At 49.9% G+C, this 245,510-nt stretch overlaps 6 protein-coding genes, 1 long non-coding RNA gene and 2 other non-coding genes across 15 annotated transcripts; 5 read left to right on the top strand and 4 right to left on the bottom strand.

Moving 5' to 3' along the window:
• The first annotated feature begins 11,979 nt into the window (after positions 1–11,979).
• On the top strand, positions 11,980–45,937 carry UBALD1 (UBA like domain containing 1). The gene is made up of 4 exons (XM_029058026.1): positions 11,980–12,012; positions 23,376–23,678; positions 40,986–41,051; positions 44,216–45,937. Exons 1-4 carry the CDS (start codon positions 11,980–11,982, stop codon positions 44,558–44,560), a joined length of 747 nt encoding a protein of 248 aa, XP_028913859.1. The 3' UTR covers positions 44,561–45,937.
• Positions 45,938–57,778: 11,841 nt separating this feature from the next.
• Positions 57,779–93,926, bottom strand: C2H16orf96 (chromosome 2 C16orf96 homolog). The gene is made up of 17 exons (XM_029058310.2): positions 93,327–93,926; positions 81,388–81,492; positions 79,096–79,176; positions 78,796–78,891; positions 78,049–78,202; positions 77,676–77,761; positions 76,945–77,055; positions 75,730–75,804; positions 73,831–73,995; positions 69,199–69,317; positions 68,200–68,262; positions 67,708–67,803; positions 65,920–66,121; positions 63,100–63,199; positions 60,957–61,028; positions 59,167–59,318; positions 57,779–57,931 (listed from the first exon to the last, which is right to left on the bottom strand). Exons 1-16 carry the CDS (start codon positions 93,756–93,758, stop codon positions 59,179–59,181), a joined length of 2,097 nt encoding a protein of 698 aa, XP_028914143.1. The 5' UTR covers positions 93,759–93,926; the 3' UTR covers positions 57,779–57,931; positions 59,167–59,178.
• On the bottom strand, positions 84,897–85,034 carry LOC114809560. The gene has a single exon (XR_003757336.1). It is a non-coding gene; the product is annotated as a small nucleolar RNA SNORA7 (small nucleolar RNA).
• A 13-nt stretch (positions 93,927–93,939) lies between the features above and the next one.
• On the top strand, positions 93,940–100,041 carry LOC114809158. Its single transcript, XR_003756919.2, has 2 exons — positions 93,940–94,035; positions 99,549–100,041. It is a non-coding gene; the product is annotated as an uncharacterized LOC114809158 (long non-coding RNA).
• Positions 100,042–100,758: 717 nt separating this feature from the next.
• LOC114809711 lies at positions 100,759–100,896 on the top strand. Its single transcript, XR_003757488.1, has one exon. It is a non-coding gene; the product is annotated as a small nucleolar RNA SNORA7 (small nucleolar RNA).
• A 20,274-nt stretch (positions 100,897–121,170) lies between these two features.
• Positions 121,171–155,840, top strand: CDIP1 (cell death inducing p53 target 1). 4 transcript variants are annotated; one of them, XM_029058278.2, is made up of 6 exons: positions 121,171–121,257; positions 148,580–148,673; positions 151,361–151,464; positions 152,411–152,551; positions 153,699–153,954; positions 154,321–155,840. In XM_029058278.2, exons 3-6 carry the CDS (start codon positions 151,380–151,382, stop codon positions 154,430–154,432), a joined length of 594 nt encoding a protein of 197 aa, XP_028914111.1. In that variant the 5' UTR covers positions 121,171–121,257; positions 148,580–148,673; positions 151,361–151,379; the 3' UTR covers positions 154,433–155,840. The 4 variants fall into 4 exon arrangements, with proteins under 4 accessions (XP_028914111.1, XP_007666148.1, XP_016082975.1 ...); XM_007667958.3 differs by lacking the exon at positions 121,171–121,257 and adding an exon at positions 145,807–146,013; XM_016227489.3 differs by lacking the exon at positions 121,171–121,257 and adding an exon at positions 145,807–146,031.
• Positions 155,841–158,490: 2,650 nt separating this feature from the next.
• Positions 158,491–184,893, bottom strand: HMOX2 (heme oxygenase 2). 2 transcript variants are annotated; one of them, XM_029057232.2, is made up of 6 exons: positions 184,780–184,893; positions 164,649–164,779; positions 164,280–164,397; positions 161,019–161,510; positions 158,899–159,019; positions 158,491–158,809 (listed from the first exon to the last, which is right to left on the bottom strand). In XM_029057232.2, exons 2-6 carry the CDS (start codon positions 164,732–164,734, stop codon positions 158,682–158,684), a joined length of 945 nt encoding a protein of 314 aa, XP_028913065.1. In that variant the 5' UTR covers positions 164,735–164,779; positions 184,780–184,893; the 3' UTR covers positions 158,491–158,681. The 2 variants fall into 2 exon arrangements, with proteins under 2 accessions (XP_028913065.1, XP_028913073.1); XM_029057240.2 differs by lacking the exon at positions 184,780–184,893 and adding an exon at positions 174,425–174,515.
• Positions 184,894–191,390: 6,497 nt separating this feature from the next.
• On the top strand, positions 191,391–206,517 carry NMRAL1 (NmrA like redox sensor 1). Its single transcript, XM_029048825.1, has 6 exons — positions 191,391–191,454; positions 196,642–196,724; positions 200,449–200,687; positions 202,151–202,400; positions 203,512–203,702; positions 206,086–206,517. The coding sequence occupies exons 2-6, from the start codon at positions 196,685–196,687 to the stop codon at positions 206,263–206,265; spliced, it is 900 nt and encodes a 299-aa protein (XP_028904658.1). The 5' UTR covers positions 191,391–191,454; positions 196,642–196,684; the 3' UTR covers positions 206,266–206,517.
• A 4,796-nt stretch (positions 206,518–211,313) lies between these two features.
• DNAJA3 (DnaJ heat shock protein family (Hsp40) member A3) lies at positions 211,314–245,118 on the bottom strand. 3 transcript variants are annotated; one of them, XM_029057794.2, is made up of 12 exons: positions 244,886–245,118; positions 235,766–235,902; positions 233,125–233,208; positions 231,061–231,261; positions 230,379–230,531; positions 228,758–228,905; positions 227,859–227,923; positions 227,082–227,210; positions 223,859–223,974; positions 222,028–222,125; positions 213,407–213,529; positions 211,314–212,668 (listed from the first exon to the last, which is right to left on the bottom strand). In XM_029057794.2, the coding sequence occupies exons 1-11, from the start codon at positions 245,085–245,087 to the stop codon at positions 213,420–213,422; spliced, it is 1,443 nt and encodes a 480-aa protein (XP_028913627.1). In that variant the 5' UTR covers positions 245,088–245,118; the 3' UTR covers positions 211,314–212,668; positions 213,407–213,419. The 3 variants fall into 3 exon arrangements, with proteins under 3 accessions (XP_028913627.1, XP_039766606.1, XP_028913629.1); XM_039910672.1 differs by lacking the exon at positions 213,407–213,529 and adding an exon at positions 217,998–218,069 and having other exon boundaries at positions 244,886–245,117; XM_029057796.1 differs by lacking the exon at positions 213,407–213,529 and having other exon boundaries at positions 211,319–212,668; positions 244,886–245,116.
• Between the last annotated feature and the right edge of the window lie 392 nt (positions 245,119–245,510).

Below are 245,510 nucleotides of genomic sequence, written 5' to 3'. Positions count from 1 at the left end.
AATAGTTCTTGTTATTAATAATGTCATTGATCGACTATCCAATAATAATAGCAAATATCAATAATATCAATGATTAACAATGTATCTGTTAATCAAATACCCCTCTGTAAAATGCACATTAACTGTGAGCCTCATGTGGGACAACCCGATGACCCTGTATAATAATGTTGGTATTTGTTAAGCGCTTACTAGGTGCAGAGCACTGTTCTAAGCGCTGGGGGAGATACAGGGTCATCGGGTTGTCCCACGTGAGGCTCCCAGTCCTCATCCCCATTTGACAGATGAGGGAACCGAGGCCCAGAGAAGTGAAGTGACTTGCCCACAGTCGCACAGCTGACCAGTGGCAGAGCCGGGAGTCGAACCCATGACCTCTGACTCCCAAGCCCAGGCTGTTTCCACTGAGCCCCGCTGCTTCTCTGTTATTGTTGTTTAATAATAGTTATTATTAGTAGTAATAATGATGATTTTGGTATTTGTTAAGCGCTTACTGTGTGCCAAGCACTGTTCTAAGCGCTGGGGTAGATACGAGGTCATCAGTTGGTCCCGCGTGAGGCCTCACAGGCTTCATCCCCATTTTACAGATGAGGTCAATGAGGCCCAGAGAAGTTAAATGACTTGTCCAAGGTCACACAGCTGACACGCACCAGAGTCGGGATTAGAACTCACAACCTATTTATTTATTGCTCTTGTTCGTCTGCCCGTCTCCCCCGTTTAGACTGTAAGCCCGTCAAAGGGCAGGGACTGTCTCTATCTGTTACCGATTTGTACATTCCAAGCGCTTAGTTCAGTGCTCTGCACATAGTAAGCGCTCAATAAATACTATTGAATGAACCTCTGACTCCCAAGCCCGTGCTCTTTCCACTAAGCCACGCTGCTTCTCTAATAATAATGTTGGTATTTGTTAAGCGCTTACTATGTGCAGAGCACTGCTCTAAGCGCTGGGGGGAGATACAGGGTCATCAGGTTGTCCCACGTGGGGCTTACGGTCTTAATCCCCATTTTACAGATGAGGTTACTGAGGGCCAGGGAAGGGAAGTGACTTGTCCAAAGTCACACAGCTGACAGGAGGCTGAGCCGGAATTTGAACCCATGCCCTCTGACTCCCAAGCCCGGGCTCTTTCCACTGAGCCACGCTGCTTTATGTCCAGCACTCTTGATTCATTCAGTCGTATTTATTCAAAAGTATTTATTGAGCGCTTACTAGGTGCAGAGCACTGTACTAAGCGCTTGGAATGGACAAATCAAAGATAGAGACAGTCCTTGCCCTCTGACGGGCTTACACGCTAATCGGGGGAGACGGACAGACAAGAACAATGGCAATAAATAGAGTCTCATTAAAACGATAGCAAATAAATAGAATCAGGGTGATGTACATCTCATTAACAAAATTAATAGGGTGATGAAGATATATACAGTCGAGCGGACGAGTACGGTGCTGAGGGGAGGGGACGGGAGAGAGGGAGGAGGAGAGGGAAAGGGGGGAAAAGAGGGCTTAGTTGAGGGGAGGTGAAGGGGGGTGTAGAGGGAGCGAGGGAAAGGGGGGGAGCTCAGTCTGGGAAGGCCTCTCGGAGGAGGTGAGCTTTAAGTAGGGATTTGAAGAGGGGAAGAGAATGAGTTCGGCGGGACGGCGGGAGGACGTGGCCCAGGGGTCAACGGCGGGATAGGCGAGGACGGGGGACGGCGAGGAGGTGGGCGGCGGAGGAGCGGAGCGTACGGGGTGGCCGGTGGAAAGAGAGAAGGGAGGAGAGGTAGGAAGGGGCAAGGGGATGGAGAGCCTCGAAGCCTAGAGTGAGGAGTTTTTGTTTGGAGCGGAGGTCGATAGGCAACCACTGGAGTTGTTTAAGAAGGGGAGTGACATGCCCAGAGCGTTTCTGCAGGAAGATGAGCCGGGCAGCGGAGTGAAGAATAGACCGGAGCGGGGAGAGACGGGAGGAAGGGAGATCAGAGAGAAGGCTGACACAGAGACCTTACTATGTGCAGAGCATTGGACTAAGCGCTTGGAATGGGCAATTCGGCCACAGATAGAGGCCATCCTGTTCTAAGCACTGGGGTGGATACCAATAATCAGGTTGGACACAGTCCCTATCCCACGTGGGGCCTTAGACTCTCAATCCCCATTTCCCAGATGAGGGAACTGAGGCCCAGAGAAGTGAAGTGTCTTGCCCCGGGTCACCCAGCAGACAAGTGGCGGAGCCGGGATTAGAAGAATAATAATAATATTAGTCTCTAGACTGGGAGCTTGTTGTGGGCAGGGGTTGTCTCTTTTTATTGCTGCTCTGTAATAATAATAATGATGGTATTCATTCATTCAATCGTATTTACTGGGCACTTACTACGTGCAGAGCACTGGGCTAAGCGCTTGGAATGGACAAATCGGCAACAGATAGAGACAGTCCCTGCCCAACGACGGGCTCACAGTCTAAACAGGCGGAGACACAGAACAAAACAAAGTAGTCTGGCGTCAATGTCATCAAGATAAATAGAAGCATAGATAATACACATCATTAAATAGAGTAATAAATAATATATACAAATATTCACAGTGCTATGGGAAGGGGGAAGAGTAGAGGGTGGGAGAAGGGGGAATGGGGAGGGGAGGAGGAGCAGAGAGAAAGGGAGGGCTGAGTCTGGGAAGGCCTCCTGGAGGAGGTGAGCTCTCAGTAGGGCTTGGAAGAGGGGAAGAGAGTTCGTTTGGGGATGGGAGGAGGGAGGACGTTCCAGGACAGTGGGAGGACGTGGGCCAGGGGTGTAGCTATAATTCTATTTATTTATATTGATGCCCGTTGACTTGTTTTGATGCCTCTCTCCCCCCGCTCTAGGCTGTGAGCCCCTTGTGGGCAAGGATTGTCTCTCTTGATTGCTGTATTGTACTTTCCAAGGGCTTAGTACAGCGCTCAGCACACAGTAAATACGATTGAGTGGATGAATGAATGAATGAATGAATGAATGAATGAATGAATGAATGAATGAATGAAGACACTGCGGCTGACCTGATTATCTCGTTCCTAACCCCGGTGCTCAGTAGGGCGGTTGGCACACGGTACGCGATCAACAAATATCACAGTTATTATGACCCACTGTGATCTCTTGGGGTAAGAGAAGGGCTTGAGAACCTTGCTGTCTGAATTGAAATCCCAGCTCCAAGACGACAGATTACTTAGAAAAATCAAAAAACTCCCAAACCCGCTACAGATTATTGGCGGTCCTAATGTAAATGAAAGTGGGTGTTCCACTACATTTACGACAGAAGTTGGACTTCACGGTCTGTTCTATGTTTGGTTCTATGGTAAACAGTATATCCCTTCTAGGGTGGGAGGGATTAGTCCAAAAGGCATTAAGGAATCTGTCAACCAAGGTTGCCGAATCGTATACTCTTCCGAGTGTTTAGGACAGTGCTCTGCACACAGTATACCTCAAGAAATACCATTGATTTATTGGCCGGTAGAACGATTTCCCTAATAAATCTCTCCTCTGAAGCAATATTCACCCAGGAAATGTGGAAAATCCACTTTCAAAGGCTCCCATTTCCCCATAGTCTTTTCTGTCCCCTTTAGACTGAAAGTCCTCTGTGGGCAGGGAATGGGACTACCGACTCTGTTTTACGGTAATCAATCATTCAATCAATCGATCATATTTACTGAGCGCTGACGATGTACAGAGCGCTGACCTAAGCGCTTGGGAGAGCACAATACAGCAGAATTAGCAGATATGTTCCCTGCCCACGAGGAGTTTCCAGGCTAGAGGGCCAGTTTATAGTCTAGAGGGGACTGTACTCTCCCAAGCGCTTAGTACAGTGCTCTGCACACAGTAAATGCTCAATAAATATGACTGATAGAACCGATTGGATCTGGTGACAGATTGGCGTGATTTGGTGACATTGGCGTGAATTGAATAATAATAATAATGATGGTATTTGTTAATAGCCTACTCTGTGCCAGGCACTGTACTAAACGCTGGGGTAGATACGAGCAAATGGGGTTGGACACAGTCCCTATCCACGAGGGGCTCACGGTCTCCATCCCCATTTCCCAGATGAGGGAACTGAGGCCCAGAGAAGTGAAGTGACTTGCCCAAGGTCACACAGCAGACGGGTGGCGGGGCGGGGATTAGAACCCTCGACCTCCTGAATGGGAAAGACGAGTCGAGGATAATGCAAAGGTTCCGGGATTGGGAGACAGGAAGGAGGGTGGGCTGTGAAGTACGGTGTGGGTTCAGATGAGAGGAAGCTGGCACTTCCTGGCTCTAGTCCTGCCTCCTCGTTTGTATATAGTATTTTTTAAGCACTTACTATGTGTCAAACACTGCTTAGTACAGTGCTCTGCACAGAGCAAGCACCTAAGAAATACCACTGAAGGATTGAACGAATGTTCCAAGTGCCGGGGTAGGTCCGCGTCATTCAGGTCGGGCACGGTCCCTTTCTCACACGGTCCTCACAGTCTGAGGTAGGGGGAGAACAGGAATTAAATCCCCACTTTACAGCCGAGGAAACCGAGTCGCAGAGAACAATAATAATAATGTTGGTATTTGTTAAGTGCTTACTATGCGCAGAGCACTGTTCTAAGCGCTGGGGTAGATACAGGGTAACGAGAAGCAGCGTGGCTCAGTGGAGAGAGCACGGGCTTGAGAGTCAGAGGTCATGAGTTCGAATCCCACCTCCGCCACTTGTCAGCTGCGTGACTGTGGGCAAGTCACTTCACTTCTCTGGGCCTCAGTTCCCTCATCTGTAAAACGGGGATTAACTGTGAGCCTCACGTGGGACAACCTGATTACCCTGTATCTACCCCAGCGCTTAGAACAGTGCTCTGCGCATAGTAAGCGCTTAACAAATACCAACATTATCGTTATTATTATCAGGTTGTCCCACGTGAGGCTCACGGTCTTCATCCCCATTTTACAGATGAGGTCACTGAGGCACCGAGACGTGAAGTGACTTGCCCACAGTCACACAGCTGACGAGTGGCAGAGAAGCTCAGTGACTTGTCCAAGGTCACACAGCAAGCAATGGGCAGAGCAATGGGCAGGGCCGGGATTAAGACCCAGGTCCTCTGACTCCCAGGCCCGGGCTCTTTCCGCCAGGCCGCCCTGCTTCTCATTCATTCATTCAATAGTATTTATTGAGCACTGACTATGGGCAGAGCACTGGACTAAACGCTTGGAATGGACAAACCGGTAACAGATAGAGACGGTCCCTGCCCTTTGACGGGCCTACGGTCTAATCGGGGGAGACAGACAAGAACAATAGCAATAAATAGGATCGAGGGGATGAACATCTCACTGAAACAATAGCAGATAAATAGAATGAAGGTGATGTACATTCCATTAACAAAATAAATAGGGTAATGAAAATATATACAGTTGAGCGGACGAGTAAGGTGCTGAGGGGAGGGGGAGGGAGAGGGGGAGGAGCAGAGGGAAAGGGGGGAAAAGAGGGCTTAGCTGAGGAGAGGGGGGTAGAGGGGGAACAGAGTCTCCCAGAGGCCAAGGGTGGGGCGAATAGGTTACCAGATAATCTTTATCAAATTTATCAATTCATTCAATCGGATTTATCAAGCGCTTACTGTATGCAGAGCGCTGTACTAAGCGTTTTGGGAGAGTATGCTAGAACAATAAACCGGCAGGTTCTCGGCCCTCAGCAAACTTACATCACTGGATTCTCTTTTTACTAACCTCCCTGGAGGAAGTTTCATCTTGCAAATGCAGACAGTCTGGCCAAACCCTATGTGTTTAAATGTTTAAACTGGTTGTTGTGTCTACGTCCGTCTGCCTCGACCCCCCCCCCCCGCCCCCCCCTGCTACCGTGGAGTATAAGCTTCTTGTGGGCAAAGACTGTCCTGAATTTAGTTTTTCTTTGCATATTTCCCAGCACCTCCGTCAGAAATATAATAATAATTGTGGTATTGGTTAAGTGCTTACTACGGGCCAGGCACTGTGCTAAGCGCTGGGGTTCGGGACAAGCAGATCGGGTTGGTTACAGTCCCTGTCCCACATGGGCTCACAGACTTAATCCCTATTTTACAGAGGAGGTAACAGACCCAGAGAGATGAAATGACTTGCCCAAGGTCACGCAGTCAGTCGTATTTACTGCAGCGTGGCTCAGTGGAAAGAGTCAGAGGTCATGGGTTCGAATCCCGGCTCGGCCACTTGTCAGCTGGGTGACTGTGGGCAAGTCACTTCACTTCTCTGGGCCTCAGTTACCTCATCTGTAAAATGGGGATTAAGACTGTGAGCCCCACGTGGGACAACCTGATTCCGCTGTGTCTACCCCAGCGCTTAGAACAGTGCTCGGCACATAGTCAGCGCTTAACAAATACCAACATTATTATTACTGAGTGCTGACTGTGTGCAAAACACTCTACCAAGTGTTTGGGAGAGTGCAATAAGGCAATAAACGGACACATTCCCTGCCCACAAATGGCAGAGCCGGCACTAGAACCCGGGTCCTTCTGGCTCCCAGGCCCGCTACCCACTAGGCCACGCTGCTTCTCTAATGTCCTCTGTAGACCCTTAATGAATATCTTTTATGATGAAGATGATGGTAATTGTTAAGCGCTTAGTTCGTTAATTAACAATTATGGTATCTGTTAAGCCCTTACTGCCAGGCACCCTTACTAAGCGCTGGGGTGGATACAAGCGAATCAAATTGAACACAGTCCCTGTCCCATAGTGGGCTCACAGTCTCAATCCCCATTTTCCAGATGAGGGAACTGAAGCACAGAGAAATGAATAATAATAATAATGCTGGTATTTGTTAAGCGCTTACTCTGTGCAAAGCACTGTTCTAATAATAATAATAATAATGTTGGTATTTGTTAAGCGCTTACTATGTGCCGAGCACTGTTCTAAGCGCTGGGGTAGACATAGGGGAATCAGCTTGTCCCACGTGGGGCTCACAGTCTTCATCCCCATTTTACAGATGAGGGAACTGAGGCACAGAGAAGTTAAGTGACTCGCCCCCAGTCACACAGCCGACAAGTGGCAGAGCTGGGATTCGAACTCACGAGCCCTGACTCCAAAGCCCGTGCTCTTTCCACTGAGCCACGCTGCGCTGGGGGGGGATACAAGGTGTTCAGGTTGTCCCTCATGGGGCTCACAGTCTTCATCCCCATTTTACAGATGAGGGAACTGAGGCCCAGGGAAGTGAAGTGACTTGCTCAAGGTCACACAGCGGACAAGTGGCGGAGCCGGGATTGACGATGAAGATGATAATGAAGGGGGTGAAGAGAAGCAATTACTGCCCAGAAACAGACCCCTTCCTCCCCCACCCCAATTACCCAGGCCCTGCTCCCTTCCTCCTCCGCTCAGGCAACCAAGGAATCCGAAGTTCGGCGGCTGGGACCGATGATGATGGGCTAAAAACGGTTATCGCCCGCCTATAAGGCTGCCGCCTTCCCTGCCGAGGTCCCTCCACCTGAGCCTCACGTCTGCACTTGGAGGCCGGACCCCGGCCGGCCGGCTGACCTTCCTTCCGTCCGTCCGTCCGCCCGCCGGGGACAGCGCCTTGGCGGAGGAGCAGGGCGGGCAGGGAATGCAATAGCCGACTTCAGCGCCAAGCTGGGGCCCTGATGAACTTTGTCTCAGTAAACACCGGCCGACCCAGAAGGCTGACTCACCACCTAGAATGTTTTCTCATTTTCTCTCCTTCGCTGCCCCTGAAGAAAGAAAACCACAGCAGCATGGCCTAGTGGAAAGAGCGCGGGCCTGGGAGTCGGAAGGCCCTGGGTTCTAATCCCCGCTCCGCCACTCGTTGGCGGAGTGATCTCGGGCGAGTCACTTCACATCTCAAGGCCTCAGTTTCCTCATCTGCAAAATAATAATAATATTGGTATTTGTTAAGCGCTTACTATGCACAGAGCACTGTTCTAAGTGCTGGGGTAGATACAGGGTCATCAGGTTGTCCCACGTGAGGCTCACAGTTAATCCCCATTTTAAAGATGAGGTAACTGAGGCCCAGAGAAGTGAAGTAACCTCCCACAGTCACACAGCTGACAAGTGGCAAAGCCGGGATTCGAACCCATGACCGCTGACTCCCAAGCCCGGGCTCTTTCCACTTAGCCACGCTGCTTCTCTAATAGGGATTAAGCCACGCAGTTTCTTAAATAGAAGCCACGCTGCTTCTTAAATAGGGATTAAGACTGTGAGCCCCATGTGGGACAGGGCTCTATCCAACCCGATTATCTCGTATCTATCCCAATGCTTAGAACAGTGCCTGGCACATAATGAGCGCTTAACAATACCACAGTTATTATTATTATTATTATTAAAGGATTAGTGAGGCAAGCAGGCCAATTCCCTGTTGCCCTCTGGTTTGCCCACTTCTCCAGAAGGGCATTCCCATGTGGGGGTCTGCGACGGGACAAGTTTAGACTCCTTTTTCCAGGTACCGGATCCCAACCTATCCAGGGGTCTGAATCTGGCAAAGGACCCCGGGGCAGGGGGGACAACCTCAATCCCTCCTTGTTCTCTCCCATCACACGCCTGGATTTTCCATTTGAAAATGTCCCGGGTGGAATTCTACCCCCTGGTAAATTGGAGGCCAACTCCTGCTCCATCGGTAGTGCTAGATTCATTTATATTAATGTCTGTCTCCCCCTCTAGACTGTGAGCTCGCTGTGGCCAGGGAATGTGTTTGATGTTATATTGTATTTTTCCACGTGCTTAGTACGGTACTTTGCACACAGTAAGCGCTCGATAAATACGATTATAATAACGATATACAATCTATTATAATAGTAATAATCTCTCTGGCTGCTCATTCTCAGTCTCTTTCACGTGCTCTTCCTCTGCCTCCCACCCCGTAACTGTCAGGGTCCCTCGAGGTTCAGTTCTGGGTCCCTTTCTATTCTCCATCTACATTATAAACTCGCTGCGGGCAGGGAATGTGTCTGCTTATTGTTATAAGCGCTCAATAAATACAACCACTTGTCGGTTACGTTCGTCACTTGTCGGCTCGGCCGCTTGTCAGCTGTGTGACTGTGGGCAAGTCACTTCGCTTCTCTGTGCCTCAGTTACCTCATCTGTAAAATGGGGGTTAAGACTGTGAGCCCCACGTGGGACAACCTGATTCCCCCGTGTCTATCCCAGCGCTTAGAACGGTGCTCGGCACAGAGTAAGCGCTTAACAAATACCAACATTGTTACAACCGGATGCATAAATGTACAGTGTGCATATCCGTAATTTCGTGATGTCTATCTCCCCATCTCTAGACTGTAAACTCGTTGTGGGCTGTTTATTGTTATATTGTACTCTCCCAAGCGCTTAGTTCAGTGTTCTGCACACAGTAATAGCCCAATAAATATAATCAGATGTATGAATGTACAGTGTACGTATCTGTAATTTATTTGCATTGATGTCTATCTCCCCCTCTCTAGACTGTAAGCTCGCTGTGGGCAGGGAAGGTGTCTGCTTATTGCTGTATCGTCCTCTCCCGAGAGTTTAGTACAGTGCTCTGCACCCAGTAAGTACTCAATAAATACGACTGAGTGACTGATTGATTGAATGAATGAATGAATAAAAGAACCAAGTTCCAAGTTCTCCTGCCACTGCAATCCCCGTTGTTCGGGGGCCAGCACTGAATGTCACAGCGAGGCCTAGTGGATAGAGCCAGAAGGTCCTGGGTTCTGATCCCGGCTCTGCCACTTGTCAGCTGTGTGAACTTGGGCAGCGTGGCTCAGTGGAAAGAGCCTGGGCTTCGGAGTCAGAGATCATGGGTTCGACTCCCGGCTCTGCCGCTGGTCAGCTGTGTGACTGTGGGCGAGTCACTTAACTTCTCTGTGGCTCAGTTACCTCATCTGTAAAATGGGGATTAACTGTGAGCCTCACGTGGGACAACCTGATTACCTGATCACCCGGTATCTACCCCAGCGCTTAGAACAGTGCTCTGCACATAGTAAGCGCTTAACAAATACCAACATTACTATTAGTCACTTTACTTCCATGGGCCTCAGTTTCCTACTCTGTCAAAATGGGGATTAAGACTGTAAGCCCCAGGTGGGACCCGCACTGCGGCCAACCTGATTACCTCGTATCTACCTCAGCACGCCGTCCAGTACCTGGCAAATCCTATCAAAAAACAAAAGTCACAGGCTTTGGCACGTCACCTTCCTTTTGGGTCCCGAGGCCCTTCCTCACCGCCACGTTGGCCATGCACAGGCGAAGCCCTCGTACCTGCTCAACACCTCCCGCTGCTTAGCAACCCCAATGTGCATCACCGGCCCCAGCGGAATCAAGGACCCGGCAGCCCCAGCCTAGTGGTGTCTGGGGCCCGGGAACGCTTTCCCTGCCTCAGAGATGCTGGGATTGGGCCAGACGACTTTCCAGCTTGCCGTGAGCAGCCTCTGCCGCCTCTTCCTGGGCCCCGGGGTCCGCCACTGGTCAGCTGTGTGACTTTGGGCAAGTCACTTCACTTCTCTGGGCCTCAGTTACCTCACCTGCAAAATGGGGATGACGGCTGTGAGCCCCACGCGGGACAACCCGATTCCCCTGTATCTATCCCAGCGCTTAGAACCGTGCTTGGCACCCAGTAAGTGCTTCCCAAATACCATCATCGTTATTATTGTTATTATTCTCTAGCCAGAAGACGCCGGGGTTGGGAACTTCTCCCTTTCAGCCAATGAAGTAATAATAATAATGTTGGTATTTGTTAAGCGCTTACTATGTGCTGAACGCCGTCCTAAGCGCTGGGGTAGACACAGGGCAATCAGGTTGTCCCACGTGGGGCTCGCAGTCTTCGTCCCCATTTTACAGATGAGGGAACCGAGGCACCGAGAAGTTAAGTGACTCGCCCACAGTCACACAGCTGACAAGTGGCAGAGCCGGGATTCGAACCCATGACCTCCGACTCCAAAGCCCGTGCTCCTTCCACTGAGCCACGCTGCTCCAGGGTGGGCTTACTACTGCTAGAAGCAGCGTGGCTTGGTGGAGAGAGAAAGCAGGGGCCTGGGAGTCAGCGGGACCCGAGTTCTAGTCCCGGTTCCACCCCCATGTCTGCCGTGTGACCTAGGGCAAGTCATTTAACTTCCCCGGGCCTCAGATTCCTCATCTCTAGACTGTGAGCTCGTTGTGGGCAGAAATGTGTCTGTTTGTTGTTACGTTGTACTCTCCCAAGTGCTTAGTACGGTGCTTTGCGCACAGTAAGCGCTCAACAAATACGATTGAATGAATGAATGAATCTGTAAAATGGATATAAGAATGTGAGTCCCATGAGGGACAGGGACTATTTCCCATCTCATTCTTGTATCTACCCCAGAGCTTAGAACAGTGCTTGGTACATGGCACTGGGCCTCGGTTGCCTCATCTGTAAAGCGGGGATTAGTAATAATAATAATGTTGGTATTTGTTAAGCGCTTACTATGTGCCGAGCACCGTTCTAAGCGCCGGGGTAGACACAGGGGAATCAGGTCGTCCCACGTGGGGCTCACAGTCTTCATCCCCATTTTACAGATGAGGTCACTGAGGCACAGAGAAGTGAAGTAATAATAATAATAATGTTGGTATTTGTTAAGCGCTTACTATGTGCAGAGCACTGTTCTAAGCGCTGGGGGAGATACAGGGTAATCGGGTTGTCCCACGTGAGGCTCCCAGTCTTCATCCCCATTTTACAGATGAGGTCACTGAGGCCCAGAGAAGTGAAGTGACTTGCCCACAGTCACACAGCTGACAAGCGGCGGAGCCGGGAGTCAAACCCATGACCTCTGAGACTCCCAAGCCCGGGCTCTTTCCACCGAGCCACGCCGCTCTAGACTCTGAGCTCACTGTGGGCAAGGGTTGTCACTGCTGACTGTTGTATCGTACTTTCCCGATCGCTTAGTACAGTGTTCTGCACACAGAGCAGGGCAGAATGAATGATTGAATGAATGAATCTACCAAATAGGATTTCAAATCAGGAGCGAAAACCGGCGAACGCTTCACAGATACCGTGAAAGAAACGAGCCGCAAGTAGAGGTGTCATCTAGGGAATCTGTACGGAAAGCTCCGACTAGGATGACGTTGATTGTCCTGTGGAGACCGATCCAGGTGGGGATTTGGGATAGCTTGTCCTCTTATGAGCCAGATTTTTTTTTACTGGGTCTCTGCGAAGCATTTACTAAGCGTCAACCATTGTTCTCAGCCCCCGGGTAGACACCATTTTTTAAATAATAATAATAATGTTGGTATTTGTTAAGCGCTTACTATGTGCCGAGCACTATTCTAAGCGCCGGGGTAGATACAGGGTCATCAGGTTGTCCCACGTGGGGCTCACAGTCTTCATCCCCATTTGACAGATGAGGGAACTGAGGCCCGGAGAAGTTAAGAAGTTGAATGGTATCTGTCAAGTGCTTACCGTGTCCCTGGCACTGTATGTACTAAGCGTGGGGTAGGTACAAGCTGAGAAGCACGCTGAGAAGCAGCATGGCTCAGTGGAAAGAGCACGGGCTTTGGAGTCAGAGGTCGTGGGTTCGAATCCCGGCTCGGCCACTTGTCAGCTGCGTGACTTTGAGCGAGTCACTTAACTTCTCTGTGCCTCAATTACCTCATCTGTAAAATGGGGATTAAGACTGTGAGCCCCACCTGGGACAATCTGATTCCCCTGTGTCTACCCCAGCGCTTAGAACAGTGCTCGGCACATAATAAGCGCTTAACAAATACCAACATTATTATTATTATTATCACAAGTAAATCAGGTTGGAAACAGTCTCTGTCCCACATGGAGCTCCCAGTCTTCACCCCCATTTTACAGAGGAGGTAACTGAGGCACAGAGAAGGGAAGCGACTTGTCCAAGGTCACACAACAGACAGGTGGAGGAGCCGGGCTTAGAACCCATGACCTTCCGACTCCTGGGTCCGCGTACAATTCAATCACGGTTGGACACTGTCCTGTCCCACATGGGACTCAGAGTCTAAGTAGGATGGAGATCAGGTATCGAATCCCCATTTTAATAACATTGGTATTTATTAAGCGCTTACTATGTGCAGAGCACTGTTCTAAGCGCTGGGGTAGGTACAGGGTAATCATTGTCCCCTGTGAGGCTCACAGTTAATCTCCATTTTACAGATGAGATAACTGAGGCCCAGAGAAGTTAAGTGTCCTGCCCCCAGTCACCCAGCTGACAAGTGGCAGAGCCGATTACGGAAACTGAGGCACAGAGAAACAGGCATGGGAAGCAGAGAGGGCCTAATAATAACAATAATGATGTTGGTATTTGTTAAGCGCTTTCTATGTGCAGAGCACTGTTCTAAGCGCTGGGGGAGATACAGGGTCATCAGGTTGTCCCACGTGAGGCTCACAGTTAATCCCCATTTTACAGATGAGGTAACTGAGGCACAGAGAAGTGAAGTGACTTGCCCACAGTCACACGGCTGACAAGCGGCAGAGCCGGGAGTCGAACCCATGACCTCTGACTCCCAAGCCCGGGCTCTTTCCACTGGGCCACGCTGCTTCCCCACGCCTAGTGAATAGAGCGTGGGACTAGGAGTCGGTAGGACCTGGGTTCTAATCCCTGCTCCGCCACTTGTCTGCTGTGACCTCGGGCAGGTCACTTCACATCTCTGGGCCTCGGTTACCTCTTCTATAAAATGGGGATTAATCCTGTTATTAATGTGGGACAGGGACCGTGTCCAATCTGACTAGCTTGTATCTACCCTTGCGTTTAGTACAGTGTCCAGGCTGAACAAAAACCATGAGAAAAAAGTTGATTTGTTCAAGGCCACTCAGCAGGCAAGCGGTGGAGCTGAACTCAGATCCTCTAGACTGTATCCCCGTGACGGACAGGGAACGTGTCTGCTATATTGTTCTAGTGTACTCTCCCAAGCGCTCAGTACAGTGCTCTGCGCACGGTAAGCGCTCGAGAAGCAGCATGGCTCAGTGGAAAGAACACAGGCTTGGGAGTCAGAGGTCAGGAGTTCGAATCCCGGCTCTGCCACTTGTCAACTGGGTGACTGTGGGCAAGTCACTTCACTTCTCTGTGCCTCGGTTCCCTCATCGGTAAAATGGGGATGAAGACTGTGAGCCTCACGTGGGACAACCCGATGACCCTGTATCTACCCCAGCGCTTAGAACAGTGCTCTGCACATAGAAAGCGCTTAACAAATTCTATTCTTGATTCTATTTATTGCCATTGCTCTTGTCTGTCCGTCTCCCCCGATTAGACGGTGAGCCCGTCAAAGGGCAGGGACCGTCTCTATCTGTTACCGATTTGTCCATTCCAAGCGCTTAGTCCAGTGCTCTGCACATAGTAAGCGCTCACTAAATACCAGTGAATGAACAAATACCGACATTATTATTGTTCATAAATACACCTGACTCTGACTCCCAGGCCTGTGTTTTTTTCTCCCGTCGGCCATGCTGTCCCCCTCATACTGTTCATTCATTCAGCTAGACAATCGTATTTATTGAGCGCTTACTGTGTGCAGAGGACTGGACGAAGCGCTTGCAAAGTACAATGCAGCAATAAAGAGTGACATTCCCCACTCAGGACGGGTTCACAGTCTAAAGGGCGGGGGTGGAGGCAGATATCAGTACAAATAAATACAATTACAGATATATATGTACACACAGATATGTGTGCGCGTGTGTATATATATGTAAAGTGCTTTGGGGCTGGGATAGGGGTGGGGAAGAGCAAAGAGAAGACGTCAGGGTGACGCAGAATAATAACGTTGGTGTTTGTTAAGCGCTTACTATGTGCAGGGCACTGTTCTAAGCGCTGGGGTAGACACGGGGGAATCAGGTTGTCCCACTTGGGGCTCACAGTCTTAATCCCCATTTGACAGATGAGGTCACTGAGGCACAGAGAAGTGAAGTGACTTGCCCACAGTCACCCAGCTGACAAGTGGCAGAGCTGGGATTTGAACTCATGACCCCTGACTCCAAAGCCCGTGCTCTTTCCACTGAGCCACTCTGCTTCTCTTCACTCTGCAGAAGGGACTGGGAGATGAGGAAAAGCGGGACTTAGTCTGGGAAGGCCTCTCGGAGGAGACGGGGCTTCGATAAGGCTTTGAATGGCGGGGGGAGAGTCACCGTCTGTCGGATTTGAGGAGGGAGGGGGATCGGAGAAGCAGCGTGGCTCAGTGGAAAGAGCACGGGCTTTGGAGTCAGGGCTCATGAGTTCGAATCCCAGCTCTGCCACTTGTCGGCTGTGTGACTGTGGGCGAGTCCCTTAACTTCTCTATGCCTCAGTTCCCTCATCTGTAAAATGGGGATGAAGACTGTGAGCCCCACGTGGGACAAGCTGATTCCCCTATGTCTACCCCAGCGCTTAGAACAGCGCTCCGCACATAGTAAGCGCTTAACAAATACCAACATCCAGGCCGGAGGCGGGACGTGGGCCCTCGGACCCCGTCTCGAGGTTTCTCTCCAGCCCTCACCCAGAGCGACACAGCTCTTGAAGGCGAACCGTCGACGGTTTCCGGAGAGATCTTGGCTTGGGGAGGAGCCGGCCGCGTTCCCTCCGGACATACGTGCATCATCCTTGTCCTCCCAGAACCCCAGCGCTCCAGTTTCTAGCCCCGGAACAAAGCAGGGTTTGTGGCTGGCTGCTGACGGCAGCTTGGCGGAGTGGCTCCGGCACGGGCCTGAGCGTTAGAAGGTCCAGGGTTCGTCCGTTCGTACTTATTGAGCGCTTACTGTGTGCAGAGCACGGGGCTGAGCGCTTGGGAAGTACAATTCAGCAACAAATAGAGACAATCCCCGCCCACAACGGGCTCACGGTCCAGTAGGGTTCGAATCCCGGCTCTGCCGCTGGTCTGCTGCGTGACTTGGGCAAGCCGCTTCAAAGCAGCGTGGCTCAGTGGAAAGAGCCCGGGCTGGGGACTCAGAGGTCCTGGGTTCAAATCCCGGCTCCGCCGCTCGTCAGCTGCGTGACTTGAGGCAAGTCGCTTCACTTCTCTGGGCCTCAGTTCCCTCAACTGGAAAATGGGGATGAAGCCTGTGAGCCCCACGTGGGACAACCGGATGACCTTGTAATCCTCCCCAGCGCTTAGAACAGTGCTTTGCACCTAATAATAATGTTGGTATTTGTTAAGCGCTTACTCTGTGCAGGGCACCGTTCTAAGCGCTGGGGTAGATACAGGGTCATCAGCTTGTCCCACGTGAGGCTCACAGTCTTCATCCCCATTTTCCAGATGAGGGAACTGAGGCAAAGAGAAGTGAAGTGACTCGCCCACAGTCACACAGCTGCCAAGTGGCAGAGCCGGGATTCGAACCCATGTCCTCTGACTCCCAAGCCCGGGCTTTTATAGTAAGCGCTTAACGAATGCCATTATTATCATTACTTCTCCGGGCCTCGGTTCCCTCCTCTGTAAAATGAGGATTGAGACGGTGAGCCCCACGTGGGGCAGGGACCGCGTCCAACCCGATTCATTCATTCAGTAGTATTTATTGAGCGCTTACTATGTGCAGAGCACTGGCCTAAGCGCTTGGAGTGTACAATTCGGCAACGGAGACAATAATTATGGTATTTGTTAAGCGCTTACTATGCGCAAAGTCCTGTTCAAAGCGCTGGGGTTGATACAAGGTCATCAGGTTGTCCCACGTGGGGCTCCCGGTCTTCATCCCCATTTTACAGATGAGATCACTGAGGCACAGAGAAGTGAAAACGACCTGCCCACAGTCACCCCGCTGACCCCCTGCCCAACCACGGGTTCACAGCCTAGAAGGGGGAGACAAACAGCACAACCAAAGTAGACCGGCATCGGTTCTTGGCACACAGTGCGCGCTTAACCAATATCATCATTCAAGCGCTTAGTACATCGCTCCGCACGCAGTAGCCGCTCAAGGAGAAGCAGCTCACCAGCCAGAGGCAGCTCGAATGAGAGCTCGCCTCCTCCGAGAGGCCTTCCCAGACTGAGCTCCCCCCTTTTCCCTCTGCTCCCCCTCCACCCTTCCCCTCCCCTCAGCACTGTGCTCATTTATACCTATTATTTCTTCCCCTATTTATTTTGTTAACGAGGCGTCCATCCCCTTGATTCTATTTATCGTGATAACGTCGTCTTGTTTTCGTTTCGTTGCGCTTTGCTCCGCCGTCCGTCTCCCCCGATTAGACCGTGAGCCCGTCACTGGGCGGGGATGGGCTCTACCTGTGGCCCAGCTGTCCGTTCCAAGCGCTTAGTACATCCCTCTGCGCACGGTAAGCGCTCAAGGAGAAGCGGCGTGGCTCAGTGGCACCACCCCGGCTTGGGAGTCAGAGGTCATGGGTTCTAATCCCGGCTCCGCCGCCTGTCAGCTGCGTGACCTTGGGCCAGTCCCTTCACTTCTCTGTGCCTCAGTTCCCTCATCGGTAAAATGGGGATGAAGACCGTGAGCCCTACCCGATGACCTCGTATCTGACCCAGCGCTGAAACAGTGCCGGGCACATAGTAAGCGCTTAATAATAATAAGGGGGGTACTTGTTAAGCGCTCACTATGTGCAAAGCGCTGTTCTAATGCGCTGGGGGGAGACAAGGTGATGAGCTTGTCCCGCGTGGGGCTCACAGTCTTCACCCCCATTTTCCAGATGAGGTGACTGAGGCCCAGAGAAGTGAAGCGACTCGCCCCAAGTCACCCAGCTGGCAAGCGGCGGAGCCGGGATCAGAACCCACGACCTCTGACTCCCCAACCCGCGTGACTTGACCAAAGTCGCCCAGCCGACAAGTGGCAGAACGGGGATTGGAACCCACGACCTCCGACTCCGGAGCCCGTGCCCTCTCCCCTGAGCCATGCTGCTTAACAAATACCAACATCATTATTATGATTATTATGCTGTGTGACTGTGGGCAAGTCACTTCACTTCTCTGTGCCTCGGTTCCCTCATCTGTAAAATGGGGATGAAGACTGTGAGCCTCACGTGGGACCACCTGATCACCTTGCATCCCCCAGTGCTTAGAACAGTGTTCTGCACATAGTAAACACTTAACAAATACCAACCTTATTATTATTATTATTATTATTATTATTAAAACCGAATGAATGATGGTCAGCGTTGATGAGCCTAATTATTAGATGGTGATTAGGGGCAGAGGAGGGGAGAGGGTGGGCTCCAGGCAGCGTGGCTCAGTGGAAAGACCCCGGGCTGGGGAGTCAGAGGTCATGGGTTTGAATCCCGACTCTGCCACTTGGCAGCTGTGTGACTGTGGGCAAGTCACTTCTCTGGGCCTCAGTTCCCTCATCTGTAAAATGGGGATTAAGATTGCGAACCTCATGGAGGACAACCTGATGACCCTGTATCTCCCCCAGCGCTTAGAACAGTGCTCTGCACATAGTAAGCGCTTAACAAATACCAACATTATTATTATTCTCTGGGCCTCAGTTCCCTCATCTGTAAAATGGGGATGAAGACCGTGAGCCTCACGTGGGACCACCTGATGACCCCGTATCTCCCCCAGCGCTTAGAACAGTGCTCTGCACATAGTAAGCGCTTAACAACCAACATTATCATTATTATCCTCTGTGCCTCAGTGACCTCATCTGTCAAATGGGGATGAAGCCTGGGAGCCTCACGGGGGACCACCTGATGACCCCGTGTCTCCCCCAGCGCTTAGAACAGGGCTCTGCACCTAGTAAGAGTTTAACAAATACCAACATTATCATTATTATTCTCTGGGCCTCAGTTCCCTCCTCTGGCAAATGGGGATGAAGACTGGGAGCCTCCCGGGGGACCACCTCATGACCCTGCATCTCCCCCCAGTGCTTAGAACAGTGCTCTGCGCAGAGGAAGCGCTTCACAAATACCAACATGATCAGTATTATAGTAGGCGCTTAACAAATACCAACACTATCATTATTATTGCCCGTCCCCGCCTGCCCTCTCCAAACAGGAAAGAGCATGTGCGCGCTGTAAACACGAGGCGCGGCGCCCTGGGGGCTCAGGCCTTGCTGGCAGGAGGCCCGGGGGACACGTGACGGGGCACGTGACGGGACACGTGCCGCGCCACGTGACGGGACACGTGACTCCGCCCCCCCCCCCCCCGCGAGAGCCGCCCGACTTGTTGCCCTTATTTGGTAAGATACTCACTCACCGCCGACGCCCATTGGTGGAGGGCCCGCCTCGCTCAACTACGTCACGGACACCGGAAGCCCGCAAACACACCAAGGCCTTCTGGGAAATGTAGTCCTTCTCCCCCCCCCCCCCCCCCCCGAGCAGCAGCCTGGCTAATAGTAATAATAATGTTGGTATTTGTTAAGCGCTTACTATGTGCAGGGCACCGTTCTAAGCGCTGGGGGAGACACAGGGGAATCAGGTTGTCCCACGTGGGGCTCACAGTCTTAATCCCCATTTGACAGATGAGGGAACTGAGGCACAGAGAATAATAATAATAATAATGTTGGTATTTGTTAAGCGCTTACTCTGTGCCAAGCACCGTTCTAAGCGCTGGGGTAGACACAGGGGAATCGGGTTGTCCCACGTGAGGCTCACAGTTAATCCCCATTTGACAGATGAGGGAACTGAGGCCCAGAGAAGTGAAGTGACTTGCCCACAGTCACACAGCCGACAAGTGGCAGAGCTGGGATTCGAACTCATGAGCCCTGACTCTTTCCATGAGCTCTTTCCACTGAGCCAAGCTGCTTCTCCAATAATGTTGGTATTTGTTAAGCGCTTACTCTGTGCAGGGCACTGTTCTAAGCGCTGGGGGAGACACAGGGGAATCAGGTTGTCCCTCGTGGGGCTCACAGTCTTAATCCCCATTTTACAGATGAGGGAACTGAGGCACTGAGAAGTGACTTGCCCACAGTCACACAGCTGACAAGTGGCAGAGCTGAGAGTCGAACTCATGATCTCTGACTCCGAAGCCCAGGCTCTTTCCTCTGAGCCACGCTGCTGGCTCTGTGCAAAGAGGCCCGCACCCAGAGGTCGTTCATTCACTAGTATTTATTGAGCGCCTACTAGGTGCAGAGCACTGCACTGAGCGCTTGGAATGCACACATCGGCCTTCCCCTCAGCCCCGTACTCGCCCGCTCAACTGTCTATATCTTCATCACCCTATTTGTTTAATGAGATGTACATCACCCTGATTCTATTTATTTGCCATCGTTTTAGGAGATGTTCTTCCCCTTCGCTCTATTTATTGCCACTGTTCTTGTCTGCCCGTCTCCCCCGATTAGACTGTAAGCCCGTCAGAGGGCAGGGACTGTCTCTATCTGTTGCCGACTTGTTCATTCCAAGCGCTTAGCCCAGTGCTCTGCACCTAGTAAGCGCTCAATGAATACTAACGAATGAATGAACAGATAGACAGTCCCTGCCCTCGGACGGGCGGTCGTGGGTTTATTCATTCATTCAATAGTATTTATTGAGCGCTTACTAGGTGCAGAGCACTGGGCTAAGCGCTTGGAATGCACAGATCGGTAACAGATAGAGACAGTCCCTGCCCTTGGACGGGCGGTCGTGGGTTTATTCATTCATTCAGTAGTATTTATTGAGCGCTTACTAGGTGCAGAGCACTAGACTAAGCGCTTAGAATGGACAAATCAATAACAGATAGACAGTCCCTGCCCTTGGACGGGCTTACGGTCTAATCGGGGGAGACGGACGGACAAGAACAATAGCAATAAATAGAATCAAGGGATGGACATCTCATTAAAACCAATGCCGCCTCCGCCACCTGTCACTTCATTCATTCACTAGTATTTATTGAGCGCTCACTAGGTGCAGAGCACTGGACTAAGCGCTTGGAACGGACAAATGGGTAACAGATAGAGACATTCCCTGCCCTTGGACGGGCGGTCGTGGGTTCCAATGCCACCTCCGCCACCTGTCACTTCATTCAATAGTATTTACTGAGCGCTTACTGTGCACTGCACTAAGCGCTTGGAATGACCTCACTTCTCGGTGCCTCATCTGTAAAATGGGGATGAAGACTGGGAGCCCCACGAGGGACAACCTGATGGCCTTGTATCTCCCCCAGCTCTGCACATAGTAAGCGCTCAACAAATACCAACATTATCATCATTATTATCTGTCAAATGGGGGTGAAAACTGCGAGCCCCACGCGGGACAACCTTGTATAATAATAATAATAATAATAACGTTGGTATTTGTTAAGCACTTACTATGTGCAGAGCACTGTTCTAAGCGCTGGGGTAGATACGGGGTAATCAGTTGTCCCACGTGAGGCTCACAGTTAATCCCCATTTTACAGATGAGGTAACTGAGGCACAGAGAAGTAAAGTGACTTGCCCACGGTCACACAGCTGACAAGTGGCAGAACCAGGATTTGAACTCATGAGCTCTGACTCCCAAGCCCGGGCTCTTTCACCGAGCCACACTGCTTCTCTAATAATGATGGCATTTGTTAAGCGCTTTGTATCCCCACCCAGTGCTTACAACAGTGCTTGGCACATAGTAGGTGCTTAACAAATACCAACATTATTATTATTATGATTATTATTATGCTGCCGTCCTCGGACGGTTGTTTGATCGAGCGGCTTTCGAGTGCCGAGCGCTGTACTGAGGGCTTGGGAGGGCACAGCGTGGCACGCTTGGTGGACACCTCTTCCCCGCCCGCAAGGAGCTCGCAGTCGTTCATTCAAGCATATTTATTGAGCGCTCGCGGGGTGCAGAGGGAGAAGCCGCCTGGGATCTCGGAGACGGCTTCGTGGGAAAAGGAGGCCGAGGAAGATTCGGGAGCAGCGACTTAGCCAGAGCAAGGAATTGTGCCAGGAAAAACGGGGGAATCCGTGCCGCTGCAACGCCCCTCAACCCTCCCGATTCAATTAATAATAATAATAATAATAGCGATGGCATCTGTTAAGCGCTTACTGTGTGCAAAGCACCGCTCTAATTAGCGAAGTAGCCCGGCCCAGCGGATAGAGCCCGGGCCTGGGAGTCAGAAGGACCTGTTCCCACCACCGCCCGCCACCACCTGTCTGCCGCGTGACCTCGGCCGAGTCACTTCGCTTCTCTGGGCCGCAGTCACCTCATCTGCAAAACGGGGGCGAAGCAGTGCGGCTCAGTGGCAAGAGCCCGGGCTTGGGAGTCAGAGGTCGTGGGTTCTAATCCCGGCTCCGCCGCTTATCAGCCGTGTGACTTTGGGCCAGTCACTTCACTTCTCTGGGCCTGCGCCGCTTCATCTGTAAAAGGGGGATTAAAAGACCGTGAGCCCCACGTGAGACCACCTGATGACCTCGGACGCACCCCGGCGCTCGGCTCATAGTAAGCGCTTAACACATACCATCGTCATCATCATCATCAAGTCACTTCTCTTTGCCTGCCTTAGCTCACCTGTTAAAAAAAGGGGGCATTAAGACGGCGAGCCCCCCGGGGGACCACCCGATGGCCCCGTGTCTACCCCGGCGCTCGGAACGGTGCTCGGCGCTTACTAGGCGCTTGACCGATACCATCATTATTATTATCATCATCATTAAGTTACTTTGCTTCTCTTGGCCTGCGTTACCTCACCTGTAAAAAAGGGGGGCGTTAAAACGGCGAGCCCCCCGTGGGACCGCCCGACGACCCCGTATCTGCCCCGGCGCTCGGTCCAGGGCTCGGCGTCTAGTAAGCGCTTAACCGATACCGTCATCGTTATTGAGTCACTTCGCTCCCCTCGGCCTGCCTCGGCTCACCTGTAAAAGGGGCGACCGAGGGTGCGAGCCCCCCATGGGGCCACCCGATGACCCCGTGTCTACCCCGGCGCCGGGCACGGGGCTCGGCGCGTAGTAAGGGCTTAGCCAATACCATCGTCATCATTATACCATCATCCTCATCCAGTGACTTTGGTTCTCTCTGCCTCAGCTCACCTGTAGAAGGGGGACCGAAGGTGCGAGCCCCCCGTGGGACCACCCCGATGACCTCGTGTCTCCCCCGGCGCACAGTAAGGGCTTAGCCAATACCATCGTCATCATTATACCATCATCCTCATCCAGTGACTTTGGTTCTCTCTGCCTCAGCTCACCTGTAGAAGGGGGACCGAGGGTGCGAGCCCCGCGTGGGCCCACCCCGATGACCTCGTGTCTCCCCCAGCGCTCGGCACAGGGCTCGGCGCAAAGCAAGGGCTTGGCCAATACCGTCCCCATCATCATCATCAAGTCACTTTGCTTCTTTCGGCCCGCTTGGGCTCACCCGTCAAAGGGGGACCGAGGGTGCGAGCCCCCCGTGGGACCACCCCGATGACCCCGCGGGGCTCGGCGCACAATGAGCCGACAGCATCATCGTCGTCGTTATAAAGTGACTTTGCTTCTCTCCCCCTCGGCTCACCTGCCGAAGGGGGTTTAAGCGTGTGGGGACCCCCCCCCCCGCCCCGGCGGGGACGCCTCCCCCGTGCCGCGGTGATTGTCGTGAGCGTTGTGCAGAGGGGGAGGGAGAGAGGGAGGGCCGGACTACAGCTCCCGGCAGCCCTGCCCGGGTCCCACCCAGTTTCAGCCCTCGGAGGAGGCAGGGCCGGGCAGGGCCGGGCCAGCCAGTTCCCCCTCCGGTAAATATTTGGATTAGCAGGAGCCGGCCGGGCCATGGTGCATCTGTAGGACGGACGGACGGACGGACGGACGTTGGAGGTGCAGCCGGGCCCCCGCCACCTCTCACCCCCACGGTCGAGGCCGGGCCGGTCCCGTCCCCCCGCAGCCGGGAGAAGCAGGAGCGGAGCCGTCCGGCGGCGGAGACGGCGGCCCCCGCACCGGGTCGGTGAACATGGACGAGCTGAAGCACCAGGTGATGATCAATCAGTTCGTGCTCACCGCCGGCTGCGCCGCCGACCAGGCCAAGCAGCTCCTCCAGGCCGCGCACTGGCAGTTCGAGGTCAGTGCTGAGCTCCGCTCCGGCCCCTCTGCTCGGCTCTGTCCGGTCGGGGAGGGGGTGGGGGGGAGGGGGGGAGACCGGCCTGGCCTCTGGCGGGCCGTTTGGGGTCGGGGGGCCCCGGGGGCGGGATGGGCTGGGTGAGGGGACGCGTGATCGTGTGCCACGGGGTGTCCGGCGTGGGGGATGGGGATGGGGGCGAGGGGCTGGGTGTGAGGCCCCTGGCCTGGGTGAGGGTCTGCGTGGCTGAGACAGCCATCCTGTGCGGGTGATGGTGGGTGGCCGGCGTGGGGGGGGGGGGGGTCGTACGTGTGTGTGATGGTGGGTCTGGCATGTGTCCGGCGTGGGTACGATTGGGGGGGAGGGGGGAGAGAGGTGGGGTGTGTGGCGAGCGTGAAACGGTGGGTGTCTGGCGTGGGTGTCTGTCCGGCGTGGGGGGGATTGGGGGTGAGATGGCGTGTGTCTGGCGTGGGTGGGATTGGGTGGGTGGGTGGGTGTCTGGCGTGGGTGGGATGGTGTGTGTGTGTCGGGTGAGTCTGGCGTGGGTGGGATTGGGTGCGTGCGGGGGAGAGGGTGTGAGTCTGGCGTGAGTGGGATTGTGTGTGCGTGAGATGGTGTGTGTGTTTGATTCTGGCGTGGGTGGGATTGGGGGGCGGGGGGAGATGGTGTGTGTCTGGCGTGTGTGAGTCTGGCGGGAGTGGGATTGTGTGTGCGTGAGATGGTGTGTGTGTGTGTGTGTGTCTGGCCTGGGTGGGATTGTGTGTGTGTGTGATTATATGTGTGTGTGATGGCGTGTGTCTGACGTGAGTGATGGGGGTGTGTGTGAGTCTGCCGTGGGGTATGATTGTGTGTGTGTGTGTGTGTGGTGTGGGTCTGGCGTGGGGTGGTGTGTGTGTTCGTCATTCGTTCGACGGTCTTTACTGAGCGCTTACCACGTGCAGAGCACTGTACTAAGCGCTGTGTGTGTGTCGTGTGTGACGGTGTGTGTTCGTCATTCGTTCGGTAGCCTTTATGGAGCGCTTACCACGTGCAGAGCGCTGTGCTAAGCGCTGTGTGTACGTGTGATGGTGTGTGTGTTCGTCATTCGTTCGGTAGCCTTTATGGAGCGCTTACCACGTGCCGAGCACTGTACTAAGCGCTGTGTGTGTGTGTGTGTGTGTGTGTGGCGGTGCGTCGGTGCCATGTTGCGCTCCTGAAGGCCGGGACCCGCTTTTCCCCGCCCCTCCCTCCCTCCTTCCCTCCCTCCGCAGGCCCGGGGTCAGAGGTCAGGGGTCAGAGGTCGGGGGGTCGGGCCGGAGGCTGTGGTGTGGCAGGGGTCGGGCCCGGCGCTCAGCACAGAGGGAGCGCTCCCTAAATAGCCCCCGGCCGGGCTCCGGGGGGATCACGTGTCCCCGGGGCCTTTTCCACTTTTCCTTCTTTTCTTCCCCAAAGTCAAGGGTCCGAGAGAGGGGGTCGCAGCGGCTGCCCGGCCGTCTCCCCCCTCGATTAGACTGAGAGCCCGTCATGGGGCCCGGATAGTCCCTCTCTGTTGCCCAATTGTCCATTCCAAGCGCTTAGTCCAGTGCTCTGCACCGAGTAAGCGCTCAATAAATACCACGGAATGAATGAGGTGGTTTGCAGCCTGTGTGTTTGTGTCCCCGGGGCAGGGGGCTGCCCTGGGGCTGCACCATCGTCCTGGCCTTCGCCGGGGGCGGGGGACCGAGGGAGGGAGGGCGGCGCGGAGGAGGCGGCCCCGGGGGGGGGGAGGAGGAGGTGCACGCCCCGCCTTCCCCAGCCCCCCCTCTATCCCGCCTCGATTTCCCCCCCTGCGGGCCGCACCGCCCCCTTGTGGCCGTGGCCGCCTGTCCGGCCCGGCCCCCGGGAGGGGAGGGGGCGTCCAACAAGTGTCCGGCCTCACCGCCTTCCAACCCCTGCGCGCTGCCGTCCGTCTCCCCCGTTTAGACGGCGAGCCCGTCTTCGGGCAGGGATGGGCTCCCTCAGTCGGCCAGTTGGCCATTCCAGGCGCTTAGTCCGGTGCTCAGCACCTAGTAAGCGCTCAATCGATACGACCGAATGAATGACCCCCTTCAAATGCCTCTGATCGTATTTATTTCTACTGATGCCCGTCGATTTCTATCGACGCCCGGACCCCCCCCACCCCCACCCCAGGACCGTGAGCTCTCCGGACCGACAGGAATCGCCTCCTTCCCTCGCCCCATTCTACACTCCCAACCGCTCGGCCCAGTGCTCTGCACACCGCAAGCGCTCAGTAAATACCCTTGTCAGCTGCGTGACTGTGGGCGAGTCGCTTAACTTCTCTGCGCCTCAGTTTACCTCCTCTGTAAAATGGGGTTGAAGACTGGGAGCCTCACCTGGGACAACCTCATTACCCTGTATCTACCCCAGCGCTCAGAACAGTGCTCTGCACATAGTGAGCGCTTAACAGATACCAACATTATTATTGAATGAGTGAACAAACTGCCAGTGCAGTCTCCCCGAGATCCCCCTCCAGCTCTGAGCCGTTAATGGTGCCGTTTGTTAAAAAATGGTATTTGATGAGCGCCTGCCGTGTGCCCGGCGCTCTCTTAAGCGCTGAAATATTCACGCATCGAAGCGTATCGTGTGAACGCTTACTGGGTGCGGAGCACCGTACTAGGCGCTTGGGAAGTTCGATTCAGCAACAGAGATAGTCCCTGCCCACACGGGACTTAGAGTCTAGCAGAGGGGATCCAAGCTTGGGAGGTTGGACACAGTCCCCGGTCCCACACGGGCTCGGTCGTGAATCCCCATTTTATAGATGAGGGAACTGAGGCCCAGAGAAACGAAATGACTTGCCCAGGGCCACTCTGCAGACAAGTGGTGGAGCCAAGACTGGACGCCCCCCCATCCCTCCCGGGTCCCCACGGCCCCCGCTCTATCCAGAAAACCACGCTGCTCCTCGTGGTGTCTCGGGAAGAGGGGGAAACGGGGCCCTTCCCTAAATCAGACTCCCTGAACTGATTGCGATTTGTGTTTATAAACCGAGGCCAGCACCGGGTTATTGTTGAACGCCCGGCCGACGTTATTACTGTCATTCTGGCTCTGATCCTTGCCGGCGCTCCGGGGAAGCGGGCACCCGCAGTCGGCCGGAGGGACTGACGCGGGGGTTTGATGCCTCCGACTCTTTCTCCTCCGTTTTCGGTGCCGGGTATCGATCGATGGGGCCGATCCGCCCTGGGTGGATTAGGAAAGTGATCTGTCAGGGGACGGCGGGGGTGGCGTGAAAAACTCCGACAGAGTGCGCGGTTTAAAAATACGGTAGCTCGGGCTCCTCGGTCTCTCGGTCCAACTGCTTCCGGGGCCAGGACGCGCAAGGCCCGGAGCCAGAGCCCGAGCCTTTTGAGGCATCTCCGTCCTCTGATCTGAAGCTAAACAGTGACCGGCCTTCTTTCCTTGGTCCGGAGCGGACGGCGGGAATACCGCAAACGGGAGCCAGGGCTAGCGGGAGGGAGACGCGAGCCCACCCACCCTTAGGGAACAGAGACCCACTTTTTCACCGAAGGGAAGAGGAAACACTAGAAAACTATCCCCTTCCCTCCGTTGCATTCCGGCCGAGAGGTCCGGCGGCCGCGACCGATAGGTGGACGAGAAGCGCTGTGGCCTAGTGGGAAGAGCGGGGGTCTAGGGGTCAGAAGGACCTGGGTTCTAATCCCCGCCCTGCCGCTTGTCTGACCCTGGGCAAGTCGCTTCACTTTCTGTGCCTCGGTTACCTCGTCTGGATAATGAGGATTGAGACTCCCGGCCCCACGTGGGACAGGGACCGTGTCCGACGCTCCCCCCTCACCTTGTTATCTACTCCAGTGGTTAGAACAGTGCTTAGCACATGGTAAGTGGGTTCTAATCCCGGCTCCGCCACTTGTCTGCTGTGTGAGCTTGGGTAAATCACTTCACTTTTCTGGGCCTCAGTTACCTCATCTGTAAAAATGGGGATTAAAAAAATGTGAGCCCCACGTGGGACAATCTGATTATCCTGTATCTATCCCAGCGCTTACCACAGTGCTCTGCACATAGTAAGCGCTTAACAAATACCATAATTATTATTATATTAAGTGCTTAACCAATACCATCATCATTATTATTTTTATCCTCAGTTACCTCATCTGTAAAGTGGGGATTAAGAGCGAGGCCTATGTGGGACAGGGACTCTATCCAACCTGACCGACTAACTTGTACCTATCCCAGCGCTCAGAACAGGGCTTGGCACATAGTACGCGCTTAACAAATACTATAATTTTATTATTATTATTGCTTGCTAGCGTGGAAAGAGCACAAGCCTGGGGAGCCGGAGGGGGGAACCTAGCGTGGCTCGGTGGAAAGAGCATGGGCTTGGGAGTCAGAGGTCATGGGTTCGAATTCCGGATCTGCCACTTGTCAGCTGTGTGACTGTGGGCAAGTCACTGCACTTCTCTGTTCATTCATTCATTCAATAGTATTTACTGAGCGCTTACTATGTGCAGAGCACTGTACTAAGCACTTGGAATGTACAAATCGGCAACAGATAGAGACAGTCCCTTTGACTAAAATGGGGGTGAAGACTGTGAGCCTCACGTGGGACCACCTGATGACCCTGTATCTGCCCCAGCACTTAGAACAGTGCTCTGCACATAGTAAGCACTTAACAAATACTAACATTATTATTATTATTCTCAGCATCAGCACTTGCCCTCTGGGTGACCTTGAGGAAGCCACTTAACTTCTCCAGGTTTCAGTGTCCTCATCTGCAAAGTGGGGAGTCAATCCCCGATCTACCTTCTCCTTAGCCTGTGAGCCCCGTCGCGGGGGACAAGGGACTGTGTCCAACCTGATTGCCTGGTATCCACCCCAGTGCTTGTCCCATGGTAAGCGCCCCACACGTACCACGGTTTTTAGTACTATTACATTCAGTCACCTACTGCCATCCTCAATATATTGAAAGCCCGTCAAAGGGCAGGGACCGTCTCTATCTGTTACCGATTTGTACATTCCAAGCGCTTAGTCCAGTGCTCTGCACATAGTAAGCGCTCAGTAAATACTATTGAATGAATGAATATATATAACATGAATAATTGAGGCAGTGGTGGGTCTAGGGTGTAGGAAAAGAAGTCCCCGTCTTCTTCTTCTTCTTTAGTTTTTTTTCTTTATGCTATTTATGTTTGAGGCACTGAACTAAGCGCTGGGGTAGATAAAAGATAATCAGGTTGGACACAGTGGGGTTCACAGTCTTTATCCCCGGTTCACAGTCTTTATCCCCACTTCACAGATGAGGCGGCCGGCACAGGGAATAATAATTATGGTATTTGTTAAGCGCTTACTACGTGCAGAGCGCTGTTCTAAGCGCTGGGGTAGATACAGGGTATTCAGGTCGTCCCATGTGAGGCTCACAGTTAATCCCCATTTTACAGATGAGGGAACTGAGGCCCAGAGAAGTGAAGTGACTTGCCCAGGGTCACACAGCAGTCAAGTGGTTGAGCTGGGAGTAGAACCCATGACCTTCTGGCTCCCAGGGCCCCTGCTCTATCCACTGAGCCACTCGGCTTTTCATAAAGAGGGCCGTGTTTAGCACGCTCTCTGCCTCTCACACACAGACCCATTTCCTCCGGATACTTACCATTGTATTGTACTCCCCAGCCACTTAGTCCACGGAGTAAGTGCTCAGTATCGTGATCATCATTATTGTATTATTCGTTAAGCGCTTACCGTGGGCCGAGCACTGTGCGAAGGACTGGGCGAGATACGAGTTAATCAGGTTGGACTCCGGCCCGGTCCCACAGCGGGCTGAGAGTCTAAGTAGGAGGGAGAACGCATATTAAATCCCCATTTGACAGCTGAGGAAACGGAAGAGTTAAGTGACTTGCCCCAGGTCACCCAGCGAGCAGTTGGCAGAGCCGGGATTAGAACTCGGGTCCTCCGACTCCCAGGCCCGGGCCCTCTCCACTAGACCATCCCGATTCTCTGATGCCGATGATGACGACGGCTACTTCCTCTCCGTGGGGAAAGCCGACACGCGTTCCTACTTTGATTCGATCGTATTTATTGAGCGCTTACTGTGTGCAGGGCACTGTAATAATAATGTTGGTATTTGTTAAGCGCTTACTATGTGCAGAGCACTGTTCTAAGCGCTGGGGTAGATACAGGGTGATCAGGTTGTCCCACATGAGGCTCACAGTCTTAATCCCCATTTTACAGATGAGGTCACTGAGGCACAGAGAAGTTGTGACTTACCCACAGCCACACAGCTGACAAGTGGCAGAGCCGGGATTCGAACCCATGACCTCTGACTCCCAAGCCCGGGCTCTTGCCACTGAGCCACACTGCTAGCGCTTGGAATGTGCACTTCCCAATCACTGAGGGGAAGCAGCATTGTCTAGTGGAGAGAGCGCGGGCCTACTTCTCTGTTGGATCCCTGGCTCAGTGGAAAGAGCACCGGCTTGGGAGTCAGAGGTCATGGGTTCTAATCCCAGCTCCGCCGCTTGTCAGCTGTGTGACTTTGGGCAAGTCACTGCACTTCTCTGTGCCTCACTGACCTCATCTATAAAATGGGGGTGAAGACTGTGAGCCCCACGTGGGACAACCTGATCACCTTGTATCTCCCCCCAGCGCTTAAAACAGTGCTTGGCTCATAGTAAGTCCTTAATAAATGCCATTATTAATATTATAATTATCATCTGTCCCTCGATGATGTGGAATACTTACCCGTGCCCATTCCAGATATTCAATTATCCTTCTGATCAATCCGTGATATTTATAATGTTGGTATTTGTTAAGCGCTTACTATGGGCAGAGCCCTGTTCTAAGCGCTGGAGTAGATACGGGGGTAATCAGGTTGTCCCTTGTGAGGCTCACAGTCTTCATCCCCATTTTACAGATGAGGGAACTGAGGCACAGAAAGTGAAGTGACTTGCCCACAGTCACACAGCTGACAAGTGGCAGAGCTGGGATTTGAACCCGTGACCCCGTTTATGGAGAGCTCACTATATGCAGAGCACTGCACTTTAGTCCTCGGGAGAGGATAATACTACCAAGTTGGCAGACCTTTTCCCTTCCCTCAGTGAGCTCACAGTCTAAAGGGAGAGATACGCGATGCGCAAGATGCCAAATACGTTGTCAGCGGTGGTGCCTTTTGCTTCATCAAATCAGATTTACTGATTCTGTAAATCAGTAGACGCAGGATGGATCCCGATAAGGTATACGCTTTATATGTGTGTGTGTGTGTATAGATAATTTTATACGTGACTTTATACATAGATCTGTGTGAATGAGATGTATTTATAGAAACACAGGGGATATGTAAATAACGTGGTTATTGTACACAGTTCCCTTTCCAGGCTCCACTTGTTTTCCCCTCCAGATTTTCTTAGCTAGCACTAAATCCGTTTGATTGAGTGTAAAAAAACAACAGCTGGAAAGTCGTAGATTCAAGACGTTTTTCTTATTCTCTTCCAACGTTGCATCTCTGCACTTTAATCGAGAAGTCGAAGCTCAAGTGGCCGCCACAGGTTGTGGATTCCAAACCTCCCTGAAAAAGTTCCCTCTGTACAGGGGTCACTAAGTAATTGTCTTCCTGACGGCATCGTCATCGATAGTATTTCTCGAGCGCTTACTAGGTGAGGAGCACTGTACCGAGCTCTTGGGAGGAATCGGTGCCACAGAGTTGGCGGACACGTTCCCCGCCCACAACCAGCTGATGTCTGAATTCCAGGAGCCACCCCGCCATTACTCAATTATTCCCAGATCTTGATACGAATACGTTTGTGTGTTGGGTTCTGGCATCATTCTTCTTCTTCTTCATTCATTCAGTCGTATTTTTTGAGCGCTTAATGTGTGCCAAGTACTGTACTAAGCGCTTGGGAGAGTTCCCTGCAACAACAAACGGACACATTCCTGCCCACCAGGAGCTCACGGTCTAGAGGGGGAGACAGGCGTTAATATAAATAAATTACAGATATATACATTTGGGCTACTAGGGGAAGCAGCGTGGCTTAGTGGCACGAGCCCGGACTGGAGAGTCAGAGGTCGTGCGTTCTAATCCTGGCTCTGCCACTTGTCTGCTGGGTGACCTTGGGGGAGTCACTTCACTTCTCTGGGCCTCAATAACCTCATCTGTAAAATGGGGATTGAGACTGTGAGCCCCATGTGGGACAACCTATTTACCTTGTACTTACCCCTGTGCTTAGAACACTGCTTGGGACATAGTAAGCGCTTAACAAATACCAACATTGTTATTATTATTATTATTAGTGTGATTCCAAAGCAGAATGGTTACTTACACTCCCATTTGCTACCCCTCTATTATATTCTGACATTTCATTATGGGTAGGGAACATGTCTGCTAATTCTACTGTATTGTCACTAGTCCAACTCTGGTTGTCCATGGCGTAGTGGATAGAGCCACGGGCCTGAGAGTCAGAAGGACCTGGGTTCTAATCCCGGATCTGCCACATGCCTGCCGTTTGACCTCGGGCAACTCACTCAACTTCTCCGGGCTTCAGTTACCTAATCTGGAAATGGGGGATTTAGAATGTGAGCCTCGTGTGGGACAGGGACTGTGACCAACCTCATTAACTTGAATCTACCCCCGTGTTTAGAACAGTGCTTGGCACATAGAAAACGCTGAACAAGCAGTGTCAATATTAATTATTATTAACATTACTTTGCCAGGCGTTTAGTACAGGCTCTGCACAGAGTGAGGGTTCGATAAATACCACCGATCGATGGATTGATTGAAGAGAGCTACGGCTCAGGGACTCCTGTTGTTCGTTTTCTCTTGTCTTTTGGGGTTTGTTTTATGCCGAGCAGCTGGGTTGGGAGTTCAGTTCAGAGCCAGACCCTTCACATCGTTTCTCCTTCCACGTTGCAACATTTGCGCAAGAGATGTGATTTCATTTCTTTTATTACAACTAGCCCAGAGTCTAGACCTGCGATGACCTCCTCAGCCCTGGCACGCGTATCGCCCCGGTGGCTGGCGCATCCCGGGGGGAGGTTTTTAGTGGTTTGCCCCAAGCCCCTGCGACTTGCCCATAATTCTGCCCCAGGAGGTCAGGCTCTGATGGGGGCGAGGGGGAAAGAGGGATACTCTTCCTTCCTTTGGCACAGGCTCGAGCCTCGTGGGACCCCAGATTTTGGCTCCGGTCATACCTAAAATAATAATAACGGTGGTATTTGTTAAGCGCCTTCTATGTGTCAAGCAGCGTCGTCGGCACCGGGGAAGATTCAGGCAGTCATATTTGTTGAGCGCTGTGGGCAGAGCATCGCAGCGTGGCTCAGTGGAAAGAGCACGGGCTTGGGAGTCAGAGGTCGTGGGTTCTAATCCTGGCTCCGCCACTTGTCAGCTGTGTGACTTTGGGCAAGTCACTTCACTTCTCTGGGCCTCAGTTCCCTCATCTGTTAAATGGGGATTAAGACCGAGAGCCTCACGCGGGACAACCTGATTATCTTGTATCTACCCCAGCGCTTAGAACAGTGCTTTGCACATAATAAGCGCTTAACAAATGCCATCATCGTCACCAGCGCTTGGGAGAGTACACTACAACAGCATAACAGACACATTTCCTTCCCACAACGAGCTTACAGTCCAGAGGGGGAGACAGACAGTATAAATAAATAAGTGACAGAGATGGACGTAAGTGCTGTGGGGCTGGGAGGGGTGTAAATAAAGGGAGCAAGTCGGGGCGACGCAGAAGGGAGAGGAGTAATAATAATAATAATGTTGGTATTTGTTAAGCGCTTATTATGTGCAGAGCACCATTCTAAGCACTGGGGGAGATACAAGGTAATCAGGTTGTCCCACGTGGGGCTCTCAGTCTTCATCCCCATTTTACAGATGAGGTAACTGAAGCACAGAGAGGTTAAGTGACTTGCCCAAAGTCACGCAGCTGACAAGTGGCGGAGTCGGGATTCAAACCCATGACCTCTGACTCCCAAGCCCGGGCTCTTTCCACTGAGCCACGCTGCTTCCCAAAGGGAAGGGTATAGTCAGGGAAGGTCTCTCAACACTCACAAGGTCATCAGGCCAGACACAGTCCCTGGTCCCCACAGTCAAGTAGAAAGGAGAACAGGTTTGGAATTCCCGGTTTACAGAAGAGGAAACTGAGGCAAGTGATTTACCCAAGGTCGCACACGGTGAAGCCGGGATTAGAACCCAAGTCCTCGGACTCCTGGCTCTCTCCACGAGGCCACGCTGCTCCTCCAAGTTGCACTCAGACCACCGAGAAGCCGGCTTGCCTTACCAGTGGGCAAGGTGGGAGAAACCCTTTTCTGCCCTCCCACCCCATCTGAGGGGTGTTGGAGATGTAGTGTGGCCTAAGGGATAGAGAACAAGCCTGGGAGTCAGAAGGACCTGGGTTCTAATCCCCACTCTGCCACGTATCTGCGGTGTGACCTTGGGCAAGTCACTTCACTTCTCTGAGCCTCAGTTCCCTCGTCTGTGAAATGGGGATTGAGTCTGTGAGCCCCATGTGGGACAGAGACTGTGTCCAACCCGATTTGTTTGTATCCACCCCAGACTTAGAACAGTGGCTGGCACATAGAAAGTGCTGAACATACAGCATTATTATTATTATTTTGGCAAAGGAGCTCACCCTGTCTTCCAAGCCTGAAGCTCAGGGCTTGGACAAGGGCCCCCTTCCCCTGCCTCAGCAGCAGGGGAAATCTGGAAATCCAGAAATCTGCCTACTCTTCATTCATTCATTCAATCGTATTTATTGAGCTCTTGCTGTGTGTGCAGAGCACTGTAATGAGCATTTGGAAAGTATAATTTGGCAATAAAGAGAGACAATCCCTGCCCACACTGGGCTTACAGTCTAGAAACGGGGAGGGGGGGAGACAGCCATCAAAACAAAGAAACCCCCACCCCACCCTCCGCTTCCTGGGGAGAGGGTGAATCTCTCCATCCATCTAGACTCCAAGCTCCTTGTGGGCAGGGAACGTGTCTTTCGACTCTGGTATGCTGTACTCACCCAAGCTCTACAGTGCTCTGCACACAGCAAGCCCTCAGGAAATACCGTCGAGCGATCGATTGGTCTCATCTTTCCCATGCCTTCACCGCCTTGGAGGTTTTAATAGATCCGGAGGCGATGGCAGCCAGAAGCAACCCCGAAGCTCCCTTGCGGAGGGGGTTCCCCGGGGGTTGAGGGGCATCTCGGCGTGGTTCAGTGGAAAGAGCCCGGGCTTGGGAGTCAGAAGTCATGGGTTCTAATCCCGGCTTCACCACCTGTCAGCTGTGTGACTGTGGGCAAGTCACTTCACTTCTCGGTGCCTCAGTTACCTCATCTGTAAAATGGGGATGAAGACTGTGAGCCTCACGTGGGACAACCTGATGACCCTGTATCAACCCCAGCGCTTAGAACAGTGCTCTGTACATAGTAAGCGCTTAAATACCAACATTATCTCTCCCTGCCCACCCCCCTCCAGGGACAGTGGCAGCTGTCCCTGCGAATGCCGTTGTGGAAGCACAGTGGTCAAGGTCCTGCAGGTGCTCCCCCTCCTGCCCCCTCCAGCCCGAGGCAAGCACTTCCCAACACATCTTCCCTCTTTTCCCTGGTCTTCTAAAAGGAGTCGCTGAAAACAAGATGAAGCTGCTCCCTTGATCTAATCAGGACACTTGGCCCTGCCGTGGAGGAGGATTTAAATCACCTCATTCATTCAGTAGTATTTATTGAGCGCTTACTAGGTGCAGAGCGCTATACTAAGCGCTTGGAATGTACAAATCGGTAACAGAGTCCCTGCCCTTTGACGGGTTTACAGTCTAATCGGGGGAGACGGACAGGCAAGAACAATGGCAATAAATAGAGTCGAGGGGATGAACATCTCATTAAAACAATAGCAGATAAATAGAATCAGGGTGATGTACATTTCATTAACAAAATAAATAGGGTAAAGAAAATATATACAGTGGAGCGGACGAGTACAGTGCTGAGGGGAGGGGAAAGGAGAGGGGGAGGAACAGAGGGAAATGGGGGGAGAAGAGGGTTTAGCTGCAGAGAGGTGAAGGGGGGCGTAGAGGGAGTAGAGGGAGAAGGGGAGCTCAGTGTGGGAAGGCCTCTTGGAGGAGGTGAGCCGTAAGTAGGGTTTTGAAGAGGGGAAGAGAATTAGTTTGGCAGAGGTGAGGAAGTTTGGCGGAGGTGAGGAAAACAAGGCAGGGGCCAAACCGGAAAACCCCCTCCCGTGGAGTTGTTGCTGAATATTTCTATTCATGTCAGTCTCCCCCTCTAGATTCTAAGCTCGTTGTGGGGAGGGAATATGTCTGTTTATTGTTATATTGGACTCTCCCAAGCACTGAGTACAGTGCTCTGCACACAGTAAGCGCTCACTAAATCCATTCAGTCGCATTCATTGAGCGCTTACTGTGTGCAGAGCACTGTACTAAGCACTCAGAAAGTACAGTTCGGCAACAGATAAATACAGTTGGCTGACTGACATCAGCAGACAGAGCACAGCAGCTGGGGGCAGCGGCCGGGTGTTGGGGAGTGTTATGTCGCCGGGAAATTTTAAACGGAGCTGGGCCTGTTCTTCAAATTTTCATTTCGAGGGTGGGGCTGACAGCAGTAGTATTGGCAGTTGTTAAACGTTTTCCATGTGCCACCCACTGTCATAATAATGTTGGTATTTGTTAAGCGCTTACTCTGTGCAGAGCACCGTTCTAAGCGCTGGAGTAGATACAGGGTCATCAGGTTGTCCCACGTGAGGCTCACAGTTTTAATCCCCATTTTACAGATGAGGTAACCGAGGCACCGAGAAGTGAAGTGACTTGCCCACAGTCACACAGCTGACAAGTGGCAGGGTCGGGATTTGAACCCATGACCCCAACCCTGGTGTAGATCCAGTACAATCGGACCAGACACAGTCCCGGGCCCACTTGGGGATTCTCGTTCCCAGGGGGAGGGAGAGCAGATTTTCGATCCCCGTTTCATAGATGAGGAGAGCGAGGCCCAGAGAAGTTAAAAGACTTGCCTGAGGTCACGCAGCAGACCGGGTTTAGAACCCAGGTCTCCTGATTCCCAGACCTGCACTCCGGAGCAAGTAGTCTGGGTTTGAGAGCGGCAGAAGGGATGATTTCAGAAGCATTAACTGGGCAGAACGATCTTTGGGGTTGGCCTGGGCCTTAGCGGACCTTGGTGTGAGCAAGTCTGAAACTCCAGCCTAAAAAGCTGTGGGAGTGAAAACAACAGCTTCATCGGCCGATCTCTGGGAAACCCCAGGGGCAGTGGTCCCTTACCCCCATGGCGAGGGCACCTGGATTAGAAAGACCCTAAGAGCAGCCCCTGGGCCTGGTACTTTGTGGGCAAAAGGCACTTCAAGAACTTGGCTGATTAGAGACCAGTCTCAGCTGGGAATTCTAATGCCCTGAATGGGTGTTATGTTGTGGAGAACCTTTTTTAATTTTTTACAGTATTGCATTTGTTAAGCCCTTGCTATGTGCTAGGCACTGTACTAAGCGCTGGAATAGATACAAGTTAGGTTGGACACAATCCATGTGCCCCAGGAGGCTCACGGTCTTAATATCTGTTTTACAGATGAGGTTAGTGAGGCACAGAGAAGTGAAGCGACTTCTACCACGGTCACACGGCAGACAAGCGGTGGAGCCGGGATTAGAACCCAGGTCCGGGCTCACTCCGCTTCGCTATCAGTCTGTCTGAGGCCGACAACCAGATGTTCAGATTAGAAGCAGTGCGGTCTAGTGGATAGAGCATGGACCTGGGTGTCAGAAGGATCTGGATTCTAATCCTGGCTCTGCCACTTGTCTGTTGGGTGACCTTGGGCAAGTTACTTCCCTTCTCTGAGTCTCAGTTACCTCATCTGCCAAAAAGAGGATCGAGACTGTGAGCCGCGTGTGGGACACGGACCGTGGCCAACCTGATTAGCTCGTATTTACCCCAGCGCTTAGTACAGTGCCTGGCATGGAGTAAGCGTTGAACAGATAGCAAAAAAAAAAGTTCATGCAGCCGAAATTCTGAAGCTGCCACCAACGCCTCCATAACTGATAGAGGCAGGAGGAAGCAAGGCATCCAGGCTGCTAAAACCGTGGCTGTAATTGTCCTACCAGGCTGGGAAGCCAAAATCTGCCACCCGAATTCACCCCACCACCCTCCCTCCCCCCCCCGCCCGCAGTTTGTCCCTGTCTGTAAATCATCCTTCAAAGATTGGGTAGAGTCATTTAACGGGGGACTGAATGAGAGTCAGGGGGAACTGAGTCCCAGAAACCAGTCAAGAAAGAATGAATCATGGGGAACTAGTTAAGGGCTGCATCATCTGCCTTTCAGAGGCGAACCTGGGGATCCCAGCCCATCTGGGGTCTTCAAATCCAAAAGCACCCCAGGGCGTAAGGGAGAGATACAAGTCAGACTCGAGTGAGATTCATATTAATAGTCTGTGCGTGCCTTGTGTTTTGTTTTTGGGGTGTATTCATCTCTGATTCGGGAATTTGTACTTGGCTCTCATGAATTTATTCCTCATCTCCATGGCGCAATTTTTTTTTATGGTATTTGTTAAACACTTAGTACGTCCCAGGGGCTGGGATAGATATAAATCGATCAGATTGGACACAGTCCCTGTCCCACATGGGGCTCACAGTCTTAATCCCCATTGACAGATGAGGAAACTGAGGCACGGTGAAGTGACTTGCCCAAGGTTACACAGCAGATGGGTGGCAGAGCTGGGGTAAGAACCCAGGTCCTTCTGATTCCCAGGCGGGTGCTCTATCCACTAGGCCACACTGCTTCTCCTAGGCCGGGCTGCTTCTCCTAAAATATGTGTTGAGCCGCCAGGGGAACTTCACAGGACAATAACTAGAAAGCCGGACTGCCCCCTTGGCTGTCTGATGACCCCACCATGACTTCATCCCAAACAGTACGGGAAATGTAAAATGGGAATTAAGACTGTGAGCCCCATATGGGATGTGGACGTCCAGCCTGCTTAGCTCATATTTACTCCAGCGCTTAGAACAGTGCCCCGCACGGACTATGTGCTTCAGTACCACGTTTAAAAAAAAACTGGTGATTTGCCCCTGGTTATTTAGGAGCAGAGCCAGGATCCAAGCCAGGAGTCCCAGCTCCCAGCCAAGTGCTGCCTCGGGCTAGATCCCCCAGGGAGGAGAAGCTCCCGTAATTAAGGATTTGACCAAGAGGCCTTTGGAGGGGTCCGGGGAGGGTTGGGTCCCTTCCCCTCCGGCCCCGACGTTGGCATGGAGCTGTTGGCTGGTCACGTCATCGTGCCTCACCCCAGAGGCAGCGGATTTTCTCCTGGAGGGTGAGGCAGAAGCGGGCCCCGTGGCTCCAGACCCCGGGGCCCTGCCTTGGGCCAAGACGAGCGGACCGTGCCAGGCCCTCGGCCCCCCGGGTGTCCTTGTGGCTTCAGGCGGGGTGAGGCCTCACTCAGTCCTGCCAGAGCATGTGTTTACAGTCAGCGTGTTGCGGATATGATGCTGTCCAGGAACTAGAGGATGTTGTTGTGGCCAAGACAGAAGCAGCTGCACACTAGGCGACAGCGACATCGATCAAGAGGCCCGGACTCCAACGGGAGTTTTCTGTGGTGCCGGGTTCTTCAAGAACGGAGCCCTCGCATTATGGGAGAACTGAGGGGTTTTTTTGTTTTTGGCCTTCTAAATAATAATAATAATGTTGGTATTTGTTAAGCGCTTACTATGTGCCGAGCACTGTTCTAAGCGCTGGGCTGGACACAGGGGAATCAGGTTGTCCCACGTGGGGCTCACAGTCTTAATCCCCATTTTACAGATGAGGGAGCTGAAGCACGGAGAAGTTAAGTGACTTGCCCACAGTCACACAGCTGACAAGTGGCAGAGCAAATGGCATTTGTTCAGCACCTACTATGCGCCAGGCACTCTATTAAGCAATTGGGTGGATACAAGTTAATTAGGTTGGATACCTATTAGGGCTCACAGTCTTCGTCTCCATTTTACTGATGAGGTAACTGAGGCACCGAGAAGCAAACTGATTTGCCCGAGGTCACATACTGCAGACGAGGGCTGAGCTGTGATTAGAGCCCAGGTCGTCTGACTCCCAAACCTCTGCTCTATCAACTAGGCCATGCTGCTCTCTGAGTGTGTGTATTCTGAGTGTGATCTAGAATGTAGATCAGGGGAAATCAGGCTGTTGGACTGAAGAGAATGTGGGCTGGGGAAGGGAGAAGCTGTTCTCAATCTCTATCCTCTCCTCCTTTCCCTCCTCCTCTTCTCCTCCCCTCCCCTTTCTTCTCCTCTCCTCCTCCTCTTCCTTCTCCCCTGTTCTTCTCTCTTCTTCTCCTCCTCCCTCTCCTCCTTCTCCTTTCTCCTCCTTCTCTCCCCTCCCCTCAACTTATCCAGGCCCAAGTGTTTCAAAAGTCCTTGGGAGACGAGTCCCTCTGAGCTGCTCACCAGGACCCGCTGGCTCACGGGGCACTGGCCGACCCATTTGTTCAGCCATAGATCCTTGGTCCAGCCTGATTTCAATTAATCAGTCAATCCATCATAGGTATTGATGGAGCACTTACTATGTGCAGAGTCCTGCACTAAGCGCTTGGGTGAGCACAATCCAACAGGATTAGCAGTCACGTTCCCTGCCCCAAACGAGTTTACGTTCTAGAGGGGGAGGACAGACAAGGCCAGGGAGTGACCTTCAGTGGGCCTTCTGGGGTCTCAGGGCGTATGATGATAGTATTTGTTTAGCGCTGTGTTGCAGGAACTGTACTAAGCACTGGGGTGGATACAAGCAAATCGATTTGGCCACAGTCCCTGCCCCAAGTGGGGTTCACAATCTCAAACCCCATTTTACAGATGAGGTAACTGAAGCCCAGAGAAATGAAGTGGTCACTTTACACAGTTCACACAGCAGACAGGTGGTGGAGCCAAGATTAGAACCCATGACCTTCTGACTCCCAGGGCCGTGCTCTATCCATTACGTCGTGCTGCTCTTGGTCTCTGTGGGCCACCCGGGTGTGGGAGGAGGCAAGGGGGACCGGATCTGTTCGGAAGAGGTGATAAGAGGGTGGGTTCTTTCCGGAGTCCAGGTGGGGATGGGACCAAAGCATCACTCAAAGTAAGCTTGATGAGGGCAGGGAATGTTGCAATAATATCGTACTCTCTCAAGTGTTTAGTACAGTGCTCTGCCCACAGTAAACGCTCAATGAATACGATTGACTGACGGGTCTGTACCGCCCCACCCTATGCCCTCCATCGCCAGGATCCCAGGGTCCACAAAAACCCCAGCTGGGAGCGCCCCCACCCCCATCCCCACCCCCCCATCTCCTGGGATTGCCCACCCCGGGGATACGGTTGCAGCGTTCCAGAGCCAGAGGGTAAAATGTCTCTCTTTCTCTTTGCAGACGGCCCTCAGCGCTTTTTTCCAAGAAACAAATATCCCTTACAACAGCCACCACCACCATCAGATGGTAAGTCTCTCCTGCAGCCGTTTGGTTTTCCGAATCATGGCTGTGCCGGGCTAGCCTTCTCCCGGAGCCAGAGTCTGGGCCCGGGAGCCACCGCTAATGAATAGCTGATTATGGCCAGGGCCGCCAACCCCGCTGCTCCGGGAGGGAGGACAGAAATAAACTCCAAAGCCATATGGGTGGAGTTGGTGGGGAGAGGAGGAGAGGGAGGGGAGCCGGAGGGCTTCCTGCCAGTCTGGGGCTCGTCAGAGAAGTCAATGGGGATTGTGTTTGGGACACATCCTGCCGTGACACCCCACGCCAGCTTCCTGAGCGCCCTGGAGGCGGCTCGGGGGGCCGGAATGGGCATCTCCCACCCGGGGAAGGAGGTGGACGTTCTCTCGCCCCAGCCCTTCTCTCTGGGGGATCTCGGGGGCTACTTCCAGGGAAAGGGGAGGAAGGGGAAATGGAACTGATGTGTGCGATCGGAGGAGCCAGCCGGGCTGCGAGGAGGGGCTTTCTCCGGGCAGAGGGGACCCTCGGCTCCGTTGCTCTGGGATGGGAATGAGAGAGGAGTAAACGGGCGTGGCCAAAAGGAGGTGGGGAGAGACGATTCTCTGGGCGATGGGCTGTGATGCCCCCTTCCTTGGAAAAATGTACCCCACCCTCCTCAGCCACAGGGAAGACCAGGAACCAGGGAAAAGGTCAGGGGCGGGGGAGGACCTGGCCTGCTCTGCCCTATGTAGAGTTCCACCCAGTCTTTTTTTGTGTGGGGGGTATTTGGTAAGCACTTACTATGTGCTAGGCACTGCACTAAGCACTGGGGTAGATACAAACTAATCAGGTTGGACACAGTCCATGTCCCACAAGAGGCTCACGGTCTTAATTCCCATTTTATGGGTGAGGTAACTGAGACATAGAGAAATGAAGTAACTTGCCTGAGGTCACACAGCAGACAGGTGGTGGAGCCGGAATTAGAACCCAGGTCCTCCTGACTCCCAGGCCCGTGCCTTATCCACTAGGCCATGCTGTTTCTCATTTTATTTTAGCCTGTCTTCTTTGAAGTAGGAGAAGCAGCAAGGCCTACTGGAAAGAGCACTGTGGGGATTCAGTATCTGTTCTCCCTCCTACTTGAGGCTGTGAGCCCATGTGGACAAGGACTCTAAACCTGATCAACTTGTACATACCCCAGCACTTGGAACAGTGTTTGACATGTAGTAAGAGCTTAACAAATACCATTTTTAAAAAAAAGTGGATGAAGCAATCAATTCACCCCACCCCATGTCCCTGAGGGAGGGGAGTGTGGGACGCTCCTGCTTGGGATGGCTTCCTTGTGTGAGCAGATCTCTCCGAAGGGTACATTCTGCAGCAGGGCAGGGGGCGTGGGGCAAAAACCTGGCTGCAGCCCAGCCTCTCGTAGCCCCCGATCCGCACACATAGACTCGGGGAAAACAGGGAGCTCACAGTCTCCTTCCTGCCCTTCTCGGTTCAGACACCCTGAGGGTGGGACCGGGAAGAAGAGGCCCCCAGCCTCAGCTCGGCAAACACGAGGCGGCCGTAACGGTCCGGGATTGCCGGGGCCCGCATCCACCCCGGGCCCTCGTGAGGCAGGTGGGCTGCGGAGGTGAGAGGCAGCCGGGCCCGGATGCAGAGAGCCCGGGTGGACTCGCTTTCTGCTGGGCCTGCGGGGTTCGGCCCGGGATGGAGATCGGTTGGAAGCTGGCCCTGGGAGTAAAATTTCCAACTTTCTCCTCGAGAAGCCATTTGGTGGATTTGGGGGTGGCGTCGGGGTTGGAACGCGCTGCGGCCCCGGCCCCCACAGACGGCAGTGGCCTCAGCAGAGAACCTTGGGGATGCTTTCGGAGTGCCGCCCTCTCCGCTTCCTGCCTTCCACTCTGAACGGACGCCTGCATTTCACTTAAGGCATTTGTCGTTGGAGGTGGCAGTGGGGAAGGGGACGTGGGCTTGGTTGGAGACTCCCATTCTCTGCTGGGAAACCGTGCCCCACCATAAAGGGAGCCACTTCGCATAAACCTGGGGACGGGGAGGGGGTCCCGTCAGGATCCCGAGACTGGCCAGGATTCCAGGGTTAAGGAGGAGAACGAACCCTTCAGGGCCTTCAGGAAGCGCTCATTCCACGTTCTCTGTCCCCGGGACTGTCTGGTGGGACTTCCTTGTAACTGTCGCTCTTCAGACTTCTCCTCATAATAATAATTATTATTATGGTATTTGTTAAGTGCTTACTGTGTGCCAAGCACTGTTCTAAGTACTGGCGTAGGTACAGGGTAATCAGGTTGTCCCACGTGGAGCTCACACTTTTAATCCCCATTTTAAAGATGAGGTAACTGAGGCACAGAGAAGTTACGTGACTTGCCCAAGGTCACAGGATCCTACCCCACCCCTCTCCACCCCACACTCAATCACTTTGGCTGGCTGGGGAGGGGGCTAAGGAGCAGAGGCATTTGAGAGAAAGGGTAATGTGGTCTTCCCTGGAGCTGGCTGCTCTTGGAGGTCCAGAAAGCAGTGCAGCTTTTAAATCATCTGAACCCCAGGAACTGTCCTAGTTGTAGACAGCCTCCCCCCTCCGCCCCCAGCTAGGAGGCAATGGCGGGCACAGAGGAGAGCGCAATTTATTCCCAAATGGCCGTGGTGGGGTTCGAGGGGAAATGCAGTGGGTCCAGGATGGTAGAAAGGAGGTGTCCCGCCTGAAAATCAGGTCGAGGGTTGGAGCCGAGCTGTTCAGTGTCCCTCCCCTCCCTTCCTTCCATCCCCATCCTGGGACAGCAGCCCCGATCAGACCGGAGCTCTGGATGGTTCCTCGTAGGAGAAGCTCAGCCCCGTGACCCACCCCTTCGCTCAGCGGGCTTGACCGAGCTCAGCTCAGTGCGTACTGGTTCTGAGAGTGGCAGCCGGTGATCGCTATTCAGGATGAGCTGGGTTGGAGGGCCACGAGAGGAAGGCCCCGACCACATCACAGCTCCTTCCATTCCGGACTCCATCCACCACCCTTGAGGCACGGAGACCCCGGGACAACCCCGGGGCGCTCCACGCCTCCCCACAGACCCTCCGGGAAGCCAGGCCGGAGCCGGGAACCTTCGCGTTGTGGAGCGTGAGCAGGGAGGCCGGCTCCCTGAGAGGCCCGGAAGTCTACACGGCCCGTGACCGTTGTCTTTTCTGTTTCTCCACAGATGTGCACTCCTGCCAACACCCCAGCCACCCCTCCCAATTTCCCCGACGCCCTCACCATGTTCTCCCGGCTCAAAGCCTCGGAGAGCTTCCACAGCAGCAGCCCCGTGGCTTCCATGGCGACGTCCCCTCCCCCGCCTCCCCCGCCCCCCCCCCACCTCGGGGGCTTCCCCCCGGGCTGGCCAGCCACCTCGCCCCCAGGCCAGCAGCCGCAGCAGCCCCAGCAGCAGCAGCAACGCATGTGGACTCCTGCCCCTCCCTCCCAGCCCTCGGGCTGGCCCGCCTCAGTCTCCCAGCAAGCCACCCCCGAACAGAAGGCCAACGTGACCATGGAGGCGGAGAGATGAGGCCCCCGGACGCTCGGACCCCGAGAGGTCAGAGGTGGGGGAAGAGGACATCTCCCACATGCCTCCACCCGCCTGCCCTCCACACCCCGTGATCGTTTCTTTCGCCCTTCCTCTCCGTCCCCACCCCCGCTCCCCTCGAGTCCCTCCTCCCGCCCCCCAGAGAGCACCAGGCAGAAGAGACGAGGCTCAGCAGCCAGCCAGAGACTTTGTCTCACACATCTCCCCTCGCAAACACCCATTCTGACACGGGCACTAGCGTACCTGCATCAAGACAGGTCCAGGTTGGATTTGGTTTGAAATCATTTTGATTTGTTTTTCAGAGACTAAGTGCCCACCCTAATGCCCTGCCCCAGAGAAGTTCCTTGGGGAATTGACACAATTTCATTTCCTAATTTTGATTGTGCAAATTCTCACCTGTACAACACACAGCACACACACATACACGTACACACGTGCGCGTGAGAAACTGAAGCTCCTCCAAGGTTGCACTGAAAGTCCGAGAAGTCAAGTCGACCACTTTCCCCGATCTGGCCCGTTACCTGATCTGAGGCTAATGGGAATTGCCAGAAACAAGCCCAAATAACTCAGGCAACAAGAAAGACGGGCTGCCTGTACCTGCCCAAGGAAGCCAGTGGTTTTCAGTTATCTGGGCTCTCAATCAGTTCAGAGAATCAGCTTTCGACTGTATATATTTGTCAGAGTGTCTCTTCAAAAAGCAAAATTCGGCTTTTTCTAGGGGGGCGCCTGGATGTTGCATGTGAGTGACTGACTCTGGGGGTCCTTTACCCCTCCACCTACCCTTGTTCTTCTGCCAGGTCACAACCTCACCATGCCTCAGAGGGAATCATGAGAATGACTGTAACTTCCCCTGCCCCTCTTCAGCCACTCCCTGGGGACTTCTATGGCTTCCCCAGAACAACCCCTGTGGCCCCGGGTTCATCTTAACTGAGAGAAGGAAAGAAAAAAAAAAAACCCATAAACTATACTTTTGCATTGCCTTCTAATCCTTCCATTTGACTTCTATGTGGAGCAGGTGAGGGGACGGGGCCAGCTAGTTGGACAGGCGGGGAGAATGTAAAGGCCCTCAGAGTTCTGTTGTCTCGCGATTCTCTCGTGTCTGGCGGTTTTTGCTTTTTAAAAAAATTTTACTACCGTTTTCACTTTTCTCCACACTTTAGGGAATGAAAAGCTGTTTCCCCAACCGTTTTCCAGAAATATTGTATTGGTTTTCAGAAGAGAGGGGTTGGAAGACCTCCCTGTCTCCTTCCTGGCCTTTGACAGGCAAGGAGGGCTAAGGGACCAGGGGTTGGCCTGCCTGCTCTTCCCCTTCACACCTCTGCCTGGAGGGATTGATAATAATAATCATGATGATAATAATAATTGTGGTATTTTTTAAGCACTTACTGTGTGCCAGGCACTGTACTAAGCGCTGGGGAGGATACAAGCAAATTGGGTTGGACACAGTCCCTGTCCCACGTGGGACTCACAATCCCCATCTCAATCCCCATTTTACAGATGAGGTAACTGAGGCACAGCAAAGCGACTTGCCCAAGGCCACCCGGTAGATAAGTGGCAGATTAGAACCGATGAGCTTCTGATTCCCAGACCCAGATCCACTATGCCATGCTGCTTCCCCGAATGGTGTGTTCAGTCCATGACTGAAGAAAAAAACAACAACAAAAAACCAGAAACAAACTACCAAACCCCAAGATAGGCACTGAGGCCTAGGTCGATCACCAGTCACCACCACTATATGAGTATTTATTAAGTCCATGCTGTGTGCAGAGCACTGTTCTAGGATTGGGAGAATTGGAGAAGATATGTGTCAGTTCCTTTCCTGTAAGGAGCCTACACCAATATGAAGGACCCATCAGCCTGTTTTTACTATTTCTAACCTATCTCTCTTTGTATTTAGGTTTTAAAGTTCTATTTCCTTTAAGCACAACATCCCAATTCACTGAGTTCGGAAACCAGGCAACATTTGCTGTGACCGGAGTTTATATTACACCACACACACACACACACACACACACACACACACACACCCGAGTGTGTGTGTGAATATATATCAGTCTGTGCATGTGCTGATTTTTTCTAAAGCAGTCATCAGATATCTCGAGTACCTCTCTGGTGTACCGCAATCTCAGAGCAGAGGTTCTTGGCAAAAAACCAAAGGCGGTCTCCCAATTTCCTTCAACTTCTTAGGAAACTACAAGTTCAGCTCCTCCAAACGGCCAAACTGAATCTCTCCCTAGATCCTTTCTGAGGCTTAAGGTGTAGAAGATTGCTTGGCATGGTAGGAGTTCCAGAGAAGACTACACTTCACTTTTTAAAATTATCATCATATTAAGCGATTACTATGTGCCATACAGTGTTCCAAGCACTGGGGTAGATACAGGCTTTTCAGGCTGGATACAGTCCATGTCCCACGTGGGGCTCTCAGTCTTAATCCCATTTTACAGATGAGGTAACTGAGGTGCAGAGAAGTCAAGTAAAAATAACTGGTATTTGTTAAGCACTTACTATGTGCCAAGCACTGTTTAAGCACTGGGGAAAATAGAAGGAAGTTCAGACACAGCCCCTGCCCCACACAGGGCTCACAATCTGAGTAGGAAGGGGAAGAGGTAATAAATCCCCATTTTAAAGATGAGGGAACTGAGGCCCAGAGAAGTGAAGCGACTTGCCTAAGGTCACTCAGACAAGTGGCAGAACTGGGATTAGAACCCAGGTCCTCTGCCTCCCAGGCCCCAGGTCTGTCCACTAGGCCACGCCGCTTCTCAATATTCAGCTAGCTCGTGGGGTGCTAGGCACTACATCAGTCAATCTCAATGTCTCGTTCCTTCTGTCCCTTTCAGAGATCAGTTAAGACACCAGTCCTCCCCTTACGGCCACCGCTGCTCAGCACTCAGGAGAAGTTGGGACGTAGCTCGGGGCCATCGTGACTCATTGGGGGCTGTTTGAAAGAGAAATGAAATGCCCTGAGAATTATTTGGCATATGCTGGCACCAGATGGGCTGAGGTCCTAAAGTCAAGTTCCAGGTAAAGGAAAGGAGCCTGGACATGGCTCAGGAAAGAGGCCAACCCCATTCTATCTGCAGCTAGAACACCCCGTGGAACTGAGCCCCGAGTCTGGCTCTGTCAGGGCTGGCACTGCCACCTGCTTGGGAAGACTCAGTCGTAGCCCTGCAGGATGGTGGCCGGGCCATGCTGGACTAGGACAGGGAGCTACGCTCTTGTCCAAAGGCAGTGGGATGGACTAGATGACCTCAAGCTGGTCCCTTCCAGCCCTCTCATGGTCAGAGCGTTGGGAGAGTGGGCATCTTAGGCTGGACTGAGGTGACATGGCTTCAAGCAAACTTAGTACAGTGCTTTGCGCACAGTAAGTGCTCAGTAAATACAAGAGAAGCAGAGCAGTACCCATCTCGGAGTAGGCTGACTTGGACTGACTCCCGGCAGGACCGCCAGTCTGATTTGCCGGAAGGGGCCCGGTCTTGAATGGACCTGGTCAGGATGGGAACCGACTCGGACTGTGCTCTCCCGTTTTTGTGGTTTAGGGTGCCGGGGGATGTGGGAAGGGTTTAAGGAATGCCTTCGGAATTTGTGGAAGCACCCCCCCCCTTGCACACCCCAAGAAGTGGCCCGGAGGTTTTAGAACGCATCTAGCTACAAAGTTGATCGAGTGTCGAATAATGATCAAGAATGGAGAGAGACGGCTTGTTTAGAGACATAGGTAGAATAGTCATTCAAATGTATTGAGTGCTAACTGTATGCAGAGCACTGTACTAAACGCTTGGGAGAGAAGAGTATAACAATAAAACAGACACATTCCCTGCCCACAGTGTAGTCTCCAAGCAAATGAGGGGATATCCCAAAATGGAGACCAGCCGGGCTCACCTTCCACAGAGGAAAGAACAAGATAAAAATGGATTCAGACTGCAGGTTGGGGCATATGGACTGGATACAGCAAAAGAGAATTTTCTGAGTGTGGGCAGTGAGCACTAGAAGGAAGAAGGAGGCTGTGGTGTCCTTGTAGGTCTTCACTGAGAGAAGTGTCAATCTCTGCAGATATGCTCTTGTCCAGAGGCGGTAGGGTGGAGTAAGTGATCTCAGGGTCCCAAATGCTTGGAGCGTTAGGACAGTGGACCGCATAGGCTGGGCCGAGGTGACCCGGCTTCAAGAGAAACAGAGAAATGTCCATCTTGGAGCAGGAAGCACTCTGGGAGAGTTGGAGAGGCATAAGGCTGAAGGGTGTGGGCAGGAAGACTGTAGTCAGGGAACTCCAAAGCAAGCTGAGCAAAAAGAATTTCCTGCCACCACAAGGCCAAAGTACAAGCAGGAAAGGGGGAGAGGATCCATCTGGGAAGGGCCAGATGATCACAGAGATGGCTCCCTCAGGGAACCTAGATGAAGCCATTGACAGGAAGGCTGTTCAAGAAGAGGCAACCAGTGGTGTGCCCCATGAATAATAATAATAATAATAATTGTGGTATTTGTTATGCACTGTGTCCCAGAAACTTTCTAAATGTACGCAAATTGGGTTGGACACAGTCCCTGTTGGGGTCACAGTCTCAATCCCCATTTTTAAAATGAGGGAACTGAGGCCCAGAGAAGCGAAGTGACTTGTGCAAGGTCACACATGAAGGTGGGAGGGGCAAACAGCCCCAAGAACCTGCATAACTGAGGAGCAGGCCTGACCTGTTTGCTCGAGGAGGCTGAGGGGCAGGGTGGGTTGCAGCCAACCGTGTCCCTAAAGAGGAAGAGTGGTGCAGTCAACAGCCAGGAAGGGGCTGGAGTGGGGTCTGCGCTTGAGACAGGGCCTGTTGCCAGTCCCTGTCAGGCAGCTGGGAGCTGAGGGGGCAGCTGGAGGGAGGGGGGTACAGCCCTTCCGCCACATGGCTGCCCATTCCCTTTAGGCTCTGAGTAGGAAGGTCTTACTTGGAGCAGCTCTGTGGGGTCCAGGAGCTAGGGTCTTGGTCATTCCCAAGGATTGATCCCTTCTCTAGATTGGACCACCCAGTTTCCCCATGTGGCTGAATCTGAGGAATTGAGTGATCTGGAAACTGAGCAAAACTCCCAGAAACCCCTCCCCCTCTTTCTCACACCCTACTGAATTCATCCATCCTTTCTTCCTCGTTCTCCCTTTCGCCCCTACTTCCCACCAGCCTCCCGTTTCCGCTGTATCACCCACTCTCATCCCCACTCTCCCTGAGCAAATCCATTCTGGTCCTCACCCACTCCTCTTGGACTTCCTGTACCTGTCCAACTTCCAACAGACAGCCCCTCTCCTGGAAGAACCGGCTCTCACCATACTTGCCCAGGGCTGTGCTGGGTTTTTTTGTAAATGGTATTAAGTGCTTACTATGTGCCAGGCACTGTACTAAGTGCTGGAATAGATACAAAATAATCAGGTTGGACACAGTCCAGACTCACTTGGGACTCACAGTCTTAATGCTCATTTTGCAGATGAGGTAATTGAGGCTCAGAGAGGTGACTTGCCCAAGGTCTCAGAGCAGACAAATGGCAGAACCGGGATTAGGACCCAGGTCCTTCTGTCGAGTCCGTACTCTATCCACTAGGCCACACGGCTTCCTCCTCCCCTTTTCTCCCTGAGTATCCCTGGAGTAGTATCGAATGGCTCAATTCAGCCTTCTTCTGGGACCCCTAAAACAAGTGCATTTTTGCACTGTTACCTATCAATCAGTGGTATTTACTGAGCGTTGACTCTGCGCAGAGCTCTGTGGTAAAGTACAATAGGACAGAGTCGGTAGGGACGATCACTTGCCCACAAGGAGCTTGCAGTCTATAGATATTGCCAGCTGGACTGAGTTGTGCTCCTTCCCCTTCTAGTGCGCAGACTTGGGCTGGAAGCTGAAACCCTCTCTGATCAATCAATCAATTACATTTATTGAGCACTTAGTGGGTACAGGGAAAAGTACCAAGCACTTGGAAGAGTACAACACAACAAAACAACAGATACAGTTCCTGCTCACAACAGCTTGCAGACTAGTAGAGGAGACATATTAATATAAATAAATTACGGATATGTAAAGAAGTGCTGTGGGGCTGGGAGGGGGGTGATGAATAAAGGGAGCAAGTCCGGGCGACTGCAGGAGGGAGTGGGAGAAGAGGAAATGAGGGCTTAGTCAAGGAAGGTGTCTTGGAGGGGATGTGCCTTCAATAAGACTTGGGAGGTGGGGGAAGGGGAGCAATTTATTGTCTGTTGGATATTAAGAGGGAGGGCATCCTAGGCCAGAGGCAGGATGTGGGCCACAGGTCAACAGCAAGATAGACGAGATAGAGGTACCGTGAGAAGGTTAGAATTAGAGGAAGGAAGTGTGCAGGCTGGGTTGGAGTAGGAGAGTGGTGAGGTAGGAGAGAGGGGCGGCAGCAATTCTGGTTCTGAGGGGACCCAGAGGCTTTTGACGGCTGTCAAGATGCAGCTGGCTCTAAGTGGGATGGCTAATGTCCTACCTGAGGGAGGGGAGGTGAAGTCCTATGCGGTCATGGGTCGGGGTCCCTACTGCCACAGACCAACCCCTTTTCCTTTCGCAACTTAACATGAGAAGCAGTGTGGCCTAGTGGATGGGGCACGGGCCTAGGAGTCCGAAGACCAAGGTGTTAATCCGGGTTCCCCCATGCCGTGTGTCCTTGGGCAAACAGTTCTCCATGTCTCAGTTACTTCATCCGTAAAATGGGGATTAAAGCTGTGAGCTCCATGTGGGATATGGACTGTGTCCAACCTAACTTGAATCTGCCCCAGTGCCCAGGAAGTGCTTAACAAATATCACTTTGAAAAAACAAAACTTTTCCACAGGTGGGGCTGCCTGTGTTAGCCTGGAAAGGCCCCTGCTTGGGGCCCTGCTTGGTTGACCTTCAGGGCAGAGTGCACTATCCAGCTGTCTCAAGCAGCTAATTTACCAAGGTCATTCGAGATTCCGATCCTATCAGCTTAATCCCTTCACAGCAGGCAAAGCAACGCTTCCATCATCAGAGGTTTGACGAACTTGTTAAACCCAGACTGACTGATTGACTTAAAATGGCAGCGGCCCTTGGGTTAACCTGCAGGCATCAGTTTCCTGCCTTTCAGTCGAACCCTAATCCTCTATATTGGGACGTAGGTGATCCGAAAATCTCGGGGACAGATCTGGCTTGGGTTTCTCTCCCCTCAGATTGTTGGGGAGAGGGGTGTCGTAGCAGCAGTGTGGCCTAGTGGAAAGAGCAAGGGCCCTGGAGTCAGAGGACCTGGGTTTTAATCCTGACTCCACCACCTGCCTGTTGTTTGCCCTTAGGCAAGTCACTTCACTTTGCTGAGGCTCAGTTACCTCATCTATAAAATGGGGAATAAGACTGTGGGCTCCATGTGGGACATGGCCTGTGTCCAACCTGATTAGCTTGTGTCTACTCCAGTGTTTATTAATAATAATAATAATAATAATGGTATTTAAGCACTTTCTATGCATCAAGTACTGTTCCAAGCACAGTGCCTAGCCTATTATTCATTCAGTCGATCACATTTATTGAGTGCTTACTATTCATTCAATAGTATTTATTGAGCGCTTACTATGTGCAGAGCACTGTACTAAGCGCTTAGAATGTACAAATCAGTAACATACAGTCCCTGCCCTTTGACGGGCTTACTATGTGCAGAACACTTTACTAAGCACTTGGGAGAGTACAATACAACAATAAACAAACACATTACCCATCTGGACCATGGTAAGCACTTAACAACTACCGTTAAAAATAATAATAATAATGGTGGCATCATGAATCTGCTAGGGTTACCTACCTGAATTTGGTTGAGAATCTCAGTGTCAAAGGAGACTGACTTGGAGGTTGTTGGCTTGAGCTGAAGGACCGTAGCCTCCCCTGTATGTCCTGTAATCGACCGCCCTTGTTTTCTCAACCCAGAAAAAAAGCCGATGCCTTCTCTGAGAGCGTGGTAATAATAATAATAATAATTGTGGTATTTGTTAAGTGCTTGCTATGTGCCAGGCACTGTACTAAGCACTGGGGTGGACACGAATAAATCGGATTGGACACAGACCCTGTCCCACATGGGGCTCACAGTCTCAATCCCTATTTTACAGATGAGGGAACTGAGGCCCAAACAAGTGAAGTGACTTGTCCAAGGTCACACAGCAGACAAGCGGCAGAGCCTGGTTTAGAACCCATTGCCTTCTGACTCCCAGGCCCGTGGCCTATTCACTACACCATGCTGCATGGTCTTTACTGCCCTTTCCCAGCTCAGTGGAAGAAGCTCAGGCCTGGGATCACAGGACTTGTGTTCTAATCTCTGCCATATGCCTATTATGTGACCTTGAACAAGTCACTTAACTTTCCTGTGCCTCAGTTTCCTCATCTGTAAAATGGGGATTTTGGTGGTGATAGTTTGTTCAACGTTATGTTGTCAAGCACTGTTCTAAACGTTAGGATACATATATGATACTCAGGTCAGGCACAGTTCCTTTCCCATATGGGGCTCGCAGTCTAAGTAAGAGGGAGAATAGGTACTGAATTCTTATTTTACAGATGAGGAAGTTGAGACACAGAGAAGTTAAGTGACTTGCACAAGGTCACAGAGCAGGCAAATGCCAGAACTAGGATTAGAACTCAGGAGCTCTGACTTCCAGGCTTGTACTCATTCCTCATTCAAAGTCATGGGTTCTAATCCTGGATCCTTCTCAGCTGTGTGACTTTGGGCAAGTCACTTCACTTCTCTGTGCCTCAGTTACCTCATCTGGAAAATGGGGATTAAGACCGTGAGCCCCACGTGGGACAACCTCATTACCTTGTATCTATCTCAGTGCTTAGAACAGTGCTTGGCACCTAGTAAGCGATTAACAAATACCATTATTATTATTCAATCGTATTTATTCAATCATTTTTTGAGCATTTACTGTGTATAGAGCACTGTACTAAACGCTTGGGAGAGTACAACAATAAACAGAAACATTCCCCACACTCTTCCTAAACTGGGGAATACCTATTCTCTCTCCCTCTTAAAGTGGGATCTCCTTGTGGAACAGGAATTGTGTCCCACCTGATTATCTTGCATCTACCCCAGTGCTTAGTACAGCGCTTGGCCCAAAGTAAGCGCTTAAATACCGCAATTAGTATAGTAGGTGCATGTATTACCCGCTGCGCTTGGTCTTAGCTTAAAATGGCTCAAAGACTGGAATGGTGAGTGGCACTTTTTCCATACCCCTTGCATCATATCTCCAGCCCTCCCGCTTTTTATGGTGCAAGCATGAATTTTAAGCCATCCCCCATACAACAAAAGCCAAGGGGGACCATTAAAGTCCCACTTTGGGCCAGACACAGAGGGTGGCTCAGGTTGAGAGGAGTGACTGATCAGTAGGGAAGGAAGGAAGGGAGGGGAGGAAAACGGAAGGGGAGAGAAGGGAGCAGAGGGAAGGGGAGAGAAGGGAGCAGAGGGAAGGGAGGGAGGAAGGGAGGGAGGGAGGGAGGGAGGGAGAGTCAGCCTAGTCCCAACTGACCTTGCCCTGGCCCTGTCACTATCACCTCCTGCTCTCCAGCATTTCTGGTGTAACAAATCCCGTGCTGGGTGTCCCTACTGTACCACCAACTTGGGAAACTGCCCCCAGCAGCTTAGCAGGGTGACTGAATGGGATCTGATGGCTGATTCGGGAACTTCTTGGCTGCTTTTTTAGTCTTTGTGGTTTTTGTCAAGCACTTACTAGTGCCAGGCAATGTCCCAAGTGCTGGATTAAAAAACAGCTAATCAGATTAGACCCAGTCCCTGTCCCACAAGGGGCTCGCAATCTTAATCCCATTTTACAGATGAGGTAACTGAGGCCTAGAGAAGTAAAGTAACTCGACCAGAGTCACACAGCAGACAGATGGTGGAGCTGGTGTTAGAAGCCAGGTCCTCTGACCCCCAGGCTCGGGCTCTTATCCACTAGACCACAGCTGGCTCCAAAGATCTGGGTGATTGAGTCCATTTGTGAGTCTGAGCTTCTCTAGCCCCTACTCCCCTTCACTCATTCCTTCATTCTCTCTCTGTCCTTGTCTGCATGTCTTCATTCTTCCATCTCCCCTCTTACTTCTTCCTTCCCTGTCATTTGGCCCTGGCCTGGAGGCCCCAGCAGCCCCAGCTCACTTTTCACTCCAAAAAATCTGGTCACCTTATACTTGACAGCTGTGCTGTGGCTGAAGGGGAGAGGCAGAGGCCACCTAGCAGGGGCAGGAGACGTTGGCTTTCCAGGCCTGTGCCCTTCCAGGCCTATCCTGTGCCTGCTTGGGGCAGAGGGGTGGAGGGGCCAGCCTGCCTGCAGGGGGGAGCAGCCCCCTGTTGCCGGGGCCCAGCGAGGTTTCCCTATGGGTGACACAGTTGCCACAAACCAGGGCTTGAAGTTCAGTTTGGCCAAAGTTCAGGTCATGTTTCCCCACTCCTCAAGAACCTCCAGTGGTTGCCAATCCACCATCTCATCAAACAGAAATTCCTTACCATCGGTCTTAAAACAGTCAATCTCCTTGCCCTCTACCTCACCTGGCTACCCTAATGCAACCCGGACAGCACACTTCATTCTTCTAATGCCAACCTACTCACCGTACCTCGATCTCATCTATCTCATCACCGACCTCTCGTCCACGTTCTGCCTCTGTTCCGGAACAACTTCCCTCCTCATATCCAACAGACAGTTACTCTCCCCACCCCCTTCAAAGCATTATCGAAGGCCACATCTTCTCCGACAAGCCTTCCTGACTAACAATAATGATGGTATTAATTGCTTACTCTGCGACAGGAACTGTTCTAAGCACTGGGGTGGACACGGGCAAATTGAGTTGGACACAGGACTCTATCCCATGGGGGCTCACAATCTCAATCCCCATTTTACAGATGAGGTAACTGAGGCACAGAGAAGTGAAGTGACTGGACCAAGGCCACACGGCAGACATGTGGCGGAGGCGGGATTAGAACCCTAACCTTCTGACTCCCAGGCCCGTGCTCTATCCACTACACCATGCTGCTTCTCTAAGCCCTCCTTTCTTCTCCCACTCCCTTCTGTCACCCTGACTTGCTCCCTTTATTCATCTCCTCTCCCCACAGCACTTATAAACATAGCTGTAATTTTATTTATTTATATTAATGCCTGTCTCTTTCTCTAGACCGTAAGCTCGTTGTGGGCTGGGAATCCATCTGTTATATTGCACTGTCCCAAGCTCTTACTACAGCGCTCCGCACACAGTAAGTGCTCTTTAATACGACTGACGGACCGGCTGGCCAAAGGGGCTCAGCAGCTAACTTCCCTGCCTACCTACAATCGTTGATGGTATTTACTGAGGGCTTACCTTGCGCAGAACACTGGACTAAGCACCCTCTACTTGAGATGGCTCCGGGCATCAGCCTGGACGGGTGGGGAGCGGGGCATTGGCCGGCCTGGGCAGTGGGCCCCAGCCCCTGCTCTTGGTTTTGCAGTAACCGCTTGGCTTCCCCACTCCCCGAGGGAGAGACACAGGCTTTGGGAATTTTTGGTGAATGATTTCAGGTGGCAGAGAAGGAAGGGATGGGTTCTCTCTCCCCCTGCTGGCTGAAGGAAAGGCTTGTGTAGCCTCTCCTGAGATTTGCTCAGCTGGAGGAGAGAGAAAGGGGAAAATTAGGAGTGGAGGAGCTGGAGGAAGGCAGTGAGTTGTGCGGAGACAGGGCCAGGGAGCCACAGCGGGGCTGGAAGCCGGGTACTCGGCGGGGAACCTTCCTTCCAGCAAGTCTTGTATCCTTGTCTTCCCGCAACAATTTCCCTGCCTCGAGGCAGGTAGCAACGCGGGCTAGTGGATAGAGCATTGGCTTGGGGGTCAAAAGGACCAGGGTTCTAATCCGGCTTCTGCCACTTGTCTGCTGTGTGACAAGTCACTTCACTTCTCCATGCCGTAATTACCTCCTATGGAAAATGGGGATTAAGACTGAGAGCTCCATGTAGGACGGAGACTGTGTCCAACCTGTTTAGCTTGCATCTACCCCAGCACTTGGTACAGTGCCCGGCACATAGTAAGTGCTTAAGAACTACCACCGAGGTGGCCTTTTGCCCCTTCCCAGCCGGTCAAAAACACGGTGGGGGAAGGAGATGTAGGAGGATGAGGGAGTTCCAGTTTCTGCCCCAAGTCGGGTCGACCAGGGCTGAACCCAGAATTCTTTCTCCTGATCTGAGCACCCTTGGGAGGGTGGTTTGGATTCTCACCCCTTCCAAGCCAGCCCCCCTGGGCCCAGAGAGCAGGCAGGAGCCCGGACCTTCGGCCCACCCACCACCAACGCCCAGGGTGGGGTTGGCCTCTCCAACCGTTACTTCGGGGAGGTCTCCTTCTTGTGTCAGTGGAGAGAGCAGCAGCAATTTACCCTCCTGACTCTCACTGCTCCTGGAGTTCAGCCCATGGGGACCAGGCCTCCAGGTTTACTGGACCCTAAATTTGATTGTCCAGGGCAGCTAAATGCTTTGCGTTGGGCTGGGCTTTATGCATTGCTGGAAGCTGGCAACTAGGTTAGAAATCTCTCTCTCTCCCTCCCCCAAAGACTCCATCTCATGCACTTGACTGGGGCAGGAAGAACATGGATTCATGCAGCCTTTTCTACTTGCCTCAGTCTCCTCTAGTCACAGGCTATACTTGGTTAGCTAACAGTGCAGCCTTCTAAACATATACCAAAAGCTCTCCAGCCCACATGCATTTTTTTTATGGTATTTGTTAGGGCTTACTATGTGCCAGGCACTGTTCTAAGGATTGAGTAGATGCGGGCCAATCAGGTTAGATGTAGTTCCTGTCCCCATGGCATTTGCAGTCTTAATCGCTATTTTACAGATGAGGGAACTGAGGCACAGAGAAGTAAAGTGACTTGCCCAAGACCATACAGCGGACAAGGAGGAACCGGGATTAGAATCCAGGTCCTTCTGACTCCCAGGCCCGTGCTCTATCCACTAGGCCACATTGCTTTTCATTCTGATGAGCCCCCTTGCTCCCCAGCAGTGTGTGTGTGGGGGGGGTGTAATAAAAAAAACCCCTGCCCCCGCCAAGATGCTTTTCCACTTTCCACCCAGCAATCATCACCAGAGTTAGCTAGAGACCCAGGACCAGCACAGAAACCAACTTCCATTTCAATTTCCCAGACCCGACGATCCCTCCCTAGCTCTCCTGGGCTTCACCGAGAATAGCTGCAATCGGAACAACTGTGTGGCCCGGCCCAGGGTAGTGACTCTTACCCTCTAGTTGGAAAAATGAAGAGTTTTATTAAGAATGCGGTGGGATCTGCATGGGAGATTAAATGGAAGTCTCCAAAACACAGATCTGCAGGATCCCAATGCCACAGAGCCAGGAAATGAGGCTTGTTGAGCCGGAACGGTGCAAGGCCTCGGCAAGTTTCTAGGAGAGAGAAAAAGCTACTTAGGCCAGGAGAGTACAAATAATAACAATAATTATTTTGGTATTTGTTAAGCGTTTAAAGATAATCCGTTTGGACACACAGTCCCTGTTCTTCATGGGGCTCACAGTTTAAGCACGTTAGACTCCCTGCACCATAAGCTCACTGTGGGCAGGGTACTAATTCTAAGTGTTGGGCTCTCCCAAGTGCTTAGTACAATGCTCTGCACATAGTAAATGCTTAATAAATACAACTGATTGATTGATTGACAAGCAGAAGGTAGTACCTGTATTTCATCCCCATTTTACAAATGAGGAAACTGAGGCCAAGGGAGGTTAAGGGACTTGCCCAAGGTCACACAGCAGGCAAGTAGCGGGGCCAGGATTAGAACCCTGACTCAGGCCCTCTGACTCCCAGGCCTGGGCTTTTCTCCCTAGCCCATGCTGCCTCTGGATCCAGCTATGAGCCGGGGGACTGGAGTAAGCCTGAGCGTCAAAAGAGCTGGGTTCTTAGGCCGGGTCTGCCAGTTGCCTACTATGTGAATTTGGGCAAGTCACTTAACTGCTCTATGCCTCAGTTTCCTCATTTGTAAAATGGAGATTCCATACCTGTTCTCCCTCCTTCTTAAACTGTGAATGCCTTGTGGGACAAGGACTGTCTCCTACCTGTCGATCTTGCTTCTACTCCAGAACTTAAGACAGTGTTTGGCACATAGTGAGCACTTAACAAATATCCCAATTATTATTGTTATCATTATTATTACTATTAATGGATCACAGGAGGCAGACCCCTCCATCCCGGGGTTCATGGTGGTTCAAATGAATGCTGCCCCTTCCACTCCCACAGACCAAGGACATCCCGCCCTTCAGAATTAGGGAAATAAGCAGGTCGGGGGGACCAGCCGAGGAAGCGATTAAGAGCTGGGCAATGAGTGTCACGGACAACCCTTTCTTAACTGCCCCAGAGGTTCTTTCCTTGCCCTCTTCTTCATCTTCCCTTGTGGAACCAGATATTCTGAGCCAAAGAGATGGTCTTTGTCCCTTCTGAGTGGACTGAGAAGTTCCCAGCAGGCAGCAAGATATAATGTGAGGGTGCAGGGAAGCAGTGAGAGGAGGTGGGGGGAGGAGAGGATACGGATGGCAGAATCCGGGGTTGATCAGTTCGAAGGGGACGGAGAGGAGGGTGAGGCTTTGTCTGGGCAGGAGAAGTGGGCTGGGATTTGGGAAGGCGGGACAACCTTGCTGTCGGCTCATGTGCCGGTTGCTTCTTCGGATGGCTGAGGGCTGGGAATGACGTGGAAGCTGGCATTCATCGGTTCCGGGGTGGCCGACGGCTGCTGAGACGGGGGCAACTGCTGCTGAATTCCAGAGCTGGTCCTGGAGCGCACAGCTGCAACAAACAGAAGACCCCCACCGCACTGCCTGGTTATCCTGAGGATGGAAGACTCACCATTTGGACTCAAAGGGATGGAAGATGGAAAAGGGAGGTCCTATCATATGACAAGTGCCTGCCTGGAACTCCCTCTCGATCAATCCATCAATAAAATCGATGGACTGACTTCAAATAAGCAAAGCGACTCCCTTCAAATCCTCCAGACCGCAGCTCTCCCCATCTTCAAAATCCTCCTGAAGTTTCATCTCCAGAAAATTTATTCCAGTTAATTTTTCTTCTGCCTATCTAAATTTATTCTGTTTTCCCCATTAGTTCATAAATCTGCTTGAGGACAGAGACCGTGTCTCTTATAATCTCTTGTAGTACACGGTGCTCTCCACACAGTAGCGGCTCAAAGATATTTTTGATGGATTGACTGTGGATCTGCCAGTCCAGCCTGACCCAGAAAAGCCAGAGAATGATTTGGGGGGCATTTTGGCATTAAGTAAGTCAGTTACATTAACCGGTCAGGTGCTTTTTGTAACCAAACTGCAGTATTTCCTGTAGCTATCTGGAAGGGAGCTCTCCTTATAGATTCTGCCCTAGCCCAGACCTTCTCTGGACCTTGGTAGCTAGACTAGGGCAGCTCTGAATGATAACTGTGGTAATTGTTAAGCGCTGTGTGCCCCACTCTGGGTTGGATAAATGGGGATGGGGAACGAGACTGTGAACCCCACCTGGGACATGGACTGTGTCCCACCCAATTTTCTTGTATCCACCCCAACGCTTAGTAAGGTGCCTTGCACATAGTAAGCACTTAAATACTATAGTTATTATTATTACAAGCAACCAAATTGGGATGGACACAGTCCCTGTCCCAAATGGGGCTCACAGTCTCAATCCCCATTTACAAATGAGGTAATTGAGGCCCAGAAAAGTGAACTGACTGGCCCAAGGTCACACAGCAGACCATTGGCAGAGCCGGGATTAGAACTCATGGCCTTCTGACTCCCAGATCTGTGCTCTATCCACTACCCTGCTGCTTCTTAAAGCGTTCCTGAGCTCGGCTCAGCGCTCGGGGACACTCGCCCCATCCATTGATCTACAGCGGTCCGTGACTGTGCCAGGGAGAAAGTTCAAAGCGGCCTCGTCAGTAAGTCGTATTTATTGAGAGCTTACTGTGTGCACAGCACTATACTAAATTCTTGGGAGAGTACAGTACGTCCATAAAACAGACCCATTCCCTGCCCATAACAGGCTTACAGTCTAGTGGGGGAGACATTAATCTAAATAAATACATTAAAGATAGGTATATAAGTGCCTGGAAGGGGGATGAATAAAGGGAGCAAGTCAGGGAGTGGGAGGAGAGGAGGGTTTAGTCAGGGAAGGTCTCTTGGAGGAGATGCGCCCTCAGTAAGGTTTTGAAGGGGTGTGGGGGAGTAAACTGCCTGTCAGATATGAGGAGGGAGAATGTTCCAGGCCAGAGGCAGGACGTGGGTGAGCTTCTGGACCAGGGCCCTGAGGGAGGAGGCGGGGGAGCAGCCCGAGGATGCAGTTGGGGTTAAAACCAGAGCTACTTGGTGCTGCGGACACTGGCTGCGGGACGGGGGGAGGCAGGGAGGGGTGAGGAGGGAAGGTGGCTTCGCCGAGACTCACCAGCATTGAAGGAGGTGGCAGAACGCACCCGCTCGCTTCCATTTCGAGGCAGGCGGTGGAGAATCTTCATGCCTCAAAGGGAAAGGGTCAGGGTGAGAGGGCAGGCCCGGACCCGCAGCCTTACTGTTCTCCAGCCTTGCCCATCCCTTTGGCTGCTGGGCTGGGCCGGGTGAACCTGCTGCCTGGGGCAGAAGCAGGGCCCTCTAAGGGTGTGATTCATTCATTCAGTTCCTTCGATTGTATTTATTGAGCGCTTCCTGTGTGCAGAGCACTGTACTAAGCGCTCGGAAAGTACAATTCAGATTTAAAGAGAGATAATCCCTGCCCATGCTGGGTTTACAGTCTAGGAGGAGGAGACGGTCTAGAAGGGGGAAGACAGTCGAGAAAGGGGAGCACGGCCCACCCCATAGATGTCCGGGTATCAGTTAAGCCCTTACTATGGTATTTTCTAGGTGGGCACTGTACTAAGCGCTGTGGTAGGTACAAGCTAATCAGGTTGGACACAGTCCGCGTCCCACAGTCTTAATCCCCATTTTGCATATGAGGAAAGTGAGGACCAGTGACGTGACTCACCCAGGGTCACACCGCAGGCATGTGACAGAAACAGGATTAGAACCCATGACCTCCTGAATCCCAGGCCCGAGCTCTATCTCCTTACTTATTCATATTAATGTCTGTCTCCCCATCTAGACTGTAAACTCAGTCATATTTATTGAGCACTTACTATGTGCAGAGCACTGTAATAATGTTGGTATTTGTTAAGCGCTTACTATGTGCAGAGCACTGTTCTAAGCGCTAGGGTAGATATAGGGTAATCAGGTTGTCCCACATGAGGCTCACAGTTAATCCCCATTTTACAGATGAGGTAACTGAGGCACAGAGAAGTGAAGTGAATTGCCCACAGTCACAGAGCTGACAAGTGGCAGAGCCGGGATTCGAACCCATGACCTCTGACTCCCAAGCCCGGGCTCTTTCCACTGAGCCACGCTGCTTCTCCTACTGTACTAACCCCTTGGGCAATATAACGATGTAACAGACACATTCCCTGCCCACAATGAGCTTACAGTCTAGAGGGGGAGACAGGCCAAATAAATTACAGATAAGTACATTATTGGCTGGAAACATGTCAGCTTCTTCTCGTGCACTGTACTCTCCCAAGCACTTAGAACAGTGCTCTGTGCACAGTAAGCACTCAAAAAATATCACTGATTGATTGATTATCCACTTGTTCTATCATGGACCCTGATCACATCTTGTAGCCCCATTATCAGAGCCTAGAGACAGCTAAGGTGAGCTTTGGGTCTCCAGCACAACGCGGTTAATCCCTCCCTCCCTCTTCCTGGTGGAAGGCATTTTTTTTAGGGTATTTGTTAAATGCTCACCAAGTGCCAGGCACTGTACTAATCCCTGGGGTAGATTCAAACTAATTAAATTGGACACAGTTCTTGTCCCACATGGGGCTCACAGTCTTAATCCCCATTTTACAGTTGAGGTAACTGAGGTGCAGAGAAGTAACTTGCCCAAGGTCACACAGCCGACAAGTGACGGAGCCAACATTAGAACCCAGATCCTTCTGACTCCCAGGCCCGGGTTCTTTCCACTAGGCCAGGCTGCTTCTCAATTCCTTTCCCAGGGATCCAGACCAGCCCTTCTGGAATCCCAGCTCTGCCACTGCGTGACCTTGGGTGGGTTACTTCACTTCTCTGTGCCTCAGTTCCCTCATCAGTAAAATGAGGATTGAGACTGTGTTGAATAAATAATAATAATGTTGGTATTTGTTACGCGCTTACTAGGTACACAGCATTGTTCTAAGCACTGGGGTAGATACAGGGTCATCTGGTAATTCCAGGTGAGGCTCACAGTCTTAATCCCCATTTTACAGATGAGGTCACTGAGGCACAGAGAAGTTAAGTGACTTGCCCACAGTCACACAGCTGCCAAGTGGCAGAGCCAGGATTCGAACCCATAACTAACTCCCAAGCCCAGGCTCTTTCCACTGAGCTACGCTGCTTCTCTGTGTTCAACCTGATTTGCTCGTATCCACCCTTGTGGATGTTACAGTGCCTGGCACATAGTAAGCGCCTAACAAATACCATAATTATTATTATTATTCAGGAACGGGGAGCGATGGTGGTCCTCATACCTGGCAGATCCTTCTCCAGAGAAGCGGACCGCACACTGTTGCGAGCGCTCATCCGACCCTTGTACAAGATGCCATCCACTCCCAGGATGTCCACTTCCGCCTGGGGAGACAAGCCCATGCACTGGGAGAGGCCCGCCCCGGGAGCACCCCCAGCTGCAGGGCTCTTCCTGTCTTCTTGCCCCCGCCACTGCCCACCTTGCTCCCCGTCCCTCCCTGGTCCGGCTGGGACTCAGCTTCGCCGGTCGGCCTGCTCCCTGCCTCTGATCCATCGGTCAGTCAGTCAGTCAAGCGATCATATTTATTGAGCGCTTACTGTGTGCACAGCACTGTACTAAGCGCTTGGGACAGTACAACACAGCAATAAAAAGACATGTTCCCTGCCGACAACGAGCTTACGGTCTAGAGCGGGAGACGGACATGAATAGAAATAAATTACAGATGCGGTGCTCAGTGGGGGCCATGGGATGTGGGGGCGTGGCATAAGTTCGCCAAACTAGCTCTCTTCCCCCTTTCATAGCCCTACTGAGAGCTCACCTCCTCCAGGAGGCCTTCCCAGACTGAGCCCCCTTTTCCTCTGCTCCTCCTCCCCTCCCCATCGCCCCTACTCCCTCCCTCTGCTCCTCCCCCTTCCCCAACCCACAGCACTTGTGTAGATTTGTACATATTTATTATTCTATTTATTTTATTAATGACTTGTATATATCTATAATTCTATTTACGTATTTTGATGGTTCGGATGCCTGTCTACTTGTCTTGTCGTCTGTCTCCCCCTTCTAGACTGTGAGCCCGTTGTTGGGTAGGGATTGTCTCTATCTGTTGCCGAACTGTACTTTCCAAGCGCTTAGTACAGTTCTCTGCACAGAGTAAGCGCTCAATAAATACGAACGAATGAGTGAATGAAATGAGTGTCTGATGCCTACCGTTCCCATGACTCTCACAGGTCTCCTCTGACCAGCTGGGCCTCAGGAAACAGCCCACGAGAGGCACCACTGGCTGGAGAGGGTTTTTTCCCGCCTCATTAGAACCCACCACATCTGAGTCTTGTGCTGTGCCAACTCCTCTTTCTTCCTCTGTCCTTTCGTCTCTGAATCCCTGGCTGCCCTCACTGTGGGGGAGGACTCTTCATCTTCCCCACCATATCCACGCCTCCACCTAGCTTCCCCATTCCAGTTCTCACCGCCATCGTCCTCCCCGTCTCTCAAGCCCACAACCTCGGCAGCGACCTTGAATCCTCTCCCTTATTCAACCCCCACGGTCAGGCCGGTGCCAAATCCTGTCGGTTTTTCCTCCACATTTCCACGACCCGCCCCTTCCTCACCATCCAAAGGGCCATAACGCTTCCATCAGGAGCTTGTTGGACCCCAGCCTGACTACTGCATCACCCTCCTGGCTCACCTCCCTGCCTCGCCTCTCCACTCTCCAGTCCAGACTTCACTCTGCTGCCCAGATCCTTTTTCTAAAATGTCATTCTGCCCTCATCTCCCACTCCTCAAAATCTTCAGTTATTCATTCCTCTCTGCATCAAGCAGAAACTCCTGACCATTGTCTTCAAGGCACTCGATCAGTTCCTGTCCTACTTCCACCTCTCTTCTCCCATTTCACAGCGTGACTTAGTGGCAAGAGTACGGGCTTGGGAGCCAGAGGTTGCGGGTTCTAATCCCAGCTTTGCCACTTATCAGCTGTGTGACTTTGGGCAAGTCACTTAACTTCTCTGTGCCTCCGTGACCTCATCTGTAAAATGGGGATTAAGACTGTGAGCCCCACGTGGGACAACCTGATTACCTTGTATCTACCCCAGTGTTTAGAACATTGCTTGGCACATAGTAAGTGCTTAACAAAATACATATTATTATTATTTCACCCCAGCTCACACTCTCTTCTTTCCATGCTAAACTACCTACTGTGCCTCTTTTTTGCCTCTTCCGTCACCAGTCTCTTGCTTATTACTGAAAACTTCCTCCCCCTTCAAGTCCGACATACCATGAGCTCCCCTTTCTCCATGTGATATCGCATCTCCTCCCGGAAGCCCTCCCCAATTAATTTCTAATCTCCCTACACTCCCCCGCTTCAAAGCCTTAATCAAGGCACATCTCTTCCAAGAGGCCTTCCCTGACTAAGCCCTCCTCTCCTCTTCTCCAACTCCCTTCTGCATCACCCTGACTGGCTACCTTCGTTCATCCCCCCTCCCAGCCCCACAGCACTTATGTTCATGTCTGTAATCTATTTATTTATATTAATGTCTATCTCCCCCTCTAGACTGCAAGCTCGTTGTAGGCAAGGAATGTGTCTCTTATTATGTTGTACTCACTCAAGCACTTAGTATAGTGCTCTGCGCACAATAAGCACTCAATAAATACAGTCGACTGAATGACCGATGGATTGATTGAGTCATGTCTCAAAGGGGTTGTCTTTGGGCTCTGAAATTTGGGCTCCCCACCTCTCCATTCGCTATCCTTTCCACCCTAACCCCGTGAAGCCCCTTTCGGTGACCTCTTCCCCTCCAGGCCGGGTCTGGCCGTGGTCAGGGCATCTGTTACATCTGGGCAGATGACCTCATCCTTCTTCCCTGATGAGGGACTTTCTGGTTCCAGCTCAATTTGCATCGCGGGTTCCTGAGAAGCTCAGTGGGCTCCCGCAGCCCTCCCCTCCCCAGCCCTCCCCTGCCCACGACAACCCAGCCCTGGAGACTTGATCCCTTCCTTCCTTCCTCAGGCTCCTCCGCTTCCCACAAACGCGGGGGCCAGGCCGGGCTGGGCTGGGCCGGACTGGGCCCGAAGAGCAGCCAAGTCCCCAGGGCCTTCCATGGCAGGAGGGGCTTACGTGGTCATAGTCCAGCACCGAGGGGTCCCCGTAGGGGTAGAGGGTGGAAAGGCACTGTCCCTTCGACGTCGCCCGCTTGAGGCTGCTGCCGTGGGAGCAGCTCCAGGTCTGTTGAGTGTTTGGGGGGTCCTGCGTGGGCCGCTCGCTGCCCTCGGGGACGCTCCCCATTTCCATCCCCGGTGTCGGGGGCGGCGGAGGTTCCCTGGGGAAGGACAGAGGCCGGTGAACCCCTCGCCCCGTCCCCGGGGCACCTCCAGCTCTGGCAAGCTCTCCGGTTCGAGTTGGGGCGTGGCTGTTCAAACGGCCAGAGCTGGAAAAGGTTGAGGGAGCCAAGAGAGCTGGAGGTGCAGGAAGCAGAGGGGGAGAACAGGGAGGGATGAATGTCGGGGCAGGCTTCCACTCCCTCCCGGGCTCCTCTCCCTGGCTCCCCGCCCGCCCCAGGGTAGCGGGCCGGATCAGGGACTGGCTCTGAAGGGGCCTGACTGCTTTCTGCCTGCTCTGCTCTGGCCAGGGGGCCCAATTTTTCATCTGGACAGGGTGGGACAGGGAGTCAACTCAATGGGAGGGAAGAGAACAAGATGGGGACAAGGGGGAAGAAAAGGGAGGGAGAGGAAGCAGTCGGGCTTAGTGGAAAGAGCCCGAGCTTGGGAGTCAGAGGTCAAGGGTTCTAATCCTGGCTCTGCCACTTATCAGCTGTGTGACTCTGGGCAAGTCATTTCACTTCTCTATGCCTCAGTTACCTCCTCTGTAAAATGGGGATTAAGACTGTGAGCTCCATGTGGGACAATCTGATTACCCCAGCACATAGGACAGTGATTGGCACATGGTAAGCACTTAACAAATACCATCATCATAATTATTATTATTATTATTCTAATTCCAGTTCTGCCACATGTCTGCTGTGTGACTTTGGGCAAATCACTTAGCTTCTTTGGACCTCAGTTACCTCATCTGTAAAATGGAGAGGAAGACTGTGAGCCCCATGTGGAACAGGGACTGCGTCCAACCTCATGAACTTCTTTCTACCCCAGCACTTAGAACAGTGCTTGGCCCATCCTAAGTGCTTAACAATATCATTGTTATTAATATTATTATTATTATTAGGAAGGCAGGGTACTTACCCTCACCACTGAGGTCTTTCTCATCCCCTTGGGGCCTTGAGACTGGGGCTTCCAGGACAACCTCTTGAAGCCCCCGTTCCCAAGGCCCCATGAGAAGGAGAAATACAATGTCGCTGTTTCTATTCTCTGGAAGGAGCCAAGATGTTGGCTCCATGTTTGGAACCTTTCCAGCAACAAGGGGCAGGGTGGGCCAGCTACAGCTGCCCCTTGGGCTCTGGAGGAGGTTATGGCTTTGCCCTCTCGGTGCCAGTCCCACAGGAACCTTGGCTTCCTTTACCCCTGGAAAATTGGCACCGAATCCCAGGTCCCGTGGCTGGTGAGTAAATGGGAAGTTTTCTGCTAGAATCCAGGGGCGGGGCGGGAGAAAAGGTGGCAGATCTAGTGGGGCATGCGAGACGGGGAGTCAGCAGATCTGGGTTCCAGGCCCACCTCCGCCACTGGTCTGCTGGGCAAGTCACTTTACTCCTCTGAGCCTCAGTTGATTCATCTGCAAAATGAGGGCAGTGGTACCTTCCTCTCCCTCCCAGGGATGATGGGGGGGGGGGGGGAATGACAAAATTAGATCCCAGAAAAGCACTTTGAAAAAATAAAGTACAAGGTATTAAAAATCAATAGACACTGGGCAGGAAGGAGAGGGAACAGCCTCCCAACGCTCAAGGGTCCTCACCTCGTTTGCTGCCTCTGGAACAGATACTCATAGCCGTTGGCACTGGCGGGCCGAGGCCGCGGGGTAAGGCTGGCTTTCCGCACGGTGATCATATGACTGTGGGCGCAAGAGGAAGAGACTCAGTTCGGGTGGGAGACCTGGGGGCCAGGGAAGACGGGATGGGACTCCAAACTCTCCGCCTGGTCTGGGCGGCAGAAGAGCCAATGGAACAGCAATGGCCCAGCGGGTGGGATGAGTGGTCCAGGCGGGCAGCGGGAGGGAAAGAGGAGATGAGTTCAACCCGGAGCCCAGCTCCCCGGGGAAGTCTTCCCACATCAATGGGAGGGAGGGGACGGCCCCCTCCCGGCCCTGTATATTTCTCCCGGACGTGCTGTGCATTTCCCCTGAATCCAACTGAGTCAAATGGCTGAGGGAACTCCCGGGGAAAAGGCGGGGAGAACAAAGTGAAATGGTGCCATCCTCCTCGGGCAAGAGACGGCGGTCGGTACTCACGGGCCGGTCATCATTTCCACGGGCCGGTTACAGGAGATGCACTTCACCCGCTCAAAGAGCTGCCTGAAACAATAAGACCCTGTCTCCCTTACACTGAGCCCACTCAACGGCAAGCTACCTGAGGGCATGGGAGACCCACTCTTATTTCTACAGTAAAAGTCCAGGTGCCGGGTACTGGCCTGCACCCAGTAGGGGTTGCTTTGCAAGCGGGGAGAAGGAGAAGGATAAGGAGGGCCCCTTCAGGGGTGGTCAGTCCAGGATCCTCAGCCCAGAGAACCAAACAAGCCTCTCCTCTACACTGCGAGCTTATTAGGGGCAGGGGACGTGTCTGCTAATTCTGTATTGTACTCCCCCAAGCGCTTAGTACAGGGCTCGGCACATAGTAAGCGCTCAATAAATACCACTGATTGATGGATTGGTTCTTGAAAGCGAGGCCAGGAAGCCCCTCCTGAAAGAGTGGGCGACGGCGGAGGACGACTGGGTCTACAGACAGGACGCATCAGCCCCAGAAGGGAGAATTGGTGGCCACCTTTCAGGCCTAGGATAATCTCAGGGGTCTGGAGCATTCGTCAGGACACCCGGGAAGCATTCAATAAATACCACTAATTGATTGATTGATTGAAATTCTCTCTGTCCTTGCCTCTGCCACCCCAACTGCTTGATGGCCCCCGCCTCCGTCCTCTCCATATTTTCCCCTCCATCTAGCCTGCAGGGAACAGTCTTTCCCCCTGCTTCATTTCCCCCTTTCTAGACTGCAAGCTCCTTGTGGGCAGGGAACGTGTCTTCCAACTCCATTGTATTCGACTCTCCCAAGCGCTTAGCACAGTGTCCTGGGTGCATAATAAATGCCATAAATACAGGAGCAACTGTCGCAGCTGGGGGGATGGGGAGGTCCAGGACGTGCTCTCTGCTCCCAGCCGGGACCCAGAATGGCCCTGTGGACATATAACGCACTGCACATGGTAAGTGCTCACTAAATACAATTGATCGATCGATTACTTCTTGAAGCCAGCGGCGCTGTCTGCATCGAAGCGCGGGCCTTCACTCAGGTGCTTTTTAATGAATTTCCAGACGAGCTCCAGCTCTTTCTTCAGCGGGTCCAGCTCCATGCGGTCCAGCTGTGGAGAGGTGCCCGATAAACGTCCAGCTGAGTTCTTTTCACTGAACCACACTGCTTCTCCTATCTAGTGGAGGCTGAACCTAGTGATCTTGAGAAGCAGCCTGGCGTAATGTATCGACAGTGTATTGAGAAGCAGCGTGGCTCAGTGGAAAGAGCCCGGGCTTGGGAGTCAAAGGTCATGGGTTCTAATCCCAGCTCTGCCACTTATCAGCTGTGTGACTTTGGGCAAGTCACTTAACTTCTCTGTGCCTCAGTTACCTCATCTGTAAAATGGGGATTAAGACTGAGCCCCACATGGGACAACCTAATTACCTTGTATCTACCCAGCACTTGGAACAGTGCTTTGCACATAGTAAGTGTTTAAATACCAAATTGATTATCGAGTGCAGGCCTGGGAGTCAGAAGATCATGAGTTCTAATCCTGCCTCCCCTGCTTGTCTGCTGTGTGGCCTTGGGCCTATTTAGTTGCCATTGTTTTTACGAGATGTTCTTCCCCTTGACTCTATTTATTGCCATTGTTCTTGTCTGTCCGTCTCCTCCGATTAGACTGTAAGCCCGTCAAACGGCAGGGACTGTATCTGTTGCTGACTTGTTCATTCCAAGCGCTTAGTACAGTGCTCTGCACATAGTAAGTGCTCAATAAATACTATTGAATGAATGAATTGAATGAAAGGTCACTTCGCTTCTCTGGGCCTCAGTTCCCTCATTTGTAAAATGGGGAGTGAGACTGTGAGCCCAGGTGGGACAGGAACTGTGTCCAACCTGATTTGCTTGTATTCACCCCAGCGCTTAATACAGTGCCTGGCACATAGTAAGCACATAACAAATACCACAATTATTATTAATTATTATTATCATCTGTCTCCAGCCTAAGGAGCCCTCTTTTCTCCTTCTCTCCCACCCCTGACAGCTGGGGTGACTTTTCCAAACCCAAGGAAGGGGGCTTTCCATCATCTCTACCTGTAATAGTAATAATAATAAAAGTAATAATAATAATAGTGTTAAAGTGCTTACTATGTTCCAAACACTGTACTAAACACTGGGTAGATACAAACAAATCAGCTAAGAAACAGTAGTTGTTCCACATGGGGCTCACAGCCTTAATCCTCATTTACAGTTGAGGGAACTGAAGCACAGATAAGTGAAATAACTTGCCCAAGGTCACACAGCAAATAAGTGGCAGAGCTGGGATTCAAACACAGATCCTTCTGACTCACAGGCTTAGAGTGTAAGGTACCTATCTATAAGTACTCGAAATTCACCCCATCCTCAGCCCCCACAGCACTTATGTTCATAAGAAGCAATGTGGCCTGAGTGGAAGGAGCAAAGGCCTGGGAGTCAGAGGACCTGGGTTCTAATCCTGACTCCACCACTTGTATGCTGCGTGACCTTGAACAAGTCATAAGAATAATAATAATTTGTTTACAGCTTATTCTGTGCCAAGCACTGTACTAAACACTGGGTTGGATACAAGATAATCAGGTCACTGAACTTCTCTGTGCCTCAATTAGCTCATCTGGAAAATGAGGATTAATTGCAAATGCCATGTGGGACATGGACTGTGTCCAACCTGATTGCCTTGTATCTACCCAGCGTGGCTTAGCAGAGAAACAGCAAGGCTTAGTGGAAAGAGCATGGGCCTGGGAGTCAGAGGACATGGGTTCTAATCCCATCTCTGCCATTTGTCAACTGTGTGACCTTGGGCAAGTCACTTAACTTCTCTGTGCCTCACTTACCTCATCTGTAAAATTAAGAATGAGCCCCACGAGGGACAATCTGATTATCTTGTATCTACCCCAGTGCTTAGAACAATGCTTGGGACATAGTAAGTGCTTAACAAATACCATAATTATTACCATATTATATAACTACCACCCCAGCGCTTAGTACAGTGCCTGACACATAGTAATTGTTTAATAAATACGATTTTTAAAATCCATACTTTATTTGTTTATACTAATGCCAGTCTCTCCATCTAGACGGTAAAGTCCTTGAGGGTGGGGAACATTTCTACCAACTCTGTTTATCTGTACTCCCCCAAGCGCTTAGTACAGCACTCTGCACACAGTAAGCGTTGATCAATTCATTATTTATATTAACGTCTTTCTCCTCCTCTAGATTGAAGCTCGCCGTGGGCAGGGAATGTATCTGTTCATTGTTATGTCACTGTTTATTATGTTGTACTTTTCCCAAGCACTTAGAATAGTGCTCTGCACACAGTAAGCACTCAATAAATATGACTGAAAGAATGAAAGTAAGCGCTTAATAAATACAACTGACTGATTGAATGATCTCTAATGGATTTAAAGGAAATTTCCACCTGATTCCCCCGAGTTGGGCCTCAGAGCAGAGGATCTCAAGCCTGCAGTTCCTTCTCCATCTCTATCCACCATGGTTCACCCCTCCTGAGGTCTCCCCCTCTCTTTCTCTCTCCGCCCTGCCCCGCTGCGATGACCTGGGCCTGATTCCAAGGCTCCGGCTGGTGACTGCCTTCAGGCTGTTTCCTGCTGCAGTCCAGTGGCATTCAGATCTCACCTCCCCGCTATGGCTGGGCCCCCCCAAGTCCCTTCCAAGGAATCTTCTTGGGCCCCTCCTGAGCTCATGTGGAAATATATCCAAGAGGGGCAGGCCCACTTGCTAATGAGAGAGACAGATGGCACTCCAGGAGAGTAACCTGGCAAGCACACCCCGTCACGGAGGCGAGGCAGAGAAAGAAAAGCAGCGAGCACACTGTTGGAATCCTCAACGCCGAGCAGAGAAAGGGCTCTTGGCCTGCCAACGTGTGAGGAATTGTTGCCCTTCTGGTAGGAGGTGGAGGACGGCTAGAAAACCAGCCAGTGCCGGTGGGTGGGGGAGAAGGATCTTATGAGGGACAGGGTGGAGAATGAGATGGGGAGATGGGATGGAGGATGGAACAGGGTGGGGGGCTGGGATGAAGAGATGGAATGAGGAACAGGAGATGGGATGGAGAATTAGGCGGGAGACCGGATGGGGAACAGGATGGGTGGGAGATGGGGTGGCGGGGGGCTGGTAGGGGGAATGGATGGGATGGGGAATGCAAAGGGACAAGGGTGTGTCAGGGAGGCTCATCCTCCCATCATCCTCTTCAAGTAGGGGCAATCCAAGTGGGGATGCAAATATTCCACTCTTTTCTGCATCACCCTGATTTGCTCCCTTGTTTATTCCTTCCTCCCAGTCCCTCATCACTTACATGCATATCTGTGATTATTTGTATTGATGTCTGTCCCCCATACTCTAGACTGTATGCTCGTTGTGGGTAGGGAATGTGTGGTTATTGTTGTACTGTACTCCCCCAAGTGCTTAGTATAGTGCTCTACACATAGTAAGCCCTCAATAAATAATAATAATAATAGTGTTGGTGTTTGTTAAGCACTTACTATGTGCAGAGCACTGTTCTAAGTGCTGGGGTAGACATAGGGGAATCAGGTTGTCCCACATGGGGCTCAGTCTTAATCCCCATTTTACAGATGAGGTAACTGAGGCCCAGAGAAGTTAAGTGACTTGGCCACAGTCACACAGCTGACCATTGGAAGAGCTGGGATTTGAACTCATGACCTCTGACTCCAAAGCCCGTGCTCTTTCCACTGAGCCACGCTGCTGAATGAATGTTGGCTTGATGGGGCGAGCCCAACACCCCAAGGGACAGCTCCAAGAAAGGCAACATTCCATCTCCTCCACTTCAGGAACCTGAAATTTGTCCCAAGGGAGAGGGAGGAAGAGGAGGAGGGAGTTTCCTTCCCAGGAAGCCAGATGGGGCGGGCCTGCCAGGCACGAGGGGAGGGAGTAGAGAGCATCCAGTCCCCGCCAACCCAAGGCCTGCCTCCATGACAACAAGGTTAGAAAGGGCATCCGGCTTTGAGCTTAGCCTTCTTCTTCCAGCCTAGGAGCAGAAGGAGCAGAAGGGCTGTCAAACTGAACCAGGCTGAAGGTCTCCCCTTGGCAGAGCCAGGTACTGCCCACAAGCAGGGATAAAGCGGTGAACGCTTTCTTGTGGGAACCCTAGCTCTTCCCACAACCAGGGTGGGAAGGGGGGACCTACGCTCTAACCCTATGGGTTCTCTCTACCCTTTCGGCCACGGTTCACAGCCTCCTTGTACCGGCATAAGTACAAGGATAGTATTTCTCAAGCACTTTCTCTGTGCCAAGCAGTGTTCTAGCACTGGGGTAGATACAAGGCTATCAGTTTGGATGCAGTCCCTGTCCTGCATGGGGCTCACTATCAAGGTAGGAGGGAGTGGGATTTAATCCTCATTTTACAGATGAGGAAACTGAAGCCCAGAGAAGTGAAGTGACCTTCCAAGTTCACATGGCGCTGGAACCGGGATTAGAACCCAGGTTCTCAGACTCCCAGGCCCACACTCTACCATCTACGTCCGCTGCTTGGCCCACCGCTGCACGTGATAGATTGAGTGCCCCATGGCCCTGCCCACCATCCGGAAAGGAAGCCACCCCCAGGGGCCCGTCCAGGGCTTGTTGGGACAGGCTCTTGCCTTGGAATCCATGTCACTGAACAGTTTATCCAACACCTTCTGCCAGTCCTCCTCCTGGAAGGTCATCTTCTGCAGCAGCTCCTGCATCATCTCGCTCAGCTGGCCTGAGGCGCTCTCCAGGTCTGCCCGGTTGGCCTTGCAAGCCAGCGCGCTCTTGTCTGCTTTCTGGGGAGAGAGGAATCGCTGCCAGGCGGGGGAAGCAATGCGGGCAGAGGGGAGGGAGTGAAGAATGTGCCCAGGGCTGGAGGTGTGTGGATGCTGCACTCCCGTGCGCAAGTTTACATGCCTGTGGAGAGGAGGAAGGGGTCAGAGGGAAAAGGGGGGAAAAAGAGGGGTATTCTCTGTTCTCCCCTGGCTGGAAAGGGTAATGGCCCCCTGGAAAGGGAAGGGAAGGGCAAACTCCACTGCCTTCAGATAGACAATGGGCAGGCTAGAGAATACAGTGGCCTGAAAGCCGACTGTGTTGGGTGGGATGGGGGAGAAATGAGTGGTGCTAAGCATTTGCTGACACAAAAGGGAAACTCAGTCAACAGACTGACTTGGAATAAAGGGGACGGAGAAGATATAAGAAGGAGAGGGGGGAAGGTTCCCAGCTGCCATCCTTCCCCTTCCAGGCGGAGTCAGCACCTTGACTGCCTCGCCCCAGGCTCCCTGCTGCCCCAGCTTCGGCCTCCCACCATGTGACCCTTCTATACCAGCTGAGGGGTTTGGGCATCTTTTTCCTTTCTGTTTTATGAGGGCTGAACGGGCCTTGAAGAGTCTAAGACAGGCGGTGGGGCAGACCCTGAAATTTCTCAGTGAATCATTCAGTCCCTCGTTCTTAGGGGAGTTTAGAAAATCATCTGGAGAGGCTAGGAACTGTGGGTGAATCTTCCTAACTGGGAAGCTACCTCCTCCCGGTTACTTTGAGGTTGACTCTCCCTCGTGAGTTCTGGGTGCCCAAAGGGCATCCCCGGGGGCTGAAGAGAGGAAGTCTAGGGGTCCTTGAGGGAGGAAAGTCTCTCAGAGTCTTTAGACTGTAAGCTCGTTGTGGGCAGGGAATGTGTCCCTCTCCCAAGGGCTTAGTATAGTGCTTTGCACATAGTAAGTGCTCAATAAATACCATTGACTGAATGAGGGAAAGCAAGAGGGCTATCATTGTGGGCAGGGAACGCATCCATATTGTACTATCCCAATGGCATTTAGCACAGTGTTCTGCACGCTGTGCTAAATAAATGTGATCGATCGATTGATTGGGGCTAGGGAGAGACTCTCAGGGCTCGAGCCTCTTCTCAGCCCCCTGCTTGGGACTAAGGAGTGGCCGATGTTCCTGATGTAGGAGCAGGGGTTTCTAAGAGCCTTCCAACATTTTTTATGATATTTGTTAAGCGCTTATTAAGTGCTGAGAAAGATACACGATAAGCAGGGTGGCACAGTCCATATCCCACATGGGGCTCACAGTCTTTATCCCCATTTTACAGGTGAGGTAACAGACACAGAGAAGCAAAGTGACTTGCCCAAGGTCACACAGAAGAGCTGGGAATAGAAGTCTGGCCCGGGTTCTGTCCACTAGACCACAGTTTTTCTGTACATTCTCAAATTATTAAGCATGCTCCTTTTCATGAATAAATGTCAGCTTTTACAGAGGATTGCCCAGCCCTACTCTCGAGGAGCCCCCAAGATCAATAGAAAGCACCAAACATCATTCTCGATCCTCCATTTACCAATGTTTGGCAACATCTCTCGATGCCTACAGGCTCCGGGAGTCAGACCTGAGCGGGGCCCACCCCAGAGGCCCCCATCCCGAGGGGCTAGTCCCGACCAACCGCAGAGAAAGCGTGGGGAATTGTGAGGCTGGGGGCCGGGGGCAGGAGTCGGCGGGGGTGGAAGGGAGGAGTGGGAAGGAGGGGTCTGACTGACCTCTTTCATCTCCTGCAACATCAGGGCTTTGTCCACCTTGTTCAATTCCAGCTGTTCCACCAGTGAGCGGAGGCTCTAGTTTCAGAAGCGGGAGAAGGTCAGGATACCCAGAATACCTCCCTCTGCTCCCACCCTCCCTTTGGGTCCCTGGAGAGGAGGGACACGGCTCCTGGGGTCGGTGGGATGGGGAGGGGGAAGCCAAAGGAGGATTCACTGGCCAGGGAGGCAAGTGTTTGATCAGAAGGGTCACGGATCAAAATAAGACGCCTGGGGCAAGGCCAGGCCTGCCCAGAAGCACAAGGCAGAGGCCTCCTACGTGGGAATAAGGGAGAGCTCCCAGCTGAACCTGGAGAAGTCTGGAAGTCATTTCCCGGGGCACCTCTCCGCCCAGCCGGGGCCGCGGGGGAGGATGCCAGTCACAGCTGCCTGGCTCCGTGCCCACCCCCACCTGCCAAGAGGGGCACTAACTCCCTCTGGCCCCCTCTCCCCGGGTAGAGCGGCCAGGCCAGGCTGGGACCCTAGGATCAGCCTGGGAGCAATCCGCACGCCATCTGCTGTCCTCCCGGCTCAGAGAGCCTCACGTCTATTTGCCAAAGGCAGGCAGTGTTAAACGCTGATTTCAATTTCTGTATCTCGCTACTGGGAGGGTGGCCTGGGAAATATACTCCATGGGCAGGTACATTTTGGAAACTGGGCTGGCTCCCCACTCCCTGGAGTGGCCCCTGTTCCCCCTAGGATCGGGGAGAAGAGCACACGGGTCAGATCAGGGCAACTGTGATGGCCGCTGCAGAGGTTGGAAGGCGGCCCCCTCCCCGTGGACTGGCCGTGGTCTGCGGAGGAGCTGGCGGTGCCTGGCCCGGGCTCGGCTCAGGGTTCCGATGACGATGGGGTGAAACGGCCAGCGGCACGCTGACCCGAGTCAGCCCATTTAATACCAGCGGTTCAATTTGGAGGCCGGGATAAACGGTGTCTACTCCCAAGTGGCGGTGATGACTGGGTTTCATCTCCGTGCTTCAAGTTCCAGTTCAGGCCCCCCAGAAGTCCCCACTGTGCCCCAGGAAACCTGAGGGTCTCCCGGCTGCCTCCAGCAGGAACAGGGGCAGTGAGAGGAGAAGGGACTTGGTTGGGGAGGGAGGCGGGGGCAGGGGCGCACCTCTGAGGGGGTGTTGGTGGAGGGCTGCCCTCCACTCCGTGGCCTGCTAGGGCCCAGCTCACCTGGATCTCCTCCATGCTCTCCTGCAGCCTCTCGGAGGCCTTCCCCAGCAGGACACACTGTTCCTTTAGCTTCTGTACTTTGTTTCCCAGCTTTTTCCCAAATTCCTCGTCCTGAGGGAAAGGAGCCATTCGAAGCCCAACCTTAAGCCCACAGAGACAATGTGGCCCAGGGCCAAGTCCCATCTCCACCAGACACTGAGAATGTAGTGCCAGGGCAATGGGCCAGGTCAACTCTTGGGCCCAGTCCACTCCAAGATGCAGGCCCAAAGACGGTGGTTGACCCCTAGTTACTCCTGCTGAGCTTCCGGGTGACTGGTCGAGGGGGTTCAGGGTGGGGCCGGATAGAGGGCTAAGCTTGGGGTGGACCCATAACACCATCTCATGTCCCCCACGAGTGGACCCTAGTGCATCGCCCAATGAAACCAAGCTTCACGGGTGTCCCCTAGGCCAAAGAGGAATTGAGGGTGGGCTGACCAACCAGGACTGCCCCCCGTTTCAGGTCTTTGGGGCCAGGCATTCCACTCTTGTGTTTTGGTTAAGCTTAGACTCCCCTGGGACAGGGATGGAGCCCGGTTCTGGGTCCAGTTAGCCCCCGAGGTGCACGGGGCCCTTCCCCAACCTTGTTCTCCAAGTACTTCCATCACACACAACCCTTCCCAGGCTCCAACCCCCTCTCTCAGCCCTTCCCAGGGCCCGAGGCCCCTAGAGGCTATTTACCCCAGGACACTGACCTTTAGCTCGGCCTTTTCAAGGTCAGAGAGCCGGTTACGCAGCTTACTCAGCTCTTCCTCTACCTGGTCTGAGATCCCGAGCTGGGCTAAAATAGGGCAGAGAGAGGCAGTGGCATGCTGGGCCTGGGAGAGGGACTGGGGCCAAGCCAGGCAAGGAGTTCAGGGATGAGGTCGAGAGCTGGTTCCAAGAAGAAGGACTAGGATGCAGGCAAGAGAAAAGTAGGAGAAGGGAACCTGAAGGATGCCTTTGCTGCAGCCGCTGGGCCTGGGGAACCAGCTGTCTGGACCACTTCCCACTTTGCCAGGGAGACAGTCCCCACTGGGCCTGTTCAAGAAGGCCAAGCCTGCTCCTCTGGGGCCGGGCCACGCTCACCTAGTTTGATGGCCTGGTCCTTCAGCTGGCCCTCAAGGTAGACCAGCTGTTCCCTCAGGAGGTCGTGCTGACTGGGCAGGTGAGCCAGGCTGCTCAGAGACTGCTTAGCACTCAGCTGCTTCTCCTCCACGCTCACCAGTTTTTGTGGAACAGTCTGGAATGGAGCAGGGTGGCGGCGGCAGGGCCACGGGGCAGAGAAGGGGAGGAGGGAGGAGGATGCCCCCTCCTCCCACACCCAGGATGCTCCCCTCTCTTTTCCTACACAGTCCCCGCAGCCCTGGAGACCCCCACTCTCTCTCATCTCTCCTCCCCATGATGGATCCCCTCACGGTTATGAGGCAGTCAAGCGTTAGACCCCTGACTCTCTCCCAGGCTCTCAGGTGGACGCTCTTTCCTTCCCAACCCTGGGACCTGCATCACACGGCTCTGGTTCCTCCCCTGCCCCAGGCTTTGCCCCAGAGAAACCCTGACGCTGCCTCACATGGTTCCAGTTCCTTCCCTGCCTCAGAGGGGCTCTGACCCTCATCCATGTGGTTCTAGTTCCTCCCCTGCCCCGGGCCCTATTCCAGAGAGGCTCTGACGCTGCCTCACACTGTTCTAGTTCTTCCCCGGCTCCAGGCCCTGACCCAAGGTGGCCCTGGGCCTGGCGACAAGGCCTCAGGTCCTCCTCTGCCTCAGAGTGACCCTGCCTGTCATGGTTCCTCCCCACCTCTTCCCCTGTGACTCCCGTTCCGGGTCTACCCCCACCTCAGGCACCAGCTCCTCCATAGCATCATGAAGAGAAGTCCACTGCACCACATCGCTGTGCTCAGGAAAGGTATCCAGCTTCATCTGGACCTTGTCCTGTGAGGAGAGCGGGAGGGAGGAGGGATAGTGGGTCGACTCAGGGCTGGGTTTGCCACCTGACTTGACTCTGAGCCACCAGTCCAAGACTGGTGACTCGTTGGGGGCTTTTTCTTCCTTGCAACCCACCCCCTGCCCAAAGGCTCCTCCCTGGGGCCCAGGCCTTTCCAGGAAGGGCAGGGACCTTGTGGGTAGAATTCTCACCATGTCCTCCCGCAGCTCCTGAATCTGCTCTCTCTGCAGCTCCAGCTCTTTGACGCGATTGCTCATGAGTTCCAGGTTGAGCTGTTAAAAAGGTGACTGAGCGGGGCTGGGCAGCTTGGCCTGGCCATCCCCCATGCTCTCTCCTTGCCCACATTCAGCAGGTCCGCTCTTCCCTCGGCCTTCCCCGGGGACCCCCACTTGGACCCAGAGCCTCCTGGGAGAATGGAATAATAATTGTGGTATTTGTTCAGTGCTGACGATATGCCAGGCACTCTACTAAGCGCTGTGGGGAGAAACAAGCAAATCAGGTAGGACAGATTCCCTGTCCCACATGGGGCTCACAGTCTTAATCCCCTTTTTACAGATAAGGGAACTGAAGCACAGAGAAGTGAAGTGACTTGCCCAAGGTCACACAGCAGACGAGTAGCTGAGCCAGGATTAGAACCCACGTTCTAACAGAACCTGGACCTGCATTTTTGGTTTGACAAGGCGAACCCTGGGAGTCTGAGAAGCTGTCTAAAACCCTGTCATCTGGGCTAGGGAGTTGGAGAATGTGATACTGAAGTCACAGAGCTGCAGCCAACAGATGGATTGGTTAAACACAAGGGTGTCAGACCTCGTGTTCCCCAAGGACAGTGTGGACACCTGTTTGGCTCTTGGTAGGAATCTCCCAGATTCCCTTCACCTTCTCTCCCTCCCTCCCCCTGGAAAAGAACAGAAAGACTGAGAAGCAGCATAACCTAATGGATTGAGCACCAACTTGTGAGTCAGAAGGGCCTGGGGTCTAATCCTAACTGCCAGTTGCTTGCTGTGTGACCTCGGGCAAATCACTTAACTTCTCTGAGCCTCAGTTTCCTCAACTGTAAAATGGGGATAACTAGTCTCCCTCCTATTTAGTCTGGGAGCCCCATGTGGGACGGGGACTGTGCCTGACCAAATTAACTTGTACCTATCCCAGCATTTAAAATGATGTTCGACACATACCAACCACTTAACAAATACCATAAAAAGGGCAGAAAGGCAGAGCAGCGGGCAAATTTCCATCTAAGCCTAGAGGCTACATGGCAACCACGGCAGGGGTGGACGACCTGGAACCCTTGAGCATCCTGCTCTCCAGCCCACCCACCATATTCTCTCCTTCTTTCAGGTTGTACTTCTGGGGCTCAGGACACGGGTGAGGAGAATGAAACCACTGCTTTTCCCATCTTCAAAAGCCTTCTGAAAGCCCATCTCCTCCAGGATGCCTTCTCTGATTAATCCCTCATCTCCCGACCGATGCACGAGCACCTGTGGGTCACCGAACCGCTTGGGTCCTCGACACTGCTTCCTCCTCCTTCTGTGGAAATCTTTATACTCAATTGCTTTCTACTATCTATCATTTTAGTGTCGTGCATCCACTGATAGGCTGCAAGCTCCTTGAGGGCAGATATTGTGTCTATTAACTCCAATGTACTCTCCCAAGCAGCTTAGTAGGTGCTCTGCACACAGTAGAGGCTCAATAAAATCCATTGATTGGTTGGTTCCTGTTCAAGAGATAGTGCCTGGGTTCCAACTCCTTGGGTTTTTTTGGGGTTTTGGTATTTATTAAGCACCTATTTTATGCCAGGCACTGTACTAAGTGCTGGGGTAGATACAAGATAATCAGGTTGGACACAGCCCATGTCCCACAAGGGGCTCCCAATCCAAATCCCTATTTTACAGATGAGGGAACTGAAGCAGAGGAAGTGAATTGACTTGTCCAAGGTCACACAGCAAGTAAGTGGTAGAGCTGGAATTAGAACGTAGGTCCTTATGACTCCCAGGCTTGTGCTCTATCCACTAGACCACACTGCTTCCTTCCCAACTACAAGGGAGCAGGGAGGGGACCAATCAGGGTAGTAATAACAATAACTGTGGTATTTGTTGAGTGTTCACTATGTGCTAGGCACTATTCTAAGCACCGGGATGGATACAAGCAAATCGGGTTGGAAAGAGTCCCTGTCCCACCTGGGGCTCATGGTCTTAATCCCCTTTTTTTACAGATGAGGTAACTGAGGCCCAGAGAAGGGAAGTGACTGGCCCAAGGCCACGGGCAGACAAGCGGCTACTCTGCCCAGCCCAGGAAAAGAACGGGATGGCAGGGAAGGGATGAATAGGGAGAGCTAACTGAGCCCCAGAGGCCTCTTTGGGGAAATCGGTGGGCCAGCTTCCTTTCCGTAAGGCCCAGTCTCCCCTGGATGGTGGCTCCTTCCCTGTATTCCTCCCACCACAGCTCAGCTGTGGGGAGCGGGGTCAACGCTAGGTAGACTCTACCTTGCCAAACTTTTCTTTCAGGTTCTGTAGCTCTTTCAGGAAGGTGTCTACAGATGTTTGGAGGAAGCAGATGTTGGTGAGCAGGTCTTGGAGAGTATTCATGGCCTGGGAAAGAAGATGAAGGAAAAAGGGTCAGAAAGAGATTTCGCTCTAGAGTGGATGAAGGGGCTCAGAGCAGTAGATCAGTCAGACAGTCAATCATATTTATTGAGCTCTTGTTATGTGCGCAGCGCTGTACTAAGCGCTTGGGAGAGTACAATTTAACAATATAACAGATGCATTCCCTGCCCACAAGGAGTCTAGAGGGAGCTTGGCCAAGTCACTTCACTTTTTTGGGCCTCAGTTGCCTCATCTCTAAGATGGGGATTAAGTCCGTGAGCCCCACGTGGAACAGGGACTGTGTCCAACCCAATCTGCGTGTATCCACCCCAGCACTTAGTAGTGTGCCTGTCACACAATAAGCCCTTAACAAATACCACAATTATTATTATTTTGATTTATCAAAACTTCTGATTGAGCACTTACTCTGTACAGAGCACTGTACTAACCACTTTGTAGAGTGCATTAGAGATAGCACCCATGAACCCTGCCCTGGAGAAGCTTACAGGCCCTCTGGGGAGACACTCTAGGTAAACTACCTCATGGAAAAGAGCAATACCATCAAAGAGACCCTCCCTTAGATATCTTCTCCCCTGCTCTATTAAAACACCTTGTATTTGTAGTTTTCAAACTACTTTCACGTTATCTTGTTTATTCCTCCCAACATACCTGTAAGGTAGAGGGAGGCGGCTAAGAAGCAGTGTGCCCTAGTGGGTGGAGCTCAGGCCTGGGAGTCAGAATGACCCAGGTTCTAATCCCAACTCTGCCATCTGTCTGCTGTGTGACCACGGGCAAGTCATTTCACTTTTCTGTGCCTCGGTTACCTCATCTGTAACATGAGGATTAAGACTGTGAGCCCCATGTGGGACAGGGACTGTGTCCAACCTGATTAGGCTTTATTTACCCCAGCTCTTAGTACAGTGCCAGGCACGTGGTAAGCACTTAACAAATGTCATTTTAAAAAAAGGAGCTTACAGTCTACAGTGGGAGGCAGACATTAAAATAGATTACGGAGAGGGGAAATAGTAGAGTACAAGAACAGATTCATAAGTACTGTGGAGCTAAGGTGAATATCAAAGTCGTCAGCTTCAAATCCATTCTGTCTCTTCCATTCAGGGATCAATTGTATGAACATGCGGTCTCTACTGACTGCCTCGGTTTCCTTCACCCCCCTCCCAGACCCTCAGCACTTAGGTACATATTTGCAATTCATTTATTTATATTAATGCCTGTCTGCCCCTCTAAACTGTCAGCTCAGGGAAGGTGTCTTTTATTGTTCTATTGTACTCTCCCAAGTGCTTAGCACAGTGCTCTGCACACAGTAAGTGCTCAATAAATACGACTGACTGGCTGACTGAGTCTCCACCAACTGACTTCTGGATCCCTGAAATCCAGAGCCCCGTGGCTGGCTGGGGGATGCTGACTTTCAGTCCGAAGATGCTGTCTTAGTGGTGTGGTACCCACCAAGTGGTACCCAAGGATGTTTGAGGGAATGCTGGAACAACAGCCCTGAAGAGGGATGTCAAGCCCGGGCCTCGGAGTCAGATGGTCACGGGTTCTAATCCCGGCTCTGCCACATCTACTCTGTGCCCCTGAGCAAGTCACTTCACTTCTCTGGGCCTGTTACCTCATCTGTAAAATGGGGATTAAGACCGTGGGCCTTAGCGGGACAGGCATTGTGTCCGACTCAATTTGCTTGTGTCCATCCCAGTGCCTGGCACATAGTAAGCGCTTAACAAATACCATTATTATGGTTATTAATAATAATAATAATGTTGGTATTATTGTTTTCAAGTTTCCCAATTGCCTTACCAGGGGGGAAAATTTGGCATTCTCTTGTCCATGATTTGATCCAAATCCTCCTCAGACCTACAGGTCATTTCCGTCTGCACAAGTCACCAGATTATTACAGAGGCCCTGTAAGAGCAAGTCTTTTACTTCATGGACCATATTGGACCGAGGGGGTAGTGAAAAGCTGGATACTGTTTGGGTTGAGGTGTGGGCAACGGGGGCCTGAACCCGGAAGGTATAGACAATCCGGGCTGGGCACAGAAAGAAGTGGCAGGGATCTTATCTACCAACTCAGTTGCACTGTACTCTCCCAAACGCTTAGTACAGTGCTCTGCATATAGTAAGCACTCAATAAATGACTGATTGATCGACTGACTGATTTCACACCCTTGAGCCCAGCGTTTGCTTCCTTCAGAGTGGAACAAATTGGCTCAGGGAGTTGGTGTTTATGTTTATATACCAAATATGGAGCATCTCAGTGAACGCACTAATTTTCAACACACACTCAACTCACAAGTTGAATTGACGATAACCAAAGGTCTTTACTGAGCATCTCAGTGCGTGCATTAATTTTCAACACACCCTCAACTCACACATTAAATTGAACTTACCAAGTACTAAGCACTTGGAAGAAAACCACCCAACAGAATTAGAACTAGCAGACATGTTCCCTGCCCATAATGAGTTTATAGTCTAGATAGGACATCCTGAACATATTGGCCTTTCAGCCGCAGTCCAAACGGCACAATATGGAGAATTTGCCTGTGGCCCGCACATCGAAAACCTGAATCCTCTTGTGCCTCGCAATGGGCCACTGGGGGAATCCTTACTGGTTGTGTTTTCTGCCCTCCCTCTGGTTGCTAAGAGAACCAATGGCTGGTCAAACCTTACCCCAGTGCATTCCAAAGTCAACCTTCCCTTCGACCGTTTGGTTTAAATAAAGGCCCCTTCTTCCCGGTGGTGAAAGATCTACTTGAGTCACTCCTTGAGAAGACATTCTTGCAATGCCTTCAGCCCCGAGGACTGTTCGAGTGAGTGCAGAGAGATCCAGCTGGGTCAGAGTCAATGTTGTGCTGTTTTGGAGTCTCTTTATTTCTTCACCCTTCTTTTGGTATTTGTTAAGCACTTATTGTATTCCAGGCACTCTTCTAAGCGCCAGGGTGTATACGAGCTATCGGGTTGGACACGGTCCCTGTCGTACATGGAGCTCACGGTCTTAAACCCCCATTTTACGGATGAGGGAACTGAGGCACTGAGTGAACCGACTTGCCCAAGGTCGCACGGCAGACGAGTGGCAAAGCAGGATTAGAACCCAGGGCCTCGGACTCCCTGACCTGTGCTCTTTCATTAGCCACCCTTCCTTCCCTTGACTTTATTCCCCTCTTCTTGTCTTATCTTGTCTTATTCTGTCCAGTCGTTTCCGACCCACAGCGACGCCATGGACGCATCTCTCCAGGAACGCCCTACTTCCATCAGCAATCGTTCTTGTAATGTATGCATAGAGTTTCATTAGTAAAAATATGTAAGTGGTTTACCATGGTCTCCTTCCGTGCAGTAAACTCGAGTCTCTACCTTTGACTCTCTCCCATGCCGCTACTGCCCAGCACAGGTGAGTTTTGACTTGTAGCAGATTGCCTTCCACTGGCTAGCCACTGCCCAAGCTAGGAATGGAATGGACAGGCCTCTGCTTGGCTCTCCCTCCCATAGTCGAGACTGGCAGAGGACTGGAAACTCTCCAGGTGCGACCCTGAGAGGGGTCCCCTCTTCTACATTGATCGAAAAATCCTCCACGGCTTCCCTCGACCCCAGCCCAGCTGGGACATGCAGCATGAAACCAACGCTGCCGGCCAGAAGCTTCAGGGAACGTGGCCCATCCGGGGGGCGATTGCTTTGTCTGTCGGCACACTGTGTGTTTGGAGTGGGAGCATCTGCGGGTGTGTTGGTTTGGTGAAGCAGCGTGGCTCAGTGGAAAGAGCCCGGGCTTGGGAGTCAGAGGTCATGGGTTCAAATTCCGGCTCTGCCACTCGTCAGCTGTGTGTCTGTGGGCAAGTCACTTAACTTCTCGGTGCCTCAGTTACGTCATCTGTAAAATGGGGATTAACTGTGAGCCTCACGTGGGACAACCTATTATCCTGTATCTACCCCAGCACTTATAACAGTGCTCTGCACATAGTAAGCGCTTAACAAATACCAAAATTATTATTACTATTATTAGTGACCAGCTTTGTGAATTGTGAGCGTGCGCTCCGGGTCACGGGGCTGCCTTCCACTTGTCAACTCCGGCCGATGAGAAAATGCTGTCATTGTGAAGACGTGGACTTTGGGTGACGATGTAGCAGATGAGTTTGGAGTAAAGCTCCCAGGGGGAAATGGTGAGCTCCATCCCAACTCCCAGCTTGCCCTACCAGCTGTGGGGGAGCCAAAGAGGCCTCAGAAATACAGACCCGCCCCAAGACCGCGAGGCCTAGGCCTGAAAGGACTTCCTCCCCATCCTTGTCCGGGTTGCCCTTCTGCCTAGCCCCTTCCATGCCAAACAGAGTGAATCAAACTCAGTACTGGTCAACTAGAGATTCACCAGCACTTCTCTCCCTGTCCCTAACTCTCCTGAAGCTAGCAACAAGAGAGAAGCAGTGTGGCCTAGTGGATAGAGTATGGGCCTGGGACCCAGGGGTTCTAATCCCTGCTCTGCCTCTTGCCCACTGTGACACCCTGGGCAAGTCACTTTACTTCTCTGGGCCTCAGTTACCTCACCTGTAAACTGGGGATTAAGACATTTTAGCCCCAAGAAGGACATGGGCTGTGTCCGACCTCGTCGTGGGCAGGGAATGTCACTGTTTATTGTTGTGTTGTACTTTCCCAAGTGCTTAGTACAATGCTCTGCACAGAGTAAGTGTTCAATAAAAGCGATCGAATGAGTGAATGAAAGGATGAACTTGTATTTACCCCAGTGCTTAGTACAGTGCCTGGTACCTAGTAAGTGTTTAATGAATACCATAAACGAAAAAAGGGAGCTTACAGATTAGAAAGAAGGTTGAGTGATGTTGACATATGAATTGTTGATATGAAAACAGGAGGTTTCAAGTGCATTAACCTCAAGGACCAAAAATTTCTCCTCAGTCTCAAAAATACATTGGTTTGAGTTGGCCAGTCTCTGAGGGATTATCACTCCCCAACCCTACTTTGAGCTCAAGGAGGTCTAAGCGTGTCAAGGGGAGGCGGTGACTCAGTTTCCACGTCTGAAGCAGCCCCAAGTGGGACAAGGTCTGTGTCCATCCCAATCTGCTTGTATTCCCCCCCGGCAGTGCTTACTACAGTGTATTAGATAGTAAGCACTTAACAAATACCCTAATTATTTCTAAGCAGCATAGCCTAGTAGAAACAACATGGGCCTGAGAGTCAGAGGACCTGGGTTCTAATCCCAGCTCCCCCACTTGTCTGCTGTGCCTTGGGCAAGTCACTTCACTTTTCTGTGTCTCAGTTACCTCATCTATAAAATGAAGATTAAGATTGTGAGCCTCATGTCGGACAAGGACTGTGTCCAACTTGATTAAGCGTGTATCTATTCCGGCAGTAACTACAGTGCCTCGAACAAAGTAGGCATTTAACAAATTCCATAAAAAAAAAAAACAAAAGCCACCACCATTCTCCCTGTCCTTGAAGTCCACAACGGTGGTGCCATCACTGATTCCTCACTGACTTCTAGAGGTCACATTCGATCGACTGCTAAATCCTGCTGATTTTTTTCTTCCCAGCACATCCGGAATCCACTCTGTCCTCTCCATACAATCAGCTACTACCTTGGGCCAAGCCCTTGTGACATCACAATTGAGACTTCTATTCCACACCAGTTCCTTACTGGTTCTCTTTGCCTCCAGCCTCTTCCCATCCCACTTCGAAGCCTTATTGAAGGCATATCTCGTCCAAGAGGCCTACTTTTCCTCAACTCCCACTCCCTTCTGCGTTGCCTTGACTTACTCCTTTTACTCTTCCACCTCCCAGCCCCAAAACATTTACATACATATCTGTAATTTTATTTATTTGTATTGATGTCTGTCGCCCCGCCGACTACAAGCTCATCGTAGGTAGAGAACATTACTTTTTCTTGTATTGTACTTTCCCAAGCACTTAGTACAGTGCTCTGCACACGATAAGATCTCAATAAATACGATTGAGTTAATTAATTAATTTCAGTTTATTCTACCCCACTGGTTCTTCTTGAAGTGTTGTTAAGCCATAAACACCCAACGGCTACCCATATCTCTCTCCACCTGAAGCAGAAACTCCTCACCACTAGCTTCATGACCCTGCGTGAGTTTTCTCCATGTTTTACCTATCCGCTCTCTTCACCCACTACTCCCCAGCTCCCTTCATTTCTCCCAAGCTCCTTTGCTAACCAGAGAAGCAGTGTGGTCTAGTGGATAGAGCACAGGCCTGGGAATCAGAAGGTCCTTGGTTCAAATCCCGTCTCCGCCACTTATCTGCTCTGTGATCGCTCAGTTACCTCTTCTGTAAAATGGGGATGAAGATTGTGAGCCCCATAGGGGACAGGGACTGTGTCCAACCTGATTAGCTTGGGTCGACCCCAGTGCACCTCGCACATTGTGAGCACTTAACAAACACCATTTAAAAAACAAAACAAAACTGTACCTTGCCCTCAACTCTTCTACCTCTGATCTCTCCCACACACTCTTCCCCAGCCCGGAAATCTCTCCCTCCCACAAATCCTCCAGACCACAGCTGCCCCATCTTCAAATCTCTCCCAACATCTTATCTCCCCCAGGAAGCCTTCCCCAATTAATTCTCATCCCCTCAGACCCACTAACCCAACATCACCTTTAGCACTTAACACTGTGTCCTTATCCTCGGCTTTTTTGAATATTAATATCTGTCACCCCCTATTTAGACTGTAAGCTCGTTGTGGGCAGAGAATATATCCATTTGTTCTTGTATTGCACTCTCCAAAGCACTTAGTACAGTGCTCTGCACACAGTAAGTGCTCAATAAATACAACTGAATAAATGAATTTAAGTACCTAAGTCTAGCTTTGTTTATTTGTATATTTGATTATTTATTCAGCTATTTCATCCTGAAATATCTTCACGATTTCCTGTTGATTCCTTGTTCTTCTTCCTACTCCCACTATTTTTAGAAAATCTGCGTCTATCTCTGTCCCCTCCTTACGACTGTACTTTTCCAAGCCCTTAATACAGTGCCTGGCATTCAGCAGGTGCTGAATAAATGCCGCCGATGTGGATGATGATGGTCTCAGCTCCTTTCTGAGTTCTATGCCCTCTCTCAGCATCACTCCTGGGCCTGAACCTCTTCCTAGCTGTTCTCCAGTAGAAGATCAAGGCGATGGTATAGCATTAACTGCCAGGGACTCAGCGTTGCGTGGCCTAGTGAAAAGAGCCTGGGTCTGAAAGTCAGATGATCTGGGTTCTAATCCCAGGTTGACCACTTGTCTGTTGTGTGACCTTTGACAAGTCCCTTTAATTTCTCTGTGCTTCAGTTACTTCATCTGTAAATTGGGGATTAAGACTGTGATGTCCACATGGGTTATGGACTGTGTGTACAACCTGATTAGCTTGTATTCTACCCCAGTGATTAGTACAGTGCCTGACTCATAGTAAGTGCTCAACAAATACCAGAAAAAAGGAAGGGGAAGTGGTTGCGGGAGGAGATTGGCACAGTTATTAAGTGACTCAATTGTACTTATTGAGCGCTTACTGTGTGCAGACCACTGTAGTATGTGTTTGGGAGAGTACAAAAACACTGTACTATGTGTTTGGGAGAGTACGCTGCTTACAGAAGCAGTGTGGCTCAGTGGAAAGAGCATGGGCTTTGGAGTCAGTGGTCATGGGCTCGAATCCCGCTTGGCCACTTGTCAGCTGTGTGACTTTGGGCAAGTCACTTAACTTCTTGGTGCCTCAGTTACCTCATCTGTAAAATGGGGATTAAGACTGTGAGCCCCACGTGGGACAACCTGATTCCCTTGTGTGTACTCCAGCGCTTAGAACAGTGCTCGGCACATAGTAAGCACTTAACAAATACCAACATTATTATTACAATATAACAATAAACAGACACATTCCCTGCCCAAAATGAGCTTACAGTCTAGAGGGGGAGGCAGATATTAATAGAAATAAGCAAATGACAGATGTGAACATAAGTGCTGTGGGGCTGGGCCGGCCGGGGGGAAGAATAAAGAGAACAAGTCAGGGTGGTGCAGAAAGGAGTGGGAGAAGAGGAAAGGAGGCTTAGTCAGGGAAGGGCCTCTTGGAGGAGATGTGCCTTCATTAAGGCACAGGGGGAAAATAAAGCCTTTCTTGTCCCCATCCCAGTGGGCCCTGTGAAATCTTTTTCAGGAATAGACACAACCATATGCTACCAAGGCTGCCCGGGGAGCCAAGCACCTGACAGGTTATGCCAGGGAGAGCTTTGTTCATTCATTCATTCAATCGTATTTATTGAGCTTTCACTCTGTGCAGATCACTGTTCTAAGCACTTGGGAGAGAACAATATAACAAGAGAATTGGTTCACAGGTTCCCTGCCCACAAACACACAACTAAAGGGGGAGACACACATTAATGTAAATAAATAAATTACAGATATGAATATAAGTGCTGCAGGGCTGGGAAAGGGATAAATAAAGGGAGCAAGTCAGGGCAACACTCTATTCTAAGCGCTGGGGTACCTACAGGGTAATCAGGTTGGACACCGTCCATGTCCCATATGGGGCTCACAGTCTTAATCTCCATTTTCTACATATGAGGGAACGGAGGCACAGAGAAGTGAAGTGACTTGCCCAAGGTCACACAGCAGACAAGCAGCAGACGTATATATCTACAATTCTACTTATATTGATCCTGCTTACTTGTATTGATGTCCGCCTCCACACTTCTGGACTGTAAGCCCGTTGTGGACAGGGATTGCCTCTCTCTGTTACTGAATTGTACTTTCCAAGCGCTTAGTCAATAAATATGACTGAAAGAATGAATGAGCTGGGACTAGAACCCAGGCCCTTCTGACTCTCAGGACTTGCTGAGCTCTTCCTGGGTCCTTGGTCCAGCCCCCTCCCATGTTCCCTCCTCCCACGGCTGCCATGTCCCGACCATTTTGCAACCCCTGCCGTTGGCAGAGGGGAAAGGGCAGAGTCCTGGGAATCAGGACACCTGGATCCCAGCCTCAGATCTCCCTGATGGGGCTACGCCTCCCTGATGAGGAGGAGGAGGAGGAGGAGGAGGAGGAGGAGAGAGCCGAGAGGTTCTGATTGAAGAACCACCACTTGCTCTCTAATTTGTATGCTTCTTGTGGGCTGGGACGGTGTCTACCTATCCTACTGTACAGTGCTTTGCACACAGTAAGTGCTCAATAAATACGATGGAATGAATGAATGAATGAATACTGTATTGTACTGGGCCATGTACCGGGCCAAGCACTCAGTACAGTGCTCTGCACTGGGCTCAGGAAGAAGAACAAGAGATCAACAGGAAATAGTGTAAATATTTCAGGATGAAAATAGCTGAATGAAGTGTGTTCCATGCGGTGGCCGGGCCCAGGGGAAAACCTGATGAATAACTGGCCCACGTGGCCAAAGACCACAGTGGCTACCAAAGCAACTTCCTGCTGGGCTGTGCTACTGTGGCTGAGAGTCGGCACTAGGCTGTGGGCACTTGGGCCTTAAATGGGTCCTGTGTGAAAAGAATCCTTGTCCGCACTCTGCTTTGTGTCCACCTACCCGGGCCCTCCAAATAATGATAACAATAATAACAATAATAATAATAATAATAATAACTGTGGTATGTGTTAAGTGCTTACTCTGTGTCAGGCACTGTGCTAAGCACTGGGGGAGGGATACAAGCAAATTGGGTTGGACACGTTCCCTCTCCCACATGGTGCTCAGAGCCTTAATCCCCATTTGCCAGCTGAGGTACCTGGAGCACAGGGCAGTAAAGTGACTTGTCCAAGGTCACCCAGCAGACAAGTGGCAGAGCTGAGGTAGAGCCCTTCTGAGTCTGAGGCCTGTGCTCTACCCACTAGGCCTTGCTGCTTCTCCTACCCATTCATTCATTCAATCGTATTTATTGAGGTCTTTTTGTGTGCAGAACCTTGTACTAGCACTTGGGAGAGTACTATTTAACAATAAATGGACACATTTGCACTGGGGCGGGGGGGTCAGTCATGCCTGACAGGGAAAATCGAGAGCAAGCGGCCCTCGCAAGCGGTAATCAATTCCGTCCCACAGACCGTCCGACTTGACGTCTCTGCACCGGCCCGGCTAATAGAGTGGCCCCGGTGGAGGTGCAGAGGGTACTGGGGGGTACTGTGGGAGCGGCGACCCAAACCTGCACCCCTGGGCCCGCCGAGGCCTCAGGGAGTTGGGGGAGGGGAAAGGAGAGGAAGGTGGTAGCCCCTTCCCAGGCCGACTACGGGGTGCAAACAGCATCGGAAGCTGGAGCACTCCCTGGAGGTTCTGGGTAGTAAACAGTGCTAAGCGCTTAGTACAGAGCTCTGCACACAGTAAGCACTTAATACCATTTCTTAGACTGCTAGCCCCCTGAGGGACAGGGACCATGTCTAATTCCCACCTGTGATTTAATAATAATAATAATAATGGTATTTGTTAAGCATTTACTATGTGCCCAGCACTGCTCTAAGTGCTGGGGTAGACACAAGATTGTCCCACATGGGGCTCACAGTCTTAATCCCCATTTTCCAGATAAGGCAACTGAGGCATATAGGAGTTCAGTAGCTTGCCCAAGGTCACACATTAGACAAGTGGCAGAGCTGGGATTAGAACCCATGTCGTCTGACTCCCAAGCCCGGGCTTTTTCCACTAAGCCACGGTGCTTCTCAGATTTTTCTCCCAGTGCTGAGAACAGTGCTTTGCACAAAGTAAGAGCTTAAGAAATACTATTACTGCTACCATCAATTGATTGGATGGACAGCAGCAGCAGTCAACAACGCCAGCGGCCCTGCTTTTTATTCTGGTTCAAAACCTGAAAACACGGGCCAGTTCTTTCCCAGGGCTTAGTACAGGGCTCTGTACACAGTAAGCACTTAATAAATACTATTACTACCGATCAATCAATGGTTACCTATTGAATGCTTACTGTGTGCAGAGCGCTGTTTTAAGCAGCTGGGAAAGTACCATACAACAGAGTTGAGAGACATGTTCCCTGCCCAGAGGAACTTAGAGTTTACATTGATTGTAAGCAGCCCACTACCATCCAAGATCACGCCTGTGAGAACCTGAGCGAGGAAGAAACCGACCTTGGACGCTTAGAAGAGTGGTCTGCACAGAGTTAGTGTTCAAGAAATAATGTCAGTTGACTGACTGAGCTGGGGGTTTGTAGGTGGGGCAGCCACCAGAGACTTGGGGAGCAAAATCTTCATCCTGGTGAGACCCAGGTTTCTGAAGGTAAGTCAGTGGTCTCAGTTTCCTCATCTGGGGGGTGGGAGCCCCGAGGAAGCCTGTTAGCTCCCGGGGGAGTGGAAGGTTTGAAAGAGGGAAGGATCAGTGCCTCTCCAGGGGAAATAAACGCTCATTTCAAATGAGTGGGGTAAGGGGGTTGGAGAATTGATTATTCAATCAATCATATTCACTGAGTGCTTACTGTGTGCAGGGCACTGTACTAAGCGCTGGAAAGTACAATATAACAGAGTTGGCAGACACGTTCCCTGCCCACAGCTAGTTTCCTGGCTAGAGGAAAATTTTGGTATGTATTAAGCGCTTATTCATCCAATGCTATACTGAGCACTAGGATAGATATAAGCAGATTGGACACGGTCCCCATCCAAACCTGAGGATCACAGTCTAAAAGGGAAGGAGAATGGGTATTTTTAACCCCCATCTTTTCGGTTGCAGAAATGGAGGCACAGAGTGGGACAGTGGCAGAGTCGGGATTAGAACCCAGGTCTCCTGACTCCCAAGCCCGTGTTCCTTCTGCTAAGCCAATGAACTTTTCTAATTGAGCCGTAATGCTAAGCGGGGGAAAGAAAGGGAAAAAAAAAAGGAAGAGACTTTGGTTAGTAGCAAAATTCTTACCTTGGTCATGCCTTCTTCATTCCCTTCTACCTTCTTCTTGAGCTGCATCATCTGCCACATCTCCTGGACTGGCTTGCCAGAGCCGTGACTAGCCTCCAGCAGTTGCCCGGAGCCGGGGAGGCCATCCAGGTGGGCCAGTCTACCCTCCATCCTGGCCAGCCGCTCCTGCACGAGGTCCAAGAGGAAGGCGAGCGGCTGGACTGGCCCGTCTCGGGCAGCTCCCGGCCCCGACTCGGCTGATGGTGGCGGCCCCTGGACGGGTTCTAGGTGGTCCCTCTCATCCCCCGACAGCTCCCGCCTCAGCTCCCCCAGGTGTAAGTGGTCAAGGATGCTCTGCAGAAGCAGGTACAAGGCATTGAAGTTCACGGCCCCCTTCTCCGGTGTGCCGATGGCCCATTTCAGGAGCTCTGCATAGGTGATGGAGGAACTCATCCCGGCCCTAGGCCTGGGCCGCCAAGTCCGTCTCCACCGGTCTGCTTGTCCGGGGGACCCAGGGCCACGCGCCCTTGGAGGCCCCGGGCTAGCGAGCCCCAGCCATTCTCCGGGGGCTGGCACTGGTCCCGGCCAACACCGGAGTCAGAAAGTTTCTGCCCGTTGCTAGGAGACCAAGGAACAGGCGGAAGTCTGCAAGAAGGCGGCAGCTGGAGCCAGGTTTACATACTGTATATGCTAATCGGGTCTATGACTCGCTCAGAGACACACGGCCAAGGTGACCAGCGGGCCGGCAGAAATCCAGGCCAGGGGCCCTAGAAGGGAGCAGAATTATTCTCTTGGCTTCAGGGGAACCCACATTCCCTGGGGACTGAGAGTTGGGAAAATTCACCTGGCAAAATCCAAGAAGCCGCTTCCAGAGACGTGTCCCACTTGTGGATATGTGCTTCTGCTCCACTGATGACTCGAGTGCTCACTATTAGAGAATTTATTAAGCGTCAAGCATTATGCTGAGAGTTGGGGTAGAGGAATAGTGTGCCCTAGTGGAAAGAGCACAGGGCTTGGAGATACAGAACCTGGGTTCTAATCCCTGCGCTGCCACCTGTGTGCTGAGCGACCTAGGGCAAGTCACTTAATCTCTCTGTGCCTCAGTTTCCTCATCTGTAAAATGGTGATTTGATCCCTGTTCCCCCCTCCTACTTAAGATTGTGAATCCCATGTGGGACGGGACTGTGTCCAACATGATTACCTTGTATCTATCCCAGTGCTTAAAGCAGTGCTTGGCAAGATAGTAAGCGCATTAGAACACTATTATTATTATGACAAAATAATCAGATTGGATCTAGTCCTTTTCCCTCACAATCTATGGAGTAGAGAGAGCAACTGGAGTAGGGAGAGCAAGAGAAACTCTGACTTTGACTTTACAGATGAGGAAACTGAGACTCCGAGAGGTAACATGGCAGGTCAGGGCCAGAGCCAGGACCAGAAACCAGGTCTCCTTAATCCCAGACCCTTGTTCTTTCCACTCAGCCGCACTGCCTCAGATCAGTCCAGATGAACACATAATCAATCAATCGCCCAGTGATATTTATTGAGTGCTTACTGCGCGCAGGGCACTGAACTATCCAATTTTAGTGTTTTTGTACAGTTAATGTAAATACAATATTTATATCAAATATTGTGGGGCTGGGCTGAGTATCAGAGAGTTTAAGGGGTCATAGTCTAAGCAGAGAGGAGGCCAGGTAGGGGAAATAAAGGGCTTAATCAGGGAAGGCCTCCTGGAGGAGATGATTCAAAGAGGGTTTTGAAGGTGAGGAGAGTGGTGGGCTGTTGGCTACGAAAGACCAGGGGAGTCCCAGGCCTGAGGGAGAATGGGCAAGAAGTCAGGAGAGGAATAGATAAGATGGAGGTAGAGTGAGTAGGTAGGTGTTAGTGGAGTGTGTAGGTCGGGCTGTAGTAGATCAGTCAGGTTGGGTAGGAGGGAAAGACCTGATTGATTGCCTTCAAGCTGATGGAAAGGAGTTTCTCTTGATGTGGAGGTGGATGGGCAACCACTGGAGGTTTTTAAGGAGTGGGGAAACATGGCCTGAACAATTTTTCAGAAAAACCATTCAGGTGCCATAGTGAAGTATGGACTAGAGAGGAGAGAAATGATTGGGGGCAAGGAGGTCAGTGAGGAGGCTGATGCCACAGTCAAGGTGGGAAATAGTGCTTGGATCAATGTGGTAGCTGTTTGGATGGAGAGGAAAGGGCGGATTCTGGAGATGATGGGAAGATAGAACCGATGGGATTTGGTGGAAGATTGAATATGTGGACTGAATGAGAGAGATGAGTCAAGAGTAATACCAATAATAATAATGTTGGTATTTGTTCAGCGCTTACTATGTGCAGAGCACTGTTCTAAGCATTGGGGTAAATACAGGGTAATCAGGTTGTCCCACATGAGGCTCAAAATCTTAATCCCCACTGTACAGATGAGGTAACTGAGGCACAGAGAAGTTAAGTGACTTGCCCACAGTCACACAGCTGACAAGTGGCAGAGCCGGAATACGATCCCAAACCAAGGATACAGGCTTGTGGGACAGGGAGGATGGTGGTGGTGTCTACAGGGATAGAAAAGTCAGGGGAGGACAGATCTGGGTAGAAGGTGAAGAGTTCTGTTTTGGACATGTCAGGTCTGAAGTGTTGGCAGGACACCAAGTAAGAGATGCCCTGAAAGCAGAAGGAAATACGAGACCTTAGAAAAGCAGAGAGATCAGGACCGGAGATGTGGATTTGGGAATCATCGGTGTAGAGATGATTAGTAAGCCCCTAATGGGCAGGGACTGTCTCTATCTGTTGCCGATTTGTACATTCCAAGCGCTTAGTACAGTGCTCTGCACATAGTAAGCACTCAATAAATACTATTGAATGAATGAATAGTTGAAGTCATGGGAACGAATGAATTCTCCAAGGGAATGGGTGTAGCGGGAGAATAGAAGGGGACCCCGATTTGAGCCTTGAGGCATCCCTGCTGTCAGAGGGTGGAAGGCAGAGGAGGAGCCCACAAAAGAGACTGAGAATGAGCGGCCGGAGTAATAGGAGGAGAACCAGGAGAGGACAGTGTCTGGGAAGCCAAGGTTAGCTAGTGTTTCCAGGAGCAGGGAGTGGTCCACAGTGTCAAAGACAGCAGAGAGGAGGAGGAGGAGGAGAAATAGGATGGAGTAAAGGCCACTGGATTTGTCAAGAAGGTGCTTTACCACTTTGGGCAGACTCCTGACCTGCTGATTACCTTGTTTATAAACATTCACCTTGGATAAATCCTACAGAGCCTTAAAAGGAAGCAGTGTGGCTTAGTGGATAGAGCCCAGGAGTCAGAGGACCTGGGTTCTAATCCCAACTCCACCACTTGCCTGATGTGTCACCTTGGGCAGGTCCTTTCACTCCTCTGTGCCTCAGTTTCCTTATCTGTAAAATGGGGATTCAAAGTCCATTTTTCCTCTTACCTGGACTGTGAGCCCCATGTGGGACAGGGAATGTGTCCAGCCTGCTTATCTCGTATCTATCTGGGTACTTAGTTCAGGGTTTGGCACACAGTAAGTGCTTAATAAATACCATAATTTTTATATTATTCTCCCCTCAACCATTTGCTGAGGGTGCCTGACAAGAATCAGTTCTTAGTCTCCTCTTCTTTAGACTGTAAGCTTGCTGTGGGCAGGGAACATATCTACCAACTCTGTTGTATTGTACTCTCCCAAGCGTTTAGTATAGTGTTCTGCACACAGTAAGCACTCAATAAATTTGATTGACTGATTGATTCTCCCTCTACAGCCCTTCACTTGAAGAATTAATCTGCTTACATGGTTTCAGCTATATAGCTGGCTCCCAGCCCTGACCTCTCATCTGCTTTACAATTTCTGCTTTCCTTCTACCTCCAGGATCCCATCAATCAACAAATTAATCAATCAGTGATATAAATGGAGTGTGTACTGTGTGCAGAGCACTTTACTAAACACCTGGGAGAGGACAGTGCAAAGAGTTGGTAGACATGTTCTCTGTTCGCCTGGAGCTTACTCTCCAGAGGAGATGAATGGTCCACTAGTTATGACAAAAACTGAACTCTGTGAGTCCTTTTAGATGAGGTACCACTGAATGTATTTGAGGAGAGAAGGAGGATGTTCTGATTGACTTTTAAGTAGACGATCCAGTCAGCTGAAGGTAGGACAGCGGATAGAGGGGAGAAGCTTGAGGTAGGGAGACTCTATTATGGAAGCAGATGTAGTTATCTATAATAATTATGGTATTTGTTAAGTGCTTACTATGTGCCAGGCACTGTACTAAGCACTGGATCCAGAAAGCAGCAAAGACTTGGACCTAGATCATCATCAGTGGCATTTATTGAGCACTTACTGTGTGCGATGCACTGTACTAAGGACTTGGGAGAAGACGGTACAACAGAGGGATTTTTTTTGTTGGTTTTTTATGCTATTTGTTAAGCTCTTACTATGAGCCAGGCTAGGGTAGATACAAGCCTTTCTCCTCAATCCTACAGTCCAAGTCCCATATGGGGCTCAAGTCTTAATCCCCATTTTACAGATGAGGTAACTGAGGCACAGAGAGTGAAGTGACTTGCCCAAGGTCAAAAGCAGGCAAGTGGATTCTAGCTGGGACTAGAATCCAGGTCCTTCTGAATCCCAGGTCCATGCTCTAGCCACAAGACCACGCTGCCTCAACAGGTTGATAGACGTTCCCTACTCACAGCGAGCTTATAGTCTAGAGGGGCAGAGAGTGAGATGGTGTAGGTAAGGGTGAAAAGGAAGATCTGGGAAATATCATGAAGGATAAACTTGCCAAAATTAGGGACAGGCTGGATGTGGGTGGGAAAACATAGAGAGGAGAAAGAGATGACACCAAAACTTTGGGTTTCTGGGGCAGGAAGCAAGATGACGTCAAAAGTGATGGGAAAATTAGGAAGAGCAGCGGAGATAATAATAATAATAATGTTGGTATTTGTTTAGCGCTTACTATATGCCAAGCACTGTTTTAAGCGCTGGGGGAAATACAGGGTAATCAGGTTGTCCCATGTGAGGCTCACAGTCTTCATCCCCATTTTACAGATGAGGTAAGTGAGGCACTGAGAGGTGAAGTGACTTGCCCAAAGTCACACAGCTGACAGGTGGTGGAGTCAGGATTAGAACCCATGACCTCTGACTCCTAAGCCTTTGCTCTTTCCACTGGGCCACACTGCTTCTGAAGATGAAGAGTTCAGCTTCTGCACACCTAGTGGGTCGTTCACATGGAAATGTCCTGGAAGCAGGAGGCGATGAGAGACAAGTGAATGGGACGAACTGAGCTGGCAACGGTCAGGGATGGGGAAAAAGCAAAATCTGTGGGTCAGATACCTGGGCTGGGGGAGCGGGGAGAGGCAAAGGGGAGCCATGCCGACGGCTTCCTTGGCACCGGGCTGGTCTCAGCTCCCAGGAGAGAAAGGCCTCCCTCCAGCAAGCGGGACTCAACCCTAGGGGAACAGCAGGCCTTTGGGCTTCAACCACAAACAAAAAGCTCCATGGCGTCTCAGCTTGGGGCCCGGTTGCCAGCGTGAGAGGCAATAATGATGATCCTGAGAAGTATCCATCCCCCACGGGCGGCCGAGCTTCTCCTACCGCCTAGTGGCTGAGTTCCCGTGGCCATGAAGGGGCGGCAGAAAAGGCAAGCAGAGGGACCTGGGTGCCAAGGGGCCACCGGCCGAGGCCACGGAAACAAAACCAGTCCCTTCAGGGTTGTCGCGCCGCAGGTCGGCTCGGGGCTTCTTGTGCGGAACCAGCTAATGCAGCTGGGAAAGGCTATCTGCTTTTGTTCCTTCCCCTGTGGAGAGCTGCAAGATGCCAGCCTCAGCTATTTCCATCCCTGGGCCTCTGAAAGGACAAGAACAGGTGGGCAGCCCAGTAAAACCATTTTAATGGACTGTAACGCCGAGCCTCTGCTAAATACCCCAGTCTGGAAAACCTCAAATTGTGGAGGCCACACCGATTTGAACAATGGGACTGGGGATGACCTAGGCCCTGCTTTAGAGCGCCGTGAAACCAAGCACTGGGACCCTCATCCGCTGCAGGGGAGCTCATTTAACATCACTCATCTTCTCCCAACAACCCCACGAGCCCTCCAGGCTCCTGCTAAGCCTCCTTGGGCTTCCTCTGGGCAGTCAGAATCACCTCCATCTAGATGGACTCCTCTCAGCCAGGGATTCTCGCACTTCCCGGCAGGAACCTTGAAGTCCCATTCCTCCTGCTTGACTTCTCTCTTGCTTTTCAGCCTCCTCACTGGACAGCCTGTCTCCTCCTACTGAGGCCACTTGGGTCCCTTAAGAAGTTTGGCAAAGGGCAGGCACCACCGCACCGCTGCACCTCGGCACCCCTGGCACCGCGAGGAGCCCGGGACAGGGTGACATGGAGGCCAAGAGGGAAGACGAAGCAGGGGCTGGGGGCTGGCTCCTCAGAGAGATCCAGGAGAGGGTCAGAGAGAGAAAGAATGAAGGACTCAAAGACCTGGAGAATCACACAGAGGATCCGTCCCAGCAATGGAAGAGGCTCCCAAATGGAGAGGGGAAATCCAGCGAGCCAGAGGTGGTCCTCCTTGCTTCCGGCAAACCCCCCTTACTGAGTGCTTAACTCTTGTGTTGAGGGGAGACATGGAGAGAGGGAAGAGAGGGGAGATGGGTCGGAGCTCTTCCGCAAGGGTGGAAAAGAAAGAGAAAGTGAGGTGGACTGGCAAAATGGATGGAATAAAAATAATGGTAATTGTGACATTTGTTAAGCTCTTACTATGTTTCAATCAATCAATTGATGGTAGTCATTAAGCGCTTACTGTGTGCAGAGCACTGGACTAAGAACTTGGGAGAGTACATTATACCACAGACCCATTCCCTGCACACAATGAGCTTATGGTCTAGAGGGAGAGAAGGATATTAATATAAATGATTAAATGTATATAAGTGCCATAGGGCTGAGGGAGGGGTGAATAAAGGGTGCAAATCAAGTGCAAAGGTGATGAAGAAGGGGAAATGAGGGCTTAGCCAGGGAAGGCCTCTTGGAGGAGATGTGGCTTCAATAAAGCTTTGAAGGTGGGGAGAGTAATTGTCTGTTGGATATGAGGAGAGAGAGTGTTCCAGGTCAGAGGCAGGATGTGGGTGAGAGGTTGGTGGCGAGATAGATGAGATCGAGGTACGGTGAGTAGATTGGCATTAGAGGAGCCAAGTGTGCTTGCTGGATTGTAGTAGGAAAGCAGTGAGGTAAGGTAGGAAGGGGCAAGGTGATTGAGTGTCAAGTGCTGTACTAAGTACTGGGGTAGATACAAGATAATCAGATCCCACATGGGGCTCATAGTCTGAGTAGGAAGGAGAACTAATGTTGAATCCTCATTTTTGCAGACAAAGGAACTGAGTTACAGAGAAGTGACTTGCCCAAAATCACACAGCAGACAATCAATTTATCAGTGGTACTTATTGAGCACTTTCTGTGTGTGGCCCCTCTCAGGGTCACATCTGGAAAGTTTCCAGCACTCTACCAGTCTCGGCTATGGGAGGGAGAGTCAAGCAGAGGCCTGTCCATTCCATTCTTAGTTTGGGCAGTGGCTAGCGAGTGGAAGGCAATCTGCTACAAGTCAAAACTCACCCGTGCTGGGTATCGGCATGGGTGAGAGTCGAGGGCGGAGACTCAAGTTTACTGCGCGGAAGGAGGCAATGGTAAACCACGTCCATATTTTTACTAAGAAAACTCTATGGATCCACTACCAGAATGATTGCTGATGGAGGTGGGAGAGATGTGTCCATGGTGTCGCTACGGGTCAGAAACGACTCGACGGCGTAGGACAAGACTGTGTGTGGAGCACCATACTAAGCATTTAAGAGAGTACAATATGACAGAGTTGGTAGACACAGTCCCTGCCCACAATGAGCTAATGGGTTACAGCTTAGAGGAGGAAGATTAGTCAAGGGGCGGGCCTGCAATTAGAACCCAGGTTCTCTGATTCTCAGAAGCTCATCTGCCTTTTCTGCAGGGAGGGAGGGTGGAGAAGAAGAAGGAATGAGGCTGGGAGATGGAAGAAGAACGATGAGAGAATGCAGTGAAAGAATGTGGAAACTCAACTCTTCAAGGAAGATGTATATTCAGAACACGCTGTGCAGGAGACGTTTCTAATTGCCCCCAAAGGGATTAGATGGCAGGCACAATCTGGCTAGCTTTGTTGGGGGGGAGACCAGGCTAGAAATGGCTCAACTGAAGGAGTTTGGTACCACTCTGAGATCCTCCACGGGCCAGCATCTTGTGGATCAAATCTCAGGCGAAGAAACTGGGAAAGTCCTGGGCAACCCTGGGGTCACACCACTAAGTAAATCCCAGCTAACGACTATGTTTCTATTGTTCCAGCATGAAACTGTACTCAACAGTGATGGAAAAACATGGTCTTAGAGGTCCCAGGATGTATTCACTGCCATGAGCCACCTTGCAGGAATAGGGAATTTTTTAAAATTCCAGTGGGTTATTTGTGTGCTTGCCTTCGGCTTATGAGGGTGGTTCCCAAGTCCCAACTCACTGCCTCAGTCCCTCTCTACTTTCCAACCTCCTTTGACGCGATGAAGCGTCAAACATCTGGACCCTTCCATAAAGCAGGGTCAAGTGTTCCCAAGACTTTGTGTCATACATTTTTTTAAAGGGCCTTGAGGGCATCCTTTTTATTATTTATCATACTCTGGAGTAGAGAAAAGATAATGCGATTAGACAATCCCCGTCCCACAAGACGCTCACAATCTAAGAGGTAGGGAGAGCTGGCGTTTTATCCGTTTTACAGTTGAATCAATCATGTTTATTCAGTGCTTTCTGTGCAGGGCATTGTATTAAGCGCTGTACTAAGTGCTTGAGAGAGCCCAATATACCAGAGTTGGTAGAAATGTTCCCATCCCATAGTGAGTTTACTATCTAATAATAAAAATAATGTTGGTATTTGTTAAGCGCTTACTATGTGCAGAACACTGTTCTAAGCAGTGGGGTAGACACAGGGGAATCAAGTTTTCCCACGTGGGGCTCACAGTCTTAATCACCATTTTTACAGATGAGGTAACTGAGGCACAGAGAAGTTAAGTGACTTGCCCACAGTCACACAGCTGACAAGTGGCAGAGCCAGCATTCGAACCCATGGCCTCTGACTCCAAAGCCCGTGCTCTTTCCACTGAGCCACGCTCCTTCTCTGGGGCTGAGGGAGGAGTGAATAAAGGGTGCAAATCCAAGAATAAGGGTGATGCAGAAGAGAGTGCCAGGCACTGTACTAAGCACTATGGTAGATATAAGCTAATCAGTTTGGACACAGTCTGTGTCCCACATGGGGCTCACAGTTTTCATCCCTGTTTTACAGATGAGGTAACTGAGGCCCAGAGAAGTGAAGTGATTCGCCCAATGTCACATGATAGACAAGTGGTGGAGCAGGGTTAGAACCCAGGTCCTTCTGTCTCCCAGATCATACTCTATCCATTAGGCCACGCTGACTAATTAATTAACTGCATCTTAAACCCCCACATCTTAGATCAGAACCACTTTTCTCACAGGAACAGTGTTCTCAATGGGCGGTTGATTCCTGAACCAAGGCCAGAAGAATATAGTTAGGTTAATGTATTCATATCAATAAACATCAAAAATTATTTATCTATATCAATATCTGTCTCCCACTCTTGGCTGTAAGCTCGTTGTGGGCAGGGAATTTGTCTACTAACTCTGTTGGAATGGTCCCCCAAGCACGATAGTACAGAGCTCTGAATACAGAAAGTGCTCAATAAATATCACTGATGATGATATCAAGCCAGAGAGTTTCTATAATAGGAGGTAAAATGACTATGAAGATCCCACCTCACTCTCCTTAAACTTGAACTGCCTTTCCTCTCTGCTATTTTGTGGTTTTTAAATTGTTTCCCTATTTCCCTGCTGCTCCACTCATTCACGCATTCATTCGATCCTATTTATTGAGCACTTACTTTGTGCAGAGCACTGTACTAAGTGCTTGGGAGAGTACAGTGTAACAATAAAGAGAACACATTCCCTGCCCACAACAAGCTTATAGCCTGTGCCTCTGATGCTCTTGCTATAAAGAAGGTTAGGGCTATAAAGGCAGAACCCACGTTGGGTAAAGTCGAAACGGGCATAAATTACAAACGTCAGAAGTGCTGTTGGTCTTTAACTCAAAATGTCTTCATTTGAGGACTGCCTGTTAGGGATAAAATAGAAACTTGGGCCCAGGTATGTTACCTCAACTGTAAAATGCAAATACTCCCTCCTACTTAGACTGTGAGCCCCTTGTGGGAAGTGGACTGGGTCCAACCTGATTAACTTGTATCTACCCCAGCGCCTAGAACAGTTCTTGACACATACTAAGCACTTAACAAGCATCATAATACCTCAGTAATAATAACTTGAACCACCAAGCCCAAGGATGGTTGTGAAGGCTGTGAAGTCCCGGGATATATTCAGTGCCATGAGCCATCTCACATAAATAGAAAATTTTTTACTATTTACCAAAGGCTTATTATTATTAGTGTGGTATTATGACACCATAAGCCCTAGGGCTTGGTACCGGCAGAAGAACATTTCTTAACTCCTGAATCGCGTTCTAGCCTAAACATATATCGACAACAAGTGTTAGGTCCAAACTGAGTGGGTTTATTATTCATTCAACTGTATTTATTGAGCATTTACTGTGTGCGGAGCACTGTACTAAGCGCTTGGGACAGCACAGTACAACAATAAACTGACAAATCCCCTGCCCACAATGAGCTTACAGTCTAGAGGTGGGGAAACAGACATCTACATCGATATCTGTCATATCATATCATAGTATAGATATCGATAGATGTCATTTGGACTGTGAGCCCGTTATTGGGCAGCGATTGTCTCTATCTGTTGCCGAATTGTACATTCCCAGCGCTTAGTACAGTGCTCTGCACATGGTAAGTGCTCAATGAATACTAAATACTATTGAATGAATCGATACAGATAAATAAATTACAGATATGTACATAAGTGCTGTGGGGCAGAGTGGCCTAACCAGCGAACACTGGCTAAACTGAAAATTCAGATTGCCAAAAAACACAGGATATTCCCCATTTTCTAACCAAGGGAGGGGGTCTGAGTCCACTTCAGAAGCTGAAATTCTAGAAGGAGTCTGCAGCCCCTTTATCTCAAAGGAGGTGAACTAAAAATAGTCCCGCTCCCCCATTTCGGAGACCAGGGCTGCAACAGACAGAGAACTCCATGGGACTCCTTTCTCATCTGGAGATAGGAGAGGGTCTCCTTCTCAGGGTCAGAAACAGGATCTCTAGACTCTAATCTCATTGTGGGTAGGGAATGTGTCTGTTTATTGTTATAAACGTACTCTCCCAAGGGTTTAGTACAGTGCTTTGCACACAGTGAGCGCTCAATAAACACAACCGAATGAAGGATCTGGGGGCCCCTCCATTCTCAGTTGTTTTTAAACCATGGCTATGGTCTCGCATCCACCAGAAGGTAGTGTGGCCTAGTGCATAGAGCATGGGCCTGAGAGTCACAGGGACCTGGGCTTTAATGCTGGCTCCGTCACTTGTCTGCCGTGACACCTTGGGCAAGACACTTCACTTCTCTGTGCCTGTTACCTCATGTATACAATGCGGTTTAAGACTGTGAGCCCCATGTGTGACATGGGCTGTGTCTAACCAACTTGTTTTGTAGCTACCCTAGCATTTAGAACAGTGCCTGGCACATAGTAAACACTTAAATGCCATCAAAATACCCCACTGTCCGGACAGGCCAAGGTCCTACAGTTGACATGGTAGCAGTGGTGAGGTAGTAGCCGACAGCCAGTGGCTGCTCAGAGCCAAGCAGCAGTAGCAGAAACTTGCTGTGTGACCTTGGGCAAGTCACCTCACTTCTCTGTGCCTCAGTTTCCTCAACTGTAAAATGGGAATTCATAACCTGTTCTTACTCCTACTTAGACTGTGAGCCCCATGAGGGGCAGGGACTGTGTCCGACCTAATGAACTTGCATCTACCCCACCGCTTAGAAGAGGGTTTGACACATAGTAAGCGATTAACAAATATCATAAAGGACAAAGGAAAACAAAACAAAAAAAAACTGCAGGATCTCCAGCCACCGGCTCTCTGAAATTTCCACCACTGCCTCCTCCTTCCCCGGGCTGTCTGCCCAGCCTTGGGCCTATGGGCAGCGAAGTAGGGGGAAGATGGATAAAACAGAGAACCTGGATGAGCCTCCGCCCTGAAAAATGGAGGTTTGGCTGAATGATCGTCTAGCCTCTCAACAGGGCTCGACGACCGTTTTTCATTTCATCCGTTCATTCACTCATTCAGTCGTATTTATCGAGCGTTTACTGTGTGCAGAGCACTGTACTAAGTGCTTGGAAAGTACAATTCGGCAACAGATAGAGACAATTCCTACCCAACAAGGCTCACAGTCTAGAAGGGGGAGACAGATGACAAAACAAGGAGCCAGGCATCAATAGCATAGTTTCCCTCTGCCTGACCTGGAAGGTGGCTGAAGCCAGGTGGGGGCCATTTAAACCCTCGGGGGATTCCCAACCACCTCCAGCTTCCTAGGACTCCAACCATCGGCTGCTCGTAATCCTCCCGGCCCCGTCACTCGGGGCCACCGTAGGCTCATTTGCCATCGTTGATCCAATAATAGCTCTGTCTCCACCCACCACTACGGTGGGGAGGATTGGCGGTAGAAACCCACGAGTCTCGGCAGCTGTTGGGAGGGAGGGGTTGCCTGCTCTAATCTGGGGAACACCTGCCTCTCCACCCTGGTTGCTACTGCCCTATTACAGCTGGTGAACTTTGGAAGACGATCCCTATGGGTGCTCCTTTCAAAGCCTTTAGTCATTTCATTTTATCTTATTTATTGAGCGCTTACTGTGTGTAAAGCACTGTACTCTGCATTTAGGAGGGTACAAGAGAACAATAAATGGACACATCCCTGGCCCGCAACGAGCTTACACGCTCCTAGTGACCTCTGGTTTACAGTCCCTTTGAACCCGGCTCTTACAGTCTGACACATGAGTCGGCCGGGTGAGGAAACATCTCTCTAGGTCTCTGTTTCCTCACGGTCAATCAATCAATCATTTGTACTTATTCATTCAATAGTATTTATTGAGCGCTTACTATGTGCAGGGCACTGTACTATGCGCTTGGAATGTACAATTCGGCAACAGAGACAATCCCTGACCATTGATGGGCTTACAGTCTAATCGGGGGAGACAGACAAAAACAATAGCAATAAATAGAATGAAGGGGATGTACATCTCATTAACAAAATAAGTAGGGTAATTAAAATATATACAAAGGAGCAAATGAGCACAGGGCTGAGGGGAGGGGAAGGGAGAGGGGGAGGAGCAGAGGAAAAGGGGGGAAAGGGGGCTTAGCTGAGGGGAGGTGAAGGGGGAGCAGAGAGGGAGCAAAGGGAAAAGGGGAAGCTCAGTCTGGGAAGGCCTCTTGGAGGAGGTGAGCTCTAAATTAAGGAGATGTACACCTCATTAAGAAAATAAATAGGGTAATAATATACAGAAATGAGCACAGTGCACAGGGGAAGGGGTAGGTGCAGAGGGAAAGGGGGAAAAGGGGGCTTATCTCAGGGGAGGTGAAGGGGGGGCAGAGAGGGAGCAGAGGGAAAAGGGGAAGCTCAGTCTGGGAAGGCCTCTTGGAGGAGGTGAGCTCTAAATCAAGGAGATGTACACCTCATTTAGAAAATAAATAGGGTAATAAATAATATATAGAAATGAGCACAGTGCAGAGGAGAAGGGGGAGGAGCAGAGGGATGGGGAGGCTCAGTGTGGAAGGCCTTCTGGAGGAGGTGAGCTCTTAGGAGGGCTTTGCAGCCCATTGATAATGAAGGGTCAAAACTTTGGGGGCCCATCGGGAGGCTGTGGTAGAAAGGAGTGGCATGAGTGTGTGGGAGTGGCCCGGCCTGGCCAAGGGGGAGGCAGGAGTCCGAGGACTTATTGAGGGTCTACTGTGTGCAGAGCGCTGGACTAAGTGCTTAGGAGAGAACGATATAACAATATAGCAGCGTTGGTAGACAAGTTCCTGCCCACAATGAGCTTACAGTCTAGAGGGGGAGACAGACATTAATATAAATAAATAAATTACAGACATGAGCATAGGTGCTGTAGGGGTGAATGAAGGGAGCAAATCCAACCGTAAGGGTGATGCAAGACAGAGTGGGAGAAGAGGAAATGAGGGCTCAGTCAGGAAAAGGCTCTTGGAGGAGATGCGCTTTCAAAAAGTACAGTGCTCTGCACATAGTAAGCGCTCAATAAATGTCATTGATTGATTAATCAGTGTTGTGACCCCAAGATGCCATTTAGTCCCATATGCAGAATTCAAATCTTTGAAATTCCCATATTTATGTTCAGAAGCAGCATGGCTCAGTGGAAAGACCACAGGTTTGGGAGTCAGAGGTCGAGGGTTCTAATCCCAGCTCCGCCACTTGTCAGCTGTGTGACCCTGGGCAAGTCACTTTAGTTCTTGGTGCCTGTTACTTCATCTGTAAAATGGAGATTAAGACTGTGAGCCCCACGTGGGATAACCTGATTACCTTCTATCTACCCCAGCGCTTAGAACAGTGCTTGGCTCATAAGAAGCACTTAACAAATACCATCATTATTATTATTAGTTAGGAGAAGCAGCATGGCCCAGTGGATAGAGCATGGGCCTGAGTCAGAAGAACCTGGGTTCTAATCCTGACTCTGCCACTTGAGAAGCAGCATGGCTCAGTGGAAAGAGCTCGGGCTTGGGAGTCAGAGGTCATGGGTTTGAAACACAGTTCTGCCACTTTTCAGCTGTGTGACTGTGGGCAAGTCACTTAACTTCACTGTGCCTCAGTTACCTCATCTGTAATATGGGGATTAAGACTGTGAGCCTCATGAGGGGCAACCTGACTACCCTGTATCTACCCCAGCACTTAAAACAGTGCTCTGCACATAGTAAGCGCTTAACAAATACCTACATTATTATTATTTTCTGCTGTGTGACTGTGGGCAAGTCACTTCACTTCTCTGTGCCTCTGTTACCTCATCTGTAAAATGGGGATTAAGACTGCGAGCCCCTCACGGCACACGGACTGTGTCCAACCTGATTAGCTTGTATCTACCCCAGTACTTAGTACAGTGCCTGACACACAGAAAGCACTTGACAAATGCCCTTTAAAAAAAAAAAGAGGAAAACATCCCCAAGGTAGATTTACAGCCGATTTACAGCAGATGGCAGTGGAAGTAAAGTCTAAGGAATAGGTGACAACTGGTCCCACAGTTGAAGGGGGAAGGTGGTTGGCTGGACGCACACCAGCAATCCGAAACTAAAACGAGATTTTCCGCTCAAAGAGATGCCTTTCCCAGATCTGCCCCGAGACACTTCCCAGGGGGGAGAAAATGACAGTTTTAGAGAAGGCAAGGAACTTGTCTGCTAATTCTGTTGCTTTCTCCCAAGCACTTAGTACAGTGCTCTGCACATATCTCTGCCACCCACCTCCTCACCGTCCCCCGTTCTCGCCTATCCCGCCGTCGACCCCTGGGCCACGTCCTCCCGCTGTCCCGGAATGCCCTCCCTCCTCACCTCCGCCAAACTAATTCTCTTCCCCTCTTCAAAACCCTACTTAGAGCTCGCCTCCTCCAAGAGGCCTTCCCAGACTGACCTCCCCCTTTTCCCTCTGCTCCCCCTCTACCCCCCTTCACCTCCCCTCAGCTAAGCCCTCTTTTTCCCCCTCTCCCTCTGCTCCTCCCCCTCTCCCTTCCCCTCCCCTCAGCACTGTGCTTGTCTGCTCAACTGTATATATTTTCATTACCCTATTTATTTTGTTAATGAGATGTACATCACCTTGATTCTATTTACTGCTATTGTTTTAATGAGATGTTCATCCCCTTGATTCTATTTGTTGCTACTGTTCTTGTCTGTCTCCCCCGATTAGACTGGAAGCCCGTCAAAGGGCAGGGATTGTCTCTATCTGTTGCTGATTTGTACATTCCAAGCACTTAGTACAGTGCTCTCTGCACATAGTAAGCCCTCAATAAATACTATTGAATGAATGAATAAATACTATTGATTGGGTGATTGACTGATTGATTGAAGAAGCAGGAGCATCAGGGAGACACTTGGGTAGTCAGACTCTCCACGGTATTTCTCTCTGAGGGTCTTCTCCTTCCGCTGCTTTCTCCCTCCAAACTGTCCTCCAGTTAGGGCTCCCCTGCTGTGATGAATGAGAGAACAGCTGCAAGGCCTAGTTGAAACATCACTAGCCTGGAGGTCAGAAGGACCTGGGTTCTAATCCCTACTCTGCCTCATAACTGTGGTATGACGTTGGGCAAGTCACTAAGCAGGATGGCTCAATGGGAAACAGCGTGGCTCAGTGGAAAGAGCCTGGGCTTCGGAGTCAGAGGTCATGGGTTCAACTCCCGGCTCTGCCACTTGTCAGCAGTGTGACTGTGGGCAAGTCATTTCACTTTTCTGGGCCTCAGTTACCTCATCTGTAAAATGGGGATTAACTGTGAGCCTCACGTGGGACAACCTGATTACCTTGTATCTACCCCAGCGCTTAGAACAGTGCTCTGCAAATAGCAAGCGCTTAACAAATACCAACATTATTAACATTATTATTTCTCTGGACCTCAGTTCCCTCATTGGTAAAATGGGGATTAAGATTGTGAGCCCCATGTGGGACAGAGACTGTGTCCAACCTATCTTGTATCTACCCCCAGCGCTTAGTACAGTGATTGGCACATAGTAAGTGCTTATATATCATTAAAACCCCTCACTAAAGCTAGAGGGGAGGGCCTGCAAACAAAAGGAAACGATTCTCCATAAAGCAGGTGGTGAGCAAATGAAAGTCAGTGCCACAGGAAGTTGTGCAAGCAGAAAATATCAGTAGGTTCAAGAGGGGTTTGGTTGGATTCTTGGACAAGAGAAATATAGGGGATTACTGGAGGGAAAATTAGAGTTGTTAGATGGCACATACTTAACCATTAGGCTATGGGAGGCAGTGAGTCCTAGTGGAAAGAGCATGGGCCTTGGAGTCAGAGGTCCTGGGTTCTAATCCGAGCTCTGCAATTGCCTGCTGTGTGACCTTGGGCAAGTCACTTCACTTGGCAAGTCACTTCACTTGGCAAGTCACTTCACTTCTCAGTTGCCTCATCTGTTAAATGGAGATGGAATACCTGTTCTCCCTCCTACTTGGACCGTGAGCCCGTTGTGGGACAGGAACTGTGTCACGTCCTCCCGCGGTCCTGGAACGCCCTCCCTCCTCACCTCCGCCAAACTGATTCTCTTTCCCTCTTCAAAACCCTACTTAAAACTCACCTCCTCCAAGAGGCCTTCCCAGACTGAGCTCCTCTTCTCCCTCTACTCCCTCTGCCACCCGCCCTTTACCTCTCCGCAGCTAAACCCTCTTTTTCCCCTTTTCCCTCTGCTCCTCCACCTCTCCCTTCCCATCCCCACAGCACCGTACTCGTCCGCTCAACTGTATATATTTTCATTACCCTATTTATTTTGTTAATGAATTGTACATCGCCTCGATTCTATTTAGTTGCCATTGTTTTTACGAGATGTTCTTCCCATCTACTCTATTTATTGCCATCGTTCTTGTCTGTCCATCTCCCCCGATTAGACTGTAAGCCCGTCAAACGGCAGGGACTGTCTCTATCTGTTGCCGACTTGTTCATCCCAAGCGCTTAGTACAGTGCTCTGCACATAGTAAGTGCTCAATAAATACTACTGAATGAATGAATGAATGAATGAACTGTGTCCCTCCTGACTTGTAGCTATTCCAGAGTTCAGAACAGTGCTTGATACCTAGACAGGTTGTAAACAGTCCATGTCCTACCTGGGGCTCATAGAAAAGGACATCCTGTCGTTAGGATGATGCGAAAGAAATTTTCAAATGCGACTCAACGATCCCCCTCAGGGTACGCCAAGCAGCTGCAACAGCAACCAAGCTGTGGGGGGGGGGGCCACAGAGGGACGGACAAGTTCAAGTCTAGTTCCCGGGGTTGGCAAATGCACTCACACAAGCATGAACGCTTCTGGAAAAGGTTTTCGGAACCCGAAGGTTGTGAACAGGGCAAACACGGAACAAACACACACTCCTGGATGCCGGGGTTCTGTGAACGCTTGAAGGTGGTGGCTCCCAAAACATACAAAAGGAAAACACTGTTTTTTCCCCATCCACACAGTGGGTGAGCAGGGACTGTCCCTACCTACTCTACTGAACTGTACTCTGCCCTGCACACTTTTAGCCATCAATAAATATCATTGATTGATTGGAGATTAGAGCCTGGGTTCTACCCCAGCTCTGCCACTTGAGCAAGTCAACTAACTTCTCTGTGCCTCAGTTTCCTCATCTGCAAAATGAGGAACAGTTCTCCCTCCTGCTTGAACTGTGAACCTCATGTGGGACTGTGGCATGATTACCTCGTATCTCCCCCAGCTCTCGGGACAGTGCTTGACACATAGTACTTACTTAGCTAATACCACTGATGTTTTGATTTTTGGTGAGATGACAGAAGGGAAATGTGTGGAATTGGCAGTGGAAGCTATTTCTAATAATTCTTGTAGATCCAAAGAGAGAAATGGCAGAAAGGCTGGTGGGTAAATCAATAAAGTAACCGCAGGATGTGATTAATATAAAACGCAACCTCCCGGGAAAAGGTCTCCGTGAAGGTAGGATGCTAATCTAATGTAGGGTCTATAGTGGAAGGAGTAGACATTCATTATCTGGGGGCGAGGGGTGGGGCTGAGGCCAGATGATCGTGTGCCCTCATGGATAGAGCACGGGCCAGGGAGTCAGAAGGACTTGGATTCTAATCTCAGCTCTCCCATTTGCCTTCTGTGTGACCTTGGCCAAGTCACTTAACTTCTCTACGCCTCATGTGTAAAATGAGGATGAAAATTGTGAACCCTATGCAGGACAGAGACCGGATCTAACCTGATTAATCCCCAGCACTTAATATAGTGCCAGGCACGGAGTAAGTGTTTAACAAATACCGAAAAAAAAATAACGATGGCATTTGTTAAGCACTTACTATGTGCAGAGCACTGTTCTAAGCACTGGGGAGGATTACAAGGTCGTCAGGTTGTCCCACATGGAGCTCACAGTCTTCGTCCCCATTTGACAGATGAGGTCACTGAGGCACAGAGAAGGGAAGTGACTTGCTCAAAGTCACACAGCTGACAAATGGCGGAGCTGGGATTTGAACCCATGACCTCTGAGTCCCCAGCACAGGCTCTTTCCATTGAGCCACACTGCTTCTCTAAGTGTCTTCCAGCTCTGAGAATCTATGATTCAGTGGTCAGCTGAGGTGGCTGCCTCACCAATGAACTAAGCAGACCAGCAATGTGGCTTAGTGGAAAGAGCCCGGGCTTGTGAGTCAGAGGACGTGAGTTCTAATCCCAGCCCCGCCACTTGCCTGCAGTGTGACCTTGGGCAAGTCATTTAACCTCTCTGTGCCTCTGTAACCTCATCTCTAAAATGGGGATTAAAACCGTGAGCCCTCCGTGGGACAACGCGATTACCTTGTATTCATTCATTCAATTGTATTTATTGAGCGCTTACTGTGTGCAGAGCACTATACTAAGCACTTGGGAAGTACAATTCAGCAATAAATAGAGGCAATCCCTGCACACAACAGGCTCACAGTCTAGAAGGGGGGAGACAGACATCAAAACAAGTAAACCCCAGTGCTTAAAACAGTGCTCGGCACATAGTAAGTGCTTAATAAATATCATAATTAATGTTATTTATTATTATTTAAAAATTGTGAGGGGATTGGGAAAAGGGGATGGAGCTGGGACAGCAACAACAGGCCCCAGATCCCTCAGGCACCCATCCGGAAGAGCGTGTCTGTTAACTCTACTGTACTCTCCCACGTGTTGAGTACAATGCTCTCCCCAGACAAAGCACTTATTAAAATCTACTTAATACGTGTACCTGATAGCTGTGTTTGGTTTCACAGGCACTACTCCTTCCTGTAGGAGCCCAGAATCCTCCATTATATTTCCCTGGAGCCCTGCCCCAGGCCCACCCCTTAAAGCCCCCTCCCTATCCTCAGCTGAGCCCCCTTTCCCTCTGCTCCCCATCCCCCTCAGAACTGTGCTCATTTGTATATATTATTTATTCCCCTATTTATTTTGTTAATGAGGTGTACATCCCCTTGATTCTATCGTGATGATGTTGTCTTGTTTTTGTTTCGTTCTGATTTGCTCTGCGGTCTGTCCCCCCCGATTAGACTGAGAGCCCGTCATTGGGCAGGGATGGTCTCTATCTGTTGCCGAATTGTCCATTCCAAGCGCTTAGTATAGTGCTCTGCACAGAGTAAGCGCTCAATAAATACTACTGAATGAATGAAAGTAGCCTGGAATCTGAATCTGGCCGATCCGGTCTAAAGAGGTAGGGTGACCAGCTTCCCCACCCTCCCCCATGAGCTTCACACTTTTGTACCTGAGCCTCTTCCTCCCAGACATCACCAACACAGCTCAGTTACCTGGGTGTGGCCTTCCGGGGCTGGTAGGACAGCTTGACATTCCTTCAAGATGGAGTTAGAAAAGGGATTTCAAAGCAACGCTCCAAATCCTTCCCACGGGCTCAGGTTACCTGATTTCCAGGTATTAATCCGTTAGGCTCCTGATTTGGGGGTCTGCAGCAGAGAGCCCAAATAGGTTGTTCCTGCCTGGAAAAGTTGTAGCTGGGTAGTGGGTGCCTAGGAGAGAAGTCGTATTGTACTCTCCTAGTAATAATAATAATAATGTTGGCATTTAAGTGCTTACTATGTGCCAAGCACTGTTCTAAGCTCTGGGGTAGACACAAAGGAATCAGGTTGTCCCACGTGGGGCTCACAGTCTTAATCCCCATTTTATAGATGAGGTAACTGAGGCACAGAGAAGTTAAGTCACTTGCCCACAGTCACACAGCTGACAAGTGGCAGAATCAGGATTTGAACCCATGATCTCTGACTCCAAAGCCCGTGCTCGTTCCACTGAGCCACGCTGCTTCTTAAGGCTAAGTTCACTCCTCTGCACAGTTAGCGCACAATAAATACCACTGATTGATTGAGGAAGCTCCCAGTCTCTGCTGCAGTCATTCATTCATTCAATAGTATTTATTCAGCACTTACTATGTGCAGAGCACTGTACTAAGCGCTTGGAATATACAATTCGGCCACAGAGAGAGACAATTACTGCCCAACGACGGGCTCACAGTCTAATCGGGGGAGACAGACGGACAAAAAACAAGACAACTTAATCACCATAAATAGAATTGAGCGGATGGACACCTCATTAACAAAATAAATAGGGTAATAAAAATATAGACAAAAGAGCACAGTGCTGAGGGGAGGGGAAGGGAGATGGGGAGGAGCAGAGGGAAAGCGGGGGAAAGGGGGCTTAGCTGAGGGGAGGTGAAGGGGGGGCAGAGAGGGAGCAGAGGGAAAAGGGGAAGCCCATTCATTCATTCAATAGTATTTATTGAGCGCTTACTATGTGCAGAGCACTGTACTAAGCGCTTGGAATGTACAATTCGGCCACAGATAGAGACAATCCCTGCCCAACGACGGGCTCACAGTCTAATCGGGGGAGACAGACGGACAAAAAACAAGACAACATAATCACCATAAATAGAACTGAGAGGATGGACACCTCATTAACAAAATTAATAGGGTAATAAAAATATAGACAAATGAGCACAGTGCTGAGGGGAGGGGAAGGGAGAGGGGGAGGGGCAGAGGGAAAGGGGGGGAAAGGGGGCTTAGCTGAAGGGAGTGAAGGGTTCTATTTATGGTGATTATGTTGTCTTGTTTTTTGTCCGTCTGTCTCCCCCGATTAGACTGTGAGCCCGTCGTTGGGCAGGGATTGTCTCTATCTGTGGCCGAATTGTACATTCCAAGCGCTTAGTACAGTGCTCTGCACATAGTAAGCGCTCAATAAATACTATTGAATGAATGAATGAAAGGGGTGCAGAGAGGGAGCAGAGGGAAAAGGGGAAGCCCATTCATTCATTCATTCATTCATTTATTCATTCAATAGTATTTATTGAGCGCTTACTATGTGCAGAAGTGCAGATGTGCAGAAGTGCAGCGCTTACTATAAAGAAGCAGCGTGGCGCAGTGGAAAGAGCACGGGCTTTGGAGTCAGGGCTCATGAGTTTGAATCCCAGCTCTGCCACTTGTCAGCTGTGTGACTGTGGGCAAGTCACTTAACTTCTCTGTGCCTCAGTTCCCTCATCTGTAAAAATGGGGATTAAGACCGTGAGCCCCACGTGGGACAACCTGATTCCCCTGTGTTTACCCCGGCGCTTAGAACAGTGCTCTGCACATAGTAAGCGCTTAACAAATACCAACATTATTATTATTATTATGCAGAGCACTGTACTAACGCTTGGAATGTACAAATCGGTAACAGATAGAGACAGTCCCTGCCCTTTGACGGGTTTACAGTCTAAGCGGGGGAGACAGACAAGAACAATAGCAATAACAATAACAGTCCAGCAATAACAATAGCAGTCCAGAGGGCCCAGACAGAAAGGGGCCCTGGGCTACCGCCCCCAACCCTTCAGCCACGTTGCAAAAACCAAGTCAAGAGAAGCAGCCTGGACTACTGGAGAGAATACGGGCCTGGAAGTTAGAATCTGGGTTCTAATCCCAACTCTGTCCATTGCTTGCTGTGCGACTTCGGGCAAGTCACTTCATTTCTCTGTGCCTCAGTTTCCTCAACTGTAATATGAGGAATCCTTGTTGTCCTTCTTTCTTAGACTGTGAGCCCCTTGCAGGATAGGGACTGTGTCTGATCTAACTGATTTATACCTACCCCGGCGCATATAGCAGTGTTTGATGCCTAGCGAGCGCTTAACAAATACCATAAAAAAGAGGAAAATTTCAAGCTAGAGAAGCAGTGTTGCCTAATGAAAAGAGCTCCTGTATGGTCGGGAACGCCCTCCCTCCTCAAATTGGGGAAGCAGCATGGCTCAGTGGAAAGAGCCTGGGCTTCGGAGTCAGAGGTCATGGGTTTGACTCCCGGTTCTGCCACTTGTCAGCTGTGTGATTGTGGGCAAGTCACTTCACTTCTCTGTGCCTCAGTTACCTCATCTGTAAAATGGGAATTAACTGTGAGCCTCACGTGGGACCACCTGATTACCCTGTATCTACCCCAGTGCTTAGAATAGTGCTCGGCACATAGTAAGCGCTTAACAAATCCCAACATTATTATTAAATCGGACAATGACTCTCCCCCTCTTCAAAGACTTATTGAAGGCACATCTCCTCCGGGAGGCCTTCCCTGACTAAGCCTCCCCTTTCCTCTTCTCCCACTCCCTCTATGTCGCCCGGACTTATTCCCTTTATTCATCCCCCCCGCGAGCCCCTCGGCACTTCTGTGTATATCTGTAATTTATTTATATTAACTTTTCTCTCCCCACTTCAAGCTCGTTGAGGGCAGGGAATGTGTTTATTGTTGAACTGTACTCTCCCAAGTGCTCAGTACAGTGCTCTGCATGCAGTAAGCGTTCAATAAATACGATTGAATGAATGACAAATGAATAATCCCCACTCTGCCACTTACCTGCTGTGGGAGCTTGGGCAAAGCACTTCGTTTCTCTGGGCCTCAGTTGCCTCATCTATAAAATGGAGATTAAAACTGTTAGGGCTATGTGGGGCAAGGACTGTGTCCAACCTGGTTAGCTTGTGTCTACCTCAGGGCGTAGTACGTTGCTTGGCACATAGTAAACACTTAATACCACAAAAAAAAAGGTTACCTGCAAGAGCATGGGCTTGGGAGTCAGAGGACGTGGGTTCTAATCCTGGCTCTGCGACTTGTCTGCTGTGTGACTGTGGGCAAGTCACTTAACTTCTCTGTGCCTCAGTCATCTCATCTGTAAAATGGGGATTCATTCATTCATTCAATAGTATTTATTGAGCGCTTACTATGTGCAGAGCACTGTACTAAGCGCTTGGGATGAACAAGTTGGCAACAGATAGAGACAGTCCCTGCCGTTTGACGGGCTTACAGTCTAATCGGGGGAGACGGACAGACAAGAACGATGGCACTAAACAGAGTCGAGGGGAAGAACATCTCATAAAAACAATGGCAACTAAATAGAATCGAGGCGATGTACAATTCATTAACAAAATAAATAGGGTAACGAAAATATATACAGTTGAGCGGACGAGTACATTGCTGTGGGGATGGGAAGGGAGAGGTGGAGGAGCAGAGGGAAAAGGGGAAAATGAGGCTTTAGCTGCGGAGAGGTAAAGGGGGGATGGCAGAGGGAGTAGAGGGAGAAGAGGAGCTCAGTCTGGGAACGCCTCTTGGAGGAGGTGAGTTTTAAGTAGGGTTTTGAAGAGGGAAAGAGAATCAGTTTGGCAGAGGTGAGGAGGGAGGGCGTTCCGGGACCGCGGGAGGACGCAACCCGGGGGTCGACGGCGGGATGGGCGAGAACGAGGGACGGTGAGGAGGTGGGCGGCGGAGGAGCGGAGCGTGCGGGGTGGGCGGTAGAAAGAGAGAAGGGAGGAGAGGTAGGAAGGGGCAAGGTGATGGAGAGCCTTGAAGCCTAGAGTGAGGAGTTTTTGTTTGGAGCGGAGGTCGATAGGCCACCACTGGAGTTGTTTAAGAAGGGGAGTGACATGCCCAGATCGTTTCTGCGGGAAGATGAGCCGGGCAGCGGAGTGAAGAATAGACCGGAGCGGGGCGAGAGAGGAGGAAGGGAGGTCAGAGAGAAGGCTGACACGGTAGTCTAGCCGGGATATAACGAGAGCCCGTAACAGTAAGGTAGCCGTCTGGGTGGAGAGGAAAGGGCGGATCTTGGCGATATCGTAGAGGTGAAACCGGCAGGTCTCGGTAACGGATAGGATGCGTGGGGTGAACGAGAGAGACGAGTCAAGGATGACATCGAGATCGCGGGCCCGAGAGACGGGATGGATGGTCGTGCCATCCACGGTGATAGAGAAGTCTGGGAGAGGACCGGGTTTGGGAGGGAAGATGAGGAGCTCAGTCTCGCTCATGTTGAGTTTTAGGTGGCGGGCAGACATCCAGGTGGAGACGTCCCGGAGGCGGGAGGAGATGCGAGCCCGAAGGGAGAGGGAGAGGACAGGGGCGGAGATGTAGATCTGCGTGTCATCTGCGTAGAGATGGTAGTCAAAGGGGATTAAGACTGTGAGCCCCACATGGGACAACCTGATTACCTTGTATCTACCCCAGTGCTTAGAACAGTGCCTGGCACAGAGTAAGTGCTTAACAAATAGTGTAATTAGGCAAGTACGGCATGGCGAAGTCGATAGAGCATGGGCCTGGGAGTCAGAAGGTTATGGGTTCTAATCCCGGCCCTGCCACTAATCTGCTGTGTGACCTTGGGCAAGTCACTTGATTTCTCTCTGCCTCAGTTACCTCCTCTATAACATGGAGATTGGGACTGTATATATCTTCATTACCCTATTTATTTTGTTAATGAGATGTACAACACCTTGATTCTATTTATTTGCTATCGTTTTAATGAGATGTTCTTCCCCTCGATTCTATTTATTGCCATTGTTCTTGTCTGTCCGTCTCCCCCGATTAGACTGTGAGCCTGTCAAAGGGCAGGGACTGTCTCTGTTACCGATTAGTACATTCCAAGCGCTTAGTACAATGCTCTGCACATAGTAAGCGCTCAATAGATACTATTGAATGAATGAATGACTGAGTCCCAAGTAGGGCTCTGTCCAATCCGATTTGCTTGTATCCACCCCAGCGCTCAGTACAGCGCCTGGCACATAGTAAACGCTTAACAAATACTACGATTATTATTATTACTATTCCCTGGGCCTCAGTTACCTCATCTGCAAAATGGGGCTTGAGACTGAGCCCCAAGCAGGTCTATGTCCAACCCGATTTGCTTGTATCCACCCCAGCGCCTAATACAGTCGTGGGTTCTAATCCCAGCTCTGCCACTAATCAGCTGTGTGACTTTGGGCCTGTCACTTAATTTCTCCATGCCTCAGTGACCTTATCTGTAAAATGGAGATTAAGTCCATGAGCCCCACGTGGGGCAACCTGATGACCTTATATCTCCCCCAGTGCTTAGAACAGTGCTCGGCACATTGTAAGCGTTTCACAAATACCGTCCTTATTATTATGAGAAGCAGCGGTTACTCAGTGGAAAGATCCTGGGCTTGGGAGTCAGAGGTCATGGGTTCTAATCCAAGCTCCGTCACTTGTCAGCTGTGTGACCTTGGGCAAATCACTTCATTTCTCTGGGCCTCAGTTCCTCATCTGGCAAATGGGGATGAAGACTGTGAGCCGCCTCCCGTGGGACAACCTGATGACCCTGTATCTACCCTAGTGCTTAGAACAGTGCTGGGCACATAGTAAGCGCTTAACAAATACCAACATTATTATTATTACTGTGAGCCTGTCATTGGGCAGGGATTGTCTCCGTTGCCGAATTGTACATTCCAAGCGTTTAGCACAGTGCTCTGCACATAGTAAGCTCTTAACAAATACCAACATTGTTATAATTACTGTGAGCCCGTTGTGGGGCAGGGATTGTCTCTAACTGATGCCGAATTGTCCATTTCAAGCACTTAGTACAGTGCTCTGCACATAGTCAGCGCTCAATAAATGCTGTTGAATAAACTTCTCTGGGCCTCAGTCATCTCATCTGTCAAATGGGGATGAAGACTGTGAGCCCCACGGGGGCCAACCTGATGACCTGGCATCTCCCCCAGCGCTTAGAACAGTGCTCTGCACACAGTCAGGGCTCAATACATACTGTTGAATGAATGAACGAACTTCTCTGGGCCTCAGTTATCTCATCTATCAAATGGGGTTGAAGCCTGTGAGCCCCACGGGGGCCAACCTGATGACCTGGCATCTCCCCCAGCGCTTAGAACAGTGCTCTGCACACAGTCAGGGCTCAATACATACTGTTGAATGAATGAACGAACTTCTCTGGGCCTCGGTTATCTCATCTATCAAATGGGGTTGAAGCCTGTGAGCCCCACGGGGGCCAACCTAATGACCTGGCATCTCCCCCAGTGCTCTGCGCTTAGTCAGCGCTCAATAAATACTGTTGAATGAATTTCTCTGGGCCTCAGTCGCCTCATCTGTCAAATGGGATGAAGCCTGTGAGCCCCACAGGGGCCAACCTGATGACCTGGCATCTCCCCCCAGTGCTTAGAACAGTGCTTGGCTTATCCACACCATTGGCATTTTGTAAAGAAAAGTGACAGAGGGGGGAGGGGGAGGAGGGAGGCGGGAGGAGGGGGAGGGGGAAGAGAAGGGGGAGGGGGAGGAGGAGGGGGAGAAGGAAGGGGAGGAGGTGAAGGAGGAAGGGGAGGAGAAGGGGGAGGGGGAGGAGGAGGGGGAGAAGGAAGGGGAGGAAGAGGAGGGGGAGGAGGAAGGGGAGGAGGAGGAAGGGGGAGGAGGAAGGGGGGAGGAGGAGGAGGGAGGGGGGAGGAGGAGGAGGGAGAGGGGAAGAGGAGGAAGGAGGGGGGAGGAGGAGGAGGGGGAGGAGGAGGAGGGGGAAGAGGAGGAGGAAGGGGAGGAGGAGGGGGAGGAAGAGGAGGGGGAAGAGGAGGGGGAGGAGAAAGGGGAGGAGGAGAAGGGGGAGGGGGAAGAGGAGGGGGAGGGGGGAGGAGGGGGAGGAGGAGAGAAGAGGGGGAGGGAGGAGGAGGGGGAAGGGAGGAGGAGGGGGAGAGGAAGGAGGAGGGGGACGGAGGAGGAGGGGGACGGAGGAGGGGGAGGGAGGAGGGGAGGGGAGGAGGAGGAGGAGGTGGGAGGGGAGGGGGAGGAGGAGGGAGGAGGGAGGAGGGCGGCCTGACCGCTGCCCTCAGGCCCTGGCGCCGCTGACGTCACGGGCCCCGCCCCCCTCCACAGGGGCCCTGCCCGCCCCTCCCCCCGCCCCTCCCCGCGGCTCCTTGACAGGGAGCGCGAGCGGGAGCCGCCGCCGCCGCCGGCTGAGGGACTGCAGGGCCGCGGCGGACGCCGGTAGGTCGCCCCCGCCGATGGCTGACAGACTCCCGGGGGGGAGGGTCGCTGTAGTCACCGCCCCCCTTGCGCAGAGCCCCCCGCGCCCCCGCCCCCCCCGGCCCGTGCCCCAACCGCCCTCGGCCTGGGGCCCTCTCCGCCTCCCAGAAGCCTTTGCGCGAGGACTGCTGCTCCCTCTCCCTCCTCAGCGGGCCCAGACCGGTCCTGGGGGGGGGCACAGCCCAGGCCCCCAAACTCGCCCTCTTCCCCCCTGCCAAGCCCTACTGAGAGCTCACCTCCTCCGGGAGGCCTGCCCACACTGAACTTCCCCTTTGCCCTCTGCTCCCCCTTCACCTCCCCTCAGCTAAGCCCCCTTTCCCTCCTCTCCCTCCCTCTCCCTTCCCCTCAGCCCTCTGCTCATTTGGATAGATTTTTATGACCCTATTTATTTTGTTCATGAGGTGTCCATCCCCTTCATTCTGTTGATCGTCATTATGTTGTTTTGGGCCGTCTGACTCCCCCGACGAGACTGTGAGCCCGTCGTGGGGCAGGGACGGTCTCTCTCGGTTGCCCAATTGTCCGTTCCGAGCGCTTAGTCCAGTGCCCTGCACAGAGTAATTGCTCAATAAATATTACTGAAGGAATGACGTGGCTCAGTGGAAAGAGCACAGGCTTGGGAGTCAGAGATCATGGGTTCGAATCCCGGCTCGGCCACTTGTCAGCTGGGTGACTGTGGGCAAGTCACTTCACTTCTCTGGGCCTCAGTGACCTCGTCTGTAAAATGGGGATGAAGACTGTGAGCCCCACGTGGGACCACCTGATTCCCCTGTGTCTACCCCAGCGCTTAGAACAGTGCTTGGCACATAGTAAGCGCTTAACAAATACCAACATCATTATTATTATTATTATTATGAATGGATGAAGGAAGGGAGGATGGGGCTGGGCCTCGGTGGGCGCCAAGTGGCGTGGCATTAGCAGCCTAGGCGTCGCCAAAGCCAGAGGGGAGGGTTTTTTGGTTGTTAATTAGGACGGTTGTCCAGACTTGGAACATTCTGGTGCCTGGGAACAACCTTAAGATGGTGAAGGTAAACATGCACAGCTCAGAGAACGCCTAAGGTTAAGAATAATGGCATTTGTTAAGCGCTTAGTATGTGCCAAGCACTGTCCTAAGCACTGGAGGGGATACAAGGTGATGAGGTTGTCCCAGGTGGGGCTCACAATCTTCACCCCCATTTTACAGAGGAGAGACCTGAGGCACAGAAAATTCAAGTGACTTGCCCAAAGTCACCCAGCTGACAAGTGGCGGAGCTGGAATTTGAACCCATGACCTCTGACTCCCAAGCCCAGGCTCTTTCCACCGAGCCACGCTGCTTCTCCGGATCTCATTTATTTCCCCTCTCCCTCCTGCTTCTCAGACTCGAAGTTGGATCGAGTTAGACGGCTTTGAGAAGGAGAATGATTGAGCCGAACGTTTTAAGTGCTGTGTTCCGTGGAGCATGTGATCAGGGGATCCCAGAGCACTTAACAAATATTATCTTATCCGGCCAACATGGCTCTGAGGTGGGGAAGTCGCAGATATCGTTAGCGTCGTTCAGTTAGAGAAACTGAATGAGAAGAGCTGTAGCTGTCCAAGGTCACTCAGTTAAGGTAGTGTCGTCCCAGAGGTCAGGCTCCTTTAACTCACAATTCTTGCATTTTGTGTGTGTTTATTTTTAATTCGTAATCTTAAAGTCAAACAGATGTCTTTTGTTTGGCCGTTACATTTGCTTGTAGTGTTTTTCTTCGGGGGTAAGGAGGTGGCTGCTACTCCTAGCTGGTTGTCACCAGACCCCCTTTGGAAAGTAATGACAGCTGTGTCCTGGGGCGGTTTGTAGGAGGGAGGAGTGTGTGTGTGTGTGTGTCCTTGCATTCCGGTGTAAGATGGCACCGGCTTTGGGCTGCAGGGGAATTCAGAGGACCTGGGTTTTAATCCTAGCTGCCTGCTGTGTGATCTCAGACATCCCAGCTCAGCCACTTGTCAACTGTGTGACTGTGGGCAAGTCACTAAACTTCTCTGGGCCTAAATTCCCTCATCTGTAAAATGGGGATTAACTGTGAGCCTCACGTGGGACAACTTGATTACCCTGTATCTACCTCAGCGCTTAGAACAGTGCTCTGCACATAGTAAGCGCTTAACAAATACCAGCATTATTATTATTATTTTTAAGTCACTTCACTTCTCTGTGCCTCAGGTCCCTCATCTGCAGAATGGGGATTCACAACCCCTCTCCCTCCTACTTTGCCTGTGAGCCCATGTGGGACCTGATGATCTTGTATCTACCACAGCGCTTAGTACGGTGCTTGGCACATAGTAAGCACTCAACAAATACCCTGATTATCCTTACCGTTGTTATTTTCAAGTGGATCCATCAAGCAGTAGTAGTGTATATTGAGTGCCAGCTGCACTTGGGAGAGCAAAACAGAAAAGGAAAACACACATTTCCTGCCCCCCAGAGAGTTTGCAATCCAGGATGGGGAGACAGAAAGACAAAAATGAGCTATGAAGAGTGGGACTAGTAAGGAGAAAGAGCATATAACAGATCGCAGCTGCCCTGGGCACCTCTGAATGTCTCTTCCCTATCCCAGCGGAGTGGAATGAGCCCTGCCACATGCTTTATTGCTGCCATCCTGCTCCTCCAAAGACTTGTCTCCATCCTATGCCACTTTGGAAGACTTTTTCCCTTAGCAATTTCTGAGTTATAGATGAACAAAGCCAGTCTCGAATTCTCAATTTAGAAGCAAGCAGAACAATAACCCTGTCTGCCATTACCTCAGAGTTTCATCTTTTATATTGGGGCTAAAACCAAGTTTGGAAAACCCTGCCCATAGGGACTGATCTCTGGAGTCACCAAAGGGTTTTAGAGATTGACTTTGTTTTGTTTATGATTAAAACTGCTTAAAGGCAGGGGCGGGATTAGAGATTTACTTAAAGAAACACAGGAATGTACGTATGACTTGGGTCATACACATTCTATTTGATCTAGGGGAAGGAGGTGGTTTGAGGTCTCCCCAGAATCCCCCCATCAGCAATAAGTGAGGTAATTAGTCCATGCTCCGGTTAAGCACAAGCAGTTGCTTATGCCTTGGAACTTTAAAGACCAAGTCACGCAACCAATAGTCATCTTGACTATTTATTGGCTGATTTGTTCAACTCTGGGGAAATAGCTTGCGCAGTGATTAAAAAAAAAAATGGCCCCATTCAATTTTAGGGGCACAGTGGGCCGGGGAGCAGTTTTAACGGGTCCTGGAGATTCACCATGTCCTTCTCTCCGAAGCTCAGGGGCTCTCTGAGGGGCTGTGGGTCTCCGCAGACAGAGGGGTTCATCTGGAATGGGGTCAGATTGAATTGATGTGGTGACAGCCAAGCAAAGACTTTGGAGTGAAAATAATTGAATACATGACCTCCTGGAGATCTTCTCTGATTAATTTCACCTCCCCTGCTCCCTCCTCACAGTCACTTTGGTGCTTCCACCTTATGTCCCCGCTCAGTCGATCAGTGGTAATTATTGAGCGCTTACTCTGGGCAGAACACTGTACTAAGCACTTGAGAGAGTACCGTAGCACAATTTAACAGAGTTGGTAGATACGTTCCCTGCCCAAGAAAGACATTAAATAAATAAATTACATATATGGACATAAGTGCTGCGGGGCCGAGGGATCAAATCCAACTGCAAGGGTGACGAAGAAGGAAGTGGGAGAAGAAATGAGGGTTTAGTCAGGGAAGACTTCTTGGAGAAGATGTGCCTTCAATAAAGATTTGAAGTTGGAAAGAGTGATTATCTGTCAGATATGAAGAGGGTGGATGTTCCAGGTCAGAGAAAGGACACGGGCAAGGGGTTGGCAGCGAGATAGATGAGATCAAGGTACAGTGAGTACGTTGTCATTAGAGGAGCGCAGTATGTGGGCTGGGTTGTAGTGAGAGCGCGGCAAGGAGAGGTAGGAGGGGGCAAAGGGGTTCCTCCCACCCCCCATGCCCCCTCACCCCACAGTAGCACTTAGGGACTAAACTCTGTTTATTCTCCCTACCTGTAATTTACTTTAGTGTCTCCCTTGCTAGGTTGGAAGCCCCTTCAGGGCAGGAATGTGTCCTCCTACTTTATTGTACGCTCCCTAGCACTTAGTACAGTGCTGTGCACTAGGGAAATGCTCAGTAAGTACTACTGATTGATTGGGGTGCTAGTAAAGGGCTTTTCTAACTTTACTAATCGATCAGTGGTATTTATTGAGCGCTTACTGTGTGCCGAGCACTGCGCTAAGCACACTGGTGAGAGTACAATGAAACAGAGTTGGAGGACACATCCCCCTCCCACAGTGAGCTTACAGTTTAGAGGGATTGTATCCCTTGTTCTTTAGGGGACTGGGCTAGAAATGATATATTTAGAAGATTAGGTTAGCCCAACTGCTGTGTACTCTTTCATTTTAAGAGAGCACCTCGAGAAGGATCGGGGAGACAAGCAGGATTCTCTGTTGAGGGCTTGCGGTGGGGATCCTCCTTGCCTCCAGCTGAGTTGATTTTTCCCAAGATCTTACTACAGTGCTCTGCACACAATAAGTGCTTAATAAATAAGATTGAATGAATGGATCTGCCCTGCCAGACCGTTCATCAGCTTCTCCTTCCTCTGGCTTCCCAGGGCCACCCTTGGTAGGAATCTGGTTTCTCCACTCTGGCTTTTTGGAGCATGGGAGGGACTCCCCCTTCTTCAATAAGAGGATGGAGCATCAATGCAGACTTGGAGGGATATGGGGCGTTTCAGCGCGGGACCATTCGGGGTCCAAAATACATAGTGGAAAGGGGAGGTGGAGAGTGTATGAGGAAGCTTTTTTCCCCTCTTCATAGCCGACAGATGATCGTTCTCCCCTCCTTCAAAGCTTTATGGAAGGCAGGTCTCCTCCAAGAGGCCTTACATGACTTGGAGAAGCAGTGTGGCTTAGTGGAAAGAGCCCAGGCTTGGGAGTCAGAAGTCGTGGGTTCTAATCCCAGCTCTGCCACTTATCAACTGTTTGACTTTTGGGCAAGTCACTTAACTTCTCTGTGCCTCAGTTACCTCATTTGTAAAATGGGGATTGAGTCTGTGAGCCCCAAGAGGGACAAACTGAATACCTTGTATCTACCCTAGCACTTGGAACAGTGCCTGGCACATAGCGCCTAACAAATGCCATTATTATTATTATTATAAAGCCCCCATTTCCTCTTCTCCCACTCCCTTCTGCATCACCCTGCACTTGGATTTGCTCCCTTTATTCACTCCTCCCTCAGCCCCACAACACTTATGTTCAAATCCGGGATGGATTTATTTATATTAATGTCTGTGTCCCCTGTAGACTGTGAGGTCCTTGCGGGCAGGAGACATATTTACCAACTCTGCCTATCTTGTACTCCCCCAAGCACTTAGTAAAGTGCTCTGCCCAGAGTAAATGCTCAATAAATACAGTTGAGCGATTGATATTGGAAGGGGGAACCGGGGAGTGTGTGAGGAAGCTTTTCTGTTTCTGCTGATTGCCCCTCTGCGGCCTTCTCACTGTCCAGGCTGGACCCGTTTCATCTGGCTGAAACCTGAGTGTGTCACCCTGATTTACTCCCTTTATTCACCCCCAACCCCACAGCACTTATGCATATATCCATAATTTCCTTGTTTATGTTAAGATCTGTCCCCCTCTCTAGACTGTAAGCTCCTTGTGGGCAGGGAATGTCTGTTGTTAAAACATACTCTCCCAAATGCTTAGTAGCGTGCTCTGCACACAATAAGTGCTCAGTAAATACCATTGATTGAGCGCATGTGTGTGTGTGTATATGTGTGTGTGTATGTAGGACATGTAGGAGTCCTGTTTGCTACATTACTCCGGTGTAGAGAAATCTAAATTATCATCCTCAGTTTCCACTTATTATGAAGAGCACTGTTTCTGCAGGGTGGAAAGAGAGAAAAGCATGAGAAAGAGGTTCAGACAGTAGGGAAAGCTGGAACAGTGCCATTTTTTAAGCTCTGTACTCCCTCCCTCAGGGTTCATCTGCTCCAACTTCAGAGGATGACTCCCAAATAAGGCCCTCGGAGGGATCATGTCTCCTAAGTGCATTGTGCTGTACTTTCCCAATTGCTCAGGATAGTGCTCTGCACACAGTAAGCACTTAATAAATCCCACTGATGGATCGATTGACTGATGGCCCGCCTGCCGTATCACACTTCCTCTTGTCTGCAGGGCATCTCCACATGGTTTTCCTGCCGGCATCCTAAGGTCAAGATGTCTAAAACCGAACTCCTCACCTTCCCCAACAAGATCCACTCCGGCACCTGCCCTTGCCACCCCAGTGACTACACTTCCATCCTCCCTGTCCCCGAAGCCCTCACCCTCGATATGAACCATTTCTCCTTACTCTCTTAAATCACGTTCAGTCCTTCCCCACATTTCCCAGATCATCTGCTTCCTCTCCATTCAGTAGCCATTAGAGAAGCATTCCATTCCATTAGAGAAGCAGCGTTGCTCAGTGGAAAGAGCCCGGGCTTGGGAGTCAGAGGTCATGGGTTCGAATCCCAGCTCTGCCACCTGTCATCTGTGTGACTGTGGGCAAGTCACAACTTCTCTGTGCTTCAATTACCTCATCTGTAAAATGGGGATTAAGACTGTGAGCCTCATGTGGGACAACCTGATTACCCTGTATCTACCCCAGCTCTTAGAACAGTGCTCTGCACATAGTAAGCACTTAACAAATACCAACATTATCATTATTATTATTATTAGCCACCATCCCAATCCAGGTGCTCATCACATTCCTGCTAGGCTACTGTGGCCTCTTCACTGGCCTCTGGGCTTCCAGCCTTTCCCCCCGTAATAATGATAATAATAATGACATTTGTTAAGCACTTACTGTAGCAAGCACTGTACTAAGCGCTCGGTTAGATACAAGATCATCAGGCCCCACATGGGGCTCACAGTCAGAGGGAGAATGGGTTTTGAATCCCCATTTTGCAGATGACGAAACGGAGGCACAGAGAAGTGAAGTGACTTGCCCAAGGTCACACAGCAGGGAAGGGGCGGAGCCAGGATGAGAACCTAGGTCCTCTGACTCAGGAGGTCTGTGCTGTCTCCACTAGGCCATGCTGTTTCTGTAGTCCACACTTTAGTGGACATCTCTTCATCTGTCCACCCTTCAAGAACCTGCCATGATTCCCCGGTGCTCTACATCAAGCCAAGACTCCTATTCATTGCCTCTAAGTCCCTCCCTCAGTTCTGTCTTAATCAATCAGTAGTATTTATTGAGCGCTTCCTATGTTCAGAGGACTGTACTAAGCGCTTGGGCGAGCACAGTTCAACAGAGTTAGCAGAACGTTCCCTGCTCACGACAAACTCATAGTCTAGAAGGGATCCCACTGATTTGTTCACTCACTTCTTCCCCACCAAACTGCTGCTGGCCCCTTTGTTTTTCCCAAGTTCACTTGTGCACTGTGTCTTGTTTTTCTTAATTTGGGTTTTTTATGGTTTGGGTCAAGCACTTATGTGCCAAACACTGTACTAAGTACTGGGGTAGGTCCAAGCTGATCAGGTTGGACATAGTCTATGTCCCACATTCATTCATTCAATAGTATTTATTGAGCGCCTACTATGTGCAAAGCACTGTACTAAGTGCTTGGAATGTACAATTGGGCAACAGATAGAGACCATCCCTACCCAGTGATGGGCTCACAGTCTAATTGGGGGAAACAGGCGGCAGAGCAAAACAGAATGAAATGAAAACAAGACAACATTATCACGATAAATAGAATCAAGGGGATATACACCTCATTAACAAAATAAATAGGGAATAAATAATAGAAATAATACAAATGAGCACAGTGAGGGGAAGGGGGGAGGGGGAGGAGCAGAAGATGGGGTGGGGAGGGGAGGGGGAGCAGAGGGAAAGGGGGCTTAGCTGAGGGGAGGGGAAGGGGGAGGAGCAGAGAGTAGAGGGGGAGCAGAGGGAAAAGGGGAGCTCAGTCTGGGAAGGCCTCTTGGAGGAGGTGAGTTCTCAGTAGGGCTTTGAAGAGGGGAAAGAGAGTTAGTTTGGCAGAGGTGAGGAGGGAGGGCATTCCGGGACTGTGGGAAGACGTGGGCTAGAGGTCGGCGGGATAGGCGTGAACGAGGGACGGTGAGGTGGTGGGCAGTAGAAAGAGAGAAGGGAGGTGAGGTAGGAGGGGGCAAGGGGATGGAGAGCCTCAAAGCCGAGAGTGAGGAGTTTCTGTTTTGTTCGGAAGTTGATAGGTAACCACTGGAGGCTTTTAAGGAGGGGAGTGACATGCCCAGAGGGTTTCTGTAGAAAGATGATCAGGGCAGCAGAATGAAGAATAGACTGGAGCGGGGAGAGACAGGAGGAAGGGTGATTAGAGAGAAGGCTGACACAATAATCCAGCCGGGATATTATGAGAGCTGTCTCACAGTCTTTATCCCCATTTTACAGTTGAAGTGATTTAGGCCCACAGAAGTCAAGTGACTTGCCTGAGGCTACAAACCAGACAAGTGGCGGGGGTGGTATTAGAACCCCGGTCCTAATGACTTCCTGTCCCGTGCTCTATCCACTAGGTTAAGCTGCTCGTTCTCTGTCTTGGTGACCTCCAACCCCTTGCTCGTGCCCTTCATCCCACCTGGAATTTCTTCCTCCTTGGAATCCGACAGATCACGGCTCTCCTTGTCTCCAAAATCTTGTGTGAATTCCCACTTCCTCCAGGAGGCTTTTGCCAGTTGGTTTTCTTTGCCTTTAAAGCATTTAATCACCATGACGCCCTCCTACCTCACCTCGCTGCTCTCGTACTACAATTCAGCCTGCACATTCTGCTCCTCTAATGCCAACCTGAACCTCGATCTCATCTATCTTACCCACATCCTGCCTCTGGCCTGGAATGGCCTCCCTCCTCCTATCTGACAGGCAGTTACTCTCCCCTCATTCATAGCCTTATCAAAAGCACATCTCCAAGAGGCCCTGACTAAGCCCTCCTTTCCTCTTCTCCCAGTCCCTTCTGCGTCGCCCTGACTTGCTCCCTTTACCTATCCCTCACTCCCAGCCCCACAGCACTGTGTGCATACGTGTAATTTTATTTATATTAATGTATGTCTCTCCCTCTAAACTAAACTCATTGTGGGCAGGGAATGTATCTATCATATTGTTATATCAAACTCTCCCAAGTGCTTAGTCCTGAGCTCTGCACACAGTAAGCGCTTAGTAAACATGATTTACTGACTTACGTCTTATCCTCCCAACCACACCTCAGCCCATATATACAGTTCCCGCCACCTGTAGCCCTCTGGAATATTGTCGATTTCCGTACCCTGCTATTTAAACACTTCCTCCTCCTACCTGGAAAGCCGCGTGGTCTAGCAGGAAGAGCACTGAGAGACAGAAGACCCAGGTTCTAATCCCAGCTTGCCTGCTCTCTGACCTTGTGCAAGTCTCTTCACTTCTCTGCGGCTCCATTCCCTCATCTGCAGAATGGGGATTCAATATGTAAATTCTTCCCTCCTACTCAGACTTCGAGCCCCATCAATTAGTTGCATTATCGAGTTTTATACTGTAGGCAGAGACTGTATTAAGTGCTCGGGAGAGTACAATATGAAGAGTTGGTAGACCCGTTCCATGCCCACAGTGAACTTCCAGTCTGGAGGAGGAGATGGACATTAATATAAATAAGTTATGGATATGTACATAAATGCTTTGGGGCTGAGGGAGGGATGAATAGAAGGTAGAAATCTAAGTGCAAGGAAGACACAGAAAGGAGTGGGAGAAAAGGAAATGAAGGCTTAGTTGGGGAAAGCCTATTGGAGGAGACGTGCTTTTAATAATGCTTTGGAGGTGGAGAGTGATTGTCTGATGGATATGAAAAGGGAAGGTGTACCAGACCGGAGGCAGGTCGTGGGCGAGAGGAAGGCAGTGAGATAGGTGGGATCGAGGTACAGTGAGTAGGTTGGCATTGGAGGAACGAAGGGTGCCGGCTGGGTTGTAATTGAAAACCAGGGAGGTGAGGTAGGACTGTAAGCTCGATGTGGGCAGGGAATGTGTCTGTTTATTGTTATATTGTACTCTCCCAAGTGCTTAGTTCAGTGCTTTGCACACAATAAGCGCTCAATAAATACGATTGAATAAATGAATGAATGAGGGACCTGATCTTGTGGGACCTAATTGACCAGTATCTATCCCGGTACAGTGCTTGACACGTAGTAAGCGCATAATGTTCATTCACTGACTCGTATTGCATTCAGCTGTGTTTATTGAGCGCTTCCTGTGTGCAGAGCACTTTACTAAGCACTTGGGAGAGTACAATCCAACAATAAACAGTGACATTTCCTGCCCACAATAAGCTCATAGTCTAGAGTAATAATAACAAAATAACGAATTAAGTACCACAGTTATTAAATTTATGTGGCACCTGGCACTACCATTAGAGTCTGTGCCCCTTGAGGGCTGGGATGGTGTCTTCTTTCTGTGTTAGTGCCCTCCCCAGTGCTTAGTACAGTGCTGTGCGCACAGTAGGTGCTCAAAAATTCCTGTTGGTTGGTTGATATCCCAGGGTTTTCTGAGGGCATAAGAGCTGCTTCATAGTGTCAGATCTAGTGTCAGCACAGGCCTGGGAACTCGGACTTTCATACGTTTAACACAAAAAGCCAGCAGCTCCTCTTGGGTGCCTGAGTCCACGTTTCTCTTTGTTAACTCCATTATCTTTGGCAGCAGAGAGAAAAAACTGTCAGCACATCATCTAAAAACTCCAATTTATTCCATAATGTCAGCCTCCTCCTTTGCCAAACCCTTTATCAGTGCAGTTCCCCGGGAAATATTAAGGAACCCGCCCTTCCAGACCAGAGATCATTTGTCAGTTTTGCAGGGCTGTCGCTGTGATTTTATTTTTTATTTTTAGTTTCCACCCATAAGCTGACTAGGTCACACTGTGGTAAATAGAATCCGTCCCTGCCCAAGGAGATGGATTGAGAAGCTGCGTGGTCTAATGGAAAGAGCACGGGCCTGGGAGTCAGAGGACCTTGGTTCTGATCCCAGCTCTGCCAGCTGTCTCCTCTGTGACCTTGGGCAAGTGACTTCTCTCTGCCTCAGTTCCCTCAACTGCCAAAAGGGGACTTAATCGTATTTACTGAGCACTTACTGTGTGCAGTGCACTGTGCTAAGCACTTGGGAAAGTACAATATAACAGAATTGGTAGACACGTTCTCTGACCACCTGTTCTTCCTTCTACTCAGACTGTGGGCTTCATGTGGGTTCAGATGATCTTATATCTACCCCAGGGCTAAGTGTAGTGCTTGACACATAGTAAGCGCTTAACAAATACCACAATTATTAAATTTTGTGATGTCTGGCACCACCATTAGACTGTGCACTCCTTGAGGGCAGGGAGGGTGTCTTTTACCTCTGTTTTGCCCTCCCTGTGGCTTAGTATAGTGTTCTGCTCACAGTAAGTGCTCAAAATCTCTTGTTAATTGGTTGGCTGATATCCCAAAGCTTACTGGGAGCATAAGAGCTGCTTCATGATATCACAACTAACATCAACACAGGCCTGGAAACCCGGACTTCGTGGGTTTAACACAAAAAGCCAGCAGTCCCTCTTGAGTGCTTGAGGCCACGTTTTTCTTTTATCAACTCCATTATCTTTGGCAGCAGAGAGAAAAAACTGTCAGTACATCATCTAAAAACTCCAATTTACTCCATAATGTCAGCCTCCTCCTTTGCCAAATGCTTTATCAGAACAGTTCCCCAGGAAATATTGTTAAGGAACCCATCCTTCTGAATAATAGATCTTTGTCAGTTTTACAGGGCTGTTGCTGTGATTTATTATTATTATTATTATTATTTATTTATTTTTTCCAGTTTCCACCTAAGCTGACTAGATCACACTGTGGTAATTAGAATCCATTCCTGCCCAAGAAGGCAGATTGAGAAGCAGTATGGCCTAGTGGAAAGAGCCCGGGCCTAGGAATCAGAGGACCTGGGTTCTAATCCCAGCTCCATCACCTTTCTGCCTTGTGACTTTGGGCAAGTCAGTTCACTTTTCCGGGCCTCAGTTACCTCATCTGTAAAATGGGGATTAAGACTGTGAGCCCCAGATGGGACGTGGACTGTGGCCAACCTGATTAGCTTGTATCTACTCCAGCGCTTCGTAGAGTGCCTGGCACATAGTAAGCACTTAACAAATACCATTAAAAAAAAAAATGAAGCCAGGCTGGGAAACTTGGGCTTTCTTTGCTGTTCTGTTTGTCACTTCTGGATTTACTGTGCCGTAGAAGCTTAACCATTCCAGGCAAGACAAGTACCAGAGTGTGATTTTTTTCCTCAACTCTGGGTGCTGTGAACATCACTGACAGTGTTTAATTTGCGATCAAATTAAATTGACCGAACAGATAGATTAATGAGCATGTCTAGGCTTGTTTTGAACCTCACAATTTGCAGTTGAGCCCCAAAGGGAGGAGGAGATGGAGTTCACCCGTGGAACAGCCCTTAGAAGTCTATTTTCACCGGTCACAAGCCAACAAAGAGGAGTGACCCAGGGCTCTTGAGTTTAGAGGATTCCCCGGAATTGATGTGATTTCTAGGGCGTCATCTATTAATTGATGTGAAAGTACCTGGGCTAAATTAAAGCATTGTAGTCATTCAGGTTCTTGTAATTTCATAATGTCATTTTAGAACTGATAGTAGAGGATGGGAGCTTCTGTAATCGGCATGTAATTAATCCGTGAGACATAATCCTTGGCACCAGGTTTCTGCTGCTTTTTTTGTGGTATTTGTTAACTGTAGAATGATAATTATTAATTAGAGAAGCAGCGAGGCTCAGTAGAAAGAGCCCGGGCTTGGGAGTCAGAGGTCATGGGTTCAAATACTGGCTCTGCCACTTGTCAGCTGTGTGACTGTGGGCAAGTCACTTCACTTCTCTGTGCCTCAGTGACCTCATCTGTAAAAGGGGGATGAAGACTATGAGCCTCACGTGGGACAACCTGATTACCCTGTATCTACCCCAGCGCTTAGAACAGTGCTCTGCACATAGTAAGCTCTTAACAAATACCAACACTATAATTATTGTGGGTTTTTGTTAAGTGCTTACTGTGTGCCAGACACTGTACTGAGTGCTGGAGTAGGTGCAAGCTAATCAGGTTGGACACAGTCCCTGTCTCACATGGGGCTCACAGTCTTAAACCCCACTTTTCAGATGAGGTAACTGAGGCCCAGAGAAGTGAAGTGACTTTGCTGAAGGGGGAAGGAATTCCAAGGTTGAGGTCTGGATTAATCAGGGACTGATTGTCTGGAGGAGGGGATATTTTAGCAGGACTTTGATGGAGACTCATTGTGGGCAGGGAATATGTCTATTATGTTGTTCTGTCATATTTGCCCAAGTGCTTCGTACAGTGCTCTGTACACAGTAAGCGCTCAATAAATGCGATTGATTGGGAATGAACGTGGGTGTTCCAGGCAGGAGAAAGACCGAGCAGTTTGGTGGAGGCAAGGAGAGGCCTGAATGTTCTTGTCTGTCTGTCTCCCCCGATTAGACTGTAAGCCCGTCAAAGGGCAGGGACTGTCTCTGTTACCGATTTGTGCGCTCCAAGCGCTTAGTACAGTGCTCTGCACATTATAAGCGCTCAATAAATACTATTGAATGAATGAATGGGAATCACTTTGCATGGTAAGGGAGACCCGGAGTGAAGCGGGGGTGTCAGGGTAACGGGGGAGGGACTATCCTGGAAGAAGATAGCCCAGAGCTGAGAGAGACCCTTGAAGCTGATGGATGGTGTTTTTTTATTAAGCGCTTACTATGTATCAAGCACTGTTCTAATCGCTTGTTAGCTATATGACCTAGTCTGCCGGTTGTCTGCTGTGTGACCTTGGGCAAGTCACTTCACTTCTCTAGCCCTCTGATGAGATTTTACCTCATCTATAAAATGGGGATTAAGACCATGAGCCCTATGTGGGATAGGGAACGTGTCCCCCCGATTAACTTGTATCTAGCCCAGGACTTAGTTCAGGTGCCTGGCACGTAGTAGGCACTTAACCGATGCCATAACAACAACAAAAAATGGTGCCGGAGAAGTAGATTCAAGTGAATTAGGTTGGACACAGTCCCTGACCCGTATGGGGCTCATAGTCTAAGTAGGAAGGAGAACAGGAGAGCTGAAGCGCAGAGAAGTTAAGTGACTTCCCCAAGGTCACAGAGCAAGCATTTGGTAGAACCGGAATTAGAACCCAGGGCCTCCGACTCCCAGGTTCGGGCTCAGTCCACTAGTCAGTGACTCAGTCTTTCATTTATGGGTGAAGAAATGGGTAACCCTGAGAGACTTGGGGAAGAGGGACATGGGTGTGCTCTCCTGGGTGTTCTAACAAGATGATACGAGCAGAGGGAAGATTGACTGAACAAGGGAGAGGCTAGGGGCAGGGAGAGCAAAAAACAGGCTGGTGCAAGAGTCCAGTCAGGAGGTGATGAGAGTGATCAGAGGGGAAGGAAATAAGGGGTGGATCCATGAAATGTTAGAGAGGGAGAGCTAGTGAGACTTAGAGCCAGAGGGGACGATTCATTCAAAATAATTGTTATTATTCTTATTATTAGTCATGCTATTCGTAAAGCACTTACTGTGTGCCAGGCCCTGTACGAAGTGCCATTGTAGATGTGAGATTTGGCCCCACGGCCTCCTCCAGTTATCGCCCCATCTCCCTCCTACCCTTCCATCTCAAAGTCCTGGAGCGAGTCATCTATACTCGCTGCCTCGAATTCCTCTCCTGCAATTCTCTCTCAAACTCCATCCAATCTGGCTTCCGCCCCCTCCCTCCACTGAAACCACCCTCTTAAAGGTCACCAATGACTTCTTTCTTGACAAATCCAACAGCTCCTATTCCATCCTAATCCTCCTCGACCTCTCAGCTGCCTCTGACACTGTGGACCATCCCCTTCTCCTCAACACGGTATCCAATTTTGGCTTCACTGACTCTGTCCTCTCTTAGTTCTCCTTTTATCTCTCTGGCTGTTCATTCTCAGTCTCCTTCATGGGCTCCTCCTCCCCCTCCCTTCACCTAACTGTAGGGGTTCCTCAAGGGTCAGTTCTTGGTCACTTTCTATTCTCCGTCTACACTCACTCCATCGATGAACTCATTCACTCCCACGGCTTCAACTATCAACTATACACGGATGACACCCAAATCTATATCTCCTCTCCTGTTCTCTCCCTCCCTCCCTCCAGGCTCTCATCTCCTCCCGCCTTCAGGACATCTCTACTTGGATGTCCTCCCGCCACCTAAAACTCAACATGTCCAAGGCAGAGCTCCTTCTCTTCCCTCCCAAACCCTGTCCGCTCCCTGACTTTCCCTTCGCTGTGGATGGCACAACCATCCTTCCCATCTCACAAGTCCACAACCTTGGTGTCATCCTTGACTCCGCCCTCTCATTCACCCCACATATCCAGTCTGTCACCGATGCCTGCCAGTCTCACCTTCACAGCATCGTCAAGATCCGCCCTTTCCTCTCCATCCAGACCGCTACCACGTTAGTATAATTACTCATCCTATCCCGACTGGATTACTGCATCAGCATCCTTTCTGATCTCCAACCTTCCTGTCTCTCCCCACTTCAGTCTATACTTCACTCTGCTGCCCGGATTATCTTTCTACAGAAACGCTCTAGGCATGTCACCCCCCTCCTCAAATATCTCCGGTGGTTGCCTAACAACCTCCGTATCAAGCAAAAACTCTTCACTCTCGGCTTCAAAGCTCCCCATCACCTTGCTCCCTCCTACCTCACCTCCCTTTTCTCGTTCTACAGCCCAGCCCACATACTCCGCTCCTCTGGTGCTAACCTTCTCGCTATGCCTCGTTCTAGCCCCGTCCCATCATTGACCCTGGTCCACATCCTACCTCTGGCCTGGAATGCCCTCCCTCCTCAAGCCCGCCAAACAACCACACTTCCCCGCTTCAAAGCCCTACTGAAGGCTCACCTCCTCCAAGAGGCCTTCCCAGACTAAGCCCCCCTTTTCCTCAGATACCCCTCTCTGTTACCCTGACTCACTCCCTTTGCTCTACCCCCGGACCCCGCTGCACTTGTGTATATATATACATATCTATAATTCTGTTTATATTGATGCCTGTTTACTTGTTTTGTTGTCTGTCCCCCCCTTTCTAGACTGTGAACCCAGTGTGGACAGGAATTGTCTGTCTTTATTGCTGAATTGTACTTTCCAAGCACTTAGTACACAGTAAGCACTCAATAAATACGACTGAATGAATAAGAAAATCAGTCCAGACACAGTTCCCCATTCCACACAGCTTTCACAATTGAAAGGGGAGAGAGAAAGCAGGTATTTAATCTCTTTCAAATGAGGAAACTGAGACACAGAGAAGTGAAGCGACTTGTCCAGGGTCACACAGCAGAGTGGCAGAGGTGAGATTAGAACCCAGGCCCTCTGACTCCCAGGCCTGTACTCTTTCTCCCAGACCACAGTTCTGGCTACGGGAGCCAACGTTGCTGCTGCGGCCGCTGCCTTTCTGATTGCCTGGCACACTGAAGCCAGGCTTCCGCCTCCGCCCCGGGCAGGGGCTGATGCCACAGAGGGACCGAGTCCGCTCCCTGGGCAACCCAACCCCCTCTGCCCTGTGGGCCCTGGCCCAGCCAGCTCAGCTCGGTGCCAACCACCCTCTCCCCCATCTCTGCTCCCAGAGCAGCCCAGCCCCCGCAGCCCTTCAGGCCTTGGTTTAGCCATCTTACCTTGGCACGGCCCACCCCCACCCCGCCTCCATTCCCGAGGCATTCCAGCCCCCACTGCCCAGCGGGTCCTGGTCCAGCCAGCCCCGCTTGGCATTTCCTCCCCACCCGTTCCCCTTCCGTGAGCAAGCACCCAGTTTGAGACGGTTGAGACCGGTCAGGTGACTCAGTGCCTCGTTCCCAACTGTGCTGCCAGACTCATCCCTGCCCACCGCTGCCACTGGTGACGTGGGCATCTGACTTGGCATTTGACCAGGCAGAAAGTAGCCTGCTGGACACTCTGCTTCTTTAGTCTTTCAAAATCCTGCACTCCCGTGTGCGCGCGCACACACGGCTTAAGAGCTGGTTCTCTGGGGGGACGTGCAACTGGGAGTCCTTCCAGGGAACAGTCCTGCAGCCTCCTCAGCTGCCCCTTCCTCCCCCTCTTCTCTTCCCTTCTTCTTTCCCCCTCTGCTCTCCCGCCTTTCCCTCCCACACACCCTCCCTCCAGGGGACTGGTGGGAAAAACTTTGCCCTTGTTAAAGATTCCTCTCTGGTATTGAGATCGTTGGCCTCAGGCAAACGAACAATTGTGGCCACGCCAGACCAGCCCAGCCGGCCGGGTGACATCTGCCATCTCCCCAAAGCCCTTCCACCCAGATGCACGTTCGGTTCTCAGGGAAACAGATTTGCAGAAAGCCAGAGAGCTGGAAAACCAAACCACAAGTAGTCAAACGTGGACAGCTCTTCAGGGAAAATGTCAGAAAGGGAAATTCACGCCACAGAATTGCCTCCTTTCATCCCTCAGTTCAGATCAGCGACCCCCCATGGAAATCTGTGCCCCTGGGTGGCAGCGAGCATCCTGGAGGCTTGGGCCGGGCCGGACCCCACCTCAGGGACCCTTCCCCAGCCCTCCGGAAGCCAGCGGTTGTGGGCTAGGACCGTTCAGATGGATTAGCGTGACCGATCGGGAACCTGTGCCGGGATTGAAAGCCCAGAATGTTCAATGACCTCATGGGTTGTTTATTTCATTATTTTTGGGGTGCATTGGCATGTAGGTTTTGAGATCAGAGGGGGAAGGGGAAACAAGGCCTTGGAGAAGAGGGGGAAGGTGGGTAGGACAATGAACAAGGTGATAGGTGGAAGACTTTAGTGAGGGCGAAGGTGCAGTAGGGGCGAGGGTGTTTATCGGGGGGAAGGTAAGATCCACTTCCAGTCTATCCTGCCCTGGTTGGCTTCCCTGTGGCTTATTCCTTTCCCTTAACCTCGTCCTATTTGTCCTGAGATAAAAAGAATGAGGGGGTCGGGTCGACTCTGGGGACCCTGGACGCTGTTTAGACGAAGCAGCATGGCCTAGTGGATAGAGCACAGTTCTGGGAGTCAGGAGAACTTGGGTTCTAATCCCGGCTCCGCCCCTTGTCTGCTGTGTGACCTTGGCCAAGTCGCTTTACTTCTCTGGGCCTCAGTTACCTCATCTGTAAAATGGGGATTAAGACTGTGAGCCCCACATGGGACAGGGACTGCGCCCAACCTGATAACCTTGTATCTGCCCCAGCACTTACTACTGCTTGGCACGTAGTAAGCACATAACAAATACCATCATTATTAATTACTTTTATCCCTCCCCTACCGCCAGTCCTGGAGGAAGGAGGAAGGTGGGGTCAAAGATGAGGTTACTCCAAATGAGCTTTTCTTGTCTATGATGGGTTGGCATCTCAGGGAGTTGGCATCCCTTGCCTGGGAGGGCAGGGGGTGCTACAGTTTGTCCAGGTGGTGTTGGACTGTGGGCAGTTTATGGTCCCACAATTCAGCCTGGGCCCCAGGAGTGAAGTCTGGATTACAGTGCTGGGCAAAAATCCAATCCATCAATCGGTGGTTTGTATTGAGTACCTGCTGTGGGCAAAGCACTGTACTAAGTGCTTGGGAAAATTAGGTGCTTACCACGTGCGAAGCACTGTACTAAGCACTGGGGAAGATATGTGATAGTTGTATTGGGTGCAGTCCCTGTCCCACTTCTTCACTCCGCTGCCCGGCTCATCTTCCTGCAGAAACGATCTGGGCATGTCACTCCCCTTCTTAAACAACTCCAGTGGTTGCCTATCGACCTCTGCTCCAAACAAAAACTCCTCACTCTAGGCTTCAAGGCTCTCCATCACCTTGCCCCTTCCTACCTCTCCTCCCTTCTCTCTCTCTACCGCTCACCCCGCACGCTCCGCTCCTCCGCCGCCCACCTCCTCACCGTCCCTCGGTCTCGCCTATCCCGCCGTCGACCCCCGGGTCACGTCCTCCCGCGGTCCCGGAACGCCCTCCCTCCTCACCTCCGCCAAACCGCTTCTCTTTCCCTCTTCAAAACCCTACTTAAAAATCACCTCCTCCAAGAGGCGTTCCCAGACTGAGCTCCTCTTCCCCCTCTACTCCCTCTGCCATCCCCCCTTTACCTCTCCGCAGCTAAAGCCTCATTTTCCCCTTTTCCCTCTGCTCCTCCACCTCTCCCTTCCCATCCCCACAGCACTGTACTCGTCCGCTCAACTGTATATATTTTCGTTACCCTATTTATTTTGTTAATGAATTGTACATCGCCTCGATTCTATTTAGTTGCCATTGTTTTTACGAGATGTTCTTCCCCTTGACGCTGTTTAGTGCCATTGTTCTCGTCTGTCCGTCTCCCCCGATTAGACCGTAAGCCCGTCAAACGGCAGGGACTGTCTCTATCTTTTGCCGACTTGTTCATCCCAAGCGCTTAGTACAGTGCTCTGCACATAGTAAGCGCTCAATAAATACTATTGAATGAATGAACTTGTACATATCTGTAATTTATATTAATGTCTGTGTCCCCATTTAGACCGTAAACTCACTGTGGACAGGGATTGGGTCTGTTTATTGTTACATTGTGCTCTCTGAAGTGCTTAATGCAGGGCCTAGTACCATGCTCTGGGGGCCCAGGATGCTGTTTAGATGAAGCAGCTTGTCCTAGTGGATAGAACAGGGGCCTGGGAGTCAGAAGGATCTGGGTTCTAATCCTGGCTCCGCCACTTGTCTGTGTGACCATGGCCTCAGTGCTCAAGCACTCAAGAAATTATGAGTGAATGAATGAATGAATAAATGAACATGGGGCTTGCAGTCTAATAGGAGAAAGTAGGATTTACTTCCCAGTTTACAGATGAGGAAATTGAGGCACAGAGAAGTTAAATGACTTGCTCAAGGTCACACAGCAGTCAGGTGGCACAGCCGACATGTTTTGGAACTGGGATTAGAGGCTAAACCCTCTGACTCACCAGCCCGTGGTCTTTCCACTAGGCTAACCTGCTTCTCAGCAAAAAGCAGCCTCATTAGCCCCCGGGGAATTTACACTCCTTTTACCTCAGGCAGGTTTGATAAAGCCAGGAGACCTTGTGCTCTCCCCTCTGCCACACCAACAATCATCAACCTGAGTTTTCTTTTTGATGTGTTTGGTCACCTGAGTTCTTCAGACTCCTATCCAGTGATCACTGCCCCCCCAAAGGCAGCATTCTCCCTCTCTCTCCCTCCGTCCTTCCCTCCCTCTCTATCCGCCTGGGAGCTCTGAGGCGCTGAAAGCCGGGAAGATCGGTTGACAGTTGGCCCTGGCAGATAAAGTGGGATTTTGCTTCACAAGTCAAATGTTCCATTTCGGGGAGGCCTGCAAAGGGACAATGTGCAGCTAAGGGTTTCATGCTGTAATCATCTTTCCTTGAGCGTCTCTAGCAGTTTTACTTTCCGAAGCACTTGGGCATCAGTGGCCTCGCAACGTCTTTGTGAAGTAGGGCGAGGGCCAGCTTTTCGGTCGTGTGCCAGGGCGGACTGTGTGTGGGGTGTTGAGGGGGTGGGACGAAAGGGGACTTGGGGGAGGGAGGAGGAGAGGAAGAAGCGGGAGAGGAAAGGGAAGGGAAGGGGAGAAGTAGGAGGGGGAAAGGGAGGAGAAGAGTGACAGAGGAAAGAGGGCATGAGCCCTCCTGCTGGTCTCCGCTACCGCTCCGAGCAGCAGCCGGCTCAGTGAAAAGAGCACGGGTTTAGGAGTCACAAGTCATGGGTTCTAATCCCGGCTCCGTCACCTTCGCGGTGCCTCAGTGACCTCATTTGAAAATGGGGATTAAGACTGTGAGCCTCACGTGGGACAACCTGATTACCCTGTATCTACCCCAGAGCTTAGAACAGTGCTTGGCACATAGTAAGTGCTTAACAAATGCCAACATTATTATTATTATTATTATTATTAGTATTACGATGCTCAGCCTGGACAAACCAGCTGAGCCTGGGACATTGAGTTGGGACAGTGGTGGCTGTGGTGGGCCTTTTTTGTTGTTTTTTTAATGGTATTGGTTAAGTGCTTACTATGTGCCAGGCACTGTACTAAGTGCTTTAAGCTTGTTGTGGGGAGGGAATGTGTCTGTTTATTATTATATTGAATGCTTCATTCATTCAATAGTATTTATTGAGTGCTTACTATGTGCAAAGCACTGTTGTAAGCGCTTGGAATATCCAATTCGGCAACAGATAGAGACAATCCCTGCCAAGCACACCGTCATCTGCACACTGTCAGTGCTCAGTAAATATGATCGAATGGGTGGAAACAAGTTAATCAGGTTGGACACAGTCCAAGTCCCACAAGGGGCTCACAGTCTTAATCTCCATTTTACAGAGGAGGTGTGGTATTTGTTAAGCACTTACTGTGTGCCGGGCACTGTACTAAGCCCTGGGGTAGAAACGAGGTAATCAGGTTGGACACATTCCCTGTCCCACAAGGGGGTCACAGTCCTAATCTCCGGTTTACAGAGGCGGTAACTGAGGCTCAGAAAAGTGAAGCGACTTGCCCAAGGTCACACATCAGAAAGTGAAGCAACTTGCCCAAGGTCACACATCAGACAGTTGACAGAGCCAGGACTAGAACCCAGGTCTGGGCTCTGGGCTTGGAGCCAGGGATGCAGCTGAGCCGTGTGGGGTTTATACAGCCACCGCCCGTGGCGGCAGAGCCCCAAACCAGCCTGGGCCACCACCCAGCTTGGCAGGGGAGGGTGATGGGGATGGAGGTCTCCATGCCGCTCCGATTGATCTGCCAGGACCAATTGAGGTGCCCTGTTCTTGGCAGCAAGAAATTGGCAGTGCAGTCCCCAGGCTCCTGCCTAGGGGCGAGGGCCCTGTGCCAGTCCATTGCCCCTTCCTCCTCCCCCTTTCCTCCGGGAATCTCATCTCAGCAGGAAGTTGGGGAGAGCAGGCAGGCTTGAGCATGGAACGAAAGGAACCTTTTTCTGTCCGGATGTGCCTGCCCAGCTCAAAAAGCTGGGAGAGGAGAGAGTGATCCCGGGAGAGGGCTGTTCAACTTTTTATTGAGCACTTAATATGTGCAGAGCACTGTACTAAGTGCTTGGAAGAGTACAGTACAGCAGAGTTGGCAGACACGTTCCCTGCCCATATATATATTGTTGTTCATTCATTCATTCTATAGTACTTATTGAGCGCTTACTATGTGCAGAGCACTGTACTAAGCACAATGTACAAATCGGTAACAGAGACAGTCCCTGCCCTTTGATGGGCTTACAGTCTAATCGGGGAGACGGACAGACAAGAACAATGGCAGTAAATAGAATCAAGATAGCATTAAATAGAATCAAGATAGCATTAAATAGAATCAAGATAAATACTCTCTCGAGCACTTAGTTCAGTGCTCTGCACACAGTCTTCTTCAAATGCCGCCAAGTCATTTCCGACCCACAGCGACTCCATGAACGCACCCTCTTCAGAACATCCCATCTTCTGTCATAAAGTCATTCTGATGTGTGTATCTTTAGAGTTTTCATGGTAAAGATACGGAAGAAAGCGGTTTTCTCTTGGCTTCTTCCACACAGTAAAAACTTGAGTCTCTGCCACTGTCTTTAATCATCTGCCTCTGACTCTTCCCCATGCCACTGCTGCCCAGCACAGGTGAATCGACTTGGTCTGAAGCTTCGGCTGAGACCTTTCCATTCTGGGTAGCCCTATATGGCGTAGCACAAATGCTCAATAAATACGATTGATGGATGGATTGTTTTTTTTACAGTCTAGAGGACGAGTTTACAAATGTCCCAAGTTGGGAGAGGGGAGGAAGAAAAGGTGTCCAGGTTCAGGAAGGCGCATATCCCAGGGGACCTGAACCCCCAAGGAGTTGTCACGGAGGGAGGGAGGGAAACACTGGGGTTTCAGGGTTGAGGTGTCCCAGGAAAGAATAATAATAATTTTGGTATTTGTGGTACTATGTGCCAGGCCCTGTTAGAAGTGCTGGAGACTTAGCGGGGCCTCCTTTTTTCTCTCTCCTCAAGCCGTTTTCTTCTTCCATCCCTTTTTCTTATCTGATTTCTTCCAGAGCCTTCCTCCTTTAGAACCAAGCCCCAGAAACAGGTTATTTTTGTAAATAATGTGGAGGCTTTTGGTTTCCTCTCATCCATGCGATTCTCTCCAATCCGAAGGACCAGATGGAGAGACAGAACGGCAGGCGAGAGGCTGGAACGGGGGAGGCGGGGTGCTGGGGGGGGGCAGCAGCTGGGGCGGAGGAGGGGGTGGGAGGGGAGAGAGAGCATTCTGTGGGGTTGGTGGAGGTGTGTGTCTCTTGGTTTGGGGTCAACAGAAAGTGTCTGAGGGCCACAAGTGACCCAGGGCCAGGGGCTCGTCCTCAGCAGGGGAAGAGTCTGTAAGCTGGTGGTGGGCAGGGAATGTGTCGGTTTACTGTTGTACTGTACTCTCCCAAGCGCTTAGTACAGTGCTCTGCACACAGTAAATGCTCAATAAATACAATTGAATGGATATGGGAGAGTACAGAACAACAGTAGAGGGGTTTTTTTTTTCCCCAATGGTATTTGAACACTTACTATGTGCCAGGCACTGAAGTATGTGCTGGGTAGATACAAGGTTGGACACAGTCCATGTCCCACATGGCACTCACAGTCTTAGTCCCCCTTTTATAGATGAGGGAACTAAGACCCAGAGAAGTGAAGTGGTTTGCCCAAAGACACGCAGCAGACAATTAGCGGAGCCAGGTTTAGAACCCACTTTGACTCCCAGGCCCAGGCTCTAGCCACTGGGGATCTGGGAAGGTCTTTCTGGGGAAGGGGCTAGAGAGTGTCACTGGTGCCCGGCTATGTTCTAGTACAGGCCTGACTTTGGGGGACGAGGCGGGCTTATGCAGCGGAGCCCACCCTTCCTCTTCATATCGGACAGACAATAACTCTCCCCACCCTTCAAAGCCTTTTTGAAGGCCCATCTCCTCCAAGAGGCCTTCCCGACTAAGCCCTTCTTTTCTCGTCTCCCACTCCCTTCCATGTCGCCCTGACCAGCTCCCATTATTCATCCCTTCCCCCAGCCCCACAGCACTTATGTACATATCTGTAATTTTATTTATTCATACCAATGTCTGCCTCCTCCTCTAGATTGTGAGCTCATTGTGGGCGGGGAATGTATCTATTATATTATTATACTGTACTTTCCCAAGCACTTAGCACAGGGCTCTGCACACAGTAAGTGCTCAACAGATACGACTGTCTGCCATTTGCCCCTCCTAACGCGGTAGCTCCCAGTTTGGGAGAGAGAGGATGGCTGGGAAGACTGGGCTGGCTGGGCACTCAGCAGGCCGACCCCTCCAGCAGCTCATCCATTCATTAATTCAATTGTATTTATTGAACGCTTACTGTGTGCAAAGTACTGCACTAAGAACTTGGGAGAGCACACTATAAGCTCCCAGAAGGACTAGCTCCGGGCAGGGGACCGAGGAGATGAGCTGGGGGGGGCTCGGAGATGTGGGAAGACTCTACATTCCATTTTCCACTCCCTCACAATCCCACCCTCCTGTTCCAGGTCTGGTGGCTGGCAGCTGGGGGAGGGGCCAGGGGGCCCACGGATCCTATGCCCACCCACCGGCCCCGCTAGACACATGTGTCTGTCCCGGTGTGGGAAGGCAGTCCTGGGCCAAGAAGGGCAGTTTGGGGTTGGAGAATAAGGGCCAGGCAGAAGTTTTGGGGGAGCACAAGGGAGCGGAGCTTAGGAAGATCCGTCCAGAGGCCGGTCCCCGGATCCACAGGTCCGATTCCCAAAGGAGGTGTGTCCCCGGAGGGATGGAAAAGTGACTTCTGTTCTTCTGCCTCCACTCTGTCCCTCCTGACTTTCATTCCCTGCGCATCTCCCCTCTCTCCCTCCCTCCCCAGCCAGACCGGCTGCAGCCTTTCCTCTTTTGCACACGCTCGGTCCTTTGATCTCACTTGTGCTCTCTCCTCCTCCTCTCACTTTTGAGTCTTCCTAAAGACCCAGACACGAATGGGGACTCTCGCCTAGGAGAGGCCTCAGAGAGGTTGCAGAGCCCCCTCCCCAGCCCTCGGCAGCAGCCCCCTTCTGCCAGGCAGGGGAGGGTGACGGAGATGGAGTTGGTCGGGGTCTCTCTGCCGCTGCCTGATTGGCATTTGCCATGATGGTTGGAGGTGCCCGGTTCTTGGCAGCAAGAAATTGGCAGTGCAGCCCCCAGGTTCCTGCTTAGAGGGGAGGGTCCTGCACCAACCCATTGCCCCCTCTCCCTCCTTCCCCTTCCCCTCTCTCCAGGAATCCCAGCTGGGTTTGGCATCTGCCGGGCAGGGCGGTCCCATCATGTTTAGCTTCACCACCCCCTGATGGCCCATTTCTGACCACCTATGACAGGTGAGAAGCGGCATGTTGTACAGATCAGCTAGAGATTTTAACTCCTAGGTTTAAACTCTGAGACAGATTATGTGTGTCACCTATTTAGCAAAGATTTCTGACTAGTTCACTGCTGCCTCTGGACCCTTCTTTCGGTCCATATTGGCAGGCTGCCAGAGGTGCCCTCCCTTCCGCTTTCAGGTGAAAATCTTTCCACAGAGGAAAATCCCATAAAAATGTCTCAAGGGAGCCTGGCCTGTCTTCGGGTCTCCCAACGGAGATGATCTGGGTCAAACAGTGGTGATAGTGGGATAGATCCTTTGCTCCTCTCATCTTATCTATCCTGGGTTTTTTTGGGTTTTTTAAATTTTCATTCCTTCATTCATTCATTCGATCGTATTTATTGAGCGCTTACTATGTGCAGAGCACTGTACTAAGCGCTTGGAATGGACAATTTGGCAACAGGTAGAGACCATCCCTGCCCAATGACGGGCTCACAAGTCTAAACGGGGGAGACAGAGAGCAAAGCAAAAGAGAAAAAAATAAAAACAGGACATCATCAAGATAAATAGAATCAAGGAGATATATACCTTATTAGCAAAATAAATAGAGTAATAAATAATATATACAAATGAGCATGGTGCTGAGGGGAGGGGAAGGGGGAAGAGCAGAGGGTGTGGGGAGGGGAGGGGAAGCGGAGGGAAAGGGGGGCCTCGGTCTCGGAAGGCCTCCTGGAAGAGGTGAGCTCTCAGTAACTTTTGGCAGTAATTTTAAGAGTACTCGTTAAGTATTTACTATGTGCTAGACACTATACTAAGTACTGGGGTAGATACAAGATAATTAGGTTGGACCACATGGGGTTTACAGTCTGAGTGGGGAGTAGGGTTTAATCCCCATTATAAAGATGAGGAAACTGAGGCCCAGAGAAGTGAAGCGACTGCCCAGTGTCACCCAGCAGCCAAGTGGCAGAACTGGAATTATAACCATAATAATAATGGTATTTGTTAAGTGCTTACTATGTGTCAAGCACTGTTCTAAGTGCTGGGGTAGATACAAGCTCATCAGGTTGGAAACAGTCCCTGTCCCATATAGGGCTCTCTCTCACAGTCTTCATCCCCATTTTACAGATGAGGGAACTGAGGCACAGAGCAGAGAAGTGACTCTCAGGAGGTCACACAGCAGACAAGTGGCAGAGCTGGCATTAGAACCCATGACCTTCTGACTCCCTGGCCCGTGCTCTATCCATCAGGCCACACTGCTTTTCCCCTTTTCCCTCTGCTCCCCCTCTACCCCCCTTCACCTCCCCTCAGCTAAGCCCTCTTTTCCCCCCTTTCCCTCTGCTCCTCCCCCTCTCCCTTCCCCTCCCATCAGCACTGTGCTGGTCCGCTCAATTGTATATATTTTATTACCCTATTTATTTTGTTAATGAGATGTACATTCCCTTGATTCTATTTATTGCTATTGTTTTAATGAGATGTTCATCCCCTTGATTTTATTTATTGCTGTTGTTTTTGTCTGTCTTCCCCGATTAGACTGTAAGCCGTCAATGGGCAGGGACTGTCTCTATCTGTTACCGGTTTGTACATTCCAAGCGCTTAGTCCAGTGCTCTGCACATAGTAAGCGCCCAATAAATACTATTGAATGAATGAATGAATTTCTGGCAGGAATGTCACCCTGCTGTTTCCAAAGTGCGATGTTTGCTTTTATTGATGGCCAAGTTTCTCCTTCTCTCTCAGGATGAATTTCAGTCCGCCTAGGGCTCGCTGTGGGATCCCACCCGCCCCCAAGCCTCCTGAGATGAAGAGCCGGAAACCCGCTCCAGCCAGACCTAGCCAATAGTTTGGCTTTCTGGGAGGGAGGGGGCTGGGGGGAAGGGGAAACAAAGGCCCCAGTGTGGGCAGGCTGAAGGTTGAAAGGCCTTTTGGTCGTCCTTCCTGTCCCATTCTCCACTTCAGCGGGCTCCTTTTCCCTCCCACAGCTCTGCCCGAGAGGGAAGATTTCAACGCCCCATCATCTGGCCCGCTGCTCCGAGAGAGGACCCCAGGAATCCCCCCGACATTGGCGGCCCCAAGGTAAAGGTCGGCGGCCATCAGCGGAGAGGGTGGGCCGGCTGGGTGAAGGGCTCAGTCGGTTGCATTGATCAGGTGCTTAATGTGTGCAGAGCACCATACTGAGTGCTTGGGAGAATACTATATAACAATATAGAGAGGCAGCTTGGCATTCATTCATTCAATCATATTTATTGAGTGCTTACTGTGTGCGAAGCACTGTCTAAGCCCTGGGGAGCATACAACAACAAACAGAAACGCTCCTGCTCACAGTGAGCTTACAGTCTAGAGGGGGACAGACATCAATATAAATAAATAAATTACAGATATAATGGCTAAAGCACAGGCTTGGAAATCAGAAGGATCTGGGCTCTAATTCTGGATCTGCCACATGTCTGCTGTGTGGCCTTGGGCAAGTAACTTCACTTCTCCGGGCCTCAGTTACCTCATCTGGAAAATGGGGATTAAGTGTATGAGCCCCACGTGGGACGGGGACTGTGTCCAACCTGATTGACTTGTGTCTGCCCCAATGCTGACCACAGTGCTTGGCACATAGTAAGCCCTTAAGTACCATAATTATTATTATTAATTATTAATGTAACAGTCAGTAGACACGTTCCCTGCCCACAGACGAGTTTACGGTCCAGAGGGGAGAGACAGACATTAAAATAAATAAATAAATTCCGGATAAAGACGTAAGTGCTGTGGGGCCGAGGGAGGGGTGAATAAAGGGAGCAGATCCAGGTGCAAGGGCGACGCAGGAGGGAGTGGGAGACGAGGAAAGGAGGGCTTAGTTAGGGAAGGCCTCTTGGGGAGATGTGCTTTTTGAATAAGGCTATGAAGGTGGGGAGAGGGATCCTCCGTCGGATATGAAGAGGGAGGGTGTCTCAGGGCTCGGGGTGACTTGGGGTCCAGGCTGTGGCCAGGACGATCCTGAGCTCGTCGGTTGGGTTGGAGTGAGGCCAGACTATCTGAAGCTCCATGGTGCTTTCCTCCCCCAGAGCTGCCCACCCCTGCAGCCCCTCACCCAGACCCCCCAAGCTGCTGGGCAAGGGTTCGTAATCTCCTTTGTTATAGTATAAACTCCTTTTGGCCAGAGGTGCGTCTTCTGCCTCTATTGCACTCTTGCAACTGCTTGGAAGTGCAGTGCTTGCCACACAGTAGGCATTCAGTAAGTACTGTTGATTGGTCGACTGATTGAGGGGAGGGTATCACCCCGACCCTTCCCCTAACCCCCGCTGCCCTAGGCTAGTGGGATCGGCTTGGGCTTGTGGGCTTGGCGTAAGCGAGAAAAAAAGAAGCCCAAGGATGATGGGGTCAATCATCCCCTTGCCAGGGGCCGAAGACAAAAGCCGGGGCAGAAAAGGAAACAGGCTGTGCTTCCTGCCGAGGTCAGGACCCACCTGGTTCACAACTTGGAGGGGCTGATGAGCGCCGTTTGGCCGAGGCTTCTCGGCCCGGACAGATTGGCGGCCCGGTAGCCGGGTGGGCCTGGGATTCTTCGACGAATCCTCCTCAGGCCGAGATCCATCAACCTCCTTGCTGACCCCCAGCCTCCTCTCCTGTCTCTCCCCACTCTAGTCCATACTTCACTCTGCTGCCCGGATCGTTTTTCTACAAAAACATTCAGGACATTCATTCATTCATTCAGTAGTATTTATTGAGGGCTTACTATGTGCAGAGCACTGTACTAAGCGCTTGGAATGTACAATTCGGCAACAGATAGAGACGTTCCCTGCCCATTGACGGGCTTACAGTCTGATTGGGGGAGACAGATGGACAAAAACAAGGCAACCTAATCGGGATAAGTAGAATCAAGGGGATTTATACCTCATTAACAAAATAAATAGGGTAATAAAAAATATACAAATGAGCACAGTGCTGAGGGGAAGGGAGGGGGGGCTTAGCTGAGGGGAGGTGAAGGGGGGGCAGAGAGGGAGCAGAGGGAAAAGGGGAAGCGTCGTCTGGGAAGGCCTCTTGGAGGAGGTGAGCTCTCAGTAGCTCTCAGTAGAACATGTCACCCCCCTCCTCGAAAAACTCCAGTGGTTGTTCATCCACCTCCGCATCAAAGAAAAACTCCTCGCTATTGGCTTTAAAGTACTCGATCACCTTGTCCCCTCCTATCTCACCTCGCTACTCTCCTACTGCAACCCAGCCCGCACACTTTACTCCTCTAATGCTAACCTTTTCACTCTGCCTCGATCTCGCCTCTCTCGCCACCGACCCCTCAAGTACGTCCTGCCTCTGGCTCTGAATACCCTCCCTCCTCAAATCCGACAGTTATTCTCCCCCCCTTCAAAGCCTTATTGAAAGCACATCTCCTCCAAGAGATCTTCCCCGACTAAGCCCCCACTTTCCTCTTCTCCCACTCCCTTCTGCTTTGCCCGGACTTGCTCTGTTTGTTCTTCGCCCCTCCCAGCCCCACAGCACTTACTTACCGATCTGTAATTTGTTTATTTATGTTAATATCTGTCCCCCACCCCCACCCCAGTCTAGACTCTAAAGCTCACTGTGGGGAGGGAATATGTGTTTATTATTGTATTCTACTCTCCCAAGAGCTCAGTACAGTGATGTGCATACAGTAAGCGCTCAGTAAATACGATTGAATCGAATCGAATCCACTGCTCTGGCCTGACCCAGCTTTGCCCCGGCCAGATCAGCGCCCACCTTCCCACCGGCCCTAACCCTTTGGCTGTGAATTGTTCTGCCAGGCCGGGAAGAGAAGCCAAGATGTCCAGTGACCCGCCTCCGCCCTACCCCGGTGGCCCTTCGGCACCCCTGCTCCAAGAGAAAAACGGGATGCCCCCCAGCACAGGTAGGCCATCTCAGGGAGAAACCACTGGGTTTGGGACCCTGGAGACGAGCCATCGTGAGCCCGGTTCTCCCACGCTGCTCCTTCCCTCTGTTTTAGGGGATCGAGGACACGGGAAGGAGCCCAGGGTAATAATAATAACGATGATGATGATGGTATTTGTTAAACACTTACCGTGTACCGGGCACCGTACTGCCATCGTGCTCTTGGCATTGAACAGGGTATATGGAGACCCAATCCCGACCCCAGGAAGCTGACATTCCAAAGAAATTCAGATGGATGTACTTAGAATTCCCTCTGCCTCTGAAGTTTCCAGTGTGTTTGTCAGAAGTCAGAGGAGAAGGCGGGCGCTTATTGGCCGAAAGTCGCCACAGCCGGTCTTCCTTGAGCCCGGGATCCTTGAAAGAAGTGGGCGAGAAGGGGAGTTTGGGTCGAGGGAAGGACGTCGGCTTGGCCAATGGGACGAAAGAGGCTGTTGGAGCCTGCGGCCTGGCAGGGAGCCGGTCATTTCAACCCTGGACCCCATCTGGGTGCCAGTCAGGTGGCCCGGGCACTTCTTCTTTGCCGACAGCCCGGTGAGAGGCAGGGACGAGCCAGCCGCATCAGTCCCGAGGGAGGCCGATGTGGCTTTGGCCTCGGGGGCCGTCTCTTCCGACCTGGCGACAGCCAGGGGCAGGAGTGGGGCTACTTAGCCCCTCACTCTGTGGGATCCAGGGTTCTGTCCCATCGAGTCCTCCAGATGTGCCCCTGGCTACTGTGGGTCAGCCTGCCGCGTGGCATCCCCTCTCCTGGGCCGTCCCTCTCTGTGGCTTAGCTGGGCCCCCAGGCAGGCCCCCTCAGGGGCAGTCTCCTGTCCTTCCTGCCCTTCGCCCTCCCCTGCGGAGGGCTCTCTGGGGGCCCCGGTCCCGCCCCGGTGAAACGGTGCCGACGAGACCCCGTTCTCTTCCAGGCCGAGGTTCTCCGGCTGTTACCCAACCCTCTGGCGTGCCCCTGCCCCCCGCGGATTTTGGGCCTCCACCTTACGAGCCGCCGCTCCAGCCGGGCTTCATCCCGCCGCACCTGAGCGCGGAGGGCACCTACGTGCCTCCAGGTAAGCTCGGCTCCGGGAAAGGCCGATCGGGCAGGGCGGTGGGGGGAGGTGCAGGTTCAGGGGGCAGCATGGTTTGGGGCAGCGCCCGCCGGCCCAGATCTCCATCACAGACTCCCACCTGACCTCCGAGCCCAGGTCCCAGCTCTCCCAGTCACCACGCCCTTAGGAGGCTCCGAGGTCGTCCGGCGATGAACTTCGGATGACCCCGTGCTCCCCACCCTAAAACAGTCGGACCCGGGATTTAGCCGGAGCCCAGCCCCACTGTCGGTCTTTCTGGCGAGGCAATTGAAACTGGGGAATTTGTTGGTGATTAAACATAGGCCTTGGATTTAGGCAATTTGGTGGGCCTCCCTGCTCAGGCAGGGGATGCTCAGAGGCAAAGCGAAGACCCCCCCCCTCGTGGCTTTGGGAGTTTGACCAGCCGGGTAGGAGGGTTGAGGGGAGCCGGGGAGCGCTGGCCTGGCCGGGGTCAGCATCGGCCACGGCGGATGGTTTCTCGGGTCCATTTTGCTTGAGACCCACACTGACCAGTCGCTCCCTAAGACGGCGCCGCCGCAGAAGACACGGGAGAGAGAAGATGAATAATCGTGGGCAGGGGACGGGGTGTGGGGGGATGCGGGAAACCGGCAGGTGACTGAGCAAATGTCAGGCACAAGGGTTCGGTTCCAACGCACCTCTCTGGGAAAAGCTGATCCCTGCCCAGCAGAGGGCTCCCGGCCCGGACTGAAGGCCCCAGGGTTGTCCGGCCGCTCCCTGCCCATCGGCGGCTTTAACGGGAGGCTTGGCGGGAGCTCAGCTAGAGGGGCGACGAGCTGAGCGGAGACCCCTGCCCGTGTGCCTGGGCTCGCGATGCTCCTCAGCGGGAACGGGTACCCCGCCTCACTGGGTTAGTAGAGGGCGGGAGGCGGGCAGAGGAAAGCCCGGCAGCAGAGAGCCCTGGATGGTGCTCCCTCGACCGTGCGGCGAGTCCCGAACCCGCTCCGGAGAGTCCCCGGTTTCCGGGCCGGGTTTCGGGCCCTCCCGGCAGCAAGCGGCCGGGCCCGCCGGATGGATCCTTTCTTTCTTGGTGCCGGACCCCACGGGCCGTGGCGGCCGGCCGCCTCTCGGGACTCTGACTCGCTTCGTCTTGTCCCTCGCTTCTCCCCAGGTTTCTATCCGCCTCCTGGCCCCCACCCGGGCATGGGCTACTACCCCGCCACCGGGCCCTACCCCACCCCTGGGGGCCACACCGCCACCGTCCTCTCCGGCACGGCTACCACGGTGACGGTGCTGCAGGGGGAGATCTTCCAGGGGGTCCCGGTGCAGACGGTGTGCCCCCACTGCCAGCAGGCCATCACCACCAAGATCTCTTACGAGATCGGTCTCATGAACTTCATGCTCGGCTTCTTCTGTTGCTTCATGGGGTACGTGGGGATCCCGGCCCTGGGGGGCCTCGGGGAAGGTGGGTGGGGGGGCTGGAGGGTGGGGGGGGTTACGGGGCGGGGGAGGCCTGCAGTCCCGAAGTCACGTTGGAGCCTGCCTGTCAAGCCGCCTTCGCCTCCTCCTCCTCCTCTCCCTTCTCCTCTTCCCTCGATGCCCTCCTCCCGGGACCCCTGCAGCCTGGGCCACGGTGGGCAGTAAAACCCAAGGACCAGAGGGCCGTGGTCATCGCCGTCTTGGCCCTCTCGACCCGTGAAGCCGACACCGTGGGCCACCAGGTGGGCCCCTGCATCCCCCCCCTCCCGGCCCCTTCCTCATGGGCTGCCTCTCCCCCTTTCTCCCCCCTCCAGGTGTGACCTGGGTTGCTGCTTGATCCCCTGCCTGATCGATGACTTCAAGGACGTGACACACACGTGTCCCAACTGCAAAGCCTATATCTACACGTACAAGCGCATGTGCTAACGGAGCCCCCCACCCCGCGGGAGCCGGGCTCCAAGACTGCCATCTCCGCTCAGCGTCCTCTCTGCTTGTCCATCGGTCCCCCCGCGCTTTGCCGCCTCCGCTCCTTCCCCTCCACCCCCTCCGCTGCTCTCTTCTCACCCCTCCCTGCTTGGAAATAGCCCGAGGTCCCCCCAGGAACCACTCTCCTCTCAACCCTCGGTCTGCCCTCCTTCCCGAGGCTACTTGGGTCACTGGGGGCAGCCTCGGGCTCTACGTCGTCCACGCCTTTATGTCTCGTTTAGGGGCGAGACCGGGGTTGTGGTAGGAAAGTGGCCCGGGCCACACGGGTGCCCACGCCCCAGGCTCACCTCTGCCCTCTCTCCAGTGACCCCAGACAGCACCGTCCAGGCAACCTGGAGCTAGGGCCCATGCCCTCTGACGAGCAGGTTGCTCCAAAGGCTACCTGAGGCCTGAACTCTCATCACCGAAGCCTGGGCTTTCGGCCCATCCGTCTACAGGGCCGGCGCCTGAGCTTCTTCCCCTGGTGTGGGGTTGGGGGCGGGGAGGATGTTCTTGGGGTGGAGAGGCCCAAGGAAGGCAAGGGCTGGGTGTGGCCATCATCTCGGTGCCATCCGGCAGCGGGGCTGGAGCTGGGGGTGATGGAAGGGACCCTTCTTCTACGAAGGGTGAAGGCAGAGGGGCAGAGGAATCAGAGTCACACTCTTGGCTCCGGTTGGTGGCATCTGAACATCTCCTCGGGTTTGAACTGGGATGGGGCCCGGGTTGCCCTCCTACCTTGAACGGCCGCTTTTTCCCGAGGGGGTGGAGAGTGGCGAGCTTAGGCCTCCGGCAGCAAAAATATCGCCCATCTGAGGTTGGCTCAGGAGACTCCAAGGCTGGCGAGCGGTTGGCGACGCCGTCTCCTCGTTCCCCTCACACCCAGGGTTGGAGGGCCGGTCCCGGACACCTTACCCCTCACCCACCCAAGAAACGGGGCCCCTCGTCTACCGGGCGGTCCCCGGTCCGGCTCACCTCGGTCATTCCAGGCCGGGAGGTGGGGGGAGCCGGTGCCGTAGGATAAGCCAGAGAAGATGAGGTAGACTTCCCCCATCCCCTCTTCCCAGACTCCCCAATGGACAGTGAAATGAAGAATTCCCAATCCTGCCTCCGAGCCCCGCTATTCCTTTCAGCCCCCACCAAGGGCGGGCGGCAGGAAGGATAGCCCCGCGGTCCTACTCCTGTCGGTCCTGCGCGTCCCTGGTCCGCGGGCCACTTGTACTGTGCCTGGGAGAGATGGAGTGGAGGGGGAAAGTCCCCGTCCCCCTGCAATCCATGAACTCAGAGAGACTGTTTCCTCACGGCCGGCTAAGTGGCACTGTAAATACCCCTCGTCTGTTCCGATGTAATTTAATTCTCTCGCTGGCTCCGAGAGCCAGGGCAGTTGTAACTTTCTTAAGAGTCACCACTTTGCACTAAGCATTCTCATGCCTGGGGTGTCTACACCCACAGCTAAAGTAAAGATTTGGGTCGGGGGGGGGGGGGGGGCTGGGGGAGGGCACAGACTCGGGAGGTAGGGGTGGGGGGGTTGGGGGTGGTTATTTAACGTGGGTTGAGCAGGAAGGGGGGCAGAGCTGGTTTTAACCCCCGATGCTGTGAGAAGGCCCCGTGAGCCGTCTGTGGGAGGTTGAGGCGCCCCGCCTCCTCGTCCTCCTCCTCTCCGCTCCCCCTCAATTGCTACTGCCGCCGAACACCACCCTGGATTCTGCATCTCGAGCGCATGGTCTGTCCATCCGATGTGCAACCCTCCTCTTTCTTGGTTCTTCCATTGATTGTCACATTAAACTGGCCCTTCCGCCCCCCACGACCATGGGCTTCGGCCCCTCACCCTGGTGCCCGGCTCTTTGCTTCGAGGGTGTGAGGGGCTGGGACCTACCACCCAAATGCATGTGGGGCTGGAAGTTATATTATTTTCAGGGAAGTTAAATAATAAAATAAGGTATTTGTTAAAGCGCTTCCTACGTGATGCGCACTGTTCTAAGCACTGAGGGTTGGACGCAGTCCCTCTCCCACATAGGGCTCAAAGTCTTAATTCCCGGGGTTTTACAGATGAGGGAACTGAGGCGCAGAGAAATTGAGACTTGCCAAAGGTCCCACGGCCCACAATCGGTGGAGGGGGGATTAGAACCCATGATCTGACTCCCAGAGCCATGCTCTATCCGCTAGGCCAGGCTGCTTCTCTACTTGAGCACAGATCTTGGGCACTGTGGCCCTCTGCCCTGATTGCTGAATCCTGGGCCCCAGCTCTGATAGAGTGGCAGGATCCCTGCAGGTCACCATGAGCAGCATTTGGCCTCTGACCCACTTTAGTGGCAATTCAAGTGCTTAGTACAGTGCTCTGCACATAGTAAGCACTCGATAAATACGATTGAACTCCCCCTAAAAAGGGGAAGCCCACCCTGCTTTCCCAGCTAGCAGCCAAGCTTTAGGAGAAAAGGGGTCAGGAAGAGAGTAGACTTCAAGGAGATAAGCAGTCAGGAAGCCTCATTTTGGGTCTTTTTAGTCCAGCCGGGAAGTTTCCAAGCCTTGTCAGAGCCCTGCGATGAAGAAAGCTGGGACTTGGAGTTAGGACTGTTAATAATAATGATGGCATTTAAGCACTACTATGGGCCAGGCACTGTTCTAAGCGCCAGGAGAGATAGGAGGTAATCGGATTGTCCCACGTGGGGCTCACGGTCTTCATCCCCATTCTACAGATGAGGTAGTGACTGAGGCCCAGAGAAGTGAAGTGACTTGCCCAAGGTCACACAGCAGGCAAGTGGCAGAGCTGGAATTAGAACCCATGACCTCTGACTTCCAAGCCTGGGCCCTTTCCACTGAGCCACAACTGTTCTTAAGGGTAGCCCCCCCCAAATACCAATTACCCTTCCCCCGGCCTACTCCCTTCCTCCACAGCAGGTGGGCAAGACCTAGGCTGCTCTCTGTTGCCCTAAGAGGGCCCATAGGCTCAATTCAGGACTCCATCAGGACTGTGTGTTCACACCAGAACCCTGGCCCATTCTTTCATTGCTGGACTGGAATCCTGGTCCTTGACTTTCTCAGTTAGGCACCCCCCAACCTCTTGAGCCTCAGTTTCTCCTTCCAAACAAGGCCAACACCACCCTCTGTCTCACCTCTCTGCCCAAAAGATGATGTGAGTTCGAGGGCTCTGGAACCAAACACCACCACATAGTGTTTCTCCTAGCGATGAACCCGCTCTTAAAAAACGCCCTCCAAACCAAAAACACAACCAGGAATCCCTCCGGATCTGGGAGGTGGCGGGGGTTGACTGCTGGGCTTGTGAATCAGAGGGATCACACTCACCAACCAGATTTCTCCCATCGAACAAAAGTAAGAATCGACATAGATCTGCTTAGAGGCCTCGGCCTACCGGCCCCCACCTCTAAGTCACACCTACCATTCTTCTCTAGCAGAGGGTCAAGCAGTCTTCCTTGTCAGCACTGTAAACTCTGAGTTTGGATCCTCCCCCTTCGCAGCTGACCAGAGGACATCCATTCAGGGTATAAAGTTTTACTGTGCCCAACGCTTCAGCATGATTCTCCAGTTACATGCAAAGTCAGTTTAAACATCTCTGCTTTGGAGTCTTCTCTCTCCCCGCTCCCTGGAGGGGCAGTGACCTCGGCTTCTAGGTTCCCTGGGGAAGATGACCGCCTCCTGCTTCCCCTCCTGGGATTAGCGGAAATACAGCTTTCCTCCCACGCCTGGCTGAGCCTTCTCCTCATACCTCCCACTTCATCTGGGCATGGACCCCACTCCCCCTAAACTGAGCAAACCATTTTGTCAGCTGAGGGAGCAGGGATGAGGAGGAGGGGAAAGAGCCCCCAAGAAGTTATTCGGTGGGGAAGGGCGGAAGAGGGGGAAGTCCATTCCACAGACTCTTGGACCGGCGCCGCCGCCCAGGGCGTCGTGCGACCCTTCCCGCAGATGCCCATTCTGGGCACGGCTACCCGCACGAGAGTGTGGAAGCGCTCGCCCGGGTTCACTGGGTTTAGACTCCTAGTGCAGAGAGCAGACTGGTGGTATTGGTTTTAGCATCTGGTTTTTATTGGTGACTCCTCAAACCCAGCATTTAAAAAAAAAAAACCACACACACACACACACACCTGAGGTGGTGGGTTAGTTATGGATCCAGGGAACGGAGTGGGGGACGGACAGGCAGGGATGGATCTGATGCCTGGGCTCGCTCCCCGAGGAGGCCGGTCAGGGGCTTCCTTCACAGGATGTACCAGGCCACGAGTCCGGCGGCCAAGGCCACGCAGGCAGCGAGCACAAGCTGCAGGCTGGGCTGCCTCAGTAGAGCCACGGCCTGGTGAAAGGGGCAGCCACTGCCCTCGCCGGCACCTGTAGGGGCAAGGGCGACAGGAGTCACCTTGGAGGTTTCGGGATGGCGGAGACCAACGCGGTCGGGGAGCGGGAAGGACGATACTCACCTAGTTTGGCAGCATAGTAGGGGCACTTGCTCAAGTCACCTTTCCCATCGTGCACTGGGACCTCTCCATCCTGGGCTTCTTCAGTCAACGAGGAGCCAATCTTGTCCAGTTCGTTGAATACCTGGAGGGTCAGAGGTCTAGCTGAGCCCCTTCGTTAGGTGGGGCCACCCCCCCGATGAGGGACCGGGAGGGGTGGCAGCAAGGGAAAGTAGTGGCGAGCGTCGGCACCACGGCGGATTGGTGGCGGGGTCTGGAAAAGATCCCAGGAAGAGCTGCTCTGACCCAGGAGGCAAGAGGAGAGAATGAGGGAGACGAAAACTGGCCCAGAGATTGAGATCCTATGAGATAGGAGGGAAAGTGGGAGAAGAGAAGGGCTCTTGTCTCACTTCCCACCTGTTGGTGCCCTGCCCACCCCCCAAAAGAGAATGCCACGCCCTGCACCCTGCTACTTCCCACGTCTTCCAGCAAAGGCTCTTCAGAGAGCATTGGGAGGTGGGAGGAAGCCACCCAGAGACCTGAGCCCCAGGGACGACTCATCCACCCCTCCTAGCCATAGCTTTCCAGAGCTCCCACTAGCTTGGAGATGCCAGGCAAAGCACCTCTTCTGGCCCTACCCTGGACAAGGCCCTTGCCCCAATAATTCCCTGCTGGCTCCCTGAGGAACCCAGCTGGGGGCCACAACAGCTATGGAGACCCCTCACGTGCCATCCACCTAAGGAGAAATATCTCCTCAGACCAGCCGGAAGCCGGGGTGTCCTAAAAAAGGCGGAGAACAAACTAGGTCACCTCCACTACAACTGAAGATAAGTGGCGTGCCTTCTCTCTGAAATGTGGTGCATCTGACTGAATGTGTGACTGTCTCCCTGTCCGCTGGCAGTTCCAAGTGATTCCCTCCTTGGAGCAGCAGCATCTCCTCTGGTGTAACCCAGCAGCAGGAATGGGCCCGAGGAGGCAGGGAACAGTGGCGGCCTTGGCCGAGTCTCTCCTAGCTGCAGTCATTTCCGTTAGAGGCCCTCCCGGCTGGAGGTCAGGGCTTCATTCTCCCAGGAGGAGGAAGGACCGTTCAGAGATCCCACCCTTCAGGGACCTAAAAGCCCCACTCCAACAGGCCCCAACCTCAGGGTCGTGTGTGTGTCGGGGGTTGTTCCCAGGCTCTGACTACACATGTAACCTCAGTGTTCATCTTTTTGTCTGGGCTTCGTTTAAGCACATCTTCCACCCCTCCCTTCCTCTCTGCAGGAGAAAGAAAAGAGGGGAAAGCGATCCAAGCTCGCTCAAACCCAGATGGATTTGGTTCCGCCCTGGCCCCACCAGCTCGGGTCCAGCCTGTCTGGAAGCTTCACGGGCGCTGTCCTAGAGCAGGGGAGGTCAGAAGGGCCCCTCACCTTGGAGGGTACTTGAAAGGACGGACTTGTCCTCCAACCCAGCCCCGGCAAGAGCCCCTGGCACCTCAGAGACTGGGATGTCATGGAGTACCACAACACCCCGTCCCTCCCGTTCACTCCCTGGAGCGGCCACATGCCCATTCGGAGACCAAAACCCACACTCTGGCCCCAGGGGGTAGGCCTGTTCAGGAAACCAGTCCTGGCACCAACCAGAAGTGATCTCCTCCCCTTTGGGCCCGACAGAGCTTTGCTGGCTTAACTGCCACTCCTTGAGCAAAGTGTGAGAAAGTCACATCGCTCTTCCCAGCTCTCCGATGGCCAGGACACCACGGGGAGCAGTTTCTGGGTGCTGGACAACTGACATTTCAACGGTCAATCCAGGCTGGCCCGTTCCGGGGTCGAGACCCATGATGAGTCCCGCCTCTCTGCCACACGCCCTGCACTAGGATGCGCAGTCGGGCTGACAGTCCAGGTCGTGACCCACCCCCAGTGATCAGCTCCATTTCCCAGTCTCCCCGTGCCCGCAGTTAGTCACGGAGCCGGGTGATCCCCCGCTTTCCTGGGTAACTGGCTCCCTCCATCTCTGAGCACGCGGACACCCAGAGAACAGTGGCCAGCGCTTATAACATCGCTTGACACATACTAAGCGCTGAACGAATACCATAAAACCAGCAGCCTGGGGTTCCCTCATCTCTCCTCTCCATCAAGCCCCATCCTCCCCGCAACCAGCAGTACCTGCATATTGTACTCAAAGGCTTTGTTGGCCTCCTCCACGATCTTGTCTTTGGTCTTTCGGTCCAAGTCCAGGGCATTCATCCTGGCCCGGTAGAACTGCTTGAACTGCTGGGCGTTGGTGACATTCTCAAACAGGTAGAATTGGGTCCCTTCCCCGGTGTTAGGCAGCTTCAGTGCCCGCTGGGCTACCTTCTTCAGCACCTGGCCCCCAGACAGGTCCCCCATGTAGCGGGTATAGGCATGAGCCACCAGGAGCTCGGGCTCGTTCTGGCCGACGTAGTGGATCCGCTCCACGTAAGTGCGGGTGGCCTCTGAGCACTGGACCTGATCCTTCCAACCTTCCCCATAGAAATACTCCATGTCCTTGATCAGGGCCTCCTTCCGGTGGAGTTCCATGGGGAAGTATAACGGAGCAAAGGCCGGGTGGTCCTTATTGCGATCCATCTCCTCCTCCAGAGCAGAGTATGTGAAGTAAAGTGCAGTAGTGGCCAGCTGCGCCAGGAGAGGGGAGAGGGATGAAGTGAGAGGGAGTAGGGAAAGAGTAAGGGTTCCCGGGCTATAGCTAAGGAACAGAGAGGGCCACCAAGCTGGGACACGGCTCGTGTAGACCGGATGGAGACCGGAACTTTTCAGGCTAAACGGGATGACTGAAGTGAGGGGCTCAAAACCCAGAATTGTGTTCAACAACATCAGGACCAGGGGGGAGGTTGGAGGTCATAGGTTCAGAGCCAAAGGATGGGAAGCATTTCTTTGCACTGTGGGTGTGCGGTATACACTCAGGAGGGGAAGTGTGACGAGGTTCGGAATGTGGAGAGAGTCACGGGTACTGGTGCCCACAATGGGTTACCAGAGGGGAAAGTTGGAAGGTTCGGAAAACAGCCTCTACACTATTCTTCCAGTATCGGGCTGGATGGGTCAGTGGTCGCACCCCTGCCGAGTTCCCACCTGCAGATTCTCTCACGGTGCTCGGCACAGAGTAAGCACTTAATAAATACTATGACTATATTACTTCTACCACCCACTGCGGCCTTGCTTATATTCTCAGGCAAGGAGTCCCCTGGGCCTGGGGGAGGGAGGAGACGGGACCTCAGGGTTTTGCTAAGATTCAGCCCAGGATGGATCTCAATCAATCACTTATATTTCTTGAGCACTTCCTGCGTGCAGAGCATTGTACTAAGCTCTTGGGAAGAATATCAGAGTTGGTAGACATCTCCCCACTCTATTCTTCACTCCGCTGCCCAGCTCATCTTCCTGCAGAAACGCTCTGGGCATGTCACTCCCCTTCTTAAAAACCTCCAGTGGTTGATTATCAACCTCCACACAAAACAAACTTCTCATTCTAGGCTTCAAGGCTCTCCATCACCTTGCCCCTTCCTACTTCTCCTCCCTTCTCTTTTTCTACCGCCCACCCCGCACACTCCGCTCCTCTGCCGCCCACCTCCTCACCGTCCCCCGTTCTCGCCTATCCCGCCGTTGACCCCTGGGCCATGTCCTCCCGCGGTCCCAGAATGCCCTCCCTCCTCACCTCCGCCAAACTAATTCTCTTCCCCTCTTCAAAACCCTAGAGCTCACCTCCTCCAGGAGGCCTTCCCAGACTGAGCTCCCCTTTTCCCTCTGCTCCCTCTACCCCCCCCACCTCTCTGCAGCTAAACCCTCTTCTCCCCCCTTTCCCTCTGCTCCTCCCCCTCTCCCGTCCCATGCTCTCAGCACCGTACTCATCCACTCAACTGTATATATCTTCATTACCCTATTTATTTTGTTAATGAGATGTACATCACTTTGATTCTATTTATTTGCTGTAGTTTTAATGAGATGTTCTTCCCCTTGACTATTTATTGCCACTGTTCTTGTCTGTCTGTCTCCCCCGATTAGACTGTAAGCCTGTCAAAGGGCAGGGACTGCCTCTGTTACCAATTTGTACATTCCAAGTGGACCATATGTAGCAAAATAGTAAGCACTCAATAAATACTACTGAATGAATGAATGAAAAGGAGTTTATATTCTAGAAGGCCAACTAGTAGGGCTCAGGGATTCAAAACAAAATATCTTGTGTAGAAGCTTCCTGAAAACACGCCACCCTCCGGCACTGAGCCAGTGTGTGGGCAGGAGCAATTAAGCTTGGGGCAGGACTGCAAGAAGGGCCTCAGTAAATACAACTGAATGAATGAATACGATTGAATGAAGAGGGAGAGCAGAGGATCTCAAAAGCTGGATCCCTCTCCCCTACACCTATATCCTCCACTTATCGGGCACAACTTTCACAGTGCAGTCTCTGTTTTGCCAATTTGGGGGGGCAGAAGAGGACCATTTATGCTGATACAGAATGGACACTGGTTCTTTCTGCAAGTTCAAGTGAGCAGTCTTCTTTCTTTACAGATGGGAGCATCCAGGTCTCCTCCTAGCTCTCCTGCCTCTTTCCTAAATCAGTTTTTTTTTGTTTTATAGTATTTGCTAAGCATTTACTATGTGCCAGGCACTGTACTAAGAGCTGGGGTGGATACAAGCTAACTAGGTTGGACAAAGTCCCTGTCCCCCCTAGGTCTCACAATCTTAATTCCAGTTTTACATATTTTATAGCAGATGTGTGGCAGAGCAGGGATTAGAACCCAGGCCCTTCTGACTCCCAGGCCCGTGCTCTACCCACGAGTCCATGCTGCTTTAGTGTCTTGTGCTGCTGCAGCCGGAGACCACTTTGTCCCTCTGTCCCCGAGTCATGAGGTTCGTCACATAGCTTAGTGATAGGGATGACGGCCACAGAGCTGTCAGCCTTCCTTCAGAGGGCAGCTGGCCGGGGGCTCATGCAGAGGCAGTCCAGAGTCCCAGCCTATCATACAGCTGGATGCCCACCAAGCTAGTCACATCCTGAGTCAGGAATCATTCCTTCTTGCCTACTGTGACCTTGGGCAAGTCACTTCATTTTTCTGTGCCTCAGCTTCCTCATTGGCAGGTTGGGGGTGAAATCTCTCTTCTCCCTCCACCCACCCCTTCCTTAGACTCTGTGCCCCACTTGGGACAGAGACCATGACTGATCTGAGGTGAAATCTCTCTTCTCCCTCCATCCCCTCCTTAGACTGTGTGCCTCACGTGGGACAGACACCGTGACTGACCTGGTTACCCTGTACCAACCCCAGTGCTTGACATTTATCTATTATTCCCACCCCACGGGAAGCCTCGAGGCGGCTTCTCCCAGGCTGAGGGGGTCCCGGAGATGACACCCCCCACCCCTGCCAACCACCACCACTCAAGAAGCAGGATGCAAACCTTAAAGAGCTCCTTATTGATGTGGCCCTTCAAGAAGTCCTTGACAAATTGGGTGTTTTCTGCCCGGTCGTGGGATTCCTTGGTCCCTTCCTTAAGGAGCTCTGAGAGATCGGTGGGGCTAAAAGGAGAGAAACATAAGCAGTATACGGTTTGCTAGGCCGGAAGGGAGTTGGGAAGGAGCGGTAAAGCTGACCCAAACCAAGTGTTTTAAGTCTGTCACCAAACCCTTCCCTCCCTTTATTTTTTTAGACTGTTCACCCTCTGGGGGCTGGGAGCTACGTGATTCCCATCCCTATATTCTTTCCCCAGGGCTCTTAGATGCCTCTCTGAGGAACACCAAGCTGGGAAGAAAGAATATGTAGAGCTCACCTGGTATGGTTTTCCTGTTCAGGTTCTCCATAGCTGTTTTTTTCCGCTTCATCCAGCTGCTCTGAAGTCTCCAAGTCAGATGCCATTGTTCCTTAGGAAGCTTCCTTCAAGTTGCTTGCTCCCTTCTGGTCCTGCAGAGAAACACGAGAGGTCGGTATGGCCACTCCAAGACCTCAGAGGGAAGGAGACAGAAAGTGAGGAAGAAGGTGAAATATCTCCAGATCAGCCGCTGTCAGAATTCAGTTTGAGTGCCTATGAAGGAATGCACCAGAACTGCACTGTGGTTCTCAGTTAAGTCACAAATTGCACTGAAATAAGTGTTTCTAATAGGTTAAATCTTCCAGGAGAGTGATCCTCAGAAGCTCCCTCCTCCTCCACCCCCCCCCCCCCCCCCCAAACACACACACACACAGACACACATTTCCCTGCTGGGTTCTAAAAAGGATTTTCAATTCTCAGCCCCATCTGGGGAGAATGGCTTAGCTGTGACAGATAATGAGACCATATGCAGCAGCATCTAATTCAGTGCTATCTCAGGCAGTCCAGGCTTCTGACAATATCCTCACCAGACTCATTTATATACACTCAGTTCTGTTGGGACACGATTCTTCACCCTGCACGTTTGGGAATGTTCTTCAGACAAGGCCTGCCTGTTGTATTCCCCGTGCGACAGATTCCACCATGAGTTTTCCTTAATACCTGATTTTGCCAGATCACGATCCTCACATTAAAAAGCAACTGGGTGTAAGTCTGTGACTGTCACTGAAGAGTCTCACAAACGGAGATGGTGTTAGTGCTGTTTGAGACAGCCACGGGCAAAGCCTCGATCTTTCCATTTAAAGTGCCTCCCCTATGGAACACTGTGTCTATTTCCAGGTTTCTGATTCAAATTTGACAGTTGGAGACTGAGCAGAAGCCACCTTGTTACTCGAGTAGAGGAGGGAAATGCAAACTGCACTATAGAGCCTAGCCACAGTTCAGTGAGAAGTAGCATGGCTCAATGGAAAGAGCACGGGCTTGGGAGTCTTAGGCCATGGGTTCAAATCCCGGTTCAGCCACTTAATCATAATAATAATAATAATTATGGTATTTGTTAAGCACTTACTATGTGCAGAGCACTGTTCTAAGCGCTGGGGCAGATACAGGGTAATCAGATTGTCCCTTGTGGGGCTCACATTTTTTAATCCCCATTTTTACATATGAGGTAACTAAGGCCCAGATAAGTTAAGTGACTTGCCCAAGGTCACACAGCAGACAAGTGGCGGAGCCGGGATTAGAACCCACGACCTCTGACTCCCAAGCCCGTGCTCTTTCCACTAAGCCACGCTGCTTCTCTATTTGTCAGCTGTGTGACTTTGGGCAAGTCACTTATCTGGGCCTCAATTACCTCATCTGTAAAATGGGGATGAGGCCTGGGAGTCCCACCTGGGACAACCTGATCACTTTGTATCTTCCCCAGCATTTAGAACTATGCTTTGCACATAGTAAGCGCTTAATAAATGCCATAATTATTTTTCAGTCGCCTTAAAAGCCATCGGGAGTATGGTAGGTGGAGAGAGAGTTAGAACTTCCCCATTCTAGATAAATCAATTCAAAACAGTTCTTACTAAGACTTGAACACCACTGCTGGATGAAAGCATTCATTTGGCGGTGGGGGCGGTGATGGATGGGGATGACTTGATAGGATCTTTTTTCACACCATTGGACGATATTAGCTTTCACAACCCAGCTTCCCCTCCCCAGTCCTATAAGCTCTTCTCTGGACTGCAAACTCCTGATGGGTAGGAAACATGTCTACCAACTCTGTTGCACTGATCTCTCCCAAGCACTTAGAACAGTGCTCTGCACACAGTAAGCACACAATAAGTACCACTGATGCACTGGAGAATGTGTTGGGCAGGAGTCAGGCAGTGCCAAAGAGGCCTATGATTTGGGGAGCCAGGGAGATATTATCTCTGTAAACTTTCCCTTCTTTTTCTCCCCTTCCCCAAGCCTAACTTGGGTTTGCCTAATTAGAACTTCCTGCTCCTCTTCCACTGGGTCCCTTCCTTCCCTGCACACAAACCCCAACCACTTTCCGCTCCCCAGAGGCAAGGGACCCAACTGCCCTCACTGAGCTATGCCAGGATCGTCACTGGATCATCATCAGGTTCTTTAAATCTTAGGGCTGGCCACCTAGAAGCCTCAGGCATGGCTTGGTCAGCCACCAACTTTAAAAAGAAAGTGACACCAACACCTGGAAAGGATGATATCACCAGTTCTTAAGTGGGATGGAAGGCAGGAAAGAAGAGGTCCTGGAAGTTAATTCCCCTTTTGCTGTGCAACTAAATTGGCACTTCAGAATCACTTCTCCCTTCCTTCTCAGAAACATCAGCCATTACAAAGGAAATCGTTTTGACTCTGTGAAATTGGGAAGCCAGTTATTACCCTGAGTCAAGGAGCTGAGAGAGGTTTAGTCCACCACTCTTAATATTTTGATATTTACCAAATGCCTTCCTGGAACTCTCCCTTATCTACCAATGTTCTCTTTTACATCACTTTTACTTCCTGACCTAGGCCGATGTCACCCGAGATCCTTGTTTACAAAATCTTCCTTCTCACCACTCCTTCTGTTGGTTTAATTTGATCACTGGTTTCAGCAGACGGCTGCTCTGGTGCTGTTCCAGAGAAACAGCAATGTTCCCATCTCCATCCAACTAGATGGGTTTCCCTTTATACCTTTCCAGGCCAGGAGACACTATTTGCTCCTGGCTAAGCTCCTGTTTACTGACCTCTTCAAAGAACTCCAGTACAAGGCTAGAGGGGAACTAGTAGATTTAATTTAGATTTTCAGAGGTGTCACAATAAAAGCTAAAAGCCCCCCCTACACCCTCAAATAGCCACCAAATGTTCTGCTTCAGTAAGAAACTGGCTAAAATAGGAACTGACAACCCCCTAGTCCAATTTGGTGGCTAAACCAGAAGAGTTCTCAATCCCTAGTGATAATCAGAAGATATTTTCACCCATGCCAAAAAATGGCTAAATTGTCAAATTAACTTTAGAAGCCACAGAGACCATCAAGAGAGGGGTTAATCAGCATGAGAGAATCCAATTAAAAATTTACAGGCGTTTACTTGGGCAGAAATGGGAGTGAGAGGTTGGCAAGTGTCTTGAGCATCTCAAAAGGCTGCTAAGGGGCTTTGGGAGATGGTGTGTTCAGAAAACTCTGGCAGAAGAGTCCCCAGACTCTCACATCTGCCTTTAAGGAATAAATTTCAACTTATTTTCCCCAGATGTCACACAGTTAAAAGAGGTCAGTCTCTTGCTGAGAGGTAGGTGCCTCTTGCCCCTCCAGGAACCGGTTTGTTTCAAGGTATGTGCGGCAAAAGGCCCAGCTAAATAATGGATACCCCTTTAGAAGGGGAGTAAATATAATAAAGACAAACAGTTCCTCAACTAAAGCCCCAGAGTAACAGTTTAGAGCGAGCAGCTGGTAAATTGTGGCTTGGGGGATTAGATCCAGTTCATTCACCAAACATTAGTTGAACATCTAGTCGCCAAGTCTCACACACGTGGAGACCTAGACAATTAAGCTAGTAGCTTGTGAGTTTTTAAAATGCATTTAACCAGTTTGGAATGGAGTTTGGGGCATTTGGTGGTGCAGAGTATTCAATCCCAAGGATGAAAGAGTTCTTAAGGTTCAACTCATCCTGCTGCCCAAAATCTGAACAGTTGTGGTATTTGTTAAGCACTTGGTAGATGCCGGATAATCAGGTCAGACATAATCCCTATCCCTCATCAGGTTCAGGGTCTAAGTGAGAAGGAGAACAGGTACTGAATCCCCATTTTCTAAATGAGGAAATTGAGCCACAGAGAAGTAGAGTGACTTGCCCAAGGGCACAGCAGGCAAATGGCAGGGTCAAGATTAGAACCCAGGGCCATACTCTTTCCATGGCACCAACTCTGATATAACTGAAGATCACTTTCATTTAATAAGCTAGGATGCCTCTAAGAGCTACCAATTAATGCTTTATCCTAGTTGGGGAACAAAGCCCCAAACCTGAACCTCCACAAAGTGATGAATTTAGGGATCAAAGGTTTGTGGAGAAGCAGTCAGTGCCAGAACAACAGATTCAAAACTTGAATTAGATCAGAACCTGGGAACTGCTGTTCTAAAATAGCCACTAAAGTGATAACTTTAAATGTAGCATATAGATTAGTAAATGTTGTTCTTGGGTTCCAAGACGTCACCTGGACTGTAAGCTCCTCACGGGCAGGGAAAATGTCTACCAAGACTGTTATACTGTCTTCCCCCAAGTGCTTAGTACAGTGCTCTGCACACAGTAAACGCTCAATAAAGACGATTGAATGAATGCTTTGAAAAAATTCTCCTCTACTAAAGTGAATGAACCAGTTACGATATTTTTCTCTGAAGTCTAAATGGAAAATTAAGGCAGTAAGTAAAAAATGACTAGGCAACATGTTCTCACATATAAGGAACCGGCACACAAGTGAGGCACAGGGTGGGAAGTCTGAAAGGCTTACATGCAATGTGGCCTTTAAAAAAAAAATAGCTTTTGTTAAGTGCTTACTATTTGCCAGGCACTGAACTAAGCGCTGGGGTGGATATAGCAAATTGAGTTGGACACGGTCCCTGTCCCATGTGGGGTTCACAGTCTCAAGCCCCATTTACAGATGAGGTAACTGAGGCACTGAGAAGTGAAGTTCAAACTTCGCCCTTGCACTTGTTCAAATTGCAGACAACTGGGGGCTAGCATTAGAACCCAAGACCTTCTGACTCTCAGGCCCATGCTCTAACCACTTCACCATGCTGCTTTTTTGCTTTTTAAGATTCCTCAATGTCTCTGGAAAAACTAGGTGCTTCCAAAAATATGCAAGTTGTTCCAAATTTAAGTGGGAAGGGTACAAACAGCAGGAAAAAAAAGTGTGAGTCTTTCCCTTTATTTCAAGCACTATTCATTTCTCCTTAAAGATCAAGAGAAATAAAATTCTAGATAAAGGACTTTCTCTTTTCCCAGCCTTCTTCAAAAATGCCAAATCCTGCTACGCTAGCACTAGAGCTAGGCCAGGAAGACAGAGACAAGAGCCCCCTGCCCAGGGGTATCTAAGCACCAAGTCACGGGCCTGAAATGAGGTCTTCCATCCAGGTGTACCAGTCAGTATTTACTGAGCACTTACTGTGCACAGAGCAGTGTACTAAACTTGGGAGAGTACAGTAACAGAGTTAGTAGGCCCGTTCCCTGCCCACAAACTTACAGTCTAAAGGAGGAGCAAGATATTAATATAAATAAGTTACGGATATGAACCTAAGTGCTCTGGGGCTGAGAGTGGAGTGAATAAAGGGAGCCAATTCAAGTGCAAGGGAAATGCAGGAGTGGGAGAAGATGAAATCAGGGCTGTCAGGAAAGGGCTCTTCGAGATGTGCCTTTATTAATAATATTAATGGTACTCATTAAGCACTTACTAGGAGTCAAGCGCTGTTCTACAAGTTAATCAGGTTGGACACAGTTGCTGTCCCACATTGGGCTCACACTCTTACTCCCCATTTTTTACAGATGAGGTAACAGGCACAGAGAAGTTAAGTGACTTGCCCAAGGTCACAGCAGTATGGCCCAGTGGACAGAGCATAGATCTGGGAGTCAAAAGGACCTGGTATCAAATCCCAACTCTGCCCCTTGTCTACTGTGTGACCTTGGGCACGTCACAACCTTCCTGGGCCTCAGTGCCTTCAACTGTAAAATAGGGGTTAAGACTGTGAGCCTCAAGTAGGACATGGACAGGGTTCAACTTGATTAGCTTATATCTACCCCAGTGCTTAGAACAGTGACTGGCACATAAGTTCTTAAATACCACGAAAAAACTAAAAGGCTTTGAAGGTAAGAAGAGTAATTGTCTGGGGATGAGATGAAGGAGGGTGTTCCAGGCCAGAGGTCTGCGGGACTAAAGTACAGTGAGTAGGTGTTTGAACTCAAACCCCCAGGTGTCAGATTTGAAGAGATATATAAATAGAGATAAGGAGATCCAAGTCTGTAGAATCCCATCACCCAGAAATCAAGTCTCAATTGGGGGGGGGGGGGGTAGGAAGGAATCTTTTGGTGAGGAAAAAGAGATGAAAGACTCAAAATGAAACAGCAGATGCATGTAAAAAGCCAACAGTATACAGAAGATTTTAAATAGAGACTTCAGAACATTTAGCACAATAGTGATTTTGAGATTTGAGCATCTGGATGGGCTCTTCTTCCCACCCAATCCCTGTCCTCCCTAGGACTTTCCCCATCACTGTAGACAGCACCACTATCCTCCATCTCAAACCTAAAACCATGACATTATCTTCAATTCAACTGTCTCATTCAACCCACATATTTAGTTGTCAAATTCTGCCAGTTCTATCTTCCCAACATCACTAAAGCACTTATCCTAGCCTGCCTTGATTACTCTATCCGTTCCCTGCTGACTGCCCTGCCTCCTTCCTTCATTCAATTGTATTTATCGAGCACTTACTGGGTGCAGAGCACTGTACTAAGAGCTTGGAAAGTACAATTCAGCAACAGATAGAGACAATCCCTAACCCAACAATGGGCTCACCGTCTAGAGGGGTAGACAGACAACAAAACAAAACAAGTAGACAGGCATCAATAGCATCAAAATAAAGAGAATTATAGATATATATACATCATTAACAAAATGAATAGAATATGTACAAATATACACAAGTGCTGTGACGTGGGGAAGGGGATAGGGCAGGAGTAGAGGAAAAGGGGGGCTCAATCTGGGAAGGCCTCCTGGAGGAGGTGAGCATACAGTAGGGCTTTGAAGAGGCAGGGGAGAAGAGAGCTAGTTTGGCAGATGTGAGAAAGCAGGACATGCCAGGCCAGAGATTGGACGTGGGCCAGGGGTCGATGGAGGGACAGGTGAGAACAAGGTCCAGTGAGGAGGTGAGCGGCAGAGCAGCAGAGTGTACGGGCTGGGTTGTAGAAGGAGAGAAGGGAGGTGAGGTAGGAGGAGGCAAAGTGATGGAGAGCTTTGAAGCCAAGAATGAGGAGTGTTTGCTTCATGCGAAGGTTGATAGGCAACTACTGGAGATTTCTGAGGAGGGGGCAGGGGTGACATGCCCAGAGTGTTTCTGTAAAAAGATAATCCAGGCAGCAGAGTGAAGTATAAACTGAAGCGGGGAGAGACAGGAGGATGGGAAATCAGAGAGGATGCTAATGCAGTAATCCAGTCGGGATACAATGAGAGATTGTACCAACAAGGTAGTGGTTTGGATGCAGAGAAGAGGGCGGATCTTGGCGATGTTGTGAAGGTGAGACCGGCAGGTTTGGGTGACGGATTGGATGTGTGGGGTGAATGAGAGCGCGGAGTCAAGGATGACACCAAGGTTGTGGGCTTATGAGATGGGAAAGATGGTAGTGCCATCCACACTGATGGGAAAATCAGGGAGCCAACAGGGTTTGGGAAGGAAGATAAAGAGCTCAGCCTTAGACATGTTGAGCTTTAGGTGGTGGGAGGACATCCAGGTGGAGATATCCTGAAGGCAGGAGGAGATACGAACCTGGAGGAAGAGAGAGAGAACATTGGAGGAGACGTAGATTTGGGTGTCATCTGCGTAGAGATGATAGTTGAAGCCATGGGAGCGAATGAGTTCACCAAGGGAGTATAGATGGAGAACAGAAGGGAATCAAGAACTGTTCCTTGAGGTACCCCTACAGTTAGGGGATGGGAGGGGGAGTGCCTCTTCCCACTCCAGGGCATTCTTTGTTCTGCTGCCTGGATTTTTTTTTTAAACACAAAAAAAGTTCACTCTATGTTTGCCCCCTCTTCAAGAATCTGCAGTGGTTGCCTACCCACCTTCACAAACAGAAAATCCTTACCATCAGCTTTAAAGCACTCAATTGCTTTGCTCCCTCTTACCTCACCACTCTACTACAACCCAACTAACTCTGCCCCTCACCAACCTATTCACTGTACCTCAATCTCATCTACCTCACCACTGACCCCTTGCCTACATCTCACCTTGTGAAACTCCTTTCTCTTCCACATCTGACACCATTACTCTCCCCACTTTCAAAGCCTTAGTAACATGACAACTGCTCCTCGAGGCCTTCCCCGACTAAGCCCTCATTTCCCTTACTCCCTCTCCCTTCTGTCGTTCCTGGATTTGTACTCCATAGTACTTATGTACACATCTATAGTTTATAGTAAGTCTTCCCCTTCTAGGACTGTAAGCTCCTTGTGGGCAGGGAACAGATTTACCGATTATACTGTACTCTCCCAAGCACATCATTCAGTTCTCTGCACACAGTAAATGCTCAATAAATATGATCAATTAATCAATAATGCTTACAGGTGCTGAGAATAGCAGGTGTTAATTGAACCTTGGGCACAAACCCAGGCACTTTCCATTAGGTTTGTTTACTGTTGGCTAAGGTTGCAGTTGATCTCAGCTTGAGGGAGGCTAAAGGTTTTTCTTACATCAACTGGGGGCCTCTGGTTAGAAATCCAAACCAACAGGTTCATTTCAGGAGTTCTGTGAGCTGTTAATGTCACCAGGGTTTCCAAGAGCCTGGAGAACATTCTCATACACTATTTGGCAACTCCGGGTCAGACAATGAAAGCCATTTTGCCTATCAAGTTGAATATTCTAGATAACAAAGTCGGCCACTTGGTATTATAAGCAAGTGGAGGCAGAGCTGAAGTATTCAATGACATGTTACAGTCAAAGAAATTAATAATCCAACAAAACCACTCATGGATTGACAATGCACCTGGTGGACCTGAAGACAGTACAGGACATTTTCTGCTCTCATCAAATCATCAAGTCATGTTCCTCCCCACCTTCAAGGCCTCCTAAGGTCCATCTTCTCAGGAGCCAGTCCCTGATCAATTCCCACCTCCCTGGGCATAGGGTCCCAGATCTTAGAGAAGCAGTTTAGCTTAGTGGATAGAGCATGGGCCTGGGGATCAGAAGGACCTGGGTTCTAATCCCAGCTCCGTCACTTATCTGCTATGTGATCTTGGGCAAGTCACAATTTCTCTGGGCCTCAGTTCCTTCATCCAGAAAATGGGGACAAAGACTGTGAGGTCTATGTGGGACAGGGACTGTCCCAGTTACCTTCTATCTACCCTAGCGCTTACTACAATGTCTGGTACCTTGTGTTTAACAAATACCACAATTATTATTTACCTCATTTTCTCATTGTTCTTTATAATTCAATTTCTCTGCTTCAATTCTTGTCTCTCCTATGTATCCATTAGACTGTAAACACTCCAGGAACAGAGAGATCACCTTTTACATTTATTCTATGCTACTAATCACTTCTGCATCATGAGTTTGCAAACAACAGCAACAAAATGGATTTGAGATGAATCAGAGGACCTCTATTCAACTAGGATGAGTGCCAGAAGGGCAAAGGGCTTTCTCACTGAGAAGCAAGGTTTCAACACAACTTCCCCTTCTGAAAATGCAACTTTAAGCAACTTGCATCACTGAGAGGGACCTGAATACATCACACACTTACAGAGATATTTACTGATTCAGGATTTATAGTATTTAGGGGTGAAAGTTATCATTTAAAAAAAAAAGGGATCCTAAAAAGCCTCTTCTGAATGGAAGATTAGAGAGATACATAGTAAATGTTCTCACTTTTGTTCACCATCAGATTAAGTATCCCCACATTCTACCCTCCAGTAGATCCTGACTTTACCAATCCAAGCATAAGTAGGCAAGGACTGGGTGGTTGAAATCCTAAGGGTGGTAAACAGAAAGAACAGTGTACCTCCACTCTGCTTCTGGGCCTGGATGAGGAGTCTGTGGGCTCCCCCCTGGGCTGGAAGTTTTGAAGAGTGCAAGAGTTCTCTCTCAGTCAAATGATGTCATAATAGGGGTGGTTTATGACCCCCAGGGTAGTTATGGTAGTGTGGCCAAACCATGAGGTAGCAGCAGGTGGCCTATGTGTGGGGGTTTTTTTGTGGTGGGTGGGGAGAAGAAATGAGAACAGGGCACCCAAAGAAAGAGACGGAGAGGAAAAAAAAAAAAAAAAAAACCTACAGAGTCCTCCCCCCCATTTTTTACTCTAAGCAGAGGAGAGGGCAAAATTTGAGAAAGGAGGAAAGCATTTGTTACATTACAACTAAAAAGATGCATAAAACTATTAGTTTCTAAAATGTCAAACAATTGGCTACTTACCCATTTTTCTTCCCACAGAACCTAGGGCTTAGTTTCTGAGAACATTAATCCCAATTGTTATTTTTTTTAATGCATTTTGGCTGCTTCATAAGATGTCTTTGAATAACAGTCATTTCTTTATCTTTCTCCAAGAATGATTTGGGCACTTCTCAAAATAAGTGTTTCACGATTTTTTATATGGTGTTTAAGTACTTACTGTGTTTCAAACACCGTTCTAAGTGTCAGGGTAAAAGCATTCTTCTTAGGTTGGATACAGTCCCTATCCCAAATGGGGCTCAAAGCATAAGTAGGAGGAAAAACGGGATAACTAAGGCACAGAGAAGTTAAGTGACTTGCTCACAGTCACACAGAAATTGGCGGAGCCAGGATTAGAACCCAGGTCCTCTGACTCCCAGACCCTTGCTCTTTCCACTAAGCCATGCTGCTTCTGTGATTCTGTGAATAAGATGGTCATTTAAATTCGCCAGCCAGGATTATTCCAAGTGAAAATAAAATAGCAACTGTTACCACGGAACACATAACTTAAGTCCTCTTCACAAACAGGATGAACTTTGGTCTAGTCCAAAGTACAACAAAGTAACAAGACGGGGGGTATGATCTTAAGCAAAGTTGTTTTCCACAAGAGCCACCAACTCAAACAAAACTAACCTGCACATATTGTTTTCTGTTACCTCTGATGGCTTTTCTGCTACAATAGCAAGATTACGAACTTTGGAAAGATACTGTACATTCTCCCCTAAATTTCAATATTATTGCTCTGAGAGCCAGTGTCTTGCCTTCTAGTTTTAATGAAGCAGGGGGCCCAGGAAAGAGTTACCTGCTCCTTTGTAAACATTTGAAATTTAAGGTTTTAGATTTGCATATTTAAAAAGCACTGCATGGAGAAGTTGAAGTAATGAGCTACATGCTTTACACTTGGTCTTGAATTTAACAAGTTCTTTCCTGAAGAATAAAATGATCAACAATCCACAACATTTACTGATAGCAAGTGGCTTACAAAGCATGTTTTTAGAGACATCACAATGTACACGTCATCACAATACTGTTACTAGAGACCCTAGAAGATATTTTCGTGCCAAGATCCCTTCACCAAAGAGTAGCTCATACTTATGAGCATTTTTTTTAATATAGGTTAACTACCCAAATCAACTCTCACTTTCCCACCAGAGCCCTGGGGTTTCATCTTGATTTCTTTAACAATCTTTGATTATATAAAACAGTGTCTGGTTATCACTTTCTCTCCTGTTTGATCTGTGTATCCCCATTCTCTACATCTCTTCTGCACGTGATCAGAAATATTTTTAAGTAAAACAGATACTGAAATCTCTTTTATAAACTTCCTCACTTTGAATATCCATTCAAGAGATAAGGCGGCAAGAGCAAAAAACAGCAGCTGCAAAACTGCACAAAGGAGAGCCTTTTTGTGTACACAAAACAGCCGGGATTGTCAGTTCTACATTGGCCTTTTCAGTTACCCAAACACACCCGCGGGTGAAAGTCACCATCGGTGGGACACACAGAGTTGTCCTTCGTACCCAGAGATGATGCCATTGTGCATATATTCACACACACATTTACATATGTGTGTATGTGTGTGTATATATATATATATATAATGAATATATTTTTCTGCCACAACCTTAAGTTATTATTAATATCAGAGGTCCAGAGACTAGGGAAAGTCAGAAGAAGAGCCAGGTAAATGCCAGAAATCCCTTGAGAAGGACCTGGTAGGTCTGGGAAAACTAGACACCTGCTAGAAGAGGAGATACACCCAAGCTATGACAGACAGTATAGTGAACAACAGAGCCAATCCACCAAGGCTTGTGGAAAGGGTTCCCTCCCAATGTAGGGCAGGGACATCGCCTTACCTGATTAACAAGTATCTAACCGGGCACCTGCACCTAGTAAGTGCTTAACAAATGCTATTATTATTTTGGCCCTGATTATTAATAGTGGCATAAAAGCATTAACCAAGGGGTGAATATTGCCCAGCATCACTGGACTTCTCACACACAAGAATATTTGTGGAGTGCAACTGGGGACTAACGGGTAATATGAACTGTACATTCCAAGCGCTTAGTACAGTGCTCTGCACATAGTAAGTGCTCAATAAATACTACTGAATGCACAAATATGGGGGTGGGCCCCACTGGTGTAAACAGTTCTCCCCTCCACCCCACCCATTCTGAGTGAAAGACTGCACAAACTATATGTGGTTTTGTGTTTGAATGCCTTGTTTTGATGTATGCATATGAGGGATGTATTTTGTATCCACTTATATGAAATCAGATTTAGGAAGTGAAAAAGGAGAAGCCAGCTTCAGGGTGGGTGAGTTTGCTTCCTTATGGAGAGGCTATGTAAAGGGTAATAGGTCAAAGAACAATGCCTTATTATTCTGCAGAACTAGTCCCACCCTCCCAGGGTGGCACATGAATGATATCACTCTGAGTGGACAACCACAGCTTCTCTCCTCCTCTGCCTAAGAAGTGTTTCCCTCACCCCCTTTAAAAGGCTGTTAGCTTTTGGAAGGCACTCGCTGGGTTTTGTTTTCTCTTTTGTGATTTCTCACAACCCCAGTGCAATGAGACTAACAGGGTGATCTGTTGGATGAGTTGCATAAAAGCAATAAAGCGTTATAAGAAAAAAATCGGTATTCCAAGACGGGGAAGCAGAGTGCGAAAGTAGCTTCAGCTTCCACTAGAGAGCAGGACTGCCAAATCAGATTTAAGAACTAGCGCTGCGCTGGGACTTCGCAAGTAAATGGGTTAGGTAGTTATTCAGCATAGAGTAGTTCCTGAGGACAAGTATATCTGAAGAGGACAAGACATCTTTCTGAATTATCAAAGCTTCAATATTGAATACTCATCAAGTCCTGGCTTAGATCATAATGCATACCCTACCGTTGAAGCTATTACTCTCTCAACAAAGGCAGTTCCAGTCATAAACTTCTTGTGGATAGGGATTGTGTCTCCCTACCCTTAGTACAGTGCTTTATACAAGGAAAGGGCTCAATAGATACCACTGATGAAGCAGTGAGCCTCCTGACAGTCAAGGAGTCAAATGTGAGTTAACTGTAACATTTAGAGATCAGAGGCCAGGCCACTTCGATTAGACTGTGAGCCCGTCATTGGGCAGGTACCGTCTCTATCTGTTGCCGAATTGTCCATTCCAAGCACTTAGTACAGTGCTCTGCACATAGTAAGCGCTCAATAAATACTATTGAATGAATAAATGAAAGGGAGTTTAGTACTAATGGCAGAGGTTGTTGAGAAAAGTCAGAAGCAGCATGGTCTCAAGTGGAGAGAGCACAGCCTGGGTGTTCAGAGATTTTGGTTCTGATCCTAGCTCTGGGACCCCGGGCAGGTCATTGAGCTTCCCTTTTTTTCCCCAAAAAGGTATCTGCTAAGCATTTACCGAGTGCCAGGCACTGTTCTAAGCTGGGGTGGATACAAGCTAATCAGGTTGGACACAGTTCCTGTCCCACACAGGGCTCACAGTCTTAACCCTTATTTATTTTTTTAAACTGATGAAGAGATTGAAGCACAGGAAAGGAAGTGACTTGCCCAAGGTCACACAGCAGACAGGTGGAGTCAGGATTAGAACCCAGGTCCTTCTGACTCCCAGGCCTGTGCTCTCTCCACTAGATCATGCTGCTTCTCAATTTCTTCAGTTTCTTCTCAGCTGTAAAATGGGGATGAAATAACTGCTCTCCCTCCGTCAGGCTGTGTGCCCATTTGGGGACAGAGACTGTGATCTGCTTATATCACATCTATACCAGCATTTAGTACAGTGTTTGACAAATGCCATAATTATTATTAGAACTGAGGAGTCCAGATGAAATCAAGATGCTTTTGGGACTCCACTTTCGGTCTTCATCTCATTCTTTCTTGCTTCCTCCCTTCCCCGCTAAGCCAGAAGAGCATGGAGCAGCTTTATGTGCCCCTGGGGACTGGAGGCTCCTGAAGAAGCTCAATGTTCTAATGCCACCAATCCCCTCCAAGTTCAAGAGGCTCTGCTTTCTACATAGACATGAAATCTTGGGGGCTACTCAGGGAGGGAGAGAAAGGGAAGAGAGGGCAATGGGAGAAGGACAGAGGCTTGAAGTTCAGGACTCCAACTGGCCCTGGCCATTTGCTATTGGGATTTTCATGCCCCTGTGGATGACACAATGCAAGGAATCCACGTCCTCAAAGTCCTACCTTAACAACTGCATCAGCCTCCTTGCTGACCTCCCTGCCTCTCCCCACTCCTATCCTTACTTCACTCTGTACAGATCATTTTTCTACAAAAATATTTAGTCCACATGTCCCAACTGTTCAAGAACCTCCAATGGTTACCCACCCACCTCCATAAAGTCCTTACCATCGGCTTTAAAGTACTCACTCCATCAGCTCACCTCCTCCTACCTTCCCTCCCTGATCTCCTACTACAGCCCACTACATGCCCGCTTATTCACTGAGATCACATGCCCTGATCTCATCTATGACTGCCAACCCCTTTCCCACATCCTTCCCCTAGCCTGGAACTCCCTCCCCGTCCCTGAATGCTACACTACCACCTTCAAAGCCTTATTAAGGACACATCTCCTCCAAGAGTCCTTCCCAGATTAAGTCCCCTTTTCTTCAGCTCCCTCTTCCTTCTGCATCATCTATGATCTTGGATCTGTGACCTTTGGGTGTATGATATTCACCCCACATCACTTCTGCACATCTTTGTTATATGTTATAATTATTTCTATTAATGTCATTCACCTGTAGACTGTAAGCTAGTTATGGGCACAGAACATGTCTGCCAACTCTGCTGTACTCTCCTAAGCGCTTAGTTTAGTGCTCTGCACACAATAAGTGCTCAAATACCATTGATGATGTTGATGACAGAGAAAAATCAATTGCCTCTAACAGAGAGGCAACTGTTTCAGAATGGGAGATACTGGTCTGTTGTGCAAGCACATTGGGTGAGGAGGAGAATGGGGAGAGGAGAGGAAAGATGACACAAAGGTGGAGTGTCCCCTGTTCAAGGGAGTTTCCCAGTTACTCAGGGAGGGATTCTTAAGAGAAGACGGATATTCCGGGGGGGCGGAGGTGTCTGCAAACACTACCTGAAAAAAGTGCCCTTTAAGTATGTCTATCCTGAGTGTTTACAGGCAAGGTAATTTGTCACATACCTATTTTTAAATTATTATAAATTACTTATTCATATTAATGTCTGCCTTCCCCCTCTAGGCTGTAAGCTCCTTTTGGGCAGGGAATGTGCCTGCTAATTCTGTTGTACTGCATTCTCCCAAGCACTTAGTACAGTGCTCTGCACACAGTAAGCACTCAATAAACATAACTGATTGACTGGTGGATCAGGAGTCTGCCTAAGTGGCAAAGCACCTAACCTTTATATTAGTGGGTTATCCTTAGGTATGGATCTGAAGTATTCTAGGGACTGTCTCCCAAATGCTCTTACCAAAGGTGTGCAAGGGAGTGGGGAAGGAGTCCCCCTTAGGAGGCAGGGGATGGACCCAGAATGCCACCCCCACCTGGCGTACCTCACTGTGATTCCTACTGATTTTGGTCCTCCCCCACCACCTCACTTCTATTTCCCAGCTGTTTTCCCTCTCCGCACAAGTGTCTCTCACTGAAGAAGTACCAGGGGAAGCAAAGCTATAGATATCCCTACTGCTGCGTAAGGGAAAATGCGCACGCGCAAACACACACACAAGCCAGTCAGGAAGAGGAAAGCTCCCGTGTCCACGCTAGTCTGTTTGGTGGCTGGCTCTATATACTCTATAATGACAGCAGCTCAGCTAAGAAACCACGATCTCAGGGCTGACGGCATAAAAATGAACAAAGTTAAGCTTGGAGGTGGCATCTGTGGGTGAGGTGGTGATTTTTAGTGCCTTTCTTTCCCATGGTACCTCTGTTTTGATACTTCCATTTTAGAAGAAGAACTGAGGCTCTGACATGTTGAGTGGCTTGCGTCAAGTTATCCAGGTATGGGATCAACTAGTTTCATAAGAAAGCCAACAGCACAGACAGTCCAAAGGCCTCAATCATACAGCTTTACTATTCACGCCCTACCTCGTTCAATGATCTGTTTTAATAATAGTGGCATTTAAGTGATTACTATGTGTCTAGCACTGTAGTAGGTACTGGAGTAGATAGAAGATAATCAAGTTCCATCTGGGGCTCACAGCACAGGTAGGAAGGACAGGTGTCCTTGAATCCTAATTGTGCAGTTGAGGCACAGAGAATTTAAGTGACTTGCCCAAGGTCACACAACAAAATGGCAGAGCTGGGATTAGAAACCAGGTCCCCAGATCAGAGGCCCGTGCTCTTTCCACTAGCCATGTTCTCGAGGCTCAGTGGAAAGAGCCCGGGCTTGGGAGTCAGAGGTCATGAGTTCAAATCCCACTCTGCCACTTGTCAGCTGTGTGACTGTGGGCAAGTCACTTCACTTCTCTGTGCCCCAGTTACCTCATCTGTAAAATGGGGATTAACTGTGAGCCTCACGTGGGACATCCCGATTACCCTGAATCTACGCCAATGCTTAGAACAGTGCTCGGCACATAGTAAGCGCTTAACAAATACCAATACTATTATTATTATTAGTCAAAGATATTGCTCCGAACTGAGTTTTCCAGGAATAGCCACATTTTTTGTAGAGGCAAGCTAATGTTCTTTGAGCTGGGCAGACCCTTCCCACTAGTCCCGCTTATGGGCCTGTCAAATGACCCTGGTGGATGGGTGGTGTTTCAGTCTTTCCATCTTCCTATCCCTGCCCCATTCACTGCCGAGTCCAAGGTGGCCAGCAATGGGGTGGCAGGTGGACAGGGTGGCCAAGAGACATGGCCTAATGGAAAGAACACGGGCCTGGGTTCTAACCCCAGCTCTACCACTTACCTGCTGAGTGACCTTGCAAGTCACTTCATGGGCCTCAGGTGCCTCATAGGGATCAAGTACCTGTTCTCCTTCCTACTTAAGACCAAGTCCCATGAGGGACAGGGACTGCGACCAAGCTGATTATCCTCCACCTCACCTGGCGTGTCTGCCACAGCAGTTTAGCGAGAAGCAGCGTGGCTCAGTGGAAAGAGCATGGGCTTGGGAGTCAGAGGTCACGGGTTCTAATCCCAGCTTCGCCACTTGTCAGCTGTGTGACTTTGGGCAAGTCATTTCAATCTTCGCTGTGCCTCAGTTCCCTCATCTGTAAAATGGGGATTAAGTCAGTGAGCCCCATGTGGGACAACCTGATTACCCTGTATCTACCCCAGTGCTTAGAACAGTGCTCTACACATAGTAAGCGCTTAACAAAACCATCATCATTATTACAATATTCAGCAAACTGGGAGCCAATTGCAGCCTCCCAGCCCTCCCTCACTGTGTTTGGCTTGTACGAGGTGAATGGTGATGAAGGAATTGGTGACTAGTATCTTTTGTTGTGCTGCAAACGAGGCTCGCAGTGCAACAGCCATCATCAACTAGCAAGCTGTAGCCCTTTTTTTGGTTCTCCCATCACCCCTGCAAAATAAAATTCCCACAACCTCGCTGTTTGTTTCAATTACCTTAGGAGACTTCATGACAGCATGTATGTTAGAGAGCTATAAGCCTCTTCATTCTAAGCTCAGCTTCCCAGTTACTTGGCTCACAGTTATTCCTGCACAGCTTCCGTATAAGATGTTCTGCTGGAGTGAGGCGGCACTTTATGTGCCAGAACAAGAGAGACGGGAGATAAAAGTCTAATGCCAGGAGGATTCAGAAGGTCATCCTTTTCTGTAAGACTTCAGCTGGCTAACACTGAATATACTAAAACCAGTGAGGATCAACACCACCAGACACTGTGTGCATTTGTTAGACTCACATTAACAAGAGAGTTTCTTTTTAGGAATAGAAAGCCAGATTATCTCCTGTGGAAATTTAACATCCTCCAAAACTATATGTGGCAAAACATGAATCACCTTTGCTATTTAAACTGCATATTCATTGGCAAAACAAGTTAATTAGATGGTTTCAATCTAAATATCGTGATTGGAAAACTAATATCCAACTACATCCATTATGTGAGATCTGGATTACTGACACAAGGATTGGGTTTTTTGGTAAATATTTCAGGTTAAAACCTGCTTTACTGTACTCACCCATTCCAAAAGGTACATATATTTGCAGTTTCTTCCGATAGTCTACTGAGACCCAAGAGGCTCCCGTTGTGGGAAGAGCATTCCCAAAGGCATTTTAACCAAGATGTATAGTGAAAACATACACTGTGGCAGAATCGGCTTTTTCTGGGACCATCAGAAGGGCATAACACCACAACAAAAGACTTCAGCTCTTTTGAGGGGAGGTATAATCTGTTTTGGCATTGCTCAGACAGAACAACGTCCAAATCTGTACTGAAAACTGTGCTTCACATGCACTCTGTTATGGGAAGATAACAGGCACAGCCACAAAGTCACACGCCCAGATTAAAACCACAGCTGCATACTGCAGCAAGGGGATCACACAGGATGCAGTTAAGAAAGCACATATCCCAGGATTATTTTTTTTTTTTTTAAAACCAGATCACACCAGCTCTCTCCCCAGGTACCAAGAAGGTCCAAATGGTATCCAACCTCTTCCTCCCCATACATTCAACCCTCCTCCTATGTTGCCGCAGACGATCAACATCCCCATGACCCTATCTTAGCGGGGTCCTCACTGTGAATCAAAGCCGGCATCATCAGCAGCATTTAATGAGCACTTATGTGCAGATCACTGTACTAAACTCTTGGAAGAGTACAATACACCAGCCGGCTGACATTCCCTGCCCACAACAAGCTTACAAGCTAAATAGGGATGAGAAATGAATTAAATATTATAATACATCTTAAAGATATGTACAAAAGCGCTATAGGGCAAATACTGGATGCTCAAAGGTCACAAGCCCAAGCAAACAGATGCAGAAGGGAGGCGAAGCTGGGGAAAAAAGGGCTTCATCAGGGAAAGGCTCTTGGAGGAGAGATGACCTTAATAAGGCTTTGAAGGTGGGGAGAGCAGTGTTCTGGTGTATATGGAGTGGGAGGAAGTTCCTAGCCCCAGCTGAAGACATATAGAAAACGATACTGTACTCTCCCGAGCACTCTGTACAGTGCTCTGCACACAGTACGCGCTCAATACGACTGAACAACCTTCCGAATTCATTCAATCGTATTTATTGAACGTTTACTGTGTGCAGAGCGCTGTACTAAGCAATTAAACGAACAACCTTCTGAATCCTGCCGGCTTAAGACTTACCTCCCATCCCGCTTTGACTCATTCACATTTATTGAGCCTTTACTGCGAGCAGAGTGTTTTTTATAGGTCAGGTACTTGTTTTGATGTCTCCCCCCTGCTTCTAGACAGAGAGCCCGTTGTGGGCAGGGGCTCTGTTGCTGAAATGTACTTTCCAAGCGCTTAGTACAGAGCCCTGCACACAGTAAGCGCTAGATAAATACGACTGAATGAATGATAAATACGAATGAACCTGTAAAAGCGGGGGGAGTTGGTCAGGGGCAGCATGGGTGTCAGGAGGCAGGGCTGGCCATGGCCAAGGACCAGCCCGGAGGCTGCCGGGAGCCCAGGCAATGCTAAGGGCCCCGGGGGCTGCCGGGAGCCCAGGCAATGCTAAGGGCCCCGGGGGCTGCCGGGAGCCCAGGCAATGCTAAGGGCCCCGGGGGCTGCCGGGAGCCCAGGCAATGCTAAGGGCCCAGAGGCTGCTGGGAGCCCAGGCAATGCTAGGGGCCCCGGGGGCTGCCGGGAGTCCGGCGACGGCCTGCGGGGCTCCGAGGGACGAGCCCGAGCCTCCCGAGGAAGCGGGTCCCGTGGGCCGCCATCCGTCCCAAACGGCCTGAGACTCGACGCGCGCGCCTCGAGACCCCATGGCACGGGCCAAGAAGGACAGCCCTTCCTCCCTCCATCGCGCTGAGGCGCGACCCTTTCTCCTCACCCGCTGCCGGTGACCGTCGTCGTCCCCTCAGTTTCCCCCTCACAGAGCGAGCGCTTCGCCTCAGCCGCGCGCCGGGCGCCGTCTCTTCTTCAGCGGCCGGACGTGCCGACGCAGCACGCGCGCGAGGGGGGCGGAGCCCGGCTTATCTATTATGCATGAGGGGCGTGGCCCGGGCCATCCGTCTTTGCTGTATCGCTCCGCCCCCTCGGTGCGGCCCCCCCCCAGGCGCATGCGCGGCTGCGGTGGCGGTGTGCGCGCATGCGCGCGCTCTGAGCGGCGGCAGCGCACAGCTGAAGGAGAGGTGTGAGGCGTCTCAGAAAGGAGCGCTTAGCCTAGGCCAAGCACTGGAGTCAGAATCCGTTAGGGGAAGGAATGTAGTTGTTCAGTCTGTTAAATTGTACCTCCCCAAGAGCTTATTACAGTGCTAGTAATATTGATATGATAATAGAATTTGCTAAGCACTTACTATGAGCTGAGCACCATTTAAGCTTAGGGGTAATAATAATGTTGGTTTTTGTTAAGCGCTCACTATATGCTGAGCACTGTTCTAAGCGCTGGGGTAGATACAGGGAATCAAGTTGTCCCACAGTCTTCACCCCCATTTTCCAGATGAGGGAACTGAGGCACCGAGAAGTTGTCACTTGCCCAAAGTCACACAGCTGACAGGTGCAGGGCTGGGATTGGAACCCGTGACCCCTGACTCCTAAGCCCGGGTTCTTTCCACTGAGACATATAAGGTAATCAGGTTGGGCACAGTTTCTGACCCTCAAGGGGCTCACAGTTGTAATTTGAATCCCGGCTCTGCCACTTGTCAGCTGTGTGACTGTGGGCAAGTCCCTTAACTTCTCTGTGCCTCAGTGACCTCATCTGTAAAATGGGGATGAAGACTGGGAGCCTCACGTGAGACAACCTGATTACCCACCCCAGCGCTTAGAACAGTGCTCTGCACATAGTAAGCGCTTTACAAATACCACCATTAATTCCCATTTTACAGCTGAGTGGCATGACTTGCTGAAGGTCAAACAGACAAGTGGCAGAGCTGGGATTAGAACACAGGTCCTTCTGAGTCTTAGGCCCATGCTCTATCCACTAGGCCATGCTACTTCTTATGCTGCTCTACACTTAATAAGCACCCAATAGCATTCACGGATTGATTGAAAAGAAGCCCTCCAGAGTAACTGCCCCAGATTCTCCATACTAAGCACAGTGGGGAGATACATGGAAAGGTGAGACAAGGTCCTTCACTTTCCAGGAACTTTCAAGTTTGTCTTCCACTTTTGGCTGGAGTGAATCCCCTCAACCACAGCAACAGAGGGGGCAGGTGGGCCTTATCAGTTGCCTTTCCCATCCACACCAGAGCTGAGTAGGTTTTGCTGGGCTATTGATGGATAGCATCCAGCTTGCTGAGATCTCAGCTCCAGAAACGGAACCAGCATCAAATGGTGATTAAAATAGACAACTGGTTTAGAGCGGTGGCCTGAGACCTCACAAAGATGGTGACTACCTGGGACCTTCTGAAAATGGCGGCACCACAACACGGCCTAGCAGTGTGGCCTAAAGGAAGGAGTCCTGACTTGGGAGTCAGAGGATCTGTGGTCCATTCCCAGCCCTGCCACTTATCTGCTGGATGATCCTGGACAAGTCTCTTAACGTCTCTGTGCCTCAGTTCAGTTCCCTCATCTGCAAAATGGGGATCTAATACCTGTCATCCCTCCTGTCATGGGTTCGAATTTCGGCTCTGCCACTTGTCAGCTGTGTGACTGTGGGCAAGTCATTTAACTTCTCTGTGCCTCAGTTACCTCATCTGTAAAATGGGGATTAAGACTGTGAGCCCTACATGGAACAACTTGATTCCCTTGTGTCTACCCCAGCGCTTAGAACAGTGCTCTGCACATAGTAAGTGCTTAACAAATACCAACATTATTATTATTACTTTCATTCAATTGTATTTATTGAGCACTTAGTATGTGCAGAGCACTGTACTAAACTCTTGGGAGAGTAAGATACAACAATAAACAGACACATTCTCTGCCCACATTGAGTTTATGGTCTAGAGTTTACAGATGGGTGGAACCTGATTATCTTGTAAGTACTCTAGCACTTACTAGTTCTCCCTCTCCCTTCTGGGAGATGTATTATTTGCACTTGGATCTGTACCCTTTAAGCTCTTGCACCCTCAGCCCCCCAGCACTCATGTACATATCTATGATTTATTTTAACGTCTGCTCTCCTCCTAGACTGTAAGCTCCTTGAGGGCAGGGAATGTGTCTACCAACTTTGTTGTATTGTGCTCTACCAAGGGCTTAGACTGTGCTCTGCACACAATAAGCACTCATAGTAAGTGCTTAGTACAGTGCTCTGCACATAGTAAACACTCAATAAATACTATTGAATGAATGAATGAATGAACAAATGCCACATTTATTATTATTATTATTACCCCTTCATAAAAGAGGGCAGTAAGACTGAAGTGATCAATTAGCCAGAAACAAGCTGAGCTGCCCAGGGTGCTCAGTCAAGAGTTGCTTGTGGAGTTCTAGACTGTAAGTTCGTTGTGGGCAGGGTATGTGTCTGTTATATTGTTATACTACTTTCCCAAATGCTTAGTACAGTGCTCTGCACAAAGTAAGCACTCATTAAATATGATTGGCTGGCTGACTGAAGCCGTGCTGCCACACCAGGGAATAGCGTGTCAGAGTGGAAAGATCTTGGACCTGAGTTCTAATCCTGCTCCACCACTTGTCTGCTGTGTGACCTTGGACAAGTCACTTCACTTCTCTGTGCCTCAGTTTCCTCCACTATAAAATGGGGCTTCTTCCTCGTGCTTAGACTGTGAACCTGATGTGGGACAGGGACTATGTCTGACCCAATTGTACCTATCCCCAGTGCTTAGAACAGTGCTTGACACATAGCCATAGGCCATAGCCATAGGTTATGGCTTAACAGGTACCGCAAATAAAAAGCCATCAAAAAGCAGCTCTTCTGCCAAATGTTACCTATAATGTCATCATGTTAAACTGTGTTAAGCTGTGCTCAAACCATCACACAATTATGCCACACAGAATGAGGTGAGAGGCAGCTGATTTTTTTCCTCTCCTCGGGAGAGGAATAGCTGAAGCTGACCCTGTCCAGGTGGCTGAGCACCCAAGGCTACCACTGATGTCACACCCTAGCCATTTTTGCTCCCATTGCCTGGTTTGGGAGCATGGCAATGGTGGAAGATACTGGATCCAGGAAGGCTTATTTCTGCTGGGGTCAGGGAATGGTGGAGGACGGCAGCAGAGGTGGCTCAGTACAGTCACTCCCCGCCCAGTCGTTCATGCCCCTTTCCCAACTTCTCTCTCTGCTCACTTTCCTTCTCTCCCCCTTCTTTCATTTTCTTTCTCTCATTCTCTTCTTTCCCTTCCTTTGCCCTTCTGCTTCTCTTTTTCTGTTCTCTTTCCATTTCTCTATTTCCTCCCTCACTGTCAGGGTTAGACCTCCCGCTTTTCCCCTCCTCTTCATTCCATATTTTTACTCTGCTGCCCTGGCCATTTTTGTAAAATGTCGTTTAGAAATATCACCGACCTCCCTGCCACCTGTCTTTCCCCATTCCCGTCCATACTTCATTCTAGTGTCTGGATCATTTTTCTAAAAAAAAGTTCAGTCCACATCTCCCCACTCCTTAAGAACCACCTGCATCCAATAGAAACTCCTTATCATTGACTTTAAAAGCGCTCAATCGAGGTAGTCCCTCCTTTCTTACCTCACTGATTTCCAATTACAACCAAGCCCACGGACTTTGCTCCTCTAACGTCAACCTACTTATTATTTCTCAGTGAGCACCACGTGGAACAGGGACTGCATCCAGCCCTATTTGCTTGTATCCACTCCAGTTCTCAGTACAGTACCTGGCACATAGTAAGTGCTTAACTAATAATAATAATAATAATGTTGGTATTTGTTAAGCGCTTACTATGTGCAGAGCACTGTACTACATGCTGGGGTAGATACAAGGTAATCAGTTTGTCCCACGTGAGGCTCACAGTTAATCCCCATTTTACACACACAAGAAATCCAACACTTGATTGTAATAATAATAATGGTGGTATCTGTTAAGCACTTACTATGTGGAAAGCACTGTTCTAAGCGCTGGGAGGGATACAAGGTGATCAGGTTATCCCACGTGGGGTCTCACAGTCTTAATCTCCATTTTACAGGTGAGATAACTGAGGCACAGAGAAGTTAAGTGACTTGCCCAAGGTCACACTGCTGGCATGCGGCAGAGCAGGGATTTGATCCCATGACCTCTGACTCCCAAACCCGGGCTCTTTCCACTGAGCTACGCTGCTTCTCGTACTGTATTTATTGTATTGTATTTATTAGAGAAGCAGCATGGTCTAGTGGAATGAGCACGAGTCTGGGAGTTAGAGGATCAGAATTCTAATCCTACCTCTGTCACGTCTGCTGTGTGACCTTGGGTAAATCACTTAATTTCTGTGTCTCATCTGTAAATGGGGATTAAGACTGTGGGCCCCATGTGGGACAGAGACTGTGTTCAACCTGATTTGTTTGTATCAGCCCCAATGCTTAGTACAGTACTTGGCATTTTTACGAGATGTTCTTCCCCTTGACGCTGTTTATTGCCATTGTTCTTGTCTGTCCGTCTCCCCGATTAGACTGTAAGCCCGTCAAACGGCAGGGACTGTCTCTATCTGTTGCCGACTTGTTCATCCCAAGCGCTTAGTACAGTGCTCTGCACATAGTAAGCGCTCAATAAATACTATTGAATGAATGAAAGCACTTAAATACCATAGAAATGTAGAGCTTAGAGTCTAGAGGAGATTGCCTCCAGACAACCACATTTTATTAGTAAAAACACTTTGCCTTTCCAGTGTGGCTAGGTTTTCCATGTGAAACTTTGATAATCCCAGTTCTGCCACTTGTCTGCTGTGTGACCTTGGGCAAGTCACATAACTTCTCTGGGCCTCAGTTACCTACCTGTACAATGGGGATTAAAACTGTGAGCCCCACGTGAGACAAACTGTTACCTTTTCTCTACCCCAGCACTTAAAAGAGTGCTTGGCACATAGTAAATGCTTAACAAATACCATAATTATTATTACGCTCAGACACCGGTACTTCCACAGGCCAAATCGGAGCCCATTTCTGCAGCCACCAATTCATCAGCTTCCAGAATCAAGATTCCTATTTTAGCAAACACGGAGCGAATTTTCCAGGCCTGAGCCCCTTGGCAACACGTCACGCACATTCAGCATTATTTTGCGCCCTTTCTTTGCCAAGCACATTACCAGTTCATAACAAACGTTGGTAGAGCCGAAGTCTTGCCGACATCAGCAGAGAATCTATCATTCACTATCATAATGGTAGCGTGTAGCCTGACTCAAAGGAAAGAGCCCGGGCCTGGGAGTCAGAGGTCATGGGTTCTAATTCCTCCTCCACCACTTGCCAGCTGTGTGACTTTGGGCAAGTCGCTTCACTTCTCTATGCCTCAGTTACCGCATCTGTAAAATGGAGATTAAGACTGTGAGGCCCACATGGGACAACCTGATGACCGTGTGTCCAAACCAGCGCTTAGAACAGTGCTTGGCACATAGTAAGTGCTTAACAAATACCATCATTATTATTATAACACAATTACTTTTCTAATCCTGCCTCTGCCACTTGTCTGCTGGGTGGCCTTGGGCAAGTCACTTCACTTCTCTGTGCTTCAGTTCCCCCATCTTTAAAATGGGGGTGAAGACTGTGAGCCCCATGTGGGACAACCTGATTAGCCTGTATCTACCCCAGCGCTTAGAACAGTGCTTGGCACATAGTAAGTGCTTAACAAATACCATTATTATTATTATTATAACATAGTTACTTTTCTAATCCCACCTCTGCCACTTGTCCACCTGGTGGCCTTGGGCAAGTCACTTTACTTCTCTGTGCTTCAGTTCCCTCATCTGTAAAATGGGGGTGAAGACTGTGAGCCCCACGTGGGACAAACTGATGACCACCTGGTATCTACCCCAGCGCTTAGAACAGTGCTTGGCTCATAGTAAGCGCTTAACAAATACCAACATTATTATTATTTCAAGAAGCAGCGTGGCTCAGTGGAAAGAGCCCAGGCTTGGGAGTCAGAGGTCATGGGTTCGAATTGCGACTCTGCCACTTGTCAGCTGTGTGACTGTGGGCAAGTCACTTCACTTCTCTGGGCCTCAGTTCCCTCATCTGTGAAATGGGGATTAAAAAATTAGAGCCTCACGTGGGACAACCTGATTACCCTGTATCTCCCCCAGCTATTAGAACAGTGCTCTGCACATAGTAAGCGCTTAACAAATACCCACATTATTATTATTATTATTATTATTATTATTAAACCAAAAGTGCCCACGGGCTCCCAAAACTTTAGAGGGGAGGAAACTTGCCCGAAGAGGCCCGACTGGGAGGTACCATCTCTGCTTGGGGGGGAAGGGTCACCATTCACATTGACCATTTGCACGCAAATAAAAGGACTGTGATTTCCTTTCGATTCAAAATTGGTACGGTGGATATGGAAAGGAGGAGGTATTTTCAGGGCCTGTTTGATTAGATTGCTGGAGGGGGTGGGTGGAGTGTCCCCTGCAGCTCCCCTCCTGGAAATGGTTTGCGCTGCTCTGGAGCTGCTTTTCTTCCCTTGCAAGGCCGGAGGAGGTAACCGTGCATGCATCCTGCAAAGGGGGGCAAGGGGGTGCAGGGCTTGCAGTTTTGGGGGTGACCCAAGCTGGGAGGAGGGTGCAAGGCCGACACCCACCCCGTTTTAGGCAGAGGGGAGCGGCTTGTGAGGCCTGTCTACCTGTTTCATTCATTCAGTCGTATTTATTGAGTGCTGACTAGGTGCAAAGCACTGGACTGAACGCTTGGAATGGACAATTGGGCAACAGAGAGAGACCATCCCGGCCCCACGACGGGCTCGCAGTCTAAATGGGGGAGACAGACAGCAAAACAAGTAGTCAGGCATCAGTACCATCAAGATAAATAGAATCATAGATATATACACATTAATACAATAGAATAATAAATAATATATACAAATATACACAAGGGCTGTGGGGAGGGGAAGGGGGTAGAGCAGAGGGAGGGAGTCGGGGTAATGGAGAGGGGTGTTGTGTCTGTTTTGTTGTCTGTCTCCTCCCTTTTAGACTGTGAGCCTGTTGTTGGGCAGGGATTGTCTCTGTTGCCGAATTGTACTTTCCAAGCGCTTAGTACAGTGCTCTGCACACAGTAAGCGCTCGGGAAATACGATTGATTGATTGAATAAATGAATAAAGGGGCTTGGAAAGTACAATTCGGCAACGGAGACAATTCCTACCCAACAACGGGCTCACAGTCTAGCAGGAGGGAGACAGACAACAAAGCCAAACAAGAAGACATGCATCAGTAGCATCAATTTAAATAAATAAGATTATAGATATATACACATCATTAATTAGAATAGTAAATATGTACAAATATACACGAGTGCTGTGGGGAAGGGGGAAGAGCAGAGGGAGGGTGTAGGGAGAATGGGGAGGGGAGGAAGGGCCGAGGGAAAGGGACGTCTTAGTCTGGGAAGGCCTCCTGGAGAAGATGAGCTCTCGTTAGGGCTTTGAAGGGGGGAAGAGAGTTAGTTTGGCAGATGTGAGGAGGGAGGGCGTTCCAGGCCAGAGGTAGGATGTGGGTCTGGGGTCGACATAGGGACTGGCAAGAAAGAGGCCCAGTGAGGAGGTGAGTGTACGGGGTGGGCAGTAGAAAGAGAGAAGGGAGGTGAAGTAGGAGGGGGAAAGGGGATGGAGAACTTTGAAGCCAAGAGTGAGGAGTTTTTCCTACTTGTGTACTCTTTCCCAGAGCAGTAAGCACATAATACTACAATTACTACTATTAGCAGTACTACTGATTGTGTGTGATGTCCTCTGCAAAGCTCTGTAAATCGCTGCTGTGAATTAATTCAGTTGTATTTATCGAGCACTTACTGTGTGCAGAGCACTGTACTGAGAACTTGGGAAAGTACAATACAGCAATCAACAGTGACATTCCCTGTCCACAACCAGCTTAAAGTCTGTGGGGGGGAGGGAGATGGACAGCAATACAAATAAACGAAATTACAGATATGTGCATAAGTGCTGTGGGGATGGAAGGGGCGAAGAGGAAAGGGAACAAGTCAGGGCAACGCAGAAGGGAATGGGAGATGAGGAATCAAGTTCATGTGGCCCACAGTGGGGGAGGGCAGAGGTGGAACAATGAGAATGTAATCAGAAGGAAATACAGGTCAAAATATTACAAATCCAAAATTGAAAGAGTAAAAATGTGTAGGAACCTAGGGGAGGTCGGTTCTCTCACTGCATCTGGCAAAAACCATTCTGGGTTGAGAGGAACTCCTACATTCTGGGAAGCAATATGGCCCAGTGCAAGAAGCATGGGCTTGGGAGTCAGAGGACCTGGGTTCCAAATCCAGCTCTACTTCTCTGTTGTGTGACCTCAGACAAATCAGTCTTTTGTGTTTCAGTTCCCTCATCTGTAAAATGGGGAATAAAACTGTGAACCCAGCATGGGACATGAACTGTGTCCAGTGTGATTAGCTTGTATCTGCCCCAGTGCTTCCATACAGTGCCTGACACATAGAAAGGGCTTAACAAATACTTTTTTTTTAAACCTTTTCCAGAGGTCTTCCAAGTTAGGGAAGTTTCCACTGCCCTATACCTCCGTGTATTCCTGTGGGGAAGCTTGGGGGCTGGGGAACAGGCCTTGTCCCCAGCAGCAGGGAGAGAGATAGAGGGTTTCCCTGGCCTTCAAATAGCCATGTCAGTCACTCGGTCAGTCAGTAGAATTTATTGGGCTAGAATTTATTGGGCTAGAATTTATTGGGCGCTGAGAGCCTGATGCTAATTAGGTTAAACAGTCCCTGAGTAATAACACTGAAGGTACTTATTATTACCTTAGGGAGTGAAACTAGCACATTTCAGAGTCTGGCTGCTTGCTTTTGGGCCAAAGTAGGAAAAAGGTTTCTGGTGGTTTTCTTCCCTTCTCCGCTGCTGGGCTCCCAGTACAGAGGCAGCTGGCTCACGTGGGCTGGGCCATGGGCCAGGCCAGGATGTGTGGATCTGGGGAATCTCTACAGAGAGCTGGAGCCTAGAATGCCGAACGTGCTCGGCTGTGCCTCGGGTAGAACAGCAGGACTTGCTTCCCTTTTCCCCCCTCTTCCTCCACTCTAGACTGTAAACTTGTTGTCAGCAGGGATTGTTTCTGTTTATTCTTATATTGTACTCTCCCAAATGGTTAGTACAGAGAGAAGCAGCATGGCTTAGTGGAAAGAGCATGGACTTGGGAGTCAGAGGTTGTGGGTTCTAATGCTGGCTCTGCCACTTGTCAGCTCTGTGACTTTGGGCAAATCACTTAACTTCTCCGGGCCTCGGTTACCTCACGTAAAATGGAGATCAAGATGTGAGTCCTACCTGAGACAACCTGATAACCTTGTATCTCTCCCAGTGCTTGGCACGTAGTAAGCGCCTAACAAATACAATCATTTTGGGTTTTTTTACAGTGCTCCGTACACAGTAAGCACTCAATAAATACTATTGGCTGACTGACTGCAGTATTTGATTCTAGTGACCGGTAGCACTTTCTTAACCTAAAGTTATGGGGAAAGGACCTGTCCAAAGACATACAGAGCAGTAACGGAGTCAAGGAAATCAATCAGTAGTTCATTTTATTATTATTGTTACTATAATTATTATTGCATTTAATTGCTTTCTGCCTATCAAGCACTGTTCATTCAATCACATTTATTGAGGGCTTTCTGTGTGCAAAGCATTGTAACAAGTGCTTGGGAGAGTACAACACGAAATAGACACATTCCCTGCCAACAATGAGCTCACAGTCTAGAGGGGAGACAGATATTAATACTCTTAAATTAGCAGATCTATACATATGTGCTGTGGGTATGGGAGGGAGAAGGTCAGGGCGATGCAGAAGGGAGTGGGAGAAGAATAGAAGAGCCTTTAGTCAGGGAAGGCTTTTTGGAGAAGATGTGCCTTCAATAAGGGGGAGAGCAGTTATCTGTCTGATATGAGCAGGGAGGGCATTCCAGGCCAGAGGTAATAAAAATAATAACTGTGATATTTGTTAAGTGCTTATTGTGTGACAGGCACTGTTCTAAGTGCTGGGGTGGATACAAGCAAGTCATGTTGGGTACAGTTTCTGTCCCACATAGGTTCACAGTCTCAATCCCCCTTTTACAGATAAGGTAACTGAGGCACAGAGAAGTGAAGCGACTTGCTTAAGGTCACACAGTGACAAGTGAGGTAGGATGTGGGCGAGAGGTCGGAGGCGAGATAGATGAGATCGTGGTACAGTGAGGTTGGCATTAGAGGAACGAAGTGAACGAACTGTTCTAAGCTGTGGGGTAGATATAAGTTAATAAGGTCAGGCACAGTCTCTATTTCAAATGTCTAAGTAGGAGAGGGAACAATTATTGACTCTTCCTCCTCACCAGCCCACAGGCATTGAATCCCCATTTTACAAATGAGAAAACTAAGGCACAGAGAAATTAAGTGATTTGCTCCAGTAGACAAGTGGCAGAGCCAGGTTTAGAACCCAGGTCCTCTGACTGCCAGGTCCCTGCTCTTTCCAGTCGGCCACTGAGAGCTTACTGTGTGCAGAGCACTGTACTAAGTCCTCTAGAGAGTACAATCCAACAGAGTTGGTAGTCACATTCCCTGCCCACAAGGAGCTTACAGTCTAGAGCCCAGGCCTGCGATATATCACTGCCCACTGCTGTCTCCTGCCCATCATTTCTGGTGCTCACGACGTTAAGGGTCTGCTTTCCTGGGCCACTTTCCCCAGATCGATATCCTGCCGGGGGAACCCAAAGGCCTTCAACTGGGTCTGGGCAGATCAACTCCCAAGCTTCTGGCTACTGAGCACTGCTGCTCCCAACAGGAGCTAGGCCAGCACCCACCCATCCCCACCCCTATCCCTGGAGCCCAGCTGGTAAGCTCAGGAAGCAGGAACATTTTTCCTGGAGAGAGGGAGCCGGTTTCCCAAGGGAGTCCCCTCAAAAAAGGGGAAAAGCTGTTTTTTGATGGTGAGCCCTCTGAGGAACAGGGAGAGGGTCCAATTTCCATCTGTGTATTCCTTTTCAGCATGTTGAACAGTGCTCTGCACACAGTAAACAGTTAATAAATATTATTACCACTATTGAGGAGTGGCTGAGTAATCAGTCAATGGAATTGAGCACTTGCTAGAAGCCGAGCACTGTACTAAGCATTTGGGAAAGAAAATTACGGTTGGAGAAGCAGCATGGCCTAGTGGAAAGAGTACAGGCATGGAGTCAGAGATCCTGGGTTCTAATTATGGCTCTGCCACTTGTCTGTTGTGTGACCTTGGGCAAGTCACACCTTCTCAGTGCCTCAGTTACCTCATCTGTAAAATGGAGATTAAAGATTTGAGCCTCACATGGGACCTGGGCTGTGTCCAATCTGATTATCTTGTATCTACCCCAAGCACTTAGTACAGTGCCTGGCACATAGGAAGTGCTTAACAAATACTATGAAAAAATAGAAATGATCCCTCTCCCCAAGGAGTTTATAATGTAGTGCTCAAAATGAAAAGTTGGTGCCTCTGTATCTCTCTGATGCTCAAACACAAATCTTTCTGTTTTCATTCAGTAGTATTTATTGAGAGCTCCCTATGTGCAGAGCACTGTACAGAGCACTTGGAATGTACAATTGGGCAACAGTTAGAGATAATCTTTGCCCAATAACAGGCTCACAGTCTAAATGGGACTTAGACTGAGTTTCTTTCCTCCCTCCAAGCTTTCCCAGAAAGCTCACCATTTCCTGGGGTGACAATTTTCCTTTCCAGATTGCCTGACTTTGCGGCTTCTGCCTCCTCCGGGTTGCTTTCCATGGCTGACAAGAAGCTGATCGTTGTTTTTGGTGCAACAGGTGAGTGATTCTGGAAGTGCCTTTCTTTCACCTTGACCCATGGAAATTCTCATTATTCAGATCCATAGGCAGTTGCCAATTTTTTTCTTATGGTATTTGTTAAACATCATCAGTGGTATTTATTAAGCTCTTTCTGTGTGCAGAGCACTGTTCTAAGTGCTTGGGAGACTACAGTACAACAGAGTTGGCAGACACGTTCCCTGCCCACAGACAAGGAGTTTACAGTCTAGAGGGGGAAACAGACATTAATATAAATAAATCATTTATAGTATATATTTTAAAGATATGTAGATTAGTGCTGTGTGGTCGAGGATGGGGCAAATAAAAGAGCTTACTAGGTACCAGACGCTATAATAAGCACTGGGGTAGATACAAGCTAATCAGGTTGGGCACAGTCCTTATCTCACATGGAGCTCACACTCTTAATCCCCATTTTTCAGATGAGGGAACTGAGGCCCAGAGCAATAAAGTGACTTGCCCAAGGTCACATAGCAGACAAGTGCTTAGTACCAGCACTTAGTACAGTGCCTGGCACATAGTAAGCACGTAAATATTTCCTTAAAAAAGTGGCAGTGCCGGAATTAGAACCCAGGTCCTCTGATTTTCATGCCCGTGCTCTTTCCACTAGGCCGTGCTGCTTCTATACGAAACGCAGCAAGATTCTGCAGGTCTTGCTAGATAGACAAAGCACCCCCTCATCTCTTTCCCCACCCCCCATAACTCCAACCTGCCAATTGGCTCCAACCCCCACCACCCCAAAGCTTTTTCCCCAGGCTGGGTCTATCCTTGTCAGGGTCAGAGTCTCCTTAGAAGGACTTCTCTGGCCCTGGGCCACGAGAGTCTCTGAGGAGACTCAAGTCCTCTGGCTCTCCGGGCCTGTCGTTTTCGTTCGGTACCATGGTCTCGCGGCTTTATTCTGAGGGTGCCTCCGTCAGAACCCGTGGTTCTTGCTCCAGTGGTATTCCTATTTGGGATAGTTGTCTGACACTCTTGACTGTTACAGCAGCCGGAGGAGGTGGCTGGGTTATCTGCTTTCTGTCATTCCCCTCTCCTCCCCCACCCCCGTCAGCCTCTTTTCAGTGTTGCTTCTGTTGTTCCCGTGTCTCCAGGTCCTCTCTCCAAGGACTGCGGGCTGCCCTCAACTCTGCAATAGCAGGCAGGACGGTTGCCCCTGGGCACAGAGGAAAGAGCTGTTCCCCCTGTAACTTCTCTTGTTTTCTTTTAATCTCTGAACCCAACCCAGCCCTAATAATAATAATAATAATAATAATAATGTTGGTATTTGTTAAGCGCTTACTATGTGCCAAGCACTGTTCTCAGCCCTGGGGTAGATACAAGGTAATCAGGTTGTCCCACATAGGGCTCACAGTCTTCATCCCCCATTTTAGAGATGAGGCAACTGAGGCACAGAGAAGTTAAGTGATTTGCCCAAGGTCACACAGCTGACAAGCAGCGGAGCCGGGATTAGAACCCATGACCTCTGACTCCCAAGTCCGGCTCTTTCCTCTGAGCCATGCTGCTTCTCAATGATGGCATTTGTTAAGCGCTTACTATGTGCGAAGCACTGTTCTAAACCCTGGGGGGTGGGCACAAGGTAATCAGGTTGTTCCACATGGGGCTCACAGTCTTAATCCCCATTTTACACATGAGATAACTGAGACACAGAGAAGTCAAGTGACTTGCCCAAAGTCACACGGATGACAGGTGGCAGAGCCGGGATTAGAACCCATGACCTCTGACTCCGAAGCCCGGGCTCTCTGCAAGGGGCACAGGGAGCCCTGTGCCTCCCTCCCCCTTCCCGCCTCACCCACTTCTGCCATCACCTCTTCTCTGACCACTCCAGCTTCCTCTTCTCTTCAAACATTTCCTTTTTCTTTTGCCCTTCCCCCACCACCACCCTGCTCCCTTCCCCACCCTCACCAGGCCCTGGCTTTTTCCACGCCTGCCTCCTCCCTCTCTTGACTCATCTCTCTCAATCAACCCACATGTTAAATCTGCCTCTAAATTCCATCGGTTCAACCTTTATAACATCACTAAAATCCACCCTTCTAAAATCCATCCTTTCCATCCAAACCGCTACCACGTTAATCCAAGTTCTCCTATTCCACCTTGATTACTCTCTCAGCTTCTTTGCTGACCTTCCTGCTCCCTGACTCTTCCCACTTCAGTCTATACTCTGCTGCTCAGATCATTTTTCTACAACAATGATTAGTCCATATTACCCCACTCTTCACGAACCTCCAGTGACCCATCCACCTCTGCATCAAACCGAAACGCCTCATCATTGGCTTTAAAGCAGTCAATCACCTCGCCCCCTCCTATCTCACCTCGCTGCTCTCCTTCTACAATGCAGCCCAGACCCTTCTCTTGTCTAATGCTAGTTTGTTCACTCTAACTCGGTCTTGTCTAGCCCCAAGTGCTCTCCCACATCCTTCCTTTGGCCTCGCAGGCCCTCCCTCTTCATTTCTGACAGATGATCACACTCCCCACCTTCAAAGCCTTATTTAAGACACTTCTCCTCCGAGACGACTTGACTAAGCCCTCATTTCCTCTTCTCCCACTCCCTTTTGCATTGCTCTTGGACTTGGATTTGTTCCTTTCATTCACCCCTCCCTCAGCCCCAGAGCACTTATGTACATCTCTGTAATTTATTTACTTATATCCATGTCTCTCCCTCTAGACTGTAAGCTCACTGAGGGCAGGGAACTCTGCTATATAGTACTCTCGCAAGGGCTTAGTACAGTACTCTGCACCCTGATTAAGAGATAAGAGATGATAGGGTCCATAGCACTAGTATTGGGGGAGCTGATGTGAAACCTCCCCTTGATAGAGAGTTGGAAAAGTGTGGAGAATGTGGAAGTGAGAACAGGAGAGCATTTAAAGAGGTGGGGGTGTTCTGGTGGGTCCTGGGGGCTTCAGAAAGGAGTTAAAGGTTTGGAATAGTTAGGGTTAGAGCTGAGTTCCATTGAAAGGGTAAAATTTTTTTGGTTTTCTTTTAGTGTATTTGTTAAGCAGTCAATGTGTACTGAGTGCTGTGGTAGGCACAAGATAATCACGTTGGAAACTCCCTATTCCACATAGGGCTCATTGTTTTAATCTCCATTTTACAGATGAGGTAACTGAAGCACAGATAAGTGAAGTGATTTGCCCAAGGTCACACAGGCAAGTGGCGAAGCAGGGATTAGAACCCAGGTTTTATGACTTTCCAGTAGGCCACCCTGCTTCCTAGCTGAGGGGGTTGATCCATGCAGCAAGGGAGAGGAGGATTATTAGGGAATCCAGGAGAGGAATAATGAACCAGATCAGATGGAGAGGGTCCCTGTAGGGGCAGAGGACAGTTTGGGGGAGGGAGCAGATGTGGGTTCGACTGCAGGTTGAGGTAATGGTGGGATGCTGATGGTCCAGAGTCGGGTGCAGTATCTGATAATAGGTCCAAGGAGTCTTGTTTGGGGTAGAGGGGTGGTGGGCGGCCTTCTGGAAGGAGTGAAGAACTGAGAATCTTGCTTCCCTGTTTGCCTATTTCTTCCTCGGAGCCATGGGGTTGGATGACGGGCATTGTTAATGTGACTGGCCTGCCCAGTCTAGGCAGAATAAATAGTCCAGTCTTGCTTTCTCAGGGTGCTTCCTCTGTGACGCCATCTCAAGGGGAACCCGGGTGGGAGAGGAAAGGGATCCAGTTTGGCTCAGGGTGGAGCACACAGAAAATCAATCTGGTTCCTCCCAGGGGCCCAGGGAGGCTCTGTGGCCAAGGCCCTCCTGGAAGATGGGACCTTCAGGGTCCGCGTGGTGACACGAAACCCAAGGAAGAAGCGTGCCAAGGAGCTGCAGCGGCAAGGAGCCGAAGTGGTCCAGGGAGATCAGGACGATGAGCGGACCATGGAGCAGGCGCTCACGGGGGCCCACGCGACCTTCATCGTTACCAACTACTGGGAGAATCTCAGTCAGGAGCAGGAGATCAAGCAGGTGGGGACACCCAGGCATGCGGGTCTGCCACTCTGTCCTCTTCCCACCCCCTCAAACTGCTCTGGGCTTTGGGAAGAAGTTGGGAGGGTGTCTTAAACTCAGACCGATGGAAATAGCCAGACCAGAAGCTTTGGGGAGGGGGACGATCTTGGGGTGAGGAGCAGCCCAGGACCCAGAAGGCTCAGGTGGGAGGGGACCCCTTAGCCTGCTAGTCAATCAATCAGTGGTATTTATTGAGTACTTACTATGTGCAGAGCACTGTAGTAAGTGATTGGGAGTGTACAATTCAACAGAATTAGTAGACACATTCCCCGCCCATGACAAGCTTACAGTCTAGAAGAGAAGGTAGTTGTCCAAGGGGAGCCATGGGAGGCCTTGTAGGTTTAAATATCTAAACTATTTTCCTGGGTTGAAGGTAAGCCCTATTTTCCCCAGTTCCTTCTCCCTTCTGGGTCTTCTATACACTTGGGTCTGTGACCTGTGGGCATTTGGTATTCGCTCCACCCTCAGCCCCCCAGCACTACAAACATATCTATAAATTATTTATATTAATGCCTATTTTCTCCTCTGGACTGTAAGCTTGTTGTGGGCACTTCTATTGTACTCTCCCAAGCACTTAGTTCAGGGGTCTACACACAGTAAGCGCACATTGAATACCATCGATCGATTGGTTTTTGGTGTCTGAGGCCCGGCTCACTTCCTGTCTGTGGTCCAGCCGCTGTAAGGCAACCTGCCCTGAAGAAATGTGCCTGGCTGCCTTCCATATCCGACCTCAGCCTGTCAGGGATAACTCTCCAGACCCTCAGGGCCCCGGGTACCCTGTTTATTCGGTCCCCCATTACCCACTACAGTCTGAAGGCTTTTGCCAGCCCAGAATCTCCAGTCACACCCCTACTTTCCCTGTCCTCGTGGCAGAGGAGCAGTTATGACATCTGGGCCTCGAGTCCCTCTTTTCTCCTCTGCAGCACCCCCACTCCTCCCGACCCCTACAATTTGGGCCCTGCCACAGACACAATACTCCTCTCAGTAAATAGGCGCAAACCTACTAAAATACGTAGATCTAAGAAATGAGAAAAGGGTATGAGACCAGTACAAAAGAAAGAAATAGGGTTGACTTGGTGGAAACATGAGTGCGTAGGTTGGGGAAAGAAGTTGGGGATTGAAGGGCGGACAGGGAAGAAGGGTGGCTAGCAGAAGTGAAAGGGACTGCAGGATGCTGGTTTATTTGCACGTCTTCGGTTCATTTTCGTCATCAGTGCTGGGGGGAATCTTGTAGAAAGCTGTGCCTGTTTTTTTTACCGTTTGGAACAATGTCCCGCTGTGCCGTATATTTTGGGAAAGGCAATAAATACTATATTGAGCAGGAGGCAGGTTAGCAGGAAGGTGGCAAAGGAAGAAATCTTGTTTCAACCTCCACATTGTCAGGTCCCAATCTCTTATTCGTCTGTGTGCTTTCGTCACAGGGCAAACTTCTGGCCGACCTGTCCAAACGCTTAGGCTTACGCTACGTGGTGTACAGCGGCCTGGAGAATGTGAAAAAGCTGACGGGCGGCAAGTTGGAGGTGGGGCACTTTGACGGTAAAGGGGAAGTGGAGGAATACTTCCGGGGCTTGGGTGTCCCCATGACCAGCGTCCGGCTGCCTTGCTACTTCGAGAACCTTCTCACATACTTTCTTCCCAAGAAAGCGTCAGACGGAAGCGGCTACTTACTGAGTAAGCATCCTTCCCCGTTGCTCCCCATGTGACCTGCCCAATAGAACCTTCTTTTGGAGTTGCAGCGGTGATGAAGCCGCAGAATAATATGAAGAGTTCAGGAAGCAGGTGACTTAGATTCTAGTCCTGCCTTATCCACTAATTCACTTGGTTCAGACCAACTTCCTTTCCATTGTGCATCCCCACCTGTGAAATGGAACCAAATTACTTCCTGCTTCCTAACAGACTCTTGTTGGTGTTTTGAGTACCTTGGGGGACTAAATGGACTCTACTAGAACTCCTCAAGCTAAAAACGGACGGTTTCAGACATTTGGCCGGTCGGGGCAGGAAAATAAGCGCCATCCCCTCTCTGGGTGGCAGACATCTGCCACCTAGATCCTCACAACCCTGTGGATGTTTGTGCTGGCAAGGCAGTGTACTGAAATGATGCCCTGGAGAATTCCCCCCGAAAAGAGAGCGTTTCTCTGGGGGTTCCCCTCGTCTTCCCTTTTCTCCCCTCCCTGCAGAGTCCTGGCAATCCCCCCTCCCCACGTCCCTGTTCACCCAGGCTCAGCTTCTGAGCCTTTGCCACTAAAGCAGGATCTGAGATTGAGGTGGGGGATGGCCTGGATGCTCTCAAATTTTCAACGGCGCCCAGAGGCCCCCGGAATACACCACCCTGAGACGGCTGCCTCCCTTGCTTACCGTGTAAAACCCGCCGTGGGCTGTTGCACCGAATACCGAGAGCAAGCTAGCCTGCATCTAGCAATCAGTCGGTATTATCGTGATATTGTTGTCTTGTTTTTGTTGCATTTTGTTTTGCTCTGCTGTCTGTCTCCCCAGATTAGACTGTGAGCCCATCATTGGGCAGGGATGGTCTCTATCTGTTACCGAATTGTACATTCCAAGTGCTTAGTACAGTGCTCTGCACATAGTAAGTGCTCAATAAATACTATTGAATGAATGAATATTATTAATGGAGCACATACTCTGGAGAACACTGCAGGCACAGAGGGCTTGGGAGAGTAGAGTAGAGTTAGAAGACCTGGTCCCTGCCTCCAAGGAGCTTACAATCTAGCACCTTACCATCTTCATTCTGGTGTCTTGTGTTTCTCCCCGTGCCCTTTTGCAGACTTGCCCCTGGCTGACATCCCCATGGACGGGTTGGGCATAAGTGACCTCGGACCGGTGGTTCTTAGCCTGCTGAAGTCCCCAGGAGAGTATGTGGGCCAGGACATCGGGCTGAGTACCTGCAAACACACGGTTGAGGAGTACGCCTCCCTCCTCTCCAAACACACCGGCAAGGCTGTCCGGGATGCCAAGGTAGGACAGTTCGCTGGAGCTTGGCCACATCCCTCCTGGATGGGCAAACCAAGCTCTTGGTCTTGATCTTGAACCCCTGTCTCAGCCTGGGGCCTTCTCTTCAGTCTCCCTGTCGAGGGTAAACACCACAAGGGAAGCAGTGTAGCCTAGTGGGAAGAGCACAGGCCTGGGAGTCGGAGGACCTGGGTTCTAACACCAGCTCTGCCACTCTCCTGCTCTGTAACCTTGGGCAGGTCATTTAATTTTCTCTGATCCTCAGTTTCCTCATCTGTAAAATGGGGATTCAGTATCTTTTCTCCCTCCTACTTAGACTGTGGGCCCTGTGTGGGACCTGATGATTTTGTATCTATCCTAGTGTCTGGCACATAATAAGCATCTAACAAGTTATTATTATTATTTATAGTATTTGTTAAGCACTTACTCTCTCCTGAGCACTGAACTAAACACGGGGTAGACTGTGTCAAGTTAGACACAGTCCATGTTCCACATGGGACTCACAATCTTAATCCCCATTTTACAGATGAGGGAACTGAGGCCCAGACAAGTGAAGCATTTGACCTAAGGTCACACAGCAGACGAGTGGCAGAGATGGGATTAGAACCCTGGTCCTCTGACTCCCATCCCCATGCTCTAACCTCTAGGCCATGTTGTTTCTCTGTTACTATAACAGTTTTCTCATAGAGATTTTATAGCGGGCCGGGGTGGTGTTTTAATGTCTCTCCTCGGGCCAAGATCTCTGAAGCAACAGCAGACAGACTACAGGTTCCCGGCAACTGTGGCTTGTGAAAGGCAAGGCTGAGTTAGCCCCTCCTATATAGAGGTGGAAATGGTCAGAATGTTCTGGAACCAGAAATGGCTCTCAGTCACTCAGTCAATGGTATTTATTGAGCACTTACTATGTGCAAAGCACTGTTCTAAGTACAGGGAGAGTACAGTATTAACAGAATAAGCAGACAGGTTCCCTGCCCATAATGAGCAGTCTAGAGGATGAGTTTACAGTCCAGAGGTTCTCCAGAGAGAAAACCATTGAACCAGTCAGTCAGTTGTATTTGAGTGCTTACTGTGTGCGGAGCACTGTACAAAGCGCTTGGGAAAGTAAAATGAAAGAGTTTGTAGACACATTCCCTGCCCACCAGGAGCTTAGTTGAGAGAGACAGACATTAAATTACCAATATGGATATAAGTGCCTCTGCTCCTCCCCCTCTCCCTTCCCCTCCCCTCAGCACTGTGCTCATTTGTATATATATTTATTACCCTATTTATTTTGTTAATGAGGTGTACATCCCCTTGATTCTATTTATCATGATTTTGTTGTCTTGTTTTTGTCCGTCCGTCTCCCCCGATTAGACTGTGAGCCCGTCATCGGGCAGGGATTGTCTCTAGCTGTTGCCGAATTGTACATTCCAAGCGCTTAGTACAGTGCTCTTTACATAGTAAGCACTCAATAAATAGTAATTAATGAATGAATGCTATGGAGTTGAGATTAGGGTGAACAAGGGCTGGAAATCCAAATGTCATCTACTAACCTGGTGACAGCAGCTGAAACACAACCAAGTGTGTGGGAGAGGTTGGGCAAGGAGGCAGGGGGCTATAAAAGGTGAGAATAAAGCTCAGCACTTGTGGATGGAAAAGCTCAGCACTTGTGGATGGGAGGCTGTTAGAAACGTGGGTTCCCAAGGAAGGCTGAGTTGCAGCAGGGTGAACTCCCAGGGATAGACCCATTCCTGCAAGGGAACAGCCAAGGGAATGGTCTAAAGCAGTCCACCACCTTCTCCCCTCCTACCTCACCTCGCTACTCTCCTTCTACAACCCAGCCCGCACGCACGCTTAGCTCTTCTAATGCTAACCTTCTCACTGTGCCTTGATCTTGCTTATCTCACCGCCAACCCCTCACTCATTGAAACGCCCTCCCTCCTCAAATCCAACAGACAATTACTCTCCCCGCCTTCAAAGCCTTATTGAAGACACATCTCCTCCAAAAGGCCCTTCCAGATTAAGCCTCCTCTTTCCTCTTCTCCCACCCCCTTCTGTGTCACCCTGACTTGGTCCCTTGCTTCTTCCTCCTTCCCAGCCCCACAGCATTTACATTGCTCTGATTTATTTATTTATATTGATGTCCGTCTCTCCTCCCCAACCGCCCCCCACCAGCCTGTAACTCATTGTGGGCAGGGAATGTGTCCTATTGTATTCTCCCAAGCCTTAGTACTGTGCTCTGCACACAATAAGCACTCAATAAATACAGTGGAATTCATTCATTCAATAGTATTTATTGAGTGCTTAGTACAGTGCTCTGCACATAGTAAGCGCTCAATAAATACTGTTGAATGAATGATCCTTATATGTTTGTTCTGGATTGATTGATTAATTGATTCTCCATCCACAGATGACTCCGGAAGAGTATGAGAGTCTTGGCTTTCCCGGGGCGAAGGAACTGGCCAACATGTTCCGCTTTTATGCCCTGAAGCCCGACCGCAACATGGAGCTGACTCTGAAACTCAACCCCAAGGCTAAGACCCTCGACCAGTGGCTGGAAGAGAACAAAGAGGCCTTTGCTAACCTGTGAATCTCCCATTACATGTGGATTTAGGAGGCCACTTCTGCCATCCCATAGGCAGTTTGCCCTTTTTTATTTTATTTTTTTTTTATAAAGTGATTGTACTGCAAGGGATTTGGGGAAATAAAAAGGCTCAGTATCTGGACTGGGTTGCTGGAAACATTAGTTCTACAAAGCAGGGCCACTAGGCCTGAAACGACAAAAGTTTAACAAATCGAAAAAGAGACTCAGAGACCAGATACTGGGTGCCCCAGATTTCAACCACCCCTTGATCTGTGCAAGCTCGGCGATTTAACCACCAGTATTTGCTGCTAACCACAGTATACTTGATGTTACATCTCAGAAGCAGCGTGGCTCAGTGGAACGAGCACGAGCTTGGGAGTCAGAGGTCATGGGTTCGAATTCCAGCTCTGCCACTTGTCAGCTGTGTGACTGTGGACAAGTCACTTAACTTCTCTGTGCCTCAGTTACCTCATCTGTAAAATGAGGATTAGCTGTGAGCCTCATGTGGGACAACCTGATTACCCTCTATCTACCCCAGCGCTTAGAACAGTGTTCTGCACATAGTAAGCGCTTAACAGATACCAACATTATTAATATCACTATAGATAAGTCAGTTCTCTTCCTCTCCTGATTTTTAACTCATCCTAATGTCACCAGCACCTGCTGTTGCAAATCCAGCATACCACCCCTCCTTTTCCTTTCCATGTTGCTAGCTGCAGCTCTGGTTGTAGGAAGTGGGCTAAGGCCAGCAGGCCGGGTCAGGATGGGGACCACAGCTATTGCTGTAGATGCTGCCAGTGATAATAATAATAATAATGTTGGTATTTGTTAAGCGCTTACTTTGTGGCAAGCACTGTTCTAAGTGCTGGGGTAGATACAGGGTAATCAGGTTGTTCCATGTGAGGCTCAGTCTTCATCCCCATTTTACAGACGAGGTCCAGAGAAGTTAAGTGACTTGCCCAAAGTCACACAGCTGACAGGTGGCAGAGCCAGGATTAAAACCCATGACCTCTGACTCCTAAGCCCGTGCTCTTGCCACTGAGCCACGCTAAAAACAATGGTTTGTGTTAAGTGCTATGTGCTTGGCACTGTACTAGGTGCTGGAGTAGATATAAGATAATCAGGTTGGATAAAGTTCCTGTCCCACACAGGGCTCACAATCTTAATCCCCATTTTACAGGGAGGTAACAGGCCTAGAAGTTAAATGATTTGCCCAAGGATGCACAGACAGGTGGCAGAGTGGAGATTTAGAACCCAGATCCACGTTCTTTACACTAGGTCATGCTCTTCTCAATACTGCACTTAATTGTAATTGTTTAAAGCTCACTGTTACCAGTGAATTTTAGTTATATTTAAATTCCTTGAGTTATGGAAATACACTACTGATGCAGTAATGGTAAAGCATTGTGACGATCCCAGTGCCAGGGGTATCAAGTGGGAGTCCAGCTGGCTTGAATCAAATTTAGAATCGTTTATTTTTTTCTTTCCATAAACTTCCTTGAATTTTATCCACTGTTGTCCATAGGAAGACTTCCATAGCAAATAGCATTGCTTTTTAATTTAGCCTTACTGGCCAAATTCCATGAGAACTAGGACTTAATTCACATGGCATAAATTAAGCAGCATGGCCTAGTGGATAGGGCACGGGTCTGGGAGTCAGAAGGACCTGGGTTCTAAACCCCGCTCTGCCACATGTCTGCCACGTGGTCTTGGTCAAGTCACGTCACTTGTCAGCCCATTATGTCATCTGTAAAAAGGGGATTAAAAGTGGACTGTGTCCAGCCTGATTAGCTTGTATCTACCCCAGTGCTCAGTATATTGCCTGGCCTGTAGTAAGCATTTAACTTAAATAATGATAAAATAAAAATGGCCCAAACATTCCCACCTTGTCTAGCTACCCTGTCTCATGTATTAATGCGCTAGGTGCCAGTGTCATGATGTATTTACGTTTCTGGGATAGGATAGGTTTCATAAATGATGGAACAATTAGTGATGTGATAAGATCTGTTGATATCTTTTCCCAGGGAAAACATAAATGTTTAAACTGCCAGGGGAACAACCTCTCCCACACCTTCTTCTAAAACTTTCCCTTAATACCCTCCCCGAACACACTCAAGGAATGGGGCTTGCCCGAGACTGTACACTTGAAACGAGACGAATTTGGGGATGCCCTACAGCATCACATGACACCTGCAGGTTCTTGCACCTGGGGTAGGAGGGAGTATAGAAAGGTGGTAAAGTGGGAGGGTTTTTTCTCCATTATTTTTCACGAGAGATTTGTCCTGCCTCTCAATAAGAAACAGAAAAATCACAGCAAGTCTTTCCCACATGTCTAAGGGCTAGAAGCTCACATCTGAGAAGTTAAATGTCTTTTTGCTTAAACATTGCTAGAGTATTGAGGAATGTTTTTCTGATGGTCCAGGGTCATATGTATGCAAGATTTCCACGATGTCAGAACATGTTATGTACATGTTGTACTATACCCCAAGTTGTCTTTAATGTGGAGTTTTGTAAGAATGTGACCCCTGCATTACATAACCATTTAACCCGTCCAAGGGAAACATCCAAAGCCCTCGGTGCCAAGGCGAGCGCTTTCCCTAGAAACACGTAGTTCCGGGGATGGAGGCAGACTCTTTTTGAATGGTTACAGTCTGTATCTTGAGCGACCTTTATAAATGGTGAACTTCTCATAGAAGGTTAAACTGCAAAACTTGGATTTTCTTAGTTGGAAACTCCAGAAGCAGCCTGCCATCTCAGTCACTGGCATAATTGGGTGCCACCAGTGTGCTTGAGAGAGAAATGGAGTTGTCTTTTGGTGGAGCAGTGAGGCCGCTGACAGTGAGCGGGAGTCAACGGGTGTGAGTTTCACAGAGATTCCCTGACAGCCCTGTACACTGTGCCCATAAAAAGTCCCATGACACACCTAATAGGGCCCCTGGCCTTTCGGGGGAGTGCTGCTCCAACACCAATGTCCACCCATTTATTCAATCAAATTTATTGAGCCCTTACCGTGTGCAGAACACTGTACTAAGTGCTTGGGAGAGTACAACAATAAAGGGCCACATTCCCTGCCCCCATCAGGACGTGCTTGAGCTGTCGTTGCAGAGGTGGTTTTGCCACATTCTCTTGGCCGATCTTCTTGTGCCTAACTGAGAGACAGCCGGTAAGGAGGATGGGGGATAGACTGGCGACGAACAGACCGTCCCCGAGGCTTCAACAGCAGACGATCCTAATTGCGTCCTCACCCATCTCGTAAGCTGTCATTGCGCATGATGCTCAGAGCGGTTTAGGCTCGGGGAATGAAACACCCACTTGGCTGGAGCCTCTTCCCTTTCTTCCACCTCACTCAAAATGAAACACATCCTTTAAAAAAAATACTTGTTAAGGGCTTACTATGGGCCAGGCACTGTATCAAGCACTGGGGTAGATAGAAACTAATTATGTTGGATACAGCCCATGATCCATGGGGCTCAGTCGTATCTCCATTTACAGATGAGGTAACTGAGGCACAGAGAAGTGAAGTGACTTGCCCAAAGTGACCCAGCAGACAAGTGGCAGAGCCGGGATTAGAATCCAGGTCCTTCTGACTCCCAGGTCTGTTCTCTCTCCACTAGGCCGCTTTGCTTTTCGGGCTTTTAAGTCACACCAGCAGCCCTGCTCCTGGGATGAATACAGCCCAACACTGGTCCAGATATTGACAGTGCCGGACAGGCCCAAACACAACATATGTAAATCGCCACCTGGAGCTGTTTGCTGCAGGATGTCAGTTGGGCAACCCCCACACCACTTTATCTGAACCGCAAGAGTGGGACGGGGGCCGCAGGAAGGCCTGGGTTCTAATCCCGGCTCTGCCACTTGTCTGTGTGACCTCGGCAAGTCGCTTCACTTCTCTGGGCCTCAGTTACCTCATCTGTAAAATGGGGATTAAGACTGTGAGCCCCATGTGGGACACAGCTTATATTTACCCTAGCGCTAAGTACAGCGCCTGGCAAATACCATTGTAAAAAAAAAGACAGTTCCTGCTCTCAGAGAGTTTACCACTGACGAGGCAGCGTGCATCACCCATCTGATGGAATGGAAAAAGCTCGCCTTCATATTAAGACATCTTAGAGAGAACGGGCCCGGAGTTCCAAGAGGCTTTCATTCCCACGCAAACAGAATGGCATGCTATTGACCAAATGGGAGATTTGGATCAAGGGTCTTTTGAACAGTGTTCTTAAGGCCAGGGTTGAGAGTCAGGCTGGAGTAGGGATCTGGAAACGTGTTCTTGGCAGCTGAGCAGCCAACGTCTGGCATGGCTGGGACCCCATCTGCAAAGAGCCTCTCCAATTCCCTTGCTATCACCTAACCCGATGGCGTTCGTCAGGAAGGGGAGCCACCTACCAATCCCTTCTCAGAAGTACTACTCGTAGTGACAGTAGCAGGAGCCTTTATTCAGTGGCCATTTGGTGTGGTACACTGTGCTTGGGGAGTTAGGAATAATGGAGCACCACGGTCGCCGCCCACAAGGAGCTTATGTTTCGGTCATCTAATTCATTTAGAGAAGCAGTGAGGCTCAGTGGAAAGAGCGCGGGCTTGGGAGCCAGAGGTCACGGGTTCTAATCCCAGTTCTGCCGCTGGTCAGCTGTGTGACCTTGGGCAAGTCACTTAACTTCTCTGTGCCTCAGTTACTTGTCAAATGGGGATGAAGACTGTGAGCCCCACGTGGGACAACCTGATCACCTTGTATCCCCCAGCGCTTAGAACAGTGCTTTGCACATAGTAAGCGCTTAACAAATACCACAATTTATTTATTTGCCATTCTAAAAGGGGAGCACAGAGCATCAGGGCTCAGTCCAGTGCCTGGCACATAGTAAGTGCTTAACGAATACCACTAGACAAAAAAGTGCCAAGTTTTCCCAGGTGAGATCGACCTCTCTCCTTCTAAGTCCTTACACAGTGCTTGACCTGAAGTAAGTGCTTAACAAATATGATTTTTACTATTACACTGACTCTCCCAGAGAAGGCCAAAGCCTAGTTTAAGCATCTTTTTCCAAAAAAGAAAAGACCACACATTAGATTTTAAATATCTTTTAGCAGTATATAATCTTATTTACATCAATACAGAATCACTTTACAGATGTTATGTAATTAGGCATCAATATCTGCTTTATTTTAGCAAATTAAAAATGAACTAAAGGGGGGGGGGGGTAGTCAGAGACTCTCTTTGTTACCGTGTCAAAATTTTAGCATACAGACTTTCGGACACTTTGGAAACTAACATCAAACAACAGGCCGTGGCTATGAAATCGGTTACCTTTTGCTTCAGGTCGACTCTGGAAAAATCCAACTAGGTGGATTACTTATTTTGAAACAAACATACGGATGAAGCGACAGTAGTTCTTAAATAATTTAAGGATATTTCTCTGGCACTGAATTTCCTTCTTGAAAGAGGTGATGACCCCTGTCGATGGCTGGAGGTTAGCCAGTTTTTCCGTGACAATTTTTCTCTCTCCCCTGGGATACGTCCTTCAGAGTGGATAGTAAGTATTTTGATTCTGGAAAGGGGCATCATTCAGGCTTCCCTTGTTCACTACCTTCAGTTGACCAAACTCGGGTGTGAGGGAGATGGGGCGAGTTGGCGGGGGGAAAGGGTGATTTTGATAACGAGCTTTATCCCAAGCAGCCAACAAACTGAAAAGTGATCAACTTAAACCTCCGGTCTCTTAGGCCACATACTCTTCTGCCTCCGCAGACTCTGATGATTCCTTCCAAGTGCTTCTTTTAAGGGACTCACTGAAAGACGGGGTTTGAGTGCTCAGACACAGCAAGAAAGTGACCGTCACCCAGTTAGAACTACATGATGATTCCTGGCCTATCAAACCTTAAATAGGAGGGGACAGCGTTACCACCAAGGCGAGCCCAGATTCCTGGGGAAGGGGGCCAGAGGTAACAGATTCTTTCTGGAAATCCTCAGAGGGTTTAACTGAGGAGGAAACCAATTACTTCACAGCTTCGTGCAGCTTAAGGCTTCATTTTAAGCTCTAAAAGCGGGAGTTTTTCATTCTACGGCCAAGATTTCCACCACACTGAGCTCCAAATTAAAAATGAAAATAAGCAGGCAACATTTCCACTTCTTGCTGAGCCAGAGTGGCTCAAATTACATATCCGTCAATAGAAAACCAGGGTCATCCATTTAAGATTTCTGTCCCCATGCCACCACTGGTCCATCCATTTTTCTAGGCAGGGATCTGTCACATGATTTTATTTGTTGCCAAAGTAGTTCACAGTACCTCTGAATGCAGTTGCGCTGTACTGCTAACCTAGAGTCCTTTCATCTTCAAGGCCATCTGGCAGAGAATGATTTCTTTTTTTTTCCTCCAATGGAGAGGATTCGATTCTTGTGCCTAGGTTCCAGTAGAACGCTTGCCTGTGAGGAAAAGAAACCAAATAAACAAGAGAAAATTCACCTTACTTCAGCCCAGCAACGAGAACGATCCAGTGTCTTAACCCTTGGGAAGTTAGAGGTGAAGGACTGGGTTTGTCGTGTGGACTTAGCCCGGTGAGAGAAGCGTGTATGCGCACGAATAAAAGATCAGGGAAACACCAGGAGTCAGGTCTCTCATGGGCACTGGGTTCTGGTCTTTTCAGGAAGTGACCTAGGTAGGGACATCAAGGGTTTACCCGGAACTGAGTTCCCCAAGGGGCCCGTGGATTGATGAGCTAAACAACAGATTCGGGACTTAAAAGAGTTCAGAGTTCTAATTCCAGCTCGACCAAAGTTCGCTCTGGGACCCCTCGGCAAATAATCTCTCTGAAACCCAGTTTGCCGTTGTTGGTGGCTGGGCAAAAGACCTCCCTTGAAGGGCTGTTGTTAGCTAACCCCGGAGAGAAATGATGATTAAATGGTTTAATGTGACAGATGATCACCCACAGAAGGCTGCCAACTCCAAACTGCCTCAGCCCTGTACCACTGGCTTCTGTCACCTCTCTAATGAAACTGAAAATCCTTTCATCCAACGGCTGTAAGGTCTGAGACTACTAAGTGGAGCCAAAACAAGGCCACCCTACATCTTCTTCTACATCTGAGAGGTGGGTGGTCTACTGGAGAAGAGAGCAATTGGCTCGGGGGAAAAAAAATAAAACAAAACACCTCAAGGTTTCCTACCTCTGTTGGGATATCAGGAGCTAAACATTTTCTTAAGTTTGGTAAGGAATCCCTCCTTGTTCTCCCTGGCCTCAGCCTCGGGCCTAGCCTTGCCTCCCGCGGAGCTATCGGTGGTCCTGCCGCCTGGACACAAATGGCAAAGAGAGCTGCTGTCAAGGGCACGCACAGCAAGCGGCACCAGATCCCACGCCCACCCCCCACTCCCGAGGGACCTCACTGTCCACGGCACCGGGCCCGACCGGGAACCGGGACAAGCGAAGGAGGGGCCGGGAGAGTTAGGGCAGCTCAAGAAGCGGCATGGTGGAGTGGATAGAGCACGGGCCTGGGAATCAGAAGGTCCTGGGTTCTAACACCAGCTCCACCACATGACTGGGCAAGTCATTTCATGTCTCTGGGCCTCATATACTTTATTTGTAAAATGCCCAAAGCCACGGAGTGGAGAAGTGGCAGAGCCAGGATCAGAACCCATGACCAGGTCCTTCCATTTGTCTCTGGCCTCCCCGTGAAGGACATGTACGGAGCACAGTGTTTCCTCACTCCACCGATAATGAAACCCAGTTGAATTTGTACATGGTCTTGCAATCAACTCAGGGATAGTACAGGATTTACTAGCTAATCAGTTTCATAATCACCTAGCAGTTTTTCTAGACCTTACACAAAGTCCCTTTAGGCCCAGAGCCATGAAGAAACAGGTCTTTGGGTACAGGTAGCAAGGGAAATGCCCTTGGCTAGAACATCATTTCAATTCAGATCATGCACCCTTAAGCAGGGATTACATCTACTCTCAGTGCCTGGAACACTCTGAAAATTCAAATGTCTTCTAAGAATGACTAATATCACACACAAAAAATATTAGATTCCATTCCAAATTCCAAAATTGCTGTGAGAAGAAATAGCTCCCTTGCTCTAGGCTCTAAGTCAACTTCAGGCTCTGAAAGAAAATGCAGTCATTTCAAGTCAAAGAGGTCTCGTCTTATTCAGGGGCAGGTCCTCAAGAAATGGCAGCATGGTCTAGTGGATAGAACATGGGCTTGGGAGTCAGAAGGACCTGGGTTCTAGTCCTGGCTCTGACATTTGTTTGCTGTATGGCCTTGGGCAAGTCTTTTCACTTCTCTGGGCCTCAGTTTCCTCATCTGTAAAATGGGGATTCGATGCCTGCTCTTCCTCCTACTTAGACTATGAGCACCCAGTGGGGCAGGGACTGAGTCTGACCTGATTATATTGCATCTACCCTAGAGTTTGGTTTAGTGCTTGGCATAGAGCAACCACTTTAATATTATTATAATTATTATTACTAGTCTGTCCAGTTCACCCTCACTCCTGAACACCACTGAGCCAAATCCAAGCACTCTGGAACCAACTTTTGGGCTTTGGAAATTAAAACAAAAAACCAAAACAAAACCAAAACACCAAAACAAAAGAATATTCAAAACTGCCCAAAGTTGGAGAGATCTTATTGAGGACTCATGCATCAATAAGTGCTGTGGTTGATGACCATGATTGGGCCCAGAAATTTACATAAACCATCCTCAGCTCTTCTTTTCATTCCTTTCTCAAACATGCTTTAGTTACCCCTTTCATGTGGAGACCGAGTCATACGAGAAGAGCAGCAAATTCCACCCCCAATGGCATCTAAGCAGCGTGACCTAGTGGGTCTGGAAGTCGGAGGACGTGGGTTCTGATCCCGGCTCCGCCACTTGCCTGCTGTGTGACCTTGGGCAAGTCACTTGAGTTCTCTATGCCTCAGCTATCTCATCTGTAAAATGGGGAGTAAGACTGTGAGCCCCATGTGGGACAGGGTCTGTGTCTGACCTGATTACCTTTTATCTACCCCAACATTTAGAACAGTGCTTGCCACATAGTAAGCACTTAAATACCATCACAATTATTATAATTTAAAGGTATCTCCCCTGGTTCACAGAGCCCTTCTTTCTGGGTTTTGCTCTGACCCCCTGCAAAGGGCAGGGGAAGTGAGAACAGAAGTAGTTGGGCTCCTCCACTTGACACATCTTCCAGGAGGTGTATGGAGAAGTGCAAGTCCGAACCATTTGTGCACCCACTCTTGGCACGGGGGGGAGGGAAACCACTGGTAGCCAGAACTGGCAGCCACTAAAAGGGAGGGAAGAATCTGAGGGCGGCCTGTGCTTCCTGCCACCTTGCCTCATCAGTACCCTTCAGCAAGGCAGGGGAAGTGAGCAGAGCCCAACAGCTCACTTCATTTAGAGATTACAAGAGGCGGCGAAAACAAATGAACACCGGCACACCCCCAAACTCTTTATTATTATTAGAGTATTTGTTAAGCACTTACTATGTGCCAGACACTGTACTAAGCACTGGGGTGGATACAAGCAAATCTGGCTGGTTACAGTCCTTGTCCCACATAGGGCTCGCAGTCCCAATCCCCATTTCAATAATAATGTTGGTATTTGTTAAGCGCTTATTATGTGCCAAGCACTGTTCTAAGTGCTGGGGTAGATACAAGGTAATCAGGTTGTCCCACATAGGGCTCATAGTCTTTATCCCCAATTTACACATGAGGGAAGTGAGGCACAGAGAAGCTAAGTGACTTGCCCAAGGTCACACAGCAGACAAGTGGCAGAATTCATCCACAGTCCCTTATCACTCTATTTTGTTAATGAGGTGTATACCTCTATGAGCCTATTTATCTTGATGATGTTTTGTTTTGTTCTGTTTTGCTTTGCAGTCTGTCTCCCCCGTTTGGACTGTGAGCCCGTTACTGGGCAGGGATGGCCTCTATCTGTTGCCAAATTGTACATTCCAAGCATTTAGTACAGTGCTCTGCACATAGAAAGCACTCAAAAAATACGATTGAATAAAATGAAAAAATACTGACTGACTGATTGACCGACTGAAGGTGGTGAATCAGGTGTATAATTAAGAGATTATTTAAGAGATTAAGAGATCAATAGACCCACGAGAATACACTATTATCAAACCGATATATGCCTCAGTGCTGAGGAGGCTGCCACTGAGATGGCTTGACGGAAAAGATGGAGGAAATTCATCGAGGAACGTCTTCTCCCAGAAGGGGTGACTTTTCGGAAGGCAAGGGTACATTCAGATAGGGTCGGGGAGGAAGGGAGACTCAGGGGCAGGGTAAAACATGAGCAAGAGTTTGGAGATGGGAGAATTACAGGTCAGGAAGAGTTAGGTGCTTGACTGAGGAAAAGCCAAGAGAACTAGGTGAAGCATAGAGGGAGAAGAGAACAGCAAGGTTAAAGGGAGTGAGCCAATGGAAAGCCTTGAAGCTGATGGTTTAGGAGACCTTGGGGAGCAATGGGGTGCCTTTGGGAGACTTCTGAGGGAGGGAGTGATATTTTTCTGAGGAAGGGACTGATGTGACCTGCTCAGCATTTTTAAAAGAGGGTACCTGTAGCTGCACGCAAGACAGACTAAAGAGGGGAGATAAACCAGTAAGGAGGCTATTTCTGTAGCCTAGATGAGAGAATCCCCTTGATAGTTTCACCAGTGACCCTTCTGGGCCAAACTCAAAATGTAGAGGCCAGGCCGGAGCCATAAGCAACATGGTCCTGGAACAAAGTCGGTCTACCTGCTCCGCAGCTCTGCTCACCTCAGTACGGCTGGGTGGGACGTGGGGAGGAGAATGAACGACAGCAGCAAGAAGCCCAAACAGCTGCCGATTGGCGAGCGTAAAAGGAGCAGCCAGAACCAAGCAGGGCTAGAGGAAACGTTTTAAGGTCACAGGCAAGCAAAGTCTCAGTCGCTGGGGCACGACAGCTGGAAATGTGGAGAAAACTGCGGCAGAGAGACCGGCACGGCGCTCTGCAATCCGGAAAGGAGCCGCTCTTCTGGAGCGTGAGACAGAGGTCTAAGTGAAGACAGTGCTAGGCGCCGCAGACAACAAACCTGACAACACGAGGGATCGTTTTTGGGCGTGCACAACATGGGTGAATGATGGGGGCGGGAGGGAGAGGGGGTTGTCTCCTACTTCAACCACTCATGCACCCCCTCAACAAACTTCACCAATCAGTGGTGACTTCCTATTACACCCAGCCCACGCTATCCTCTAATGACAACCTACTCACTGTACTTCGGGCTCCTCTATCACACCACCGACCTCTTGCCCATGTCCACCTTCTGGCCTTGAATTCCCTCCCCCTTCATATATTTCAGATCACCACTCTCTCCACTTTCAAGGCCGTACTAAAATCACACCTCCTCCAGAAGGCCTTTCACGACTAGGGTCTCATTTCTCCGACTCCCTTTCCCTTCTGCATCACCTACCCATGTGGATGTGTATTCTTTAAGCCCTTGATATCCGCCCCCAGCCCCAATGTATTACATATTTTAACATCTGTCTCCCCTCTTTGCTGTACTGTACTCTCCCAAATTCTGCACAGAGTACTCAATATATAGCACCGATAGATTGACCGATGTCTTCGTGGAGTACCCAGGACAACTAGGCATTCGTGAAAGTTGATTTTTAAAGAAAATACCTCTTCCCCAAATGATTCTTACTTTATAGAATACTCCATGTCGAGTCCTGTATGACTACCCTTTCAGATACATTCAGAACCTCATGACTCCTCTGAGTTGCAGATTAACATACCACTTCAGCTGGTCTTGGACTGCCTTACTTTCTATCAAATGTCTCCTCACTTATCTTCCTCCTGCCTCTGTCCTGCACAAAGGGATATATGTTTATTTCATCTGCACTTTCAGTAACGCGACGCACAACACCAGAAGTCATTTCTTGTTTTGGAATCTACCGCCTCCCACAGGTCCCAGGGCTGTTGGTAACTGGAGTGTTTGGAATTACAGGAGGAAGGCTCTTGATTCAATCTAGACTCTTAATGAAAGCTACTGCTCGGAAAACAATACAAAACCTAACTCCTTGCCCTAGAGGCAAGGAGGGCTGGGGAGGAGGGAGCTGAAAATCAAAATAATAATAGTAATCGGGGTATCTGTGTGCTTTGCACAAAGTAAGAACTCAATAAATATGATTTGTTAAGCATTTATTATGTGCCAAGCACTGTATTAAGCGCTGGGGTAAATGACAAGATCATCAGGTCCCACATGGAACTCAACTGCCTGAGTAGGAGGGAGAACAGATAAAATGGGGATTAAGATTATGAGCCCCACGGGGGACAGGGAGCATGTCCAACCCAATTTGTTTGTATCCACTGCAGCATTTAAAACAGTGCCCGGCCCAGAGAAAGCACTTAACAAATGCCACCATTATTATCATCTTTATTATTACCAGGTACTGAACCCCCCACTTTACAGAAAAGGGAATTGAGGCACAGAGTTAAATTAAGGGACTTGCCCAAGGTCACAGAGCAGACAAGTGGCAGATCTGGGGTTAGAATTAGGTCCTCTCCCAAGCCCTGGTCTTTCCTCTAGGCTGCTTTTCTAGTGAGGAAGGGTAAGTAATGGAAAAAAATCATCATTTTATTAGGTGACTGCAGGGAAAGCCGAAGGGTCTGCCAGGCAAGCTGTAGGAAGGGTGTTGGGGGGACCCAGTCACCAGATTAGCACCCCCCGAACCACCCCCACCCCACCCCCACACAAACCCACCAGCGAAAATGCAAGTTCTCAACTGTTCTCAGCCTGCTCCCTCCTGGCTGTTGCTAGGAGCAGCAGCAGCTCTGGCAGAGGTTCCTCCTAATGCTTCCTCCTCCTCCTTCTCCTCCTCTTCCCCCATCACCCCACTGCTTTGCCAAAAGAAAACCACAAACAAAAAACCCCCCACTCTCCCCTGCCCACCAGTTCCAGGTCACATGAAACCACCGCAATTCATTATAAAGAATTGGCACCCCAAGCAATTTAGCCGCATCAAAAATGAAAGAGGTAAATTTGTGGAACCGGTTAATTTTTATACCATGAACTGGAATGTTCCTGTGGTTTATTATTACTCTAATGTCTCTCAGGGCATACAAACGAGCCTTATCAAGACAGTCGTCCTGAAGACACAAAGCAGGGTGCAGACGACTAGCTATTTCCATGGATGTGGGACCCAGCCCGGCACCCACTTTTGCCCTGGACCGTATCGGAAAAATCCACCTAATGGCTTCATTTACTGAGTTGGCATGCATCCACTGCAGAACTTTTCCCTGTTCTCTGGCTCGTAATACCTACCCTGAATTTTTCAATGGCTGGTGCAATGCTGTGAAAATTCCCTGAACGTCAGGATGAAATACAAAATGATGCAATGACCAAGAAACATACCCTAAATGCTAGTCTTCCCTTCGGCATGGTACATACTGACCATGAACACAAGTCCTCTGTAAACTGAATGAGATCTTTGCCGAACGAGGAGATGGCTGGAATTTTTTCCCCCTGGCAGGAGCAGAGGTGCAAAATGGACGCCCCTCGTCAAGGTGACCCTCACCTTTTTAACGATACTGTTTGTACTGTTACTAAGTAATTTCATTTCATTGAAGATTCTCCCAAATCACAGCCCCTTGAACTCAGAGAGAACAATTTCTGCTACTGCATATCTTTTGTTTGTCAACATAAAAGATAGTCAAAGTCCCTTTTAAAGTCAACATTCTCATGTACAAAGGATCGGGGGGCCTGAACTTCATTTTCCAGGGGACTGGTAAATTCACGGGGGTGAGAGAATGGGGAACGTGGCCTCCTGCCAAGGTCTGTCTATAAAATTCAACTTAATTCTCAGGAATTGTTTCCCTCTGAACTGCCTCCCTGTGGGAAAAATCCTTCAGAACATTCTTTGAATGTAGAAACAAACAGCCCACACTGCACCTTTCTCAGCTCTCTCCCATTTATCCACTAATGCCCAGAAACAACAGAATAGAGCGTGCTGCTCTCCAGGTAACATTCTGCTACAATCCCCATATTACAAGATGTCTGAAATAAGCCTAGAAAATGCTCACACTCCCACTATGCCTTTTACTGGGAAAGCAGTATGGCACAGGGGACAGAGGAGAGCCGGGGAGACAGAAGGTCAAGAATTCTAATTCCAGGTCTGCCACTTTCATTCAGCCACTCAATCGTATTTATTGAGCACTTACTGTGTGCAGAGCACTGTACTAAGCACTTAGAAAGTACAATTTGGCAACAGATAGAGACAATCCCTACCCAACAACGAGCTCACAGTCTAGAAGGGGTAGACAGACAGACAAAACAAAACAAGTAGACAGGCATCAATAGCATCAAAATAAACAGAATTACAGATATATACACAACATATATATCTATAAATATACATAGATATATAGCTATATACATATATATACACACACACTTGTCTGCTGTATGACCTTGGGCAGTCACTAAACTCTGTGCCTCAGTTACCTCACCTGGAAAATGGGGATTGAGACTGTGAGCCCCATGTAGGTCACGGACCGTGTTCAACCCCATTTGCTTGTATCCACCCCAGCGCTTAGTATAGTCCCTGGCCCGAAGGAAACACTTAGCAAATTCCCCAATTATTATTATTATCCACCGAGAACTGATTTTAAACACAGGTAACAGGGATTAGCTGCCAGTGACCAGGGTAGAGGTTGGGGAGTCGGAAGACCTGGGTTCTTATCCCAGGTCTGCCACTGGCCAGCTCGGTGACCTTGGGCAAATTACTTAACGTCTTGGGGCTCCAGGTTCCTTAACTGTAAAATGGGGATAAAATACCTGCTCTCTCTCTCCATTTAGAGTCCCAGGTGTTCAATCTGATTATAATTGTACCTGCCCTGGTATTTAGCACATAGTAAGTGCTTAACAAAGACCACACCTATTATTTGATTATCGCAATCTTGTCCCCAAGGTACCAGAGCAAGGGGCACAACGAGGAGAAGAGCCCGGAATGTCTCAAACCCAGAGTGACAGTGTAGTCTACTACAGTCTACTAGGTCCCAGCACTGCCTATCTGGTGCTTCTCCAAGACGATTTTGTCAAAGGGGCAGCACGGACTAGTGGAAAACACACAGGCCTGGGAATCAGAGGACCTGGCTTCTAATCCTCCTATTTCAGCCGCTATTGCAACCGAACCTGGGAGGATAAGACCTTAGACCGTTAGCTCGTTGCGGGCAGGAATGTACCTGTCATATTGCTATACTGTACTCTCCCAAGTGCTCAGTACAATGCTCTGCATCTAGTAAGCACTCAATAAACATGACTGACTGACATGTATAATTTCATTTTCGAGGAAACTATCATTTCGATGATTTAATTATTCTGTCAGTGGCCCCATCATAATTGTGTGGTCCTTCATTCATTCATAATTGTATTTACTGAGCGCTTACTGTGTGCACACTGCTGCACTTAGCACTTGAGAGAGTACAATATAACAATAAACAGACATATTCCCTGCCGGCAGCGAGCTTATGGTTTTGAGAACCTCCAGGTTTGAGTGCTATGGCCTGTACACGAACAGAGTTGGGCAGGAGAGAACATTTTAATCTCTTAAACCATTTTTACCCATACATCTGTTCCAAATTCTAACCCACACAGTTCTCATCCAAAGAGCAAGGCTTTTCAAAAGATCCCCAATTCCAGGCACACTAGAGTACTTCAGTAGAAAAATAAATCCTCCTGTTCTGTCTCCAAAGAAAACAAGAACAAAGATCCCTGATCCCGCTTGGGCATATCTGCAGTAGGAGCATTTCCCGTGAATTCCTTACCAGTGGCTGTATTTGTGACTCCATTGACGGTCCCTTCTACTTCAGCTTCGTCCTCTGCATAACTCAGCATCAGGCTTTGCTGCCTGCTTGTCAGCCTCCTGGGGGACAGACAGCAGCTATTACTCATTGAATTACTCCTTTGGGATTCGTTTCCTGTCACCCTGTTGCACCGTACTCTCCCGAGCGCTTCGTAGTGCCTCTTCAAAGCCTTATTGAAGGCACATCTCCTCCGAGAGGCCTTCCCAAACCGGGCCCCTCCTCTCCTCTTCTCCTACTCCCTTCTGCATCACCCCGTCTTGCTCCTTTGGTTCGTCCTCCCCACCAGCCCCACAGCACTTATGTACCTGTCATTTATTTGTATTGATGTCTATCTCCCCCCTCTAGACTGTAAGCTTGCTGTGGGCAGGGAATGTGTCTGTTAATTGTTGTACTGTACTTTCCCAAGCTCTCAGTACAGTGTTCTGCAAACAGTCAGGGCTCAATAAATACGACCGAATGAATGAATGCTCCGCACACAGGAAGTACTCAATAAATACCTGTGATTGATTGTCTAGCCCTCATGTCACCCAGAGAAGTATAGCTCAAAACGAGCTGGACTTTTTTGTACTGAGGCTGCTTATGTGTTCTTATGTAAAATGCACGAAACCCTAAGAACTATTAAATGACGAGCAACACTGGAGTGCAACATTAGAGAGTTAAGTCAGGAACTACTTTTCCCTACTGCAATTCAATAACTGGCAACGGAAACACAGTCTGTAGAATGTTCCAGATTTTTCATTTGTCATATCAACTTCTTAGAGATGATATAACTGTCACTGAGTTCCAATAATAATACAAAAGACTCAATTATTCAGGCTATCTACACTTCCAGGCTGGTGCTGCTTCAGGGTATATGGGATCATTTGAGTTTGAACTGAAATTTCAGACACCTCGGGGTTCTCACTGCTTTCCACTGCTTTTTCTAACTCTTCTTCCTCCCCGTTGTGTGTCGGGACAAATACCCTCCTCTGCACCTTTATTTACTTTGGGTTATCAATTCTTGGTGGGCATGGGTTATTTTTCCTTTTTGCATTAATTTGCTCAGGGCATTTTCCGTGTACCCTGCTCACATAGGAGGCATTAATAGTGTGGAATGACAATGGGCGACACGTCAACTAGAAAAAACTCTCAAGTGGGAAACTGTCCTTCAGGCACATGCTGGAAGACCAACACAAACAGCAATAGCATTCCTTGAACCCGAATTTATATGGTCAGATCAAATCCTATCAAGGAATACCAGTAAAATGGGAGTGACCCCCAAGTTAAATAAGTGCCCTGCTCACTAGAGGGATACTCAGGTGTTGGAGAAGCAGTAAGGCCTAGTGCAAGACCAGTGACCTAAGAGTCAGAGGAGCTGAGCTCAGCTCCTCCATGTACCTGCTGTGTGACCTTGGGCAAATCACTTAACTTCTCTGTGCCCCAGCTTCATCTACAAAACGGGTTCGCAATACCTGTTCACCTTCCTATATTTGACTGAGAGCTATGTGGGCCATGATTATCATGTATCCATCCCAGAGCTTAGTACAGCACTTATCAATTATCGCAATTATTATTACTATTGTTAAAAGGACTTTCCGCAGGATTTAATAAAATGTTATCTTAATACTGCTCACCACCAATTCTTGGCGTAGTCTTTTCAAACCAAGGAACAGAATGAGTTTTTATGGGACCCTCTCAGATACGAGGGTAAGGCAAAAGAATGCCCATCCTCACTTAGATAAAGCAATTCACTTGGTGCTCCAAGGTGAGGGGTTTAGCAGCCTTCAATCCCCAACCTTACCGAGTTACTTACTTGGGAACCCTAATCTTGATGTGAATGTAGTGGTCTCCATAGCCGTAGCTATTAACTCGGGGGATTCCTTTGCCACCCATCCGAATTTTCTCATCTGCCTGAATCCCAGGAGGAATCTAGAAAACAGAAAAAAGATTTGCATTTGTGTCCAAATGAATGTTTCATAAAGAGTTCAAGTCTCTTTAAGGAAAATGCCTTTTGGTCTTTCGACCGCCTGTTTAATCAGAATAAGGCACCGGAAATTTATCACGCAGGAAGTAGGTGTTAGACTCTCCCGAGAACTTAGTACAGTGCTCTGCACATAGTTAGGGCTCAATAAATACGACTGAATTAAAGTCTGAGTCCAGGGACTGAGCAAGAGAAAGAGGAAGGTTATTAGCCAGCATATAAAATCATGGCTGGAGCCATTTACAATCTGTTAGTCATTTGCATCATCATCAGTTTATTCAAAAACAAATAAAAACCACTCATAGGAAAAACCTTAATTCTTCCTGAACCTACCAATCCATGTGGAAAACCAGATGCCTGGGGGAGAGAAGACTTGGGTTCTAATCCCAGTGTTGCCACTTGCCTTCTGTGTAACCTTGAGCAAGTCTTTTCTATGCCTGTTTTCTAACTGTCCCAAGTACTTAGGACAGTGCTGTGCACACAGAAAGCCCTCACTGAAGACCACTAACTGACTGACTGTAAAAACGGAGATTAGATGACTGCTCTCATTCCCCCCTTGGATTGTGAACCCCTTGTGGGATAGACACTGTATCCAATCTGCTTCTACTGAAATCTATCCCAACCTTTAACACAGGGTTTGGTACACAGTCAGTGCTTAACAAACACCACTACTATTATTATTGAGTACCTACTGTTTACAGAGCACAGTACTAAGCTCTTGTGTTGTACTAATTGTACAACACAATTAGTAGATGTGATTCCTGCTCTCACAGAACTCACAGCCTAACCAGAAGCAGTATGGCCTAGTGGAGAGACCATGCGCCTAATGGTGACCTTGGGGAAGTCACTTTGCTCTCTGTGCCTCAGTTACATCATCTGTAAAGTACGGATTAAGACTATGAGCCCTATGTGGGTCAGGGATTGTATCCCACCTGATTACCTTGTATCTACCCCAGAACTTAGTACAGTGCCTGGCACAGAGTAAGTGCTTAACAAATGCCATTAAAAACCGAAAACAAAAACCAACAAGCAACCACAGTAAAAAAGCAAAACCCAACAAGAATATGGAATTATTCTCAAATTGTGTATATGTGAATATCTTTATTGAAGGGTAATGTATTTATTTTTATGTACTATCATATTTAATAAGCATTGATTCTGTGCTAGGAGCTGGGGGAGATAAGATAGAATCAGATTGGACACAGTCACTGATTTGTAGCTTTGTCAATATCATCACAAAATAGTAATCGCAATGATAATGATAACAAAGATAATAATCGGGGTACTCTTAAGCACTTCCTACATGCTAAGCACTGTATTAAGTGCTAGGGTAGATATAGTCACTGCCCTACAGAGTTTTTAACTCCATTTTACAGATGAAGAAGCCGAGGCAGAGAAGTTAACTGACTTTCCCAAGGCCACACAGAAGGCAAGTGGTGGAGCTGGGATGAGAGGGTCGATCATGTATGGGCCGCTTCACACTTGCTAGATTCACAGCCGCCAATTTTGCAGCTCTCAGCCCCAGACACTCCTGAAAGGCTGCGGGGCCCAATCTTACACATCACTCCTCCCTTCTCTCCTGGCTGGGACTCATTCTCGCCACCTCCCACTCCCCTAGTCCTCCCAGTACCAGAATAATAATAATAATGATGGCATTAAATGCTTAATATGGGATAAGCACTGGGGTAGATACGAGTGTTTCTTACAGTGCTCTGCACAAAGCCAGCGCTCAATAAATACCACTGCTTGATAATTCCATCAGGCACAATGTCTGTCCCATATGGGGCTCATGATAAGCAACTGTCTTATCCTTATTTTATAGATGAGGGGATGAAGTACAGAGAGGTTAATCTTGTAGTTTCTAGGTTAAGGAAGATTAAATTGTAAATTAAACTAGATTGTAAACTCACTGTGTCTACTAACTCTGTTGTATTGTACTCTCTCAAGCGCTTAGTTTAGTGCTCTGCACACAGTAAGCTCTCGATAAATACCATTAAGTGACCTGCCCAAGGTCCTACAGCAGGCCAGGGGCAAAGCTAAGGTCAGATCCGCGCCCTCCTGACTCCTAGCCCTGTGCTCTCTCCACTAGGAAACACTTCCTCTCAACAGCCTCCTGGGGCTACTAACTCAAATACTCACATTTCATCTTGTTATTTCTCAAATCATCATTCTCCATTTTTATTACTGAGGTCTTTTCTTGTGTTTTTGTCCAAAATCCTAATTCTGCTGTAGTTTGTTTCAACGCTCAAAAAAGAAATAGAGTTGGCCGTGATTCAAAGACTCGCTACGGAAGTAACAGGCCTACTTTTTTTTTTGAAGGTTTGTCCTTGTAATTAATGGTCTTGGAAACTGCACGACAAAATGAGTCCTTCAACAGTATAAAATAAACAGGAGATTTGGACTCAATATTATAGCTTTCGCTAAACCCTATTTTGAAATGCAAAAAATAGTGGTGATCCAGTTAAACATTTAGATATGCTCCATTATAGAGAAGAAGAAGCATGCCTAATGGAGAGAGAATGGGCCTGGGAATCAGTTGGACCTGGGTTCTAATCCCAGCACTTGTCTGTTATGCGACCTTGGGCGAGTCACTTCACTTGTCTGTGCTTCAGTTACCTCACTTGTAAAACGGGGATTAAGACGGCTTGCTCTGGGTGGGACAGGGACTGTGCCCAACCCCATTATCTTGTATCTATCCAAGTGCTTAGTACAGTGCCTGGCACGTGGAAAGACTTAAATACCATTATAAAAAAAAGTTAGATAACCAACCCTGATTTCAGATTAAGATTTCTGAAAACACTAATTACTTATGCCAAATTCAAGCCCCCCTGAAAAAAAATTCTACTCTGGGAGCTGAGTTAGCCAGAATGCCTGTCTTTATAGAATACAATGAATAAATGTCAGTATTTCTCCTTTCCTCTGGGCAGAATAAGCAGAGTCACAAACTCGCCATACCACAGATATAGAGAGACGCTTGGCTGACTGGCAAAGCCTGGAAGTCAGAAGTTAAACTTTCATAAGAGTTGTCTTCTTTCCACGGAAGGACGGCCCTTACCATGATATTGATAGTCTCGTACAGCCCCTGAGCTCTGGCTGTTCCACCGAGAATGGCCTGAGCTACCGAAATATAGAGGTCTGAGTGGATGTCTGCTCCATCTCTCCGGAACACAGGGCTCTTCTGCACCTAAAGCCAAACAATAAAGAAAATTATTTGCATATTCTAAGGGATGGTCTAGCCAAGCGAGCTCGACTGACTACAATTCCACGCCCGGGCCTCTCTACCTAAGGAGCAGCTTGGGTTTCCCTCTCTCACAGTGCCGACAAATCCTTTTTAAAATGGAATCGTGCCTCATTTTACAGGCCTTGGATTAAATAGCTTCTAGACTTTCTTAGAAGGCCCTGGTGCCATTAGAGGAGAAATGCCAATTAATCCATGAAGTGGGGAGGGAGAAAAGAGAGAAAATACTTAGGATTAGAAATCTTTCCAAGATACTAGGTATGCAATTTTCTTCTTGCTAGAAAGATGCCGATTTAAGGAAGCATCACCACTGTACCTACAGAGATTATATCCACCGGTACAAAATTCTCAGGTCTACAGAGCACGCAGGAGGCATTTTTCTCCTCTCCCTTTGTCACCCGGGCTCACTTTCCCCACTGTCTGACTTCATATGAAGAGCCTGAATGCTACTCCTAACTTGGAGGTTGATGTTTTCCCTTGGAAATCCTCATTCCAACACGCTGCCTCCCCAGTCCACAATCCAATCGGAAGAAAAACTGGCCCCAGAGCAGTGGTGGTATAACGTGGCTACGTAGAAGGGGGTCTGGTACGTACCCTGAATGTGATGAACACTTCTTTTTTCCCTATGGGCATTCTGACGGTCTGGCCATCCTCAACTCCTAGAATAGGAAAAGTCCCAAAGAGAACATTTTCTGACTTCTGTCTTCCCAAAGGCCCTCTCTCCACTTCATTTCAAAGATTCACCTGCAATCCAAGTGCTCCCCACTCATTCCCCTTGTGGCTCTGTCACCACAATAATTCTACACCATCCACTTGGTTAACTTTTTTTTTTGGTATTTGTTATGCACTTATTACGGGCCACGCAATGTCCTAAGCGCTGGGGTGGATACAAAGTAATCAGGGGGGACATAGTCCCTGGCCACATGAGGCTCACAGTCTTAATCCCCATTTTACAGATGAGGTAACTGAGGCACAGAGAGGCTGAGCGACTTGCCCAAAGTCACAAGGCAGATAAGTGGCAGAGTCGGCATTAGAACCCAGGTCTTCTGACTTCTCTAGCCCGTGCCCTAACCACTAGGCCACACTGCTTCTCACTCACACTGCTTCACACTGCTTCCTCTCGCTGCAGCCTAGATCGATTCGCAAGTGATCCGTGAGGGGTGTCACCCTCTACCCCCTCACCCCTGCCAGAAACTTGGGCCCCTAACCGCCGGAGACACACTGACTGAATTGGGAACTGCCCCCAAAGATACCCCAGAGGAACTGACACAACTGAGGAATCATTCTTTCCATCAATGCGTTTAGAGGAAAGAATGAAAGGAAGAACCGTAGCCAACGAAAGGGGAACTTCGATTCATCAGCCACCCAAGGCAATGACCCAGCAATCAAGTGCTCTGACTTTCCCCCTGCCTCATTCATTATCTACACCCACCACGGGGAGAAGTCGGCCCTTCGGCGGGATTATCGATGCGGCGCGGACCATAAGAACCTACCTGCTGGGACGGGGATCACCACCTTCTTCTTCTGCTTGGTTTGTCCCGTTCCTCGGCACATGACGCAGGGCGTCGTTATGATGGCCCCGCGGCCGCCGCATCGCCGGCATGTCGAGCGCATCACGAAGGGGCCGGTGTTTATGGTTTCCTGTCCATTGGGAAGGAGTGGCGAAAGGGAATCACCTTGGATATCTAGGGAGCAGTCTTTAAATTTCAAGTGTCTTGGAATGTGCATTCATTCAGTCATATTTATTGAGTGCTTACTGTGTGCCAAGCGTAGTAGACTAGAGACGAACTTACAGTCTAGAGTCAACACTGCACTGTTTGTGCACTTTTGGGATTGCTTCCTGGGGGTGAAACCAATTCCACATTTTAAGGGGACACACAGATATAAGGCCTAAAATATCATTTGGGAAAATAACGGTGGACCACTTTCATCTTACTTTCTGCCAGAACTGACCCAGCTGCCCCTCTCAAGAAATTTCAGAGGATTCTACACTGCCAAGATCAGTCATGAAAAATTAAATCACCCACTCAGCACATTCAACTCTCAATTCATTCAACTGTATTTACTGAGTGCTTACTGTGTGCAGAGCACTGTATTAAGCACTTGGAAAGTACAATTTGGCAACAGATAGAGACAATCCCTACCCAACAACGGGCTCATGGCTATCAAACAATCAGTGGTATTTACTGAGTGCGTACTTTGCAAGCTTGAGAAAGTAAAGTACAAGAGAATGAGCAGACATATTCCCTGCCCACAATGAGCTTACAGATCTAGAGGGGGAGTTGACATTACATTAGGATATGTACATAAGTGCCGCAGGGCCGGGGATGGGGGTGAATTATCCAATGCTTATAGGGTACAGCCCTGTAGGGGAAAAGAAGGCTTAGTCAGGGAAGGTCTCTCGGAGGAGCTGTGGTTTTAATAAGACATTGAAAGCGGGCAGAGGGACGGTCTGTTGAAGGGCAAAAATTTGACCTGGGTTATTAAAAATTCTTGTAATAGCAAATCATCTTTCTCTACTACATTCGGAGCTGTTCCTGCCACCTTCACTGCCAGCTTATCCGCAGGAAGTAGAAAGTCGCGTGGCTTCCTACATGGAGATGAATGGACTTGGTCCCTACGGCAAGACTGGAATGTGGATATTCTGAACTAAAGACAGGGTGTAGAGAAGAGCGACCTGCCAGTCCTCCTCTCGATTAAGTTAGTTTCTATTTTAGGGGAAAATCATTTTTCGGCCACACTGATGATCACCTAAACCAGAGGAGAAAGGGAAAGGAGGCACCTTGACTGAGAAACACAGTGGAGAGATTTGGATGCTCTAGACTGTAAATTCCATCTGCTCCAAGAGGCCTTCCCTGACTAAGCCCTCCTTTCTCCTTCCCCCACTCCCTTCTGCGTTGCCCTGTCTTGCTCCCTTTATTCATCCCCTGCTCCACGGCACTTACATGTCTGAATTTATTTATATTAATGTCTGTGTCTTGCTCTAGACTGTAAGCTCGTCGGGGGCAGGAAAGGCGTCTGTTATACTGTTATGCCATTGATCGATTAGTCTAGGAAAGTCATCGGGGAGCCATCTGTGGTAAAAATGAGGATCGACTTTAAATCAGTTCTTACCATGCCGGTGCCACTGCAGTAATGGCACTGTTGAACTTTGGTGCCAGGTTCGTTTCCTTTACCATCACATCGCTGACAGGTATCGTTCATGCTCACAGTGAACTCCTTGTTAATTCCCTTTGCAGCTTGAATGAACGTCAACTCCATGATGTACTAAACAGAGTAAGAGACAGGACTGGGCATTTAATCAATCTCTGGCAAACACTGGTCGAGCCATTCTCTCCTGAAGAAATTCTTCCCCTCAAACCCTCAGCAAAGCAAGAGCGAGGTGTGGTACGTATATGGTAATGAACATTCGACGGTGCAACTGAATTACCGATCTCTTCCGGTTAGGTAAAGACTTTCTGAACATAACAGAGTTCAAATTTCAACGGACTGACATTCCTAGGCCAAACTCGGTTTGAGCCTGAAATTTTCACGTGATTTGAAACTGCAGGGTAAATCCTGTGTGTGGCCTTTTCATTGCCTAAAATGGTGTGATGATTTGACAAATCAGGGTCAGAGAGGAGAATGAACTGGTTTGAGATCACAGCATCTCAGCTTTATCGCTAAGTACTGCAGTATCATTGCATCAAAATGGCTCAGTGTAAATGATCCCAATTAAGCTGACCTTCACCACCCACTGGATTCTATCAGATTTACATTTCCTGCCACATCCCAGAGTGGGCCACATAATCCTCACCTCCTGAGGCTGATCGAATACACTCTGGAAATCTCCAAAGGAAGAACCTGAAAACTCCCCAAAGATTTTCCTGAAGAGTTCCTCTGGGTCAACAGTAGGGCCTCCTCGCCAATAGTTCTGCCCAGAGCTTCCCGTTCCAGGATCAAAGCCCGCAGAGCCATATGTATCGTACTGCTTTCGTTTCACTTCATCGCTTAATACCTGCAAATTAAACAGAAGGCAGTGATATTAGGGGGCTTGCCCAAAGGATCTTTTTTTTTTTTAAGATACCTTTCAGCAGCTACTGCACTGAGAGTTCTAGTTAAAATAAAGACAAAATATGGTTCCGGCGAAGTATTGAAGCCAACAACTCTTGGTCGAAATTTAACACTGGATAACAATTTGGCAGCTGAATTTATTTAGTGGGTGCCAGAAAGCAAAGCAAGTTGAAAACCAACACGGGCGGGTACTCCTTCTCTAATGTGGGGGTTGGTTTCCGGCAGGACTCCAGAGTAAGGAAAGCTGGCATCTGAGCACAAACCCTGTGCTTGCCCACGACCATGTCATTCATTCATTCATTCATTCATTCATTCATTCATTCATTCATTCATTCATTCATTCAACTGCATTTATTGAGCACTTACTGTGTGCAAAAGCAATGTATTAAGCACTTGGGAGAGTACTGTATAACAACAAACACACATTCCTGCCCATAATGAGCTCACTGTCAAGAGGGGAAGAGACATTAATATTATCAAATAGATAGTCAAATAAGTTACAGATATAGATACACAGATATATACACGTGCTATGGGGATGGGAGGGAGGATGAATGAAGGAGCAAGTAAGAGGGCTGCAGAAGTGAGTGGGAGAAGAGGAGAGGAGGAAGGGAGGAATGGAGAGTCAGAGAAGGCTTCTTGGAGATGTGCCTTCAATAAGGCTTCTGTCTTCTGATATGGCACTGCGATCCTCGAGACAGATGCATGTTGTCGGAAGAACGTTCCCCAATTCTGTCTTTGCGCAATACCCAAAATGCTCAATCGAATCATGCAACGTGACAGAACTGACTGCCCTTCAAATTTATATTTATTGAAGATACGGTATTTAGGATTTCCTGGTAACCAGTTACTGGGCAATCCTTCACCTCCACCCCGCCACCGCACCCCCTTCCCCACCATATACTGTCTTTCTCCAACCATGGTAACGAGCAGGTCTTGCTTCAACAAGACTGGGACTTCAAAATTCTTCCTGGGTCACCATTAGAACCCTGAGTCACAATTTCTGCTTTGTAGGATCAGTCCTGTGCCTGTCTGGGCTGCCCTGGAGGCTAAGAATGGGTCAGAGAAGCAGCATGGCCTAAGCGCTCGCCCCAGCTCTCCTTTTTAAGTTCTCCCCTCTGGAGGCTCCCACCTTTTGTGATGGGATATTTTAGGGAAAAGGGAAGACTAGAGCAGATCCTATTCCTGTCCTAGAGCCCCAGAGGAATCCCTGGGGGTTGCCCCCATTCCTAAAGCCATATGTTTAAATCTCGAAAATTGCCACTGAGAACAGGGAAGGGCAAGTTGCAAAGTAACCCAGAGCCAAAGGCCTGGGATTTGCAAGGCCACCTCTGCTTGACAGCAACTGCCCATTTCTCTCTGTTAGGGCCCAGCCTTTTCAATCCCCCCTTCGATGATGACCTCTCAGTCCCCTTCCCCTGCAATGCCATCCAAATCATCTTCCATGCTTGCTACTCTGGTTGGGTCACCTCCACTCCAGGGACAAACTTCTGATTGTGCCCTCACTATCTGAGGAGGCTACTGTCATCTCTTGGAGGATGTGGCTTGTCTACTTGTTTTGTCTGTCTCCCCCTTCTAGACTGTGAGCCCATCGTTGGGTAGGGATTGTCTCTGTCGCCGAACTGTACTTTCCAAGTGCTCAGTACAGTGCTCTGCACACAGTAAGCACTCAATAAATACAATGAATGAATGAATGTAAAATTCACGGGGACTAATCTCTTGAAATGAGTAGAGTGATAGCAGCTTGAGAGAGACACAGTAAAAACTAACAGACGACACCGTTGTTGACTTACAACAGCCAGATTACCTCATAGGCTTCTGCCAGATGTGAAAATTTCTCCTTGGCCTGAGGATCATCCTTATTGGTGTCTGGGTGATATTTCTTGGCAAGCTAAGAAAAACATAAAAACCTCTTATAATCATGCGGTATCTATTTATAACATTGCACAGCACACTGTCTCATAAATCCTTTTAGACCCAAAAGTTTGGGCTGACAGAGAATATTTCTATTTCAGTTGAGGGAAAAAAAACCAAATGATCCTAAATAATCTCACTCTGATACTACGGAATGCACAACTACATTTAAAAAAAAGTAATAAAGTTATGTCTCTTAGATCAGTACACTGATATGAATTTTATAATGCCCAAAACATCTCTAAGCACCCCAGCCTCTGCATGCAAAGGTACATTGTGGCCAGTGACGAACAGAGCTTTTCCTCTCACGAGCCAGGCCAAGGGAGTCGGAGAAGATGGGGTGATGGCGTCCGTTGGGCTCCCGGCAGGAGTTTCCCTCCGATCCTTCCCAACCCAATGCTCCCCCTGCTCATCAAGTGGAAATGGGGACAGGATAGGGCATGGGGCAGGCCTGGTGCAGCATGTGGGCAACAAGTGTGCCAACCAGACGGGCATTCCCCTGCAATATCCCGGGACGGCAAACCCAGTTCCAGTGAAAATTAATCTGAAGCACCTGGCAGAGCACCATGTGTCCGTACACTGATCTTAATGAAAAACTGGTCAGGCGAGGTGGAGCAGGTTTTCCACCCAACCTATTTTCCACTAGCCAGACGGGTACATTTATTTCACTGGCTTTCTGGCAATCCAGAACTTAAAGGGTTTCTTTATTATCCTTTCAAAGAGAAGTTCACATGCTTATGAATAATAATAATTATTATTATTAACATAGTGCCTATTATGTGGCAAGCGTTCTTCTAAGCCCCAGGTAGATATAAGGTAATCCCTGTCTCAAATGGGCCTCAGAGTCTAAGAGACAGGACAGGAATTTAATCCCCATTGTACAGATGAAGAAAGTGAGGCAGTGAAAAGTTAACTGACTTGCCTGAGGTCACACAAACAGTGGAACCAGAAATAGAAGGCAGGTCCTCTGAACCCCTTGCCCGTGCTCTTGGCTAAGTGCCAAGTACTCGGACACTGTTCTAACTTTACTGACAAATCAGCTTTAAAGAATAAGTCAAGATTTTAAAACAAAAATAGAAAAAATGTGTTTGCGTTTCAACAGTCCATCATTTCAACTCAAAAGGGACCTTACTGACTTTGCTCCGCTTTAATAGTTAATAGTTTAAGAAAAGCAGCGTAGCTCAGTGGAAAGAGCATGGGCTTTGGAGTCAGAGGTCATGAGTTCGAATCCTAGCTCTGCCAGTCAGCTGTGTGACTTTGGGCAAGTCACTTAACTTCTCTGTGCCTCAGTTACCTCATCTGTAAAATGGGGATTAAGACTGTGAGCCCCACGTGGGACAACCTGATTCCCCTGTGTCTACCCCAGCACTTAGAACAGTGCTCTGCACATAGTAAGCGCTTAACAAATACAAACATTATTAATAGTTGTTTGGGTTTTTTTTTTTGCATTGAACCTAGTTATTTTTCATTCCAAAAGTAAATTTTCCAAAAAGCTATTGCAGCTGCATGACATGACTGGATATTCTTCGGAAACTTTCACTACTATCAATGCCTTAGGATGTTAAATTAATGTAGCCTCTCATCCAGGATTTCAAAGTACAGGGATGATTGGGTTGTTACTTGAAAATGTAAAAATAATAATTACGGTATTTATTAAGTGCTTATTATGTGCTGTTCTAAGCACTGAGGTAGATACGGTGTAATCAGGTTGTCCCACATGGGGATCACACTTTTAATCCCCTATATACAGATGAGGTAACTGAGGCACAGAGAAGATAAGTGACTAGCTCAAGGTCACCCAGCAGATAAGTGGTGGAGGCGGAATTAGAACCCACGTCCTCTGAGTACCAAGCCCATGCTCTGTGCTCCGAAACCAACCCTGAAGTGAAATAAAACACAACACAGAACAGGAACAGTGTGGCTTAATGGATAGCACACAGGCCTAGGCATCAGAAGGATCTGGTTTCTAATCCCAGCTCTGCAACTTGTCTGCTGTGTGACCTTAGGCAGGTCACTTCACTTCTCTGAGCCTCACTGACCTCATATTAAGACTGTGAGCCCCATGTGGAATGGGGACTGTGTCAATTCTGATTTGACTGTATCCATCTGGCGCTTAGTACAGTGGCTGGCACATAGTAAGTGCTTAACAAATACCACAATTACTATTATTATGAATAATAAGAGGTAAAAATTAAACTCCCTTCCCATCCCTGTCCGACTTTGAGAAGTTACTAAATAGCATTAAGTGTACAAGAGGCAAAACAAAGGCGAGAGAGAGAAAAGGAACCGGGTAATTCAAGGTGTAAAATAACCCCTGAAAAACTGACAACTGGCTCTGCAGTGTGAGTACCCAAAAGGGATAATGTCCTAGTTTCAAGGTAAAGAAAAATAGCCCTTTGTCAGAATTTCTTCTAACGATTCCTCCTGGACTTTGGTGTACTCAAAAAGGACCGATCAAAATAAAAGTCACAAGATTGATGTCATCCTTTTTAGAGTCCCCACCCAGATAACCCACCATTAGTTAGCATACACACCTGGTAATAGGCCTTCTTGATTTCCTTCTGGCTGGCGGTGCGGGGCACTCCTAATATCTGGTAATAATCATTTTTGGTGAAGGAAGAGGAGCTCGTGTGAAATGGAGCAGCACAGATTAAAGGATAGCATTTTCTTCCTGGAAAAAGACAAACCAGAAAACCAGATCAGACTGAAGGCAAGCAAGCCAGGAGAAGAGAGAGGGAAATGCAAAATCCTAGTGGAACTCATCTCATGAGAGCTGGAAAAATCCCACTATTAAAGTTTAGAATCTGTTTCCCAGGAAGGCTTTCGAAGTCTGTTGAATTTCAGAGATGGCCCAGGGCCAGCGTTTAGATTCCGTCTTGACCGAATCCCAGTGCCACGACAGGAAAGTCTACTATGTGTGAGGTTTAGTATGCATGTGAACACAGGGCACTGAGTAGAGGGTACAATTTACAACACCAACAGCAATGTAAGTCTGGAGTTCACTGGCTAGATGTTGCCATTTATAATTAGATTATATTTTTCCCAAGGTCCACAACCCTGGCTGGCACATTAATAATAATAATAATGTTGGTATTTGTTAAGCGCTTACTATGTGCAGAGCACTGTTCTAAGCGCTGGGGTACATACAGGGTAATCAGGTTGTCCCAACGGGAGGCTCACAGTTTTAATCCCCATTTTACAGATGAGGTAACTGAAGCACAGAGAAGTTAAGTGACTTGCCCACAGTCACACAGCTGACAAGTGGCAGAGCCGGAAGTCGAACCCATGACTTGTGACTACGAAGCCCAGGCTCTTTCCACTGAGCCACGCTGCTTCTCAGCGTGCACTGTGCACATTAAAGTGCACTGATATTGCGCTGGACTGGTGGGAAGAGCCTGGGCCTGGGATTCAGATGAGGTAACTGAGGCACAGAGAAGATAAGTGACTTGCTCGAGGTCACCCAGCAGACAAGAAGTGGAGGCAGGATTAGAACCCACGTCCTCTGACTCCCAAGCCCACGCTCTGTGCTCCGAAACCAACCCTGAAGTGAAATAAAACACAACACAGAAGAGGAGCAGTGTGGCCTAATGGATAGCACACAGGCATCAGGACCTGGGTTCAGATAATAATAATAATTAGAATCAGATGATAATAATAATGATAGTATTTGTTAAGCAGTATGTGCCAGGCATGGTACTAAGCCCTGGGGTGGATACAAGCAAATCGGGTTGCACACAGTCCCTGTCCCGCATGGGGCTCACAGTCTTAATCCCCATTTTATAGATGAGGTAACTGAGGCACAGAAAAATTAAGTGACTTGCCAAGGCCACACAGCAGACAAGCGGTGGAGCCGGGATTAGAACCCTTCTGACTCCCAGGCCCGTGCTCTATCCACTGTGCCATGATCTGGGAGAAGAATGCCTGTTTTTTCACCTTTTTTAGGTGGTATTTGTTCAGCGCTTACAATGTGTCAGGCACTGTCCTAAGCGCTGGGGTAGATACAAGCTAATCTGGTTAGACCCAATCATGTCCCACAAGGGGCTTACGGTATTAGTCCCCGTTGGACAGATGAGGTAACTGAGGCCCTGAGAAGTGAAGTGACTTGCCCAAGGTCACATAGCAGACAGACTGAGCAGGGATTTGAACATGCTGGGGTTCGGCCCATCATCGGTGAAGGTTTTTGACCAAAAAAAAGCCTCCGGCACTATGCCACTTAGAGAAGCAGCGTGGCTCAGTGGAAAGAGCCCGGGCTTGGGAGTCAGAGGTCATGGGTTCAAATCCCAGCTCTGCCACTTGTCAGCTGTGTGACTGTGGGCAAGTCACTTCACTTCTCTGTGCCTCAGTTCCCTCATCTGCAAAATGGGGATGAAGACTGTGAGCCTCACATGGGACAACCTGATTCCCCTGTATCTACCCCAGCGCTTAGAACAGTGCTCTGTACATAGTAAGCGCTTAACAAATTCCAACATTATTATTATTATAATAAATGCAGGTAATACAAAATAATTGTAGTATTTGTTAAGATCAATGTACCAAGCACCGTCCTAAGGGGTGGGATACATAGCAGATAATCAGGTCAGTCGGTCAATCCTATTTATTGAGTGCTTACCTTGTGGAGACCACTGTACTAAGCACTTGGGAGAGAATATAACAGACACATTCACTGCCCACAACGATCTTAAAGGCTAGCGGGGGAGCCAGACATTAATATAAAGACATTTCAGAGAGGTACCTAAATGCTCTGGCACTGAATATAGGGTGCAAGTCAGGGCTACGCACAAGAAGGGGGGAGAAGAGAAGAAGAGGGTTTAATCAGGGCAGGCCTCTTGGAGGAGATGGGCCTTCAATAAGGCTTTGAAGAGGGGGAGTCACTGTCGGCTACGAAAAGGGAAGACGACGAAGACAAGTTCTTGTCGGTCCGTCTCCCCCGATTAGACTGTAAGCCTGTCAAAGGGCAGGGACTGTCTCTGTTACCGATTTGTACATTCCAAGCGCTTAGTACAGTGCTCTGCACATAGTAAGCGCTCAATAAATACTATCGAATGAATGAATGAGATGGACGAGTTTGAGGTACAGGGACCGTTTAGACTGTGAGCCCGTTGTGGGGCAGGGATGGTCTCTATCTGTTGCCGAATTGTACATTCCAAGCGCTTAGTACAGTGCTCTGCCTTTAGTAAGCGCTCAATAAATACGATTGAAGGAATGAATACAGGGAGAAGGATAGCACTAGAGGAGCGAAGTGTGTGGGCTGGGTTGTAATAGGAAAGGAGCGAGGAGATTTAGGAGGGGACAAGGAGATTGAGTGGTTTAAGTCCGATGGTGAGGAGTTTCTGTTTGATGTGGTACAGGACTCACAGTCTGGCATGCCTGCCTACTTGCACATTATTATTGTTGTTATTAATAATAATTAATTATTAATAACAATAATAATGGTATTTGTTACTATGTGCCAGGCACCGTACTAAGCGCGTGGCTCAGTGAAAAGAGCAGGGGCTTTGGAGTCAGAGGTTATGAGTTCGAATCCCAGCTCTGCCACTTGTCAGCTGTGTGACTGTGGGCAAGTCACTTAACTTCTCGGTGCCTCAGTTCCCTCATCTGTAAAATGGGGATGAAGACTGTGAGCCCCACGTGGGACCTGATTCCCCTGTGTCTACCCCAGTGCTTAGAACAGTGCTCTGCACATAGTAAGCGCTTAACAAATACCAACATTATTATTACACTTCTGCTCCAGCTCTTATCCCAGGAATAACATGACTGGTGGGGATGGGGTGGGGGGTGCTCTACATAATGATGATAATAGTAATAATAATAATAATAGTAGTAATGTTGGTATTTGTTAAGCGCTATGTGCAGAGCACTGTTCTAAGCACTGGGGTAGATACACGGTGATCAGGTTGTCCCACATGAGGCTCACAGTTAATCCTCATTTTACAGAAGAGGTAACTGAAGCACAGAGAAGTTAAGTGACTTGTCCACAGTCACACAGCTGCCAAGTGGCAGATCCGGGGTTCAAACCCATGACCTCTGACTCCCAGGCTCGGGCTCTTGCCACTGAGCCACACTGCTTCCAACAACACTATAATCAATCAATCAATGGCATTTATTAAGCGCTTACTGTGTACACAGCACTGTAGCAACTCCTTGAAGGAGTATAGGAGAGTGGGCAGACATGCTCCCTACTCCCAAGGAGCTTAATCGATTCCTTCGTACAGGCTTTAAATCCTGATATTCCAAGGCTGAGGCTCACCCCAGAGTTTAGTAATTATGAAGCAGTTATGTACAGATCTATAAATTGTATATTATAAATTATTTATTTCTATTAACCTTTGTCTTTCCTTTTAGACTGCAAGCTCACTGTGGGCAGGGAACGTGGCTACCAACTCTGTTGCACCGTCTCTCCCAAGTGCTTAGGGTAGTGCTCTGCACACAGTAAGTGCTCAGGAAATACCCTCATCATCATAATGAGGATGAGGTTCACGCACTCAACTTAATGATGTCGAGATGCAATAACTGGGCTTTTAGGTTGATTCCCACAGGGAGGCTTCCCATATTTATTACCTGACACTCTTTCCGCACTTATTAAGCACACCGCCCCTCTCCAGGAGGCTCAACCAATTAAGAAAGAAGAAAATAAATTAGAGAGCCGCTGTGGCCTCGTGGATAGAGCACGTCTGGGAGTCAGAAGGACCTGGGTTCTAATCCTGCCTCTGCCACGTGCCTGCTGAGTGACTTCTCTGGGCCTCAGTTACCTCGTCTGTAAAACGGGGATGAAGACCACGAACCTCATGTGGGAAATGGACCGTATCCAACCTGAGTAGGCTGTACCTACACATACCATCAAAAAACCAAAAACCTTACTCTCCTAAAAATACGGCACCTTGAAGTGGCATTCACTCCTTGTACCACGTGGATTCAACCTTGAAAAATTTGGCAGGGTCAAAAAGAGCTCACGAGCTGTCAAAAACAATTACTGAACGACTCAATTATCCAGAATGCCGGAGGCAGGACCAATACTGAGACCCAGATATTGCCAAGGTAAAATTGAGTTGAGTTTTTCAGACATGAAGAGTCTGAATATGGGAGCTTTTCCTGCAGCTTAAGACTCCTCTTTTGAAATTCAACTTATGGGTAACTTTAGTGTGGACTATGGCAGAAGCAAATATGAGTTCATGATTCAAAAGGAAAAAAAAGAAAAACTGGTTGAATTCATGAGGGCCGCAGAAGGTACGCAAAGATTTGTGGAAAGGAAGGGAGAAGAGTAAATCAGTCGTATTTATTAAGCGCTTACTGCGTGCAGAGCACGGTACAGAGAAGCAGCGTGGCTCAGTGGAAAGAGCCCGGGCTTAGGAGTCAGAGGTCATGGGTTCTAATTCCGGCTCCGCCACCTGTCAGCTGTGTGACTTTGGGCAAGTCACTTCTCTGTGCCTCAGTTACCTCATCTGTAAAACGGGGATGAAGACTGTGAGCCTCACGTGGGACAACCTAATTACCCTGTATCTCCCTCAGCGCTTAGACCCGCGCTCGGCACATAGTAAGCGCTTAACAAATACCAACATTATTATTATTACTAAGCATTTGGGAGAGTACGAGGCAACAATATAACAGACACATTCCCTGCCTGCAATGAGCTTACGGTCTGGAGGGGGAGGATTAGCAAGAGAAATGACAGAGATGATAGATAAAAGACAGATAAATAGTCACCTGAACAGATGAGGGAGTCTATAAAGAACCTTCAGGAGCCAAGATAAGGAAATGGGCAGCCAACAGGCAGGGTGGAGAGGGAGTAGAATAGTAAATTCATTATGGGCAGGGAATGTATCTACCATAAGTCTGTTCTGTTGTACTCTCCCAAGAACTGAGTCAGTCAGTGGTATTTATTGAGTGCTTTACTGTGTGCAGAACACTGTATTAAACACCTGGGAGAGTACAATATAACAGATACATTCTGTCTCCAACAAGTTTACTGTTTCGAGACTCCACAGGCAGCATGGCCTACAGGATAGAACACGGGCCTGGGGAGTCGGGGGACCTGGATTCTAATCCTGCATCTGCCACTTGTCTGCTGTGTGACCTTGGACAAGTCATCTCCCTTTTCTGTGCTTCGGTTACCTGTAAAATGGGGATTAAGACTGGAAGCCCCATGTGGGACAGGGACTGTGTCCAACCTGATTAGTCTGTATCCACCTCATCGCTTAGCACAGTGCCTGGCACATAATAAGTGCTTAACAAATACCATCATTATTGTACCTACCCCAGCGCTGAGAAGAGTGCTTGGCACATAGTAGGTGCTTAAAAACACCATTATTATTAATATTGTATCTACTCCAGCGCTTATCAGAGTGTTGATAAATAGTGAGTGCTTAAGAAATACCCTTATTATTTCTCTAATACTGTGCTTAGGGCAGTGCTCTGCAAAGAGTATAATAGTAATAATAACAATGGTTATGGTATTTAAGTGCTTATTTATGTGCCAAGCACTCTTCTAAGCACCGGGGCAGGTTCAAGGTAATCAAGTTTTACACAGTCCTTGTCCCACAGGGAGCTCCCAGTCTCAACCCCCATTTTACAGATGAGGTAACTGAGGCTCAGAGAAATGAAGCAATAATAATAATTATGGAATGTGTTAAGCGCTTACTATGTACCAGGCACTGTACTAAGCACTGGGGTGGATACATGCCAATCAGGTTGGACCCAGTCCCTGTTCATAGGGGACTCCCAGTCTCAATCCCCATTTTACAGATGAGGGAACTGAGGCCCAGAGAAGTGACTTGACCGAAGTCACACCACAGACCAGAGCTGGGATTAGAACCCACGACCTCTGACTCCCAAGGCCGGATTCTTGCCACTAGGTCATGCTGATTCCCCATATATACGATCGCTCGATCGCTTGCCTGACCATTGGCTATGTGCTTGGCTTAGTGGCAAGAGCCCGGGCTTGGGAGTCAGAGGTCATGGGTTCTAATCCCGCCTCAGCCACTTAATAATGATGGCATTTGTTAAGCACTTACGATGTGCAAAGCGCCGGAGACTGTGAGCCTCACGTAGGACAACCTGATGACCCTGTATCTACCCCAGCACTTGGAACAGTGCTTTGCACAGAGTAAGCACTTCACAAATCCCAACATTATTATTAACATTATTATATGAGGCGATCAGGTTGTCCCACGTGGGGCTCACAGCGTGGCTCAGTGGAAAGAGAACGGGCTTTGGAGTCAGAGCTCATGGGTTCGTATCCCAGCTCTGCCACTTGTCGGCTGTGTGACTTTGCACAAGTCACTTAACTTCTCTGTGCCTCAGTTACCTCGTCTGTAAAATGGGGATTAAGACTGTGAGCCCCACGTGGGACAACCTGATTGCCGTGTGTCTACCCCAGCGCTTAGAACAGTGCTCGGCACATAGTAAGCGCTTAACAAATACCAACATTATTATTATTTTTATTAACCCAGTTCTGCCACTTGTCAACTGTGTGACTTTGGGCAAGTCACTTCACTTCTCTGTGCCTCAGTCACCTCATCTATAAATTGGGGATGAAGACTGTGAGTCCCACGTGGGACAACCTGATCACCTGGTATCCTCCCCAGCGCTAGGAACAGTGCTTTGCATATGGTAAGTGCTTAATAAATGCCATTATTAATGCCCATTTTAGAGATGAGGTCACGGAGAAAGTCGCACAGCCAAGAGGCCGGGATTTGAACCCACGACCTCTGACTCTGACCTCCCCCGATTAAACTGTGAGCCCGTCAAAGGGCAGGGATTGTCTCTATCTGTTGCCGATTTGTCCATTCCAAGCGCTTAGTCCGGTGCTCAAAGCAGCGTGGCTCAGTGGAAAGAGCCTGGGCTTGGGAGTCAGAGGTCATGGGTTCCAGCTCTGCCACTTGGCAGCTGTGTGACGGTGGGCAAGTCACTTCACTTCTCTGTGCCTCAGTTACCTCATCTGGAAAATGGGGATTAACTGTGAGCCTCATGTGGGACAACCTGATGACCCTGTATCTACCCCAGCGCTTAGAACAGTGCTCGGCACATAGTAAGCGCTTAACAAATACCAACATCATCATCACCTAGTAAGCGCTCAATAAATACCATTGAATGAATGAATGACTCCCCGGCTCCTCTGCCCACTGAGCCACGCTGCTCCTCCAACCTACCTGCTGTGTGACCTTGGGCCGGCCTCAGTTTCCCTCACCTGGAATACAGGGATGGAAGTCGTGCGCCCCACATGGGCCAGGGGACCGTGTCCACCCTATGCTGCTGTCTCTACCACAGTGTTTGGCGCATGGTGAGCGCTTCTCGGAGAGCACGGTGTTGTTTTGGTCTGTCTCCCCCTGTGAGCCCGTCAAAGGGCAGGGACTGTCGCTATCTGTTGCCGATTTGTCATTCATTCATTCATTAGTATTTATTGAGCGCTTACCATGTGCAGAGCACTGTACTAAGCGCTTGGAATGTATAAATCGGCAACAGATATTCATTCATTCAATAGTATTTATTGAGCGCTTACTGTGTGCAGAGCACTGTACTAAGCGCTTGGAATGAACAAATCGGCAACAGATATTCATTCATTCAATAGTATTGATTGAGCACTTACTAGGTGCAGAGCACTGTAGTAAGCGCTTGGAATGGACAAATCGGCAACAGATATTCATTCAATAGTATTTATTGAGCGCTTACTAGGTGCAGAGCACTGTACTAAGCGCTTGGAATGAACAAATCGGCAAAGATATTCATTCATTCAATAGTATTGATTGAGCACTTACTAGGTGCAGAGCACTGTAGTAAGCGCTTGGAATGGACAAATCGGCAACAGATATTCATTCAATAGTATTTATTGAGCGCTTACTAGGTGCAGAGCACTGTACTAAGCGCTTGGAATGTACAAATCGGCAACAGATATTCATTCAATAGTACTGATTGGCGCTTACTAGGTGCAGCGCACTGTACTAAGCGCTTGGAATGAACAAATCGGCAACAGATATTCATTCATTCAATAGTATTGATTGAGCGCTTACTAGGTGCAGAGCACTGTACTAAGCACTTGGAACGGACAGCGTGGCTCAGTGGAAAGAGCCTGGACTTTGGAGTCAGAGGCCATGGGTTCGACTCCCGGATCTGCTATTTGTCAGCTGTGTGACTGTGGGCAAGTCACTTCTCTGTGCCTCAGTTCCCTCATCTGGAAAATGGGGATTAACTGTGAGCCTCACGTGGGACAAGCTGATGACCCTGGATCTCCCCCAGCGCTTAGACCAGTGCTCTGCACCTAGTAAGCGCTTAACAAATCCCAACATTATTATTAATGGGCAACAGCCGACAACAGATAGAGACAGTCCCTGCCCTCTGACGGGCTTACAGTCTAATGGGGGGAGATGTGTCCATTCCAAGAGCTTGGTCCAGCGCTCTGCACCTTAGTAAGCGCTGAAGAAATGCTGTTGAATGAATGCTTATTCATGAATGAATGATTCTGAGGCGAGGGGGGCGGGCCGGTCCTGAGGGCACATTACCCAGAGTCCTCCGGGCTTCGGCCAAGGACCCAACGCAGGCCTCAGGCCAAGCCAGGCCCAAGCTCCTCCCCGGGCCCGGCTCTTCCCGCGCCCGCGGGCCGAGGCCTCCTCCGCTCTTCCTCCTCCGCCTCTGCTCTTCCTCCTGCTGCTGCTCCTCCTCACCTGCGAGGCTGACCACGGTCCTCCACGTCAGGCCCGGCGGCGGGAAGGCGATGGCGGCTCTGGCACGGCGCCCCGGAGGGTCCAACGAGCCCGGCGGGGCGACGGCCTCCCCCGCCGGCCGGGCCCCTTTCCCCGCGGCCGAGGGGAGCCGGCGGGTCCCGGCCGTCACCGTCAGCCAGCGTGACAGGCACCAGGCCGCCATCTTGGAACCGACCCCCCTCCCTCCTGCCCGGAGGGCGCATGCGCGCCGGCCGCGTCCGGCCTTCGAGGGCGCATGCGCGGCGACCCCTCCCTGCCCCGGAAGGAAACCCCTGGCGCACGGGCCTCCTCCCGGAAGTCCTAATGTTGGGATTTATTAATAATAATGTTGGGATTTGTGAAGCGCTTACTATGTGCAGAGCACTGTTCTAAGCGCTGGGGTAGATACAGGGTCATCAGGTTGTCCCACGTGAGGCTCCCAGTCTTCATCCCCATTTTCCAGATGAGGTCGTTGAGGCCCAGTGAAGTGACTCGCCCACAGTCCCACAGCTGACAAGTGGCAGAGCTGGGATTCGAACCCACGACCTCTGACTCCCAAGCCCGGGCTCTTTCCACTGAGCCACGCTGCTTCTCCCAACCCGATTAC

This window comes from Ornithorhynchus anatinus, chromosome 2 (assembly GCF_004115215.2).
Source record: "Ornithorhynchus anatinus isolate Pmale09 chromosome 2, mOrnAna1.pri.v4, whole genome shotgun sequence".
In the NCBI taxonomy this organism is placed as follows: Eukaryota; Metazoa; Chordata; class Mammalia; order Monotremata; family Ornithorhynchidae; genus Ornithorhynchus; species Ornithorhynchus anatinus.
The sequence above is the reverse complement of the archived record's forward strand: the minus strand, read 5'-3'. Positions and strand labels throughout refer to the sequence as shown.

Excerpts from the sequence above, each read along its gene's own strand:
- DNAJA3 (XM_029057794.2), bottom strand. The coding sequence starts at position 245,087 with ATGGCGGCCTGGTGCCTGTCACGCTGGCTGACGGTGACGGCCGGGACC. Across the intron at positions 235,903-244,885 it reads GACCGTGGTCAGCCTCGCAG|GAAGAAAATGCTATCCTTTA; the intron begins GTGAGGAGGAGC and ends GTCTTTTTCCAG. Across the intron at positions 231,262-233,124 it reads ATCTGGCAGAAGCCTATGAG|GTATTAAGCGATGAAGTGAA; the intron begins GTAATCTGGCTG and ends TTTAATTTGCAG.
- HMOX2 (XM_029057232.2), bottom strand. The coding sequence starts at position 164,734 with ATGGCATCTGACTTGGAGACTTCAGAGCAGCTGGATGAAGCGGAAAAA. Across the intron at positions 161,511-164,279 it reads TCAATAAGGAGCTCTTTAAG|CTGGCCACTACTGCACTTTA; the intron begins GTTTGCATCCTG and ends CTCCTGGCGCAG. Across the intron at positions 158,810-158,898 it reads CTACTATGCTGCCAAACTAG|GTGCCGGCGAGGGCAGTGGC; the intron begins GTGAGTATCGTC and ends TTGCCCCTACAG.
- NMRAL1 (XM_029048825.1), top strand. The coding sequence starts at position 196,685 with ATGGCTGACAAGAAGCTGATCGTTGTTTTTGGTGCAACAG. Across the intron at positions 202,401-203,511 it reads CGGAAGCGGCTACTTACTGA|ACTTGCCCCTGGCTGACATC; the intron begins GTAAGCATCCTT and ends GCCCTTTTGCAG. Across the intron at positions 203,703-206,085 it reads AGGCTGTCCGGGATGCCAAG|ATGACTCCGGAAGAGTATGA; the intron begins GTAGGACAGTTC and ends CTCCATCCACAG.
- CDIP1 (XM_029058277.2), top strand. Across the intron at positions 151,465-152,410 it reads CGGGATGCCCCCCAGCACAG|GCCGAGGTTCTCCGGCTGTT; the intron begins GTAGGCCATCTC and ends GTTCTCTTCCAG. Across the intron at positions 152,552-153,698 it reads GGGCACCTACGTGCCTCCAG|GTTTCTATCCGCCTCCTGGC; the intron begins GTAAGCTCGGCT and ends GCTTCTCCCCAG.
- UBALD1 (XM_029058026.1), top strand. The coding sequence starts at position 11,980 with ATGACGTTGATTGTCCTGTGGAGACCGATCCAG. Across the intron at positions 23,679-40,985 it reads CCGCGCACTGGCAGTTCGAG|ACGGCCCTCAGCGCTTTTTT; the intron begins GTCAGTGCTGAG and ends TTCTCTTTGCAG. Across the intron at positions 41,052-44,215 it reads GCCACCACCACCATCAGATG|ATGTGCACTCCTGCCAACAC; the intron begins GTAAGTCTCTCC and ends GTTTCTCCACAG.
- C2H16orf96 (XM_029058310.2), bottom strand. The coding sequence starts at position 93,758 with ATGAGTTCCTCCATCACCTATGCAGAGCTCCTGAAATGGGCCATCGGC. Across the intron at positions 73,996-75,729 it reads TGTTGCAGGAGATGAAAGAG|AAAGCAGACAAGAGCGCGCT; the intron begins GTCAGTCAGACC and ends CTCTCTCCCCAG. Across the intron at positions 59,319-60,956 it reads TGCCACCTCCTTCAATGCTG|CTGTGCGCTCCAGGACCAGC; the intron begins GTGAGTCTCGGC and ends TGTTTGTTGCAG.